The sequence below is a fragment of the Saimiri boliviensis genome, chromosome 17, assembly GCF_048565385.1.
Source record: "Saimiri boliviensis isolate mSaiBol1 chromosome 17, mSaiBol1.pri, whole genome shotgun sequence".
NCBI classification, from domain to species: Eukaryota; Metazoa; Chordata; class Mammalia; order Primates; family Cebidae; genus Saimiri; species Saimiri boliviensis.
In genome coordinates, this window is record NC_133465.1 from 20,115,001 (window position 1) to 20,358,793 (window position 243,793).

The 243,793-nt window shown below is 52.9% G+C and overlaps 2 protein-coding genes and 1 long non-coding RNA gene across 10 annotated transcripts; 1 reads left to right on the forward strand and 2 right to left on the reverse strand.

Moving 5' to 3' along the window:
• The first annotated feature begins 16,438 nt into the window (after window positions 1-16,438).
• On the forward strand, window positions 16,439-60,689 carry LOC120366849 (uncharacterized). The gene is made up of 5 exons (XR_005581376.2): window positions 16,439-16,899; window positions 18,015-18,134; window positions 18,310-18,416; window positions 58,778-58,960; window positions 60,602-60,689. It is a non-coding gene; the product is annotated as an uncharacterized LOC120366849 (long non-coding RNA).
• DOC2B (double C2 domain beta) lies at window positions 57,871-112,127 on the reverse strand. 3 transcript variants are annotated; one of them, XM_074388325.1, is made up of 10 exons: window positions 109,349-112,127; window positions 92,451-95,596; window positions 84,125-84,204; window positions 78,480-78,554; window positions 76,479-76,588; window positions 75,845-75,971; window positions 71,006-71,163; window positions 63,517-63,598; window positions 61,867-61,963; window positions 57,871-61,316 (listed from the first exon to the last, which is right to left on the reverse strand). In XM_074388325.1, the coding sequence occupies exons 2-10, from the start codon at window positions 92,821-92,823 to the stop codon at window positions 61,180-61,182; spliced, it is 1,239 nt and encodes a 412-aa protein (XP_074244426.1). In that variant the 5' UTR covers window positions 92,824-95,596; window positions 109,349-112,127; the 3' UTR covers window positions 57,871-61,179. The 3 variants fall into 3 exon arrangements, with proteins under 3 accessions (XP_074244426.1, XP_074244427.1, XP_010338259.2); XM_074388326.1 differs by having other exon boundaries at window positions 97,538-112,127; XM_010339957.3 differs by having other exon boundaries at window positions 92,451-112,127.
• Window positions 112,128-112,311: 184 nt separating this feature from the next.
• Window positions 112,312-235,094, reverse strand: RPH3AL (rabphilin 3A like (without C2 domains)). Of its 6 annotated transcripts, none has more exons than XR_012514578.1 (10): window positions 234,684-235,091; window positions 215,784-215,895; window positions 207,689-207,832; window positions 206,011-206,140; window positions 174,674-174,760; window positions 149,003-149,177; window positions 124,730-124,843; window positions 122,960-123,103; window positions 120,753-120,888; window positions 113,623-113,705 (listed from the first exon to the last, which is right to left on the reverse strand). XR_012514578.1 is itself a non-coding variant. In XM_074388327.1 (9 exons), the coding sequence occupies exons 2-9, from the start codon at window positions 215,858-215,860 to the stop codon at window positions 113,575-113,577; spliced, it is 1,002 nt and encodes a 333-aa protein (XP_074244428.1). In that variant the 5' UTR covers window positions 215,861-215,895; window positions 234,684-235,094; the 3' UTR covers window positions 112,312-113,574. The 6 variants fall into 6 exon arrangements, 4 of the variants coding, with proteins under 4 accessions (XP_074244428.1, XP_039332393.1, XP_039332394.1 ...); XR_012514577.1 differs by having other exon boundaries at window positions 113,639-113,705; window positions 114,010-120,888; XM_074388327.1 differs by lacking the exon at window positions 120,753-120,888 and having other exon boundaries at window positions 112,312-113,705; window positions 234,684-235,094.
• Window positions 235,095-243,793: the final 8,699 nt, after the last annotated feature.

The following is a 243,793-nucleotide window of genomic DNA, read 5'->3' on the forward strand; positions in this document are numbered from 1 at the left end:
TAACAAACAAGGAGCCAACCAACATTTCGTTTCAACTTCTAAGTTGATATGATGTGGTACTGATAAGAGTGTATATTTTGTGTAAAGTGGAGAGTTCTATAAATGTTAATTACGTTTACTTGTTCCAGATCTGAGTTCAAGTCCTGGATATCGTTGTTAATTTTCTGTCTCATTGATCTGTCTAATATTAATGTTGAAGTCTCCCACTATTATTGTGTGGGAGTCTAAGTCTCTTTATAAGTCTCGTATGTCTGGGTATTCCTGTATTGGGTGCGTGTATATTTAGGACCTTTAACTCTTCTTGTTGTTGCATTGATTCTTTTATCATTATTTAATGTCCTTCTTTGCTTCTTTTGATCTTTGTTGCTTTAAATACTATTTTATCAGAGGCAAAAATTGTAACTTCTGCTTTTTATTTATTTTTGCTCTCTGGTTGGTTGGTAAGTCTCTCTCCATCCCTTGTTTTGAGTCTTTGTGTAACCTTGAATGTGAGATGGGTCTGGATGCAGCATACAGTTTTAGTTTTTTGTCCAAATTGCCTGTCTTTGAATTGAGGAATTTAGTCAATTTAAATTTAGAATTAATAATGATATATGTGAGTTTAATACTGTCATTTAATATTAGCTGGCTATTTTGCCCATTAGTTGATGTAAATTCTTCATTATATTGATGTTCTTTACTTTTTGGTATTTTTTTAGAAAGGCTGATACTGTTTGTTCCTTTCTATGTGTAGTGGTTCTTTCAGAAGCGCTTGTAAAGCAGGCCCGGTGGTGATGAATTCTCTGAGTGCTTGCTTGTTCACAAAAAATTTTATTTTTCCTTCACTTATGAAGCTTAGTTTGGCTGGATGTGAAATTCTTGGTTGAAAGTTCTTTTCTTTAAGGATGTTGAATATTGGTCCCCACTCTCTTCTGGCTTGTAGGGTTTCTGCTGAGAGATCTGCTGTAAGTCTGATAGGCTTCCCTTTGTGGGTAACCTGACCTTTCTCTCTGGCTGCCCTTAGTATTTTCTCCTTCATTTCAACCCTGGTGAATCTGACGATTATGTGCCTTGGAGTTGCTCTTCTTGAGGAATATCTTTGTGGTGTTCTCTGTATTACCCGGAGTTGAATATTATCCTGCCTTACTAAGTTGGGAAATTTTTCCTGAATAATATTCTGAAGCATATTTTCCAGCTTGGATTCATTCTCTTCGTCACATTCAGGTACACCTATCAATCGTAGATTAGATCTTTTCACATAGTCCCATATTTCTTGGGGACTTTGCTCATTCCTTTTTATCCTTTTTTCTCTAATCTTGTCTTCTTGTTTTATTTCATTGAGTTGGTCTTCGACCTCTGATATCCTTTCTTCTGCTTGATCAATTCGGCTGTTAAAACTTGTGCATACTTCACGTAGTTCTCGTATTGTGTTTTTCAGCTCCATCAATTCACTTATTTTCCTCTCTAAATTTTGTATTCTTGTTGACATTTCGTCGAACCTTTTTTCAAAGTTCTTAGTTTCTTTAGATTGTGTTAGAACAAGTTCTTTTAATTCACAGAAGTTTCTCATTATCCACATTTTGAAGCCTGCTACTGTAATTGGAACCCACTCGTTCTCCATCAAGCCTTGTTTCGTTGCTGATGAGGAACTGGGATCCCCTGCTGAGGGAGAGGCGTTTTGATCTTGGGTATTCTCAGCCTTTTTTGACTGTTTCCTTCCCTTCGTTGTAGATTTATCCATCTGTGGTCTTTATAATTACCGTCTTTGTAATTGGGTTTCTGAGTGGACGTCCAACTTATTGATTCTCAGCGCCGAAATCTGAGCAACCCACTGCGCCGACCAAATCAGCGGCGTTAAGATTGATGGTGCTTTTCTGACTCTGCACCAAGAACCGACGCTCCGAGGCGCCGGCAAAACCGCCTCGCCGGTCACAAGAGTCGCGCTGGCGACCCGTGGGGCTCCTCCGCTGGGAATCTCCTGGTGCATGAGCAATGAGAATTCATGTGAAGGTGTGGCGTCCTCCCGTTCTTTGCGTTTTCAGTGGGAGCTACAATCCTGAGCTGCTAGTGATCAGCCATCTTGGATCTCTCTCCCCCGTTTTCACATTTTCTTTTTTTTTTGAGATGGAGTTTCGCTCTTGTTACCCAGGCTGGAGTGCAATGGCGCGATCTCGGCTCACCGCAACCTCCGCCTCCTGGGTTCAGGCAATTCTCCTGCCTCAGCTTCCTGAGTAGCTGGGATTACAGGCACGTGCCACCATGCCCAGCTAATTTTTTTTTTTTTTTTTTTTTTTGTATTTTTAGTAGAGACGGGGTTTCACCGTGTTGACCAGGATGGTCTCGATCTCTCGACCTCGTGATCCACCCGCCTCGGCCTCCCAAAGTGCTGGGATTACAGGCTTGAGCCATCGCGCCCGGCCCGTTTTCACATTTTCAAGAGCTCACTCTGGATGCTGACTGGATACTGGACTGCAGGAGGGCAAGACAGGACGCAGGGAGGTTGGAAGATCTTTGGCAATAGACCAGTGGGAGAGGAAGGTGACTGAAACTGGCTGTGGAAATGGAGATGGCCAGCCAGGGGGGGTTCGGGGAGAAGGGAAAAGAGTCAGGGATGTCTCCTGGTGCTCCCCTCAGGGAAGAAGCCTGAGTAGCGTTTAAAGCTATGAGACTGTGTGGGATCATTCTGAGAGGATCACTAGAAATCTGGTGGAGGAGGAGCACGACGAAAAAGATAAAGGTGAAAGGGAATCCGAGAGGGAAGGTCGTTAAAACCCAGACTAAAGGGCTTCAAGGAGCCTATAACATCTGTGTTAAATGCAGCTAAATGACTGAGGTAAAAGTCATTTCAGCAAAGTACCCTGGAGGAAAACCAGAAAGGAGTGGGTTCAAGAGAGGACATGAGGCGAGGTAGTTGCATGGAGCAGAGAAACAGAATGGTAAATAGAAACCTGGGGTCAAAGGTCTATGTGTTTAATGCACAGCATTAATGAATGCTTGTGTGTGGATACCAGCAAGAAATCAGTACAGAATTCTGGGGTCATAGCCGGACAAGACTCCTCAGCTCCAAATTTACTTGAAGTTCTAGCTTCCATCTTTAAAACCTTGAAAATCAATTGGATTTCTTTTTCTTTTTTCTTTTTTTTTTTTTTGCCATCTATTTCATAATACAGGATGTGACACAGAATATATCCCAAATTCTTACTTTCCTGGGAGATCATGTCTCAGTTTTTAACATCTAAACTGCATAGCAGCTGTTTATCTCACAAAACATTTTTCAGGCTGGGTGCAGTCAGCGGCTCACGCCTGTAATTCCAGCACTTTGGGAGGCCAAGGCGGGAAAATTGCTTGAGCCTAGAAGTTCGAGACCAGCCTGGGCAATGTGAAGGGATGTAGTCTCTCAAAAAAATTAATTGCCTGTTTTGGAGCTTCATGGAAATGAAATTGTGCGGTACACATTTATTTGGATCAGGCTTCTTTCACTCAACATTATGTTGGTGAGATTCACCAACTACACATGGCAGTTATTAACCTATTTTCATTACTATAAAATTTCCATGGTATAATATATATTTGTCCATTCTTTTGTGATGAACTTTGGGCTATTATGAAGAGTGCCTCTATCAGGATGCATTTCCTTTGGGTTTTCACATTAGAGTGGGATTTCAGGATCATAGGAGTGCTCACCTTTAGCAGTATTTCCAAAGAATTTTCTAAAGTAGGTGTACCATTTCACATTCCCACTAGCAGTGTATAAAAGTTTCAGTTACCTTGCGTTCTCACCAACACTTGGTATTAACAGTCTTTTTAATTTTAGCCACACTGGCTGGTGTGTATTGGTTGTTCATTGTGGATGCCATTCGTCTGATGGTTTATGAGGTTGGGCATTTTTATATGCTTTCTGGTCATTTGGATGTTCATGTGTCTTTCCTTCCTTTCTTTTTCTTTTCTTTTTTTTTTTTTTAAAGAAGTTCCTATTCTCTTCTCTTGTTTATTTTCTGTTGGATTCCTTTATTTGTAGAAATTCTTCATACGCTCTGAACATGAGTCCTTTGCTTGTTACATGTGTGACAAATTCATTTCCCATCTGTGACTTATCTTTTCCCTCTCTTATTGAATTTCTTGAGGGATTCTTAATTTTACTATCATCCAATGTACTGATATTCTCCTTTTAGGGTAGTGTTTGGGTTTTTTTTTTTTTTTCTATTAAAGAAATCTTTACCTGACTTCTGAAGAGCTTTAAAATCTACATATGCCTATTAAACCCCACTGCTTTTATATATATTTTATGCTAGAAAATGAACTAGGCACTTTCACAGATATTATTGTCTATTTTGTGAGAAAATATCATCACCATCATTTTCCAAGTCCAGGACATGCCACGTGTGCAGGACAATGCCATAGCTCCTGACATCTGGAACTCTTCCTGCATTGGAGAGGGTGGGCCTGATGCCACATTGGGGTTGGGTTGGTGCCCATTCCCAACCCCACAGGTGCAGGGCTTAGAAAATGGAGGAGGGCCAGGTCTGAGCTGTGGTCCTGCAACGGCCTGAGGATGTAGAAAAGTCTCACTGCACTGCCAAGGGGGGTCCAAGGAATGCAGGAGGTGGGAGAGGAGCAGACAGAGGAGAGATCCTGTGTGAGGATGAGCAGAGTACAAGGGGTGAGGCCCTGAGGAAAACTCAAGATGGGAGGTATCTTTTGCTTAGCAGCTCAGTACTACAGGCATTAGAGGTGAGGGCATAGCCACTGGCTCCAAATTACTATCTCTGACATTCGTTATTTGGTGCAAGGACTGGGAGAAAGTTCTGCACTGCACAGACCCTGCCCAGGAAAGGTAGAGGGTACCGCAGAGCTTGCGGACGGGCAGTCAGCGCTGTCCTGCGGGCAGAGGCGCCAAGGCATGTGAGCAACGCTGGTCCGTGGGTAGGGGCAGGCCTCCCAACAGGGGCCCACACCAGCTTTTCACTCACTCTTTCTGAATCAGGAATGTTGAACACACAATGAAAAGCCCAATTTACAAAAATAAAGCATTTGCCTGATGAGGTTAGAACTGGTATTATAAGTAGTTTGCCAATCTATATATTGTGACAGAAGGCAGGTCAGTGGTTGCTTGGAGCGGAGCCAAGCAGGAGAGAGGAATCACAAAGGAGCACAAGAAAACCTATGGGACGTGGACGTGCTCGCTGTCCTGATCATGGTGATGGTTTCACAGATGCCTAAGTCCCTCTATTATATGTCAGTCACCCCTCAGTGAGGCTGTATGCATCCTCCCAACACACACACACACACACACACGCACACGCACACACGTATGCACACGCGGACACGCGCGCACACGCACACGCGCGCACACAGGCACACACGCACGTATGCCCACATGCACACACATACATGCGCACACATGCACACACGCGCACACACACGCACACACGTGCACACACACGCAGTTGCAATCAAATGGTTCAAAGTACACTTTAGTTGTGCAAGTACATGTTCTCCAAGCCTGTCTGCCCATTTGGCTCTTCCAAGCATCCCAGTCACGAGGGAGTGAGACCAACACTTGGATGGGCTGACTCCGGCTGCAGCATGGCTGCTGAGACTACTTCAAGTTCCACATTCTGGGACTCCATGAAGCCCCAGCTCGAGGAGAGAGCCTGCCAGATACACAGAGAAGGAAAGACTACTAACCCCACATCTGTCTCGCCCCCTGACTACTACACACCGGCAATCACTGGAGCTTCTGGCTTGAACTTCAAATCTGTGGGACCAAGACAGGAGAGGTCTCTCTCAATCCCTTTCCCCATTCATGGGAAAAGTGGCAATTGAGAGTGGAGGAGAGGATTAAAATGCTAAGGGAACGAAACACATCTGAGGGGCCTCAGGACACTGCTGAGAACGGCTGTTGGAATCATAACCACGCACCTTGGAGAACAAGAATTGAGGGTAATTTTCCTTCCTCCGAACAGTATGTTTCTTTACTAGTTTCTTACTGCAGGAGGCTTTAAAGCTCCATAGAATATCTTCAGTAATGAGAAACAAAACAAAAAATAAAAACAATGGTAATCGTCACAGCTAACAGATAGCTATTAGCAAAGATTTTTATAAAGGTGTAAAAATCAGCAGACTATACTTTTATCTAAATGATCCTTGCAGTTTATGAAGAGGTGCCTCCAAGGTAGCTGAGACACTGACCTGCCATCATGGGACGATGTTCCCACCCTGGTCCAGGAGGACCGAGCTGACCCCATCCACTTCAGCTCCTCTGTGAAATGATTGACTCTGGTGCTGATCACTTGGTCCCTCTGGTCATCAACAGGTGTTACCAGGCAGTTGACCAAGGACGAGGACGTTGTTGAGGGCCAGACAGGGGCAAACAGGCTCCCACTCTGGGACCATTAGCACAGGGCACTCACCATCTGAGCACCAGCTCCAGAGAAAAAGGAGAAAGAGTTGATAGCGTTACCCGGAAGTGTGGGGTCTTCAGTTCTTGTCTTCTTGGAGGAAAGAATTTAGCCAAGAGGTAAGCAGTGACAGTGAAACAGTTGCAGAATTTATTTAAAGACACAGTACACTCTGAAAGCCAAGTAGAGCGGGCTGCTTGGAGAAGCAGACAGTGTAGGTTGGCACTGGAGAAGCTCCCCTAGGAGGGTCTTATATGAATATTCATGAAAGGGGTGTGAAGGGGTGTTACTAGCAAGCATATTTTGGGTGGTCTCCTTGGCGCACACGCTCTATGGTGATGCGTGCTAGCATATATATCATGTCTTATCAATGTCTGAAATCTCCACCCAGGGGTGTGTGTGTGTGTGTGTGTGTTTGAGACAGTCTCACTCTGTTGCCAGGCGCTAGGCTGGAGAGCAGTGGCACAATCTCAGCTCACTGCAACCTCCGCCTCCCGGGTTCAAGCAATTCTCCTGCCTCAGCCTCCCGAGTAGCTGGGACTACAGGCGCACGCCACCACGCCCAGCTAATTTTTGTATTTTTAGTAGAGACGGGGTTTCACCATGTTGGCCAGGATGGTCTCGATATCTTGACCTCGTGATCCGCCGGCCTCGGCCTCCCAAAGTGCTGGGATTACAGGCTTGAGCCACCGCGCCCGGCCAGGAGTGTGTTTTTTTACCATTATAATGAGTAACTGTTACCTTTAGGGCAAGCCAAGTTGAAGTGTGCATGCTTGCTGTTAGGGAAAGTCCCTACTGAAGTTATCTCCTGTGAGGGTCAGAGAAGTCCCAGTTAGGACCAGAGAAGCCGAACTGCAAGTCTGATGTGGCTGCTGTTTTCTCCCCATTGCTGGTGGGTATTGTTGGTAGAGGGAGCAAGGTTTCCAGGGCTGCCTTTCCCGCTCCTGTCTATCTAGCTGCCTACTCTAATGGTAATGCTGAGCTCCACAGCAAAACGTTAGAAAGGCCTCCCCGTGCCCCTCAACAATACAAGCAATGGACCTGGGGAGACTGAGGGTCTGAGATGTGAATTGCTTGCTTTACAGTAAAATCTAAAACATGTATGCAGTACGTGAATCAACGTATCTTCAACACAGGAGTGTCCAGCTTGGCAAACCAGGGGCCACCGTAGGGAAGGACCCAATCATGATCTTTAAATAGGAACGAGAGCAGCAGGGCTGGTGGACATCTGCCTGAGGACATTAGTTTCCAAACATTCGAGCAAGGCCCCCTTTGCAAATCTGGGTGATGATGACCAAAAGAGGGACACGGGGTATCCAGCAACAGGTGTATTTTATAAAAATTAGTTATGGGCCGGGCGCGGTGGCTCAAGCCTGTAATCCCAGCACTTTGGGAGGCCGAGGCGGGTGGATCACGAGGTCGAGAGATCGAGACCAACCTGGTCAACATGGTGAAACCCCATCTCTACTAAAAAAAAAAAAATACAAAAAATTAGCTGGGCATGGTGGTGCGTGCCTATAATCCCAGCTACTCAGGAGGCTGAGGCAGGAGAATTGCCTGAACCCAGGAGGCGGAGGTTGCGGTGAGCCGAGATCGCGCCATTGCACTCCAGCCTGGGTAACAAGAGGGAAACTCCACCTCAAAAAAAAAAAAAAAAAAAAATTAGTTATGTAAACATGCATGTAAAAATTAAAACACAACAATGTAGTCTAAAAGCAAACGTTTCTCAATATTACACCCCCTAGAGATAAATAGTGGTGGCTAAACACAAATCTTGGTGCCTGTTCTGTGCACACTGACTGCCTCCATCTGCCAAGTCTACTCGGCTCCTGATTTGGATAATGAGAGTCCAGCCCCAAACTGGATTCAGGAGGGAGAGCACTGACCAAATGATGTGGCCCCTGCATGAATAGCAAGAGTTTATGTAGAAAGGACTCACTAAACCATCTCTGATTCCATTCCATTCGTGAGCTTGATAGTAAAAGTTTGGATAACAAGCGACAGCTGTAGTAACACACATGGCGAGAACAGAAACGGCTTCAAATCCTCGTAAACGAGTTAAGTATCTGAGACAGGTCTCAATCAATTTAGAAGTTTTTTTTTTTCTTTTTTTTTTTTGCCAAGGTTAAGAACAAGTTGGAAGGAATAAACACAGAATCATAGAAACAATCTGTGGTCTGTGCTTTTCTCCAAAGATGATTTTGCGGCTTCATTACTTAAAGGGGAAGAGTGTGCTGGAGGGAAAGAGGAAAAGTGTGGTCACATTACTGAATCCGCACACTGCAAGAGAAAATGAGAAGGCAGGGGAATAGTCAATTGTGTATTCATTTTGTGCTCAGTAAATTAGCACCTCACGTAAGATAAGATGAGCAGAGCAGCTACCTGTGGGGATATTTAACCTTTTATCTGTAGTCCTGGCTATGGGCTCAGGCAGCAGAGCGGGGGCATCTTCACTGTGACCCTGGACTCCATTCATTCTGACCTTCCTCACTCACTGCACTGGTGGCTGCCTGCAGGGAACTCAAGGTCTCCAGAATGTCACCTGTGATGATGACCTCTCATCTCCTCTCTGGGAAGCAGACCTGATCTGTCCTCACTGTTCTCAGTATTGTTCCCTTCTTACAGGGTCTTGGTAGAAGGATGTGTTCACTCAGTCCCGCTCTGCATCAGGGGCTCTAGGGAAAAAATATAGCATCTTCTGCTCCTGTGGCAGTGGTAGCACTGCGAGCAGATATGTGGATTAGCATCAGCCCTCCAGCTCTGCCTCCCTGACCATCTCTGGGCTGGAGTCTAAGGACTACGCTGATTACTACTGTCGACAACAACAGTTATCACACTGTGCTCCAGCCCCATGGGGAAGTAAGACAAAAATCTCCCCAGAATGTTTTTACTTCGGTCTGCCCTCAGCCTGTCCCCATCAGAGAGGGCTGTCTTTTCCTGTCTTCTACTTGGAGATTGCTGTGAGCCAAGATCACACCATTGTGCGGCTCCAGCCTTGGTAACACAGCAAGACTCCATCTCAAAAAAAAAAAAAGAAAAGAAAAAAGAAAGAAAAGAAAAGAAAAGAAAAAGGAGGGTGTGAGGAGAGAAACTAACTTACATATATTAATTATCCCTGCTCCCAAAATAAGAATTTTCTTCTTGTAATAAACCTTCAAAGGAACCCATGGGGGATTTTGTTGGTAGTCTAAGCAGAGAGCTACACTTCCCTACTGAGAAGGCTGAAAACACAAAGACACACACACTGAGACACACATAGAAACACATATACAGGCAAAGATGCAAAGAATCATCACTTTCTCAGTGTTTCCTGAAGACGGGTCATGAGCCTGAGATACCATCTTGGCCAATGTACCTGAAGCAAAGTCTCCCAGGACATCTTAGGGAGAAGATTCCCTCTCTGGTAATGAGAGAGTGCATATAAGAATACAGTTGGCCAGGCGTGGTGGCTCAAGCCTGTAGTCCCAGCACTTTGGGAGGCTGAGGCGGGTAGATCACGAGGTCAAGAGATCGAGACCATCCTGGTCAACATGGTGAAACCCCGTCTCTACTAAAAATACAAAAAAGTAGCTGGGCATGGTGGTGCATGCCTGTAATCCCAGCTACTCAGGAGGCTGAGGCAGGAGAATTGCCTGAACCCGGGAGGCGGAGGTTGCGGTGAGCCGAGATCGCGCCATTGCACTCCAGCCTGGGTAACAAGAGCGAAACTCCATCTCAAAAAAAAAAAAAAAAAAAAAGAATATAGTTGCTTTCCCTCTCCCCATCTACAGTCCAGTAAGCAGCTGACTTCTGAATTTGTTCTCACCCATTGCCCATGACAAGCCCATGAAAATTCCCAAGATAACAACCACCGCTCTTGGAACTGCCAACCTATGGGCTTCCTGATTTTTTTTTTTTTTAGAGATAAGAAGAGAGAATGGGGAGGAAAGGTGGGGCAGAAGGAAAGGAGATTAGTTTTTTTTTGTTGTTTTTGTTTGTTTGTTTGTTTGTTTTTAATAATAAGAAAAAGAATAAAGAAGAGGAAGAAAGAGAAAGAGGAAGAGGGACAGAGAATGGGGGTATTGCTTTGTTGCCCGGGCTAGAATGCAGTCTAAATATGGGTACGCCTATAATTGTCCTTAATAATGGAGACGTGAAAGAAAATGAGGGAAGAGAATAACAAACAAGGAGCCAACCAACATTTCGTTTAAACTTCTAAGTTGATATGATGTGGTGCTGATAAGAGTGTATATTTTGTATATTTAAAGTGGAGAGTTCTATAAATGTTAATTACGTTTACTTGTTCCAGATCTGAGTTCAAGTCCTGGATATCGTTGTTAATTTTCTGTCACATTGATCTGTCTAATATTAATGTTGAAGTCTCCCACTATTATTGTGTGGGAGTCTAAGTCTCTTTATTAGTCTTGTATGTCTGCGTATTCCTGTACTGGGTGCATATATATTTAGGATCTTTAGCTTTTCTTGTTGTTGCATTGATCCTTTTATCATTATATAATGTCCTTCTTTGCTTCTTTTGATCTTTGTTGCTTTAATGACTATTTTATCAGAGGCAGAAATTGTAACTTCTGCTTTTTATTTATATATTTTAGCTCTCTGTTTGGTTGGTAAATCTTTCTCCATCCCTTGTTTTGAGTCTTTGTGTATCATTGAGTATGAGATGGGTCTGGATGCAGCATACTGATGGGTTTTAGTTTTTTATTCAAATTGCCTGTCTGTCTTTGGATTGGGGAATTTAGTCAATTTAAATTTAGAATTAATAATGATATATGTGAGTTTAATACTGCCATTTAATATTAGCTGGCTATTTTGCCCATTAGTTGATGTAAACTCTTCATTATATTGATGTTCTTTACTTTTTGGTATTTTTTAGAACGGCTGATACTGTTTGTTCCTTTCTATGTGTAGTGGTTCTTTCAGAAGCTCTTGTAAAGCAGGCCTGGTGGTGATGAAATCTCTGAGTGCTTGCTTGTTCACAAAAAAACTTTATTTTTCCTTCACTTATGAAGCTTAGTTTGGCTGGATGTGAAATTCTTGGTTGAAAGTTCTTTTCTTTAAGGATGTTGAATATTGGTTCCCACTCTCTTCTGGTTTGTAGGGTTTCTGCTGAGAGATCTGCTGTAAGTCTAATAGGCTTCCCTTTGTGGGTAACCTGACCTTTCTCTCTGGCTGCCCTTAGTATTTTCTCCTTCATTTCAACCCTGGTGAATCTGACGATTATGTGCCTTGGAGTTGCTCTTCCTGAGGAATATCTCTGTGGTGTTCTCTGTATTACCTGGAGTTGAATATTATCCTGCCTTACTAGGTTGGGAAATTTTTCCTGAATAATATCCTGAAGCGTATTTTCCAGCTTGGATTCATTCTCTTCGTCACATTCAGGTACACCTATCAAGCGTAGATTAGGTCTTTTCACATAGTCCCATATTTCTTGGAGACTTTGCTCATTCCTTTTTATCCTTTTTTCTCTAATCTTGTCTTCTTGTTTTATTTCATTGAGTTGGTCTTTGACCTCTGATATCCTTTCTTCTGCTTGATCAATTAGGCTGTTAAAACTCGTGCATACTTCACGTAGTTCTCGTATTGCGTTTTTCAGCTCCATCAATTCACTTATATTCCTCTCTAAATTGTGTATTCTTGTTAACATTTCATCAAACCTTTTTTCAAAGTGCTTAGTTTCTTTAGATTGGGTTTGAACAAGTTCTTTTAATTCACAGAAGTTTCTTATTATTCACATTTTGAAGCCTGCTTCTGTAATTGGAACACACTCGTTCTCCATCAGGCCTTGTTTCGTTACTGATGAGGAACTGTGATCCCCTGCTGAGGGAGAGGCGTTCTGATCTTGGGTATTCTCAGCCTTTTTTTGGCTGTTTTCTTCCCTTCGTTGTAGATTTATCCATCTGTGGTCTTTATAATTACTGTCTTTGTAATTGAGTTTCTGAGTGGACGTCCAACTTATTGATTCTCAGCGCCAAAATCTGAGCAACCCACTGCGCCGACTAAATCAGTGGCGTTAAGATTGATGGTGTTTTTCTGACTCTGCACCAAGAACCGACGCTCCGAGGCGCCGGCAAAACCGCCTCGCCGGTCACAAGAGTCGTGCTGGCGACCCATGGGGCTCCTCCGCTGGGAATCTCCTGGTGCATGAGCAACAAGAATTCATGTGAAGGTGTGGCGTCCTCTCGTTCTTTGTGCTTTCACTGGGAGCTACAATCCCGAGCAGCTAGTGATCAGCCATCTTGGATCTCTCCCCGCGGGCTTCCTGATTTTTGAGACAAAATTAGTAGTTGTTTAAGGCCCTTTACCATAGTTATTTCCATTTTTTTAAAAAAGAAAAAACTTTCAACAAAAAGCAATGTAATTGATATTAGATCACAACATGAACGATCAGGAAAGTGACCACATAGGTAATGCAGGAAGGAATCGCTGTGGCTGCACAAAAGGATGTAAAGCAAGTCTTTCATGACCTCTCGCCATTATGCTCCTTTGTGTTTTCCCAAAAGACACCTCCAAAATGACCTAAGTAAAAAGGCTGGGGGCTCGAATACACACAAAACCTCTACAAGTTTGTTGGTGCTCCTCTACCTGGATTATCACTTGGCAAGCCCTTCTTACAGAAACGGTGGCACCCATGACAGTCACAAGTTATATGCAGGTGAGCCAAACCCCACGGTATGCTGTGCTCTTTAACACCTGTGAATACATCATGTTCCTCCCAAACAAGGAGGACAAGGTTTCTATTCCCATTGTTAATCTATTTAAAATCATTACCTTCTCTTTCCTTCCCTCTTTGTTCCTTTCAAAGTCTAGAGAAAAATATATTTTTAAAAACTGTGCTACTATACAAAATTTGCAAAGTGCAATGAAAACAAATTTAAAAAATCCTAGAGCATCTGTACCCAGAGGTAATATATTAAACACAGTTATATGATCTGCCTTTGTAAACAGTGATATAACTACACAGACATCTTTAAACTTTGAAGGGCAGTAGTTTGTTTGTGTCTTATTTTAAACTTAATAGATCATGAGTATTTCCCTTTCCATTTATTCAAGCAACATTCAACATTGCTAATAAATCAGTAAAATGTTATTTAAAATGATTTGGAAAAGCTTCAATTATCTTACTGCAAAGATGTACCATAATTTATCTACTCTTTCATGAATGTGGGGATTTAGGTTGTGTCTAAGGTTTACTATTGCAAACAAATAATACCATGATGAAAATCCTTTGATTCCACCTCAATTTCCTTGGGGCAAAAAAGACCTGCATCAGTCTCCCTTCCATCTTCCCTGGGGAAGACTTCTCCTTGCCCTGGCTGTGACTCCACCACTACCACAGAGGCCCACGGTACACAGCACCAACAGCTTCCTGCCCAACCCAGGCCAGGCAAGGCCAGGCCAGCCCGCAGTGCTCTTACCCACCTTCCCAGTCCTCAGAGTTGCTGTTGCGGCCACCACTAGCGCCAATGCCAATACCACTGCTGTCTGCCTCAACGCAGTGACCCATTCTAAAAGGCTCCTGCCACCTGGCCACCTCTGCACCCCTGTCCCTGCCCTGGTGGCAGCCAGCCACCCTCCTACCTCTCTGGCACTCTGCAGTCTCCATCACTGCCACCCACCGCAGCGACGCGAGCTGTGGTGTCACAGGCTCCAGCCTCTAGCATGCAGCAGATGGCTCTTCCTACTCCTGGAATGGAGCAGCTGGGCGGGTAAAGCCAGAAAAGCCTAGAATGGGACACAGAGAGTGGTAGCGTTAGATCCCCCACCTTGTCATGCTGGCCACTGGGTGGCACGGGCCAGTTTCAGTGAAGACGTTCACACCCACCCTCCAAAGTCCATAGCATCTCTTTTTGGCCCAAACTGGCTAGGGAGTGGAGACTGGATATACCATGGTGCCTGGGCTTCCCGCTCTACAGGAACCACTGGGACCACCCAGGCTGTGTTCAGGAAGCAGGAGCAACAGAAACTCAGTCCCAGCCAGCCCTTCCCACCAAAGTGCTGGTTCCCATTCCTGAGACCTCCACCCACAGGGCCCTGTCACCCCATGGTGTCTGCTACTCCATGCCTGGGCATCCTTGGCAGTCTCTGCAACACAGAATGTGAGGGCTAGGGCCTGGGAACCATGATCGGTCTGGGGGCCCTGCTATGATCAGGATTTTCACAGAAACATGTGCCTGCCATGCAGGAGGAGATGGCCCTTTAGAGTTTAGAATCCAGGGAGAGGAGGACCACTCCTCTCTCAGAGACCACCACTGTCACTGAAACCTCCATTGCCTGCCACCAGCAGTGCAGCTTCTGACAAAGCCCCTAACCCGCTGCCACTGGCAGTGTAGCCCCAGGATAGTGCCAACACCCCATCCCCCACTACCAGCAGTGTAGCACGTGATGGCAGCCCCTAACCTGCCCCTGCCTTAGACACTGCAGCACTCGATGGCACCCGCAAACCACCCCCCTGCCATGGGCAGCACAGACTGGGATAGCACCCCAACCAACTCCCTGCGGTGGGCAGTGTAGCCACAGATAGCGTCCCCAACCAGACCCCCACTGCAGGTGGTGATACCCTCATATGGCACCCAAACCACCCCCCACTGCAAGCACTGCAACCCTGAATAGTGGGTGCCCTAACCCACTCCCCGTTGGGAACAGTGCGGCCCTGGATAGTGCCCCCAACCAACTCCCTGCCTTGGGCAGTGCAGCCACAGATAGCACTCCAAACTGCTTCTCCACCTTGGGAAGTACCACCATGGACAGCTCAGGTAGCCCCTGCCACAACCAACACAGCCCAGAACAGCACACTCATCCACTCTCTGCTAGGCAGTGCAGACCCCTGAGAGCACCAAACCCACCCGCAGCCTCCCCTTGACTCAGGCTGTGTATACAACCCCAAGAGTGCCCCAACCAACCCTCTACCCCAATCCATGGGCAGTCCAACCCTGTGTAGCTCTCCCAAAAAGCCCCCCCACCTCTGTCTTGGTGTAGTCCCCATAGCGCCTTTAACACCACTCCTCCTCACCACCAGCAGTGTAGCACCCTGTAGTAACCCTAACCCATCCTCCACCACCAGCACTGCAGCCCCAGATAGTGCCCCTAACCCGCTCCCCATGTGGGTAATGCAGCCTTGGATAGTGCCCCCAACCAGCTCCCAGACACAGGCAATGATGTCCTGGAAATCACAATCCCCACCCACTGGGGGCAATGTAACACTTGATAGCACCCCCAACACACCCCTCACCACTGGCAGTGTTGCACCCCATAGTGCCACCAACCCACCCCCGACAAGGGCATTGCAGCACCTGATAGCTCCTCCAACTCGCCCCCCACCTAGGGCAGTACATTCCCGGATAGTGCCCACAAAATGCCCCACTGCTGCAGGCAGTACGGCTTGGGACAGGCCCCATCCCACCCCCCAGCAATGGGCAGCACACCCCAAGAAAGGGCCCCCAACCCTCTCCCCTCTGCGGGCAGTGGCACCTCAAATAACCCCCCCAAAGAGCCCTGGCAACACCAGCAGTGACACCCTGGATAGGGCCCACCGTCCATGGCAGCGCACCCCCAAGCCGTCTCCCGTGCCTCAGGCTGTGCAGGCCAGGATGGCGAATCTATCCCGCCATCTTTTTGCCTTTCCAGCTGTACTGTAGTCTCCGTCACCGCCATCAACCGCAACAGCCAGGCGACCCGATACTGCAGGCTCCAGCCTGCAGCATGGACAGCGGGCGGCTACTCCTCCTTCTCCTGTATGCCAGCTCAGGAAGGGTAGGCCCGCGTACTCAGAACTCTTGAGTCTGATACGGCCAGGATCCCTCCTGCCATTCTTTATATAAGGCATGCTAGACTCCATGTTCTGATTGGATGAGAGCAAACTTCAAGGTCTACTCTAATTGGGCTTTATTTGTATGTTCTGATTGGTTAGCCTAAGACTTGTTCTCATCCCGCTGGCCAGGCCGAGCTGCGGCCCCTTTAAGGGGGTGGTAGTGCTTCAGCTTGACGCGAGGGACGCTGCCAGCGTGCGTGCGCCTACAAAAGCCGGGACTGCGCTTCCTGCGGGGATCCGGCGGGAGCAGCGGCGCGGTCGGAGGCTGGCCGCGGAAGCCGCGCCACGGCCCTAGGAAGTCCGCAGAAGCGGCCGTGTAGCCCGAAGGGGGCCGCAGAGGCGGCAGCGCGGTCAGATAGAGTCAGCAGAGGCCGCGCCACGGCCCTAGGGAGTCCGCAGAAGCGGCCGTGTAGCCGGAAGGAGGCCGCGGAGGCGGCGGCGCGGTCGGACAGAGTCAGCAGAGGCCACGGCGCCGCCGGAGGGAGGCCGCGGCACGGTCGGCGCGGTCGGAGGGAGTCCGCAGAGGCCGAGGCGCGGTCGGACGGAGTCAGCAGAGGCCGCGGTCGGAGGGAGTCAGCAGAAGCGGTGGCGCTGCCGGAGGGAGCCCGCAGAGGCCGCGGCGCGGTCGGAGGGAGCCCGCAGAAGCGGAGGTGTGATCAGAGGGTCTTAGGAGAAGCCGTGATAGCTTCCACGTAATGGTGGAGGAGGAGGCAGGTAAGGGGCGGGGACTCGTACCCCACCGGGAACCCTCCAGATCTCCCTGCTCGTTCTACACGGCTCCCTGTTTTCCGGCCCTGACTTTGTGGGCATTTGGGCCCCAGTCGTTTGCGTGGGGGCAGTTGAAGGGTCCTGGCCGTGGCAGCATCTGCAGCCCTGACAGGAAGGCTATGCCCCCACCGTCTACAGGTGCATAGGCACCGAGCCTGTGGTGAAGCCCGGGACCTGGGTCACTCTGAACCCCACGGGTCTCTGAGCTGGGGTATCCTAATTTTCGTTTCCACCTACAGTGTGTAAGTTCCCCTTTTGCTAAAATCACACCCGCATTTCTTTCTTATTTTATTTTATTTTTTTTTAAGAGACTGAGTCTGGCTTTGTCGCCCAGGCTGGAGTGCAGTGCCGCAATCTCGGCTCACTGCAGCCTTCATGTCCTGAGTTCAGGTAATTCTCCTGTCTCAGCCTCCTGAGTAGCTGGGACTACAGACGCCCACCACGATGACGCCAGTCTAATATTTGTATTTTTAGTAGAGATGGGGTTTAACCCTATTGGTCAGGCTAGTTTCAAACTCCTGACCTCAGGTAATGCGCCCAGCTAGGCCACCCAAAGTGCTGGGATTACAGGCGTGAGCCACTGTGCCTGTTGAACTACAGTTTCCTAATGAATAGTTCATTTTGAGGACCTGGCCTCTTATCTGTTGTTCTATTTTATATCTACAGAATTGTCTGGTCAGGTTCTAGATTGGGTTCTTTTTCTATTTTGTAGTTTTTTGTGTGTGTACACCTTAGGTGACAACTCCTCATGAATTGTATGATTGCCTGAAATTTTTGCCTCATCTATAGGATTTTTTTTTAAATTTGGAAAGTAGTTTTCCTTGCTGTGCAAAGATTTTTCAGGTTTGTGAGTGCCACTCGGCACTGTAATTTGGTATTTAGGATTGCGGGTCCTCACTTTGATTGTATTTCTCAGGATTCCTTTAGACCATTGCTTTTGTGGTTCCCTGTGTTAACTTTTTTCCACAACATAAAGGTCCATAATTAGGGGTACATTTTCATACATATAGATTGGTTAATGATCAAATCAGGGTACTTAGGATTTCTGTTGCCTCATACAGGTATCATTTTTGTGTGGAGAGAACATTCAAAAGTCTCCCTTCTTGCCCTTTTGAAAAATACAGTATTGTTAACTCCAGTCACCAGGCTGAGGAGGAGAACACTGATTTAGTCCTTCAACGGTAAGATAACTTTGTTTTCATAACCGATCCCCATTCTCCCTCCATCTTCCAGACTCTAGTTACCAATATTTTGCTTTCTACTTAAGATAAACGTCTTAAGATTTCACAGCAGTGGTATTATGCAGTGCGTGTCTTTCTGGGCCTAGTTCATTACATTTAACATCATGTTTTCCAGGTTCATCTGGGTTGCCCTAAATGATGCTGTTTGATTATTTTGATGGCCAAAGAATATTCCTGAATGTATACGAGAGTTTCTTGGCCTCTATATCTGTGGATGAACAGGTAGGTTGAATGTCTACCCAGTAGTGGGACTGCTAGATGGCATGGTATTTCTTTCTGTGTTTTATTCTTTGCAGGATTCCCGACTTTTTTTTAATAGTGTTAATACTAATTTATGTTTCCACAAACAGTTCCCCTTTTGGAAATTCATATCAGAAGATGTCTTTTGAAATATTTTAATGTTTTAGTAATGTTCATTCTAGTTGGAGTGAGATAAGATCTGAGTGTGGTTTTGATCTACATTTTTCTCATGAGTAGTAATGTTACCCAAGATTTTGTAATCATTGGTTCAGTTTCCTGTCTTTGCACAAATATCTATTCAGGTTATTTGCCCAATTTTGATCTGGTTATTTTTCTGTTGTTTAGTTTTTTTGTCAGCTGGTAGTTTTACTGGCTTGTGCCTTTTCAAAAATAACCCCTTATTCACTGTGTGTGTGCCCAGATTTTTAAATAATTTTCAGTATGCTTTTTCATTTTGTTCGTTTTTTATCTTTGTTGGGCACAAACTCTTCAGTTTCACATGGTCCCACATATGCATAATTTTCTGGTTAGCTGTGCTGTTGGTTGCTAATCAAAAAAAAAAGTCACTACCAAAGCAGTCCATTGTCAATGATTTTTTCCCTTGTATTTTTGTTACTTTTTGTAAACTGTGAGCATACATCCAAGTTGCCCTAAATATACCCATACCCGAGGTTGTCTTTATAGGAGCTTTATGGTTGCAAGTTTTGTATAGAATCTTTTAGTCTTTTTGAATTTATTGCACACTTAATGGCATAAGAGTCCTATATTATTCTTTAGCATGTGGCTATGTGGTTTTGAAAACCTTCCCTATTGTGTCATTTTGGTGGTGTTTTGAAAAATGTTCACCCTATAAATTTGTGTTTATTATTATGTACACAGTGTTATTTGTGTTTATTATTGTGCCCTCATTTTGCTCACTGGTCTGTGTTTCTCTGCGTATGACAGCAACATATGGGTGGGTTAACTAGAGATTTTTCATTTAATTAGAACTCAGGGAATGTGATTCACCCCACATGGCTTGTATTTCTCAGGATAGCTTTGGAAATTCTGGGTGTTTCACATTTCCACATAAATTTAGCATTGTTTCTTCATGTTTCTTTTTTTTTTTTTTTGCATTTAGTGGATTAACATTATGGATGTGATTTATATTCTTTTTAATTGCATTTTAGGTTTTGGGGTACATGTGAAGAACATGCAAAATTGTTGCATAGGTACACACATGGCAGTGTGATTTGCTGCCTTCCTCCCTTCACCTATATCTGGCATTTCTCCCCATGGTATCTCTTCCCAACTCCCGACCCCACACTGTCCCTCCCCTATTTCCCCCCAACAGACCCCAGTGTGTGATGCTCCCCTCCCTGTGTCCATGCGTTCTCGTTGTTCAGCGCCCATCTATGAGTGAGAACATGCGGTGTTTGATTTTCTGCTCTTTTGTCAGTTGGCTGAGAATGATGGTTTCCAGGTTCATCCATGTCCCTACAAGGGACATGAACTCATCGTTTTTGATGGCTGCATAGTATTCCATGGTGTATATGTGCCACATTTTCCCTGTCTAGTCTATCATTGATGGGCATTTGGGTTGGTTCCAGGTCTTTGCTATTGTAAACAGTGTTGCAGTGAACATTCGTGTGCATGTGTCCTTATAGTAGAACGATTGATAATCCTTTGGATATATACCCAGTAATGGGATTGCTGGGTCAAATGGAATTTCTATTTCTAGGTCCTTGAGGAATCGCCACACTGTCTTCCACAGTGGTTGAACTAATTCACACTCCCACCAACAGTGTAAAAGTCTTCCTATTTCTCCACATCCTCTCCAGCATCTGTTGTCTCTGGATTTTTTAATGATTGCCATTCTGACTGGCATGAGATTGTATCTCAGTGTGGTTTTGATTTGCATTTCTCTGATGACCAGTGATGATGAGCATTTGTTGGCCTCATGTATGTCTTCTTTCGTAAAGTATCTGTTCATATCCTTTGCCCACTTTTGAATGGGCTTGTTTTTTTTTTTTTTTTTTTTTTTTCTTGTAAACCTATTTTAGTTCTTTGTAAATTCTGGATATCAGCTCTTTGTCAGATGGGTAAACTGTAAAAATTTTTTCCGGCTGGATGCGGTGGCTCAAGCCTGTAATCCCAGCACTTTGGGAGGCCGAGGCAGGTGGATCACGAGGTCGAGAGATCGAGACCATCCTGGTCAACATGGTGAAACCCCATCTCTACTAAAAATACAAAAAACTAGCTGGGCATGGTGGCGCGTGCCTGTAATCCCAGCTACTTAGGAGGCTGAGGCAGGAGAATTGCCTGAGCCCAGGAGGCGGAGGTTGCGGTGAGCCGAGATCACGCCATTGCACTCCAGCCTGGGTAAGAAGAGCGAAACTCCGTCTCAAAAAAAAAAAAATTTTTTTTCCCATTTTGTTGGTTGCCAATTCACTCTAACGACTGTTTCTTTTGCTGTGCAGAATCTGTGGAGTTTGATTAGGTCCCGTTTGTCTATTCTGGCTTTTGTTGCCAATGCTTTTGGTGTTTTGGTCATGAAGTCCTTGCCTACGCCTATGTCCTGAATGGTTTTGCCTAGATTTTCTTCTAGGGTTTTTATGGTGTTAGGTCTTATGTTTAAGTCTTTAATCCATCTGGAGTTAATTTTAGTGTAAGGTGTCAGGAAAGGATCCAGTTTCTGCTTTCTGCACATGGCTAGCCAGTTTTCCCAACACCATTTATTAAACAGGGAATCCTTTCCCCATTGCTTGTTTTTGTCAGGTTTGTCAAAGATGAGATGGTTGTAGATGTGTGGTGTTGCCTCCGAGGCCTCTTAAAACACTATTTGTCATATACTAAATGTAATTAGAGGAAACAAGGAAGATTTTGATAGAGAATTGATTCCTCTCGTCTGAGAGTAACTTTGTACCCATTACTGATTCCTTCCAAGACCCCCTCCATCTCCCCAGCAGCCTCTGGTAATGCCCATTGAACTTTCTACTACTACTATTTTTTTTTTTTTTTTTTTTTTTTTTTGAGACGGAGTTTCGCTCTTGTTACCCAGGCTGGAGTGCAATGGCGCGATCTCGGCTCACCGCAACCTCCGCCTCCTGGGTTCAGGCAATTCTCCTGCCTCAGCATCCTGAGTAGCTGGGATTACAGGCACGTGCCACCATGCCCAGCTAATTTTTTGTATTTTTAGTGGAGACGGGGTTTCACCATGTTGACTAGGATGGTCTCGATCTCTCGACCTCGTGATCCACCCGCCTCGGCCTCCCAAAGTGCTGGGATTACAGGCACACGCTACCATGCCCGGCTATTTTTTTGTATTTTTAGTAGAGACGGGGTTTCACCATGTTGACCAGGATGATCTCAATCTCTTGACCTTGTGATCCACCCGCCTCGGCCTCCCAAAGTGAACTTTCTACTTCTAGGGGATAAAGTTTTTTCAGTCTACCGCAGCCGAAAATAAAATACACTGAGCCTCAGTGGACCCTCCCTGCCTCCCTGCCAGCCCATCACTTTAACCTTGACTCCGTTCCAGCCTTCCCCAGCAACCCCGTTCAGGCCCCCTTCCCCTAAACTTGGGAAGCCCCTAACCCTAACCCGAACCCCATGCCCCTGCCCAGAGCCAGCCCCCACTGGGAGCCCCTGATCACTTCCACCCTCCCCCCGGCACCCGGGACCCTGGTATAGATTTCCCTGCTGAATATTTATAAGCATGCAAACAACCCCAAAGAATCCCCAGGGACCTGCTCCCCTGCACCAGGGGAAACCCTGTATGCCGATTTACATGGTATGCAAACGAGCATGCAAATGACCCTCTAAAACATCCCTGGGGCAGGCCCCCTCCACCTGCTGGGAACCAGAAATTCAAATCTCTCTGTGAATATTTAGATATGCAAATGAGAACCCCCAAATTAAAACACACCACACCCTTCAGGGCACACGAGCATGGAGGGCACAGGAGCATGGACGGTGCCTGACTACCCAGCCTTCCTACTTTTGTGAGGCCCTATTTTTTTTTTTTTTTTTTTTTTTTTTTTTTTGAGACGGAGTTTCGCTCTCGTTACCCAGGCTGGAGTGCAATGGCGCGATCTCGGCTCACCGCAACCTCTGCCTCCTGGGTTCAGGCAATTCTCCTGCCTCAGCCTCCTAAGTAGCTGGGATTACAGGCACGTGCCACCACGCCCAGCTAGTTTTTTGTATTTTTAGTAGAGACGGGGTTTCACTATGTTGACCAAGATGGTCTCGATCTCTCGACCTCATGATCCACCTGCCTCGGCCTCCCAAAGTGCTGGTATTACAGGCTTGAGCCACCGAGCCCGGCCGTGAGGCCCTATTTTTATCCTTTTCCTGGTGGCTGCTGCATGATGTCATCTTTCTTGGGTGCCATCTTTGATGACATATTTACACAATACCGCTATCTTGGTTTCACCTGTTTCCCATAGAATCTCATCCCCTTTAAAAAATTTGTTTTCAGAAGGAAACCAACCCAATACGATCCAGAAACCCAACCCTAAAAAGAGAAAAGACAAGTCAAAAAAGAGAAAAAGTTTCAAAATAACACTAGACTCTCCCTGGGGCTCCCCTGTACCCTAACCTGAACCCTGACCCCGAGCCATGAATATTCATGCATCCTCATGAATATTCGTGAAATACTGATAATCAATAGGCATTTATGTAAAACCCTGACCCGAACCCGAACCCTAAACTCTAAACCCCTAACCATGACCCCAGACTGATTGATTATGTAAAACCCTGACCCTGATTCTGAGGTGAGACATAGAAGAAAGACTTCGAGAAGTTTGTACATTCAGTGACATAATGCATTTTATTCTTTAGTCGATGTTAGAAAGCAGAGGCTTGTATCTCTTGAAGAGTTTCTATCTGACATAAAGAATGATATACAAGGCCGGGCGCGGTGGCTCAAGCCTGTAATCCCAGCACTTTGGGAGGCCAAGGCGGGTGGATCACGAGGTCAAGAGATCGAGACCATCCAGGTGAACATGGTGAAACCCCGTCTCTACTAAAAATACAAAAAACTAGCTGGGCATGGTGGCGCGTGCCTGTAATCCCAGCTACTTAGGAGGCTGAGGCAGGAGAATTGCCTGAGCCCAGGAGGCGGAGGTTGCGGTGAGCCGAGATCACGCCATTGCACTCCAGCCTGGGTAACAAGAGCGAAACTCCGTCTCAAAAAAAAAAAAAAAATTTTTTTTCCCATTTTGTTGGTTGCCAATTCACTCTAACGAGTGTTTCTTTTGCTGTGCAGAATCTGTGGAGTTTGATTAGGTCCCGTTTGTCTATTCTGGCTTTTGTTGCCAATGCTTTTGGTGTTTTGGTCATGAAGTCCTTGCCTACGCCTATGTCCTGAATGGTTTTGCCTAGATTTTCTTCTAGGGTGTTTATGGTGTTAGGTCTTATGTTTAAGTCTTTAATCCATCTGGAGTTAATTTTAGTGTAAGGTGTCAGGAAAGGATCCAGTTTCTGCTTTCTGCACATGGCTAGCCAGTTTTCCCAACACCATTTATTAAACAGGGAATCCTTTCCCCATTGCTTGTTTTTGTCAGGTTTGTCAAAGATGAGATGGTTGTAGATGTGTGGTGTTGCCTCCGAGGCCTCTTAAAACACTATTTGTCATATACTAAATGTAATTAGAGGAAACAAGGAAGATTTTGATAGAGAATTGATTCCTCTCGTCTGAGAGTAACTTTGTACCCATTACTGATTCCTTCCAAGACCCCCTCCATCTCCCCAGCAGCCTCTGGTAATGCCCATTGAACTTTCTACTACTACTATTTTTTTTTTTTTTTTTTTTTTTTTTGAGACGGAGTTTCGCTCTTGTTACCCAGGCTGGAGTGCAATGGCGCGATCTCGGCTCACCGCAACCTCCGCCTCCTGGGTTCAGGCAATTCTCCTGCCTCAGCATCCTGAGTAGCTGGGATTACAGGCACGTGCCACCATGCCCAGCTAATTTTTTGTATTTTTAGTGGAGACGGGGTTTCACCATGTTGACTAGGATGGTCTCGATCTCTCGACCTCGTGATCCACCCGCCTCGGCCTCCCAAAGTGCTGGGATTACAGGCACACGCTACCATGCCCGGCTATTTTTTTGTATTTTTAGTAGAGACGGGGTTTCACCATGTTGACCAGGATGATCTCAATCTCTTGACCTTGTGATCCACCCGCCTCGGCCTCCCAAAGTGAACTTTCTACTTCTAGGGGATAAAGTTTTTTCAGTCTACCGCAGCCGAAAATAAAATACACTGAGCCTCAGTGGACCCTCCCTGCCTCCCTGCCAGCCCATCACTTTAACCTTGACTCCGTTCCAGCCTTCCCCAGCAACCCCGTTCAGGCCCCCTTCCCCTAAACTTGGGAAGCCCCTAACCCTAACCCGAACCCCATGCCCCTGCCCAGAGCCAGCCCCCACTGGGAGCCCCTGATCACTTCCACCCTCCCCCCGGCACCCGGGACCCTGGTATAGATTTCCCTGCTGAATATTTATAAGCATGCAAACAACCCCAAAGAATCCCCAGGGACCTGCTCCCCTGCACCAGGGGAAACCCTGTATGCCGATTTACATGGTATGCAAACGAGCATGCAAATGACCCTCTAAAACATCCCTGGGGCAGGCCCCCTCCACCTGCTGGGAACCAGAAATTCAAATCTCTCTGTGAATATTTAGATATGCAAATGAGAACCCCCAAATTAAAACACACCACACCCTTCAGGGCACACGAGCATGGAGGGCACAGGAGCATGGACGGTGCCTGACTACCCAGCCTTCCTACTTTTGTGAGGCCCTATTTTTTTTTTTTTTTTTTTTTGAGACGGAGTTTCGCTCTCGTTACCCAGGCTGGAGTGCAATGGCGCGATCTCGGCTCACCGCAACCTCCGCCTCCTGGGTTCAGGCAATTCTCCTGCCTCAGCCTCCTAAGTAGCTGGGATTACAGGCACGCGCCACCATGCCCAGCTAGTTTTTTGTATTTTTAGTAGAGACGGGGTTTCACCATGTTCACCTGGATGGTCTCGATCTCTTGACCTCGTGATCCACCCGCCTTGGCCTCCCAAAGTGCTGGGATTACAGGCTTGAGCCACCGAGCCCGGCCGTGAGGCCCTATTTTTATCCTTTTCCTGGTGGCTGCTGCATGATGTCATCTTTCTTGGGTGCCATCTTTGATGACATATTTACACAATACCGCTATCTTGGTTTCACCTGTATCCCATAGAATCTCATCCCCTTTAAAAAATTTGTTTTCAGAAGGAAACCAACCCAATACGATCCAGAAACCCAACCCTAAAAAGAGAAAAGACAAGTCAAAAAAGAGAAAAAGTTTCAAAATAACACTAGACTCTCCCTGGGGCTCCCCTGTACCCTAACCTGAACCCTGACCCCGAGCCATGAATATTCATGCATCCTCATGAATATTCGTGAAATACTGATAATCAATAGGCATTTATGTAAAACCCTGACCCGAACCCGAACCCTAAACTCTAAACCCCTAACCATGACCCCAGACTGATTGATTATGTAAAACCCTGACCCTGATTCTGAGGTGAGACATAGAAGAAAGACTTCGAGAAGTTTGTACATTCAGTGACATAATGCATTTTATTCTTTAGTCGATGTTAGAAAGCAGAGGCTTGTATCTCTTGAAGAGTTTCCATCTGACATAAAGAATGATATACAAGGCCGGGCGCGGTGGCTCAAGCCTGTAATCCCAGCACTTTGGGAGGCCAAGGCGGGTGGATCACGAGGTCAAGAGATCGAGACCATCCAGGTGAACATGGTGAAACCCCGTCTCTACTAAAAATACAAAAAACTAGCTGGGCATGGTGGCGCGTGCCTGTAATCCCAGCTACTTAGGAGGCTGAGGCAGGAGAATTGCCTGAGCCCAGGAGGCGGAGGTTGCGGTGAGCCGAGATCACGCCATTGCACTCCAGCCTGGGTAACAAGAGCGAAACTCCGTCTCAAAAAAAAAAAAAAATTTTTTTTCCCATTTTGTTGGTTGCCAATTCACTCTAACGACTGTTTCTTTTGCTGTGCAGAATCTGTGGAGTTTGATTAGGTCCCGTTTGTCTATTCTGGCTTTTGTTGCCAATGCTTTTGGTGTTTTGGTCATGAAGTCCTTGCCTACGCCTATGTCCTGAATGGTTTTGCCTAGATTTTCTTCTAGGGTGTTTATGGTGTTAGGTCTTATGTTTAAGTCTTTAGTCCATCTGGAGTTAATTTTAGTGTAAGGTGTCAGGAAAGGATCCAGTTTCTGCTTTCTGCACATGGCTAGCCAGTTTTCCCAACACCATTTATTAAACAGGGAATCCTTTCCCCATTGCTTGTTTTTGTCAGGTTTGTCAAAGATGAGATGGTTGTAGATGTGTGGTGTTGCCTCCGAGGCCTCTTAAAACACTATTTGTCATATACTAAATGTAATTAGAGGAAACAAGGAAGATTTTGATAGAGAATTGATTCCTCTCATCTGAGAGTAACTTTGTACCCATTACTGATTCCTTCCAAGACCCCCTCCATCTCCCCAGCAGCCTCTGGTAATGCCCATTGAACTTTCTACTACTACTATTTTTTTTTTTTTTTTTTGAGACGGAGTTTCGCTCTTGTTACCCAGGCTGGAGTGCAATGGCGCGATCTCGGCTCACCGCAACCTCCGCCTCCTGGGTTCAGGCAATTCTCCTGCCTCAGCATCCTGAGTAGCTGGGATTACAGGCACGTGCCACCATGCCCAGCTAATTTTTTGTATTTTTAGTGGAGACGGGGTTTCACCATGTTGACTAGGATGGTCTCGATCTCTCGACCTCGTGATCCACCCGCCTCGGCCTCCCAAAGTGCTGGGATTACAGGCACACGCTACCATGCCCGGCTATTTTTTTGTATTTTTAGTAGAGACGGGGTTTCACCATGTTGACCAGGATGATCTCAATCTCTTGACCTTGTGATCCACCCGCCTCGGCCTCCCAAAGTGAACTTTCTACTTCTAGGGGATAAAGTTTTTTCAGTCTACCGCAGCCGAAAATAAAATACACTGAGCCTCAGTGGACCCTCCCTGCCTCCCTGCCAGCCCATCACTTTAACCTTGACTCCGTTCCAGCCTTCCCCAGCAACCCCGTTCAGGCCCCCTTCCCCTAAACTTGGGAAGCCCCTAACCCTAACCCGAACCCCATGCCCCTGCCCAGAGCCAGCCCCCACTGGGAGCCCCTGATCACTTCCACCCTCCCCCCGGCACCCGGGACCCTGGTATAGATTTCCCTGCTGAATATTTATAAGCATGCAAACAACCCCAAAGAATCCCCAGGGACCTGCTCCCCTGCACCAGGGGAAACCCTGTATGCCGATTTACATGGTATGCAAACGAGCATGCAAATGACCCTCTAAAACATCCCTGGGGCAGGCCCCCTCCACCTGCTGGGAACCAGAAATTCAAATCTCTCTGTGAATATTTAGATATGCAAATGAGAACCCCCAAATTAAAACACACCACACCCTTCAGGGCACACGAGCATGGAGGGCACAGGAGCATGGACGGTGCCTGACTACCCAGCCTTCCTACTTTTGTGAGGCCCTATTTTTTTTTTTTTTTTTTTTTTTTTTTTTTGAGACGGAGTTTCGCTCTCGTTACCCAGGCTGGAGTGCAATGGCGCGATCTCGGCTCACCGCAACCTCTGCCTCCTGGGTTCAGGCAATTCTCCTGCCTCAGCCTCCTAAGTAGCTGGGATTACAGGCACGTGCCACCACGCCCAGCTAGTTTTTTGTATTTTTAGTAGAGACGGGGTTTCACTATGTTGACCAAGATGGTCTCGATCTCTCGACCTCATGATCCACCTGCCTCGGCCTCCCAAAGTGCTGGTATTACAGGCTTGAGCCACCGAGCCCGGCCGTGAGGCCCTATTTTTATCCTTTTCCTGGTGGCTGCTGCATGATGTCATCTTTCTTGGGTGCCATCTTTGATGACATATTTACACAATACCGCTATCTTGGTTTCACCTGTTTCCCATAGAATCTCATCCCCTTTAAAAAATTTGTTTTCAGAAGGAAACCAACCCAATACGATCCAGAAACCCAACCCTAAAAAGAGAAAAGACAAGTCAAAAAAGAGAAAAAGTTTCAAAATAACACTAGACTCTCCCTGGGGCTCCCCTGTACCCTAACCTGAACCCTGACCCCGAGCCATGAATATTCATGCATCCTCATGAATATTCGTGAAATACTGATAATCAATAGGCATTTATGTAAAACCCTGACCCAAACCCGAACCCTAAACTCTAAACCCCTAACCATGACCCCAGACTGATTGATTATGTAAAACCCTGACCCTGATTCTGAGGTGAGACATAGAAGAAAGACTTCGAGAAGTTTGTACATTCAGTGACATAATGCATTTTATTCTTTAGTCGATGTTAGAAAGCAGAGGCTTGTATCTCTTGAAGAGTTTCTATCTGACATAAAGAATGATATACAAGGCCGGGCGCGGTGGCTCAAGCCTGTAATCCCAGCACTTTGGGAGGCCAAGGCGGGTGGATCACGAGGTCAAGAGATCGAGACCATCCAGGTGAACATGGTGAAACCCCGTCTCTACTAAAAATACAAAAAACTAGCTGGGCATGGTGGCGCGTGCCTGTAATCCCAGCTACTTAGGAGGCTGAGGCAGGAGAATTGCCTGAGCCCAGGAGGCGGAGGTTGCGGTGAGCCGAGATCACGCCATTGCACTCCAGCCTGGGTAACAAGAGCGAAACTCCGTCTCAAAAAAAAAAAAAAAATTTTTTTTCCCATTTTGTTGGTTGCCAATTCACTCTAACGAGTGTTTCTTTTGCTGTGCAGAATCTGTGGAGTTTGATTAGGTCCCGTTTGTCTATTCTGGCTTTTGTTGCCAATGCTTTTGGTGTTTTGGTCATGAAGTCCTTGCCTACGCCTATGTCCTGAATGGTTTTGCCTAGATTTTCTTCTAGGGTGTTTATGGTGTTAGGTCTTATGTTTAAGTCTTTAATCCATCTGGAGTTAATTTTAGTGTAAGGTGTCAGGAAAGGATCCAGTTTCTGCTTTCTGCACATGGCTAGCCAGTTTTCCCAACACCATTTATTAAACAGGGAATCCTTTCCCCATTGCTTGTTTTTGTCAGGTTTGTCAAAGATGAGATGGTTGTAGATGTGTGGTGTTGCCTCCGAGGCCTCTTAAAACACTATTTGTCATATACTAAATGTAATTAGAGGAAACAAGGAAGATTTTGATAGAGAATTGATTCCTCTCGTCTGAGAGTAACTTTGTACCCATTACTGATTCCTTCCAAGACCCCCTCCATCTCCCCAGCAGCCTCTGGTAATGCCCATTGAACTTTCTACTACTACTATTTTTTTTTTTTTTTTTTTTTTTTTGAGACGGAGTTTCGCTCTTGTTACCCAGGCTGGAGTGCAATGGCGCGATCTCGGCTCACCGCAACCTCCGCCTCCTGGGTTCAGGCAATTCTCCTGCCTCAGCATCCTGAGTAGCTGGGATTACAGGCACGTGCCACCATGCCCAGCTAATTTTTTGTATTTTTAGTGGAGACGGGGTTTCACCATGTTGACTAGGATGGTCTCGATCTCTCGACCTCGTGATCCACCCGCCTCGGCCTCCCAAAGTGCTGGGATTACAGGCACACGCTACCATGCCCGGCTATTTTTTTGTATTTTTAGTAGAGACGGGGTTTCACCATGTTGACCAGGATGATCTCAATCTCTTGACCTTGTGATCCACCCGCCTCGGCCTCCCAAAGTGAACTTTCTACTTCTAGGGGATAAAGTTTTTTCAGTCTACCGCAGCCGAAAATAAAATACACTGAGCCTCAGTGGACCCTCCCTGCCTCCCTGCCAGCCCATCACTTTAACCTTGACTCCGTTCCAGCCTTCCCCAGCAACCCCGTTCAGGCCCCCTTCCCCTAAACTTGGGAAGCCCCTAACCCTAACCCGAACCCCATGCCCCTGCCCAGAGCCAGCCCCCACTGGGAGCCCCTGATCACTTCCACCCTCCCCCCGGCACCCGGGACCCTGGTATAGATTTCCCTGCTGAATATTTATAAGCATGCAAACAACCCCAAAGAATCCCCAGGGACCTGCTCCCCTGCACCAGGGGAAACCCTGTATGCCGATTTACATGGTATGCAAACGAGCATGCAAATGACCCTCTAAAACATCCCTGGGGCAGGCCCCCTCCACCTGCTGGGAACCAGAAATTCAAATCTCTCTGTGAATATTTAGATATGCAAATGAGAACCCCCAAATTAAAACACACCACACCCTTCAGGGCACACGAGCATGGAGGGCACAGGAGCATGGACGGTGCCTGACTACCCAGCCTTCCTACTTTTGTGAGGCCCTATTTTTTTTTTTTTTTTTTTTTTGAGACGGAGTTTCGCTCTCGTTACCCAGGCTGGAGTGCAATGGCGCGATCTCGGCTCACCGCAACCTCCGCCTCCTGGGTTCAGGCAATTCTCCTGCCTCAGCCTCCTAAGTAGCTGGGATTACAGGCACGCGCCACCACGCCCAGCTAGTTTTTTGTATTTTTAGTAGAGACGGGGTTTCACTATGTTGACCAAGATGGTCTCGATCTCTCGACCTCATGATCCACCTGCCTCGGCCTCCCAAAGTGCTGGGATTACAGGCTTGAGCCACCGAGCCCGGCCGTGAGGCCCTATTTTTATCCTTTTCCTGGTGGCTGCTGCATGATGTCATCTTTCTTGGGTGCCATCTTTGATGACATATTTACACAATACCGCTATCTTGGTTTCACCTGTATCCCATAGAATCTCATCCCCTTTAAAAAATTTGTTTTCAGAAGGAAACCAACCCAATACGATCCAGAAACCCAACCCTAAAAAGAGAAAAGACAAGTCAAAAAAGAGAAAAAGTTTCAAAATAACACTAGACTCTCCCTGGGGCTCCCCTGTACCCTAACCTGAACCCTGACCCCGAGCCATGAATATTCATGCATCCTCATGAATATTCGTGAAATACTGATAATCAATAGGCATTTATGTAAAACCCTGACCCGAACCCGAACCCTAAACTCTAAACCCCTAACCATGACCCCAGACTGATTGATTATGTAAAACCCTGACCCTGATTCTGAGGTGAGACATAGAAGAAAGACTTCGAGAAGTTTGTACATTCAGTGACATAATGCATTTTATTCTTTAGTCGATGTTAGAAAGCAGAGGCTTGTATCTCTTGAAGAGTTTCTATCTGACATAAAGAATGATATACAAGGCCGGGCGCGGTGGCTCAAGCCTGTAATCCCAGCACTTTGGGAGGCCAAGGCGGGTGGATCACGAGGTCAAGAGATCGAGACCATCCAGGTGAACATGGTGAAACCCCGTCTCTACTAAAAATACAAAAAACTAGCTGGGCATGGTGGCGCGTGCCTGTAATCCCAGCTACTTAGGAGGCTGAGGCAGGAGAATTGCCTGAGCCCAGGAGGCGGAGGTTGCGGTGAGCCGAGATCACGCCATTGCACTCCAGCCTGGGTAACAAGAGCGAAACTCCGTCTCAAAAAAAAAAAAAAATTTTTTTTCCCATTTTGTTGGTTGCCAATTCACTCTAACGACTGTTTCTTTTGCTGTGCAGAATCTGTGGAGTTTGATTAGGTCCCGTTTGTCTATTCTGGCTTTTGTTGCCAATGCTTTTGGTGTTTTGGTCATGAAGTCCTTGCCTACGCCTATGTCCTGAATGGTTTTGCCTAGATTTTCTTCTAGGGTGTTTATGGTGTTAGGTCTTATGTTTAAGTCTTTAGTCCATCTGGAGTTAATTTTAGTGTAAGGTGTCAGGAAAGGATCCAGTTTCTGCTTTCTGCACATGGCTAGCCAGTTTTCCCAACACCATTTATTAAACAGGGAATCCTTTCCCCATTGCTTGTTTTTGTCAGGTTTGTCAAAGATGAGATGGTTGTAGATGTGTGGTGTTGCCTCCGAGGCCTCTTAAAACACTATTTGTCATATACTAAATGTAATTAGAGGAAACAAGGAAGATTTTGATAGAGAATTGATTCCTCTCGTCTGAGAGTAACTTTGTACCCATTACTGATTCCTTCCAAGACCCCCTCCATCTCCCCAGCAGCCTCTGGTAATGCCCATTGAACTTTCTACTACTACTATTTTTTTTTTTTTTTTTTGAGACGGAGTTTCGCTCTTGTTACCCAGGCTGGAGTGCAATGGCGCGATCTCGGCTCACCGCAACCTCCGCCTCCTGGGTTCAGGCAATTCTCCTGCCTCAGCATCCTGAGTAGCTGGGATTACAGGCACGTGCCACCATGCCCAGCTAATTTTTTGTATTTTTAGTGGAGACGGGGTTTCACCATGTTGACTAGGATGGTCTCGATCTCTCGACCTCGTGATCCACCCGCCTCGGCCTCCCAAAGTGCTGGGATTACAGGCACACGCTACCATGCCCGGCTATTTTTTTGTATTTTTAGTAGAGACGGGGTTTCACCATGTTGACCAGGATGATCTCAATCTCTTGACCTTGTGATCCACCCGCCTCGGCCTCCCAAAGTGAACTTTCTACTTCTAGGGGATAAAGTTTTTTCAGTCTACCGCAGCCGAAAATAAAATACACTGAGCCTCAGTGGACCCTCCCTGCCTCCCTGCCAGCCCATCACTTTAACCTTGACTCCGTTCCAGCCTTCCCCAGCAACCCCGTTCAGGCCCCCTTCCCCTAAACTTGGGAAGCCCCTAACCCTAACCCGAACCCCATGCCCCTGCCCAGAGCCAGCCCCCACTGGGAGCCCCTGATCACTTCCACCCTCCCCCCGGCACCCGGGACCCTGGTATAGATTTCCCTGCTGAATATTTATAAGCATGCAAACAACCCCAAAGAATCCCCAGGGACCTGCTCCCCTGCACCAGGGGAAACCCTGTATGCCGATTTACATGGTATGCAAACGAGCATGCAAATGACCCTCTAAAACATCCCTGGGGCAGGCCCCCTCCACCTGCTGGGAACCAGAAATTCAAATCTCTCTGTGAATATTTAGATATGCAAATGAGAACCCCCAAATTAAAACACACCACACCCTTCAGGGCACACGAGCATGGAGGGCACAGGAGCATGGACGGTGCCTGACTACCCAGCCTTCCTACTTTTGTGAGGCCCTATTTTTTTTTTTTTTTTTTTTTTGAGACGGAGTTTCGCTCTCGTTACCCAGGCTGGAGTGCAATGGCGCGATCTCGGCTCACCGCAACCTCCGCCTCCTGGGTTCAGGCAATTCTCCTGCCTCAGCCTCCTAAGTAGCTGGGATTACAGGCACGCGCCACCACGCCCAGCTAGTTTTTTGTATTTTTAGTAGAGACGGGGTTTCACTATGTTGACCAAGATGGTCTCGATCTCTCGACCTCATGATCCACCTGCCTCGGCCTCCCAAAGTGCTGGGATTACAGGCTTGAGCCACCGAGCCCGGCCGTGAGGCCCTATTTTTATCCTTTTCCTGGTGGCTGCTGCATGATGTCATCTTTCTTGGGTGCCATCTTTGATGACATATTTACACAATACCGCTATCTTGGTTTCACCTGTATCCCATAGAATCTCATCCCCTTTAAAAAATTTGTTTTCAGAAGGAAACCAACCCAATACGATCCAGAAACCCAACCCTAAAAAGAGAAAAGACAAGTCAAAAAAGAGAAAAAGTTTCAAAATAACACTAGACTCTCCCTGGGGCTCCCCTGTACCCTAACCTGAACCCTGACCCCGAGCCATGAATATTCATGCATCCTCATGAATATTCGTGAAATACTGATAATCAATAGGCATTTATGTAAAACCCTGACCCGAACCCGAACCCTAAACTCTAAACCCCTAACCATGACCCCAGACTGATTGATTATGTAAAACCCTGACCCTGATTCTGAGGTGAGACATAGAAGAAAGACTTCGAGAAGTTTGTACATTCAGTGACATAATGCATTTTATTCTTTAGTCGATGTTAGAAAGCAGAGGCTTGTATCTCTTGAAGAGTTTCTATCTGACATAAAGAATGATATACAAGGCCGGGCGCGGTGGCTCAAGCCTGTAATCCCAGCACTTTGGGAGGCCAAGGCGGGTGGATCACGAGGTCAAGAGATCGAGACCATCCAGGTGAACATGGTGAAACCCCGTCTCTACTAAAAATACAAAAAACTAGCTGGGCATGGTGGCGCGTGCCTGTAATCCCAGCTACTTAGGAGGCTGAGGCAGGAGAATTGCCTGAGCCCAGGAGGCGGAGGTTGCGGTGAGCCGAGATCACGCCATTGCACTCCAGCCTGGGTAACAAGAGCGAAACTCCGTCTCAAAAAAAAAAAAAAATTTTTTTTCCCATTTTGTTGGTTGCCAATTCACTCTAACGACTGTTTCTTTTGCTGTGCAGAATCTGTGGAGTTTGATTAGGTCCCGTTTGTCTATTCTGGCTTTTGTTGCCAATGCTTTTGGTGTTTTGGTCATGAAGTCCTTGCCTACGCCTATGTCCTGAATGGTTTTGCCTAGATTTTCTTCTAGGGTGTTTATGGTGTTAGGTCTTATGTTTAAGTCTTTAATCCATCTGGAGTTAATTTTAGTGTAAGGTGTCAGGAAAGGATCCAGTTTCTGCTTTCTGCACATGGCTAGCCAGTTTTCCCAACACCATTTATTAAACAGGGAATCCTTTCCCCATTGCTTGTTTTTGTCAGGTTTGTCAAAGATGAGATGGTTGTAGATGTGTGGTGTTGCCTCCGAGGCCTCTTAAAACACTATTTGTCATATACTAAATGTAATTAGAGGAAACAAGGAAGATTTTGATAGAGAATTGATTCCTCTCATCTGAGAGTAACTTTGTACCCATTACTGATTCCTTCCAAGACCCCCTCCATCTCCCCAGCAGCCTCTGGTAATGCCCATTGAACTTTCTACTACTACTATTTTTTTTTTTTTTTTTTTTTTTTTTGAGACGGAGTTTCGCTCTTGTTACCCAGGCTGGAGTGCAATGGCGCGATCTCGGCTCACCGCAACCTCCGCCTCCTGGGTTCAGGCAATTCTCCTGCCTCAGCATCCTGAGTAGCTGGGATTACAGGCACGTGCCACCATGCCCAGCTAATTTTTTGTATTTTTAGTGGAGACGGGGTTTCACCATGTTGACTAGGATGGTCTCGATCTCTCGACCTCGTGATCCACCCGCCTCGGCCTCCCAAAGTGCTGGGATTACAGGCACACGCTACCATGCCCGGCTATTTTTTTGTATTTTTAGTAGAGACGGGGTTTCACCATGTTGACCAGGATGATCTCAATCTCTTGACCTTGTGATCCACCCGCCTCGGCCTCCCAAAGTGAACTTTCTACTTCTAGGGGATAAAGTTTTTTCAGTCTACCGCAGCCGAAAATAAAATACACTGAGCCTCAGTGGACCCTCCCTGCCTCCCTGCCAGCCCATCACTTTAACCTTGACTCCGTTCCAGCCTTCCCCAGCAACCCCGTTCAGGCCCCCTTCCCCTAAACTTGGGAAGCCCCTAACCCTAACCCGAACCCCATGCCCCTGCCCAGAGCCAGCCCCCACTGGGAGCCCCTGATCACTTCCACCCTCCCCCCGGCACCCGGGACCCTGGTATAGATTTCCCTGCTGAATATTTATAAGCATGCAAACAACCCCAAAGAATCCCCAGGGACCTGCTCCCCTGCACCAGGGGAAACCCTGTATGCCGATTTACATGGTATGCAAACGAGCATGCAAATGACCCTCTAAAACATCCCTGGGGCAGGCCCCCTCCACCTGCTGGGAACCAGAAATTCAAATCTCTCTGTGAATATTTAGATATGCAAATGAGAACCCCCAAATTAAAACACACCACACCCTTCAGGGCACACGAGCATGGAGGGCACAGGAGCATGGACGGTGCCTGACTACCCAGCCTTCCTACTTTTGTGAGGCCCTATTTTTTTTTTTTTTTTTTTTTTGAGACGGAGTTTCGCTCTCGTTACCCAGGCTGGAGTGCAATGGCGCGATCTCGGCTCACCGCAACCTCCGCCTCCTGGGTTCAGGCAATTCTCCTGCCTCAGCCTCCTAAGTAGCTGGGATTACAGGCACGCGCCACCACGCCCAGCTAGTTTTTTGTATTTTTAGTAGAGACGGGGTTTCACTATGTTGACCAAGATGGTCTCGATCTCTCGACCTCATGATCCACCTGCCTCGGCCTCCCAAAGTGCTGGGATTACAGGCTTGAGCCACCGAGCCCGGCCGTGAGGCCCTATTTTTATCCTTTTCCTGGTGGCTGCTGCATGATGTCATCTTTCTTGGGTGCCATCTTTGATGACATATTTACACAATACCGCTATCTTGGTTTCACCTGTATCCCATAGAATCTCATCCCCTTTAAAAAATTTGTTTTCAGAAGGAAACCAACCCAATACGATCCAGAAACCCAACCCTAAAAAGAGAAAAGACAAGTCAAAAAAGAGAAAAAGTTTCAAAATAACACTAGACTCTCCCTGGGGCTCCCCTGTACCCTAACCTGAACCCTGACCCCGAGCCATGAATATTCATGCATCCTCATGAATATTCGTGAAATACTGATAATCAATAGGCATTTATGTAAAACCCTGACCCGAACCCGAACCCTAAACTCTAAACCCCTAACCATGACCCCAGACTGATTGATTATGTAAAACCCTGACCCTGATTCTGAGGTGAGACATAGAAGAAAGACTTCGAGAAGTTTGTACATTCAGTGACATAATGCATTTTATTCTTTAGTCGATGTTAGAAAGCAGAGGCTTGTATCTCTTGAAGAGTTTCTATCTGACATAAAGAATGATATACAAGGCCGGGCGCGGTGGCTCAAGCCTGTAATCCCAGCACTTTGGGAGGCCAAGGCGGGTGGATCACGAGGTCAAGAGATCGAGACCATCCAGGTGAACATGGTGAAACCCCGTCTCTACTAAAAATACAAAAAACTAGCTGGGCATGGTGGCGCGTGCCTGTAATCCCAGCTACTTAGGAGGCTGAGGCAGGAGAATTGCCTGAGCCCAGGAGGCGGAGGTTGCGGTGAGCCGAGATCACGCCATTGCACTCCAGCCTGGGTAACAAGAGCGAAACTCCGTCTCAAAAAAAAAAAAAAATTTTTTTTCCCATTTTGTTGGTTGCCAATTCACTCTAACGACTGTTTCTTTTGCTGTGCAGAATCTGTGGAGTTTGATTAGGTCCCGTTTGTCTATTCTGGCTTTTGTTGCCAATGCTTTTGGTGTTTTGGTCATGAAGTCCTTGCCTACGCCTATGTCCTGAATGGTTTTGCCTAGATTTTCTTCTAGGGTGTTTATGGTGTTAGGTCTTATGTTTAAGTCTTTAATCCATCTGGAGTTAATTTTAGTGTAAGGTGTCAGGAAAGGATCCAGTTTCTGCTTTCTGCACATGGCTAGCCAGTTTTCCCAACACCATTTATTAAACAGGGAATCCTTTCCCCATTGCTTGTTTTTGTCAGGTTTGTCAAAGATGAGATGGTTGTAGATGTGTGGTGTTGCCTCCGAGGCCTCTTAAAACACTATTTGTCATATACTAAATGTAATTAGAGGAAACAAGGAAGATTTTGATAGAGAATTGATTCCTCTCATCTGAGAGTAACTTTGTACCCATTACTGATTCCTTCCAAGACCCCCTCCATCTCCCCAGCAGCCTCTGGTAATGCCCATTGAACTTTCTACTACTACTATTTTTTTTTTTTTTTTTTTTTTTTGAGACGGAGTTTCGCTCTTGTTACCCAGGCTGGAGTGCAATGGCGCGATCTCGGCTCACCGCAACCTCCGCCTCCTGGGTTCAGGCAATTCTCCTGCCTCAGCATCCTGAGTAGCTGGGATTACAGGCACGTGCCACCATGCCCAGCTAATTTTTTGTATTTTTAGTGGAGACGGGGTTTCACCATGTTGACTAGGATGGTCTCGATCTCTCGACCTCGTGATCCACCCGCCTCGGCCTCCCAAAGTGCTGGGATTACAGGCACACGCTACCATGCCCGGCTATTTTTTTGTATTTTTAGTAGAGACGGGGTTTCACCATGTTGACCAGGATGATCTCAATCTCTTGACCTTGTGATCCACCCGCCTCGGCCTCCCAAAGTGAACTTTCTACTTCTAGGGGATAAAGTTTTTTCAGTCTACCGCAGCCGAAAATAAAATACACTGAGCCTCAGTGGACCCTCCCTGCCTCCCTGCCAGCCCATCACTTTAACCTTGACTCCGTTCCAGCCTTCCCCAGCAACCCCGTTCAGGCCCCCTTCCCCTAAACTTGGGAAGCCCCTAACCCTAACCCGAACCCCATGCCCCTGCCCAGAGCCAGCCCCCACTGGGAGCCCCTGATCACTTCCACCCTCCCCCCGGCACCCGGGACCCTGGTATAGATTTCCCTGCTGAATATTTATAAGCATGCAAACAACCCCAAAGAATCCCCAGGGACCTGCTCCCCTGCACCAGGGGAAACCCTGTATGCCGATTTACATGGTATGCAAACGAGCATGCAAATGACCCTCTAAAACATCCCTGGGGCAGGCCCCCTCCACCTGCTGGGAACCAGAAATTCAAATCTCTCTGTGAATATTTAGATATGCAAATGAGAACCCCCAAATTAAAACACACCACACCCTTCAGGGCACACGAGCATGGAGGGCACAGGAGCATGGACGGTGCCTGACTACCCAGCCTTCCTACTTTTGTGAGGCCCTATTTTTTTTTTTTTTTTTTTTTTTTTTTTTTTTTTTTGAGACGGAGTTTCGCTCTCGTTACCCAGGCTGGAGTGCAATGGCGCGATCTCGGCTCACCGCAACCTCCGCCTCCTGGGTTCAGGCAATTCTCCTGCCTCAGCCTCCTAAGTAGCTGGGATTACAGGCACGCGCCACCACGCCCAGCTAGTTTTTTGTATTTTTAGTAGAGACGGGGTTTCACTATGTTGACCAAGATGGTCTCGATCTCTCGACCTCATGATCCACCTGCCTCGGCCTCCCAAAGTGCTGGGATTACAGGCTTGAGCCACCGAGCCCGGCCGTGAGGCCCTATTTTTATCCTTTTCCTGGTGGCTGCTGCATGATGTCATCTTTCTTGGGTGCCATCTTTGATGACATATTTACACAATACCGCTATCTTGGTTTCACCTGTATCCCATAGAATCTCATCCCCTTTAAAAAACTTGTTTTCAGAAGGAAACCAACCCAATACGATCCAGAAACCCAACCCTAAAAAGAGAAAAGACAAGTCAAAAAAGAGAAAAAGTTTCAAAATAACACTAGACTCTCCCTGGGGCTCCCCTGTACCCTAACCTGAACCCTGACCCCGAGCCATGAATATTCATGCATCCTCATGAATATTCGTGAAATACTGATAATCAATAGGCATTTATGTAAAACCCTGACCCGAACCCGAACCCTAAACTCTAAACCCCTAACCATGACCCCAGACTGATTGATTATGTAAAACCCTGACCCTGATTCTGAGGTGAGACATAGAAGAAAGACTTCGAGAAGTTTGTACATTCAGTGACATAATGCATTTTATTCTTTAGTCGATGTTAGAAAGCAGAGGCTTGTATCTCTTGAAGAGTTTCTATCTGACATAAAGAATGATATACAAGGCCGGGCGCGGTGGCTCAAGCCTGTAATCCCAGCACTTTGGGAGGCCAAGGCGGGTGGATCACGAGGTCAAGAGATCGAGACCATCCAGGTGAACATGGTGAAACCCCGTCTCTACTAAAAATACAAAAAACTAGCTGGGCATGGTGGCGCGTGCCTGTAATCCCAGCTACTTAGGAGGCTGAGGCAGGAGAATTGCCTGAGCCCAGGAGGCGGAGGTTGCGGTGAGCCGAGATCACGCCATTGCACTCCAGCCTGGGTAACAAGAGCGAAACTCCGTCTCAAAAAAAAAAAAAAATTTTTTTTCCCATTTTGTTGGTTGCCAATTCACTCTAACGACTGTTTCTTTTGCTGTGCAGAATCTGTGGAGTTTGATTAGGTCCCGTTTGTCTATTCTGGCTTTTGTTGCCAATGCTTTTGGTGTTTTGGTCATGAAGTCCTTGCCTACGCCTATGTCCTGAATGGTTTTGCCTAGATTTTCTTCTAGGGTGTTTATGGTGTTAGGTCTTATGTTTAAGTCTTTAATCCATCTGGAGTTAATTTTAGTGTAAGGTGTCAGGAAAGGATCCAGTTTCTGCTTTCTGCACATGGCTAGCCAGTTTTCCCAACACCATTTATTAAACAGGGAATCCTTTCCCCATTGCTTGTTTTTGTCAGGTTTGTCAAAGATGAGATGGTTGTAGATGTGTGGTGTTGCCTCCGAGGCCTCTTAAAACACTATTTGTCATATACTAAATGTAATTAGAGGAAACAAGGAAGATTTTGATAGAGAATTGATTCCTCTCGTCTGAGAGTAACTTTGTACCCATTACTGATTCCTTCCAAGACCCCCTCCATCTCCCCAGCAGCCTCTGGTAATGCCCATTGAACTTTCTACTACTACTATTTTTTTTTTTTTTTTTTTTTTTTTTTTGAGACGGAGTTTCGCTCTTGTTACCCAGGCTGGAGTGCAATGGCGCGATCTCGGCTCACCGCAACCTCCGCCTCCTGGGTTCAGGCAATTCTCCTGCCTCAGCATCCTGAGTAGCTGGGATTACAGGCACGTGCCACCATGCCCAGCTAATTTTTTGTATTTTTAGTGGAGACGGGGTTTCACCATGTTGACTAGGATGGTCTCGATCTCTCGACCTCGTGATCCACCCGCCTCGGCCTCCCAAAGTGCTGGGATTACAGGCACACGCTACCATGCCCGGCTATTTTTTTGTATTTTTAGTAGAGACGGGGTTTCACCATGTTGACCAGGATGATCTCAATCTCTTGACCTTGTGATCCACCCGCCTCGGCCTCCCAAAGTGAACTTTCTACTTCTAGGGGATAAAGTTTTTTCAGTCTACCGCAGCCGAAAATAAAATACACTGAGCCTCAGTGGACCCTCCCTGCCTCCCTGCCAGCCCATCACTTTAACCTTGACTCCGTTCCAGCCTTCCCCAGCAACCCCGTTCAGGCCCCCTTCCCCTAAACTTGGGAAGCCCCTAACCCTAACCCGAACCCCATGCCCCTGCCCAGAGCCAGCCCCCACTGGGAGCCCCTGATCACTTCCACCCTCCCCCCGGCACCCGGGACCCTGGTATAGATTTCCCTGCTGAATATTTATAAGCATGCAAACAACCCCAAAGAATCCCCAGGGACCTGCTCCCCTGCACCAGGGGAAACCCTGTATGCCGATTTACATGGTATGCAAACGAGCATGCAAATGACCCTCTAAAACATCCCTGGGGCAGGCCCCCTCCACCTGCTGGGAACCAGAAATTCAAATCTCTCTGTGAATATTTAGATATGCAAATGAGAACCCCCAAATTAAAACACACCACACCCTTCAGGGCACACGAGCATGGAGGGCACAGGAGCATGGACGGTGCCTGACTACCCAGCCTTCCTACTTTTGTGAGGCCCTATTTTTTTTTTTTTTTTTTTTTTGAGACGGAGTTTCGCTCTCGTTACCCAGGCTGGAGTGCAATGGCGCGATCTCGGCTCACCGCAACCTCCGCCTCCTGGGTTCAGGCAATTCTCCTGCCTCAGCCTCCTAAGTAGCTGGGATTACAGGCACGCGCCACCACGCCCAGCTAGTTTTTTGTATTTTTAGTAGAGACGGGGTTTCACTATGTTGACCAAGATGGTCTCGATCTCTCGACCTCATGATCCACCTGCCTCGGCCTCCCAAAGTGCTGGGATTACAGGCTTGAGCCACCGAGCCCGGCCGTGAGGCCCTATTTTTATCCTTTTCCTGGTGGCTGCTGCATGATGTCATCTTTCTTGGGTGCCATCTTTGATGACATATTTACACAATACCGCTATCTTGGTTTCACCTGTATCCCATAGAATCTCATCCCCTTTAAAAAATTTGTTTTCAGAAGGAAACCAACCCAATACGATCCAGAAACCCAACCCTAAAAAGAGAAAAGACAAGTCAAAAAAGAGAAAAAGTTTCAAAATAACACTAGACTCTCCCTGGGGCTCCCCTGTACCCTAACCTGAACCCTGACCCCGAGCCATGAATATTCATGCATCCTCATGAATATTCGTGAAATACTGATAATCAATAGGCATTTATGTAAAACCCTGACCCGAACCCGAACCCTAAACTCTAAACCCCTAACCATGACCCCAGACTGATTGATTATGTAAAACCCTGACCCTGATTCTGAGGTGAGACATAGAAGAAAGACTTCGAGAAGTTTGTACATTCAGTGACATAATGCATTTTATTCTTTAGTCGATGTTAGAAAGCAGAGGCTTGTATCTCTTGAAGAGTTTCTATCTGACATAAAGAATGATATACAAGGCCGGGCGCGGTGGCTCAAGCCTGTAATCCCAGCACTTTGGGAGGCCAAGGCGGGTGGATCACGAGGTCAAGAGATCGAGACCATCCAGGTGAACATGGTGAAACCCCGTCTCTACTAAAAATACAAAAAACTAGCTGGGCATGGTGGCGCGTGCCTGTAATCCCAGCTACTTAGGAGGCTGAGGCAGGAGAATTGCCTGAGCCCAGGAGGCGGAGGTTGCGGTGAGCCGAGATCACGCCATTGCACTCCAGCCTGGGTAACAAGAGCGAAACTCCGTCTCAAAAAAAAAAAAAAATTTTTTTTCCCATTTTGTTGGTTGCCAATTCACTCTAACGACTGTTTCTTTTGCTGTGCAGAATCTGTGGAGTTTGATTAGGTCCCGTTTGTCTATTCTGGCTTTTGTTGCCAATGCTTTTGGTGTTTTGGTCATGAAGTCCTTGCCTACGCCTATGTCCTGAATGGTTTTGCCTAGATTTTCTTCTAGGGTGTTTATGGTGTTAGGTCTTATGTTTAAGTCTTTAATCCATCTGGAGTTAATTTTAGTGTAAGGTGTCAGGAAAGGATCCAGTTTCTGCTTTCTGCACATGGCTAGCCAGTTTTCCCAACACCATTTATTAAACAGGGAATCCTTTCCCCATTGCTTGTTTTTGTCAGGTTTGTCAAAGATGAGATGGTTGTAGATGTGTGGTGTTGCCTCCGAGGCCTCTTAAAACACTATTTGTCATATACTAAATGTAATTAGAGGAAACAAGGAAGATTTTGATAGAGAATTGATTCCTCTCGTCTGAGAGTAACTTTGTACCCATTACTGATTCCTTCCAAGACCCCCTCCATCTCCCCAGCAGCCTCTGGTAATGCCCATTGAACTTTCTACTACTACTATTTTTTTTTTTTTTTTTTTTTTTTTTGAGACGGAGTTTCGCTCTTGTTACCCAGGCTGGAGTGCAATGGCGCGATCTCGGCTCACCGCAACCTCCGCCTCCTGGGTTCAGGCAATTCTCCTGCCTCAGCATCCTGAGTAGCTGGGATTACAGGCACGTGCCACCATGCCCAGCTAATTTTTTGTATTTTTAGTGGAGACGGGGTTTCACCATGTTGACTAGGATGGTCTCGATCTCTCGACCTCGTGATCCACCCGCCTCGGCCTCCCAAAGTGCTGGGATTACAGGCACACGCTACCATGCCCGGCTATTTTTTTGTATTTTTAGTAGAGACGGGGTTTCACCATGTTGACCAGGATGATCTCAATCTCTTGACCTTGTGATCCACCCGCCTCGGCCTCCCAAAGTGAACTTTCTACTTCTAGGGGATAAAGTTTTTTCAGTCTACCGCAGCCGAAAATAAAATACACTGAGCCTCAGTGGACCCTCCCTGCCTCCCTGCCAGCCCATCACTTTAACCTTGACTCCGTTCCAGCCTTCCCCAGCAACCCCGTTCAGGCCCCCTTCCCCTAAACTTGGGAAGCCCCTAACCCTAACCCGAACCCCATGCCCCTGCCCAGAGCCAGCCCCCACTGGGAGCCCCTGATCACTTCCACCCTCCCCCCGGCACCCGGGACCCTGGTATAGATTTCCCTGCTGAATATTTATAAGCATGCAAACAACCCCAAAGAATCCCCAGGGACCTGCTCCCCTGCACCAGGGGAAACCCTGTATGCCGATTTACATGGTATGCAAACGAGCATGCAAATGACCCTCTAAAACATCCCTGGGGCAGGCCCCCTCCACCTGCTGGGAACCAGAAATTCAAATCTCTCTGTGAATATTTAGATATGCAAATGAGAACCCCCAAATTAAAACACACCACACCCTTCAGGGCACACGAGCATGGAGGGCACAGGAGCATGGACGGTGCCTGACTACCCAGCCTTCCTACTTTTGTGAGGCCCTATTTTTTTTTTTTTTTTTTTTTTTTTTTTTTTGAGACGGAGTTTCGCTCTCGTTACCCAGGCTGGAGTGCAATGGCGCGATCTCGGCTCACCGCAACCTCCGCCTCCTGGGTTCAGGCAATTCTCCTGCCTCAGCCTCCTAAGTAGCTGGGATTACAGGCACGCGCCACCACGCCCAGCTAGTTTTTTGTATTTTTAGTAGAGACGGGGTTTCACTATGTTGACCAAGATGGTCTCGATCTCTCGACCTCATGATCCACCTGCCTCGGCGTCCCAAAGTGCTGGGATTACAGGCTTGAGCCACCGAGCCCGGCCGTGAGGCCCTATTTTTATCCTTTTCCTGGTGGCTGCTGCATGATGTCATCTTTCTTGGGTGCCATCTTTGATGACATATTTACACAATACCGCTATCTTGGTTTCACCTGTATCCCATAGAATCTCATCCCCTTTAAAAAATTTGTTTTCAGAAGGAAACCAACCCAATACGATCCAGAAACCCAACCCTAAAAAGAGAAAAGACAAGTCAAAAAAGAGAAAAAGTTTCAAAATAACACTAGACTCTCCCTGGGGCTCCCCTGTACCCTAACCTGAACCCTGACCCCGAGCCATGAATATTCATGCATCCTCATGAATATTCGTGAAATACTGATAATCAATAGGCATTTATGTAAAACCCTGACCCGAACCCGAACCCTAAACTCTAAACCCCTAACCATGACCCCAGACTGATTGATTATGTAAAACCCTGACCCTGATTCTGAGGTGAGACATAGAAGAAAGACTTCGAGAAGTTTGTACATTCAGTGACATAATGCATTTTATTCTTTAGTCGATGTTAGAAAGCAGAGGCTTGTATCTCTTGAAGAGTTTCTATCTGACATAAAGAATGATATACAAGGCCGGGCGCGGTGGCTCAAGCCTGTAATCCCAGCACTTTGGGAGGCCAAGGCGGGTGGATCACGAGGTCAAGAGATCGAGACCATCCAGGTGAACATGGTGAAACCCCGTCTCTACTAAAAATACAAAAAACTAGCTGGGCATGGTGGCGCGTGCCTGTAATCCCAGCTACTTAGGAGGCTGAGGCAGGAGAATTGCCTGAGCCCAGGAGGCGGAGGTTGCGGTGAGCCGAGATCACGCCATTGCACTCCAGCCTGGGTAACAAGAGCGAAACTCCGTCTCAAAAAAAAAAAAAAATTTTTTTTCCCATTTTGTTGGTTGCCAATTCACTCTAACGACTGTTTCTTTTGCTGTGCAGAATCTGTGGAGTTTGATTAGGTCCCGTTTGTCTATTCTGGCTTTTGTTGCCAATGCTTTTGGTGTTTTGGTCATGAAGTCCTTGCCTACGCCTATGTCCTGAATGGTTTTGCCTAGATTTTCTTCTAGGGTGTTTATGGTGTTAGGTCTTATGTTTAAGTCTTTAATCCATCTGGAGTTAATTTTAGTGTAAGGTGTCAGGAAAGGATCCAGTTTCTGCTTTCTGCACATGGCTAGCCAGTTTTCCCAACACCATTTATTAAACAGGGAATCCTTTCCCCATTGCTTGTTTTTGTCAGGTTTGTCAAAGATGAGATGGTTGTAGATGTGTGGTGTTGCCTCCGAGGCCTCTTAAAACACTATTTGTCATATACTAAATGTAATTAGAGGAAACAAGGAAGATTTTGATAGAGAATTGATTCCTCTCGTCTGAGAGTAACTTTGTACCCATTACTGATTCCTTCCAAGACCCCCTCCATCTCCCCAGCAGCCTCTGGTAATGCCCATTGAACTTTCTACTACTACTATTTTTTTTTTTTTTTTTTTTTTTTTGAGACGGAGTTTCGCTCTTGTTACCCAGGCTGGAGTGCAATGGCGCGATCTCGGCTCACCGCAACCTCCGCCTCCTGGGTTCAGGCAATTCTCCTGCCTCAGCATCCTGAGTAGCTGGGATTACAGGCACGTGCCACCATGCCCAGCTAATTTTTTGTATTTTTAGTGGAGACGGGGTTTCACCATGTTGACTAGGATGGTCTCGATCTCTCGACCTCGTGATCCACCCGCCTCGGCCTCCCAAAGTGCTGGGATTACAGGCACACGCTACCATGCCCGGCTATTTTTTTGTATTTTTAGTAGAGACGGGGTTTCACCATGTTGACCAGGATGATCTCAATCTCTTGACCTTGTGATCCACCCGCCTCGGCCTCCCAAAGTGAACTTTCTACTTCTAGGGGATAAAGTTTTTTCAGTCTACCGCAGCCGAAAATAAAATACACTGAGCCTCAGTGGACCCTCCCTGCCTCCCTGCCAGCCCATCACTTTAACCTTGACTCCGTTCCAGCCTTCCCCAGCAACCCCGTTCAGGCCCCCTTCCCCTAAACTTGGGAAGCCCCTAACCCTAACCCGAACCCCATGCCCCTGCCCAGAGCCAGCCCCCACTGGGAGCCCCTGATCACTTCCACCCTCCCCCCGGCACCCGGGACCCTGGTATAGATTTCCCTGCTGAATATTTATAAGCATGCAAACAACCCCAAAGAATCCCCAGGGACCTGCTCCCCTGCACCAGGGGAAACCCTGTATGCCGATTTACATGGTATGCAAACGAGCATGCAAATGACCCTCTAAAACATCCCTGGGGCAGGCCCCCTCCACCTGCTGGGAACCAGAAATTCAAATCTCTCTGTGAATATTTAGATATGCAAATGAGAACCCCCAAATTAAAACACACCACACCCTTCAGGGCACACGAGCATGGAGGGCACAGGAGCATGGACGGTGCCTGACTACCCAGCCTTCCTACTTTTGTGAGGCCCTATTTTTTTTTTTTTTTTTTTTTTTTTTTTTTTGAGACGGAGTTTCGCTCTCGTTACCCAGGCTGGAGTGCAATGGCGCGATCTCGGCTCACCGCAACCTCCGCCTCCTGGGTTCAGGCAATTCTCCTGCCTCAGCCTCCTAAGTAGCTGGGATTACAGGCACGCGCCACCACGCCCAGCTAGTTTTTTGTATTTTTAGTAGAGACGGGGTTTCACTATGTTGACCAAGATGGTCTCGATCTCTCGACCTCATGATCCACCTGCCTCGGCCTCCCAAAGTGCTGGGATTACAGGCTTGAGCCACCGAGCCCGGCCGTGAGGCCCTATTTTTATCCTTTTCCTGGTGGCTGCTGCATGATGTCATCTTTCTTGGGTGCCATCTTTGATGACATATTTACACAATACCGCTATCTTGGTTTCACCTGTATCCCATAGAATCTCATCCCCTTTAAAAAATTTGTTTTCAGAAGGAAACCAACCCAATACGATCCAGAAACCCAACCCTAAAAAGAGAAAAGACAAGTCAAAAAAGAGAAAAAGTTTCAAAATAACACTAGACTCTCCCTGGGGCTCCCCTGTACCCTAACCTGAACCCTGACCCCGAGCCATGAATATTCATGCATCCTCATGAATATTCGTGAAATACTGATAATCAATAGGCATTTATGTAAAACCCTGACCCGAACCCGAACCCTAAACTCTAAACCCCTAACCATGACCCCAGACTGATTGATTATGTAAAACCCTGACCCTGATTCTGAGGTGAGACATAGAAGAAAGACTTCGAGAAGTTTGTACATTCAGTGACATAATGCATTTTATTCTTTAGTCGATGTTAGAAAGCAGAGGCTTGTATCTCTTGAAGAGTTTCTATCTGACATAAAGAATGATATACAAGGCCGGGCGCGGTGGCTCAAGCCTGTAATCCCAGCACTTTGGGAGGCCAAGGCGGGTGGATCACGAGGTCAAGAGATCGAGACCATCCAGGTGAACATGGTGAAACCCCGTCTCTACTAAAAATACAAAAAACTAGCTGGGCATGGTGGCGCGTGCCTGTAATCCCAGCTACTTAGGAGGCTGAGGCAGGAGAATTGCCTGAGCCCAGGAGGCGGAGGTTGCGGTGAGCCGAGATCACGCCATTGCACTCCAGCCTGGGTAACAAGAGCGAAACTCCGTCTCAAAAAAAAAAAAAAATTTTTTTTCCCATTTTGTTGGTTGCCAATTCACTCTAACGACTGTTTCTTTTGCTGTGCAGAATCTGTGGAGTTTGATTAGGTCCCGTTTGTCTATTCTGGCTTTTGTTGCCAATGCTTTTGGTGTTTTGGTCATGAAGTCCTTGCCTACGCCTATGTCCTGAATGGTTTTGCCTAGATTTTCTTCTAGGGTGTTTATGGTGTTAGGTCTTATGTTTAAGTCTTTAATCCATCTGGAGTTAATTTTAGTGTAAGGTGTCAGGAAAGGATCCAGTTTCTGCTTTCTGCACATGGCTAGCCAGTTTTCCCAACACCATTTATTAAACAGGGAATCCTTTCCCCATTGCTTGTTTTTGTCAGGTTTGTCAAAGATGAGATGGTTGTAGATGTGTGGTGTTGCCTCCGAGGCCTCTTAAAACACTATTTGTCATATACTAAATGTAATTAGAGGAAACAAGGAAGATTTTGATAGAGAATTGATTCCTCTCGTCTGAGAGTAACTTTGTACCCATTACTGATTCCTTCCAAGACCCCCTCCATCTCCCCAGCAGCCTCTGGTAATGCCCATTGAACTTTCTACTACTACTATTTTTTTTTTTTTTTTTTTTTTTTTTTTTGAGACGGAGTTTCGCTCTTGTTACCCAGGCTGGAGTGCAATGGCGCGATCTCGGCTCACCGCAACCTCCGCCTCCTGGGTTCAGGCAATTCTCCTGCCTCAGCATCCTGAGTAGCTGGGATTACAGGCACGTGCCACCATGCCCAGCTAATTTTTTGTATTTTTAGTGGAGACGGGGTTTCACCATGTTGACTAGGATGGTCTCGATCTCTCGACCTCGTGATCCACCCGCCTCGGCGTCCCAAAGTGCTGGGATTACAGGCACACGCTACCATGCCCGGCTATTTTTTTGTATTTTTAGTAGAGACGGGGTTTCACCATGTTGACCAGGTTGATCTCAATCTCTTGACCTTGTGATCCACCCGCCTCGGCCTCCCAAAGTGAACTTTCTACTTCTAGGGGATAAAGTTTTTTCAGTCTACCGCAGCCGAAAATAAAATACACTGAGCCTCAGTGGACCCTCCCTGCCTCCCTGCCAGCCCATCACTTTAACCTTGACTCCGTTCCAGCCTTCCCCAGCAACCCCGTTCAGGCCCCCTTCCCCTAAACTTGGGAAGCCCCTAACCCTAACCCGAACCCCATGCCCCTGCCCAGAGCCAGCCCCCACTGGGAGCCCCTGATCACTTCCACCCTCCCCCCGGCACCCGGGACCCTGGTATAGATTTCCCTGCTGAATATTTATAAGCATGCAAACAACCCCAAAGAATCCCCAGGGACCTGCTCCCCTGCACCAGGGGAAACCCTGTATGCCGATTTACATGGTATGCAAACGAGCATGCAAATGACCCTCTAAAACATCCCTGGGGCAGGCCCCCTCCACCTGCTGGGAACCAGAAATTCAAATCTCTCTGTGAATATTTAGATATGCAAATGAGAACCCCCAAATTAAAACACACCACACCCTTCAGGGCACACGAGCATGGAGGGCACAGGAGCATGGACGGTGCCTGACTACCCAGCCTTCCTACTTTTGTGAGGCCCTATTTTTTTTTTTTTTTTTTTTTTTTTTTTTTTTTTGAGACGGAGTTTCGCTCTCGTTACCCAGGCTGGAGTGCAATGGCGCGATCTCGGCTCACCGCAACCTCCGCCTCCTGGGTTCAGGCAATTCTCCTGCCTCAGCCTCCTAAGTAGCTGGGATTACAGGCACGCGCCACCACGCCCAGCTAGTTTTTTGTATTTTTAGTAGAGACGGGGTTTCACTATGTTGACCAAGATGGTCTCGATCTCTCGACCTCATGATCCACCTGCCTCGGCCTCCCAAAGTGCTGGGATTACAGGCTTGAGCCACCGAGCCCGGCCGTGAGGCCCTATTTTTATCCTTTTCCTGGTGGCTGCTGCATGATGTCATCTTTCTTGGGTGCCATCTTTGATGACATATTTACACAATACCGCTATCTTGGTTTCACCTGTATCCCATAGAATCTCATCCCCTTTAAAAAACTTGTTTTCAGAAGGAAACCAACCCAATACGATCCAGAAACCCAACCCTAAAAAGAGAAAAGACAAGTCAAAAAAGAGAAAAAGTTTCAAAATAACACTAGACTCTCCCTGGGGCTCCCCTGTACCCTAACCTGAACCCTGACCCCGAGCCATGAATATTCATGCATCCTCATGAATATTCGTGAAATACTGATAATCAATAGGCATTTATGTAAAACCCTGACCCGAACCCGAACCCTAAACTCTAAACCCCTAACCATGACCCCAGACTGATTGATTATGTAAAACCCTGACCCTGATTCTGAGGTGAGACATAGAAGAAAGACTTCGAGAAGTTTGTACATTCAGTGACATAATGCATTTTATTCTTTAGTCGATGTTAGAAAGCAGAGGCTTGTATCTCTTGAAGAGTTTCTATCTGACATAAAGAATGATATACAAGGCCGGGCGCGGTGGCTCAAGCCTGTAATCCCAGCACTTTGGGAGGCCAAGGCGGGTGGATCACGAGGTCAAGAGATCGAGACCATCCAGGTGAACATGGTGAAACCCCGTCTCTACTAAAAATACAAAAAACTAGCTGGGCATGGTGGCGCGTGCCTGTAATCCCAGCTACTTAGGAGGCTGAGGCAGGAGAATTGCCTGAGCCCAGGAGGCGGAGGTTGCGGTGAGCCGAGATCACGCCATTGCACTCCAGCCTGGGTAACAAGAGCGAAACTCCGTCTCAAAAAAAAAAAAAAATTTTTTTTCCCATTTTGTTGGTTGCCAATTCACTCTAACGACTGTTTCTTTTGCTGTGCAGAATCTGTGGAGTTTGATTAGGTCCCGTTTGTCTATTCTGGCTTTTGTTGCCAATGCTTTTGGTGTTTTGGTCATGAAGTCCTTGCCTACGCCTATGTCCTGAATGGTTTTGCCTAGATTTTCTTCTAGGGTGTTTATGGTGTTAGGTCTTATGTTTAAGTCTTTAATCCATCTGGAGTTAATTTTAGTGTAAGGTGTCAGGAAAGGATCCAGTTTCTGCTTTCTGCACATGGCTAGCCAGTTTTCCCAACACCATTTATTAAACAGGGAATCCTTTCCCCATTGCTTGTTTTTGTCAGGTTTGTCAAAGATGAGATGGTTGTAGATGTGTGGTGTTGCCTCCGAGGCCTCTTAAAACACTATTTGTCATATACTAAATGTAATTAGAGGAAACAAGGAAGATTTTGATAGAGAATTGATTCCTCTCGTCTGAGAGTAACTTTGTACCCATTACTGATTCCTTCCAAGACCCCCTCCATCTCCCCAGCAGCCTCTGGTAATGCCCATTGAACTTTCTACTACTACTATTTTTTTTTTTTTTTTTTTTTTTTTTTTGAGATGGAGTTTCGCTCTTGTTACCCAGGCTGGAGTGCAATGGCGCGATCTCGGCTCACCGCAACCTCCGCCTCCTGGGTTCAGGCAATTCTCCTGCCTCAGCATCCTGAGTAGCTGGGATTACAGGCACGTGCCACCATGCCCAGCTAATTTTTTGTATTTTTAGTGGAGACGGGGTTTCACCATGTTGACTAGGATGGTCTCGATCTCTCGACCTCGTGATCCACCCGCCTCGGCCTCCCAAAGTGCTGGGATTACAGGCACACGCTACCATGCCCGGCTATTTTTTTGTATTTTTAGTAGAGACGGGGTTTCACCATGTTGACCAGGATGATCTCAATCTCTTGACCTTGTGATCCACCCGCCTCGGCCTCCCAAAGTGAACTTTCTACTTCTAGGGGATAAAGTTTTTTCAGTCTACCGCAGCCGAAAATAAAATACACTGAGCCTCAGTGGACCCTCCCTGCCTCCCTGCCAGCCCATCACTTTAACCTTGACTCCGTTCCAGCCTTCCCCAGCAACCCCGTTCAGGCCCCCTTCCCCTAAACTTGGGAAGCCCCTAACCCTAACCCGAACCCCATGCCCCTGCCCAGAGCCAGCCCCCACTGGGAGCCCCTGATCACTTCCACCCTCCCCCCGGCACCCGGGACCCTGGTATAGATTTCCCTGCTGAATATTTATAAGCATGCAAACAACCCCAAAGAATCCCCAGGGACCTGCTCCCCTGCACCAGGGGAAACCCTGTATGCCGATTTACATGGTATGCAAACGAGCATGCAAATGACCCTCTAAAACATCCCTGGGGCAGGCCCCCTCCACCTGCTGGGAACCAGAAATTCAAATCTCTCTGTGAATATTTAGATATGCAAATGAGAACCCCCAAATTAAAACACACCACACCCTTCAGGGCACACGAGCATGGAGGGCACAGGAGCATGGACGGTGCCTGACTACCCAGCCTTCCTACTTTTGTGAGGCCCTATTTTTTTTTTTTTTTTTTTTTTTTTTTTTTTTTTGAGACGGAGTTTCGCTCTCGTTACCCAGGCTGGAGTGCAATGGCGCGATCTCGGCTCACCGCAACCTCCGCCTCCTGGGTTCAGGCAATTCTCCTGCCTCAGCCTCCTAAGTAGCTGGGATTACAGGCACGCGCCACCACGCCCAGCTAGTTTTTTGTATTTTTAGTAGAGACGGGGTTTCACTATGTTGACCAAGATGGTCTCGATCTCTCGACCTCATGATCCACCTGCCTCGGCCTCCCAAAGTGCTGGGATTACAGGCTTGAGCCACCGAGCCCGGCCGTGAGGCCCTATTTTTATCCTTTTCCTGGTGGCTGCTGCATGATGTCATCTTTCTTGGGTGCCATCTTTGATGACATATTTACACAATACCGCTATCTTGGTTTCACCTGTATCCCATAGAATCTCATCCCCTTTAAAAAACTTGTTTTCAGAAGGAAACCAACCCAATACGATCCAGAAACCCAACCCTAAAAAGAGAAAAGACAAGTCAAAAAAGAGAAAAAGTTTCAAAATAACACTAGACTCTCCCTGGGGCTCCCCTGTACCCTAACCTGAACCCTGACCCCGAGCCATGAATATTCATGCATCCTCATGAATATTCGTGAAATACTGATAATCAATAGGCATTTATGTAAAACCCTGACCCGAACCCGAACCCTAAACTCTAAACCCCTAACCATGACCCCAGACTGATTGATTATGTAAAACCCTGACCCTGATTCTGAGGTGAGACATAGAAGAAAGACTTCGAGAAGTTTGTACATTCAGTGACATAATGCATTTTATTCTTTAGTCGATGTTAGAAAGCAGAGGCTTGTATCTCTTGAAGAGTTTCTATCTGACATAAAGAATGATATACAAGGCCGGGCGCGGTGGCTCAAGCCTGTAATCCCAGCACTTTGGGAGGCCAAGGCGGGTGGATCACGAGGTCAAGAGATCGAGACCATCCAGGTGAACATGGTGAAACCCCGTCTCTACTAAAAATACAAAAAACTAGCTGGGCATGGTGGCGCGTGCCTGTAATCCCAGCTACTTAGGAGGCTGAGGCAGGAGAATTGCCTGAGCCCAGGAGGCGGAGGTTGCGGTGAGCCGAGATCACGCCATTGCACTCCAGCCTGGGTAACAAGAGCGAAACTCCGTCTCAAAAAAAAAAAAAAATTTTTTTTCCCATTTTGTTGGTTGCCAATTCACTCTAACGACTGTTTCTTTTGCTGTGCAGAATCTGTGGAGTTTGATTAGGTCCCGTTTGTCTATTCTGGCTTTTGTTGCCAATGCTTTTGGTGTTTTGGTCATGAAGTCCTTGCCTACGCCTATGTCCTGAATGGTTTTGCCTAGATTTTCTTCTAGGGTGTTTATGGTGTTAGGTCTTATGTTTAAGTCTTTAATCCATCTGGAGTTAATTTTAGTGTAAGGTGTCAGGAAAGGATCCAGTTTCTGCTTTCTGCACATGGCTAGCCAGTTTTCCCAACACCATTTATTAAACAGGGAATCCTTTCCCCATTGCTTGTTTTTGTCAGGTTTGTCAAAGATGAGATGGTTGTAGATGTGTGGTGTTGCCTCCGAGGCCTCTTAAAACACTATTTGTCATATACTAAATGTAATTAGAGGAAACAAGGAAGATTTTGATAGAGAATTGATTCCTCTCGTCTGAGAGTAACTTTGTACCCATTACTGATTCCTTCCAAGACCCCCTCCATCTCCCCAGCAGCCTCTGGTAATGCCCATTGAACTTTCTACTACTACTATTTTTTTTTTTTTTTTTTTTTTTTTTTTGAGACGGAGTTTCGCTCTTGTTACCCAGGCTGGAGTGCAATGGCGCGATCTCGGCTCACCGCAACCTCCGCCTCCTGGGTTCAGGCAATTCTCCTGCCTCAGCATCCTGAGTAGCTGGGATTACAGGCACGTGCCACCATGCCCAGCTAATTTTTTGTATTTTTAGTGGAGACGGGGTTTCACCATGTTGACTAGGATGGTCTCGATCTCTCGACCTCGTGATCCACCCGCCTCGGCCTCCCAAAGTGCTGGGATTACAGGCACACGCTACCATGCCCGGCTATTTTTTTGTATTTTTAGTAGAGACGGGGTTTCACCATGTTGACCAGGATGATCTCAATCTCTTGACCTTGTGATCCACCCGCCTCGGCCTCCCAAAGTGAACTTTCTACTTCTAGGGGATAAAGTTTTTTCAGTCTACCGCAGCCGAAAATAAAATACACTGAGCCTCAGTGGACCCTCCCTGCCTCCCTGCCAGCCCATCACTTTAACCTTGACTCCGTTCCAGCCTTCCCCAGCAACCCCGTTCAGGCCCCCTTCCCCTAAACTTGGGAAGCCCCTAACCCTAACCCGAACCCCATGCCCCTGCCCAGAGCCAGCCCCCACTGGGAGCCCCTGATCACTTCCACCCTCCCCCCGGCACCCGGGACCCTGGTATAGATTTCCCTGCTGAATATTTATAAGCATGCAAACAACCCCAAAGAATCCCCAGGGACCTGCTCCCCTGCACCAGGGGAAACCCTGTATGCCGATTTACATGGTATGCAAACGAGCATGCAAATGACCCTCTAAAACATCCCTGGGGCAGGCCCCCTCCACCTGCTGGGAACCAGAAATTCAAATCTCTCTGTGAATATTTAGATATGCAAATGAGAACCCCCAAATTAAAACACACCACACCCTTCAGGGCACACGAGCATGGAGGGCACAGGAGCATGGACGGTGCCTGACTACCCAGCCTTCCTACTTTTGTGAGGCCCTATTTTTTTTTTTTTTTTTTTTTTTTTTTTTTTTGAGACGGAGTTTCGCTCTCGTTACCCAGGCTGGAGTGCAATGGCGCGATCTCGGCTCACCGCAACCTCCGCCTCCTGGGTTCAGGCAATTCTCCTGCCTCAGCCTCCTAAGTAGCTGGGATTACAGGCACGCGCCACCACGCCCAGCTAGTTTTTTGTATTTTTAGTAGAGACGGGGTTTCACTATGTTGACCAAGATGGTCTCGATCTCTCGACCTCATGATCCACCTGCCTCGGCCTCCCAAAGTGCTGGGATTACAGGCTTGAGCCACCGAGCCCGGCCGTGAGGCCCTATTTTTATCCTTTTCCTGGTGGCTGCTGCATGATGTCATCTTTCTTGGGTGCCATCTTTGATGACATATTTACACAATACCGCTATCTTGGTTTCACCTGTATCCCATAGAATCTCATCCCCTTTAAAAAATTTGTTTTCAGAAGGAAACCAACCCAATACGATCCAGAAACCCAACCCTAAAAAGAGAAAAGACAAGTCAAAAAAGAGAAAAAGTTTCAAAATAACACTAGACTCTCCCTGGGGCTCCCCTGTACCCTAACCTGAACCCTGACCCCGAGCCATGAATATTCATGCATCCTCATGAATATTCGTGAAATACTGATAATCAGTAGGCATTTATGTAAAACCCTGACCCGAACCTGAACCCTAAACTCTAAACCCCTAACCATGACCCCAGACTGATTGATTATGTAAAACCCTGACCCTGATTCTGAGGTGAGACATAGAAGAAAGACTTCGAGAAGTTTGTACATTCAGTGACATAATGCATTTTATTCTTTAGTCGATGTTAGAAAGCAGAGGCTTGTATCTCTTGAAGAGTTTCTATCTGACATAAAGAATGATATACAAGGCCGGGCGCGGTGGCTCAAGCCTGTAATCCCAGCACTTTGGGAGGCCAAGGCGGGTGGATCACGAGGTCAAGAGATCGAGACCATCCAGGTCAACATGGTGAAACCCCGTCTCTACTAAAAATAGAAAAAAAAAAAATTAGCTGGGCATGGTGGCGCGTGCCTGTAATCCCTGCTATTCAGGAGGCTGAGGCAGGAGAATTGCCTGAGCCCAGGAGGCGGAGGTTGCGGTGAGCCGAGATCACGCCATTGCACTCCAGCCTGGGTAACAAGCGAAACTCCGTCTCAAAAAAAAAAAAAATTGATATACAATAAACTGTATTCAACAACTGATCAACAATTTCTAACAAGGTGAAATGAAAACATAAAGTGTGGGGATTGATACTAGTTCTCATCTACTTATCTGTGGTTAGGAAGGTTTATTTTTCTCCTTCAAAACCTAAGTAGTACATGTGTTAAATTACCTTCGAAATTTCAAGACTCTTGGAGCCTCAGACAGGGACTAGCATTAGAGTCAAACCACTCCGCAGCTGTTTGTTGCCTGAGTGCACAACAGCATGGCCAACAGGTCCTGGTGACAAAAGTCTTGTGCAGCGTCCATTTGAATTCTGCTTCTGCCATTGACCAGCTGTGTATTTCTGCACAAGTATTTTAACCTTGGGCCTCAGTTTCCCTATCTGTAACTTGGGGGCCTACATCAAATGGATTCCTGGTGAAGAATAACAAGACTGTATTGTTTCAGTTGCCTTTTTCTCCGTCTTCCCACTCTCCCCTCCAACCCCTCCAAGTTTTTTTTTTGACAGAGTCTCCGTCTGTTTCCCAGGCTGGAGCACAGTGGCATGATCTCAGCTCACTGTAATCTCCACATCCCAAGCTCAAGTGATCCTCCTACCTCTGCTTCCAAAATAGCTGGGGCTACAGGTGTGTTCCACCATGCCAGGCTAATTGTCAGACAGTATGTGTGTACAGACCACACCAGGCTGAGTATGTGTGTGTAAAGATGGGTTTTCTCCATGTTGACCAGGCTGGTTTCGAACTCCTGGCCTTAAGCAAACTTCCTGCCTTGACTTCCAAAAGTACTAGGACTTACATGAGCCACTGCCCCCACCACCTCCAAATCTATTAAAACAAGAGTCTCACCAAAACAATGAAATTGCAATGTGACGTTTCCGTTTACTTTGGATTATATGTCATTATAAATATTAACAAATAAGACTTTAAAAGGACACCTTTGGGTGGATCAGACCAAAGTACAAAACTTGTGTTGTGGGGCTGCAGTTTGAGGACAGTGTCTGCAGCCGTCACATGGTAGCAAAACAGTGTTAAGCAGCGCACGAGAGCCAGAGTCCATGCATCGGGAGGTGCACTTAGTTGGCGAAGGAACCATGGGTAGGGCATGCACGGCCCGGGCTCGGCGGGCAGGGCGCAGTTCCCTCTCTCGTCGCTAGAGGTCAGGAGGTGACCGCTTCAGGGATAGAAGTTGGGCCCGTTGGGGACTGGCTAGTGCTGACAGGCGCAGTTCCTTCGTTCGCCACTAGAGGTCAGGAGGTGACCGCTTCAGGGCTGGAAGACGGGCCCATCGGAATTGCCTAGTGCTGGCAGCGGGCAGGGCAGGGTTGAATGTGGCGCCTGGTTACTGACACCTGACTTTGGAATGACTTTTGTTTTGGCATCAGATTTCTTGTCTTTGTGGGGCTGATGTACCCGAGGAAAGATGCCCATTTGGAGTCAAAGGCAGAGTCGTTTCCGCAGCTTCTCAACGCAAATCTGCATGGGATCGAGAACGAAGCCTAGGGAAGGACGATTTCCAAACTTCCTGGTGGGCGGTTCCTCCCAGAGCTGCCCCTGGGCTGGGTGGCCAATGAGTCCCACCTCCCAGCCTGACTGCCCCCACCTTTTGGGTCCAGCCCCATTTGCACAGCCTGGGCAGGACAGGGCCTGGACTGCTGGGTTCTTGTCCCAGCTGTACCCCCACACGCCGAGTTAAGGAAGCCATGCCAGGTGGGGCTCACAGCCTCCACCTTTCCCATTCATTACTTCCGTGTCTTCAAACAGGCTGTCAAGTCTCCTCTCTGAATGAGATCCCCCGCAAAAAAGCAAAGCTAAGAAGATAACCCAGAGCTTCACCAGACACCAGGCCTTTTAGATATGGACTGCCTTACCTTAGGCCCCCAAAGGGTCTCCATTCTGGCTGCATGGAGAAAAGAGGAGCCTTTGCCTCAACCTGCAGAGGCCGGGGTAAGGTGGCTGAATTCTGGGACCGGGTTAGGCACCTCTGGGGGAGCCTGAAGTAGCATGGATGGTTTCAAAGCCAGCAGACAAGGTGGCAGGACAGTGACAAGACCCCAGGTCCCTATCATGCACCAGAGCTTACTGAGTCTCTGACAGACCAGGAGGGAAGGGACTGGGAGTACCGATCCCCAGAGTGAGAAAGTGGCAGTCAGAGGACGTGGGTTTGAGTCCTGGCTCACCCCTTCCTGGCTGTTTGGCCTTGACAAACTGCTCAGACTCTGGGAACCTGTTTTCACCCCCAAGACCAGGAAGACTCAAACCCACCTTGCAGGGCTGTGAAGATGAGTTCTGCCACATGCATGCAAAGCCCTCACATATAAAGCCTTCCTAAAGATGGGGAAATAAGGCTCCATGAGCAGCAGGTGGCCAGGGACTGTGTGGGGGCTGGTATCCCGTTTCCTCTGCAACCTGGGACAGGGCTGATGGGCACTTGGTGCAATTCAGATCATGACCCTGGACGTCGGGTGGTGGTGTGCTTTGTGTCTGCAGTGGAAGGTCCCATTCTCGTGCCTGTGAGTCCCGCTACCAGTGCTGAAGGGTGGGCAGCAGGCAGGTGAGCCCCAGGCTAGCAGCCAGCAGGATCTCTTGGGTGACCTCAGCATACCAGATCCCCTCAAGTGTGGTGTCCAGCACTCCGGGCTGGGGGCCCTGGATCCTGGTTCCAGCTGTGTGGGGGCTGGAGGGCCCTGGGCAGGTCACCTGCCCTCTCTGGGCCTCTCTCCATCACACACTGGGACTCCAGCTGGGCAACTCCTTGGCTCCGCATATGTTCACCCAGCGTTCCTGAGGGCCCCTTGGTAGGCAGGCAAAGTTTGCTGGCTTCAGGCCTGAGCCCCAAGATTCAGATCCTCTCAAGCCCTTCTTGGAGAGCCTAACTAGGGGAACAGACAGGCCCACCAGGCAGGGTGACTCTTGCTCAGCTCCTGCAGGGGAGACCCGGCCCCACAGGCCTCCCCATAGACAAGGCCCTGGACTGCCACCGGCTACTCCCAGAGGGACATCTGTGGCAGTGGTAGGGCCAAGATGCCATGAGCAACCACCTGGAGGCCCCCAGTACTCAGCACGAGCCAGGAAGCAAGAGAAAAGGGGAAAGGGCGGAGTGAGGACGTGGAGAAATTCTTGCTTTTTCCAAGCGCGAGGGACCCTCTTCTCCACTGCGGTCGACTTGATGCTTACGCAGGGAAGGAGGAGGGGTGGGCTGTCCTCGAGGTCGCTCAGGAGGAGGAGGAGATCAAAGTGGGAGACGTGCGTCTGCGGTCTGACGTTGACCCTGCCCCAGGCATTCTCCACGGTGCTTCCGTCACTTCCCCGCCTCCTGCCTAGAGCCTCACTCCTTCCCAATAAACCCTGGCCCGGTGAGGAGGCCCCGGGTCCGCAGCTCCATGACCCCATCAGCTTCCTCTCTCCTCCAGGCCTTTGTGACCACACCCACCGCTGGGACAGCTTTTCCCTGACAGAGCCCACAGTACTTGCAGACCGGCCGGGCTGGTCTTGGTATTTCTTGCCACAGTTGGAATGGTTTGTTCCCAGTTCCCTGACTCGATGGGAACTCCCTGAGGGCAGGCCCTATGTCTCATTTCCCCCCAGTGCCTGTGGAATCACTGAGTGAAGCATGTATCAGCCTGCCCATCATCAGGAGCCTGGGGAACTCCGGTGGACTTCCGGCTGGCAGGCCCACTCCTGCCTGCCCAGCAGGTGACAGAGATGAGGGATGCAGTCAGCCTTGGGCTGCATCTGGGAGCAGCCGGTCTTCCAGGTCTCCTCCTCTCCCTGCCTGTCTCCTCGCCACCTCCCTTCTTCTCCGTTCCCACTGCCCCCCAGTGTGACCCGCACTCCAGTCCTCTCAGCCTGGCCTGGCCTCTAGAAGGGCCCTTACCCCAGGTGGCCCTGTTCCCTCTCCCTGGACACATGCTGAGGTCTCCTTCCACCACTGGCCTCTCGGGCACCAGAGGGCTGAGAGCCCCACCCCAGCTCCCTGCCCTCCCCCTCCCAGAGTGGCTGAGCCCTCCAAGTCCTCCACACGGGGACTGCAGTGGCTCTGCATCCAATCAGGGGTCCTAGATCTCCCCCGACGTGGGAGCCACAGGCTGTGGTGGCTGCTGGGGAAGCCTGGGGCCAGCCGTGCTGGGTGCAGGCGGCAGGGGGGTGGCGGTGGCGGGCAGGCGTCAGTCGCTGAGCACGGCCCCCGGGAGCTCGCTGGTGAGCGTGTGCCAGCGCTCAATGCGCTTGTCCTTGTTCTTCAGGCAGTCGAACCAGTGCTTCAGGCGCTCCCCCTTGGCGTTAATGCCCAGAACCACGCCGCCTGCAGGACGATGGGAGGGGCAGCTGGGGCACGGGGACCCCCTGACTCCTAGGCCTGGGGCCCATGCTCCCTCCCAGGTTCTGTGCTCCAAGGCCGGCTTCTCCCCCTGTCCGCTGGGTTCTGAGCTTGGACAGGAGCTGACCTCCGTGCCACGCTCTAGTCCTGCCATCCTGCCCCTCTTCCACCAAGGCAGGGCTGGGGCAGGGTGCAGAGGCAGTGTCAGGGCCAAGGAATGGGGGCTGGAAGAGGGGAGAAAGGGCCAGGCAGCCCCACTCTGTGCAGCCACCAGGCCCACCAGGAATTGGGGAATCCCTAGGGCTCAGAGTCCAGCCCGAGGTGCTGCCCATCATGGTCTCTTGCCCCTGCTCCATCACAGACTGCTGTGTGACCCTCCCACAACTCCCTCCCTCTCTTGGCCTGTCTCTTCTGGGGCACAGGGGTCAGGCCAGAGAAGGTCTGAGGGCAGGTGGTCTGTGGCTCCAGCTTTCCCCAGGGGCCAGGAAGGAGGGGCTGTGGCCTGAGCCAGGATAGGCAGCGAGTTCCCCCTTACCAATGAAATCGTTGGATCTCCCAATGTCGTAATCCCACACGGTGACCTCCAGGGACTTCTTGGCCAGGTCCCCATGCTTAATCTCATAGCAGAACTCCTGCTGGCCAGAATGGAGTTAGCGCTGATGCCACAAGACCTGGGCCTCGGCCGGTGGCCAGGAGGGTGTAGGGGGTGGGGAACGAGGAGGGCGGGGGTGGTCAGCACTCAGGAGGGGGTGAGCAGTGGGGAACGAGGAGGGCGGGGGTGGTCAGCACTCAGGAGGGGCAAGGGGTGGGGAACGAGGAGGGCGGGGGTGGTCAGCACTCAGGAGGGGCAAGGGGTGGGGAACGAGGAGGGCGGGGGTGGTCAGCACTCAGGAGGGGGTGAGGGGTGGGGAACGAGGAGGGCGGTGGTGGTCAGCACTCAGGAGGGGGTGAGGGGTGGGGAACGAGGAGGGCGGGGGTGGTCAGCACTCAGGAGGGGGTGAGGGGTGGGGAACGAGGAGGGCGGTGGTGGTCAGCACTCAGGAGGGGGTGAGGGGTGGGGAACGAGGAGGGCGGGGGTGGTCAGCACTCAGGAGGGGGTGAGGGGTGGGGAACGAGGAGGGCGGGGGTGGTCAGCACTCAGGAGGGGGTGAGGGGTGGGGAACGAGGAGGGCGGTGGTGGTCAGCACTCAGGAGGGGGTGAGGGGTGGGGAACGAGGAGGGCGGTGGTGGTCAGCACTCAGGAGGGGGTGAGGGGTGGGGAACGAGGAGGGCGGGGGTGGTCAGCACTCAGGAGGGGGTGAGGGGTGGGGAACGAGGAGGGCGGGGGTGGTCAGCACTCAGGAGGGGGTGAGGGGTGGGGAACGAGGAGGGCGGTGGTGGTCAGCACTCAGGAGGGGGTGAGGGGTGGGGAACGAGGAGGGCGGGGGTGGTCAGCACTCAGGGTGATGATGGGTAGATGCCCATGTCTTGCCTACCTCCCCGAGCTCTGTGGGGTCTCCAGGGCCCCATCCCCTCGCTCACTTGCTCCATGTCCCTGAGCCTGCTCTGCCCACATCCCAGGAGCCTCCTGACTGCAGAGGCACTGCACGCCCCAGTCCCCATCATCCTGGGCCTCCCTGGGGCCTGGCTTTGCTGATCTCTCCCTTCTCTGTGGGTCCCTCTCTATAGAAGCTTCTGGGTCCCTCTCCATCTGGGATTCCCCTTGCTCTCTGGCAGCATCTCCTTGGGCCCCTGCCTGGCCCTGGATCGCTGCTGTGGTGTGGGCTCTACCTGCGGCCCCTGTGCTCTTCTTTCCTTCTTGTTCCTTGGGGGACTCCGTGTTTCCAGCCATACTGACCCTCTCGGGATGAAGACCATTCGGGGGTCCTCGGCGCATCCCGACTCCCCGTGCCCCACACAGAGCTTCCCCCATCTTCCTCACCTCCTCTTTGCCCTGTTGCCTTCATGAGGAACCCAGGACTCCCCTCAACACTTCCCTCTCCCCAGCCTTACATCCAGCAAGTCCTGCCAAGAGCTTCCCAGGGGTCCCCCAGCTCCCCTGTGTCTGTGGCCTGATGCAGCCCCGCCCCACCACCTCTGAACCTCCTGATCTCACCACAACTCTGAAAACCCAGCCCCTCCAGCCACACCCCCACCACCTTGGGGCACAGGAGTGGCCTTCATGAAGCTCTACCAGCCCTCATACCTCATTGAACTCCGGGTTCAGGGTTTTTTTCTTTACTGCTGTCTTATGTTTGGATTTCTTGTCCACATCTGGCCTCAGGTATCTGGAATTACATCCAAAAGACAGGCAGAGGATGGGGACAAACTGCGGGGTATAGATCAAGCCCGTGGGGATGAGAAGAGCTTTCCGTCCTTGGAGATTCCTGGGCCCTTCTTTTGTTCTAATAATTGGATTTTCCCAACACTATTTTGTGGCAAAGGTGAGACATTGTTTTCGACAACCAAGCGGTCCTTTCATTTGCCTCACTTCTGTTCACACACACATTTCTGAAATTAACCATGGCGGGCCCCTCCATCCACCTAGGAAAGGGGTTTTTCCTCATTTCTGAAGTCTAGTTTTCACAAGGCTCATGCTTCCCACCAGAATAGAGTTTTTAGCAGAGTTGGCCTCACGTGCAAGCTTTTCTTTTTGTTGCTCTGTAGCCAGGCCTGGAACACGATGGCACAATGTCGGCTCACTGCAACCTCTGCCTCCCGGGCTTAAAGGTTCAGCAATTCTCCTACCTCAGCCTCCCAAGAAGCTGGGACTACAATCGCCCACCACCACACCCAGCTAATTTTTGTATGTTTGAGTAGAGATGAGGTTTCACCATGTTGGCCAGGATGGTCTCGATCTCTTGACCTTGTGATCTGCCTGCCTCAGTCTCCAAAAGTGCTAGGATTCCAGGCGTGAACCACTGCACCTACCTTTTTTTTTTTTTTTGAGATGGAGTTTCGTTCTTGTCACTGAGGTTGGAGTGCAGTGGCATGATCTCAGCTCACTGCAACCTCCGCCTCCCGGGTTCAAACGATTCTCCTGCCTCAGCCTCCCAAGTAGCTGGGATTACAGGTGCCTGCCACCATGCGCAGCTAATTTTTGCATTTTTAGTAGAGATAGGGTTTCGCTGTGTTGGTCAGGCTGGTCTTGAACTCCTGACCTCAGGTGATCCACCCACCCTGGCCTCCCAAAGTGCTGGGATTACAGGTGTGAGACACCATGCCAGGCCTCAAGCTTCTATTATAAAATAGCAGATTTATTGAGTTGTATTTCACATACCATTAAAAAAAAAATCCATCCTCGTGAAGTATACAATGCAGTTGTCTTTTGTATACTCCCAGAGTTGTTTAACCATCAACACTACCTCGTTGGACTTTTGAGGAAGGAGAAGACCTTTTGTAGAGTAACAGGGAGGCCAGCTAGATGGTCTTGTCTCTGTTAGCATTAAGGCCTTAGACTCTGATGCAGAACAGCTGCCTTCCTCTGAGGCTCAGAAAGGTGGAGTGACTTGCCCAAGGTCACACAGCCGGCAAGCACAGGGGTGGTGCTCCTTTCTCTATGACACTGAAGTCATGTGCAGGCTGAAGAAGGGAACAAGAGGTCCCCAACTTCTTTGCAAAACTTCTCACCCTGTCCCTGCATGGACGATTACATGACAATTGACCTGCCCCTACCAGGTGTGCTCTGGGGTCTGTGGAGTCTCACCCACTACCAACTCCCTAGGCCTGGCACCGGGGAGCTCAACAAACATCTGTCCAATGAATACCTGAATCCCCAGAAGTGAAGGCACCTGCCCAAAGGCACACCTGTGTCCAACTTATCTTGTTTTGCCCAGCTGCTCTCCAGAAAGGCTGCATGGTTGACACAGCGCCCTCAACAAAGCTGGATGCTATCACTTACAAAATCCTTGCTGGTTTCAGAGCAGAAAATGCTATCTCACAGTTGCTTTATTTTGCATTTTTTAAAATTTTGATTTTTATGGCATAAATAACACTTGTTTATTATAGAAACACTAGAAAATGCATAAGGACAAAACTTGGGATTACGAGAGAGAAATGAAGACATCTGTCCACACAGAAACCTGCTCTTCGCTGCGTTCTACCATCACCAAAATTTGGAAACACGCCCTTCAGCTAGGGAACTAACCAACAACAAACCTGTGGTTTACTCTTGCGAGGGAAGCCTATTCAGCAATAAAAAGGACTGAACTCCTGGCACCTGCAACCGACAGGTGCATCTCAACACATTCCGCTGCGTGAAAGAAGCCGGACTCACGGGGCACACGCTGGCTGGCTGCCTTCATGGGGAAGTCTGGAAAAGGCAACACTATTGACACAGAAAACAGCTCAGTGGTTTCCTGGGGCCAGGGAGGTTTCTGGAGTCATGTTCTGTATCTTGATTGTGGTGGTGGTAGCAAGATTGTACCAGCCTGGGCAATACAGTGAGACCCCATCTCTACAAAAGAATGAAAACTTAGCTGGGCATGGTGGCACATGCCTGTAGTCCCAGCTCTCACAGGGCTGAGGTGGGAAGATCACTTGAGCCCAGGAGCTCAAGGCTACAGTGAGCCATCTTTGCACCACACTACTCCAGCCTGGATGACAGAGCAAGACCCTGTCTAAAAAAAAAAGGGAAAACTCAGCATGTGAATGATACATGTTGAGGATCCATTATCTGAAACGCTTGGACCAGATGTTTTGAATTTTGGGTTTTTTCAGATTTTGTAACATTTGCAGTGTATTTACCAGTTCAGTATCCCTAATTCAAAATTTCAAAAATTGAACAATCTGAAATCCCAAATGCTTCAATGAGCATTTCCTTTGAGCGTCGTGTGAGCGCTTAGAATGTTTTGGGTTTTGGATTTGGGATGCTCAACCTGTACCTCAAAAAACCTGACTAAAATAAAAAGTGCAGGGGAATCCCACTAAGCCCGCCACCCGGAGACAGTGGTTTCCTTTCGTTACTATGCTCCTCGGCCATTTTGCTGCGTGCTGATACTGTTTCTGCTGTGAACTGTCCTTGGTCTGTTTGTGACGGGGCGAAGAGCAGTGTCAGAAGAGTCCTGCAGGCCCTGCCTTCACGACTCCCTGGAAGGAATGTGGTTTGGGGATTTCTGTGCCCTCAGCCTCCACAACCTGTGTTCATCTAGTGACCCCTCCTCACTCCGCCACCAGACTTCCACAGGGCGCCTACAGCCATGGACAGTTCCTCTGCTCTGCTGCTTTCTCTGCTGGGAGTGCCCTTCCATCCTGACCTGACACTGGGGAGATCCCTGAGCATCCTCCCTGAGCACACCTGCTCTGGGACAGGGCACCCTGTGAAGCCCCAGAGGCCAGCTCTGTGGCGTCTCTCCGTCCCTGGCTGTCGGGACAGTGGACCTGGCCCCCTGGGGTCATGAACCCTCCAAGTCATGCACCTTGAGCCCCCTGCACAGCGACTCCTGTTTGCCTGCGGCTTTGAGAAGAAACCCTTCTGGTTCTAGATAAGAGAGCCGGAGAAGGAAGGGAGTTGCCCAGGCTGGCACAGCAAGTTGCTGCCAGTTGCCGCCATTTTCGCTGGTATGAAATGCAGATAACAGAAGCGACTGCATAGGCTGCTGGGAGAGTCACACGCAGCCACCGCACAGCCCAGAGTTATTGCTTGGCATGTCAGCAACTGTCACAGCCACTGCTACTCCTGGGGTTTTCCATCACACCTTCCAGAGCTGGGCCTGGAAGCACTGAGTCAAGTGTCACCAGAAATGAGGTTTATAAAAATAATGGTGCATGGCTGGGCACGGTGGCTCACACCTGTAACCCACACTTTGGAAGGGCAGATCTAGGAGAATCACTTGAGTCCAGGACTCTGACACCAGCCTGACCAATATGGCGAAACCCAGTCTGTACAAAAAATACAGAAGACAACTAGCCAGGCGTGGTGGTGCACACCGGTAGTCCCAGCTACTCGGGAGGCTGAGGCGGAAGGATGGCTCGAGCCCAGGAATTGGAGGCTGCTGTGAGATATGATCGTACCACTGCATTCCAGCCCAAGTGACAGAGTAAGTCACTGTCTCAAAAAATTAAAGGAAGAAATACAGAAATAAAAATAATGGTGCAGATAAAAGGCACTGACCCATCTAGCTTTGCCTCTCAGCATCAGCCACTGGGCACATCCCTCCCCGTCTTCCGGGGCACAGGTCACTGTCTCTCTTCCAGGTCAAGGATGCAGCTGAGGGGTACCCCTCTTACCATCTAGCCTGTGCCCTTATTTCCCCTGCTATTAGTGAGGACAAAGCCCCTGGTCCATGAAGGTCCCTTTCGGAGATGGGCGTCCCTGAGGAGACCTGAACAGCAGCCCCATGTCTCACCCAGGGAGTATGAAACAGACATGGAGGTCTCAGGTGAGGTGTAGCTCAGATACAGGGAGTGGCCCACAGCTCTGCTGGTCTGAAAGGCAACATGACCTGGCCCGTGCCTGGCATGTGGGACCCAGCTCAAGAGTTCCAGCAGCACCTAGACCAGCCCCCTGTGGCAGGGAGGAGCCTGTGGTGCAGTGGACAGACCCTGCCCAGGAGGCCCCCTGCTTGCCTGTGGAAGTAGCTGAACCATCTCTCACAGTAGGTAAGACCTCGCTGTCTGGGCAACCCAGCAGGCAGCCCTGGACTTCCTGTCCATCTGGCAGGTGGGCATGTAACTTCGTTTAAAAATTTCACACCATAGGTTGGGCATCGTGGCTCACGCCTAAAATCCCAGCACTTTGGGACCTGAGGTGGGTGGACTGCTCGAGGTCAGGAGTTGAAGACCAGCCTGGCTGACATGGTGAAACCCCACCTCTACTAAAACTACAAAAATTAGCCAGGCATGGTGGTGCATGCCTGTAATCCCAGCTACTCGGGAGGCTGAGGCAGGAGAACTGCTTGAACCTGGGAGGCAGATGTTGAAATGAGCTGAGATTGTGCCCTGCACTCCAGCCTGGACAACAGAGTGAGACTCTGATCTCAAAAAAAAAAAAAAAAAAAAAGATTGCACCCTTTGGCAAGGATGTATACACATGAGCTTCAAGTCAATGACAAGTCAGAAGAAAAAATACATACGCAAACCAGTTTCCTACTATGTGTGTCGTTTGGTGTTTTGAACAGCTGTCCATTTACAGTAATTCATATAGTTCTAATTTATTCATTTTCACTGCATAGTACTACATTCTACACATACGCCACATTTCGTCAATCTATTCCTCTGGTGATGAATGTTTGACTATTTCCAGTTTATAGCTACCACAAGCAATGCTGCTACAGCTACCCACCCCTGCCCAGGTTTCTAGGAAATAACCCTGGAAGGAAAGCAATGTGGTCACAGGGCATCCACATTTTCCACATCAACTAGACACTACCAGCTTTCTCCCCAGTGCTTATTACAAGGATCTCCTGAGTGTCTTCTGAGCATTCACAGAGCTTCCTCCAACACTCAGGTCTCCAGTGCGCTAAGAGACTGTTTGCTCATTGTTGAGGCTGGGGCCTACTTCAGTGTTTGCCACAGAGAAACCCAGTAGCCCCTGCGCTATTTTTGGGAGCCTAACTTCCCCTAAAGATGCAGCAGGTCCTAGGCTCTGCTCCTGGAGTCTGGTGTGATTGGATTTTTAAAAATACAGATATTTGAGAGCCATCATACACATTGTGTACAAGGCACCCTTTCAGATGTGTGTAACTCAGTGGTTTGGGGTACATTCATGGAATTATGCAGCCATCATCACAATCTTAGAACAAGAATTTTTGTCACCCCCGAAGGGAACCTAGGACCTTTCAGCAGCTACTGCCAATGTCACCTCAAGCTTCCCCTGGCTCGCAAACACAAATCCATTCTCTGCCTCTGTGGGTTGGCCTATTCCAGACACCACAGAAATGGAATCCTGCAATACGTGGCCCTCTGTGCCTGGCTTCTGTCACTTAGCGTCTTGCTCTCCAGGTTCATCCACAGTGTAAGCACTGCCCCCCTCTTTCTTAAGGCTGATACTCCGCCACGAGAACAGACTGCTTTTGTGCATCCATTCATGAGTGGATGGACACTTGGGCTGTTTCCACTGTTGGCTGTTGTGAATAATGCTGCTACGAACATTCTTGCACAAGTTTTAGGATGGACATGTTTTTCCTATCTCCAGTATACAACTAGGAGTGGAACTGCCAGATCAAATGGTGACTCTGTGTTTAACTTTCTGAGGAACTGTCAATTGCTTCCCAAAGTGGCCACCCTATGATTGTCATATTATTTTTATTTATTACTACTATTATTTTGAGGCAGTGTCTCGCTCTGTCACCCTGACTGGAGTGCAGTGGTGTGATCTCAGCTCACCACAATCTCCACCACCCAGGTTGAAGTGATTTTCCTGCCTCGGCCTCCCGAGTAGCTGGGATTAAAGGCACTCGCCACCACACCTGGCTAATTTTTGGATGTTTAGTAGAGATGGGGTTTCCCCATACTGGCCAGGATGATCTCAAAACTCCTGACCCCAGGTGATCCACCCACCTCGGCCTCCCAAAGTGCTCAGAATACAGGCATGAGCCACTGCACACGGCCTAATGTATTTTTAACTGTAGAGACAAAGTCTCAGTATGTTGCCCAGGCTAGTCTCAAACTCCTGGGCTCAAGCAATCCTCCCAAGTAGCTAGGACTACAGGCATGCACCACTATGCCTGGCTTATTTTTACATTTTTTGTAGAGATGGGGGTCTCAAACTCCCAGCCTCAAGCAATCCTCCTGCCTTGGCCTCCCAAAGTGTTGGGAATATAAGTGAGAGTCACTGCACCTGCCCCATATAATTTTAAAAGTGGCAGGAATACGATCACAGCTAGCGGGAATGGTGCCCCCAGGGCTGTGCCACAAGTAGTACTGGCCTCTTCGTGGTGCCAAGATGCCCCCAAGACCTTAGTCACTTGGGTCCCTGATGTCCCCTAGGTTAGAGCCATTCCTCTGTCACTCCCCCTCCCTGAAGCACCTGCCCCTCCTTTCTGCTGAACTAAATTCCTCCCTAAGTCTCCCCTTTCCAGAGTCTGCCTGCGAGCTCAGACTCGTGCCTACCTAGTTTCTGCAGAGCCCCAAGCACTGAAGGCGGCTGCTATAGCACCTGCGACACCCTCTCTAAAGGGCTAGGGCTCCTGCCTGGCTCTCAGAGCGACACAGCCCATCCTAGCCAGGCTCACAAGTCCACAGCTCCAGGGCCCAGGTCACCTGGCATGGCCCTTCAGTGTGTCTCCCCAGGACCACCACTGGCCTCCACTGGTAGACCTGGGTAGACTCTTAGCCACATCTGTGGCCCCAGGATAGGGCTGGGCACAGGTGGGCAGTTGCCAAGGCCAGGAAGACTTTCTCTGCCACCTCTCCCAGCCTCCTGGCTACCCCTGGCACTGGCCCCGACTTCTCCTATCCCCTTCTCCAACCTGCTCATGGCCCCTCCTGGGCCCCTCAGTCACAGAGAAGCCTGGACATGGCATCAGGAGATAACTAATACCTGCATGACGCTGGGAAGCCACTCAGCTTCTCTGGGCCTCAGTTTCCCCACCTGTGAAATCAGCTGGCCACGTTTAACCCCTGGATTTGCCAAAGGATCCCATCAGGGAACATGGCACCCCTGAACCTCAGCTGCTCCCTGGGTGCCTGTCACCTGAGACCACGGAGGCCAGAGGTGAGGTGGTGGCAGGTGGTCACATGCATGGCACACTCACGTTTTCACGTAGGGGTCCGAGTAGCCATTGGCGTCCATGGCAGCCAGGTGTGCGCACCGCACGATGCCCACCAGCAGGCCCTGCTTCTGCGAGCTGTACTTGAGAGAGATGAGGATACGGCCCCGCTCCTCCAGGGACTTGTCTTCGGTCTTGTCCACCTGTCGGAGGGACCGGTCCCTTAGTCCTCACCTGCCCCCACCCCTCTCTCGGCCAGCCTTGCCTCCCTTTCCTGAGCCCACCCACTCCCACTGCTGCAGCCGGACCTGGTCATGGCCCCCGGTGAGTGGTCACATGGTGAACTCACAGCCTTTCTGTTATCTCTTCCATCCCAAGGTTTCTGCCGGGGATGGATCTGCCCTCCCGCTCCTTGTTCTTGGCTGCCTGGTCTGGGGTGGCCTTCACAGCCTGTCAAGGGCCAGCGCAGGGGTTGGGAACTGCAGCCCAGGGGCCAGATTAGGTCCAATGCCTGGCTCTGTGTGGAACATGAGCTGAGGGTAGCTCTTGCCCTCTTTAAGAAAATTGTTTAAAAAACAAAATAGAGACGGGGGTCACGATGTTGCCCAGGCTGATCTCAAACTCCTGGGCTTGGCCTTCCAAAGTGCTGGGATTATAGGCGTGAGCCACCGTGCCCGGCTGGTTCTTACTTTTTTGAGTAGCAGAAAGAAAAATGAAAAGTATTTTGTGGCACATGAAAATGACATGAAATTCACACTTCAGCTTCCATTGATAACATGTTAATTGCAACACAGCCTTGCCAGCTCCTTGACGCCTTCCCTGTGGCTGCCTTTGCTCTAAGGACAGAGATGCGTGGCGCCTGCACACCGCGTGGCACACACGGCCTGACGTCTGCCCTAACCAGCCCTTCACAGCAGTCTGCAGTGCCAAGCCCGGCGCCCTTGGCTTCCACAGATGGTTCTCTGCCTCGTCCTACCTCACAGGCTGCCTTTCTCTACAGTCCCGAGGCTTTGAAGCCGGGTCCCACCTCCACGCCTCTGCACACACTGTACCCACAGCTCCAACACCCTCCTCTGTGTTCACTGCTTGATGAATTCCTGGTCCTCTGGGCCTAAGCTCGGTGCAAGTGGCACAAGACTGGGAGGCATTTCTGACCCTCAGGGTGGGCTGCCCGTCCCCTCATGATCCCACTGCCTTGGCTTCTGTCCTGTCTGGGTGGCCCCCTGCTTCCTCATAGGTCTGTCCCAGCCTCTAAGTTCCTTGAAGTTGGAACTCCACCTGTAACTTTTTTTTTTTTTGAGACAAGAGACTTGCTCTTGTCACCCAGGCTAGAGTGCAGTGGCTCACTGTAACCTCTGCCTCCCGGGTTCAAGCGATTCTCCTGCCTCAGCCTTCTGAGTAGCTGGGACTACAGGCATGCCCCACATACCCGTCTAATTTTTGTATTTTTTGGCAGAGACAGGGTTTTACCATTTTTACCAGGCTGGTCTCGAACTCCTGACCTCAAGTGATCCGCATGCTTCAGCCTCCCAAAGTGCTGGGATTACAGTTATGAGCCATCGTGTCAGGCTAATACCTGCATCATCTTTAATACCTCAGGGCTGGGCAATAGCCTGGCACTAAGTGCCCACTGGAGGCTTGTCCTAGTGAAGGCAGGAATGGAGGGACAGGTGGTACCCTATGGGTTCAACCTCATGCAACCAACTCCAGCTTTGGGGGGGGGGGAGGGTTTCGAAGACAGGCAGAAAGGTCTGCCCATGCCAGTGGAGCCTGGTGGATGGAAAAAGGTCACCCTAGCCCCAGTCCCCCAAAGATGCCTCTCAGGGAGCTGGAGGTGGCTCACTCAGGAGAACCCAGAAGACAGAGCTCTGGTACATTCCTCCCCTGGGAAAGCTGGGAGCCAGGTCGGGAGGCCACTCAGTGCCCCCCGTGCCCCAGCAGCTGCCTGGTGCCTGCCTCTCGGGGCAGATCTCTGCTCCAGGCCTCCCCATCCCCAGCCAGCCTGATGCTTCTCCACTCCTTGCCCTCCCCAGACCACCCGGCTGCTTCTTTTGGCTGCTACACACCCCAAACCCCTTCTCCTAGGCCCTGAGCCAACCCCGGAACACCAGCTCGAACCCTGTGTCTCCCTGGGTCCCCTTAGGACTCTGCCCGGCTCCTCTCCTAAGCAGCCCCAGCCACATCCTGTTGCTCACAATTGTGCCCTGCCTGGCACCAAGTCAGTCCCTCTGTAGCTACATGTAACCCTTTCTGGAGATGAGACTCCTGTGAGGTGAGCAGGGATGTCTAGCAGGGAGGACACACATGGGGGCCACCTTCCCCACCTCCCACGCCCGCAGTAGACATGGCTAATCGATCCCAGCATTTGCTCTGAGCTCCAATGCCACCTCAGAATCCTTCTCAACACACTGCTCAGACAGCCGTTCCCGATGGATCAGGCCAGGCCCGCGAGATCTGTTTGCCCCTCAGGTTGAGCTTTGTGCGTGAGGGCCTTAATGCACTGTGCTGCTTGTGTCAGTGTGTGTGATGTGAAAATTAAATGATATAAACTAGCAGGGGCCAGGCATGGTGGTGCATGTCTGTGACCCCAGCACTTGGGAAGGCCGAGGCAGGTGGATCACCTGAGGTCAGGAGTTCAAGACCACCCTGGTCAACATGGTGAAACACTGTCTCTACCAAAAACACAAAAATTAGCCAGGAATGGTAGCAGGTGCCTGTAATCCCAGCTTCTTGGGAGGCTGAAGCGGGAGAATCGTTTGAACCCAGGATGCAGAGGTTACCGTGAGCCGAGATTGTGCCACTGCACTCCAGCCTGGGCAACAGAGCAAGACTCCATCTCAAACAAAACAAAACCAAAAAACAAAAACAACAACAACAAAAAAAATAGCAGGGATATTTTCAGCTGTTTTTTCAGGGGTGGAATATGGTATTTTGGGTTGTTTCATAAGACCATTGGGTATTATTCAGTATTGACTTAAAATAGATAATGTTCAGACTGTAAAATCTAAAATGTACACCAGAGGCCTGGCACAGGGGCTCATCCCTATAATCCCAGCAGTCTGGGAGGCCAAGGCAGGGGGATCACTGGAGGTCAGGTGTTCAAGACTTGCCTGGCCAATGTGGCAAACCCGTCTCTACTAGCAATACAAAAATTAGCCAGGCATGGGGGCTCACGCCTGTAATCCCAGCACTTTGGGAGGTTGAGGCAGATGGATCATTCTAGGTTAGGAGTTTGAAACCAGCTTGGCCAACATAGTGAAACCCCGCCTCTGCTAAAAATACAAAAATTAGCTGGGTGTGGTGGCGCGTGCCTGTAATCCCAGCTACTCAGGAGGCTGAGACACAAGAATCACTTGAACCCAGAAGTAGAGGTTGCAGTGAGCCGAGATTGTGCCACTGCATTCCAGCCTGGGTGACAGAGCAAGACTCTGTCTCAAAAAAACATAAAAATAAGTAAATAAAAGTATCACCAGAATGTGGCTTTACTGCCAGGGGGGTATCCCGAACTGCCCTCCTGTGGCTACTGTGTGTCCCTGAACTGCACCAATGAGCTGATAGCACATCCAGCAACGCCCTGATCATGGCCATGCACAGGCACGCACACGTTTTCACCAACACATAACACACACATAGACATACGCTCACACATACAATTCACATACGGGCACATACACACACACACGTTGACACCCCACGTACACATCCACATCGTTGTTTATGCCGGTGATCAAAACTCAGGAACACAACTACAGTAGGGCTGATGTAACCCTTCTTAAGTGACAAAGATCATGTGGGAAAACCGGGTTACCTGTGGTTAGTGACCAATAGTAACACAGAAAAAGTGATATCCATCACACAAATGTCTGGGTGGGAGGGAACGTGATCAGGAAATCAAACTGGACCACGTGACGCGGAAAGACAGACCTGGGACTCTGGGAGGAAGCCCCGGTCGCAGGCTGACTCGCCGCCAGGGCTTGGTTTGGGTTAAGTTGGACGTGAGTCCACATCTCCGGGCCCCACTGGGGCTCGGCACAGCTGCTGGGCTTTGTCCTCCTGAACTCGCCTTTTGCCCAGACCTCTAAGGGGACCACGTGCCAGGAAGGCGACCATAGCTCTGCCTGTGTCCTGAACACTAGAGGGCTGAGGGCCAGCATTTCTCTCGACCCTGGTGGCACTGGGGAACCCTGGTGACAGGGCCTTCACCTGGTTCATAAGGGCTTTGCCAGCCCTTTATATATAAGACTCAGGAGGGTGTAGCTGCTGGAGCAGGCCGGGGGCAAAATCTCTTCTTACATAATGTTCAGACAAGTGCTATTTCCTGGAAAGGGCACTCTTCTGTCTCCTCTGCGTATCTCAACAGGCACTCAAGTCTAACACATTCCACGCATGCTCCTTGAGTGTCCCACCTGCCTGTGGTCCCTGCCCCAGTCCTCTGGGCACAGTGAACACCCTCTCAGGCTTCAGGGGCTCAGGCCCCAAAACCTCAGACCTGCCCTCCCCTCACCCAAGGAAGCCCTATCTGCTACCTGCACATCCGGTCCAGAATAAAGCCCCCCTCCCGCTGCAGAGGCCAGGTCAGGGCTGCGCCCATCTCTCCCTGTCTCCCCAGGCCTCCCGCCCTCTCCTCCCTCTTCTTCCAGACTTCCTGAGCCCAGGGCCAGCAAGCCTGGTAAAATGTCATCCCCCACGTTCCCTCTGCCTAGCACCTGCCATGGCCACTCAGAGTGAAAGCCATGGTCCTTCCTCGCCTCTTCAAGCTCACCTCCTCCATCTCCCCTGCCCTTCACTCTGCCCCTCATTAGCCCATCACAGGCACCAAGTTCTGCCTTCTCAGCACCTGCCACTGAGCCAGGTATACAGCAGGTGCTCAACCAGTGCTCTCACCGGCAGCTGCTTCTCCAGGCAGATGCTGAACGTCTTGGTGTGGTTGGGTTTCAGCTTCTTCAGAGGCACCCGCGTCTCCCCGATGAACTCATTGTGTCGGAATTTGTCCTCGTCGCACACGGAGATCCTGGCGGGGGTGGGGGGGGGCAAGAGGCACAGCCAGCGCCTCAGACGCACTGGGCGTGGGGGGCGGTGCGAGGGTAGGGCCGGCCCTGGCTTTTCCTGCCCTGGTCTGGGGAGGGAGAGGCACAAGATGCATGGGTGACAGGGCCAGAGTGTGGCAGGATGTCAGGCACTGTCCTCCTGGACAAGTGTCCTCCAGTTCGAGGAGGGGACAGGAGAAAGCAGGGGTAGCCAGGAGGCTGGGGGAGCCAGTTCTCCAGAGGAACCACCTCCAGCACACTGAGAGGCCCCAGGAAGCACCTTCAGGGGACAGGCCAGGGTGACCCTTTTCCATCCACCAGGCTCCACTGGCATGGACAGACCTGTCTGCCTGTCTTTGAATCCAGGCTGGAGTTGCTGGCATGAGGTTAAACCCACAGGGGACCATCTGACCCCAAGTCCTGCCTTCACTAGGACAAGCCATGTGGGGGCGGGGACAGGGAGGGAGCAGCGGCCCGGGCCCCTCACCCACCGCAGAGTCTTGCGGATCATGTCTTCGTCTGTGATCCCGTAGTAAGTGAGGGTCTCGTTCCACATGGGGTTCAGAGTGTTACGGAGAGTCTTTGTTCTGAGCTTATTTGCCTGGAGAAGGGAAAAATGGTATTATGAGCATGAAAGGATATGTCCGACAGAACAGTAGCCCCCAGAGATGGCCACGTCCTCATCCTGGAACCTGTGAATAGGTTCTCAACACGGCCAAGGGAGTGGAGGCTGCAGGTGGAGTTGGGGCGTTAACAGGCTGACATTACAACAGGGAGACGATCCTGGATTGTCTAGGTGGCCCAGTGTGGTCACAGGGTGCTTAAAAGCAGAAGGAGCAAAGAAGAAAGTCAGACTTCGATGTCACCAAGGAAGGCAGCCACAGGGCCTGCTGTGAAGGTGGAGGGAGGGCCCAGTACAGGAGGGTGGGCGGCCTCTAGAAGTCGGAAAGAGCCAGGCAATAGGTAGGCTCCCCGGGCTCCAGGAGAAACGCAGCCCCTGCTGACACCCTGATTTTAGCCCAGGGAGAGCACGGTTGGACTGTGACCTGCACAGCTGTCAGAGTAAGCGCCCTGCTTCAAGCCACGAGGTTCGGGGTCATTTGCTGCAGCAGCCGTAGGAGGCTCATCCAAGGGGGGTCCTGCCTCCAACCCCTGATGCCTGGGGTGGGTTCTGCAGGAGGCCTGTGTGGAAACAGAATCTCCTTCCCAGGGCACGCCCTGCCTTTTCGGACTGTCCCCTCTGCCTGGAACCCATCCTGTCCTCCGGCATGCCTCGGGGGTGGCCTCTCTGAGCTGGAACTTTGAAGCCACTCCGTCCTCCGGAGCCATCGACTCTGAGCTCCGTGTTTGAATTGGCCTGATGCCTGCCACACCCGGCCCAGGCTGGGAGGTCAGCAGCCCCAGCTTCCAATTCCAGCTCTGGGGCAGCATCGGGTTCTGCACCACGGACAGGGCACAGGAATCCCTCTCACGTTGCTTTCAGGACCTTGTTTACAAGGAGACCACAGTTTATAAAACACTAGGGAGAGTCCTGGGGACCTCCTAAGATGTGGCAGCCAGGCACTGCCAGCTTTAGTCCCACCAATGAGGGGACCCTGAGCTCCTGTGTCAGGCACACGTCCCCGGTCACACTCGCCCTGGCCCTCACACACCAAGCCGACCTGCATAAGGACATCGAGGCCCGCCTGGCATGCGGAGCCCATTTCTTCCCCAGGACTAGGTGGTGGGGCGCTGCCATTTCTCCTGCAGCCCTGTCTCCCTAGAGAAGGGGATGGCCCCTTCTGAGCTGGTCCTCCTGGACCCCAGGCCTACACCTTTAGGGCCCCAAGTCAACTCAGACTCTGCCCCATGAAATTAAAACAACACTGAAGCGTCAGATGCACAGAAGGAAGGCTGATTAGGTTCTGATTTTCCACAGCTCAAAGTCACCTTGATGCTTTTATTTAACAGCAGCTTTTTTCCCTAGATGCACCTTTGTGCTGGTGGCCCGAGTGCACGTGTGGCTGACCCCCAGGTCCCCCAGCGCAGGAACAAGGATCCTGTGGTCAAACACATGGGGCAGACGCTGCCCACTTCATCCTCCTTACGGAGAGTCAAGGAGCAGCCCATCAACACATTAAATGGTAAGTCCTACGGTACAGAAACCTGCTTCCCAGCGCTTCCCAGTGTTATGGAACCACAGAGTCCTCTGTTTGTACCTAACAGTAACTTCCAGTTGCAGATGCTTCTCATGAAATGCCGGCCTGTAAATTCTCCAGGGGTTTCCCCAGACCAGCAGGTAGGTAAGGCGGACACGTGAGGTCCCCGGAGGCATCCCGGGTGTCGGCAGACCTGGCGCTCTGTGTGGAGGTGAATGGCTGAGGTCCCCTCAGTTTGTGTGGGTTCTGAGGGGAGTGGCAGCCGTGGGCCTCCCTGGGTGCCCCCAGCCTAGTCCGGGCCCCGTCACCGTGGGCAGGTGCAGCTGGTGGGCAGGCCTGCGTGAAACCCCTCACCTTACTGGCTCCGGGCAGCAGGTGCAGCTTGACGTAGGGGTCTGCCAGCCCATTGTGGTCCATCGGCTTCAGGCCCTGGGCAGAGAACAGCAAAGGGTGTGAACTGGAAATCAGGGAGACGGAGCCTGCAGGTGCCCCTGTCCCCCTGGGTGGGTCCACTCATGGCCCCTTTCACAGAAGCCCCCAGGCCCCACCACACCTCCAGACAGACAGCGCGAGGCTGGCTCAGCGCCAGGGCAATCTCCCCTCCCACTAACATCCGGGCCCAGGGCAGCTGTCAGGGGCCTCTGTCAGGACAGACTTTCTCTTTCTCTTCTCTCCCTGGAAGCCAGGTGGCTCCCCTCCCTCCGAACCTCCCTCCCCACCCGCTGTGGTCAGGCCCTTCTCCTAACTCCCCTCCCCCATCTTCCGAGCACAGCCTCCTGAGTGGCCCAGTCCCTCACTGACCCTCAATCCACGTAACCCCGGGACACGGTCCGAGACCAGGCCCCGCTTTGGGCCGTATTTGCCACAACTCCCAGTCAGTCCATGGAGGTCACACAAACTGGCCACAGAGGTCCCTCCACAAGATGGCACCCCTCACTCACTCTGGTTTTTTCTAGAAAACCCAGCCACGCGTGCACAGCTGGGGCGCACAGAAGCACGCACAGGGGCTTTGCTGACCTCAGCAGGCTCCTGTTTCTGAAAACTGCATTTTTTTCTTCTGGGCTGGTGCACAGGAATGTAGGGAGGCAGCTGTGGCATCTATGGGGTGCAGCTGGCAACCCCAGGACATTATTCAAAGACGCACTGCAAGGCTTCTACCCAGCCGGGTCACACCAGCCCATCTCCAAGGGAGGCTGAGGCTCCCTGCCAGGTCCACCCTGCCTTGGTTTGACGGAGCCCTGGGGGATTCAGTGGAGACTTCCAACCACCCACTTCTCCGACGCTGGCAAAGGGCAGAGGTGTGGGGGAGCCACCTGGCTGGCTTGGGTTCTGGGCTTAGCTCCTGGGGTCACCAGTTGGGAAGTGGATGAGTTACTTTGCATCTAACCCTCAACTTTGTCATCTGCAAAACGGGTTGGCTGGGAGCAGTGGCTCATACCTGTAATCCCAGCACTTGAGCCCAAGAGTTCAAGACTAGCCTGGGCAACATAGTAAGACCCTGTCTCTTCAAAAACTAAAAAATTACCTGGGCATAGTGGCCTATGCCTGTGGTCCTAGCTACTGTGGAAGCTGAGGTGGAAAGATTGCTTGAACCTGGGAAGCGGAGGCTGCATTGAGCCATGATCACACCACTGCACTCCAGGCTGGTTGACAGAGCAAGAGACCCTGTCTCAAATTACCAAAAAAAAAAAAAAAAAAAAAGGGCAGGGGTGTAATGGTCCCACCTTCCTGGGGCTGAAGTGAGAGGCAGGGAGACGGTGTGGGCCCAGGGCCTGGCAGGCAGGGCAGTGCTCCCTTCTCTGCACGCCAGGCCCTGCGAGGTGCTGGAGAAGTGGCTGAGGTCCAGGGGACACATCTGAGCTGTGCCCTGCACTGTGGGGCTGCCTCTGGGCCAGGGCCTGGTTCAGTGGCCCCACGTGTGCTCAAAGTGACAAGGCTGCTCTTCCAAACCCAAGTGCCTCAGTGCAGAGTTCTGGGAATCTGTGGCCCAGCCTGAGCGGGGAGGGTGCCCCACCGCTGTGTCTTATTCTTACTTTCGTATACATTTGTTTGTTGTAGCTTAAAATGTTTCATTTGGCCCATGTTTCTCCACCCAGCCCTCTGGGGGGCTGGCCTCCCACGGAGCCTGACCTCTGTCCATAGAGGGGGAAGGCCAGGAGCTGCTAGCGGGGCTCTTGGGCAGACTCCCAGTTGGGGAGTCCTCCGGAGACACACACCGACCCCGTGGGTTAAGGGGGGGCCTCACCGGAGGTGATCTGGTTAGGCTGTGTCCCATCCAGATCTCATCTTGAATTGTACCCTACCATTCCCACATGCTGGGAGGCAGAACCAGTGGGAGGTAACTGAGTCACAGGGGGAGCTTCCCCCATACTGTTCCTGCAGCAGTCAATCAGTCTCACAGGATCTGATGGTCTGATAAGGGGAAACCCATCTTGCTTGGATTCCATTCTCTCTCTTGCCACCAAACATGTGAGATGTGCCTTTCACCTTCCGCCATGATCGTGAGGCCTCCCCAGCCTTGTGGAACAGGAAGTCTGATAATCCTCTTTCCTTTATAAATTACCCAGTCTCAGGTACGTCTCTACCCGCCGTGTGAAACGGACGAATCCAGGAAGGAAGGGCGGAGGAGGCCCCGGGAAAGGCCCTGGCCAGCACTGAGGAAACACATGGGGGCTCTGGCTTTAAGAGGACAGCCTCTCCCCAAAACCCCAGCCCTGCCCAGCCCTGCCCGCCCTGGGCCTCTCGGAGGCTGCTGCTGGCGAAGCGTTCAGGAGAGGAGCTTCCTAGTCTCAAGCATCATTCAGCCTGAAAAAGGAAGTTCTGACCCGCCCTGCGACGGGATGCAGCCTGAAGACTTTGCGCTGAGCGAAGACGCCAAGGACAGGTGCTGGGGAACTGCTCGTGTGCGGATCCCGGAATACCCCGGACAGTCACATCCAGAGGGAAGGCGGCAAAGCGGCGGCCTCCCCAGGGCCCGGAGGGGAGGAACGGGGGCTGTTTAATGGGCAGTTTCAGTTCTGGAAACTGAAGAGGGTCCCGGACATGGGCTGCACAGCAGTGTGAAGGTAGAAGGTTCTCAGCACGACTGAACTGCGCACCAAAAATGGCTGAGCGTGGAGGGGAGGAGTCAAAAAAATGGTTGAGATGGGAAACTTATATTTGCTTATTTTACCACAATAAAAAAGCCACCAAGAGTCTCCTAGAACTGGCAGCACCAGGGGCTGCGTGTTAATTCACGTAATGCTCACAACAGCCATGCAGGGCAGGGACCATCAACTACTGTATTTACAGATGGGAAACTGAGACTGACCCATATCGGGGGGACCAGCAAGGGTACACCCCGGGGCGTCCTGCCTCCCCCTGGCCCTCCAGAGGCCTATGCCAGCCCTGCTTCAGCTTGGCCACCCCGGGCCCCTCCCCACACCTCAGCCCAGAACCCCAGCTCTTCCCTGGCCTGCGTCACCCCCTTCCCTACCGAACTGAATTTACATACAAGGAACCGGCCTCCCATCCCCACCTCTGATACCTGAGGGACACGGGCCAAGTGGACACACGCTTACATGTGTGCACGCCCAGTACCCACACGTGCACACAGAGACCCACGTTCAGGATACACACTTACACATGTGCACACACAGTACTCACACATGCACACACACAGACCCATGTTCAGGACACACACGTGTGCACGCACAGTACCCACACATACAGAGACTCACATTCAGTACCCACAGGCGTGCACGCACAGTACCCACACATGCACACACACAGACCCACGTTCAGTACCCACACACGTGTGCACGCACAGTACCCACACATGCACAGAGACTCACGTTCAGTACCCACACGTGTGCACGCACAGTACCTACATATGCACACAGATATCCATGTTCAGTACCCACACGTGTGCATGCACAGTATCCACACATGCAGAGACTCACATTCAGTACCCACACATGTGTGCACGCAGAGTACCTACACATGCACACAGACCCATGTTCAGTACCCACACACGTGTGCACGCACAGTACCCACACATGCAGAGACTCACGTTCAATACCCACACATGTGCATGCACAGTACCTACACATGCACACACAGACCCATGTTCAGTACCCACACACGTGCACACACAGTACCCACACATGCACACAGAGACCCATGTTCAGGACACACACGTGTGCATGCACAGTACCCACACATGCACAGAGACTCACATTCAGTACCCACACAGGTGTGCATGCACAGTATCCACACATGCACACACACGTGTGCATGCACGGCATCCACACATGCAGAGACTCACGTTGACACACACGTGCACACACAGTACCCACACATGCACACACAGACCCACGTTCAGGACATACACTCACGTGTGTGCACACAGTACCCACACATGCACAGAGACCCACATTCAGGACACACACGTGTGCACGCACAGGACCCACACATGCACACACAGACCCTCATTCAGGACACACACGTGTGCACGCACAGTACTCACACATGCACACAGACCTCCGTTCAGGACACACACGTGTGCATGCACAGTACCCACACATGCACACAGAGACCCCTGTTCAGGACACACACATGTATGCATGCACAGTACCCACACATGCACACAGAGACCCACATAAGGGAAACCCGCCTTGCTCGGCTCTCATTCTCACATTGCTTGACTATGTGTGCACACACACGCACCTGGAGCTGGGAAGGGAAGGCCCTGGTGTCTGGCATCGGGAGAAGTGGGGGGCTTTGGCCAGAGTGGCCTGGCAGCCAGCACCCCTCCAGTCCCCAGGCCTGGACCACCTCTACAAAGCTGGGCAGAGGGAAAGGAGAGGAGTCTAGCCTGGCCTCTACCTTGGCACAGCTGGAGTTTGCCCTAGGGGTGGGCTGGAGCACCCCTGCAAGGCAAGGCTGGGCCTGCCCTGAGACGCAGCCTGGGTGGTTCTAGAGGGGCGGGCCAGGGGCAGAGCCTGGTGGTTCTAGAGGGGAGGGCAGGGGTGGGATGGGCGTACAGGCCTCTCAGTGCCCAATCAGAGCCCTGGGCCTAGGGTGGATGGCGCCCACACCTGCCCATGGTGGTCCATGTGTCATGGCCCAGGCTGGGCTGGGGGATGGCCTGTGGTGACACCCAGTAGCCTGTCCCACTGGATGGGCACGGTGCCAAGGGCAGCCCTCACTGGCAGGCTGGGAGGAAGGGCAAGGGGGGCTGCAGGTTGGGAGGCTGGGTAGGGCCTAAGCCCAGGCAGCTCTGCGGGAAGCCGCTGGATCTGAGCTGGGCTGGCTCAGGCCCTTGCGTGGCACTACTAGGGGATTCCACTGGCCACACAGGCCCTTACCTTGCGAGAGAACACCAACTTTGGCACCTGCCTCCCACAGGGAACGAGAGGGTGAGGGGCAAGGGAACAGGACACTTGAGAATATGCAGCGGACACGTTCTGGCTCAAGAGGCAGAGCCAGAGGGAAGCAGCAGGGGCGGGGCCCAGCAGCAGAGGGGCCACAGACCCCCCCGACCCCAGCCCACGTGGTGAGGCTCAGAGGGCCTCTGGGCTCGGGGCCCGGACGGCCTGCCGGCAGTGGCGTCACCTTCCGCCTGTGGCTCGGCTTCCAGGGTACACGGTGGCTCATCTGGGAGGCCCAGGGGCACCAGCCCCCAGCCCGCCACCCCCCGTGGTCTGCAGGACAGACGTCGCCCTGCCCCTCTTTCCCTCAGCAGCCCCTCCCCAGGCTCGGGGGCCTCCGTCCAGGCCTTCATCCTCCCATTCTCGTCTGTTTCTTTTCTCTGCTCCCCGAAATGCCTGACTAACCAGGGGGTTTCTTGGGGTTAGGTATTCAAGGTTTAGGCAAGAACTTTTTCCTGGCCCCACACCCCACACAGCACAGACACCCAAAAGCCTGGAGAGTAAATGGGGGAGTCTGGCCTCCCTAACCTCAGCCCTCTCTTGAGGACCCCAGGGCAGGGACTTTGAGGGCACGTTGGCAGAGCCTACCTTGGCCTTGGTGATGGTGCAGTGGAGGGCATTGCTCTCCTGGTCATACAGCAGACTGAAGTCCAGGGTGCCCAGGGCAGCTGCGAACAGAGGAGGGCACAGATCCCACGCTGGCCACGTCTTGGAGAAGCGTCACCTGCCCCTGTGTGGCCAGATGAGCCTGGCCTGGGCAGGTGCCACCATCCCATGGCGGCTGCCATGAACTGAGGACCTACTGCAGGCCAGCCCCTCACCCGTCCTCCCAGCCCCACCCAACCCTGGGAAGTCACGCCATTCTCCCCTTTCCAGAGGAGAAACTGAGACCCAGAGAGGTCAGGTGGGCACCCAGTCCTGCCTGGCCAAGTGTGAGGCCCACCTGAGCTGGGCACCCGGCCAAAAGACTTCCTGCCCTCCTGGCGCAACTGCACCCATGCCTCAGTTTCCCTCACCTGTGAATGTCACAAGGATCACACGAGAAGGCAGAGAAGAGGAGGCTTTGAGAGGGGCAGGCCTGGCCAGGAGGACCAGCTGATCTGCTCACCAGTCCCCAGGCAACACACAAGACTGCAACTCCTCTGTCTCTCGGGCCCCTTGGGGACCCTGGGCAGGCTGTGAGGAGCCAGCTACGTCCTAATACCGCTGCCCTCAAGTCTCTCAACAGCAGCGGCAACTCCCAAAAGCCAGGGGGAGGGCGCAGCCATAATTGGGTGCAGCTGCATCCCTTCCTGGGGTCAATCATGCACAGCAGCTGTGGCCTTTCATGCAGAAGCAGCTCCCAGCACGAGGGCCATGGGGAGGGTGGAGCTTGGGAGCAGTCCCCAGACAGCAAGATGCACATTCACAAATGGCTTCAGAAGCCCAGAGTCTGCTCCCAGAGTCTGCAGGGCTGGTCAACGGGTGTTTCATTCATTCATTCTTTACCAAGTGTTTACAATGTGCCAGACTCTAGCGCACGGACATCTGTAAGGCAGGGTCCCTGCCCCGAGGAAAGCACAGCTTAATGGGAGGAACAAATGGAAAGAATTTACTGCAGTAGAACCTGGTGAGCCAGGAGCCTCGGGGAGCCCATGTGAATTGGGACCATCAGGGAAGGCTTCCTGGAGGAGGTGATGCTTCACCGGAGCCACAAGGAATGAGTAGGAGTTGGCCAATGGCACAGTGGGGCTGGAGGAGGTGACATTCCAACCACAGGCCAACCAGCAGGTGTGGGCTTAGTGGCTGCTGTGATCCTGGGATAAGGGAAGGCCAAACTTGAAAGACTTTATTCTTCAGGCCAGGACTCTGAACTAGGCTCCCGGCATGGGTCTAGATACAATTACGGCCCGCTGGCCAAACCTGACCAGGCCTATCCATTTACGCCTCACCTGTGGCTGCTTTCCCGCTTCAGAGGGACCATCTGGCCTGCACAGCTGAAGTATTTACTATCCCGCCCTTTATAGAACAAGTTTTCGGATCTCTGGGCTAGTGCTGGGGCCCAGACATTAACTGTTTCCCAGGTCTGCAGGGAAATGGGCTGGTGAGGGGCCACGTGTGTGGAGTGTCATCCACTCTGAGCTGCTGACGGGAGTGGCGTTTGCCTGCATCACCCCCTCCTCACACGGGATGGGGTGCATGTCTCTGTCTTTGGCTGCAGCCCTGTGTGGGGTGCAAGCCCTGCTGCCTGACATCAGTCTCCTGGGTTCAGAGCCCAGCACGCACTTCCCTGCTGTGTGACCAGCCTATCTGGCATCTCTGTGCCTCCGTTTACTCATCTGTAAATGGAGACAGTGATAGCACCCCCCTCACAGCACACAGTCCCTGGGGTGTATGAGGCGCTCAGGAGATCTTTATGGAAGGAGCAGACCCCTCTGGTGGCTTTTCTAGCTCACACTACTGCTTCTGTGAGACCCATTTGGAATGAAACTGCCCGAAACTGGATCGTTTCCCTTCCTGCCTTTGGGAACAGAATAACAGTCACTTAAGCGTTTCTGAATAACCTACGTCATTTCTTTGGCTGCGATGACTTTGCCGCACGACACAGTCATAGTCCAGATGCGGACGGGTAAATGAGGCAACCCCTCCACTGAGGGTCCCGGCGGGGGCCCTCTTTTTGGTTTTCTTCATGTTTCTGCCTCCTCCTTTGACATCAGCCTGAAAGTCCTATTAGATTACTTGCCTCTGGTAGCACAAACAGCTCTCTTACCTATTCAATAATTCTTTCTCCCACGAAACCAGGTAATGATACTTGTTAGAACTGTGTGCAGACTAAGAGCCAACAGGTCTTGAGTGGCCGGGCGCGGTGGCTCACGCCTGTAATCCCAGCACTTTGGGAGGCCAAGGTGGATGGATTGCTTGAGCCCAAGAGTTCGACAGCAGCCTGGCCAAACATGGCAACACCAATGTCTACAAAAATACAAAAATAACTGGGTGTGGTGGCGCATACCTGTGGTCCCAGCTACTTGGGAGGCTGAGGTGGGAGGACCACTTCAGTCCAGAAAGTTGAGGCTACAATGAGCGTGATTTTTCTACCACACTCCAACCTGGGTGGCAGAGTGAGATCCTGTCTCCAAAAAAAAAAACAAAAAAAAAAAAACTAGGTCTTGAGTGGAGCCTGGGACACGTTCTGCCGAGCAGGGTGCTTGTACCTCGGCAATAGCCGTAGCTGGCCTTCGGCTGCCTGCGTGCTGGCTGCCATCCACGGGGCAGGCAGGTGAGGCTGCTGGAAGGGAGGTACGTCCCACCGCTCCGGCGGCAACGCACACAGCCACAGCCCGAGATGCCCCAACCGTTCCCCAACAATATTCTCCAGAGCTGTTGACTTTACGTGACAGTAAATCCATCTGCAGCTCAGGTTGGGCCTACCTGGGGTTTGTTTCCCCAACGAATTGGCCTCCTGAGCTCAGGGACCTTGTCTTGGCCACACCTGTGAGACCAACAAAGAGCAGACGCAGACACACGTGGCAGTTCCATTCAAACTAACTTGCCTCCAGGTGCTCCCAGGAGCTCGGATCTGGTGTGCCGCCCACGTGGAAAAATGCACACTCTGTGACTGCTGCCTGTTTCCCAATCCCAGAGAAGGGCAGCCAGAAGACAGAGCGGATGCCTGCCGTCCGCCCCGGGACACCCAGCTCCAGAAGGGGAGTGTCTGAGGACGGGGTGATCGGACACCTGTTACCACCTCCTTGGAAGGAGCGGCACGCCCAGTATGTTACCAAGAAGGGACTGATGAATTTCTTTGAACTCCAGTGGAAGGTCTGTAAGAAATGATAGTTTATAAATAGAAGCTCAATTTTGAGAGATGTGGCGAAGCTCTCTTGGGGAGAACACGGCCCAAACTCTTCATTTCCCTTCAGAGAAATGAGGCTCAGAGGGGGGAGGGGAGCTGCAGAGCGTGGCCCAGAAGACCTGGGAGCAGAATCTAGGCCTCTTCAACCCTGCCTTAAAGCCTAGTGGCTCCCAAAAAGTTGCGGGTTTTTTTGTTTGTTTGTTTTCTGAGACAGGGTCTTGTTCTGTTGCCCAGACCAGAGTGCAGTGGTGTGATCACAGTTCAACCTCCCAGGCTCAAGCAGTCCTCTCAAGTCAGCCCCCCAAGTAGCTGGGATTACAGGCGCACACCACCATGTCTAGATAATTAAAACAATTTTTTTTTTTTACGTAGAGACAGTTGGTGGGTGGGTCTCACTATGTTGCCCAGGCTGGTCTCGAACTCCTGGGCTCAAGCGATCCTCCCACCTCCGCCTCCCAAAGTGCTGGGACTACAGGCACAGGCCACTCCGCCCTGCTCCAATAAGCTTTTATTTTTATATTTTATTTTATTTGGGTCTTGTACTGAGTGAGACTCCAGTTTTAGGCCAGTTTGCCACTCTGTTTAGCTGAAATCTTAGGAGGATGCAACTAAGAACCGAAAGGCCAGAAAAGCCGAGTTGCTCTTGGGGAAGGAGGGTGGGGCCTCAGCGCTGCCCTGGAGAGCCCTCCCAGTTGGAAAAGCACCTCTGTCTTGTGCTGGGAGTGAGGTGGGCCCCAGGGGCAGGGAAAGGCGCTTCTCTGTGAGAGTCATGGTGCCCTGCCCTTGGAGCGCCCAAATCACATGGCCCCACTGAAGTTTACATTTGCAGAGAAATAATGAGGGTTGGTCACTAATGGGCCTTTGAGAGTTCTCCCCCGCCTGTCGATAATTATAGAGCTTTAATGGGGCTGATTCAAAGAAAATCCAGCTCCAGCCCCTGCCGGCTCCTTCAAAGCCGAACCCCCCCTGCCTGGCTGATGCAGACTGACAGCAGCATCACCCTAACCCTGCTTTGCGCCTGGACTCTCCTGACCCACACACCCTTGGGAATAGGAAATCTGCCCTGGTTTCTCTTTTTTTTTGGAAGAAGAAAGAAAATCTCCTGGTAAATTGTCTTTGTAAACTCTCAAATAGTTTACAAAGACAAAATGACTGTGGCAAGGACCATAGAAAATCCTCAAGCCTATGCTGAAAGCATTTTATACTTGGGGAAACTGAGGCACGGAGCCAGTCAGGCACTGCGGGGGGATAGAGAGGAATGAGCCATCATCCCTGCTTCCCAGCACCTTAGAGATGAGTGTTACGATTTTTATAAATATCTTCATTCATCTGCTTTAAATTGTTCAAAGATTCTCCATCAACTCCTGGATTCAGTGCAACCTCCTTGGTGTGGCATTCAAGACCTTCTGTGATATGACCGTTTTGGCCTCCTCATCAGTCTCCTCCCCTTGTTTCAGCCCCTTGGCTCTACTGTTTCGCCTACACTGGGCTGAGTTTCTGACACTTCAGGACCTGTGTACACAGCTGTCCCTCTGCCAGGAGCACCTCCCTTTCCTCTTTCCCCTCTGCCAGCCCACCTCCTCCCTCTTCCCAGTCTTAGAGCTGAGCCCTCTCTGTGAGTGACCTCTGCAAGCCAGAGCTTCCACTGGGGTTCTTGCCTCCCTGCACCTCGCTTCAGGGTCACTTGTTTTTCTTGGTTTTGATGAATACCCTCAACTCAAGAGTTACCTCTCAGCATTCCTGTACCTCTGTGCCTAGCACAGATCCTGCCACATGGTGCTGTCATGTTGAGTGCATTAAAAATATGACAGGTCCAGGTAGAACACGACTGGGGCCAAAGAGGTTCTGGGCTCAAAGGAAGGGGCACCAGAGCTGGTGGGGGCTGGAAGACGCCCCCTGCTGAGGAGAGCCTTGGAGGTGCACTCACACTTTGTCCTTGCCCCAGACCTGCATGGACATCAGTCCTGACCCAGCTCCGGTGCAATTCTGGCCAATGAGACCAAAGGACGGGTCTCCTGGGGACTTCCGGAAGAGGTTTCCTCACTCTTAAACTCAGACATGAGAGAAGAAATTGGTCCTTACCCAAGGGAGGATCTTATCATTACACGCGATGCCTAGACCCACAGCAGCCACCTTGGACCTGAGGGCCCTGTCTCGCTGATGGAGACCAACAGCATCATTCTGACCTTGGTTTGCACCTGAACCTTCCTCACCCAGGCACCCTTGGGAATAGGAAATTGGTCTTGATTTTCTGTCTACAAGGAAAAGCAGACAGCCACATGCAAAGACAGACAGAGCCATCACCCCTGAGGTGCTCAGGTGCTGCCGCATTGGTGTGCCCTGGGGCAGCAAGACCTCAGCTGTCATGGTTTAAGCCACTCTGAGTTGGTTTTCTGTCACTTGCAACCCACAGCCACCTGGTGATGACAGCTTTGAAGAATGGACTGGGCTTCCACAGGTGGGGCCAGGCAGGAGAGCATCCCAGGTAGGGCAGTGTGTGGTTTGAGGGCCCAGGGCCCGCCTGGAGGGCAGCACACCAAGGAGGCCACCCTAGAACTGGCAGGGTAGTGACCAGGTCCTGCTGCTCACTCAGACATTCGCCGCCTTTCCTCCCTGTCGTCACCCCTCTGCGAGATCTGCTGGGAACAGATGAGTTGTGTGCCTGCGCTCTGACATGACTTAATAAAGGAAGGGCTTTAAAGAGCCGGGGGAAAAGGCTGAGCACATAAACAGCACTTCACTCTCCGCCTCGGACAACAGAGCAACCGCCCTCATTTCTTCTTGTCAGAACAGAGATAATCCAATAATTAGGGCAGCAAATAGCATAACCCTGGCTAAAGCCGTAATGAACCATCTGGCTTGAATCATTTAGGCTTATTCTAGGGATCTGGTTGTCACAGCCCAGAGTGGGGCATGGCCTGGGGTACTGAGTGGAAGGCGGTCCCACCCCAGAACCTGTTCCCCCACCGTGGACAAGAGCCAAGAGTTCTGGGCTCCCATGCCTAGGATGTTTGCTTAGCCTCCAGCAGGATCCAAACCTGGGCGGGGCACCCCTTGAAGGGGGCGACAGTGGCCCAAGCTGGCCCAGGCTCCGTGGCACACCATCCTCCTTAGCTCTTCTGAGTCTGTTTTCAGCATTTCTTTGGTCTGTCCTGGTAATGCGGGTGTGGCCAGCACAAAGTGGAAGCTAGCAACGCTGCGTCCCGCTCTGCCCTGCACCGCTGACCCTGTGTGAGTCTGGCCCCCACACGGCATGTATCTGCGGCCCGGGGCCCAGCCCTGCTGCCAAGACATGCTCCGTGAAGGGCTGCTGAGCTGATGGACTGGAGGTGGGGCTGGCTGGCCTGGGTTTTGAGCTTCTCCATCCTCCTTGCCTTGTAGGTTAGAGCTAGCCAAAAAAGAAAAAAGGAAAAAAAAAAAAAAAAAAGCCAGCTATCCACCTCTTGGCCATTTGCCATCCAGAGGGCCCTCTGTGGCACGAGGAGTGGGGACGGAAGCTCTGCCCTCCCCTCTCACCTCCTTGGTGCAGCAGTGGAGATGATGGAAATGGGAACAACTCTCCCGCCCCTTCTTCTAGGGGAGGCTTTGGATTCAGGCCAGCAGAAGGAGAGACCTGGGTCCCACTTAGGGCCTACCCAAGGGCTCCGCAGGTCCGGGGTGAGCTTCCCACAGGGTTCCAGGAGCAGAGAGGAGGGGCCTGGATCTAGGGCACAGCCCTGAGGGCAAAACACTCTCGCAACCCAATTTCCCCAAGCTGGCAGGAAAGTGGAGGGGCAAGGCTGCTCCCCAGCCCCCACGCCCCAGGGCAGGGCCTCCATATGCCCGGCGCTGGCCCGAGGGCTGCGGTCCAGACCTCGAGAAAGTGCACAGCCGGCAGTTTCCCTACGGCGGCCCAGCTCTCACCGGCCACTGCTGATGGGCCTCCCCAGGCGGGGCAATGGGGGGGTCTGCGCTTCGGGGTGAGGAGCACTGGTAATCCCCACCTTCATCTCCTGGTGGCACATTTGATGTTTGGGAAACTCCAGACCCGCAGCCCGCAGGCCCTGAGAAGTGCCCAAGCCAGGCTCAAACACCCCTGTTAGGCAGGGGAGGGCCGCTGGGGCCTTCGAGAACTCCTTCCAGGCAAGGGCCATATCCCGGCCAGGGCTGGGGTTCGACGCTGGTTTTCCAGGTCTCTCAGTGACACGGCTGGGGCTACAGCTGGACTGGAGCAAGGGGGGTGTCTCCCATCCCACCCTGACCCGCACAAAACGATTCCTCACTGGACTGCGACCTATTCCGGCCTCGGTTTCCCAGCCAGTCCCGCTTGGCTGGACAAGCACCCTCGGAAACAGGTGAAGGCGCCACGAGCGCCCACCCGCCGGGCCTCGGCCCTGGGACTCCGGCGGTTGCCCGCTCCTGGGGCTCGGGGCTCAGTTCCCGGGGAGGCGGGCGGGCTGGGAGCCCTTCCTGCCTGGGGGCAGCGCGCGTAACAGGTGTGCGAAGGTCCGCGGCCCTGCCGAGCACCGCGGCGGGGTCCATGGTGTCCATGGGGTCCATTTTTCCAAAGGACAAGCGGCCCCATGGTCCTCCTGGTCCTCAGCCCGCGCGCCAGCAAAGCCGCGGCGCTCTGCGGAAAGCCGGGCCCACCGGGAGGCAGGGCCGCCCTCAACCCCGGACCCCTCCCCGGCTCGACCCGGCCCGACCCTGGGCCACCGGGCCCTCCCGGAGCGGTTGGCGAGAGGGGAGTGACCGCGCGGCCCGCAGCAACTGGTGTCTCTCCCGGACGCAGCTCCGCCCTTAACGGGAAAAAAAGCCGCTGCCCGCACCGGAGCTCCCGGAGGGCGGGCGGGCAGGGAGGGGGCGCGGCCCGGCCCCGGAAACGGGACGCCCTCGGGGAGGCCCCCAAACTTCCCTCCTCTCCAGCCCGGTCGGGACAGGGTGCGGAGAGCGCGCGAGGGTCGGGCGACCCCGCCTCCGGGTGTGCGCGGAGAGAGAGGCGACCACGCGGGGGGCGGGGAGCGACCCAGGGGACCCGCGAGGCCGGGGGCGCCGAGCCCCAGCAAGGGAAGGAGACGCGAAGTCGGTGAGTTGGAAACTTACTGCAATCGTCCGACTCGTAGCCGTCGGCGTCGGGCTCGTCCTCAGGCGGCTTGGCAGGCGGACGCGCGGGGCTGGGACCCGGGCTGGGGCCGGGGCTGGAGCCGTAGGCGCCGAAGAGCTGGTCCACATCCTCGTCGTCTTCGCGGGCGCCGTCGGAGGGGCTGCGGGGGCCGGCGTTGGCCGCGGCTGGGCGTGCGGGGGCGTCCGGGGGCGCGGGGGCGCGCAGCGCGGCGTCCGTGGGGAGGCCCCGCGGGAAGCGGGGGAAGTAGTCGGAGATCTGCTTGATGGGGCGGATGGGGCCGGGACACACGTCGATGGCCATATGCTCCTGGATGCTGATGGTCGCCTTCTCCCCGCGCCGCCGGAGGGTCATGCAGGCAGCGCCGCCCCGCCCGGGCGCGGCCCCGGCCCGGCGCGACCTCGGCCCGGGAGCGGCTCAGCAGGCCCGGCAGGGCACGGCAGGGGCTGTGGGCATCGCCGGCCGCGCCCCCGGACAGCCCTGACGCGGCTGCTGCCGGCTCCGCGGCGGCCGGCGCGAGTGAGTGCGGGAGGCCGGCAGGCAGGGGGCGGGCCCAGCCCGCGTCACCCGGCGGCAGCCAAGCAGGGTGAGCGCGCGGGCGGGCGGCGCGGAGCGGAGGGGGCGGAGGGAGCCGCCCGGCGCCACAGTCGCCCGCACCCACACTCACACCGTGCGCGCCCCGGCCCGGGACCCCGCGCGCGCACTCTCAAGGCCGGGCAGGGCCGCCGAGCGCCTTCCTCTCACGGACGCTCGCGGGAAAGGCGGGGACCGCGGGACGCAGACCCCGGGACGCACGCAGGTGTGCCGGTGTAGAGACGCAGTGGAGGCCTCCGCTCACTCACACCCGTGGACACACACGCGTGCGTGGGCACACAGAGTTGGTCGAGGGTGCTGCGGCACAGTGCACCCCAACTCCCGCGGGCGCACACCTTGCGGGACACACACACAGGTGATCAAGGGCACTCCCGAACCCCCAACAACACGCACAAACATGCGCTCGTAGAAGTGATCAGGGACCCTGGGCACACCTCCCTCTGTCCTCCTGCATCTATCTAGCAGGACTCGGAGTCAGCTCCTAGCGTGTAGGGACAGGCCCAACTGTACACGGACACCGCGGCAGTCTGTGCACACATATTCTCAGGTCTCATACTCGAACACAGCACTCTAACCTCCAATCAGCCCCTCACTTGCTCAGTGAGTGGCCTGAAGGACCCACCAGCGCAGGGTGGCTGAGAACCTGGACAGGGTCTGGTCAGGAGGGGTGAGGGCAGGGCCTGGGCCGTAAGTGAGGCAGAGGCTGGGCGGCACCCCCACCCCCACCCTTACTCTGGGTCTCTCACATGGTCAGATCACTAAACAAATTCCACAGAGCTCAACCCCGCTGTCCGGCTTTCCAGGACCAGAGCTCTAGTGGGAATGGCTGTGCGTGGACAGGTGTCCCCAGAGAGCCCTGGACACAGACGGAGTTCTGTTTACCCTCTGGTTTCCGCTGACCATGAAACGCTTAGCTTCTTAGCTGGGAACCTTTGTTGAGTCTGAATGAGGGGCTCCAAGCCTCTCTTGTTCCCCCACTGCAACCCCTGCAGACGGATGGGGAGCAGAGGAAAGAGTTGCAAAGCCTTGCCCTGCTTCCAGCTGCACATTTCTGGCAGGCTATTTGAGCTCTTTGAGCCTCAGTTTTCGTATTTGAAGGTATTTCCAAATGCACAGCACTGTGGCAAGGCCCCATCCAGCACAGAACTTGACAGGTAAGAGCTGCTCAGTTGGCTTTCCCGTCTCCCTTCTTTTGGAAAGACCAGACTCGTGGTGAGAAGAGATGAGAAATTCATTTTCGTGCTGAGTTCTGAACTGGGTGGCGGCGGCACTACCGGCCTTTGAAAACACTGGAGGAACACATGGCGCATGTTGCACTTGCCAAGAACATTCACAGCTGTCATCTCATTGATCCCTTAACCACCCCAGGATGTAGGCAGGGCCTGCTGTTCCCACTTCACAGGTGAGGAAATTAGCGCTCACACAAGGATGTGCCCAGGTGACTGCTAGCTGGTGGCAGAGCTGTGAGGAGAGCCCAGTGTCCTGCCTTTCTGGTGCTTCTACTTTCCCTCCCTTCCCCCCTTTCTCCTCCCTTCTACAGAGCTCAGGGGCTCAGAGCAGAGTTGGAAACGCAGGTAAAACCTTGTTCCCCAAGTTCATCCTGAGGCTTCTTGGACAGGGGAAGCCCAAACTGAGGAGGAGGGCTTCAAAGGAGGGGGGAAGAGGAGGAGGAAGAGGAGGTAGCAGGCCAACAGCCTCACGGGTTACAGTGGAAATGAACCAGCCTGTAGTCTCAGGTCCTGGTGGGAGAAAAATTCAGCCTTCCAAGAGCCAAAGGCCAAGGGAAGGCCAGAAGAGCCTGGAAGGGCAGCCTGGTACAGAGGGGTTCTCATTTCCAGGAATGCTTAGATTAATCCTTAAATAGGCACTTTTTCTGTGCCAGAGGTGGCTGCATCACAAAATGATTATATAATGATACAGATATTAAAATACAGATGCTGAACCATCATTTTATCATTACGAAGGAGCTAGAGGCTGTGATCATCATCTTACTGATGGGGAGACTGCGGCTTTCGAGGTTAAGTGACTAGCAAGAGGTAGACTGGGGATGAGACCTGGGCATCCTGACCGCCAAGCCTGTGCCTTTGAACATCAAGGCCCTGTGCCTGTGTTCACTGAGAGCTGGCTCTTGTCCTGTGGGTCTGGGTTTTGGAGGATGAGCTCACAGCTCTTGGCTCTGCAGGACCTAGCTTGTGGGGAGGGTTTGGAAGAAGTCAGGTGGAGGACCCAGCATCTAAGCATGGAGCCAGGAAACCCCAGGGTGCCCACTGGAGAAACACGTGGCATGTGGGGGCCAGCCTTTGGCAGGTAGCAGAGTTGAAATCCACGCTAGGTCTGAATTTGCCCAGCTCTGAGTCCAGCTGACACGGGGTGGGGCCTCCCCAAGGGACAGAAGTGGTATCATCTGGGCAGACGTTCACTTTCTACAAAGAGCATAAGTCAGGCAGCAGGCACTCTCAGGGTCGGCAATCAAGCGTGCCTCCTCTCAACTGCCACACTGAGCAAGTGGCTTAACGTAGGTCCTGGGTCGCACCTGCAATAGGGGAGGAGAACAACCTTGTGTGAGTTAGAGGCCAGGATGGGTACACAGTGCCCGGCACAGTGCCCAGTGTGTACATGGCACTCAGGGAATTGTGGTTCTGCTGCCCCTGCACCGCCTTCCTGGTGCAAACCTTCACTGCACTCTCTGCACTTGCCTCGACTTCTTAGGAGTGAAATTTGGACAGCTGTTCTCTGTCTGCCGCCAGGACCGGGTGAGAAATGGATGCACCTGCCAAGGCGGGGTGCTGGCTGGCATGTGTGGTCATCTCTAAGCAGTTGGACGTGTCCAAAGCCTCATCAGTCATGTTGCCTTCCATTCCCCATGCTGGGGTGGGCAGCTGGACCAGCCCTTGGCAAAGTTAAGTGGATGGAGTCTGCCCTTGGGCACAGCCCTCAGGAGTCCCAAGCCCTGGCCTCTCTGCCGCCTGCATTTCCCAACAAGCTTCTGAGCTTTCTCCCAACTCCCCACAAATCCACTCAAAGCCTCCTGTCAAATGAGATAAAGTGGGTTCTTTAAAAAATGGTCCCAGCATCTGTAGCGATAGCATGTCTAGTCACTTTGTCACCGAGGCTGGAGTGCAGTGGCGTGATCACAGCTCACTGCAGCCCCGACATCCCGAGGCTAAAGTGATCTTCCCAACCCAGCCTCCCAAGTATCTGAGACCACAAGCATGCACCACCATGCCCAGCTGATTTTTTGTATTTTTGTAGAGATGGGGTTGTTACCCAGGCTGGCTGCAAACTCCTGGGTTGAAATGGTACTCCTGCCCTGGCATTTCAAAGTGCTGGGATTACAAGCATGAGTCACTGCCCCCAGCACAGGATGTCTATCAACAATGCCGACTGCAGGCCCCCATCTCACACCCACTGACTCAGAATGTGTGTGCGCAGTCAGGATGTGTCTTAACCAGCACCCCGATGATTCTGGTGCACAGTGAAGGTTGAGACTGGCCGGGTGAGAGGGTGCTAACGGTCTACCACAGCGATTGTCAACCTGCTGGGCTGCCTCTGTGCTGTTCACATGCGTAACACAAGCCCATCATGACATCTGTCAGTATTTAGTGGTTCTTCACCGGGGAAGTGAGTGTCTAACCCAAGGTGGGTGCTGGGATTTCCAGAGGGGTTTGGCAAAGCCACTCTGGGGAGTCTGATCTCCTGTTTGGATAGTCTGACCTCTTTCCTGTTGGAGAAGGACCAGTTAACAGCTCTTCCTGGAGCAGGTAACGTGTTTTTGAGGAAATACCCTTTGTGCAGCACTTGGCTGGATGCTCCTTGGCTGGCATCTTGGCTGGTGTCCACATGCCCAGAGAGGAAGGGCCCTCTCTGACCCCGGCCTACCATGTATTCCCCATTTCCACCCTTCCCTGATTACCAGAGGGGCTCCTATCCTGCTGTGCTAATAGTACATTCTCTGTATTAACAGAAGACTTTAACCCAACAGGGGGGCTTGGAGGGAGGAATTCCAAACAATGTTGCTGCTTGATGGAAAGGGGCCTTCCAAGGTCTCCTGTCCGTTCATTTATTCATGAAGCCACGTTTCAACAAATATATATTGGGCACCTACCCCACAACAAGCCCCTGCTGCGTTCTGAGGGGGCTGGTAATAAATAAAGCCCATTTTTCTTTAGATTCCAGATGACGGAGGGGAAGTCAGGAAGGGATGTAGGAACCACCACTCTGGGGTCCCATGCCTGCTTCTTGACGTGCGCCATGGCCTCGGCATGGAGGCAGGCTGGTGCGCGGATGCCAGCAAGTCAGCTCAGCGTTTGCAACACAGCTTGTGGCTGTGAGAGGCCAACTTGATACATTAAGCGATGTTAAAAATGCAGCCTATTTCTGATAATTTATTATGCACATTCTCATAAACACATTACCCTCGTCACAGTACATTTACGAGCACCAGGCCTACCAGTGGGGAAAAGTTAACACCTACCTAATGATGTCGTTTTGCAGATGTCAAAGGCGCTGGTGCTGCGGTGATGGGCTCAATGGTACAAAGAAATATGAGTCTTTTTTTCTATCCAGGGACACCAGGAGGCTGCCCAGGGCTGGGCGGAAGAACCAGGCTGTCTCCCTCCACCCTGCCAAGGCCTGGGCTGTGGGATTGGAGAGAGGCCGGGTGAGAGGCTCCCCTGCCAGGAGAGACTTACCCCAGGATCAGGCTGCCTTTGGCAGATTAGATGTCACAGAAGGATAATGCTGAATCCTCTGGGGAAGCTCTAGAAATGACCTCTGGGAGGAAGAGGGGCAGAGCCTGAGGCTTATGTGACCGCAGGCCTGGGGACCCCTAGAGCCCAGGATCTTCATGACTGGGGTGAGCATCTCAGCATTATACATGAATTAGAATGGGCAGAAATTCCAACCAGCCCAGGGCTGGTACAAAGCCAGGGCCAACAGCCACCAATGTTCCCTCCAATAGCTTTGAGTTAATGATGCAATTCAAAGGTATTAACAATGCAAGTGGTAGCTTCCAATGATAAGTTGTTCCATCTTTTTTTTTTTTTTTTTGAGACACAGTCTCCCTCTGTTGCCCAGGCTGGAGTGCAGTGGCGCGATCTCAGCTCACTGCAACCTCCGCCTCCCAGGTTCAAGCAATTCGCCTGCCTAAGCCTCGAGTAGCTGGGATTACAGGTGCCTGCCACCAGGCCTGGCTAATTTGTTGTATTTTGAGTAGAGATGGGGTTTCACCATATTGGCCAGGATGGTCTCGAATTCCTAACCTCAGGTGATCCACCTGCCTCAGCCTCCCAAAGTGCTGAGATTATACATATGAGCCACCATGCCTAGCCCACTTTCTTTTTCCCCCTTTAAGAGACAGGGCCTTGCTCTGTTACCCAGGCTGAAGTGCAGTGGCATGATCATGGCTCACTACAGTCTTGAACTTCTGGGCTCAAGCAATCCTCCCATCTCAGCCTCCTGAGTAGCCAGAATCACAGACATGCACCACCATGCCCAGCTAATCTTTTTATATTTTATTTTATTTTTGAGACCAAGTCTTGCCCTGTCGCCCAGGCTCGAGTGCAGTGGCGCGATCTCGGCTCACTGCAACATCTGCCTCCTAGGTTCAAGCAATTCTCTTGCCTCAGCCTCCCAAGTAGCTGAGAATATAGGTGCATGCCACCATGCCCTGCTAATTTTTTGTATTTTTTTTAGTAGAGATGGAGTTTCACCATGTTGCCCAGGCTGGTCATGAACTCCTGAGCTCAGGCAATCTGCCTGCCTCAGCCTCCCAAAGTGCTGGGATTACAGGCATGAGCCACCGCACCTGGCCAGGGAGAGTTTCTTGGATAGGAAATTCGCTAAGCTGAAGGGCTGTATATCTTTAGCTTGACTAGAGAGTGTGTAGCTGCTCCCCAAACTGGTTCTAACCATTGCCAATCTCACTAACCATCCATAACAGCACTAGCTCTTCCATGTCCTTGTCAACACTTGGTATCGCCAGACTTGAATTTTTTTTTTTTTTTTTTTTTTTTGAGACAGTGTTTCGCTCTTGTTACCCAGGCTGGAGTGCAATGGCGCGATCTCGGCTCACCGCAACCTCCGCCTCCTGGGTTCAGGCAATTCTTCTGCCTCAGCCTCCCGAGTAGCTGGGACTACAGGAGTGCGCCACCATGCCCAGCTAATTTTTTGTATTTTTAGTAGAGACGGGGTTTCACCATGTTGACCAGGATGGTCTCGATCTCTTGACCTCGTGATCTGCCCACCTCGGCCTCCCAAACTGCTGGGATTACAGGCGTGAGCCACCGTGCCTGGCCTCAGACTTGAACTTTTGCTAGTCTGATAGGTGTGAACAGAGTTATTTTGTGTTTAATTAGTTCTCCTTGCTAATTAGGAGCTACTTCATTTCTGCTGCTAAGGGCGGGCACATGCCATCAATAGATAAATGCAACAAATTAAAAATTGAAGAGCTTCTATCTATAAAGGATTGGCTAAATATAGTATGCCTCACCTGTACAATAGAACACTACACAACCATTAAAAAGGATGTGTGCACTGATACAGAAGATATGCTGTTATTCTGATGTACTAAGTATCTTTTCATCTCTAAGACTTATTGTTAAATAAAAAAGCAAGAGGCATAAAAAGCATATTCCCTTTGTAAATGAATGAAAGGAGACATGTGCACATGCAGATTTTATGTACATGCACAGAATACCTCTGAAAGAATGAACAGGAAATGAAAACAGCAGTTCATCCGGGAAGAGCACCCGGGGACAGGGAAACTTTCTGCTCTGTGAAATTTTTACCACATATGTGTATTAGCCTGTTAGAAAAAATAAGCCCGAGAATAGGCAAATTCATGGAGACAGAAAGAACAGAGGTTGCTAGGGGTTTCAGGGTGGAGACTAGGTGGTTCTTCTTTCACAGATGCAGAGTTTCTGTGGAGGTGATGAAAGAGTTCTGTAATGGATAGTGGTGATGGTATTTGATGCCACTAACTGGACACTCAGAAGTGGTTGAAAGGGGCCGGGTGTGGTGGCTCACACCTGTAGTCCCAGCACTTCAGGAGGCCGAGGGAAGCGGATCACCTGAGGTCAGGAGTTTGAGACCAGCCTGGCCAACATCATGAAACCTCATCTCTACTAAAAATATAAAAATTATCTGGGCATGGTGGCGGATGCCTGTAGTCCCAGCTACTCAGGAGGCTAGGGCAGGAGAACTGCTTGAACGTGGGAGGTGGAGGTTGCAGTGAGCCAAGATCACGCCACTGTACTCTAGCCTGGACAACAAGAGAGAGACTCCATCCAAAAAAAAAATAAGGTTGAAATGGCTGGGCACAGTGGTTCACGCCTATAATCCCAGTACTTAGGGATGCCAAGCCAGGAGGACCACTTGAGCCTAGGAGTTTGAGACCAACTTGGGAAAGATGGTGAGACTGTCTCTACAAAATTTTTTTGATTAGCTGGGTGCGGTGGTCTGCACCTTGTGGTCCCAGCTACTTGGGAAGCTGAGGCAGGCGGACTGCTTGAGCCTGGGAGGTTGAGGTTGCCGTGAATCATGTTCTCACCACTGCACTCCAGTCTGGGCAACACAGTAAGACCCTGTCTCAAAAAAAAGAAAAAGAAAAAGAAAAAAGAAATGACCAAGTACAGTGGCTCACACCTGTAATCCCAGCATTTTGGGAAGCCGAAGTGGGAGGATCACTTGAGGCCAGGAGTTCAAGACCAGCCTGGGCAACACAGTGAGATCCGATCACTACAAAAAGGAAAAAAGATCTTAGTGGGGTATGGTAGCATGTACCTGCAGTCCCAGCTACTCAGGAGGAGGCGGGAGGATCCCTCGAACTAGGGAGATTGAGGCTGCAGTAAGCCATTATTGTGCCAGTGTATACCAGCCTGGGTGACAGGGCAAGACTCTATCTAAAAAAAAAAAAAGAAAAATGGTTGGAATGGCATATCTTAGGTTATGTCTTTTTGCCACAATAAAAAGCGCAGGAAAAAAATAAGCTCACAATAAACAAATTTTAATTGCAGCATTTGAAGAATAATTACTTAAGACGGTCCCTCTCTGAATCCCAGGCCCCTTCTTCTTATTAATTTATTTTCATTTTTAAGAGACAGGGTCTTGCTATGTTGCCCAGGCTGGCCTCAAATCATCCTCCTGGCTCAGTCTCTGGAGTGGTTGGGTCTAGGATTCCAGGCACGTGGCACTGGGCCCAGCCCCTGAGTCCTAACTGAGATGTTCCAGGGAGGGACGGTGGGAGCTGGGAGTCTAAGACCCCACGGGAGGGGAGCTGTCACTTCCAGTCCTCCCCCAAGGTGCAGATGCCAGCTTCTGAGGTCCCGCCTTAGATGAACACTAACTCCCCACCGGCTGGGTGGCCTGGGGTCTCGCGCAGCTCTGCGCCTCCCCAGCCTCCACCCTCCTTTCTGCGCAGGTCTCCTCCCTGGCCCCACGCCTTGGAGGCTGCGCCTCTCCGGACCTCTGGATTTAAGACCTTTGATGAGATGGGCCCCTCCCACCATGTCGTCCAGCCTGGCCCTCTTCTATCCCTTGACAGTGCAGCCCCCCACATCTGAGGCTCTGCCCACCCCACCATGCCTAGCCCTCACAGACACACCCTCCATGATATCTCAATGCCTTTGCTGGCCAACATGTGGCCCCAGCCCCCAGCTGCCCCACCGATGGCTTCACTTCAGCCCGTTTCCCACAGCCACACCCAGGCCACGCTGCTTCCTCCCTAAATCACAACTGCAGCCCATTCCAGAGTGCAGGGGGGAGCACTTGGTCCGCAGGGGTGAGGACAGCAATCCTGACCCCTCTCCCACCTGTTCCCTAGGCCTGCCCCAAACCCTCTGGGGCTCCCAGGGCTTAGGAAACAGTTCAGAGCCCATTAGCTCCAAGGAAAACCCCAGCTGGCATTCCCTCACCGCCATGACTTACGAATCAGCTTCCCAACGGGGACCTGCACTACTATTTACTCGGTACTTCTCTTTAAACAGACTCACTTTAAAATCTCTTAAATACCCAGGTTAGCTTTGTCCTAACAATAACATCTAAGATGGGAATTGATATGCTGATCATGTGTCTCTATGGCACACTGAAATACACAATTATTACAGTAAAATGGGCGGTGCTCAGTCAGTGAGGGCTAAGTAAACGGCTGAGGTCTCGTAGCTAGGAAGAAGCAGGCCTGCACTGAGGCTTGTCTGACTGCAGAATTGACACCTTTGACTGTTGCCACCTACCCCTGGCCTGTGACAGTCACCTGTTCTCTGCCCCGGTGACAGGGCATGCTTGCCCAACACGTAAGGCTGCGGGTGGCAGAGCATAGTTCTCTGCAGGTGAGCAGGGAGGGCAAGGTAAGCTGAGCTTTGCTCACCATCCTAAGTGGCACCAGCTGGTGCTGGGCCAGCCCTCTGCTGCCTCAAACAAACAGGACAATGACCTGGGGGTCCCAGACTCCCTGCAAGTCCTGGCCTTCAGGCTCTTGCCATGCCTTCCTCAGAGGGCTGGGGGTCTGTATCAGGCTAACCGCACAGCAGCCCCTGCCCCTGTGCCCACCCCCGACGCCCCTTCCTGGCTCCCTGACCCCTCTTCTGCCCTAAGGCAAGAGAAGGAGGCACTGTGTTGGCCTCAGTCCTGAAACCTGAAGGCTGAGAAAAAGCCCATGGAAGGGATGCAGGAAGGAGGAAGGGGTCCGGGCAGGGGTGTGGGGAGGAGTGTGGTGTTGGGGGAGCTGCCTGTGGTGGAGCCTGGCTTCAGCTCTCAGTGTGAAGGGGCCCCACGGACAGAAGGTGGAGGCCAGTGGCCCCCATGGCCCCTGTCCCTTGGGCTTCGCATATGGTCACCCTCCTGTCACACTCCCCTGGATGCTCCTGACACTGAGGACTCCACCTGCCTTCTGGGTTAGCATGGGGAGCCCTTTGCAGTCTGTATTCAGAGTCAAAGACTCCGGGATGAAGGGGAACCCCTATCCCTCACCCCCTCCGCAGTGCAGCGCCCAAACACACCCATGAGCCCAAGCTACCATGCTTCTGCTTGGGAGCTCTGCCTGCTGGGCAGCCTCACTCACCCGTGACCACCCGGCAATGCTGCCTTCAACACCCTACTCAGGTGTGCAGCCGTGAGCTTTACACAGTGATCCCTGGCATGGCCACATCTGTGCCACCTCGGCCTTACCACACTTGGTGACTATTGTTCAAGTGTGTCTCCCCAACAGTGTTGAATTTCTTGAGGACCTGGGTGGGACACTGCCATCTTTGTGGCCCCTGAGCTGGGGGGTCCAGCTTGACGGCCTCGGAATCCCCTGGGAGATTCTCGGGACCCACCCCCAGGGAGCCCAGACTTCAAGCCCAGAGTAGGGCCGTGTTCTGGAGCAGGGTTCTACCGGCACGGCCTCCACTGTCTTTGTGAACATGGAATTGGAGGCCGAGAGGCGGCCTGAGCTGTCCAAGGTCATACAGCAACGTTGAGGCAGGGCCCGGGCTCCCAGCTCCCTCTCGAGCTCTAGCTCAGGGCTTGGCAGCCACCAGGGTGACAGTTCCTGCCCCACATGGCTTCCAGCAGCCGAGATGGTGACTGTGGCTCACCCCCTATTACAGGGCCTTGGACAAAGTTCCTCGTACTCAAGAAGGACCCGTCTCAGGGCTTCTGTCCTCCCTCCCCACACTCACATCTGCCCAGGCCCACAGCCCCACCTGCCTCTGCAGGACAACAGCCCTGGCCGGTGCCGCCTCCTGGAATATCCTGACACCAAAGCATCCCATGAGGGGCTCATTCACACTGAAGGTGTCCCTGGAGGCCAAGTCCTCGAGAGGCCTGGGGAACTGTCGAAAGCAGCTGTGTTCAGGCCCTGCTCCTTTCTGCTCTGCAAGGCTCCTTGGAGGCAGAGACCTAGCCTGGTGCTTGGCTTACAGAGGGCAAGCACTCAGCTCACAGAGGTGGAAGGGAGGCAGCTGTGGGGTGACCACTGGATGATGGGCAGCTGGGGGGAAGGAGGAGGGAGGCCAGCCCGACTCCTCTCTGCCTGTGCAGCTCCCACTCTGGGCCAGTGGCCTTGGAGACTGGAGGCAGCAGCGCTTAGAGGGAGGAGGGAGGGGGAGCACAGGGCCATCCATCAGCGGGCACGCGGAGAGCCTCATAAATCAGGGAGGCTGTCTGTGCCGGCGTCTGGGAGCCTGGGGGGCAGGCTGCTCTCTGGGATTGGAGGCGGCCAAGGCCACGCCTCGAGGCTGCCCTAGTTGAGGAGGGTGGGTGAGCCCCCTTCCTTTCCCGGCATTTCGGCATGTTATCCAAATACCTAACAGCCCCCACCCCACCTGCAAGGCGGGCCATAATTTTGTTTTAATTATTCTGATTTTTAGTACACAAGACTGTAGAAAATAGCATAACAAATCCCAAAACATATCCACCAGACTAACATTTGCATTTTTTATGGAGGGTTTTGTTTGGTTTGCTTCTCTTTAAGAGTCAGGGTCTTGCTCTGTTGCAATCACAGTTCCCTGTAGCCTCGTCCTCCTGGGCTCAAGCGACCCTCCCACCACAGCCCCCTGAGCACCTGGAACTACAGGCACATGCCACCACATCGGCTAGTTGTTCCTATTTTTTTGCAGAGATGGGATTTCACCTTGTTGCCCAGGCTGGTCTCAAACTTCTGGGCTCAAGCGATCCTCCCCCATTAGCCTCCAAAAGTGCTGGGATTACAGGCTTGAGCCACCCCTCCCGGCCTGTGATTTTTTTAACTCAAAAGATTGTGAACTATAGAACATAAAACTGCATAAAACACAGTTGCCTAAAATGATTAGTTATAAAGCAGACATCAGCATAATTAGCACCTGAGGCATGAAACAGGAAGTGGCCAACCTTCCCTGCCCCCACCACGTTTCTCTCGTTCAGCACCTCTCCCTGCCCCCGTTATTACTGATTTCTTTAGAGATGGAGACTTGCTGTTTTGCCCAGGCTGGACTCGAACTCCTGGACACAAACAATACTCCGGCTTTGGCCTCCTGAGTAGCTGAGACCACACGCCATTGTGCCTGGCTTTGCCCTTACTATATTCTGACTTTATGTGACATCACTGCTCAGCTTTCCTGGTCTTTAAAAAATATAAATACAATACCACATTACAGATTAAAATTCCCTTCCTGCGGCTCAACTGCACCCCACCAGGCAAGCACAATTTTGAAATCTCCATACATCATTCCAGGCTGTATTTGATATTTTTACTATACATATAGTTTAAAACTTTTCATAAATAAAAGCAAGCCTATATATATTATTCTGCAAGTTGCTTTTTCACTAACTCCAAATGCCTTGTAAAAAACAGCTTTATTGAGGCATAATTTATGCACCATAAAATTCAACCATTTCAAGTGCACAATTTAATGATTTTTAGTAAATTTAAAGAGTTGTGCAACTATCAGCACAATCCGATTTTAGAACATTTCTATCCCTCCTAAAAACTCCAAACAGGCTGGGCATGGCGGCTCATGCCTGTGATCCCAGTGCTTTGGGAGGCCCGGGTGAAAGGATTGAGAGAGGCCACGAGTTCTGGATCAGCCTGGGCAACACGGTGAGATCCTGTCTCTACAGAATTTGTTTTCAAAAATGACCTGGCCACAGTGGCTGCACCTGTAGCCCCAGCTGCTTGGGGGGCTGAGTTGGGAAGACTGCCCAGGAGTTCCAGATGCAGTGAATTACCGTCTCACCGCTGCGCCCCAGCTGAGCCGACAGAGCAAGATCGTCTCCAAAAAGAAAAAAAGTCTCAATGCTTTTTTGCTTTCTCTTTTTTCCTAAGTGCTTTCTGATACTCATTTTAATAACTGCCCCTTATAAAGCTCCTGCTGTGCACCAAGCACAGCTGTAAGGGTGTGAAATATGTCACCACGTTTAACCTTCATAGCAATCCACAAGGTGACAGTCTTAGGGACGATGACACGGACGCACTGGGCATAACAAACTGTCCACGGCCACCCTATTAGAAAGTCACAGAACAGGCCGCAAATCCGCAGTCTGACCCCAGAGTCAGCCACCCGACCGCCCCCCGTACAGCCGCCCTGCACTCACACACTCTCACTGCAAATGTTTTTAATCCCACCGTACGAATGAGAAACCAAGGCCTGGAGGGGTGAGTGACGTGCTCCGCATGGCTGGACGGACAACGACAGAGCAGGGGTTCGGCTCTAGGTCCATGTGACTTCGAGCTCCTGACCCCCTGCTGGTCTCCTAGGCTGCCTTTCCTTTTCATTACACTCAAGAGAAAAAAGGGAGAAAAGAGGAGGGGGTGGAAAGGGGGAGAGAGTTATGTCATAAAAAGCTTTTTTTTTTTTCTTTATTGAGACGGAGTCTCACTCTGTCACCCAGGCTGGAGTGCGGTGAGTGGTGTGATCTCGGCTCACTGCAACCTCCACCTCCTGGGTTCAAGCGATTCTCCTGCCTCAGCCTCCCAAGTAGCTGGGATTACAGGCGCCCACCACCACGACCAGCTAGTTGTTTGTAATTTTAGTAGAGACAGAGTTTCTCCATGTTGGCCAGGCTGGTCTCGAACTGTCGACCTCAAGTGATCCACTGTCTCAGGTCCCAAAGTGCTGAGATTACAGGTGTGAGCCACCGTGCCTGGCCAGAACAAACTTTTAACTTCTTTTATGCTCATGCCGATATCAGGGATACACTTTCATACATACATGTGCAACACAGGATCTCTGAACACCAGCTCTAGTCAGAGTGTGTGTACACCTCTGTGTGTAGGCTGTACCTGTGCTTGCACAGACAAGCATAAGCGTACTCAAGACAACATGTGCGTGCACATACCATTCCAGATGCACACCCACACAGGCACATAGTGTACACACAGATGCTTATGTGCACACCACAGCACACACACAGCTGGACACACTGAAATGACTAGAACTGCTATTCATAGATCCTGTGTTACTCAGGGTGAGGAGAATGTCAGTGTGTATGTGTGCTCGTGTCTGTGGTGAGAGATGGGTGTTCAGTCTTTCGGGGTCCCCTGGTGGCCCATCTGTCAGGGTCTGGAGCTGAGAAATGCTCCCTTCCACAAAAGGCACTCTCAGCTGGGAAGGCCCCATGCCCCACCAGCCTCTCTTTACACCATCAGGTGCCTGCTGAGGTCCTTAGATAAAGTTTCAGCACCTGGAAGATGGGGCTGGGCATGATCTCTGGGGATTGCCTTGCCAGGTGTGGCCAGGAGTCGAACCCACCGTGTCTCTTCTCACTGGCCTGGATGCTTCCGTCCCCAAAGCTCATTTCTGGCCCCGGACTCCTCTGAGTCCATGCAGACCTGCAAGGGCCTGCAAGGAGCCGCATCTAACAACCGCCACAAGCAGCAGTCAGGGAGCAGACACGAGTGGCAGACACGGGGCCTCACCACAAGTCCAAGAGCAGGGCACAGCAGCTCCTGCCGTTTCACAGATGGGGAAACTGAGGCACAGAGGCCTTCTGCAGGGCCCTGTGGCTGACAGGAGATGGGCTCCCGATTCGAACCCAGGCTGTGTGTTGACTGTCCAACCCAGAGAACACTCAAGCCCCAGGCAGCAGCAGTATCCTGGCCTCGGAACCCAGGAGTTCTAGGGTCCGGCCTCAGAGTCTCGGTCCTGCCCTGGTGGTTTACAGAAGCGAAGACGCTGACAACTTTACTCACCTACAACAAAATGGGGAAGGCAGAGGGCAATGTGGGGAGTGTTTCCTAAAGTTAAATCCTTTAATTAAAAAACAACACAACCTTTTTGTTGACTTTCCCCTTCCTTTTCTAAAATAAGGGTGATCTTATACAATGCTTAGTACTTTGTATTCTTTTTTTTTTTTTTTTTTTTTGAGACGGAGTTTCGCTCTTGTTACCCAGGCTGGAGTGCAATGGCGCGATCTCGGCTCACCGCAACCTCCGCCTCCCGGGTTCAGGCAATTCTCCTGCCTCGGCCTCCTGAGTAGCTGGGATTACAGGCATGCACCACCATGCCCAGCTAATTTTTTGTATTTTTAGCAGAGACGAGGTTTCACCATGTTGACCAGGATGGTCTCGATCTCTCGACCTCGTGATCCACCCGCCTCGGCCTCCCAAAGTGCTGGGATTACAGGCTTGAGCCACCGCGCCCGGCGTACTTTGTATTCTTAATTTAGCAAGATAAACATGTAGGCCGCTGCACACCAGCCCCCAGATCCGGGGGAGGGTTTTCTGGTTTATGGACTGTCTCAGGTTCGAACGTCCTTGGGGCGTCCCCCGTTCCGTGTGCCTTAGCCCAGAACTGAGACTTCTTTTTCTTTTCTATCTGTCCTTCCCAGATGTCCTATTTGTATTTACCAAAACAATCTAGTTGAGGAAATCCTATCCAGTATGTTTGAAACCTTTATGCTACCAGCTCAAACTGTGGATTGAGTTAACAGTAAAATAGAGGAAAACTCTTTTTCTGATTCAGCAGTCAAACTTCAAGGCAACTTCGGCCCCAGGAACTCAGCCAGTTCCTGGGAAGTGAAGGAATCAAACAAAGGCTTCTAAACAGTAAAAAATGTCTTTAGAACAGAGCTAGGCTCAGAGAGAGCTCTGGCCTTCCTGCAAATTAAGAAGAATGATTTGGTGAGCTTGTTTATCTCCCTTCCACCAGCAAGGCTCAGTCTCCCCAGGGGTCACTGGCAGCAGACTCCAAAGGAAGCCTGGAGGGCCGTCTGGGCTGGAGAAGGAAGCAGCCCCAACACGGTGGGGTCCAGCAGTGTGGGGCAAAGAGTCTCCTCACTTCCACAGCGGCCTGAGTCATCAAACAAAGTTGACAAGACACTTCTACGTTGATCTGGAAAAAGGAGGTGCTCCTAGTACATCTTGGAAAGATTTCCATAAAACGGGCTAAAAAGCAATCTTAAAACCACCACAAACCTCAAGCAGGTGAGGGAAAAGATGAACGTCTGTTATCTGGAAGCCTGAGAGAGAGCAGAGGGTTCACAGGGGAGAGCCTTGGCTGGGTGGGGATAGGGGTCAGGCTGGGCCCTCTGCGGAATCAGCAGTGGTGTGGGCTCACCTGCGGAGCTGCTGCTCTGAGAGGGCCTGGCCCCCTAGCTAACCGGAGGGTCCTGTATCTAACGGCAGCTCCCACCATGCCCTGCGTCAGCTTGCACCCAGAGTCCTCTGATCACAGAGTGGGCACAGATCAGGAGGGCGAGTGAGTCAGGGCAGCCCAGCCACTGCCATTTACTCCTGCACCATTCCGAGCATGTGCCCCACCTTATTTCATGTAGCCTTCGCTACTGCTGTCTCCAGGAGGCAGAGGCTCAGAGAGGTCAAGTTACTTACCTGAGGTCACACAGCTAGTATGTGCCAGAGCTGGGAAGAGAATGCACCTTTGTCTGAGTCCAGAATATTGGCTTTCTGCCTTGACTCCAGCCTCTTCCCCTGGCTGGTGGCAGGTCCTGGGCCTCTAGGGAGGACGTGCCTGCTCGTGGCCCGCTGTGCGCCTGGCCTGGGATTGACCTCACATCCTCTCACACCTGGGGGCTGCACTGACTGCGGCGGGCAGAGTGCCTCCCTTTCTCTTTCCCCAGATACCAGCTCTGACCCCTCCAGTTTCCACCACGATCACAGCGTTTTCAGAGTCAAGCAGGGTATGAGGGAAATTGCTCTTTTCCTGGAATAATTCATCATCTTGTTATTTCTGTCAGCTGACCCTGTTTGAGCCTATTCAGTGCTGAGCTGTTTGAATTCCCAGCTTGGAAATCCCCGGGCTGGGCGGGAAATGGTGTTTCCTGAGCTAGGAGCAGACGATGGGGCTGCTGCTTGCAGGCTTGGCAGAGGGAGGGTCGGGGGTTGTTTGGGACAGCGACACAGTGGGGAGGAGGCTGAGGTCAACCAGGCCACATTTGTGATTCTTCTAGACCCAGAGTGGGTGTGTGGTGAAATTCCAGAGGGCCTGCTGGGCGGATGGGGGGAAGGTGGCAGAGGGCGACTGTGACCTGCAGCCAGCAAAGGCATGGGTGTGAGTGGGGAGGAGGCTGCAGAAAGCAAGGGGACCCCTGGACCAGGGCACAGAGGAAGGCTGTGAGGGGCCTCAGGAGACCACGTGGCAAGAACGCCGCTCACGAGCACAGGCCTTGGGCTAAACCCTCACTCTGCCACGCTCTGTGGTCCGGTGCAAGTCACCGACCCCCTCTCAGCCTTGGCTTCCTCCTCTGTAGAGTGCGGGGAATGATAGCCATCCCCCACTATTCCTTTAATGTGAGTGCTGAGGGTCCATGGGACCCAGGTGCTGGCTGTTTAGGGCAATCAGCAATCCCCAGTTTGCCTGGAAACTTCCCTGGTTTCAGCACTGATAGTCCCACCTCTTGCAAAACCCCTTGGTCCTGGAAAGTCTGGGACGGTTGGTCACTCTGCCTCTGGTCTCATGCACCTCAGCTGCATTAAAAGTGCCAGGTCACATCTGTGTCCTGGGAAAGGCCAAAGCCCCTACTAAGGTTTCTGTGACAGCGCCTCTGGCTCTGAGGTCTGCTTTGACTTAATTCAGTGTTGAGGTAGATACGTGATCTGGTACACGTTTCCGAGCCACAGAGACTCAGATGTGACATTCAGCCCCCTTTCAGCCCCAGATCTATAGGCACGAGGCATCTGGGTGTGTGGGACACTGCAGACATCTGGGGTGGGATCGGGGGGCTTATGTCACCTCACCGCAAACAGGAGCCGATGGAATGTGATGTACAAGCCCTTTACGCTCCTTCAAAGTATGTGGGATGCAGGGGTGAACAGGAGCTTCTCTCAGGGGCCTCCCGCCTCACCTCTGCTCTCTGACCTCTGCTCTTTCCTCTAAATTCTGTTCGTTTTCAAAGTCTCTTTTGTGGCCTTAGCCCCTAGTTGAAATGTGCCCTTTAAAAGCATTTTTCCTAAACGAAGACAGATCCTCCCTAGAGGAACTGTCCCCTCCCCAGCTGTTGAGGAAATGGCAGGTGTGTTCCATCTGCGGAAGGCTGAGTTACCGTTTGGACTTGGAAAGCCCTAAGAGCTGCGGAAGGCCCCGGAAGGCCCCTGGGGTCTGTTCCAGGCCCTGCAGGTCACCATCCCTGGCTGCATTAACCCTTTCTTGCATTGCTATCAAGAAGTATCCAAGACTGGGTAATTTACAAAGAAAAGCAATTTAATTGGCTCAGGGTCCCTCGGGCTGTACAGGAAGCTTGATGTTGGCATGTGCTCAGCTTCCGAGGAGGCCTCAAGACACAATCCTGGCAGAAGGCCAAGGAGGAGCAGGCAGGTCTCATGGTCGGAGCAGCGAGAGAGTGGGGGGAGGTTCTGCACACTTTTAAATGGCCGATCTCATGAGAACTCACTCACCAAGGGGATGCTGCTAAACCAATCATGAGAAAACCGCCCCCAAGATCTAGGCACCTCCCAGCAGGCCCCACCTCCAACACTGGGGATCACAGTTGAACCTGAGATTTGGGGGGACACAGACCAAAGGGAGATGGCTCTGGACCCCAATTCGGAGTCTGGCTGATGGCTCTCCTACGTGTGCCTGCAGGAGCTGCTGGGCTTGGATGAGGGGCTCTCCCCATGTGGGGCGCCTGGCCACTTGGGTCTCACCCACAGCCTAGGGCAGAGATGCCACAAAGGCACAGACTTTCAGGGCCAGGAGACCGTGGAGTGCACCTGGCCCAACCTTGCACTTAACAGGGACTCTGAGGCCCAACTGGCCAAGTGACCCGTGCGTACGTACACTGGCGGCAGCAGAGAGGAGGAGGGTGCTGCTGTGGCATACCTGAGTGATGTATTTGAAAACACAGTCACGCCTTGTAGAATGAAGCTTGTCAGTGACAGGCTGTCTACTCGGCAGTGGTAGTGTAAGATTGCAAAGGAGCTGAAAAATTCCTACCGCCTAGTGATGCTGTAGCTGCTGTCATGTCACAGTGCAACACGTTACTCACTTGTTTGTGGTGATCCTGGTATAAACAAACCTATACAGTGCCAGAGTCACATACACGTGTACAGCAATGTCCTCCACCCTCACACTCACCACACACTGACTCACCCCAAGCAATTTCATTCGTGGTACGTGCATCCATCCCCCCCACCGACCCCTCATCCATCCAACCATCCCTCCCTCACTCACCCTTCCTCCACCCACCCATCCCCCACTCCTCCACCCACTCACCCATCTGCCATCTCCCCATCCCCTAGCCATCCTCACCCCTCCAGCCCCTACTCACCCATCCCTACCCTCCATCTGCCCATGCATCCATGCGTCCATTGATCCAGCAATACTTCTTGACAGCTAACCAGGGACTCAAAGACGAACAAGCCTTGACATCTGCCTTCAGGAGCTGGGCTCTGGGGAACCCGGCATTGCCGTGCCACGTCTGGAAGCACAGCCTGGGAAGGAGGTGCGGGGACTGATCTGAGCAGGCCCCTGCTTTGGGGGGCAGGGATGACACAGCCCAGTTTGGGGTTCCCTTCTCCCCATTAAAGAGCCTGGGCCGAGGTGGAGGCGGAGGCAGTCAGGAAGGAGGGAGGAGGAGGGAGAAGCTTCACTTGTCAGCTGCTCAGCAGGTACAGTCAGACTTAAAATGCCCCCAAAGAGCAGCCGCTGAGAGGCAGGGGGTGAGCACACCGAATTATCTTCTGGTAACTTTCATTGAAGATGCCACAGACATCCTGGGGTCTGCATCGAAGGGCTCAGAGCTTCGCCCGTCTTGCTGGAGGGAGGTTGGGGGGTGCACCTTGTCGGGGGCTCCCAAGGCTCTCTGAGCTTCCTCCTCCTCCTCCTCCAGCCAGCCTGCTTGGTACTGCTGGGGTGGGGGGCATGCTCTGCTTTGCTTTCTACACAAGACAGCCCTTGGTGGGCGGGCACTGTAGGTCAGAGCCCTGATCGTTTGCAGGGGAAAAGAAAGGGACAGGAGACTGGAGCATCAAGGTCCTGCTCTGTGGGGCCACCAGGATGAAGCCGCAGCAGGGGCTCTGCCCATGTTCTTCACACACGGCCTGGCGAGGGCCTGCTCCTCATACACACTGGCCAATGCCGGTGCCAGGTTTTCCCTCATCCTGCCCCTGTGCAAAAGAGCACTGAAGCACCTGGATGGGCAATTCAGACTAACTGGACCTCCACATTTATTTGAGGCAGCGTCTTGCTCAGTCACTCAGGCTGTATGTAGTGCAGTGGCACAAACACAGTTCACCGCAGCCTCCAACTCTTGGCTCAAGGGTGCCTCCCTTCCCAGCCTCCTGTGTAGCTGGTACTACCGGCACGCACCACCATGCCTGGGTACTTTAAAAAAATGTTTTGTGGAGATGGCATCTCTCTATATTGCCCAGGCTGGTCTCCAACTCCTGGGCTCAGGTAATCCTCCCGCCTTGGCCTCCCAAAGTGCTGGGATTACAGGCATGAGCCGCTGCACCTGGCCTCCTCCGTATTCTGTAAACAGTTGAACATATTCTGTGTCTGGACATACCAGTGTGTGCTGTGTGTGGGTCTGCGTGGCGTCCATCTCTCCTGGCAAGGCCCCTTCTGCCTAGTACCTCCCACAGCTGGGCCCTCCAGCTGCTCACCTTGTGCGGGAGGCTTCAGGGAGGAGTTCCCCGCCTGGCCTCAGCCTCCTTCCTGCTGGGGACCAGTCGTAGGGGAGGAAACTGAGCTTTTTCCTTGTAGCCACCTCAGGCTCATTGGCTGGGCCCCCTGTAAAAAAAAAACAAAAAAAAAAAAACGCAGATTAATAAGAGAGAAGCCTGCACATGTATTTAACGAGTTACATGACACAGGAGCTTCATGAAGAAGTGAGGATCTGGAGAACCTCTAAGCCTGAGTATTTCTTAGAGCAGCTCGACGAGGCCAGAAGGTGGTGGTGAACCGTGCTTGGGTGAAGGAAGCACGGTCAGTGGAGCGAGTGGGGACCTGAGCCAGGCGTGTTGCTCTGACCCCACTCTCATCCTCCTCTCCTCTGGGTATCACGAGGGTGCTTCTCGCATGAGGGGCTTCTGACCTGCTTCAGGGGAAGGTCGAACAGTCCTTCTTGCACCTGCTCCTTCTCAGATTTCTTCAGCTGAAGACACTCACTGGGCCAAGGTGCTCTATTCTAGGGTAGTGTGTCCAGAACCCGCCAGGCTATAGAGAACAGGTCAATGGCAGCCACTCTGCTGGCAGCAGCAGCACGATCACGGCTCACTGTAGCCTCCACCTCCCAGGCTCAAGTGATCCTCCCACCTCTGCCTCCGTAGTAGCTTGGACTACAGGTGTGGGCCACCACGCCTGGCTAATTTTTTGTATATTTTATAGAGATAGGGCCTTGCCACATTGCCCAGGCTAGTCTTGAACTCCTGGGCTTAAGCCATCTGCCCACACCGGTCTCCCAAAGGGCTGAGATTACGGGCATGAGTCACTGCACCCAGCCCACTCCTGGGTATTTACCCAAAAGAATTAGAAGAAGGGACTTGCCGGGTGCAGTGGCTCACGCCTGTAATCCCAGCACTTTGGGAGGCTAAGGTGTATGGATCACCTGAGGTCAGGAGTTCAAGACCAGTCTGACCAACATGGTGAAAACCCATTTAAAAAAAAAAAAAAAGAAGGGACTCAAACAGGTACCTGTACACTGCTGTTCACAGCAGCCTCAGTCACAGCAGCCAAAGGTGGAAACAGCCCAATGGATAGGTGAATGGATACACACAGTGTGGTGTGTACACCCCAAGGAATATCATCCAGCCATAAAATGGAATAAAATTCTGACAGGTGCTGCAATAGAAATGGACCTTGAATACACTGTGTGAAGTGAAATAAGCCAGACACGAAAGGATGAATATATGAGTTTCACTTACATGAGGAACCCAGGGTGGTCACAGAGAAAGTGGGAAGGTGGTTACTCAGGCTGGGGGAGGGGACACGGGGTACAGAGGTTCTGTTTGGGATCGGGGGAAAGTTCTGGAAATGGATGATGACGCTGGTTACACAGCGCTGTGAGTGTACTTAATACCGCTTAACTATACCCTTAAATTCTATGTAATTTTGCTGCAGTTTTTAAAAAGGGGGGCCGGTGCTTGTGGGAAGATGAGACACGTGTGGGCACCTGTGAGCGGCACAAGAGCCTGAGGGGCCACAGCTCCCCTGCTCGGAGCTCAGGTGCCACGTCCCACTTCGGGGCTTCCACAGCCTTCTGAGAGGCTGAAGGTCAGTCTAGAGACAGGCCCTGGGCTCCAAAAGCCCTAAGAGCTCACTTGATCCGTGAAAGCTACGGGAAACCCTCCCAGGCGAAGCCACCCCTGCAGCTGAAAGGGCAGCTGCTTCCATGAACCCACCCCCAAGTGCCAACGAAGGAAGACTGAGGTCAGAGCCTGGGGCCCGCAGCCAGACTGGGCCGCGGACATGAGACAGTTTCCAGAATGGAGTGACATCACAGCACTGATTGAGACTTTTTTGTTACATCAGCATTGGGAAAACCCCCAGTGGAACAAGGGGCTGATCTTCCCCCATTCATCTAGAAGTTTCCATCTGCGCTGCCGACTCAGCAGCTGTCCCCACCCGCGCCTGCGTCCTCTGCCCTTGGAATCCCAACTTTTCCCTATCAAGCCCTGGCCTTGCAGGCTGTGGGGCATGCTCTTTGACACCTGACTACCCTGATTGAAATTTAGGCCCTCTGGACCTCTCGGGGCCTCAGTTTCCTCCTCTGTAAAATGGGAACAATGAAGTCCCTGACTCACTGCCCCACCCCCCTGCCCCGTGGGCGAGGATTCCCTAAAGCTCACGGCAGGTGCCTGACTCAACGAACAGTGGCCTTGATGGTGATAACCATCCCCGCACAGCAAAATGCTTCCTCTCTCCCTGACCTTGGCTCCCCCTGTCCCCGTGCCGGGCAGCTTCCCTCTCTGAAGCCTGCCAAGCAGCACACACCACGGCCACCACGGTTCACAGAGAGCCGGGAACACGCAGGACAAATAGGGCAGGCTGTTGAGAACCCTGAGAGTGAGGCCGGAAAGTGGGCATTTTCTCACGTGGGAAAGATGCTGGCCCCCACTTCTGGGGTGGAAATGGCTCTAACATGCTGGGCCTGTCCTCCAGGGCTGAGCCACAGCTTGGGATCATGCATCCGTCCCGGCTGGGACACAGCGGCTGGACCGTGGGGAAGGGCTGCATTCTCTCTGCTGGCTGGGTCTCCTCCCCCAGCCCCTCGTCACCTGCCAAGGGCCATGCATCTCTACCCCCAGCTGTGGCGGGTGTAGGGAGGCGCAGGGGAGCTGCTTCCTATGGGGAGCCTCTGCATCCGCTGGGAACTGAAACGCGCACACTGTCAGCCCCGCCGCAGACCTCTGAATCAGAAACTCCAGGGTAGGATCTGGGTTCTGGGTTCTAACAGGTCCCCTGATTGGTCCAGATGCAGCAAGAGGGTGGGGCCATGTCTGTGCTGTCCACTACCGAACCCTGGGCCAAGAACACTGCACCTGGGCCAGGAACGTGTGCATAAACACCATTACTCCAAAGCCCCAAAGGGAGGCACGTGAAGGGTTCCCGTGTCCCAGGGCCGGGCCGCTGCCCTGCTCATACCCACACGGCATCTCGACCACTCCTGAGGCAGGTGCCTCACCCGATTCCACCAGAGAAACAGCAGGTAGCTGCTGACGTGCTGCTCACCGTGGTAGAGCTCTACCAGCGCTCTTGTGTTTTAAATTTCGACAGTCATCCTGGGAAGTGTTAGCCCCATTTCACAGGTGAGAAAACAGGCACAGAGAAGCGCCTGTAATTCCAGGTACTAAGGAGCACATCTGGGATTTGAAACCAGGGCCCAGAGCTCACCAGCTCTCCACTTGCTGTGTCTTTTAGGGACCACTTGGGTTATCTGGTATTTGGAACAAATCTGGTCCCTTCCATATGCCCTGATTTTTTACAGATGGCACGGAACACCTTCCACCTGCTACCAGGGAAGGCTTAGTTCTGAAAGTTAATTTGTAAGTTGGTTGCTTGTGACTAAGAAATCGGTTTTGAAAAAAAGGATTTCTGGGTTCCCAGGCCAGCCCACAAAGAACCCTTGACTCCCAGGGCAGCCCCAGGCTCCCATGAGGGGCTGCATCTCACCTCAGCTCTGAAGCTGACACTTCCAAGGTGAAGCTGTCTTGATGAACGCCTCTCTAGGAAATGCATTTGGAAACACCTGGGGCTGCAGGGACTGGGTCTGGCCCAGGCGCCGGGTTCTTCTGGTGGGGCTGAGTGTGGGGGCTCGTGCTGCAGCAGGTCTGAGAGGGCTTCGGCCCTGGAGAGACGTGGGCAGAGCACCTGCAGTTGACAGCTGCAGAGGGACAGACGGACAGAGGCCCGAGCCTCTCCCAGGCTGCTGTTCCCAGGTCAGCTGTGGACACAGGGACTTCGGGGCAGCTTTCTCTGCCAGGCAGGTGTTTACTCACTCATCTGCTATGGCCTCGGGGTTGTCACTGCCCCATCCCCCTGCCCTGTGGGTTCATCAGGAGTTTGATGCTTATTTTTCCATGAAACTTCATTGTTATAAATGGAATATAGTCTACTCTTTTAAAAGGGTAACTCTCCTACGAAGTTTGTATCGTAAAGCAGGAATGCCCTGCTCACCTTGAGTCTGTCTCTAGGTAACCCTTACAACTCTTTTTAGTCCCTTGGCATCTAAAATCTCATGCGGATTCCGCCTTGATTTTGTAATTTTATAGAGCATTATGTATTTATAAAATATCATGACATAGCTCTCATATATGATGTCCCGGACACACATAAGCTTCTTTTATGTCCTTGTGCACCTCCTGTCCTCCTCTGGGCTGGCTGGCACTGGCCTCTAGCCCAGCCACCCAGCTCCACCATCACCCTGAGGGTTCTCTGCTGTCTCGGGCTCCAGTTTCCTGTGCCCCCCGTACCCTCCCTCCTGGTTTTCTCCCTTGTTTCATGGGAGCACATCCTGGAGTAGCTGCCTGAGAAAGAGGGCAAGGGGGGTGATATTTTTCAGGAACTCACATGTCTGAACATATCTTCATTCTACCTTCACACTTCACTCAGTTCTAGCTGGATAGAAAAGTCTAAATTAGAAATGGTTTCTCCTCAGAATTCAGAAGATCCTGCTTCACTGTGCTCTGGCTTCAAAATTAGCTTTGAGAATTTCAGTGCCATTTGAATTCCAGATTCTTTGTGTGTGACTTTTTTTTCCTTCTTCGTTGGAAGGCTTTGGGATATTTTCCCTTTATCCTGGTGTCCTGAAATTTCTTAAGAAGGTTTGGTATACTTCCTTAATTTTCTTACTTTGAAATATTTCTGACATATAAAAAATACTAATCTATACAGTGGGTGAAAGGAAGCAAAGCACACAACATGTGGGGGAGGCTCGTGGACTGGGGGTCCCACAGTGGACTGGGCAGAGACACACTGTTTGTGGAACCCCCAGTGTCAAGGCCTGCCCATCTGTTCTCTTTCATCAGTTTTCCAGAGGTAAATTCAATAACGTCCTGCCTTGGGGGTGGACAGATGGGGACCAGGCCTGGCTTTTATCAGCCCCTTTCAGGGATTTTAATGAGGAATGAGGGCCTTCCCATTAACACCCTGATTTCAGTTAGGTGCCCTGCCCTGGCCTTTGGCAAGGATTGGGGTCCCCAGTCCAGAATCTTTTCAGATCACCCTTGGCCGGCAGTACACCTGTCTCCCACCATGCTCAGGGAAGGGCAATCCCCAGGCCAGGAGACGGGACATGAGGTCTAAAGACTTCTTTCAATCAATACGATTTTCAGACCCATGCTGAGCTTCCCCCTTAGGGACACCTGGTCCCCCACGTTCTGTGCATTTGGGGTATTCTGCAGAGCAAATAGGCTTGTTCACGGCTTGGCCTCCTTCTTTGTAGACATTTCGGGGCCGACATTAAGTGAATTACACCGCTCCAGCGTCCGAAGCTCTTCGGACGTCGCCATCCGCTGCCATCTTCTCTCCTGTTCTTTTTCTCTTTGTGGTTTATGCATTCCTTTGCATCATTCTAGTGGGGTTTTGAGGGACAGGAAAATATGAATATATTCAGTGCACCATATGTAACGAGCAGTCCTTGTCCATTTAAAATTCATTTCTGCATACGTCCGTATGTTTGTAGAACTCATTCTGATTATCTGTGTTGTGAAATACTTCCTTTTGTATGCAGCTGGCCTTGCTTATCCGTGCAGCATCAGGTGTGTGAGCTGCATGCACACACACAGATCTAGCCCCTCCTTTCTCTGCGGCTTAGGAAGTGTTCCAGCAAGTCAATGCATCACAGTTTTTTCCATCCATTTTCTGTTGATGCATCTCAGAAACACAGGCAATTGTGGTCTTTTGATCAACACACTGGCTCAATGCAAATTTTAATCTTCATTGTTTTAATTCTGAAGCATAACGTGTCACAGGGAAAATGAGTTTCTTTACCATTTGCCAGCAGCAAGGACAAAAAGCGAATGGTGGGGGCCCAGGAGCTCCCAGCTTGGAGAGAAGGAGGCCCTTCCGGACCCAGGGACCCAGGGGTGGGGTGGGGGAGGCAGGAGGAGAGCAGGTGTGGGCATTGTCACGCACATGCCCCCCACACGTTTTCTCTTCAGGGAAGGGTTTTCCAGAAGTATTTGCGTGCCAAGCCAAACCTACTGAAGAGAAGTGAACTAATGGCTGAGGGGAGCCACGTGCCCTGACCAGGGAGTTGCCTGAAGGCTGCTCTTCAGTGAATTAACAGCATCCACCAGAACCATTCCCAGTTCCTCAAGCTGAAGACAGGCTGAACAAAAACCAGGCAGGCTGTGAGGGGATTCAAAGAAACCTAATAAGGCCGGGCGCGGTGGCTCACGCCTGTCATCCCAGCACTTTGGGAGGCCAAGGCAGGCAGATCACTTGAAACCAGGAGTTTGAGACCAGCCTGCACAACATGGCAAAACCTTATCTCTTCTAAAAATACAAAAATTAGCTGGGCATGGTGGTGGGCACCTGTAATCTTACCTACTCAGGAGGCTGAGGTGGGAGAATCGCTTGAGCCTGGGAGGCAGAGGTTGCAGTGAGCCGAGATCATGCCACTGCACTCCAGGCTGGGCGACACAGCAAGACTCCATCTCAGAAACAAACACACGAAAACCAAAGAAACCTAACAATGCCAGGTTTCACCTGCAGTCCTGGGCCAGCCCAAGGGAGGGGGGCCCTGCTCCTGCCTCCCAGAGCTGAAGGGAGGGAGAGGTGGGCAAATCTCACACCCCGCTGAAGGGAGGGGGAGGTGGGCGAATCTCACATCCCGCTGAAGGGAGGGGGAGGTGGGCAAATCTCATACCCCGCTGAAGGGAGGGAGAGGTGGGTGAATCTCACACCCCGCTGAAGGGAGGGGGGTGTGGGCGCTGCTCTGGCTCCAGTGCTCACCTCTAAGGGCCACACGCAGCTTCGGAGGCCATGCCCTAGGTTTCATTTCATCTTGCCATTAATATAGCAATGGAGAACGCCCCGCCTGGCTGCCCCTCTGACATTGCATGTGGGAAGTCCCCCACACCCCAGCCCAACCCAAGACCCAAGCAAACTTACAATAATCACAAGGTAGGTTGGGGTGTGGGGGCGGGGATAATAAATAAGGTTGGGGTTGAGGGCAGCGGTGGGAGGGGTGGCAGATGCCGAGGGCCCCCAGGAGAGAAGGGGTGCAGAAAGGCACTGGGTGGGGATGCAGATAGCTCCCAACACCGGTTTGTTGCATCGTGGGCAACAGGGTGGCTGGCGAGGGCACAGGGACTCGTCCGGGAGGAGCCTCACAGGGTCTGGCTCCAGCTTTCTCCAGAATCTTCCGTGGGGAAGTCTGTTCCAGGCACCCAACGCCTCAGCCCAGGCAGCTGGAGGGTCCTGCTGGAACCGCATCAGCAGCGGGGGCTGGCCCAGGTGTGTCTTTTACCTTTGGAGGAAAGAAAAGGCCACCACGCGGTGAGCGGGGGTGGAGTCCCTCCCTACCCAGTGACAGCGCGGCCTTTGGGAATGAGAGGGAGGGCTGGTGGGGAAGGCGGGCTTCTGCTGACAGCGCCCTGGCTGGAGACCAGCACCACACCGCTCTGTGCTGCTGTGCGATGGCGGCAAAGTCACCAGTCCCTCTGGGCTTCGGGCCTCCTCCCAACCCAGGTGACCAACACAGCAACCCCAAAATGCCGGAAGGAGCAGACGGACACGGAAATAGAAAATCCTCCTCCGAGCCGATCATTTCCAAGCTGTTTCTTAAGCCTGGGAACCCTCTCTCTGTACTAGGTCACATGGCTTCCCCTTTATTACTCCCAGAGGACCCCCAGGGGAAGGCAGTCTGTGTGGACACTGCATTTTGTCTCTCTGGAACCCTGTGAGGGACACCTTATCAATAACAGAACTGGGTGCAGAGAGATCAAATATAAGGGTGAACTGTCTTGAATTGCTGATATTTCACTGTTTTTGAACCCAAAAAAAATGCAATTTCAGTTGGGTCCAGTGGCTCTTGCCTGTAATCCCAGCACTTTGGGAGGCCAAGGTGGGAGGACTGCTTGAGCCCAGGAGTCTGACAACACAGGGAGACCCCGTCTCTTTGAAAAACACACAAAAAATAGCCGAGCATGGTGGCACATGCCTATAGTGCTAGCTACTTTGCAGGCTGAGGCAGGAGGATTGCTTGAGCCCAGGAGGTTGAGGCTGCAGTGAGCTGTGATCACACCACTGCACTCCAGCCTGGGCAACAGCATGATATCCTGTCTCAAAAAAAAAAAAAAAGCAATTTCATGTGGTTCAACCTGGGGGTTTCTGTTCAAGATCCTGTGGCTGTGGGTGGCAGGGCTGGGACAATGACTCAGGCTGCCTGATCCACACTGACCTCTGACCTCTGTGGAGGACCCCCAGGAGGCTAGAGGAAGGGAGCAGGTCTGCTCCACAGCAAAGATGCTTCCAGGTGCTCTGCAGCTTCTGGGGAACCATTGAGTGGGTGAGGGGAGGCGGGGGAGGCAGTGGAGGCATTCCTGCGGTGGCTGCCAGGGGCCCTCCACACCTCGGGAGGGAGATCGGCTGTCACCCTGGTGCTTGTGCGTATCCACAAATCCAATGGGGGTGGGAGGCGGAAGAGGCATCCCCTCAGTGGCTGCTGGGTGCCCTCCACCTGGAAGGGAGATCAGCCACCGCCCTGGTGCATGTGTGGACCTGTGAATCCTCAGGCCAAGGAAGGGCCCAGCCCGCCCGGGGCTTCTTTCTTGAAGGAGACAAGGCCGATCCTGCACCTGCGCAGCTTTCTCTGGCCTCAGTGTAAGGAGGACCCCCTCCCCTGTCACGGGATGGTCCTGGGCCGGCCAGGGCTGGGGCCAGCAGGTACAGGGCAGAGTGGGATCCCAGGATTCTCCCCTCACTCTCTCCGTGCCTTGGTTTCTCTGCCCATCAGATGGGGACGATAAGCCTCCCAGCCATTCTGCCAAAAGAAGGCAAGATTACCCCAGAGGTGCCAGGCAGGCTGGGCTCCATGTCTGTGGTTCTGGAATCTCCCTCCTACGACCTGGGCCAGCTCCAGGCTGGGCTCTGTTTCCAAGGGGTTGATGTGGCTTCCTCTGCCATGTGGCAGGTTTGGGGAGGGCAAGGGCTGTCCCACCTGGCTCCCAGCTGAGGCTGGGCACTTGATGAGGCTCAGTGAGGACTGACTGCCTGGCGCACAGCCAGGTGCCCTTGAGTGGGAGATGTAGTATCATAGTAAAGCCATCACAGAGATGGGGAAATGCTTTATAATGCAGAGGATGGTAACCACTGCTGTAATTACCAAGTGGCTACGGAATCACTACCATGACCAATTTGGGCCCCTCTCTCTGTTCCTGGCAGGCCGGGATGGGGTCTGGCTCACCTGGTCCCTAGCACAGTGCTCAGTAAACATGGAGCATTGACCATGTCACCCACCACCCTCCAGTATGGGAGGAGTGAGGGATAGAGGACGTGGCCGGGGGGCAGGAGAGGGAAGGCAGCAGCTGGGTACTCACCAGGGCCCTTCAGCTCAGCCCGGGGCGGGGTGCCCTGCGGGTCAGCAGAGCCTGTCCCTGTCTCACTGGCCAGGCTGCTCTGGCTCCCAGAGAGGCGGCGGGGCGGGCGGGCGAGCCCCATCCTGGGGGCCTCCTTGCTGCCACCTGTGGGAAATCATGTGTGGGCCCCGTGAGTCTCAAACAGAGACAGGGTGATCACAGTCCAGGTCCTCTTGGGAACCATGGTGGGTCTCTGTGGGATGTCTGCCCCCCACCCCACCCACATGGCCGCCAGGTTCTGGCATGGCCCCACCCTCTGGTCACTGCTGCTGGGTCCAAGAACGGGACTGTAGGTCGTTTCACTAAGTCACAAGTCACCAACATGACAATCCACAATGATCACAGACTGGGGATGGGGGTCGGGATACATATTTTGGTTAACCTAATGAGAGAGAGATGTTGAGGGCTGCCTTAACTCACTAAACGATCCTCACACAAACATGGTTTTTGGTCCTTGCCTGGCCAAGAGAGAAGACGTGGAGCCCGCTACTTTGCTGACCTTTTCCTGACTCCCAGTCCTACGTGGTCAGAGCTGAGGGTGGGTGTGGAGCGAGGGGACCAGAGCTCGTGGTGGGAGGAGGGGGTGAGTATAAAATCTGCCCTGGAAACCTAGGCTGGCAGGTAAGTTTCCTTTATACTCTTCTAAATCTCTAGAATCTTCAGCCTGAAGTCACTGGTCCAGGGAAAGTTTTCATCTCTGACACCATCTCTACCTACTGATACTGGCCACTTGGAAAACTGCACTGAGGAGGATTCTGAGGACTCATCAGGGCTCTGGGATCACCTAGTAATGTCTGCCATGGTCATGGGAGTGGGGAGTGGTGATGTGTGCGCCAGGCCTCTGCCGGCTCTGATTTAGCTCACACTTCCATTCCCAACCCAGTCTTGGTCCCAAGACAGGACCCCCAAGGCATTTCATTCCCGTTTGGGGCAGTTATTATAGAGCCCTTTCTTCCTATGTACTAAAATTGGCCTCCCTGAAACTTCTTTCGAAGATTCCAGTTCCAACCAGTGGAGTGACTGAATGGAGCTGGCCCTTTTTCCAAAGTCCTTCCTGGTTTCGAAGTCTGTCCCACTTGCTAACGAGAAGAAAATGCAGGCCCAGAGGTCACGGCAGGTCCTGGGGACCCCACAGTGGTTTCATGGCAGAACTGAGCTCGTGCAGGGAACTTTGTCCCTGATTTTCACACTCTCAGGATTCAAGACGCAACCTCTCAGCTGGGGAATGCTCACAGGTGAGCTTGGGGGGAGTCCCAGGTGTGCCGGCCCTGCCTCCTGTCGTCCACCTGTCCTCCTTCCCCTGCTGTGCGGACAGAGGAGCCTCAAGGAGCCTCAGCACCCATCCCTAGGCCTGCTTCTCCTTCCAGATGTAGAACAACTCTGTGGACACCTGCTGGGAAGCAGCAACTTCGAAAAGCAGCAGCATTTTTGGGGATGGAGGGGGACGGAGTCTTGCTGTCACCAGGCTGGAATGAAATCACTGCAACCTCCACCTCCTGGGTTCAAGAGATTCTCCTGCCTCAGCCTTCCAAGTAACTGGGATTACAGGCACATGCCACCATACCCGGCTAATTTTTGTATTTTCAATAGAGATGGGGTTTCACCATGTTGGCCAGGCTGGTCTCGATCTCCTGACCTTATGATCCACCCACCTTGGTCTCCCAAAGTGCTGGGATGACAGGCGTGAGCCACCGTGCCCGGTCAATAAGCAGCATGTTACTCCCCACCTACCTGACTCCCTCCAGGGTTTGTCGCCTTTTGGGTTCCTGACCCCAGTGGGTGGGAGTCTGTCCTCTAGGCTGGAGGAGCTGAGATCCGAGTCACTGTCACTGTCACTGGAAATCCCTGGAAAAGACAGACCACAGCACAGGAAGTCACCCAACCAGATACTACCGCAGGCACAGACAGGGGCCAGGACAGGCCTCCCCAGCTCAGGACAAAGTGGCGTAGCAGCCCAGCTGGCCCTTTTGCTTTGGGCAGGAGAAGCAATGGTCTGGGGACGGGAAGGCACGTGTTTCTGCTGGCCACAGAGGGGAGTCCTGGCGTGAGGAGGCTGGGACTCAGAGGCTCAGCATGACAAGCAGACAGTTCACCTGTTGGCCAGCCATCTCCACACATCAGCCCCGTTTTAGTTCCCAAGACGGAACCAGAACCCACCCGCCATGGCAGAGGCTGATTATCACGGCGCTGTGGACACAGCAGCTCTGAAGCCTCCACCCGGTGAGGCAGGAGGCCCAAGGTGATGCTCTGTGGGGGTGAGGGTGGCGTCAGGCCTGACCTGAGGGAGCATCCCAGGCACGTTCCACAGACACGTTCACCGAAGCTTCAGAACAACTCTGAGGTACGAAAAAGCATTACCCCCATTCCACAGGCAAGACAACAGGGGCACACGCCCAAGGGGAAGAGCAGGATTCTCCTCACAGCAGGCCACGCTCACAGCCCTGATTCCACTGGAAGAACTGAACTGGGAGGCGGCAAGCCTGGGCTCTCATCCCAGTTCATCCAGTAACTCGCAGTGGGGTCTTGCAAATGTGGAAGGGAGCCAGACGGATGGGGCTGGAATCCCAGCAGCGGGAGGCGAGGATGTTGTCACAGCGAACACCCACCGTGGGAGAAACTCTCTTTTCTGGGCTAAATGGGACCGTGTTTGGCTGGGTAATCAGCAGTGGGAGTCATGATGCAGGATGCAGCCACCTGTTAAACGTTCTATTTTAATTTTAAACACAGAAATGTACACCCATTCGCCAATCCTTCGATGCCAGGCTTGGGTGCTCCTGCAAGATTGGCCCACGCGGCCTCCTGTGTATAAACCACACCGTGCTGTGTTGTCTGTGGCCCCAGTTGCAGTTTCTCTGAGTTTCAGCAGGACCCACAGATCCTGGCGAAGAGGACAACAGCAGAATCTCCCTTTCTCCATCTCTTCCTTTTGGTTTTCACAGTTGTCCTGCCCGTCCCTAATTCCACAGATTTTTATAAAGCAAGTTGCTTTCATTAAGACTTTCCAGGGCCAGGCACAGTGGCTCACGCCTGTGATCCCAGCACTCTGGGAGGCCAAGGTGGGTGGATCGCTTAAGGTCAGGAGTTCAAGAACAGCCTGGTCAACATGGTGGGACCCCGTTTCTACTAAAAACACAAAAATTGGCTGAGCATGGTGGCAGGCACCTATAATCCCAGTTACTCAGGAGGCTGAGGCAGGAGAATCACTTGAACCTGGGAGGCAGAGGTTGCAGTGAGCCAAGATTGTGTCACAGCACTCCAGCCTGGGCAACAGAGGAGACTCCATCTTTTTTTTTTTTTTTTTTTTTTTTTTTTTTTTTTTGAGGCGGAGTTTCGCTCTTGTTACCCAGGCTGGAGTGCAATGGCGCGATCTCGGCTCACCGCAACCTCCGCCTCCCGGGTTCAGGTAATTCTCCTGCCTCAGCCTCCTGAGTAGCTGGGATTACAGGCACGTGCCACCGTGCCCAGCTAATTTTTTTATTTTTAATAGAGACGGGGTTTCACCATGTTGACCAGGATGGTCTCGATCTCTAGACTTCGTGATCCACCCGCCTCGGCCTCCCAAAGTGCTGGGATTACAGGCTTGAGCCACCGCGCTCAGCAGGGAGACTCCATCTTAAAAAAAAAAAAAAAAAAAAGGGGGGGTGCCGGGCGCGGCGTCTCACGCCTGTAATCCCAGCACTTTGGGAGGCCGAGGCGGGTGGATCACGAGGTCGAGATCGAGACCATCCTGGTCAACATGGTGAAACCCCGTCTCTACTAAAAATACAGAAAATTAGCTGGGCATGGTGGCGCGTGCCTGTAATCCCAGCTACTCAGGAGGCTGAGACAGGAGAATTGCCTGAACCCGGGAGGCGGAGGTTGCGGTGAGCCGAGATCGCGCCATTGCACTCCAGTCTGGGTAACAAGAGCAAAAAACTCTGTCTCAAAAAAAAAAAAAACAAAAAAAAAAACAGACTTTCCGAAGTCTGTTTTCATGAAACAATTATCTCTTTTCTGACTGTCAATTCGCATAACATTTATTTAAGTGATATCATTGCAATACCTAGTACAACTGCACAGAAAGTTCTGGATGAAGGGCAACCAGCTTCGCAGGCGAGAAACTCAGCAGATGGGACAGGAGTGGTCAGGAGCCTGTCAGTGTTTTCCTTGGGGAATGCCAAATGCTGGTGGTTATGGAGGAAGGTTAGGATGGGTTGAGCTCCTATGCCAGGCGCTGTGCTGGGTTCTTAGTGAGCGTCATCCTCCTCAGTCTTCCAGACAGCCCTGAGCCACAGTACCCGTTGGTGGGAGATGAGACCGGAAACAACATCAATGTATACCGAGGGAGGCTGGCAGGTGACATTTGATCCACCAAGCCCTTTCTGGAGTAGTGTATAGGGAGAATTCAGAGACCGCATGGAAGCTTAGTGGGAAGAAGTACCTGGTTAGTTAGGAAAATACGCCGTGGGCACTGGGGTGGGAAATGGTAGCTTCCATGGAGATCCAGAAGCTACTGGAAAGCCTTCGTGCCTTCAGCCTATGTCACATTTCAAATAAGGGAGTCAAGAGTCTTGGAACCAAGCAAGCAGAGGCTAGAGCTGCTGCCAGGTGGACCCGGAGACTCTCAATCCTGTGCACCCCCAGAGGCTGGAGCTGGTGCCATATGCAGACCCAGAGACTCTCAACCCTGTGAACCCCTAGAAGCTGGAACTGGTGCCAGGCGGACTCGGAGACTCTCAACCCTGTGCACTCCCAGAGGCTGGAGCTGGTGCCAGGTGGACCCAGAGACTCTCAACCCTGTGCACCCCCAGAGGCTGAAGCTGGTGCCAGGCAGACTTGGAGACTCTCAACCCTGTGCACTCCCAGGGGCTGGAGCTGGTGCCAGGTGGACCCGGAGACTCTCAACCCTGCGCACTCCCAGAGGCTGGAGCTGGTGCCAGGCGGACTTGGAGACTCTCAACCCTGTACACCCCAGCAGAGCAGCCAGTACACAGCAGGTGCTTCATGAAGCTCAGGGACGTGTGGTCTTGCCTCTTTTCTCCTCACGTCCTGCCAGTTTCACAGAAATGGCTCTTGAATCGACCGCTTCCTCACCGTCACTGTCTTGTTTAACTCGAGCTGTTGGCTCCTCCCGCCTGGACTCCTGTGACGATGCCCCACCTGGGCCCCACCTGCAGGCGCCCCACGGTGTGTTCTCTGCATAGCCAGCGGACGCTCCAGCAAGAGCACAGGTCCCGGCTTCACCCTCCTTAAAGGCTCCCCACGCTCCCAGGGCCTCACTGGACTCCCGACCTTTGTCTACTTTTCCAGCTGCATCCCACTACACCCGCTGTCTCCCCCCAGCCTCCAGCCTCCTGGGGCTTGTGGGTCCTGCTGCCACCTCTGGCTGGGACTGGCTTGCGTCTGCCTAGAATGCCCTGACCACCCGTCTTCTCTTGGCTCAGTTGGAAAACTACCTCCTCCAGGAAGCCCTGTGCCTCGGCTGGCTGGATGCCCTATGCTCTCTGCTATAGCTGCACCAACTGTTTTCTGCCCTGTTTGCTTCCCCTCCCGGAGCAGGTCGAGAGGTTCCTTGAGGGCAGGGACCACATCGTACAGGCAAACGAGGCTGGTATGTCTCTCCTCTCTGTGGGCCTGACCTCCGCCCTGGGGCAGGAGTGATGAGCATGGGATGGGGCCTGGCCTTTCCTTCTTCCACCTGCTCAAACGCTCTGCCTTTTTCTGCCCTGCTCTCCAGGAAGAGTTCTGCTTTGGCTCCTCGGACTTCTGTGACACAGCATCAAGAGGAGAGGGGATGGAGCGTGTCTGTAGTCCACATGCCCCTTCCTAGTATGTGAGAAATGCAAGCAAAACCTGCCTCATTTTGCAGCTGCTTTTCAGGTCCTGGACCGAACTGCTTTGATCATGAATCTACCAAGACTGGACCTCATGGGCATCCGTTTCATAAGCATTTATGTAGTTTTGACTCACTGATTAGATGCCAACCTCATGGGTCCCATGAAAAAGGGCTAGGAGTAGGTGGCAAAAGGCAGGGATTCCTGCTGGGCTCCTGGAGCAGGCCATTCCTCTTGTCACCCCTGAGGCAGCCACAGCGGAGGGCTGTGGCTTATCCTCCCCGGAGGCCAGGCCACTTCAGTGCACAGCAGGAGAGTCCCTGCAGGGGGGCAGCTCACCTCCACGTCGGTCTCCGCCTCTCTCTGGCATAGACGCTTATGGGAGATCCAGTCATGCTTCCTGACTTGAACTGGCCCAGCTCGCCCATGGCTAATATGCAAAATCTACACAGTCCGGGGCTGGAGTGGGCGTGGGGCTCCGTGCTGCTCTACCTGGCTCCTTTGGTGCAAAGGGGCAGATGCCAAAGGACTCAGAAGGAGGCAACGCGATGGGATGTCCCAGGACTGGGTGAGGGAGGCCAGCTCACCGTCTCCATCATCCCCGCCCTGTTCTGTCATCTATCACACATGGTCACAGAGTCAGGCTGGGAGCCAGCGAAAACCGCAGACAACCATGAACTGCGCCGCGCCGCATCATGAGCCGTGCATTTTAACCAAAACGGCAACCCTGGAGGTGGGGTTAAGGTCAGGGTGCCTCATGGCCTAGTCCCCATGTGTGCCTGTGTGCACAAGGATTAACAACAAAAAGAAATGTAGAAACCCTCCTCAAGTTACGTCAGCCGGCTTGTTTGTCATCTCCTTTTATACAGACCCCAAAGGGCCACAGCCATTGAAAAGGGCAGAAGAGCCTTCAATGCCAACTGAGCTCGCAAAGGTGACACAGAGCAGGCGCCAGGCAGCCAGTGAGACAGGCTCGTGGCTTTCAGATGCTTCTCCCGGCTGGAGCCTCTCTGCTCATTGTGTCTGAGATTTCAAGCTGGGGCTTAGAGGTCTTTGTGGTACAAACCCAAATCCCATTTCTAATCCACTCTAATAAACACCACTCGAAAGAAATAAATCAGAGGAAGTCAGCGGTGCCCACACCAGCCTTGGGTTCACTGCCAGTGCAGAAGGCCTACACCGGAGGACCCTGCTGAGAAGTCCCTGGCCCACCATGAACACCACATGCCAAACGTCCCCAGCTTCCTCGGGATGCAAAGGAAGCAGACTTCCCTTCTGCCCCCACTCCAGAAACGTCACTGTAAAACCCAAACCTCGCCTAATTTGCCATTCAGTGGCCATTGCCACCTTTTTCCCTGCACAGCAGCTGCTCTGTCAGTCTTCCAGGTCCACCAACAAAGCTTTCAGGCTCATACATCTTTTGGCCCTTACTCTTCCATCCTCAACGTAACACTCTGTGACTGAAGGCTGATAGAGTTTTTTCTCCTTGATTCCCCAAAGGCTGAGTCTGGGACAGCTCACCGAGGGGCCCTGTACTCTGCCCACACCTGAATTTTCAGATGGAAGATGGGAGAACACCAGGAAGAAACCTGTCCCAACAGTCTTTCGGAGAAAGAAGTATCATCAGCTGGAGTCACCCGGTGCCACCGAGAGGCAGGGGTGGGGAGGATCTCCCTCCACAGTGGCCAGAGCCACTGGATTCCTGGCATCCCTGAGACTTCCCCACTGTGGTCCAGAAGGGCTGCCTGCCTGCCTGGAGCTCGTCCTCAGCAGCGCCAGCCCCAGTGCCAGCCGTGCCCACTTCTCTGGGGAGAGGCCAGCTCTTCCTTCCCCCTGCTTACTCTTGGCTGGATTTGCAATTTGACTGTCACCATGGAAACTCAGGGTTTTGGTATATGGGTGGGGGGGGAGAGTCTTTCCTCCTGGAGACTCCTGACTGCCTCAAAAGACGTGTGGCCACTGCTGTCCCAAGGAGGCACCTGGCCTGGGCGGGTCCGGGGATGGGCATCTTGCTGGCCATCTGGCCTCATAGCACTGCTGTACTGCGATGTGGGGGGCCTGCTTCCAGGTTCTGCTCAGCCACCACCTCTCTCTGTGACCCCAGGCCTCTCCACAAGCTGCGCTGCAAAAACACAGAGGCTGACCTGGGCACCCACTCGGGGTCTGAATCCTGGGATTCAACCTCGGGTCAGCCCATTGGTGGACGTAGCTCTGGTGCCCTCGCTGGTAAGGGGTCGGGAGAGTCTCCCTCTGGACCACGCATCACTGCTGCCTGCACAAGGGCAGCCAGCAGCCTGTGGGTTTGGGAGGCACTTGTGAGCTATGGCTGCTCTGCCTGGAGGCTCCCAAAGCCCCCAGAAATTATGGGAATTATAGAGGAAAAGAGATATTTTCAGCAAACATTCTGCCAAGCCAAAGCAGATGGTGGAAAATTTTGCATACTAAAAACACAACATTTTTTAATGTAAAGGAATGGTGATACGGCCTCGGGGAGCATAGACAGTCTGAATTAGCCCTCTCCAGCCCACCAGCCGGGCACAGCTGCAGAGACGCAGGGCTGTCTGTCCCTCCTGGAACAGGGAGCGGATGCTCCTCACATAGGGCAGGCTCTGTGCCTGAAATCCCACGGAGATGCCTCCCCAGGCCAGGGCTCCCTCTTGGTGGCAGCACAGGGGAGTGGGGGAGTCACCAGCTCTGAGACTTGGCGTGGTGTCCCGCCTCTGCCACTTCCCAGTGGTATGACTCTGGGCCAGTTTCCTATTCTTCGTTTTTGGTAGGGACGTCATCTCCCTGTTTGCCAAGGCTGGTCCCTCACTCCTGGGCTAAAGTAACCCTCCCACCTTGGCCTCCCAAAGTGATGGGATTACAGGTGTGAGTGCCCGGCTGTGGGCCACTCCTTTACCAACCTGTGTGCTCAGCGGCTCACTTGTGGAATGGGGGGTGGGGACTCCTGCCCCGGGGTGTCACAAAGGTCAAGAGAATAGTGGTCAGCATCTGACCTGTGGCAGGCCCCTGACGGGTAAGAGCTGTTGTATTGGAGAGGCCTCTGGAACTCAGAGACCTACACTTCCCAGCACTGGGCTGGCCCCAGGGTGCCCTGGCCAACTTCACAGCGGGGCTCACCTCTTTCGGGGAAGTGTGGATTCCCAAGCTGGGCTTTGTAGGACACCTGGGCACAGGGTGCCTTCAGAAGCCATTCAGAGGCTGGATTTGTACCCAGGCCTTTCCACTGCCAGAAACATCGCTTTTCCACCTCACAGAGTGGGCAGGACGCCCCCGGGTCCTGCCTGATCCTAACGGCTCTGCCCCCTCAGAAATCCTCCCTCCAGGCGGCCATTCCCCTCTTGGTCACCCCATCCTGCTTTTCTGTGCCCTCTCTGGACCCTCCTCCTGTTGCAGAGGCCGCGGTGCAGGGAAAGCTCCGGCTCACTCAGCCGCTAGAGTTCGGCTCCAGTCCTGCCTCAGATGCTCCTGGGCAAATACCTTACTCTCTTTCAACCTCAGTCTTCACATCTGTAAAATGGAGATGAAAATGACTACCAAGCAGGACACAGGGCTTTGGGAATTTAAAAGGCTACACAAACCTACGTGTATTTCCACAAATTAGAATCTAATCCACCCCCTCCAGGAACCCATTCAAATCCTGCCTCTACTGAAAAGTCTCCTCAGCCCCAGGGAAAGGAGCCCGGGAGACAGGACCTCCCTCCTCTCCCACCGGACGCTGTCTGGCTTGCATTTCTTTTCCTACCAATGCCTGCCTTGACCTCAATGGATTCAGGCACCACCCGAGGGCACGGCCATCCCTGAATGCCCGTGTCTCTTCCCTCAGCTGACCACCAGGCTTTGGGCAAAGTGGGTACTCAGGAAATGCTTGCTGTTTTCCTGAAAACCCTATCCAGGACTGGAAACCGCACTGTACAAAGAGCTGGGCCGGCCAGGGCAAGAGGTGGCCACAGAGGGAAAGGAGCCCCCAAAGCCCCATGTGCCACCTCCATCTCCCCCAAAGAGCTGAGGCTTCCACCAGGATGAGCTCTGGGCAAGCAGTCTGCCTTTCTGGGCCATGATGGAGGAATCTCAGGGGTGCCAGGTGCCTCTCCCAGCCTCAACCCCGAGGGACACTCTAGGGGGATACTGGTGGCCTCAGCCTGGGCAAAAAACAGATTAATGGGGAAGGGCTACAGGAGGCTGGTGGGCTGTGTGGGAGAGTGCTCCGTTCACACAGAGCCTGCTCTTCTTCCAAACCCACCTGCAGGCCAGGGTGCGGGGCTGGGGGAAACAAGCTCTCTCTTTGGTTTGAAACTACCTGCAGGGCCCTGGAGAATCAGGGTCTGGATAGGGAGAAGCGGGCTCCAAGGCCCAGAGAGCCTGTCCTCTCAGGGAGGGACCCACTGGCAGCCAGAAGAGGCTCAGAGCCCACCCCTCCCTCACTCGGGGACCCTGGAGGCAGAAGATGTGGGCATGCTTCCAGCCCTTTGCTGGCCAGCAACCTGACCACCCCTGACAGCCCCAGGACTACCCCAGAGGGCTAGTGAGGCCATGGTACCTGGGGAGCCTTCTTTCTAGGCTGCCAGGAAAGGCCCCCGAGGGCAGCCCCAGGCACGAGAGCTGACGGGCACAGACAGGGCTGGGAACCCAGGTTTGGGGAGTGGAGGAGGCCGTCCCGCAATCTGCTTATTCATTTTCCATCAATTTTCATTTACTCCCTCCTTCAGGCCCAGAGACAGGAGGCACCAGGCAATGAAGACAAATCCACAGATCAATAGAGACATGGTCCCCAGCATTGGAATCTTGTGGTCCCTGCCCTTGCTTGAGGAGCTCCAGATAGAATGAAAGGTGGATGGATGAAGACAAGAACAGCTCCCTGCAGAAAGAACGTGATAGGCTGATGAAGGGCGGGGGATTCTTCAGGGAGAGGGCTTCTTGGAAGAGATGGAATCTAAGGCCGTGCATAATTTAGACAGATATGAAAGCTGGGCTGGGGTGCGCCAGGCATCCTGGACAGAGAACAGGAAAAGCAAAGGCCAGGCAGTTGACTCCTCTGGGGCCAGGACAGTCATGCTGGCTCAGGAGAAAGGCTCTAGGCGCAGGCATACAAGGGCCTGGTCTGGGTGTGGTCTGTACCGTCAGGACAGATGAGAGACGAAACGCGGCAAGTGCCCGTGACTTTGCTGGGTGCAGGACGTGCTCTTGGGTGCTCCTGACTCTGGCCCTGTGTGTGTGTGTCTCTCTGAGCCTTTGTGGTTCTTTCACTTCATCTCTTTATGCCTCTCTTGCTGAGTTTTTCAATATAGAGACAGGGTCTCGCAATGTTGTCCAGGCTGGTTTCGAACCCCTGGGCTTGAGTGATCTGCCTGCCTTGGCCCCCCAAAGTGCTGGGATCACAGGCGTAAGCCACGGTACCCGGCCTCTTACTGATGTTTCTAAAGTCTCCCTCTGCCTGTGAATTTCTTGTCTCGTTTCCTTCCCCGGGTCTGCGTCTCTGTGTGCTCAGAGCCTTCTGCAGTGTCTCTGGGTTCCTCCTCTTGTCTTGCCAGCTCCTCTCACTCTCCAGGACCTGCAGCTCTGGGCCTCCATCTGTCTCTCCCTTCCCAGGCCTCCCTGTCACATATCCTCAGGGCCCTGCTTTCTTGGCCTCTGCATTTGTGCCTCAGTTTCCCCCACCTGGGCTGGAATCTCAGTCCCTCCTCAGGCTCACCGGGTCTGTGGTCAGAGCTTAGGTGTGGGGTGGGCTGCCTGCTTTGCCTGGATCTCCTGTCACCCCAGGGGCAACCAAGGCAGGGGGGCCTGCCCACTCCTTCCCGTGTGCAGGCCAGGGCCCTGTCAGGAGGCCCTGGGAGGGAGCTGCAAGCCGAGCGGAACCAGGGCAGTTGCCTCCCAGGGCTCCAGTGGAGCCTGGCAGGGCAGGGAGGCCCAGATTTATTCAGTTCCCTTCGTCCCCGAGATAGGCGAGCAGCTGGAGGTGGATGCGCTTCACTGTGCAAGCAGAGCCTGGCATGGGCCAGGCACACACGGGAGCTCTGCATACCTCCACCGAAAGGAAGGCAGAGGCTGGCCCCTGGAGTCTGGGCCCCATTCTCCCAGTTCCGCTAAGGTGGGGCAAGGGGCCCACAGATGTCACCTTGCAGCTGGAATCAACCAATCAGCTGAGGTTGTCATTGGGTTCGGGCAAATTAGAGGTGACAGCCATGCTCCTGACCTCTGTGGTGTGGCTAATGAAGTCCTTCTTCTGCTCTTGCAAATCAACCTCTAAGCCAGTGAGGAGGCCCAGGACAGGCAGGTGGGCTGCTGGGGGACAGGGCCGGGCGCAGCAGGTGAGGAAAGCAGCAGTAGCTCGCTAATGCTCGGGACTTCTGTTCTAGTAGGGGGGCCTCCATTCACACCCACCATCACTGAGCTTGTGTTTGGCTTAACCAAGGGCTCCAAAGGTCAGAACAAATCCGTGTGCGTGGGCTTCCCTTTGAAAACACTGCCACACGGGATGTGGCTGGGTATACTTTCCTGAGATTTAGGGAAAGAGCAGTTTCCCGACTGCTGCAGGTGTTTCTCTGCCTTTCCATGCCGAGACTACAGTGCAAATTATTTTGACTCTCCATGACTTAGTTTCCTCTTCTGTAAAATGGGAGTAGCAGTGCCCTCATCGCAGGTTGTTGGGGGATGACATGAATTCACAGAGATGCGTAGCACCTGGTGCAGCCCGCAGTGAGCAACCGTGTCACTGCGGCAGCCACTGCTGTGGCTTTTTGTTTTCATCCGACTACTCGGCACCGAGTCCTGAAGCCTGGCCCTCTTACCTGAAGCCTGGTCCCCTTACCTGAAGCCTGGCCCTCTTAACTGCACTGACAGGGCCCTCCTGACAGGGCCCTGGCCTGCACACGGGAAGGAGTGGGCAGGCCCCCCTGCCTTGGTTGCCCCTGGGGTGACAGGAGATCCAGGCAAAGCAGGCAGCCCACTCCACACCTAAGCTCTGACCACAGACAGGCAGATAGTCCCCAGGCCTCAGGAACCTGGCAGAACGGCAGCTGCATGGGAAGACTGATGCCTGGCCGAATGCCAGTGTTTCTCCCAGCGGGACCTGCCTCGGCCTCAGGCAGCGCCGTGCCACCCTCTCCCCTCACCCTGCCTCAGGTGGGATGGATGACATTCATTCCCCAAAGTCTGGCTAGACCAGAGTCACAGACACCACCGTCTATGACATTGATTGTTTATTTTCTTGACCCAAACAGCAGCCCTACACTCGGGAGATCTGAGTGAATGGCTTTCAAGGTGCCACACGGGGCATACAGGGCTGTTCTCAGGTGGCTCAGACAACTGTCCCTCCCTTGTCTCTAAACAGTCCTTTCTGGCTTGTGTGTCTGAGACTGAGTGAGCATGTGTGTGAGTGCGTGTGTGTGTGTGTGTGTGTGTGCATGTCTGTGTGTCTGCATGTGTGCATGTCTGTGTGCATGTGTGCATCTGTGTGCGTCTGTGCATCTGTGTGCATGCATCTGTGTGTGTGTGTTCATGTCTGTGCTTGTGTGTGTACATGCTTGTCTGTGCACGTGTGCACATGTCTGTATGTGCATGCATGTGTGTCTGTGTGCGTGCTTATGTCTGTGTGCATATGGGCGCATCTGTGTGTATGTGCATGCATATGTGTGCCTGCATGTGTGCGTGTGCATGTGTGCACATCTGTGCGTGTGTGTCTGTGTGTGCGTGTGTGTGTCTGAGTGTGTGCATGTTTGGTGGCTTCTGTTAGCTTTATATTTCAAAAATCCCAGGTATTTCCAGCTCCCTAGGACTCTAGAACCCACGCAGGGAGGAAATGAGCGGAGACAGGGAGGTGATAATTAGGCATAAGAGGCCGTCCTGGGGCTGGGACTCGACTAGTTCACAACACTGTGAGCACTTACCGCAGCACTTATCACAGTGCGTGCGCACGCACACACACACACAGAGGGCAGGGCCAGCATGGAAATGGGGCTGGGCTTCCCAGTAGAGCTGATCTGAGAGCTGCCCTGTCAGCCACTGCCCTACCACTAGCCTGGAATTCCTCCCTAAGTGTCATTCCCTTGGGTGTAGACCTGTAAGACATGAGCGCTGGGAGAGAACAGACTCTGACCCAGCCCTTCATCCAGCCTACTCATGGGGAAACCAACGCCCAGAGAGGAGTGTGGACTTACAACGCCAAGGCGTTCCTGCCCTGGAGTCCCCGTGAAACACAGGCCCTGTACACCCTGCTGGTGAGGTCATGCTGGGCCACCTCTGTGACCACAGCAGCCACTGGGGTGGAGTCAAGAAGGCAGGGTCAGGAGGACAGACACACAGTTGGGACCCGGTTGGCCCCTGCCTTCCATGGCCAGGTGCGAAGGTCAGGGAGTGAAGTGAGCTGGACATGGGAGCCCTTTCCGTTACTCTGAGGGAGGCACGCCCGTTTCCTGCAGCAGGTGTCCCTACTGGTCTATCTTCTACCCTCGCTTTTCACAGGGACATGAAACGAGAATGAGTTCCCTTTCTTCTTAAAAACGCTGCAACAGTGATGCTGGAAGGGTATCAGAGGCAACAGGGCGGGGTGGGGACTGCAGCCAGCCGGAGAATGGGAGCCGTGTGCTGTGGGCACTGCTACTCACCCTGACCAGCTCCCAGAGACGGGAGGTATTGGCAGACCTTCTGATTTCCAAAAAGGAAGCAAGAGCTCCATTTTTAACAAAATGAGAATTTTCCACATTTAAGCAAGTTGACAATGAATTTTAAGCAGTAGGTTGGACTGGATCACCAGTCTGTGACCCAAAACACAGGCAAATATCGGACCGCCTTGGGATACCCCCACAAGGAGGCGTTCCTACTCCACTCTGCCTCCTCCCCGATACACAGAGCCCGCCTTCCCCCCAACACGGAGGCCTCCCTACTCCACTCTACCCGCCCCCACATGGAGGCCTTCCTACTCCACTCTACCTCCCCTCCCAACATGGAGGCCTCCCTACTCCACTCTACCTCCCCTCCCAACATGGAGGCCTTCCTACTCCACTCTACCTCCCCCCACAACATGGAGGCCTCCCTACTCCACTCTACCTCCCCTCCCAACATGGAGGCCTCCCTACTCCACTCTACCTCCCCTCCCAACATGGAGGCCTTCCTACTCCACTCTACCTCCCCCCACAACATGGAGGCCTCCCTACTCCACTCTACCTCCCCTCCCAACATGGAGGCCTCCCTACTCCACTCTACCTCCCCTCCCAACATGGAGGCCTTCCTACTCCACTCTACCTCCCCCCACAACATGGAGGCCTCCCTACTCCACTCTACCTCCCCTCCCAACATGGAGGCCTCCCTACTCCACTCTGCCTCCCCCCTACATGGAGGCCTCCCTACTCCACTCTGCCTCCCCCCTACATGGAGGCCTCCCTACTCCACTCTGCCTCCCCCCTACATGGAGGCCTCCCTACTCCACTCTACCTCCCCCCAACCACATGGAGGCCTCCCTACTCCACTCTACCTCCCCCAGCACATGGAGGCCTCCCTACTCCACTCTACCTCCCCCCGACCACATGGAGGCCTCCCTACTCCACTCTGCCTCCCCCCCGACCACACGGAGGCCTCCCTACTCCACTCTGCCTCCTTCCCCCCACATGGAAGCCTCCCTACTCCACTCTACTTTCTTCGGCAGCTCCAGCCCTCAGCCCCACCGGGTACAACACACACTCCTGGCTGTTCTGAAGGCTGTGGGGAATTCAGGTACCGTGGCTGGCCTATGTGACAGAAATGGCAAATCCAGAGTCTGCCAGGAAAATACTGGGGTGCAGAGTGGCTGGGGGTGAGGAGACGGTAGCTGAGCTTCCAAAATGCGAATCTCTCAGGGGCAGAGAAAGGAGGAAGCGAAACAGCGGCAGCAGGCTCGGGCAGTGAGCAATCCTATCTGAAAATAAAACATTTTACAATCCACAAGTGCGCCTCATTAGACTGAATGGATTGAGTGGTATAAATAGCACGCCTCGAACAGAACTCAGGAAATGGCCTATGTGTCTGACGGAGAAAGGGCTGCATGGGACGGCGTGTTAGCTCAGCCGGCGGCGGGTCCGGACTCACAAGACCTCCCGGGTTCCAAGCTCGTGTAGGCCACGCGGCCTCCCTGATCTCGGACCCAGAAGGCACCAGCCCCACTCCCAACCTGGGGCCTCACCCTGGACACATGGCACCAGCCCACAGCGTCTGACCCATTGGATCCCCTCGCTAGTGTCCCACCTCTGGGCTTGAATGCTCCTGCTGACAAGGAGCTCACTCCTCTGTCAGATGCAAAGCAGTCAGTTCTGCAGATGGACGGCTATAGATCAGGAAACCCACACGTCCCCCTGCCCCGCCTCAGCTCTGCTTGGGGAAAAGCGACCCTAACTGGCCGTGCCATCCATTAGGCTTGACTATCAGACACTGAACAGAAATAACTGGGCCAATGACTTTTCCTCCCAAGTACGGACATGGGGTCCTGAGACCGAGGTGGAGGTGGGGCGGGTGGGTGGCCTGGAGGGAGGGCGAGCTGTAGAGTGGACATCGGGAGCACAGAACCGGCACAAGCAGAAGCAGCTCTGCCACCCCGTGCATTTCCTGGCAGCCTCGCCAGTCTTCGTCTCCCGCCCTGCTTCTGGGAGAACCTTCCTCAGCAGTTTGGCACTCACTCCTACCTCGGAGGTCCCTGATCCTCACAACCAAAAATCCCCAACAGTCAGAAAAGCAAAGCCAGAGAGCACAGGGAGCTGAATGAGAGCCCGACCCTGCATGGCTTCTGCCACGGGCAGGTGTGCACTGGGGTGTGGAAACTGGGTCCTGGGTCCTGGGTCCTCTACGGCACAACCCAGCGACTGACAGGACCCTAGGCAGACCTCCCGAACTCACCCAGCGTGAAGGACTCCACCACCTGCAGCTGCCCCAGAGGCTGCTCTGAGCATCAGCTGGCTGTAAGCCACAGACCGCTGGGGCTGGGGCCAGGACAGCTCGGAGAGACTCAGCCTTCCCAGAAAGATGATGGGTAGAGGGCATGGGGCAGGGGCAGCAGGTTAGCTGGGGCCTCACTGGGGAAGGGCAGCCCCAGTAAACATTTGGGGCCTGAGCTGAACCAGACTGCTCAAGCCACACAGAACCCCCAAGCTTGCTTTTACCCAACCACAGACAGGACCACAGTTTAGGATTTTAAAAAAACTGTCTAACAGGGCCGGCTGTGATGGCTCACGCCTGTAATCCCTGCACTTTGGGAGGCCAAGGCAGGCAGATCCCGAGGTCAGGAGTTCAAAACCAGCCTGGCCAAGAGGGTAAAACCCCATCTCTAGTAAAAATACAAAAAATTAGCCAGGCATGGTGGCGCATGCCTGTAATCCCAGCTACTCGGGAGGCTGGGGCAGGAGAATTCCTTGAACCCTGGAGACGGAGGTTGCCGTGAGCTGAGGTCATGCCACTGCACTCCAGCCTGGGCAACAGAGCAAGACTCTGTCTCAAAAAACAAAAACAAAAATAAAACTGTCTAACATCGAGTGAACCAGTAAAGTGATCATGAAACTCCCATTTTTCTTAAAAATCCCCTACTGGAACAAGCTTGGAATACTTTTCTGGAACAAGGGAACCAGTGTGTCACCCTGTTCGAAGCCACGTGGGAGGCCTGTGCGCCCCTCCAGTGAAGGGCAGAGGGTGGGAGGTGGCAGGATCCTGGCAGAGTCAGGCTGTGACTCAGGTCGGGCTGTGACCCAGGTCAGGCTGTGACCCAAGCCTCCACAGAGAAGGGAAAAGGAATTTTCCTCGCAGCCGGAGCTGCCTATGTCCCCACTGAGAGCTTTTTGGTTCCTCTCTAAGGGTACGGAATGGGTTTTTACACCCCATGAGCGGGGCTTTTGATGGTGCTGGGCAACATGAAAAGGCCTCCCCAAATCTGCTCAGGCCACAGCCCAGTGACACAGCTTTCATGACACCCAGGATCCCAGGCAGAGAAAGGTCCATGGGGTGAAACATCACGAACCCAGAGGTCCTGGCTCCCACCTGAGAAGAGGACACGTGTCCAGAAAGGCCTCTGAATGCTGGACGCTGCTGCCCTGCTGCCAGGCTCAGCCACAGCTGAGAGAGGCGGCCAGAAACGACGGAGCAGGCAGGTGGGGGCTCACGCCTGTGATACCTGAATTTTGGGAGGCTGAGCCGGGCAGATCACTTGAGTCCAAGAATTCAAGATCAGAGTAGACAACGGGGAAGAACCCCATCTCATTAGCAGGTGTGGTAGTACATGCCCAGCTACTTGGGAGGCGGAGGTGGGAGGATTGCTTGAGCCCGGGAAGTCAAGCATGCAGTTAGCTGAGACTGAGCCACTGGATGCCAGCCTGAATGACAGAGTGAAACCCTGTCTTTAAAAAAAGAAAGAAAGAAAGAAACTACAGGGCAGACCTAGGCAGTGGTGCCTGCGGGTCACAGCTCTGGAGGCTGAAGAGAGTACGAAGGCACGGCCCATTAACTGTCCTCGGTATTGGAGGCAGAGAAGAACAGCATCCCATATGAGAATCACTTCCACACGTAACGACTCCAGCCAGGCTTGCTCTTCCAGCCGCCCTTTTACCTTCCTTTCTTTATAGTGACAGCTGGAACTGCAGCACCCGTCGTGTGAACATGAGGGAAAGAGCAAGAATTGCAAAGACATCTGTCCTGACATCGCTGTCGTTCCTTCCTCTATGCTCCATATTTTACGAGAAAAAGATCGATTATTTTACTACTCGAACATGCCAGGTTGATATGGTTACTCCCAACTCCCACCCAGAAACTCTCTCTCTGTGTGGGGTGGGATCCAGCTCGAAGGAAAGAAGCCTCAGAGGGGTGAGCCCAGCTCTAAAGGTATTCCAACCCCAGACCCCACAGCACTGAAAAAGGTGAGCCCAGCTCTAAAGGTATTCCAACCCCGGAGCCACAGCACTGCAAAGAAGCCTCAGAGCGGTGAGCCCAGCCCTAAAGGTATTCCAACCCCGGAGCCACAGCACTGAAAAGAAGCCTCAGAGTGGTGAGCCCAGCTCTAAAGGTATTCCAACCCCAGACCCCACAGCACTGAAAAAGGTGAGCCCAGCTCTAAAGGTATTCCAACCCCAGACCCCACAGCACTGAAAAAGGTGAGCCCGGCTCTAAAGGTATTCCAACCCCAGACCCCACAGCACTGAAAAAGGTGAGCCCGGCTCTAAAGGTATTCCAACCCCAGACCCCACAGCACTGAAAAAGGTGAGCCCAGCTCTAAAGGTATTCCAACCCCAGACCCCACAGCACTGAAAAAGGTGAGCCCGGCTCTAAAGGTATTCCAACCCCGGAGCCACAGCACTGGTGCCTCCATTTATACTTCATATATCACAGGGGAGCTAGGAGACCAGGCTGCATGAAAAAGCTGACTTCATTGCTGTCGTAAACCTGGAGCGATGATATGCCAAGAAGAGCAGGGCAGAGCACACACTGCACACTGCCTGCAGGGATCAGGTGGAGCGGGAGAGAGGTTGCTTCGAGGCAGCCAGGTCAGACCCGGGGCCAGGCACCTGCCATTCCCCACCGCCTCCTGGGGGAAAGAAGGAATGGGTGGCTGGGCTCACCGAGGGGTCTGCAGGCAGATCCTTGGCCAACATCGACACCCAGTGCCCAGGAAGGGAGATAGTAGCAACCTCGGTGGCCAGGGCACCTGTCCTGAGGTGCAGTCACTGGCTGTCCTTTGGAGAGAGGCATGGACATGGCTCATCTCTCCCTGATACTGTCATTGTGTTATTTTTAATGTTTACATCTTGTCTGTCTGCAATGTGTTCCTGGATACACACAGAAGGAGAAAGAAATCTAATTACACCAGCTCCAGTTATGAGATAGATCTATTATTTCTCACTGAGTTGAAAACTACTTACATTTGTCTTCCATACATTCTTAGGGCTGTTCTTTCTCTGTTCCTGTCTATTCCACTTGCCTATTTATTCATTCTATAAATAAATATTCTATTTATCTGGATGCCAATACTATATTGTTCTTACTGATTACAGTAACTTTATAGTAGGGTTTAAAATTTGGTTGGATAGGGCCGGGGCGCGGTGGCTCACACCTGTAATCCCAGCACTTTGGGAGGCCAAGGCAGGCAGATGAATTGAGGTCGGGAGTTTGAGACCAGCCTGACCAACATGAAGAAACCGTGTCTCTACTAAAAATTAAAATAAAAAAATTAGCCAGATATGGTGGTGCATTCCTGTAATCCCAGCTACTTGGGAGGCTGAGGCAGGAGAATCGCTTGAACACAGGAGGCAGAGACTGCGGTGAGCCGAGACTGTGCCACTGCACTCCAGCCTGGGTGACAAGAGCAAAATTCTGTTAAAAAAATATTGGTTGGACAGTTCTTTCCACTACTCTTGCTATTCTGTTTTATTTTGTTTTGTTTTTTTTGAGAGATAGGGGTTTTACTCCATCACCCAGGCTGGAGTGCCGTGGTGCGGTCACGGCTCACTGCTGCTTCAAGCTTTTGGGCTCAAGTGATCCTCCTGCCTCAGCCTCCTGAGTAGCTGGGACTACAGGTATGTGCCCCCATACCTGGCTAAGTTTTATGAATTTATTTGTAGAGACAGTGTCTCGCTATGTTGCCCAGGCTAGTCTTGAACTCTTGGCTCAAGCCTCATGCCTTGGCCTCTGAAAGTGCTGGGATTACAGGCATGAGCTGCTGTACCCAGCCTACCCTTGCTATTCTTAAAAAGTGTTAGTTGTTGTTACTAAGCTATTCTCTACCTTCAGAATTTTAAAAACTGAAATATAATTTATACACCATAAAATTTACCCTTAGAAAGTACACAATTCAGTGGTTTTTAGTATAGCCATAAATGTGTGCAACCACCACAATCTGATTTCAGAGCACTTTCATCAGCTCTAGGGGAAACCCTTTGCCCATCAGCCGTCAGCCCCATATCCCTCACCCTCCCCAGCCCCTGGTGAGCACCAAGCCACTTTCTGCCTCTGTGTGTTCTCACCATCTCGTATGAATGAGATTGTGTGGCATGTGGCCTTTGTCTCTGGCTTCTTTCACTTGGCACGATGTTTCCAAGGCTCATCCATTCTCAGTACTTCATCCGTTTTCATGGCTGCATAATGCTCCATTGTGTGATTATGCCTTATTTTTTTTATCCATTCATCAGTGGACAGATATATGAGTTGTTGCCACTTTTTGGCTATAATGCTCCTGTAAACATTTGTGTCCTTATGAATGTGTAAAAATCATCATCATCTTGTTGGCCAAGGATGGTAGCTCATGCCTGTAATTCAAGCGCTTTGGGAGGACAAGGTGGGTGGACAGCTTGAGCTCAGGACTTTGAGATCAGCCTGGACAATATAGTGAGACCACATCTCTATGAAAAATATGAATTTAAAAGTTTTCTGGGTGCAGTGGTGTGCACCTGTAGTCCCGGCTACTGGGAAGGCTGAGGTAGGAGGATCATGTGAGCCCAGGAGGTCAAGGCTGGCAGTGAGCCACGATTGCACCACTGCACTCCGGCCTGGGCAACAGAGCAACACCTTGTCTCTAAAGTTTAAAAAAATAAAGTAAAAACAAACAAATAATCTGACTGTCCATCAAGAAGTGATTAATTAAATTATTATGCACTATATTAGGGGAATTTACTCAGCCATGAGAATGAAGAATGTAAAATCTATACCTGTTGGCCTGGAAGGAAGCTCATGATACTCTCCTAAGTGAAAAAGCAGCATGCAGAGTGATGGGGAAGAGCCTATTTTTGTTGCTAAAACAAAAGCCCCACCTGTTTATCAAGTGTATGTCTGCAGGGACACAGAGAAAGGGTTGGAGATGAGGGAAGTAGAAGAGGTTTTTCTTCTTCATACACCTTTGAATTAACTTGCTAAAATAGATCATTAATTCCTTTTTTTTTTTTTTTTTTTTTTTTTTTTTGAGACAGAGTCTCACTCCATCACCAGCTGCCAGGCTGGAGTGCAGTGGTGCGACCTTGGCTCACTGCAATCTCTGCCTCCTGGGTTCAAGCAATTCTTCCACCTCAGACTCCGAGTAGCTGGGACCACAGGCGCATGTCACCACGCCCAGCTAATTTTTTTGTATTTTTAGTAGAGACGGTGTTTCACCATGTTGGCCAGGATGGTCTTGATCTCTTAACCTGGTGATCTGCCCGCCTTGGCCTCCCAAAGTGCTGGGATTACAGGTAATTCTTATGTAATTAAAAATTAACAAAGAAAGGCCAGGCACGGTGGCTCACGCTGGTAATCCCAGGGCTTTGGGAGGCCAAGGCAGGTGAATTGTTTAAAGCCAAGGGGTTTGAGATCAGCCTGGCCAACATGGTGAACCCCCATCTCTACTAAAATTACAAAACTTAGCCAGGCGTGATGGTGCACCTCTGTAATCCCAGCTACTCAGGAGGCTAAGACATAAGAATTGCTTGAACCCAACAGGCGGAGGTTGCAGTGAGCCAATATCACACCACTGTACTTCAGCCTGGGTGGCAGAGCAAGACTGTCTTTAAAAAAAAAAAAAAGACAGAAAATATTAACAAAAACAAATTAAAGGAGGAAGAAAAAGGAACCTACTCAGAAACATCAACCCCTTTCACTTGATTGTTCTGTGGATTGAAAAGTTCATGACTTGTAGTATCTATTGATTACCCTTCCTCTTCCAATTGGGCATGAGAAAGAAAATGGGGTGGGCTGGGACAGGGGAGAAGTTGGGAGCTGCAGGTGCATGAGCCTAAGGGATGTGGGGTGGAGGAAGGAGGGAGGGGGGGAGAGAGAGAGAGAGAGAGAGAGAGAGAGAGAGAGAGAAAGGAATGGAGGTGGCAAAGAGGCTTAGAGAGAGGCTGAGGGAACAAGGGAGCTTGTGCTGTGTTTGGCTCCAAGCTGGTGAGAGGAACAGGGGCGGGAGGGGAATGTTGGAGGCAGGGGCCCAGGAGGAAGAGCATCATCTGGGGAGAGCAGGTGGCTTTCACAGCCTCTGAGTATCTCCTGGGGCTGTCCAGCAGACCTCCAGTCCAGAGGAGCCTGCCAGTCTTAATGAAAACCTCTCCATAGGCCTTTCAGGTATTAAGGAGTGAGTGGGCAGTTCATTCATTCATGTAAGAAGCGTCTATCCCATGCTTGTCCCCTGCCACGTGCTGAGGAATCAGCCTGTTCAGGACAGATGTGGCCCTGCCCATCTGGAGCTTCCTGTGTGCCCGGGGGACCATGCCTCAGTGGTGGTCACTCTCTGTTTCCACTTGTGCATAGCTGGGGTTGAGTCTGGTGCTAAGGGCTGTGCCTGTCAGACAGGCTCTGATGTCGAGCGCTGTCCTGAGCCCAGCTAGCTGCCTGGGACCAGGGTGCCCCGGATGGTGGGGCTGGGGGTGGGGGTAGGGATGCCAGTCTCAGAGCTAGAAAAACATCCTCAGGGGTCCCTGGTCAGCAGTGGATGGGACAGGCCCAGGGATATCCCTGTGCCAGCCTTCCGGGACTGCCTACTAAGGGTCATCTTCCGCAGAAGCCTGACAGCTGACAGACCAGCCTGAGCAGGAATGGGCACTGAGGCAGCTTAGGGGGCTTCCTAGAGGCAAGCAAGGCCGAGCCCTCCCTAAAGGCAGCCATGGACTTCATGATGAGGTCCTGTGGGTTCCTACAAAGCCACAGAAGGGCTGGCAGGGGCTGCTCCCCGGGAAGGCCTCTGCCCTTGCCCCCCAGGCATAGGACCTCTGGTCCCAGGGAAGGCCTCTGCCCCCACCCCTAAAGCTCAGGACCTCTGGTCCCAGGGAAGGCCTCTGCCCCCACCCCTAAAGCTCAGGACCTCTGGTCCCAGGGAAGGCCTCTGCCCCCAACCCTAAAGCTCAGGACCTCTGGTCCCAGGGAAGGCCTCTGCCCCCACCCCCAGGCTCAGGACCTCTGGTTCTCTGCAAGGCGTCTGTCCCTGCCCCAGGCTCAGGACCTCTGGTCCCTGGGAAAGCCTCTGCCCCTGCCCGCAGGCTCAGGACCTCTGCTGTAAAGACAGTTCCAGGTGGCCAGGGTCGTCTGGCCTCCCACAGGAACCTCGCAGCCACCCTATGTACCCCTGGGAGTACACAGCCAGGTCTCGGATGGCCAAGGGACCACACACAGTCAGAAAGCCCACATCTTGGCTTTGGTACATGCTGATCAGAGAGCACAACACAGCCACCCAGGAATAGGCCAGAAGTAGGCCAGAAACCCTAACCTATGTATGGCCCTCCACAGTCACCCTGCAAACCTGGCACTTTGACTTCTTGGGGACAGAACCTCTCTGCTTCCCTCTGCCTCCCAGGCCACACCCCCTTTGCCCATGATAGTGGGATTCCCCAAGTTTAATCTGGCCCGCACCTGCTGCACCCACACACTCTGGCGCATCCCTCTCAAGAGTGACTGCAGATACCTCCTGAGTCACCATTAGCAGCCTGGCCACCAGCCCTGACTGCCCTGCTGCCCATGGGCTGTTACACATCACACAAGCTGGGTCACCTGGATGACCACGGGGCTGTGATGTGCCTGGCATGCCGCCTGGCACAGAGGCACCTGGTGAGGTGGTTTGCAGTCAGAACCTTGGAGGGAGAACAAGTTCACACAAGGCAGCCTCCGCATTGTCTGGGCTGGCCTCCATGCAGTTAATAAACAATGTCTGTTGCAAGAGTGTGGGGCCACTGCCCTTTTAATTACACTGCCCAGGTAATTAAAAGGCCATCTTTTAAGTAATTAAACGGTCAAGTCTGCATGGCTGAGGAGGTGATGGCAGCTCCGCTCCTCCCCAGGGTGTGTGCATGTGCATGGGGGTGTGTGTGCCTGTGGCAAGTGTATGTGCCCATGAGTGCGAGTGTGTGTGAAGATGAGCATATGAGCTATTGTGTGCACATGTGTACATGCAAGTGTGAATGTGTGCATGTGAGTGTGAGAGCATGTGTGTGTGCATGTGAGCAAGTGTGCATGTGTGTATGTGTGCACGTGTGGGTGCATGAGGCTGTGTGCAAGAGTGTGTGAGTGTGTGTGTGTGTGTGTGTGTGTGTACTGTGACTTGGAGCAGACCACACAGTGTCAGCTCTTGAAGTGGGGCTTAGGCCACAGCTGCCGCCAGGGGCCTTCAGCCTCTCCTGCTGAACTGGCTCCCAGCAGCATTTCAAACCCGTAAGTGTCCACTAGCTTGTGCTCTCACATTCCGAGGAATATGGACGAATCTCGATAGGGTCAGCAGGAGAAAGCCTGAGCTCCGAGAGTGGCAGAGGGACTAGGCAGAGGACTGCCACTTCTCCAGCCCATCTGCAGCCATCCCTTCCAGGCCGGGCAGCCGTGGTGCTCCTCAGGCCAGTGTCCCAGCCAGGCCTGCACGCCCTCCTCCCGCAGGGACTCTGCCTGCCTGCTCTCCACCACATCGCATCCCATGTCTGTCTGTGGCAGCACCGTCAGGGGATGAACCACATGCACAGAGGTGTACACAGCACACGCAGGGCCAGCGAGGAGAGGATGCTACGAAGGAGCCGGGTGCAGAAGATAAAGCGCTCGGGTAACAGCCTGCCCCTGGATCCCAGCTAGGCCACACTCCTGCCGAGGGAGCCTCTCCTGTCCTCTGAGCTGCGGGGTCACCCATCTGTCAAGTGCAGTCATTAAATAACTGCCCTGTCCACCTTCTGAGCCTGCTGTGAGACCGGGAACTTTGAAATAAAACCACGAACATCAAAGCCTCATGAAAGCTGCGGAGAGCGGTCCACAACCAGGTTCTGCCACCATTTCCCACCGGGGCGGCCGCCTGGGACACACACACCGTAGCATGGCCACCAGAACGCCCAGGCACTGGGCCCAAAGCCCCCTTACTCATCAGGACCAGGGAAGCCAGGAGTCCCCCCGACTGAGACACAGTGCCAGGAAGAGACGGTGCGGGCCAGCCCAGGAAAGATGCAGGTTTAATACACACCACGTTTCTGTGCAGACGCAGTGCTGCTCATGGCCTCCTTGCCCCTGAATCAGTACTTGCATGTGAAACTACCCCCAGGGAACCCCCACCACCCTTCTGCACAGAGTCAACCATCCCTTGCTGTAAGTCCCCACTGCTCAGGAGCAGGTATAGAGCTGAGGGCTCAGGGAGGGGCGCATCACCAGAATGAGCCTCGAGGACGGAGGGCATGGGGGGACTGGCCTCATGCCTGCAAACTGCCAGGATGGCTGACAATCCCAACTTCAGAGGCTACCTGGGAGAGCGGCGGAGGGGACTTACCTCTTCCTCGGGCCCAGGTGTAGACGCGGCTGCTCTTGGAACTTCTAGTCTCTCGCTCGGCTGGCTCCACGGGCAAAGGCCGGAGGTGGGGATCATCAGCTCGGCCAGGGGTCTTCAAGGGCAAGATATACTTGGGGAGCCCTTTGTAGAACCAGGCCCCCGACCTCTTCCAGACCTGGACGGAGGAGAGAGCTGCCTGGAGCACAGGATGCAGAGGGGCCTCCCCTCCTGCTCCGTGCCCAGAGGACGGGAGGTACGCAGAGAGCCAGGAGCAGTGTGGGAGTGGAAACTCTGGCTCTGCCCTCGCTGGCTTATGGGCTGGGCAGTCACTTACCTTCCCAGGACTCAGGACAACTTGGAGCTAAGTTCCATGAACTCTCCAAACTTTCTTTCTCTCCCTTGTTTTACAGTTGAGGCCTTGCTCTGTTGCCCAGGCTGGAGTGCAGTGGTGCAATCATCACTCACTGCAGCCTCTGGGCCCAAGCAGTCCTCCTGCCTCAGCCTCCTCAGCAGCTAGGGTCACCGTGCCTGGTGCCACACCTACTTTAAAGACAAGCCCACGTCCTCTTGTTTCTCTCTCACAGAGTGGGGACCTCAATAGGGGCCTGGCATGTGAGAAATGTTTATGAAAATGGTCTGCCATTATCGTCTCTATCCTCCACCACTCAGGATCCCAGAGATTGCCTATTCAGACCCCTGCCTATCCCCAGTCCTTCCCAGTCTCTGCTGGAAAACATCTAGTGACGGGAAGCCCGCAGGCCACCAGGCACTGCCCAGTTTCCACTGGATCTGCCAGGGACCGGCACTTCCTGCCCACCAGCTGACCTCCCCGGCACCTTCTCTCGCTGGCCAAGGCAGAGGGCTGCATGGGACGGACCCTCCCAGCCACGAGTACCTGCAGACACCTCCCCAGCCCCCGAGCTCTCCTCAGTGCCACACCCAGACCCCCAGTTCTCAAGGACAACACCCCTGGTCCCTCAGCTGTTCCAAGCTTCCTCTCATCAAGCCACCCCCTCTCACCAATGTTTGTCACTACCCCTCAGGAGAGGGGCTCAGAAGTGGTCACAAAGCTCCAGACTTGTTCTGGCTGCCCCCAGGGCACAGTCACCAGCTTTCTACCTCTTTCCTGCCTGGGTTCTGCCTTCCTCAGGCTCTGAGCCTCCCAGGAGCCCCTCCTGACTCCACGTAGTCCCACAGGGCCTCTGAGAGCCAGGTGGGTCCGAGGGTGCCTGCCAGGGCCCATGCAGATGCAAAGCACCCCTTTATCACTGACCTGGGGAAGGGAGGAGTCACCCTAAAGCTGGCAAGACAGACATCCACGAAAGCTGGCAGAGCCCCAGGAAGCTGGGGATGCTGACCCTGAATTCACAGGGTGGGAGGTGCTCTGGGTCTGGGATGCACAGCCCCTTGGGCTCTGACGGGTCCTTCTGTTCCTCTGTCACCCCCAGCTTGGACACCCAGGCTCCCTACTCCTATTGTCCCTGGAAGCAAGGTTGAATCAATAGCAGCTGCCACATACTGGCTGTGTGGCTTTCAATGAGTTACTTAACCTCTCTAAGCCTGAGTTTCTTCACTGACTATATTGGTTAAATGTGATAGCTGCTAAGAAAGTTAAAAAGTGCTCATCAGAGCAAACGGCACCCAGAAGGTGTTCACAAGATGCCATCTGCCTGCCTCCTTCTTGCCCCTGCTCCTCCCCTTCGAGGCTCCAGGACAGGGCCATAGAGGCAGGAGGGAGAGCCGGGCTGGGCCGTATCACATCAGGTGCCTGCTCTTCTCTCAGGGCTTCTTGTGAGACAGTCTCTCCAGCAGGAACAGAAAGCACCCGCTTCCCAGGAGAGCTGCCGATTAGAATTCAGAGCAGCAGCTGAGTTAAGGTCCCTAAATTTTTAATGCCTCCTTCAGAAAACACCACATGCTGTATAATCTCTTTTCTGATGAAGGAAGTAAATTCGGGGCATCTAGCCGGGAGTGGTGGGAGTGTGTAAAGGAACATTTTTGCAAGAAACCTCAACTGACTTCACCCTTTTCAGAGCAGTGCAGGCCAAGGTTCTGAGCAGATGTCCTGAATTTCAACCCTGGGTCCAGCACCCAGCACCTGTGTGACTTGGCCACACCGAGCTCCCTGGCCGTCAGTTCTCTTTGCGAGTGGGCAAACACAGGATCTGCACTCATTTCACAGCGCGGACTTGAATGAAGCTGAAGCCCCAGGGCCCAGCGCCAGGCACAGAGCAACCTCTCCACAGAGGAGAGGCCCATGGGTACCCCCACCACCCTCTTCCTCCCACCTGAAACACAAACAGCTTTACCACCAGTGGACCAATTCCCTACTTGAAGAATTTAAAATCAGAAAACCAGAATCTGCTGATTCTGAGACATTGCTTCCCACTCCTAAAACTTCCTCTGCACCACATAAATACTGTGGGATATTAACAAGAGCCAGGTCAAAAAAAAAAAAAAAAAAAAAAAAAGGTTTCTAATCACACACACTTGAAAAGCATCAGGTTAAACCAAGCTCCATCACTGCAGGACTTGTCAGAGCCTTTACTATGCTAACATGCACAGGGTTATCCAACAGGCAAAAGAACACACAGTGCTCTCTACTCGAAATCTGCCCGGCTGGCTCTCCTAGAGAAACTCGACCTTAGGATGGGTCTGTGTAGACTCAGCACTTATCCGGCTAGCACTTACTGTCCACTCGTGGAGTGATGTGTATTTGCCTCTCCAAGTAGGCTCGAGGTACCGCCTCACGCTGCAGAGCCCCAGGCGTGGGACCGTGTGGATCCCTCCCTTCCCCTGCCAGCCACCCTGAGTGGAGGGCCTGGAACCTGTTTGGTGGGATGGAGGCGTCATGGCACCCACTTTGGAAAACCTTTTCTGATCCCTTCGGAGCCTTCCTACCACACATATTTATGTGAATGGATAATGCAGGCACACAGTCTAAAAATCCGCAGCACAAAAGTAACCAGTCTCCTCCCCCATCCCCAGAGATATTTGAGGAAGCTTGGTGATTATCTCTGCTTTTCAGGTGGGGAAACTGAGGCTCCAACAAGTTCAGCAGTTTGCCCAAAGCCAGCACATATTCTGTTGGCCTCTACTCCACTCGGAAGGCCCGAGTCCCACCCAGCAGTTTGCAGATGTGAGGTGGCTGCTCACTAATAAAGCGGTTGAGTGGTGAATAAACCCTGAGTGGGTCAGACGTCGGGGGTGGGGCTCTCAGAGCCCAAACAGGAGCCACCACAGCCACCCTCTCTCTGGAGAGCTGCTGCGAGGCTCATTAGAGTAGGTGCCCAAGTCCACGAGGCCCCGGCAAGGCCACGGGGGCCATGGGGTGGGGCTGGCCATGCCTCCCACTGACGAGCAAAGGCTCTGAGCACGCTACCTCCCTGTCCCCTGCCGTGGACTGGGCCTGGGGCCAAGCCCTGAAGAGTCATCTGTGAATGGCGGGACCTGTGCAGGCTTCGAAACGCACACCACACTGTCTTCCCCAACTCGCATGGAAGCTTTCTCTTTTTGCTTTTTTTTTTTTTTTTTTTTTTGAGACAGGGTCTTGCTCTGTCACCCAGGCTGGAATGCAGGGGCGCAACTGGCTCACTGCAGCCTTCACCTCCCCAGGCTCAAGTGATCCTCCCACCTCAGCCTCCTGAGTAGCTGGGTCTATAGGTGGTGTGCACTGTATTTTTGTATTTTTCTAATTTTTGTAGAGATGGAGTTTCACCCTGTTGCTCAGGCTGGTCTCAAATTCCTGGGCACAAGCAATCTGCCCACTTCAGCCTCTCAATATGCTGGGATTACAAACATGAGCCACCACGCCTGGCCTCCCCTGTTTTTTTCCTGAAAAAATACCTATCTAGCATACAAAATTAGCACAATAACAAAAGAGTAAAATGAAACTAGGCCACTTATAACGTTACTGCACAGAGCCAGCCCCACTGAGCATGGCTGCATGGACTTTCTTTCACCTTTTCCTAGGCATGCGCACTATTTGCTTTTTGTTGTTTTTTTTTTCAAAACTTGGCTAACGTAGATGCAGCCTGTTCCCCCGACACACACCCCACCACGTGTCACAGCGGGCACTCGTATTCGTAACTGTCTCCATCATCACTGTTTAATTGCTCCGCAGTTTGCATTTATTACGGACGTCTAAGCTGTCTCTGACCTCTGTCCTCACAAGCAGCACTGCCGCCACCGCCCTGTACACTCCACCGCCCTGTATACTCCACATCGGACCGGTTTCAGTCACTGCCTTAAGAAACACGGGTTGAGTGCTCTTTTCCAAAATGCTGGGGAGAGAAGTGTTTCAGATTTTGAACTTTTTCGAATTTCATCATATTTGCATTATACTTAATGCAAGTTTAGCATCCCAAATCTGAAAATCCAAAATCTGAAATGCTCCAATGACCATTTCTTGAAGCATCACGCACTTAAAAAGTTTCGGATTTTGGAGCATTTCAGCTTCTGGGTTTTCTGATGAACGACACTCAGCCTATATTCCACAGGGTGAAATTACAGGTCAAGAACTGTGTATGTTCAGATGATGATATCTAGAGTCAGGCCGCCCTCCAGGAGGAAAAGCATGCTCCCAGGATGCTACATTAAGTATTTTCGGGGTGGGGACCAGGTCTCCTTAGCTCCCTGGTGGAATCCAGGGTCTCCTCGCTGGATGCTGATCAGGGCGGATCCCACGGAACCATCATGGGCTTGGGGAGAGGCATCTGTCTGGGCATGAGGCCACCAGCACAAGGTGCGCACGGGAACAATGGAGCTTCTTGCCATCCCTGGGTCACGCCTTTAGGGTTAAGAGATCTCCCCCACCTCACACCCAGCCAGCCGAGGCCCTAAACAGGGGAGTGGACAGGCTGATGCTCAGGGTGACTAGACAATGTGGCCAAGCCTTCTCTGCTGTGAGGCTTCAAGGAAGAGACTAAGAAGCCCCCACATGGCTGCATTCCCGCACACTGCGGGGCCGAGCGCCTCGTCCATGCAGGTGAGCCCGCATCTCACAGCCTTCTTTCTGGATTCTCCTTTGCAGCACTGGACCACAGGTATGCATGGTCCTTTTTTTTAAAAAAATCAAAACATTTTTTCATTGTGTTAAAATATTCAATAACATAAAATGTATCACCCTAAGCACAACCAATCTCCAGAACTCCTCATCTTGCAAAACTGAAACTATAACCACTAAGCAAAAGCTCTCTGTTCCCCTACCACTCCCCCGCCCCACCCCCCGCCAGCCCACTGTCTGTCCCTGGGAATATGACTCTCTATGTACGTCCTAGAAGGGGAGTCACATGGTATCTGTCCTCTCACGGCTGCTGAATTTCAGCCGGCATCACTTCTCCAGGGTTCATGCATACGGCAGCGCGTGTCAGAATGTCCTTCTTCTCGGAGGCTGAGAAATGTCCCACTGTATGGACAGGTCCCACTTTGTCATCAGTTGGCAGGTACTCGGGGTGATTCCAGCCTTTGGCTGGTCCTTCTGTTTTCACTGTCCCCCCACAGGCTCCACCAAGCAGGAGGACGTGTCACAGCTGTCTTGCTCACCACGGTGTCTTCATGCTTCCAGCACACACCTGACTCATCGTAGGTGTTCAGTAAACGCCAGCTGAATGACTGTGTTGGCAGCTGTGAGTCGTTTGCTGCAATGTGCCTCAACCTACAGTCTGCCACCTTCCTGGGAAAGAGGCCTGGGGGTGTCACCCAAGTTCCTATAATTGATCAAATGGACCTCCTATTTCAGATGGAAAGACGGACAGAGAGGAAGGGCCTGGCTGGGTGTGCTGGTGGAGAGGAAAGCCCAGTGAGCCTCCCCGACTGCCCGGGTGCTCCCCAGCCTCTCCTCCCTAGCCGCCCTGCCTCCCCTGGCAGACCACAGCCCCAGCCCAGGCCTCAGCCTTGCCTCTGCTGCAACAAGCCATCTCCCATCCCCACCCCACTCAAAAATCAATGCTCAGTGGAGTTATTTTGGAAGACAGACAAAGTGCACAGGATCCAAAGCATCAGGGTAAATTGCCATCAGTACTCAGCCATTTGGGGCTGGTCAATCTTTTATTTTTGAGACAGGGTCTTACTCTGCTGCCCAGAGTGCAGTGGCACGATCATGGCTCACTGCAGCCTGGGCTCAAGCAGTCCTCCTCCCTCAGCCTCCTGAGCAGCTAGGATCACAGGAACACGCCACCATGCCCAGCTAAGTCAACCATTTTGAACTATATAAAAAAACCATCAACTTCATACAGTTCACCCCAACATTTACACTCAGCAGGGGCAATGGCCCCACTGGCCTGCCAGGCCATGTTGCTCCCTGGGATCCGTGGGCTGGGCCACCAGCAACTGGCGGATCAGTCACTCGCTGTGAGTCCACCATGATGGGGCCTCTGCTCTGATTCCCTCCTGCTGTCACTGTGGTCCAGGTGGAGGGTCTGAGGACTCACCCTGACCGCCCAGCATGCCCAGTGATCTGGACCCTCATGAGCAGCAGCAGGTCCTGAGTCCCAGCACTGGGGGGACCAGAGCACAGAGGTATGTCACCTGGTATGGGAGGTGCACCCACCAGATGTGCATAAAACACACTGTTGGTATTTTGGAAAATGCCTTCCACATGGGAGAGCAGGTCTGGGGAGGTGAGGTGCAAAGGACCCCCGCTGGGCTGAGCTCTGAGCTGCAATCCCCACCGCCATGCCAAAGCATGCACACCACAGACCTCTCTCCTCGCTGCCTGCCCCCATGCTGCAAAACACACAACAGTAGTCTTCATCACGTGCCTTCCGCTCAGTGCATCTGGGCCCATCACCCGCCACCTGAGGTCCACATCTACCCCTCTCCAGAAACTGTGGCAGGCAAAGCCCTGGTGGGAATTAACCCCACCTCACCCCAGACCATCCCACAGAATGAAAATCATCTACTTTCTGGAGAAGCTGAGCAATTCTGCAAAACCCTACTCGGCTCCCCACGTGTGGTTTGCTGTGATAAGGCCAGCAAAGCAGCCAGCCTTGAAAATCCCATTTAATGAGAAAAGGCCCACAGCCGCCATGGCAGTTGCCTGGGTGTCCGGCAGCAGCAAACACTCCTGGTGTAGCAAACGCTCCTGGTGCCGCTGCCCTCCCTGCCTTGTGCTCTGCTTCAAGGTTTGTATTACGGTTTCAGCTCACGGCCAATCTGACTGCAGACACTGATGGATATTCACCAAGCTGTTCCCAGGAAATTTTAATGACCATGATAACAATTGCTAATCACTGGCATTTCCTAAGTGGCTGTGGCTGGAGAAGGTGGTAATTGCCGGGCTGGTGCTGGAAAGAGGGGAAGTCTCAGGGATCTGCCACTGGAGGGGGCAGTGCAGGGGGAGCCTGAAGACCCTTCTCTGTCCCTTGCTCCACCCCTTCCTCATGTTACACCCTCTCCCATGCCACCCCGAGAGTGCACCTGGCATGAGCTCAAGCAAGCCTCTTCACTGGCCCAGGCGTCCAACCTGTCTGCCCCAGCCCCACAGGTCAGAGCAGGTGACAGTCTGTGGCCTATGCACTGCTGTTCCTTCCCCGGAGTGCCTTTCATCAGCACCTCGAACAGGCAGCCACGCCTCCCCTGGATCCTTCAGTGCATGCCCCTTAATGCGAATGGGGCCCCTCCGCTGTGTTCCCGGACGCCACGTGGTCCCGCTCGCACAGCATGCCACACCTGGGCTGGAGCTCAGACTCCCACCTTCCTGAGCAGGAGCTGTGAGCTCAGACTCACCCACCTTCCTGAGTAGGGCTGTGAGCTCTTCCACGTCAGGGCTGTGCCTGAGCCATCTCTGGATTCCCGGGACCCTGCAAGGAGCCTGTTGTGCTACTGACTGGCTACATGAACAAACAAAGAAGGCGAAGCAAAGGCCTGTCTCCAGGGACAGAGGTGAGACTGTGCCTTCAAGGAGACTGTGTTCTGTCTGCCTAACAAGCTCCAGACTGAACCAGTCTTGAAAAACTGCGGGAAACAGCCTGTGACAGGGTGGTCTTCTCATTTATACCGCGGATACTTTAAAGGGCTCTTCAAGGGCCAACCCTCTCCAGCCGAAGAGTGGCAGGACCCTCCCTACCCATTACCTGACACACACTGACAATGCTGGCCTCCCAGGAACCCTGACAGGCAAGTTAAACTCCACAGAGGCCAATAGCACCCCAGGATCCAGCCTCCCTCTCAGCCTCACCTCTTGCCTCCTCTGCCCCCATCACCAGCCACAGCAGCTCTCGCTCCCTGACCACACTAAGCTCTCCCTTGGAAGATGTTGTTCCTTCTCCCTTCCCTGGACTAGCTCCTATCCGGCCTTTGGGAAATCACTTTTATCCAGAAGCTTCCACAGACAGCAGCGTGCATGTCCCCACTGCAGTGCACACGCCCTGGGTTATGAGCACCTGTTTCTGTGTCTGTTTCCTGCTGGATGGAAAGCCCCATGATAGCAGGAGCCAGGCAGAGCGCCCAGCAGGTGCCAGCACATGGCAGACGCCCGACAAAGAGGCCACTGAACACACATCCCAACTGCAAGGCGCAGGTAACTCAGGTTACTTAGGAGAAGCGCAGGCTCTTGGAGGGTACTGGGAATTGAACTGTTTCCCCCAGATCTACATGTTAAAGCTCTGACCCTTCATGTGGTGGTGAGGGTGATGGGCCTTGGGAAGGGAATTAGAGTTAGATGAGGTCACGAGGGTGGGGCCCTTGTAAAGAGAGAGACACCAAGAGAACTTGCTTCTTCTCTCTCTCGGCCCTGTGAGGGCACAGCAAGAACAGCCAGCTGCAAGCCAGGAAGAGCGCCCTCACCAGGGATTTGGACCAGCCAATCACTTGACTTTGGAAGTCCCAGTCTCCACAAACAAATTCCCGTTGTTTACACTACCCTATCTATGGTCCATTGTTACGGTAGCTCAAGTTGACTAACATGGAAAAAAGAGGTCACCTATAAGGAAACCAGAGTCAGAATGGCATTAGCCCTATCACTGGTAACAGTGGCTGCCAAGACGTGGGATCTAGAATCCTGTCAGCCAAACTACCAACCCAATGGGAGGGCAGAATACAGACCCTTTTAAACCCACAAGGACGCTGAGTTTCCCTTGCACCCACCCTTTCTAAGAAGTACTTAAGGAGAAGTTCCAGAAAAACACAGGATCCTGGAAACAGTGTCTCCAACTCAAAAGGTGGAGCCGAAGGGCAGTTCCAGGAAGGCAGCATTCCGGAGCTACTCTGGGCTGGAGCCATAAAAGGGGATCTCACAGGGAAGAGATGGCTGCACGTGACGGATGGTAAAATAAAAGAGCTGCATAAAAGAGAGTGCATAGTTTCATTACTCTGTTGGCAATAAGAAACACAGTCAATAAAAACTCCAGGGAAAAAGTGACACCAGAACATGATGGTCCAGAGACTAGGCAGATTAAAATGTGACAGGCTGAAGAAATTCAGAGGAAAAAAGGAAAATGTGCTCAGAACAGCAGAAACATTCTCCTTGGGTGGTCTCGGGTCAAGGTCATTATAAAATGTGATCCTCACGTGCATTTGAGCCTAAGATGTTTGCTGTTTACAAAATAATTTTTACAATGTAAATCCCAGCCAGGTGCAGTGACTCAGGCTCATAATCGTAACACTTTGGGAGGATCACTTGAGGCCAGAAATTCAAGACCAGCATGGTCAAGATAATGAGACCCCATCTCTATGAAAAGACAAAAGTAAAGCGCTGATAATTATTGAGCACTTCCTGTGTACCAGGCACCATTCTAAGAATGTTATCTCTAATTACTTATTTAACTCTCACAAAAGTTCTATGAGATAGGAACTGTTATCATCTCTATTTTACAGATAAGGCAGAGAGAACAAGTAACCTGAACAGAGAGGAAAAATCTGAACCCAGGCAGGCCAGCCTGTCCTCTTAACCTTCTTTCAAAATCAGGTATACTTTTGTTATAGTAAATGTTATTTACTGATTTTTAGCTCTTAGAAATAGCCTAGAAACTAAGTGTTCTGTGTTTTCTTAGATTCTTCATTTGTTTAGCATCCATTAATCACAGGGCCAAACTCATGGCCAAAGTTGTTTACATCTTCCTGTGACCCAGCTTTTGTGGGCATGCAAAACTTGTGACAAACCATGAAACAAATCCTAAGTACATACCCCGAGCCATCTCTTTCTCTAACTCCCACACACCAAGCTAGTATTTCCCCTGCCCTCCATCAATGCAGAGCCAGGGACCAGACAGCTAGGGACAGCCCCCACAGCACAAAGCCTGCGGGGTTATTCCAACCGGCCAGCCTGAAGATGTGTACCCCGCCCCACCTTGCTTCCCTGCAGACGCCCCAGTAAAGACTGTGGACGTGCCTTCCCCTCTCCTCTGCCCTGACTGGCTCTGGTGCCTCCCCAGGTGGCCCTGCCTGACATGGTGGTCCCCTCCTCTCAGGAACTGTGAGCAAGAAATTCTTTCAGTGGCATTAGCCTCTTCATGTCATCCCTCTGTCACCTGCATGAAGTAAGACCTGGGCACAAATCACAAAGCATGGAAGAATTAATTATAGCTAAAGAACAGAATCTAAATGTAAATTCTGGCAATCTACAAGTACAGATTCCATCTAGACAAGGAGGAACGTAGGCGGAGGAGAGCGAAGGGGAGGCCTCCATACCCACGGCTCACACAGAGGGAGTCAAGGGTACCAAAGCTGATGGAATAAGAAAGAGAAGAATATTATACAAAGCCACAAACTTAATCAAGAGCTAAAAGTCATAACAAGATGATCCAACACCAGAGGAGAGAGGGGAAGCAGAGTTGTCCAAACTCGCCAGCTCCTCGCCCTGCAAGTCTGGGAGTCAGTAGAGTCTCCCAAGCTGGTAAATCAAGAAAGGCCTGGCAGGAGCCAGCACATGGAGGAACAAGCCACAGCGGGTGACGTGCTGGCACGGAGCCCCCTGGACGACCGCTGTTCCCAATGCTAGCTCTTCCGAACAATTTGATTTTTTAAAACCATATCCATGTGTTACTCTGATTGACATTAAAATGTAACAGATTGGTAATTGAATGTTGATATTATTAAATCCTCGGTCTGCATGGCAGGTTGACGGGTGGAGAGCTGGCACAGTCTGTGGCTGGGATGCTGAATCTGGATGTGGCTTATGGGAGAAAAGCTGGGAGCTCAGGAAAGGAACAGAGTAAGTGAAACTTTCTGCCACGGAACAGGCTAGGAAGAGACTTTGGAAAGTTATGGTTACTTTGAGACATCAGCATGAGTTGGGAAGACACTGACGTTTCTGTCCCTGAAGAAGGCCAAGTTCCTTCTGGCACGTCACTGCGCCCACCTAACCACCAGGAGTCAGATTTTTGGAGGTGGGCACCTTCACAGTTTTTCAAAGGGAAGCAGAGTTTCACCGCAGAGGAGCAGGCGGAGCTGGGTTGAGAGGGAACAAGGGCCGGGATATCATGCCGTTCGTGGATGCAACGCTGGTTTCCAAGACGGCCAGGCAGTAACCTCTGATCAAGTTTCAAAGCCATGATTTTGGCCACATGCGACAAACTGGACTCTCCAAGAGCCTTGGACCCTAACCAAGGTGATTACAGGCGCCTGGCCAAGAGATATTTTTCTATTGTAATGTAAGTGATTAGACAAGCACAGCTGTGAACATTCCAAAGTTAGATACATGCATACACATACCCACCTAAGACAACCAGCAGAATTAAAACGAGAAAAAAGGTTTGTCATCCTGAAATACCTGATCTGCTGTTTTTTCTTTTATTCCCTCCTTCCCTCTTCCTTCTCTCTTCCCTCTCTTGTGCTCTGTTTATAATTTCTCCTTGTTGTTGTCCTTTCCCTTTCGGGAGGAATTAAGTCTAGGGTAAGCCTTTTCTCATTATTTCCTTCTCCTACCTCTGGAAAGTGACACAAACATCTGAAGAGAGAGTCAGTAGGTAACAATTCATCCAAATCACATTTATTCAGCATCTCGTGTACCCAGTGCTAAGAGTGAGCTAAGGAAACACATCCAGTGTTGGTGTAGACGATGGCTGTGGCACTGATCCACAGCGAGGAAACACATCCAGTGCTGTGCAGACGGTGGTCGTGGCACTAATCCACAGCAAGGAAACACATCCAGTGTTGGTGCAGACGGTGGCCATGGCACTGATCCACAGCGAGGAAACACATCCAGTGCTGTGCAGACGGTGGCCGTGGCACTGATCCACAGCGAGGAAACACATCCAGTGCTGTGCAGACGGTTGGCGATGACACTGATCCACATTGAGGAAACACATCCAGTGTTGGTGTAGATGGTGGCCATTGATCCACAGTGAGGAAACACATCCAGTGTTGGTGCAGACGGTGGCCGTGACACTGATCCACAGTGAGGAAACACATCCAGTGCTGTGCAGATGGTGGCCGTGGCTGCCTTCTCTCCCCCATGAGAGTTCATACCCTGCCTTCATTGCTCTTCTGTTTTGGAGTATTCCACTGACTTCCACCCCTCAGGGTGAGCCTCTGCTCGCTGCAGGTGTTCAGTGTGATGGCAAAGCGCAAGCAGGCGATCTAAGCCCACAGGAAGGTCTGAGCTGTGCCAGGGCAGCAGGGCAGAGCTGTGGGCAGCCTCATCCTCCTGCTCCCTCCTCACCCGTAGGGTGGCATCTGGTCCAATCCCTTCTAAAGTGCTAACTCACTCCTAATTAAGGTGTTAGCTCGAAGCTAAATGAGACCCCTCCCAGGAGTATTCATTATTTGCAATTTTAAAAGATGTCATTTGTGATGTGTGTGCATGTGCATGCATGTGTTGTGTGCGTGCACCTGCAAGCATGTGTGCATCTGTGAGCGTGTGTGTGCATGCACCTGCAAGCGTGTGTGAATCTGCAGGTGTGTGTGTGCGTGCACCTGCAAGCATGTGCGTGTGCATCTGCAAGCGTGTGTGTACACCTGCAAGCATGTGTGCATCTGCGAGCATGTGTGTGTGCATGTGCGTCTGTGCGTGCACCTGTTAGCACCTGCGAGCATGTGTGTGTGCATGTGTGCACCTGTGTGTGTGCTTCTGCATTTGTGTGCATGTGCCTGTGTGTGCACCTGCGAGCATGTGTGCATGTGTGTGTGTGCATCTGTGAGCATGTGTGCGCGCGTGTGCATGTGTGTGCACTTGTGTGTGGATGTGCATCTTTGTGTTTCTGTGAGCATTTGTGTGTGCATGTGCGTGTATGTGCATCTGCGAGCACGTGTGCGTGTGTGTGCACCTGCAAGTGTGTACGTGCATCTGCGAGCATGTGCATGTGTATGCACCTGCGAGTGTGTACGTGTATCTGTGAGCATGTGTGTGCATGTGTGTGCACCAGTGAGCATGTGTGGATGTGTATCTTTGTGTGCTTCTGTGAGCATTTGTGTGTGCATGTGCGTGTGTGCACCTGTGAGCATGTGTGTGCGTGTGTGCACCTGCGAGTGTATATGTGCATCTGTGAGCGTGTGCTTGTGCATGTGTGCACCTGTGAGCATGTGTGTGCATGTGCGCACCTGCAAGCATGTGTGTGGTGTGTGCATCTGCAAGTGTGTGTACATGCATCTGCAAATGTGTGTGCGTGCATCTGCAAATGTGTGTGTGCATAAATCTGTGAACATGTGTGTGCATGTGTATGTGTGCGTGCACATGCGAGCATGTGCATCTGCGAGCATGTGTGTGCATGTGCGTGTGCATGTGTGTATGTGCATCTGCGAGCGTGTGTGTGCATGTGCATGTGCATCTATGTGTGTGTGCGTGCACCTGCGAGCATGTTGGTGAGCCAGGGAGAAAGCCTCCATCATCCCTGGCTCCCCTCAACCCTGGTAGGAGCACACAGATTCATCCTGCCTGGGAAGTCCACTGCCTCCCCATACTGCAGGTGGCCGGTGGGCTCCCCTATACCCAGTTGGAGGCCCCACCCTCACCAGGAGACAGGCTGGAAATCACATCCCAGTAAAGACAAAGCACACACCTGCCCTTTCTTCCAAATACCCATGGGCAGCAAAGCTCCCCGCTCAGGCCAGGAAAGTACAGCTTTCTCCAGAGCCTGGGTGAGTTTCTTCTTCACTTCAAGTGGGTTTTTGAGCAACCAGGTCAGTCTGGATGGCAGGCAATTGTCAGCACAGTAGAAAAGAAAAACTGTAGTGAGAAACAGTATTCTTAGGGTGCTATCTGTTTTCTTGACAGATAACTTAAACACCTCAGCTAGATCACTTCAGAACTAGAGGAAACGCTTTAGCTTCCATTAACCCCTGGTGAGGGGCTCCCTCCTGTAAGGCTTCTACACAATTATCAGCGAGGAGTGCTTGCCAGCTGCAGAGGGAGGCACCGCCCAATGTGGGCTCCCAATGGCTACAGGGCTGCATGCCCTGGATCACAGAGACCCCCTGGGACAGGCCGCCTGGCTTCACCTCTGGCCTCGCCTGGCTTAGTAGGCTAGCCTCAGGGTCTGTGCCCCATGGTCGCCCGTGGCCCTGGCATTGTCTCTCACGTTACCTGTGATGAGGAAAGGTCCCTGCAAGCTGCTGAGAACAGGGGCCCCTGCCTTCTCTCTGGCCCTGCACGTCATCCTCTCCCTTTGTCCAGATGCTATTGCGGGTTCAGCAAATCTAAGGAGGCTAACGACACTTTCGCCTGCTGTTCTTAATGATGTGTTATCGACGCTTGGCACATGCCCCTCACTTTCACTGGCCTGCAGCATGCAATCCTTTCGAGCCCCGGAATTTAGCCTGCTGCGACACCGTCTGAGACAGGGAAGTCCTGCTTCAGCAGTGTTTGGCTACGAAGCCTTGCTCTGTTCCCAGATGGAGTGGCTGCACGCAGGAAATGAATTGGGGCTGGAAGCAGAAAATTGGACAGGCCAATTAGACCGAGCCAGGTCTTTTCAGAGGAGCTTCATGATTTTGATTCAATTCCCAGGACAACAAATATGCCTGTGTTTAAACACAGTCTCGGAAACATGCTCCCAAGCCAAAGCAAAGCCCTTTCTGGGCTGACCCCTCATCAGCAGGGCTCCAGGCTGGTGCAGCACAGGGTGGGGGCACTTTTTTCAATTACGTATCTGATTAGTGTTTCATTTCTGACAGGTCCCATTCCCTCTCAGGGAAAACCTCTAATTCTGAAGCTCCGTTGCGTCTCTGCCTTCCAGTCATCACCGTCTCCCTGACCACGTTTAGCTCCTTGGTTTTTTTCCCTGCATTCTGGCAGATCTCACAGGTCTCTCTCTGTATCACTGATTCAAGCTGCTTATTCTTTGCCTGATTTTCATGCTCTCCTCTCATCTTTTGGGTGCATGCCTGTGAAAGCTAGCAAACCTATGAAGTGTATCTCATGCAGACTTCTCAAAGAATCATATTCGATTAAATACCTGTGAGCTCATCAGAAACAAAATGGTACCAGATCCGAGAGGCCCCTGTAAACCCACCCTCCCTTCTCAGAGGTAGCCACCATCTGGCATTTAGTATTAAGCAATCTCTTGCTTTTTTAGTTTAATAAAACTGCATATGTATGCATTTCTAAATCAATACAGTTGACTCGTGAACCACATGGGCCTGAACTGCACTGTTTTTGATGTATCCTTTGGTGAGCTTAGCTGCAGTTACTTTTTTCACTGTTGCCTGTCACTTCATGGCCAAAATATATCTATCCTTTCTACTGGGAAGGGACAGGTATAACAGGTTATTTCCAGGGCTTTTTCGCTATTACAAGAACACTCATATAAGCCTCTGTGGCATGTTTCCCAGGGAGCACAGTCTGTGAAGCACACCTAGGAGTGGGTTTCTGGGTCCAATGTCATGAAGATGGTACTTAGAAAGAACTTACGAGGTGTCCGGTGCAATGTGATGAACCAGCTGAGACTCCTGCTGACGGGACTTCTCTGATTTAATTTGGGAAGAGGGCACAACAGGAGCCAGCCTATGGCTGTGACACTGACCCTCAAGTCATGTGGGGTGGCAAAGTTCCAGGTGTTAGGTGACAGCCAGGTCCCGGGACCCAAAGTTCCAGGGGTTAGAGAACAACCAGGTCCCAGGACCCAAACCCAAGTTCAGAGATGCAGACTGTTAGAAAAGAGGTGGGGCCAGACTGTGGACTGGGCTTTTTGTGGGAGCATGAACCCAGTCTGGGAAGTAACAATTTACAGAGCCAGGGAAAGGAGATAAGAAGCAGGGACTCAGGAACCCCCCCCAGATATAACAGTCGGGAGTCACCACGTTGGCAACTGAGGTGACGACAGGGATGAAAGCCCACCTCTGCCCGCCTGTCCTTCTCTAACCTGCAGCCTCAGCTTGGAACAGGAAGGGTCAGAGGGCAGGGGAGGGCTGATCTGGAAGGAAGTCTGTGACTGCCCAGGGTCGAATCCTGGCTCTTTGTGTCCTGGATGTGCCATTTAAGGGCCTGGGGCTTCCATTTAGCTGGAAAATGGGAACATTAATGCCTACCTCCCCATGGCTCACACCACGCCCAGAGGAGGATCTCAGCAAGGGCCAGTTCTCTTCTGTTTCTGTTTTTCATCAGAAGAATTTTCTGGCACCTCAGTAGAACACGCATCTTAAATTATTTCTTGTGGAGAGGGGATGGGTGTGTTTTTCCAGGCTGGGCACCACCTAGGAGCTTATTAAATACTTCCTGAGGGAGGGTGCCCCCCTCTCTTCCCCAGTCTCCATCTGCGAGACAGCTGGCTGGGGGAGGGGCACCACGGTGCCAGCCAATGTCACTAGGCATCTAAAAAACGGGCAGGAAAATTGGCTCATCCAAATTTTTATTCAAATGAATGCAAGAGGAAGACCAAATTCAAATGCTTTCTCCTTAGCTTTTCACCTGCTTCCCGAGGCAGGCACAGGAGGGCATCACACTGGAGAAAAGCAGGAAGCAGGAGGACCAGCAGGGAGAAGGGAGTGGGCTGGGTGGCTGCCATGTCTGGATGGTGTCACAGCAGCTGACCACAGAGTGGACTGGCATCCTGCCCCCCAGTCCAGGCTGGCTGTGGACAGCAGGGCTCCCACCTCTGCCCACTGAGCTCACTTGCTATGGCTGAGAAAGTGAGGGTCCCCAGGGGTCCACAGAGCCAACATGCTAGGAGCTGTGAGCCGCATTTCTGGTGGGCCAGGGTGTTTCACAGAGAACCACTCACATCAACCCACCTCCCTACTCTCCACAACAGGGAGCCTTCCAGGACCATCTGTCCCCTTCCTCCAGGGAACCAGAGCTCAGGGATTCGTTAAGTGGGGAGCCCCACCAGCCCCCTGGCTTCGCTGTGAACACCCTGGGCACGAGTGTCTCCCCTGCCTGCCCTGGACACTCTTCCTCCAGATGGACAGCCACTGGCCCCCACCACAGCTCCTTCAAGTCTGCCAAAATGAACCTTTTCAAAGAAGCCACCTTGGCCAGCCTACTTTTTTAAACTGTGGTAAAATGTACAAAACATAAAATGTATCATTCTAGCCATTTTAGTCAATTCACCTGGTTGTGCAACCATCACCACTGTCCATCTTCTGGACATTTTCGTCCCAGACAGCAGCTCTGTCGGTCCCAGGCTCCCCCCACCCGCCTCGCCTGCTGGACCCGGAGCCGCCACTCGGCTTTCTGTCGCTGTAAACGTGACTGTCCCAGGCCCTCCTATAAAGAGAAGCCTGCGGTCTTTGTCCTTCTGCGCCTGTGTCCTCAAGGTTCACCTATGACGTGGCAAGCGTTAGGGCTCCCTTCCTCTGTGAGGCTGAAGGGCAGGAATCATATCATGCGTACACCACGTTGTGTTTCTTCGTTCATCTGACGATACACACTCGGGTAGCTTCCGTGTCTGGCCTCCTGTGAACAATGTGGCGGTGAACACAGGGGCGCAAACATCTACTTCAGTCCCTGCTTGTAGCTCTCCTGCGCGTCGTCCGAGGAACGGGATCGCTGGGCCCAGTGGTGACTGCAATTTCTCGAGGAACCGCCACGCGGCTCTCCACAGTGGCTGGGCCGCTTCGCCTTCCCAAGAGCGGTGCGCAAGGCCCTAAGCTCGCCACATCCTCACTGGCGCTTGCTTCTGCTTTTGAAGAAACAGGCATCCTAATGGGTACGTGGCTGGTCTACTGTAGTGCTGCAACCTCCCCACACTCTGCATTCCCAGCACTCCTCGTTCCTTTACGCACTTCCACTTTTTCTTTCACTCTGTCTTTCTTTTTAGAGATAGGGTCTTGCTCTGTTGCCAGGCTCAAGTGAAGTGGTGTGATCATAGCTCACTACAGCTTAAAACTCCGGGGCTCGAGCAATCCTCCTGCCTCAGCCTCCTGAGTAGCTGGGACTACAGGTTCATGCCACAAAGCCTGGAGTTTTTATTTTTTAGAGACAAGGTATCGCCATGTTGCCCAGGCTGGTCTTAAACTTCTGGCCTCAAGCAGTCCTCCTGCTCGGCCTCCCAAAGTGCTGGGTGTGAGCCACTGTGCCTGACCTACATATTCCTCTCCCGATTCAGCATCTCACGTATGATTTGGTTTGGATTCGGCATCTCACGTATGATTTGGTTTGCTTATTTGTTTACGTTTCACTGTCTGCTCCCCACCCCCCAGCCCTGGCCCCTGATAGAATGCAATCTAAAGGCAGAGCTCTTTGGCTATTCCCCTCACTGCTGTTTTCCAAGGGTGTTGGACGGGGCCTGGCACATGGCGAATTCTCAATGAACACTAGATGAATAAGTGATTCAGTGAACAGAGTTGTCAGACAGTGTTTTGGAGGAAGACACAGCTAGCTTCAGCCCTGGCTCCAACAGTTACTACCCGGTGTCTTTGGGCAAGTGACCTCCTCTCTCTAAGCTTCAGCTCCTCCATCTGCCACAGAGGACAGTGGGCTCCTGTGGGGATGAAGTGAGATGTGCATGGCCTGGCCCTTCATGGGCACTCAGTTCACATCTGTGAACGGTGGGACTCCCTTGACATGCCCGGGTGTGAGCAGTTAACTCATGGACTGGAGCACTGTGCTGGCAGTCAGCAGCCTCTTGGGTCTATCGGTGCCTCAGAGGCAAACTCTCTCCAGTGCAGAAACGTGGCTCAGGTAGACACCCCAGGCAAGGGGCTGGGCTGGGTGGGATGGCTCCCTCCATCTACAGGAAGGCAGTGCAGGTGTCCCTACTCAGCGGACTACCTTGGGGGCGGGTGGGCACCAGGAGCCTGCCACCACCACTTGCCCATGGTGTGGGAGGCCAGGAGGCTGCACTGGTAGCGGGTATCTCTGGCAGAGCCACGAAGGCGTGGGAGGTGACCAACACACTGAGGAAGTGTGACCATCCGGGTCCCCCAGGGACGCTGGGACAGCAGCCCAGAGTGAGCTGGGCACAGATGGAAAGGTGCTCAGGCGGCCACCCGCCCCAGCACCAGCCACCCACTCCTGAATGCACTCACGGACCTCCGGAGGGGGCCCTCTGGCAAAGCTGTTTGCAGCGAAAATCCAAACTGCAAGTAACAGCAGAAGCAGGCGAGAGACCACAAGGAGAAGCAGATGGCGGCTTGCAGTGAGCACAAGCCGCCTGCCCAGGGAGCAGGTGCCACGAGGATGAAGGGCTTGGGCTTGGCAAGCATGGCCAGTTCCCACCAGCGGCTGAGCTGGCTGTGGAGTCTGGGAGCCCCTGATGATCCTGATCTTCCAGAGGCCTATGAGGCCCAGACTGAGGAGGATTCTCCTTGTTGGAAGACCCCAGCGGGCTGCTGGTCACCTCCAGGATACGAGAGTTGGAGATTATTTAAAGATCAATCCTGCCAGGCATGGTGGCTCATGCCTGTAGTCCCAGCCCTTAGGGCAGCAGAGGCAGGAGGACTGGTTGAGCTCAGGAGTTTGAGACCAGCCATGATATAGCAAGACGTCATCCCCACAAAAACCAAACCAAACCAAACCAAACACCAAAAAAAACCACGTTAAGACTGGAGTCTGGCGAGTCTGGGGAGCAAGCAGCACTGGGCCCTGTGGAGAAGGCGGAAGTTCCCAGGCCCGGCGGGGACACTCCTCAACCCGACCTCTGGAGGCTCACTGCAACCTTATTAGGATCCCCGACACTGTGCAGAACTGGTTTTGAGCACAGTTTAGAATTGTAAACTGCCCAGGCTGGAGTGTGCTGGTGCAATTACAGCTCACTGCAGTCTCGACCTCCAGGGCTTAAGCAATCCTCCCCCCTCCGCCTCCTGACTAGCTGGGACTACAGGCATGTGCCACTATACCTGGCTAATTTTGGTATTTTTTGTAGGGACAGGGTTTTACCATGTTGCCCAGGCTGGTCTCAAACTCCTGGGCTCAAGCAATCTGCCCACCTTAGCCTCCCGAATTGCTGGAATTAGAGGTGTGAGCCACCACACCCAGGCTTCTTCCCTTTTTTGCTTCTTTAAATATTGAACACATGTCAGAGTTTACTAATCCACCAGCAAGAAAACCAGGCAATGGACTAGAGTGTGCCAGTCCACAGCGGGAACGGAGCGGAGAGTCAAGAGGGGTGGAACGGAGCACTGAGCTAAGCAGCTAGTTTACAAAGGCAAGCAGCTCATCAGGAAAATGTCCTGGTTCTGTATGGTCTCCAGAACCTCGTCTCCATGACAGTGGTACAGAGGAAATTGGGGGCCAGAGAGTTGGGAGCACCGATCGGGAATCAAAAATAAAAAATAATCAATGAGAAGCAAACGATAAGGAAACATCTGTGGCTGTTAAGAGGAATGACAAGGTTCGTCGCGCTAAGAAATGACTAAAATACAGTTCAATTGAGTTTTAAAATTCATTAGTGAGATCTTTCATTTTTAGGAATGAGAACGGTTCCGGGGTTCTTTTTCAAATTTGCTTGTACTTTTCCCAGAGGTCTAGTTTGTTCAGCTTGGTTTCTCTTCTTTTTCTTAGATATTTTGTTTAATTTTAGAGACAGGGTCTTGCTCTAAAGACCTCAGTGAGCCTTGCTTGCTCACAAAGGCTGGAGTGCAGTGACACGATTTCAGCTTACCTCCACCTCCACCTCCCGGACAAAAGCAATCCTGCCACCTCAACCTCCCAAGTAGCAGGAACTACAAGTACGCACCACAGTGCCCAGCTAAGTTTTGTATTTTTTATTTTGCAGAGACAAAGCCTCACCATGTTTCCCAGGCTGGCTGGTATCAAACTCCCAGACTCAAGTGATCTTCCCGCCTCAGCTTCCCAAAGTGTTGGGATTACAGGTGTGAGCCACCATACCCAGCCTCTCGTATCTTTGAGTTAGTTAATTTTTAAAAAACACATGTATCAGCTCTTTCACAGTTTCACTATTCTCTCTCATTTTCTGGGTACCAATTCTCCTGTTACATTTTCCATTTCTCCCGGATTCACTGCATTATCAGTAAAGTGGTCTTTCTTATATAAAGGCAAAAATTATCAGATAGCCAAGGACTCAGAAAATGTATCATCCGTGCACAATTTTTTAAATTACATAAAATTATACACCAGCTAATTATTAAATAAATAAAAATAATAACTCAAGAGTCTCCAAGAAAATAATCATTTTCCTTCTAGAAATCCAATCTGAGGATATAATCTAAAATGCAGACAAAGAGCTATATGCACACAGTAAAAAGAGGAAAAACGGAACCGATTTAAATGTCCTCAATTAGAATATCTATATGACAGAATACCAATGAGGTGTTTACGAAGAGTTCTTCATTACACTGGGAAAGACTTAAAATATGCATTTAAGAACATAGGTTCAATAACATAAGGAACATAGAAAAATGGAATACACTAAATATTAACAGTGGTTGTTTCAGATTCCAGATTTTTTGAAGGTGTGTATTTCTTTATGCTTGTCTATAATTGTAAACGTTCCTCAATGATCCATATTAATTTTATAATCAGAAAAGAGAAAAATGTATATATGTTAAAAAATGAAAACTTCCAAAGGTAACAACAGACAAGAACTTATATATCTGGGCAATATTAAATAAGAAAAGTAAGATACTGTGTTGCTGGCCTTGAGATAGTCTGCAATTTACTCTCAGCACAGCACTCAGAGTACCCTTAGAAGAGGGGGATCAGATTTTGTGCCTCATTTTACTGAGTATAAAACCAGAGTCTTGGCCAAGTGTGTGGCTCATGCCTGTCACCCAGCACTTTGGGAGACTGGGGCAGTCGGATTGCTTGAGCTCAGGAGTTTGAGACCAGCCTGAGCAACATGGCAAAACTCCGTCTCTACAAAAATAAAAAAAATCAGCTGGGCGTGGTGGTACGTGCCTGTAGTCCCACCCACTCAGGGAGGCTGAGGAAGGAGGATCACTTGAACATGGAAGGCGGATGTTGCAGTGAGCCAAGATCACACCACTGCACTCCAGCCTGGGCAACAGACTGAGACTCTGTCTCGAAAAAAATAAAACATTCTGGCCAAGTATGGTGGCTCATATCTGTAATCCCAGCACTTTGGGAGACAGGGGCAGGTGGATTGCTTGAGCTCAGTAGTTTGAGACCAGCCTGGGCAAGATGGCAAAACCCCACCTCTACAAAAATACAAAAAATTAGCTGGGTGTGGTGGCGCCTGCCTGTAGTTCCAGCTATTTGGGAGGCTGAGCTGGGAGGGTTGATTGAGCCCTGAAGGCAGAGGTTGCAGTGAGCTGAGATCGTGCCACTGCACTACAGCCTGAGCAACACAGTTCTTCAAAAGGTCTCGAAGCACCAGCATGGTCAGAGCACCCTATCATATCTCTGCTGATACGGCTTGGCTGTCTGCACCCAAATCTCATCTTAAATTGTTCTCCCATAATTCCATGTGTTGTGGGAGGGACCTGGTGGGAGACAATTGAATCACAGAGGTGGGTTCCCCCAGACTGTTCTCATGATAGTGGGTAAGTCTCTGAGGTCTGCTGGTTTCATAAGGAGAAACTTTCACTTGGTCTCATTCTTTCTTTGCCTGCCACCATGGAAGACGTGCCTTTCGCATTCCGCCATGATTGTGAAGCCTCCCCAGCCATGTGGAACTGTGAGTCCATTAAACATTTTCACCTTTATAATCACCCAGTCTCAGGTACATCTTGATTAGCAGCCTGAGAACAGACTAATACATCTGACAACCTCTCCTCAGCTACAACTCAATCCCAGTCACACCAGTCTCCTAGCTGTGCCTCAAATCTACCAAGTGCACACATCTGCCTCAGGGTCTTTGCACCTGCTCTACCCCTGCTTGGAATGCTTTCCCTCCACATAGCCACAGAAGGTGCTTCAGATCTCCACTCAAAAGTCATTTGTCCGTGAGCCCCTCCCTGATCCCCATATTAAATAGCAATGTCCCCAGTATCCCTTCTGCCCTTGGCCCTAAGGACTTGCTCACCACTTGTGATACTGCAGAATTTGCTGGGTTTGTGGTCTCCCTCTCCCACTGGAAGAACTACTTTGCCTGGCATATAGGAGATGCTCAATAAATTTGTCGGCTGCCTATGTGAATAAATGCATTAGACTGCAGGCTCCCCCAGAGCAGAGGGGCCGAGACTCCCATTGCCACTGGGTGAAAGTGCATACAACAGGCAGCAACATCCCCCTTACAGTCCCAGGAATGTCTCACCAGCACTCAACTCTCTCCAGAAAAAGTACTTACAATTACAGCCAGAGATGATGGAAGTGAAGCACCGAAGGGAAAGGAAGGTAAGAGGGCTTGGGCAGAGTGCTGCAAGAGCTTTCATCAGAAAACCCAAGTTTTCCCATTAGGATCTGGCTTTTGCGGGGAGACAGAACTCCGAACTTTTATCACAGACTCAGAACCAGCTTAAAATCTGACATTTTAAATGGCCTTTCCAGTTAGTTATCCCTTCATTATGATTAGACATTTTTCTAAGAAGAAAGGGCACTAGGAAACCCACCAGCCTTCCTACACCCCAAACGCGGACAGAAATATCCAGCACATAGTACCCAGGCTCAGATACCATGACTGTGCTCCCGGCCCCATCCGTTCCTACCAAATGCCCACTGTTACACTGGTGCTGCAGAGGGGAACATTCTTGATCCTTTAGAGGTTAAGTTTTAGCCTCTAAAACTTCAAGGACAAGTTGATAGTGTAATGCACAGCCTCATATTCTCTGCTTTAGGAAAGATAAGAAAATTCATCCTAAGCCATTTCGGTCTTTTCTGGCCACTGCAGTGCACTGGAGATTAGGACAGGCTGGTGGTGTCTCGAGACTGCTAAGGAGTGTGAGGGTGACTCATAGCGAGGGAGCAGCCCTCGACTAAATTATTAAGTTTGCTGAATTTGCTCTGGGTCCAGAAGCAGAGAGAGGCAGCTGGGAGACTGGTCTTCCAGGGTTCGGGGACTAAAAGTGTCCCTTGGGAGGTAGGGGACCAGAGCAGAGTCACTAAGATCAGGCTGGTGAGGGGATTTTCCACCTGGGAAAGAAAACAGCAGGCTCCCGCCCCAAGACTAGAGCACATACAAGGACATGAGCTCAGAGGAAAGTAAGGTGGCAGCCGCAGGGCCTGGCCAAGATGTCACAGCTGGGATGAGGATCTGGGAATAACCCTGTTATCGCCACGGATGGGCAGCTCACCACAAACCCAGGACGCCTGGCTCCGCCAGAGGACCAGGGCCCAGGTGAAGGCAGCTGCAAAACCATTCAGCCAGAAGAGCTGGGTGGGAAGGAGAGAGAATCGGACCATCACACAAGATGAGCACACAAACCAAAATTCCAAAACATCGGAGGAAAACTAACCCTAAGAAAGACAACCCATGACCCCAGGGGAGGGGACCTCAAGGAAAGACTGAGTGACGTGGAAGGCAGAACCGAGGAATCCACGCAGGAAGCATGGTGGGACGTGAAGACACGAATGAGAGCAGCTGGGGCTGCCGAGGGTGGTTAGGGTTCCCAATGCACTGGCGGGATTTCCGGGTGCAGGGAATGGCACGTCATGGCTGAGTTTTCCAGAACCGAAGCTGTCTTCTTACCCGCAGATGATAAGCACATCCCAAGTGGCCAGTGAGATGTAAAAAGTTAATAAATCCCTGTCTGAAGAGCAGACACCCGCGTCCCCGCCCACCTCCCCAGGGCACTTCCCCGAAGCTGTTCCGGCTCCGTTCCCACTCGGTTCTGACTACTCTGCCCGTCTGCTACTGCCTCGGAGTCCCTGTGGAGCCCCAATTTCCTCCCCTCAAACGGGGCTGTGGCTGTAACTAGCATAGCAGCCGAAGGGGCTTTGGGGCGGCACTGTGATGGCAGAGCTCGGGGGCGCTTGCATTGCGTCTATTCGCATCGTGACAGCAGAGCTCGATTGTGCTCGCACCTCTACGGCAGACTTCGGCAGCGCTCCTGTCCCTTGTGTTTCCAGCTCCCCCACTAACTGGCTGGGTGCTCGCTGATTATTCAACCTCCCGCGTCTTTATCTCCCCATCAGGGAAAGGGAGAGGAGGAGCACCACCTGGGCCTTGTAGGGATGAAACTGATTCACACAGCAGGGAACTTACTGCAGGGCCAGGCGCATGGCCAGCACTCACCCTGGGTTGCTGCGACTGTGACCGTGTAACCACTGCACACACTCTGTGCGAGGTGCTTCCCACTGAAGCCTTAGCGTCTCCCAGCTAGAATAGCCACACCTGCGCGGAGGCGGCCGGCCAGCAGGCTGTCACTCCGTGTTTCCTCCCCAGTACTCAGCCCTTCGTGCCCTCCTGAGACACCCCTCCCAGTGACCGTCTGTCCATCCCCTCCGGGAGCGCCCGGCCCCGCCCATCACCCCTCCCATCCGCCAGGATGCCCTACCTCTCTTTGCTCACTGCAGATCTTACACAGCCACAGTGGCCGCTTCTGGCCAGGGAAGGCCTCGATCCCGCACTTGGTGCAGACTTTCTACAAGAGAGAGGACACAGGGTTGTAAAGACTGCAGCCGCCTCCTCCTCCGGCTGCAGGGGACAGAGGGGCTTCGTCCACTGCAACTGAGGGACACTTGGCATCTCCCAATGAGTGGCTTGTGCTTCAGGACAGAAGGAACCAATCGCCCCAAAGGCACAGATAATCCCAAAACCCTTAGTTGGCTGTGGACATAATGGCTGGCCCCATCCACAGATTCTCTCCACAGTTAGGTTCTGTTAGAATTGCGCAGAAAACTAAGCTTGCTGACATTGACACCAGCATCATTGTCAACAGCAAAGAACTGGAAACAACCCAACGCCCAGCGCCAGGGGAGGGTCCAGGCAAACACAGCAGCCTGTGATCTGGTCTCTACGAGCAGATCGTGGTGCTACCTGGAAATGGGGCAGGAAATAATGTGATTCAACAAAGAGACACACATTTGCACATGAGCATACCCAGAGCCCGCCTGTGCGTCTGACATTAGACTTATGAGAGATGCTGCTAGCAACCAGAGGACTTCCTTTACGCCAAGCCCCATTTAATGATCCCCACACCCCCGTTCCATAAACCCAAGGCACTTCCTTTATGCCAGGCCCCATTTAATGATCCCCGCACCCCCGTTCCGTCAACTCGAGGCACTTCCTATATCCAAGCCCCATTTTATGATCCCTGCACCCCCGTTTTGCAAACCCGAGGCACTTCCTTTACGCCAGGCCCCATTTAATGATCCTCGCATCCCCATTCCATAAACTTGAGGCCCATTTTATAGGTGGGGAACCTGGGGCTTGGTAGAGTTTGAGGATTTGCTCAGGTTCACATGGCAAGCATGTACTGGATTCAGGTCTGATTCTAGAGACATTTTATCATGTTCTCTGGACACAGAAATAGCCAAAATCTGGATTCTACAGTCCACTGGTGTGCTGGGCCATCAGACACCAAGCCCAGGAGCTTCTGGGAGCTGGAAAGGGGCTTTGCTTTAAACTCATAATTACTGTCACTTAAAAACAAGAATATGTCTCGAGAAAATGCCTTGTGAGGTGACTGCATCGCTGTGCAAACACCATGTGGAGTATTTGCACTTGCACGAACCTCGGTGGTGTAGCTGGCTGCACTAGGCTAGCTGGTATACTCTGCTTCCCAGGCTACAACCCTGTACAACATGCTACTGTACCAAATGCCGAAGGCAACTGTAACAACAGAAAGTATTTCTGTCTCTAAATATATCATAGAAATGGTACAGTAAAAACCTGGTGTTAGAATGGCAGGGGACCGCATTAGCTGAGCGCAGTGTCGTTCCGTGAGGCATGACTGTACTTCTCTTCCTTCCCCTAAATGCACAGCAACAAGCAGAGGCATGAAAGGCCAGAAGCAGCAAGCTGTGAGGCAGAGGCAGACTGCTGGGGCTGAGACTGGCTCCAGACAAACCTGGGAGAGTCTGATTCAGCGATAGCTGGTGACTCCTCAGGACTCTTGCCCCAGCTCATCCATCTTTCTGCCACATGGAAGCCACCTGGTCCCTGCATGGGTGGGGGCTCTCTGCAGCCCCCCGCCGAGGAAAGGCTGGATCTGTGGCTTGGCCTTTTCGCAGGCTACCAACTGAGCAAGGAGGACACCTCTCCATGGAGAGGAAAATGTCACCAACTTGGCTTCCGAAAGCATGTCGTCACTGGCCTGATTAGGTGACTGAGCTCAGTGCTCCTGGGGTGGGGGTGGGAGGGGCAAGCTCACAGGGGAGGGAAGCTATGATACATTCCAGAGGATGGGAGGATGGATTTGCTACCATCCAATCCTCCGATATGAGAAATGTCACCTCGCTTTTATTTCTCCGAATAAAATGCAATCTGCTCCAAGCTCCTGTCCCTCTGGGTTGGCAAGAAAATCAGCCATAACGAGGGCCCCTTTCCGGCTCTCAGGAAGGTCCTAGGCCTGGGGTCTCTGATGGCCCAGCACATCTGCAGAGGGTCCCCTGAGCCGTCCACACTCCTCTCTGCTGGCCTGCTGCTTCCCAAGCTCTCTGAGGCCCAGCACATCTGCAGAGGGTTCCCTGAGCCGTCCACACTCCTCACTGCTGGCCTGCTGCTTCCCAAGCTCTCATGGACCCTCGAAAGGCAGTGGGAGTACTTGGCAATCCTTGTGTCTGTCTTGATTTGGATCATTGCTAGGCTGGCTTCCAGCCTCTCCAGGGACCGGTAGCCCGTCCCCTGGAGCCCTAGGCACCATCCCTCACACAGTCTGGTGACCCTCCCCTTCCCCAAGAGAGTTGCCTCTCTCCACCCCTCCCACCATTTGCTCCCAATCCTTCTACCTCGACTGCCCACGAGACAGGCTCCAGAAACACAATGTGGGCAAAGGAGAGAGAAAGGAAGTGCCAGTGCTGGTTAGCTCTGGTTTCCTCGCAAATCCCCACCATCCCTGTGGACATGGCACACAGGTGGAAATGAGTGTGGCCCCCAGAGACATGAGCTTTTCCTTCTGCACCCTCCACACACATGCAGCTTGAGTGCAGCTCACCTTATAAACACCCAGAGTGCCCCACGGAGGCTGCTGAGGGAGAGGAGGATGTGGGAACAGGAGGGAATCAAACCCCCCTGGCGCACTTGGTGAGCAGTTATGGGACCAGGTGCCACAGCCCAGGCCACAGAGTGTGAAGGAGGCGGGTGTTATGATCCCCACTATACAGACAAAGAAACCAAGGCTCAGAGATGGCTGCAGCTGCCTGAGTCACACAGCTCATTAGTGGTAAAGCAGGGCCTTGGTCCAGACCTCAGGAGACTCGGTCACACCCTCCCTGCCATGGTGCCAGGCTGGTGCGCACGGCTCACCAGAGAGCTGCTTCTGCTCAGGTGGGTCCCTGGGAATGTGGCTGATGGCTCTCAAAGGAATGGGCAGAAAAGGTGCCAGGGCTGGCCATGGGACAAAGCTTTGCTGGGGTCATGGGTGTGGCCCTGAAGCTGGCTCTAGGAGCATCGGCCCAGGCTGGGGAGTCTGGCCTGGCACCCCCTGTGCTGTCTCCCAGGAGGGAGGAGAGAGGTGTCCAGCTGTCAGCAGGAAGCCCAGCAGCCTCCCCACAGCCTGGCCTCTCCCTGGGGCTGCCCTCCCTTACAGACACAGCCAAGCGGGAGGGGACAGCCTCTGCCCATCTTAGTCAGCTCAGGCTGCTGTGACAAAAATGCCATAGCCCGAGTGGCTGAAACCACACAGCTTGTTTATCACAGCTACAGAGGCCTGAAGGCCTGGTCGGGTTCTGGGGAGGGCTCTTCCTGGTGTGCAGATGGCAGCTTCTTGCTGTATCCTCCCACGGCAGAATGAGGCCTGGCCGCCACCTCCTTGTCCGATAAGGACGCCAATCCCATCACAAGGCTTCCATCATTAGGACCTCATCTAATTGCCTCCCAACACCCCCACCTCCAAATATCACATTGGGGTAAGGGCTTCAACACTGGGATTTCTGGGGTGATATAAACATTCAGTCCACAGCCACCCCCAACCAGGACTGGGACCCTCTCTCTGCTTTTGTGCTCGGGAGCCCTAGAAGTGGGGGCTCATCGTCTCTCTCGGCCCTGGAGTCTTCTGAAGCCCTTGGTGCTCCCGAGCCTGCACCTCACGCCATCCTGCTCTGTCACCAACTTCCTGTTCCTGAAACATTGCTCTCAGCTCATCCAGAGGCCCCTGCTGGGGGTGCTCAGCTGCCCAGTGGGAGGTTTTGAAGCACATGTGGGCACACGCCCATGGGCACTGTCTCACTGATGAAACCATGTGCTGCTGGGGGCCAGGAGAGAAACCAGGAGAGTGTCCACGGAACTGAGTCCCATCCTCTGCTCACAGGCCACGAGGGCAGGGAGAGAAACCAGGAGAGTGTCCACGGAACTGAGTCCTGTCTTCTGCTCACAGGCCACAAGGGCAGGGAGAGAAACCAGGAGAGTGTCCACGGAACTGAGTCCTGTCCTCTGCTCACAGGCCACGAGGGCAGGGAGAGAAACCAGGAGGGTGTCCACGGAACCGAGCCCTGTCCCTTGCTCACGGACCATGAAAACAGAGCCCACCAATCAGGGACAGGAGCAGTAGGGACTGGTTACCCTCCAGAGGTCAGGTTGAGGCCTGTCTCCGCTGAGCTTAGGAACCGCCACCTTCACCACAGGGTCCAGTGCTGCCTGCTCCCCAGACTCCAGCAAGAGCTCGTGGCTGGCCAGGTGGTGAGAAAAACGCTCCCACCCTACCTTGGGCCACCTGTTTCAGGCCACCAGCCATCGCTGGTGGTGCCCACAGTCAGTTATTGCCATCTCTCAGACGTCTCTATGTTCCTTCAGTGCCTCTGGCTGGCAGGGAGCCTGGGGGGCTCCTAAGAGGCTGGGGCCACGAAAAGATGACTGACATGCTCCCACTGAAATGACACACAATTGCTGTTCTAGCAAATCTCAGAACAGGAAGACAGTCATGAGCCTCCTCTTCTTCTTTGTGTTTTGTTTTGTTTTGTTTTGTTTTGATACAGAGTCTCACTCTGTCGCCCAGACTGGAGTTCAGTGGCACAATCTTGGCTCACTATAACCTCCACCTCCCAGGTTCAAGCGATCCTCCTGCCTCAGCTTCCCATATAGCTGGGGCTATAGGTGAACGCCACTACCCCCGCCTAATTTTTACATTTTTAGTAGAGATGGGGGTTTTACCACATTGGCAAGGATGGTCTTGATCTCTTCACCTCATGATCCACCTGCCTCGGCCTCCCAAAGTGCTGGGATTACAGGTGTGAGCCACTGCACCTGGCCGAGCCTCTTCTCTTTATGTTCTTTGTTTCCAGGTTCCAATAAAGAAAACTAAACTGGTGGTATTTTTAGAAACCCATGAGCAAGAGGGCAAGCTGGCCTCTACCTCACCTTGGTGCAAACACAGCCCTTCACCATCTGTGTCAAGGACAGTCCTGTGTTGAAGGGGCGGCCACTCACTTCCGTGCCTGAGCTGGGCTTCCTTGGAGTGGAGCTGCCCTGGGCAAGGGAGTCCTGGCTTCCAGGCTTGGCTGCCTCATGCACCCTGCGGCCTGGAGCTGTGTCCGAGGGTTAAACTGGAGAAGCCTCGCTCCTGCACCTAACCCCAGGCAGAAGCCACACAACTCTAGGCCTTCAGACTGCACGCCCTCTCTCCCTGCTCCTGTCTCAGACCCACCGTCCTCCCTACCCACCAAGAACACAGGGAAGGGGGTTCCCCAGGAACCTGCCCACAGGACACAGGCTTTGGGGCAGGAGGGAGCAGGGTGTGGCGTTCAGAGGTGACCTCAGACTTGGTACCCACCTCATTTCCTCATCTGTCAGTTGGTGGTAACAGTCCCCCAAGGTTGCAGAAGAGGAGATCAAGGGAGATGGTCATGAACGTGCTTAGCACAATGAAAGTTCAGGCGGGCAGCAATCTCAGACCTTTATCACCATGCCTGTCTCAGGGAAGGCAGCCAGTATCTATCGGTCACAAAGCCACAACCTAGCACGCGTCCTAGGCCCCCATCATTCCTCCCTCCTGCCCAGATAATCTGTCTCCAAGAGCTCCAGCTCTCTCTCCAGGCTGTCAGTTCCCCTCCAGTCCCATCCCTGATCTCTGCTGCCACCGCCCATGCCCACACCAAGGCCGCCCGGCAAATCTCCCTGCCCCACCGTGGCTGTCTTCCAACTGGTTCCCAACACCGCAGCCAGGCTGATCTTTTCAAGATGCAAATCTAATCACATCACTTCTCCCATCCCTCCCAACTTAAAAGCCAACAGAGGCTTCCTACTCTGCTGGGATGACCACCGCCCCACTTGATAAGGCGCTCGGGCTGGCCTTGCCTCTTCTGGACCTCAGCTCACACCTGCCTCCCCTGTTTCATTTCCTCGTCCTCCACCTCCGAGCTCCAGCTGTGTGGGGTTTCATCAGCCCCTGGTCCTTCTGCCACAAAACCTTTGCACATGTTGCCCTCTCTGTCTGGGGCCACACCGTCTCCTCATTAACCTATGTAGCCCTCAGACCTCAGCAGAAGCACCATGTCTTCAAGGAAGCCTTCTGAGACCCCTTCCACCATAAGAGCTTCCAGAACGGGCTCCTGCCTCATCTTAAGATTTGTGATTTTACCTTGCGCTGGTGGCCGTGGGGCTCCTGTCACACCCCTGGCTGGACTGGCAGCTCCCGAGGGGCAGAGGCTACATCTGTTTCTGTTCACTTTCCTGTTCCCAGTGCCCGGCACAATGGCCATTTGCAGAACTGAATGAACAACAGAAGCGACTTAAGATATCACAATTGAAAAGGCAAGACAGGTCCCTCCTGGAACACACCAATCTGTGGGAAGACAAGTGCTTGCTCCGCAGCACAAGGCAGGGTCCGATCGCATCCACACTGAGTGATGCCGACCAGCAGCACTGTGGGAGCCTAAACCAGGGAGAGCCGCACACAGGACAAGTGTCCAAGGAGGTGGGGGGTGGCCAGGTGGGCCTCATTCTCAGGGTATGGAGCATGAACCCAGGCTGGCCCAGCCACAGGGAAATGACCCAGGAATCCTTCACTAAAGGTGCAGAGCAGGGATGTTTACCCCCGCTTCCCACAATGGCTCCTGCCTGCTTCCCTGGGTGCGTGCTGCTGCCACCTAGGAGTGCAGACACATTACAAGGCCAGATCAGGCGTCTTCGTCAACATCCTTCTCATCGGGGCCACTTCAGTGATGCTTCTGCTTCCTGGAACTCCCCATCCTTCCCCTTTGCCTTCCCAGACGGCATCCAAGAGTCAAAACTGAAATGACAGAAAGGTCTTCCAGGCCACATACTCCAAAGTTTAGGTGCTTTACACCCAGGCTGGCCTGTGAGTCCTCACCGATCCATTTCATGATGCGGAATCCACCAGGCTCTGTGGCGCGGGTCCCACACTCCCACAGATTAGAAGATGGGAAGGGGCTTAGTGCCAGTGTCAGGGGAGGGAATGAAACTGCTCTGAAAGCAGACGCCGCCGTCTCACAGTGCCCGTGGCTGTGACCACTCAGTCACCGGGCAAACTTCACGGCGTTGTCTCCCATCACACCAACAGTGCTGCTCACAAGGTTCCGTCAACCAAAAGGGTGCAATTGTGCTCAAGGGTTCTGTATAAGGAGGCCAGAAAAACGCACACCATGCCGCAGAAATGAACCGTGAAGATGGTCAGTTCAAACGTTTGGAGCTGCAGTTCATAAACGTGTATTCCACACTGCATGTGAGGCATTATTCTAGGAATTCTGAAAATGAACAAGCCACAGCCCTTTGTCCTCAGTGTCCCATCGAAGGGAGTAGTTTATCAACCAGCAAAACTTAGGGCCAGGCACGGTGGATCATGCCTTAATCCCAGTGCTTTGGGAGGCTAAGGTGGGAGGATTGCTTAAGGCCAGAAGTTCAAGACCAGCCTAGGCAACACAGTGAGACCCCCATCTTATTTAAAAAGTAATAAAATAAAATAGCAAACTTTCATCTGGAAAATGACTCCTGAGCGTTCCAGTGCATTGGAATTGACAGGCAAGCCGGCTTCTCATCAGGAACCGCGCTACAGATGATGTTTACAGAGAGATCGTCCTCGGACCCCGATAACACAGAGAAAGACACAGCGATGTCTAAGTGGCCGCAACCACAGTGCATGATAGCCGCACCAAGGGAGAGCCTCCAAGCATGTTCCGCGCCCCAAAATGTGCTCCAGATGCTAGAAATCAAACCTGTAAGAGGGAAAACCTTACTGGGCTTACGGGAAAGCTACGCAGCATAGAAACCAGGATGACCCAACAGAAAAAGTGACGGCGTAACGACGGAGCGAACAAGCAATACTCACCATAAACTGTCACAATAAAAACAGCACAATGGGACAGGCTGCCCATAGGGCGCCCCACCACATAAACACACAGATGTGCCTGTATCTACAAGCATCTATATATACACAGAAAACAATCTAGAAAGGTATCAGCCCAAATGGAAATCAAACTAGGCAAAGTCAAAATCTATTTTAAATGGATAAGCAGAATTTCTATTTAAAGGATGCTTAAGCTAACTGCTTTGGGAAGTCACTTGCCCCAACTTCATTTTTTGACCAGGTCTGGATTTTTGCAGGTCGGGATGGATTAAAGAAGCTGACGGTGCCCAGGCAGACAGGCAGGAGACACATACACCGTGGGTGACTGGCTCAGCTGTCATTAGGCCTGTGCACCCCTCAGCGGGTCCCAGACAGTCCATCTGGGTCACCGGTCCCTCCAATCGTAAGCTCAGCCCTGATCGGCCCTGAAGCGCCACTAGCCAGCCTTGGAGAAGCATTGCCTGCCCCAGTGGGCCAGCAGCAGAAAGGCTGGATACAACTCTGTTGCCATAGACCCACCTGCAACCCAGGCCCTGATGCCAAATGACTTTAAATGTATATATAGTTCAGATATTAATATATATAATTATAAATATTTACATACTTTCTCAGGTACTTACGCTTACACCAGGCACCAAGCTATCTGCTTCATGCAGAATCTCACTTAATTTTCACAGTGGCCCTATGAGGTGGGTATGACTGTCCCTGTTTTATGAGCAAGGGCTCTGAGGCTTGAGGTTAAGTAACCTGACACAGGGACCGGGGATGTGAATCCTGTTCTGTCTGAGCTTCAGACCTGGGTTCCCGCTGCCCCAACCAGGCCTGGTTGCCTGGCCAGCACAATCTCGCAAACCTCATCCTCCTGCCTGGACCCAACTTCACCCTCCCCACCTGCGGTAAGGCAGGGCTGGCTCCCCGGGCCCTGGCTCTGCTTTCAGAACAACAGATGAGGTCAAGCCTCAAGTGGGAGAAGGCATGGCGAGCCCCCTCTTCCCATACATTAGGACACGGCTCAACCGCCTGCAAACACCCAGTCACAGAAGGCCCCACAGAGGCACAGCCTTCATGCCAGCCACCTGCTGCTTGGGATGATGCAGAAGCCAGAGGCAAGGGGAGAAGCATTTCAGGAGGAAGGCATGTCTCTCTGTGCTTCCACCCATGTCCTTCGAAGGGAGCACTGGCCTCCTCCATCCTGGCTGCCGGCGGCTCAGGGGACCCAGCCACACAGGGCCGTGCCACCTCTCTCTTCCAAGGCTTCGGCAGGCTGCAGCACCACCAAGCAGGCCCTTGCCCTCCGTCGGAGGAGTGCCTGACACAGCCTGGGGACCCCCTGCACGCTCCAGGCCTGCACCCACCCCAGCCACCTCTCCCAGCCGAAAGCAGCCACCATCACGTCCTGCTGATTCCAAGCTCAGCTTCCAAAACACCTCCTCCCTCCACCTGCCACTCAGGCAGAGTTACCACCGCATCCTGAGTGGAGAGGAGGGTTAAAAAAGGCAACAGCACCAGCTGTTGGTTATTAACATTCACAGAGCACATAATAAGAAATCATGACTTGGACGGGGCTTCGGATCGTCTCTGCACTCGTGCCTCTGCGCGTGTCAGACGCAGAGAAATCGGGGTGTTCAGACAAGATGAAGCCACCGGGCTGGCCAGGGGCAGGAGGTCTGGGGAGGCAGCAGGGACAGCACCTCACCTGCCCACCCCATAGGCCTCAGTTAACCCCTTTCTGGTTCTGGTTAACCTCTGCATCCCCCTCAGTCCCAGAGAGGTTTCTGCATATTTCCCAGCAGGACACAGGAAACTAAGGAGGCCTGCGCCATCCTGAACTGGGCCAAGGGTGTGCGGCATGGGGGATGTGGGCACAGTGCATTCCACGGGAGCTTGGGCCAAGGGGTGGATGGGGTGGCTCAACTGGAAAGTGAGAGGATGGTTAAAAACCAGCCAATCTGACCGGGCATGGTGGCTCACACCTGTAATCCCAGCACTTTGGGAGGCCGAGGTGAGTGGATCATGAGGTCAAGAGATTGAGACCATCCTGGTCAACATGGTGAAACCCCATCTCTACTAAAAATACAAAAATTAGCTGGGCATGGTGGTGTATACCTGTAATCCCAGCTACTTGGGAGGCTGAGGCAGGAGAACTGCTTGAAGCCAGGAGGCGGAGGTTGCAGTGAGCCGAGATTGAGCCATTGCACTCAAGCCTGGGTAACAAGAGCGAAACTCTGTCTCAAAAAAAAAAATAAATAAAAATAAAAACAAAAATAAAACACAGCAAACCTAATAACGTACAATCACGGGGGAAGCACAGGACATGGTGCTGGTCTCCAGGAGTGAGCTTGTTCATTCAGCATCTGTGGAGGACACAGAGGGTGCCACGTATAAGCCCAGTCAGTAGAAGGTGTGAGGAGTGCTGGTGGGGTAAAGACACGTACAGATGCCAGCATGGGACAGGTCACTTGAGCCCAGGAGCTCGAGACCAGCCTGGGCAACATAGCAAGGCCCCGTCTCTGTGAAAATTATAAAAATTAGCTGGGTATAGCAGAGCATACCTGTAGTCCCAGCTACTTGGAAGAATCGTTTGAGTCCAGAAGGTCGAGGCTGCAGGGAGCTATGACTGTGCCACGGCACTCCGACCTGGGTGGCAGAGCGAGGCCGACCCGAGTGGACACAGCATGACCTCTGAGCAGGACTGAAGAGCGGCTGTACAGAAATCATGGGCAGAGGGACCACATATCAGTGTGGGAGGGACAGAGGAGCCATCCCTAAGGGGCAGGAGGATGCCACCAGGAGCAGCTCCTGCACCAGCTCCACCTTGGGCACAAGACCGAGGACGTCAAGCCCAGAGGCCAGGAAGTCCCTTGCATGCTTGTCCCACTGTGGCTCGTCACGGCCACCACCACTCGGCACCTTCTCCTCTGAGGGGCTCGGGGGACAGTCAGAAGCTGCAGGGCCCAGAGACGGGCTGTTTGGTGTCAGGCCCACTGTCTCCAAACACACAACATTGTTTCAAAATTTCAAATCACATCTGAAGCAATCATGTGGAAGGGCTCCACGTCTATCAGGAGGGAGCCTGGGCCACAGTTACTAAAAGGGCATTTAATCATGTGTCATTAATGATACATAATACAGTTAACTATTATCAGTAATAACAGAGCACTTCCTCCAGCCCCAGCACTGCTGTTGGCATCCAGCTCATATCATCATCGTCACCTTTAATCTTGGTGACTCATAGCAGCCCTGCGAGGGAGGCTTCAAGGCCTGACCATCCTGGATGAAGATCTGAAGGCCCAGAGGTGTGGCACTGCTTGGCCGAGTTCACATCAGGAGATGGTGTTAGAGCCAGGATTGGGACCCAGGCCTGTGACAACGTAATAACGAAATCAAGAGCTCAAGTGATGCATGCTTTGTGCTGACATGGGCGATGCCCTCCGGGGAAGACGCGATGAACAAACGCACACACAGCCTGAGTCACCTGTCACAGGCACACGAGGTCACCAGGTGAAGGCTGGGCCAGGATCCTCCTCCTGACCTGGCCTTTCACCCACGCTCCCTCTGACCCCACACCTGCCGGAAAGGATCCTTACAGGGCCCAGAAACGGATATCACTGGTTACAAAGGAGCTCGGGAGAAAGAGGACAGAATTGTTCTGTGGACTGTGGGGGTCCATGACCGCCCCCTTTTCAGACATACGTTGGCCGTGCAGGGAACACGAACACGGGAAAGCAAACGCCCAGATGGAGCCAGCCCTGGCCTCCCCCACCCAGCTGTGGAGCCTCCCCAATCCAGCCCTGGCCCCCCACACCTGGCCCTGGCCTCCCCTACCCAGCCCCGGCCTCCCCCACCAACCCTGGCCACGGCCCCTCCCCACCTTGCCCTGCTTGCAAAACCCACGTCTGCTTTCCAGAAGCCTGGGCAGGGCCTCCCGCAGACAGCTTCTCGTGGAGAAATGAAGGGCCTGCACTGCGGCCTGGTAGTCACCTGACCAAGACTCTGTTAAAAATCCCTTTTTTATTTTTTGAGATGCAGTCTCACTCTGTCACCCAGGCTGGAGTGCACAGATCTAGGTTCACCGAAACCGCCACCTCCTGTGTTTAAGCAATTCTCTGCCTCAGCCTCCCGAATAGCTGGGATTACAGGCGCCCACCACCACACCCAGCTAATTTTTGTATTTTTAGTAGAGATGGGGTTTTCACCATCTTGGCCAGGCTGGTCTTGAACTCCTGACCTCGTGATCCGCCTGCCTCGGCCTCCCCCAGTGCTGGGATGACAGGTGTGAGCCCCCTCGCCAGGCCCCTTTAATTTTTCATCCCATGTTCTGCATCCTGGAAACACCCTGTGCCGGCCACAAGTGAGTCTGCCTCCTCGAGGGCTCCCGGAAGCCCACCTGGGAGGGAGGATGCCGCCGAGGCCAGGCCTGGCCCTACAAGGGGCTCAGGTTAGCAGAGCAGGTCCCTGCTCAGAAATTCTGCAGCTGCAGGGCATGTGACCAGCCTGTGGGTCTGTGATACTGTGAAATACGTATTTGGTCTTCATCCTGACACAGAGTTCCTCAGACTCTGAGAATCCCCAGAGCAATCAATGAACATCTTTTGTATGCTGATGTGTGGACTGCAGCTTAGGCACCTCTAGGTGGCTTCAGGCTGGGGTCACAGGAAAGGCCAAGGCATGATAAGGGGTTGTCACTTTCAAACGGGGAGGGGCTATAAAGGCTGAGTCGATCACCAATGGCCAGGGGTTTTATCAACCATAACTTTGTAATGAAGACTCCACAAAAACCAGGAGGACAGAGGTTGGGAGATTCCAGACAGCTGAACGCCTGGAGGTTCCTGCGGGAGGCACCAGAGAGGGCCAGGAGCCCCTCGCCTGCCCCCACACACCGCACCCGGGAGGCAGCCTTGTTCATCCACACTTTCTAATATCCTACGTCATACTCCAGTACACACAAGCAGAGTGTTTCTCTGAGAGTTCTGTGAGCTGCTCTAGCAAATTAACTGAACACAAAGAATGGGGTGTGGGAACCCTGATTTACAGTGGCTGCTGAGAAGTTCCAGAGGCCTGGCCACATGACTGGCATCCGAGGTGAGGATGGTCGCCTGGGACCAAGCCCTCTTCTGCAGGATCTGAGGCCACCTGTGGGTGGATGGGGTCTGAACTGGTGCGTGGCCCACTCAAGAATCTGCCGTGGAACGGATCGGGAGAGGGTGGGACAGAGGTCCTGGAAGTGTGCTGTAGTGAGTGACTGCAGGGGAACAGGAAAAAGCACTTTGGCTGGCGTTTTCCTCCATTTTTAGGGCCTGATCCCCAAGACACTGAAGTCCTGTGCTCCGGGGAGACAAAACCTCCCAGGAGGGTGAGGCAGCAGTCGAGGCTCTCCCGCCACCACCCCAGACCCTAGAATTTGGTGAAGACAAAGGTGGTCACGGGTTGGGGCCAATGCTGCCAGCGGCCTTCTACAGACACTTCTAAGTGTCTGTGACTACCAAGCTGGACTAGGCAGACGTCAGGGAGGCTTCGCGAGAGGATGGGGAGAGGCGAGAAAATGACACACGGACACACACACGCAATTCCTCCCTCCCTGGCCCCCACCTCTCTCTCATCTTGTCCCTCCTGGCCTTGCCAAGCTCAGCACGCCAGCCCCACGCTTGGCTGTCTGCTCCCAACCCTCTAGCTACTTCCTGCCTCCGTGCTCTGTGCCTCATGTCTGGCAAACTTCTACATATCCTACAGGAACTCCAGCATCTCCTCCTCCATGATGCCTTCCTTGATTTCGCCTGGGGGGCACCGGTGGCTCCCTCCTGTGCTCCCTCAATGAGCTGACATTCTAGGGTTGCACTGATTGTGTTGTATGGAAACTGTCTCTCCCATGACTGGGCCTCCTCAAAGACTAACTCCTGAGGAAAAGGGCATCGTTGTTGATGTTTAAATCCCGAGTTGGTCAGGCACCTGGCACACAGCAGCTGTCTAGGGAAGGAGGGAGGGAGGGAGGCAGAGGGGCTGAGTGACAAGCACGCGGTGCTGCAGGGGCTGGAGCTCCCTGGACATCCGGCCCATGGCAGCTCTCAAGGAGGGAAAGGACATAATCCAACCGGGGTTTTGGAAAGGCCTTTGCTGAGATTAGGATCCTGTCCAGATCCAGACTGGGATTTGAGGACAGATCCACCAATCTGTCCTCCAGACTCAGCGAAGACTCTTTCGAGACCATTCCCAGATGCAAATGAAATCCCCACTCCTAGCTGGTGTGGGAAGTGGGGGAAAAGGAAGGACTCCAGGGTGATCTGGGGCTGCTGGCCCAGCCGACAGGGTGGATGGGGGTCGCATGAACAAGGGGGCCAGAGGCAGGCACTGATTGACAGTGGGGGTTCAGGGCTCCCTCCCACAAGCCGTCAACACTCAGGACTGGAGCTTGGGAGAAAGGTCAGGGCCACAGACACAGAAGATGGAGGAACCGCACCCAGCACTGACTGACGCTTAGGAACTCCAGGGACAGACAGGCCTTGCAGCTGAGAAAATGCCTGAGATTCATTTCCCTGCCGCTTCCTGTGATTTCACCACCCAGAACAGACGCTTCGGGAGGTCGGAGGCTTTTCCTGCCTAATCCCCGACGTGGTTCCAGAACCTGGCTGCTGCATGATACACAGTGGGCGCTCAGGACGCATCTGTCAAGCGACGGAATGAAAGCAGTGCCAGCGGCCAGGGGCAGACCCTGGGCTACACCAATTTCATTCTGAGGCAGCAGAGGCCGCTGGGGCAGGGAGCCAGGCAAGGGAGGGCAGGAAGGGCAGGGGCTGCTGGGGGCAGGGAGCCGAGTGACAGGGAGCAGGGAAGACAGGAAGGCAGCCCTGCTCTGTGTTCTGGAAGTCTCAAGGTATGGGGTGAGAAGAGCGCTGGGGCAGGAAGGGCTTTGGGCTGGACAAGACCCAGGGATGCAGCTGAGGAATGGGGACATAAGAATAAGAAGCACCACCACTGGGGCTGGGGCCTGGAGGAGGCAGGAGGGACCCAGAATGCAACCAGGACCGGAAGCTGGATGGCACATGGCCAGCCACCCACACACCCAAGGACAGAACAGAGTTGGGGAGGCTGGGGGTGACGGCACAAGGCCCGGCCAGGGTCCCTCAGAAACGGAGTCAGCACGGACCACCTGGGCAAAGTTGGGAGACTCTCCACATCCTCCAGCTCTGCCCTGACCAGCTCAGCGTGGGACGCTAGGGCCCCTCAGCAGCCCTCCCCACCCCACTCTCAGGGGCAGAGAACCGGCCTCTCTGACACTGCAGGATTATCATGACTCTTAAAAGCTCAGTCTGTAAAAATGCCCTCTCCCTTCCCTGTGTTCTTTCCCATGCCTGGGATACAATCTCTGTTCTCCAAGCCAGGCTGGGCATAGTGGCTCATGCCTGTAATCATAGCATTTTGGGAGGCTGAGGTGAGCAGATCACTTGAGGTCAGGAGTGTGAGACCAGCCTGGCCAATATAGCAAAAACCCATCTCTACTAAAAATACCAAAAAAAAAAAAAAAAATTAGCCAGGCATGGTGGCATGCACCTGTAGTCCCAGCTACTCGGGAGGCTGAGGCAGGAGAACTGCTTGAACCCGGGAGGCGGAGGTTGCAGTGAGCCGAGATCAGGCCACTGCACGCCAGCCTGGGTGACAGAGGGAGACTCCATCTCAAAAACAAAACCAAAAAATCCAGCCAGCAAATACCTGTCATTGGTACTTATTTTTCATTTGAAAAATAGAGCAGACTAGACACAGATTGTAGGATTTCTTAACATTCCAACAGCAACAGCACTAACACTCCCTTGTAGACCCTGGGGACGCATGGAGGAGCTCCAAGGAGGGAACAGCAGGTCGGCAGGTCGGGGCTGGGGGAGTCAGGCCTGGCCCGGGGCTGGGAGTTTCACCTGTGCTGCTAAGTAAACAGCCTGCAGTCAGGGAATGAACTGAGGGCCCTGGTACCATGTCGGGGTGTTTGGAGTTTACACTGTGGGCAGTAGGGAGCCACTGAAGACTTCAGGGGGAGGGAAGGAGACAGTGACCTAATCAGAGCTGCAATGGAACAAGCAGAGGAGTGGAGGATGGGCTGGAAAGCAAATGAGACTCCTCCACCCAGCAACGGCCCAGCAGCCCTCCCCCTGATTGGCAACTCAGGTGCTCAGGCCACACTCCCTGCAGGCCTGAATACCACTGCTGTCTGAGCCTCAATATCGTTCCTGGGCAGAAGGGTCTCACCCTTCTCAGCCTCAGTTTATCCATCTGTGACCTGGAGCAGAATCCTCCCTCCCATGGAAGGCAGGACAGCAAGGGTAAGAAGAGAGCCTTGAAGGAGAAGGCTACAGAGGCCTCTGATAAAGGCCAGATTTGCAGTTTTGAAGCCCAGGCTAAAAGGAGCTGCAGGGAAATGAACCGGTTCCCCCCTTTTCCCCTTGGCAGAGGAGTTGCCTGCCACGTCCTCCCACAGGGAACAAGATGGGCTCAGTCCATCATGAGTTAAGGTGCATGAACAGCAAAGAGCTGTAGGGAAATGTCACAGCAGAAAACACAGGGGCAACCAGAGAGTGGTGAGGAGTCGCCAGGATGAGTGGAGAGGGCTGAGGAACCACAGGGGTGAATGGAAAGGGCTGAGGAACTGCAGAGGCAAGTGGAGAGGGGTGAGGAACTGCAGGGGTGAGTGGAGGGGCCAGTAGAGAGGGGTGAGGAACCGCAGGGGTGAGTAGAGAGGGCTGAGGAACCACAGGGGTGAGTGGAGAGGGGTGAGGAATTGCAGGGGTGAGTGGAGAGGGATGAGGAGTCGCAGGGCTGAGTGGGGAATGGTGAGGAACCGCAGGGGTGAGTGGAGAGGGGTGAGGAATTGCAGGGGTGAGTGGAGAGGGATGAGGAGTCGCAGGGCTGAGTGGGGAATGGTGAGGAACCGCAGGGGTGAGTGGAGAGGGGTGAGGAATTGCAGGGGTGAGTGGAGAGGGATGATGAGTCGCAGGGGTGAGTGGAGAGAGGTGAGGCACTGCAGGCCTCCACAAGTGCAGCAGCTCGAGGGCACAGTGCCGAGGTGTACGACATGGGACTTCGCTGTACTACAAATGTCAGAATCTGTTATTTACCTCAACAGAGACAGGAGGCTGTGTGAAATTACTGCTCCTGGTAACAGCTGCTAAATAGATTTGTCAATGATGCTTCTTCCTGGGGCCAGAGCTCTCCCAAGGTTGCACTGACCAGCCCTGGGGAAGATGGACACTGAGCTCACTGACCACACACTGAGTTCACTGACCAGTCCAGGGAAGACAGCCACAGAGCTCCCTGACCAGCCCCGGGGAAGACAGCCACAGAGCTCACTGACCACACACTAAGTTCACTGACCAGTCCAGGGGAAGACGGCCACAGAGCTCACTGACCAGCCCAGGCAAGACGGCCACAGAGCTCACTGACCACACACTGAGTTCAATGACCAGCCCCAGGGAAGATGGACACGGAGCTCACTGACCAGCCTGGGGAAGATGGCCGTGGAGCTCACTGACCCGCCCCGGGGAAGATGGCCCCAGAGCTCACTGACCAGCCCGGGGAAGATGGCCACGGAGCTCACTGACCACACACTGAGTTCACTGACCAGCCCCAGGGAAGACAGCCATGGAGCTCAAGACAACACACTAAGTTCACTGACCAGTCCCAGGGAAGATGGACATGGAGCTCACTGACCAGCCCTGGGGAAGACGGCCACAGAGCTCACTGACCACACACTGAGTTCACTGACCAGTCCCGGGGAAGACGGCCACGGAGCTCACTGACCACACACTGAGTTCACTGACCAGCCCCAGGGAAGATGGAAACTGAGCTCACTGACCAGCCCTGGGGAAGACAACGCTGAGCTCACTGACCAGACCCGGGAAAGATGGCGGCTGAGCTCAGGTGGTAGGTATCCTTGGGGAGAAGATGTCACTGCAGGACAGCCCTGACCAGTGTCCCAGATACCCCAGCCAGGCCTACAGAAGCTCTTACCTACTCTACATGGGGCTGGCCTCATGGTGAGGCTGGGCCACGACTCCTTCACATATACAGCCATCGTCCAGCCACCTCAGGGGTGGGACAAACCAAGGCCAGGCTCAGGTTCACTCTGTAAGGGGCACTGCCTCAGGGTGCCCAGGGCTGGGTGCTCCTCCTGCTCTGGGTGCTCCCTCTGACTCTGGATACTCCAGGGCTAGTGCTCCCTCCCACTCTGGATGCCCTGGGGCTGGGTGCTCCCTCTGTGGATGCTCTGGGGCTGGGTGTTCTGACTCTGGACGCTCCAGAGTGCGGTGCTCTTTCCAACTCTGGACGCTCCAGGGCTGGGTGCTTCCTCCAACTCTGGACGTTCTGGAGCTGGGTGCTCCCTCTGACTCTAGACGCTCCAGGGCTGGGTGCTCCCTCTGACTCTGGATGCTCTGGGGCTGGGTGCTCCCTCCGACTCAGGATGCTCTGGGGCTGGGTGCTCCCTCTGACTCTGGATGCTCCAGGACTGGGTGCTCCCTCCACTCTGGACACTCTGGGGCTGGGTGCTCCCTCCGACTCTGGACGCTCTGGGGCTGGGTGCTCCCTCCGACTCTGGATGCTCTGGGGCTGGGTGCTTCCTCTGACTCTGGATGCTCTGGGGCTGGGTGCTTCCTCTGTAGATTCCCTGAGGCTGGGTGCTCCCTCCGACTCTGGATGCTCCAGGGCTGGGTGCTCCCTCCGACTCTGGATTCCCTAGAGCTGGGTGCTCCTTCTGACTCTGGATGCTCCTGGGCTGGATGCTCCCTCACCCTCGGGACGCTCTGCCATGGGAGCTACAATCCCTTCCCCAGCATCAGGGGCACAAAGCCATCAGCCTTGCCACCTTGTTTGCAAGTGGGACCAGACATCACCTTCTTCCTTTGGGAGTCTCCTGCACATCTTTAGATCCCTTTACATTTTAAAACGTATATAGGCAAAGTTCTCTGGGTTTTTGTTTTTCTCTCGAGATAAGGTCTCACTCTGTCACCCAGGCTGGACTGCAGTGGACTGGCCTTAACCTCCCTGGCTCAAGCAATCCTCCCACCTCAGCCTCCCCGAGTAGTTGAGACTACAGGTGCGCGCCACCATGCCTGGCTAATTTTTGTATTTTGTGTAGAGATGGGGTTTTGCCATTTGCCCAGGCTGATCTTGAACTCCTGGACTCAAGTGATTCTCCTGCCTCAGCCTCCCAAGTAGCTGGGACTACAGGCGTGATTTTTTCATTTTTTGTTAAGACAGGGTCTTGCTTTGTTGCTCAGGCTGTCTCGAACTCCTGGCTTCCAGGGATCCTCCTACCTCGGCCTCCCAAAGTGCTGGAATTACAGGTGTAAGCCACCTTGCCCAGCCTGTGGGCAAAGTTCTGAACAGAGCTGTAAGAGTCGTTGCAAGGCACTGACAGTGCCACCGAGAGGGAGTCATTCCTCTGAGCCTCAGTTTCTCCATCTGGAAAATGAGTATAAACACTGCCTTTTGCCTGCCCATGTCTTGGGGGACATGAGTGACACATGACATCACAGAAACGTCAGAGGCACGGGGGTTCTCAGAAGCACCCCCACACTGACTCCTCCTGCGCAGAACTCACTAGGGCCTGAGCCAAAGTGAATTGAGCAGCAGACCTGCCACGGCTTTAAAACCACGAGCAACCGAGCTGTGCTCCAGAGGCAGAGACGGGAGCTTCGGCACCCAGCCCTGTAATTGCAGCTCCAGCACCTATGCACAGCGAGGCTTCGGGGCTGGGACCGAGCTGCACTCTGTGGGAGGAAACCGTGGGAGGAAACAGCAGGGAGGCCAAGAGATTCTCCTGTCCAGCCTTTGCCTTTCACTGGAAGGCCAGAGAGGGGAACAGATTTTCACCTGAGGTCACGAGGGAGGTTCAGAGCACGGCTGTCTCCCAGCCCTTCCAGGTGTGGGTGTAGCAGGGCAGGCAGGTAACTAAGGCTCAGATGGGTTCTGCCTCCGCATTTACATAGCAGCGCCTCACCCCGCCTGCCCCGGCCCACCCACCACATCTGTCCTTTCATTTACCCAAGATCCCAGGAGCCGTTGCGGGGATGAACTTGAACTATGCCTTCAACGGGAGTTCAGACGTGGGCGGGTGTGTCTGTGTGCGGTGCAGGGAGTGGAGGGCAGAGGAAGGCCGCAGATAGGGCCGGGCGCAGGAGAGACTCGACCCCGGGAAGAGGCAGAGCTTAACCGAAACAGGACGGAGGCATCTGCTGTCAATGAGGGTGGGTTCAGGCACGGCTCTCCCCTCTCCTGTGCCCCAGCTGCCACCCACACTCAACCAGGCCTGCCCAACAGGGATGTGAGGGGGCTGGAGAGGAGGGTGAAAACTCCCCTATACAGCACAGCTCCTACAACTGGAATTAGATTTACACCTATAGTCATGGGAGGATGTTTTTGGTATCTTATTAAGTGGGAAAAGAAGATGAAAAAAGGAAATTCCAGAATAAGCAATGTACTTTGGTCCCATGAAGAGCATACATACGCCTCCACCCCGTGTACACCCATGTGAGTGTGGGGAGACACAGAGAAGGTGGGAGGACACACAGCCCGACTGCTAAGATCACGGGTAGGAGCTTCACATTTTACACAGATCTGCAGCGTTTCACTTATTTTTTTACGGTTGGATTATCCTTGATATGTCATGTCTACGAGGCGCCCAAGTCAGAAAATAATATTGACGGTCCTCTGTAGGACTTTCTCTCTTGGAGATGAAATCTGAGGCTTTTAAGAACTAACAACTTAACTTTACGGTTAAGGTTGGTGGCTCACGCCTGTATCCCAGTACTTTGGGAGGCTGAGCAGGAGGATCACCTGAGGAGGTTGAGGCCAGCCTGGGCAACATAACAAGACCCAGTCTCTACAAAAAAAAACAGAAAATAAGAATTTAGCCAGGAGTGGTGGCACGCACCTCTAGTTCCAGCCACTTGTTGGGGGCTGAGGTGGGAAGATCACACGAGCCCAGAAGGTTGAGGCTGCAGTGAGCTAAGATCCTACCACTGCACTCCAGCCTGGGCAGCAGAGCGAGACCCCATCTCAAAAAACAAAAACGAAACAAAACAAAAAAGATTTAACAACTTAGGAATGAATTAGATCCCCCAGCAATTATAAGAAACAGGTGGAGGGGCAGGGAGAAAGGCTGCATTGTTTGACTTTTTAATAATTAGTGAGCAGTTCTCATGATTTGGGGCCTGTTTCTAAGAGCATATCACATACTTTCCTCATTGCAATCCTTACAGCCACCCTCCGAGATAGGCACATTATTCCCAACTTCCAGGTGAGAAAGCGGAGGCAGAGAGCGGGGAGAGGATGAGCCCGAGCCAGGAGAACCCGGGAGCCAGAGTCCAGTGCTCTGAACATCTGCATGGTAGTGTAAGTTACTTTTTAAAATTCTGGGAAAAGAAAACTAATAAGACCAAGGGAAGCCAGCTCATTAAATTCTGGAATCTGCTGAGGCTCAAACAGCTGAGCCTGGTACCCCACACCGCCCCCACATAACTGGAGGGGAAGGAGGTCAGGCCCCTTCTTGATTCTGAGCAGTGAGTGCCTGGCTGGGGCTCACAGCTGGGATGCCGTTTGGTGAAGGGCCAGAGAGTTGGCATCTTAGGGTCCATCACAACCATTCAACCCGGCCAGGGCAGCGCTGAGCCAGCTGAGGCCATAGAAGAACAAGAATGTGGCTGTGCTCAGCAAACCTTTAGGGACACTGAGATTTACGTTCACGTAGTTTTTGTGTCACAGATATTCTCCTTCTTTTGGTTCCCTCCCACCACGAGCCATTTACAAATGTGAAACCCAGGACAGTCCAGGAGGACAGGATGGTGCCCGCCTCGCAGCTGAGGGGCTGGGCAGGGAAGGAACACTCCACCCCTGCAGGCCCAGCTCACACCAACCTCCTCTGCCCCTGACGTCCCACGGGGTAGCTCCACCAGGTTACACCAGGTTACAGGCCGGCTCCTCCTCACCTAGATTCCTCCCACGTGGGTGACCTGACCACACACACAACAGGTGCCCAGGAATGGCCCCAGCTTCAGCATCTCAACAGCAGAACACCCACGTGGAGGTGCTAGGTCACACAGTCTTGACTCGCTGCAGGCCCCGCCTCTGGGGCTCAAGCCTTCTAGGCTCATCCTCCCACCTCAGCCTCCCAAGTAGTTGGAACCATAAGTGCGCACCACCATGCCCAGTTTTTTTTTTTTTTTGGTAGAAAAGATGGGTTCTCACTACATTGCCCAGGCTGGTCTCAGACTCCTGGGCTCAGGCAGTCCTCTCGCCTCAGCCTCCCAAAGTGCTGGGATTATAGGTGTGAGCCACTGCGCCTGAATTCCCTGGCCCCTTTCTGACTCATGGCCTGGAGCCAGCCTGGACCACCTGGTACACATACACGGCTCCCCTGGACCCCTAGCCCCACCACCAATATGCCCTCGAGCCCTTCCCCACGTCGGCTCCCACGCCAGACCAGCCCTCCACGCAGTCCCCGTGCACACGCCCCGCCTGGCTGGTGAGGCGGTCAGACTCGGCACTGGCTGCTGTGTGACTCCACCTGGCCTCCATCTCTTCACTGACAACGTGCCGACCAGAACCTCCAGGTGGCTTTACTAATGAGGTGGGTGCAGCCTTGGCACCTCTACAGTGAGCTCTCCACCGCCGGCTGCTTCTGTCACGGCTAACTCTTGCCTTCAGTCTCCATCCTGGCTGCTCCTGCCTTAACTCAGGCCCTCACTATGGCGAACTGGATGATTCAGTATCCATGGAGTCTCTGCAAATCTGCATCTCGACTTACCCTCCCCAGAGGCCCATGAGACTGGCTTTTCCCTGCCTAGCACCCTTCGATGGGTCTGACGCCCACAAGTCCTCTGCCTGCCACAGAGCGAGCCCCAGCCTGCCACACAGAGCCCTACTGATCCTCCTGTCTCTCTCCTCCCCATCTGCTATTTGCCCCTCACGGGCTCTTTCCTCTCCCCTCCACCCTCTCCTTCTCACTCCCTGGCATAACCAGACCCTCAGCTATGCCAAACGCCCCCACACTTTCTCGGCACCACACTTGCGTTCCACGGCACCACATTTTCCTGGCACCCTCCTCTGCAGAGCTGCGCCTGCTCCTGAAGTGCCCTCTCCTGGCACCTGGTCACCCATCCTCCAGGCCTGGCTGCAACACCCACCCCGCTCTGCAGCCCAGAGGCCTCCGCCACCTCCCCGGGTGCCACCATTTGCCCACGGCAGGTTTGCCCTGTGCTCCTGCCTGCCTTCTACTCCTGCAGTACTTTCCACACTGCACTGCCGTATCTGACACCAACTGTGAGCTCCTGGAGGGCAGGGGCTGGCTTCTCCACCTCCTTGGCCTTGGGGCCTGGCATGAAGGTGACTGAGAGCACACAGGAACTGGCGTGGGACACATCACGCAAAGTTCCGTCCAGAAAGCTCTGGGCCTTGCCAGGGATCCGTGCGGTTCCCAAGCCCACCCTGGGTCCCTGCAGCCCCCTGGCTGCCTTTGTCCTGATAGCCCTGAGCTGGAGGTCAGCAGCATGCTGGTGGCATGTGGGGTGAGCAGAATGTGCTCAGCACCGCACAAGGCAGAAAAGTCACACTGCAGGCCTCCCAACAGCAAGAGAAAAGCAGGCCGCAGTGGAGATGCTCTGCCGTCAGACTCCCGAGCGAGGCGGACGTTCCAGGAGGCAGCGTGGCGTCTGGTCCAATCCTCCGATCCAGCCAAGTCGGTTCCTGCCAAGCAGCCTCAGAGAGGCAGGAGCAGCTGGAGCAGGCCCCTGGGGCAGACGAATTAAGTGACTGCTTCTGGGAATTTAGGAAACATCAGTAACTGAATGAAAAAATCCATCTCCGTAATGAGGCACAAACACACGTCTTCCACGTACAAATTAGGTTGAGAGGAGAAAGGACATCTCGAGGCCAATTTGCAGGCGACTGGGATGAAATGGCTCCGGGAGCTGCTGCTTCTCCACTCCACGGAGGGACAGGCTGAGGGTGAGGTTTGAAAAGGGGGTAGGGAACGGGCTGACAGAGGACTTTCACCCCACACCCATCGGGGAGGAGGCTCTGCAAAAAGCTGACTTCTCCAAACCCTTACACATGTGGGAACGTAAATGGTGCAGCTGCCACAGAAAACAGGATGGAGGCTCCTCAATTAAACAGAATCGCTGTAGGATCCAGCAGTTCCCGTGAGACTGGAAGGCAGGCTCTCAGAGAGGTGCACGCTCGAGGTCACCGCAGCGTTACTCACAACAGCTAGAACACGGAAGGAGCCCAGATGGCCGTCACAGATGAGCGGATAAACAAAACACGGATGTGCACCGTGAAATGTTCTTCAGCCTTAGAAAGGATGGAAATCTTGACGCCTGCGACGTCACGTATGAACCTTGAAACCTTATGCAAAGAGGCCTGGTTAAACTGCAGCTTCTAGCCTGGGAGGTCTGGGGGGGCTGACATTCTGCATTTTTAATGAACACCCTGGCGACATCCACATCACTGGTCCTCGGCCCACACTTTGAGCAGCAAGGACCACGGCAGCACCTGAATCCTCTCCTGGACCTTATGCCTCCACCTCCAGGAAGAGCTCTCTGTAAACTGGAGGGGGCCAGGACCCCCACACCTTCCCCAGACAGGAGACGACTTCTCGGAGGTGAGCAGACACTCTCTCGAGAGTGCTGCTACAGGGTCACTGCCACCTCTACGAGAGGAGGGCTGGTGCTGGGAATGAAACAGTGACGAGGCCGGACACCGGGGCTCACGCCTTCGTCCCAGCACTTTGAGAGACCGAGGCAGGAGGGTCATCTGAGCCAGAAGTTTGAGACTAGCCTGGGCAACAGAGCAAGACCCTGTCTCTACAAAAAATAAAAAATTATTCAGGCAAGGCGGTGCCTGCCTGTAGTCCTAGCTCCTAGGGAGGCTGAAGTAGGAGGATCGATTGAGCCCAGGAGTTTGCAGCTGCGGTGAGCCGTTGGCCACTGCACTCCAGCCTGGGTGGCCGGCCAAGACCTCATCTATTAAAACGCTGCCGGAGAGGGCAGAGCTCTGCAGTGGGCAGGCAGCAGAGTGAACGGACGCTCCTGCTCCTCCTGTGGCTTCACAGCCTGGAGTCCCAAACAGAGGGAAACAGAAGCTTTAGGAAAATGGCATGTCCCCCAAGCAGCCCAGGGCTCCTGCCAGCCCCCGGACCGGGGGCCCAAGATGACTCAGCAGGACACACACCCTCCTCAGAGCCAAGTGGGCTCAAGCCAGGCTGGAGGGAGGGTCAGGTTCTGGCCCAGCCCCTTCCCTCCAAGCTGGGCTGGGTGACGCCCACCCCCACCTGAGCTGGACTTCCTCTGAGGGATTTGCGCCAAACCTAAGACTGGCCCGTCTTCCTTCATTAGGACTCAGGTGATCTTTCATGGGCAGGCTCCCCTGCACCCATATTGTGGAGCGCATTTGGCTGAGACCAGAAAAAAACCCAACTGCTTCCCTCAAAGGGTAACGATGCCTCCCAGGCTCCGGCGGGCCCTGCTCAGCCTCCCAGTGCCGGCTGGACTCTGGATGATGCTGAAAGCCGGCCCACTCCAATCCCAAGCCATCAGAGGCACCAGGCCTCTCTAATTAAGTACGCAGCCCCTCTCCCTTCCCACCACAGCCCTCAGATAATGATAAGGCAGGCGGCCAAGGCCACAGGCCCAATTACAGAGGGGACGCAGTGAGGAGCAGCATGGCAGCGGCTTCCACTCGAGAGCTCATTAGCTCACAGCCGCTGACGGCTGCCAGGCCTCTCGCTGGGGACGCCTCTGTGTGCCCAGGAGCACCTGAGGCTCTGTCCCCCCACCTCGCCTGGGCCTGGACACTTCCTGTGGTGGGGATCTCCCCAGAACCCCTTCTCCAGCTTGTCTGGGCCCTCATGGCCAGGGCCCCGGCCGCAGCCCCCTGCAGAGGGTGAGGAGATGCAGTGTGGCGATGGAGATAAACGGGGAGGTGCCCCGAAGCTGGCAGGCCCCAAGCGGAGGGCCCCTGATGCCCTGCACTGTGTGAGAACCCCCCAGCCCCAATTATAATGAACCACCCATCCTGGTTTAACACCTCTCTCCAGAGCACTGGGATCTGCTTGGCTCCTGACCCCAGGTCCCCAGTGCCTGACACCACAGTTGGACGAGGAATGGATGGCATCGTCTCTCCTCCCAGACACCAGAGAGCCCTGCAGGGGTCATGTCTGGGCCTCCCTGATTCTGCTGCGGCTCAGGTTCTAGGTGACCACCCCTTACGGCAGGGATCCTGGGGGGTCAGCACTGCGATTCTCTCCCTGGAGTCCCAGGCCCAGTACATCTGCCCATGCAGCTTGTCCCCCGAAAGACTCCCAAGTCCCCTACAGCTCAGCGTCCCAAAGATCCCAGCTCTGCCCTCTGTTTTCAGGTCCCCGGGATCTCAGCCTTGGAGGCAGCTGGAGCACGCCCCTCCCTCCTCCGAGGTCACTGCTCCCCAGTCAGATCCTGTGTTGCTTTTTCCTCCCGCACACGCCTCTGCCTCGAGGGCACCTTCCTCGCAGTGAGGCAATGTTCCGCCCCTCCGCAGACGCCCTTCCCTCTGCCCTCAGCCTTGCCCGGCCTTCAGGGGCCCCCTCCTCCAGGCAGCCCTCCCGGCTGCTCTGAGTCTTGGGAACTCCAGTCCTAGCCACGGTGCACATCACTCTAGAGCAGACATCCCCAAACTGTGGCCCCCTGAGGCCATTTATCTGGCCCCCCGCCACAATTCAGGAAGGGGCACCTCTTTCATTGGTGGTCAGTGAGAGGAGCACAGTATGTGGCGGCCCTCCAACGGTCTGAGGGACAGTGAACTGGCCCCCTGTGTAAAAAGTTTGGGGACGCCTGCTCTAGAGAATCCCATCTGCCCATCGTGACCTTGAGGCCATGTGGGAAGAGATCGTTGTGAACACCTCTCTTTTTGGACCCCCCTAACCCAGGACTGGCACACAGCAGGCTAAGCGACTGAGTGAGACATTTACTGAGCAACCTGCACAGAAACTGAGGGCTTCCCTGCTGGCTCAGGAATCCAGTGCTGGCGCTACAAAGGCTTTAGGGCTTTCATGTAAACTACTGACACCAAGGGACTAACTGTGGAAGCTCCAGTTCTAAGTTTAAGACAAAGAGAATTCCAGTGCTGGGGACTGAACTGTGTCCCCCAGGGGCTGTATTTGAAGAGAGGGTCCTTAGGAGGTAATTTAGGTAAAATGATGTCACAAGGGTGGGGCCCTAATCCAACAGAACTAGTGTCTTCATAAGAAAAGGAAGAGGTCAGGGATGTGGCTCAGGTCTGTCATCCCAGCACTGTGGGAAGCTGTGGTGGAGGATTGCTTGAGGGCCAGTTTGAGACCAGCCTGGGCAACAGAGAGATGCCCTGTGTCTACAAAATACATAAAATTAGGCAGGCGTGGTGGCACACATCTGTTGTCTCAGCTACCTGGGAAGCTGGGGCGGGAAGATTGCTTGAGCCCAGGAGTTGGAGGCTGCAGTGAGCAATGACCACGCCGCTGCACGCCAGCCTGGGTGACAGTGAGACCCTGTCAAAAAACAAGAAGCAAGAGGAGGAGGACAGACTAGAGCCCTCTCCTCTCGCCACGTGGGCCACAAGAAGGTGGCTGTCCGCATGCCGGGAAGAGTGCCCTCACCAGACACAGAATCAGCCAGCACCCAGGTCTCGGTTTTGTGCCTCCAATGAAACGTGCTGAGGGCACCCAGTTCAATCCACGACGATCTGTTGTGGCGGCCTGGGCTATGACCCAGGGAGCCACTCAGCCTCTTCGGAGATGTCTGGGACCTGCTCTATCCTCATAACACGTGTGCAGCCTCTGCAGGCAGGACCCTGCGAGGGTGAGCAGCAGTCACAGGTGCCTTCGCTGCTGGCTGGTGATGGACCAGGCAGTCTGCCAAGGCCTCGCCTGCACTAACTCACTCGTCCATCAAGATGAGGGAAGCTTGATGATGCCATTTTACAGAGGACTCCATTTTACAGATGGCAAAACAGAGGCCCAGAGATGTGAAGTGACTTGTCCACAACTGCTCCACCAGGGCCACACAGGGACCTCAACCCAAGTCTGTTGGGTTCAGCAGCTCTGGGCACAGCCACCTCACAATCTTGGGGCCAGGGAGGAGGGAAGCTGCCCCGCCAGGCCCTTGCGGGAACACGGAGTCACTTCTCAATGTATGGATAAGCCCCTCCCATCCGGTCATGAGCTCTCAGCATCGCGTGGCATCTGCGTGGGTACGGAACTCACAGGCCAGTCCAGGAGCACCTGCTGCCCCCTTGTGCTCAGGTGGACCAAGCGGCCTCTCACCCTGGCTGGCCCCTGCAGTCCAGGGCTCTTTCCTTCCTAGAACCCTTATTCACCCCCTCTAACTCCTTCCCATCTGCTCAGAATACACCAAAGAGGCTGGCACTGTGTCTCAGCAAATGGCCTCAGTCCCTGCATAGCCTTGTCCTGACCCTATCATCCCCCAGGGACGGCCATCACCACCTGACTTGTCTCCAGGGCCAGGGTCATCTCTTAAAATCAGATCCCATCACACCCCAGCTTAAAACTCTCCACTGACATCCCGTTAAACTCCCGGTGAAATCCCAACTCCTGGCCTTGCTGGCAAACTGTGTGATGGGCCAACCCGCCGCTTTCTCTGTCCCAGATGCCATCATCTGTCCCTTGAACATGCCCTGAGGTCAGAGAGGGCCCCGAAGCCTCTCCCTATGCACTCTGCGTTAATTCTCGGTGTCCGATTGCTACTTCATGTTTATCCATTTGCCTTCTCTGTTCCTCAGTGTACCGAGTGCTACCTCATGAGTGCTATAACATGAAGTAGAGCACCACGCAGAGCACCTAGGGAGAGGCTCTGGGAACCCTCTCTGAGCTCCATTTGTCTTCTCTATTACCCCACCCCTGGAAAGTCATCTCCGTGAGAGCGAGGAGTCTGTCCGTCTTGTTCACGGTATCGCCAGCACCCAGAACAGGGCCTTCACACAGTGGGCTATTAATTAAAGAATGAATGCACATAATCTCCTCCAAGAAGGAAGTGTGAACCCTCCAACCCCCCAAATGCCCACCATCTAGCTGTGTTTCCTAACACCCTCTCCTCCCGCCTCCATCCTGGAACATGACCCTCAGAAGCTCAGAGCTCCCCAGCCTCACCACCCACGCCAGAACTGAGTCCTCGGCCTGCTGAACGCTAAGAATCATTTCAACGGAAATGCCTGGAGCATCCCAGAGCTCCGGAGTGGCCTGGGGACCCACTTCCAGCTGAGGTCCTCCCCAGGACAGCCACTGTTGCCTAAGACGTGGCCCCAGGGAGCAGCTGTGTTAGCTGCTGCACAGCCAGGCCAGCAGCTGCCTCTGCGTCCCGGGCCCTGGACCGTCCGGGGGAAGCAGGCCGGCTCTGTGCCTCTTTATGATCCCCTGTATCTGGAATATTCACAGCAGCTGTGAGGTTGAGACAGAGGAGGAAACAGGCTGCCAGGTCCCGTTCACCCAGCGGGAGTCACAAAGCATAACCTCACCACCCAAGTCCAGGACGCTGGACCTTCCCAAGTCCCCGTGCCTCCAACTACATTGACCAGTAGTCCAGGGCCTTTGCAGGGCTGAAGAAGGAGCCAGCACAGCCCGACACCAGCCCCCAGCTCCCCTCCAGTATTCTTCGAGCAATTAATCCACATTCCTCAGCCCAGTTTACCACATATGACAGAGCAGGAAAAAAAATGACCGCAGCTGAAATCCTGGCTTTCCCACTTGTTAACTGGGCACATTAACCTCACTGTACCTTTGGTTTTCTCATTGAGCTTTTGAATACCACTGAAAATGCCCTTACCAAGTTGCCAATGGCCTCCATCTTCCACGTCCATGTTTATTTATCCTGACTTCTCCATCTCTCCTGGTCCTCTCAGCACTTTCCACCTCCCCACCCTCCATCCCCCACCCCCCGAACCCCCCAACCCCTATTATTTCTTCCCAGAGTTTACTGTGTCCTGAAACCGACTTGTTCACTTGATTGTTACTTGTTTTTAAGTTCCCTTGCCCACTATGATCTCAAGAAAGTTCCTCCTCTGTCTTCTTCAGTATAATAACTCCAGTCTTAAAACCATGACCAGCAGCCGGGCAGTGGCTCACGCCTCTAATCCCAGCACTTTGGGAGGCTGAGGCTGGTGGCTCAGCTGAGGTTAGGAGCTGGAGACCATCCTGGCCAACATGGCGAAACCCCATCTCTACTAAAATACAAAAATTAGCTGCGTGTGGTGGTGCGCGCCTGTAATCCCAGCTACTCAGGAGGCTGAGGCAGGAGAATCACTTGAACCCAGGAGGTGGAGGTTGCAGTGGGCTAAGATCTTTTGCACTCCAGACTGGACCATTTGCACTTCAGCCTGGGTGACAGAGTGAGACTCTGTCTTAAAAAAAAACAACAACAACAACAAAAACCATGACTAGCACATGGAAGTTACTTGAGGATGAGTTCCAGCAAAACTAAGATGAAAACAAAAAAAGAGAACAGTGTGTCTAACCAAGGAGGGTAGCAAAGGGGAGTCGGGTAGCAAAGGGGAGTCCCATTATAACAGCTGTGCAGTTACCAGCCTAGGAGAGAGCAGGAGGGAGAATCTAGAAGGGTTTATTCTAGGGAAAAAAAAAAAAAAGAGGCTCCATGTGATAGCAAACTTGAGATGCTGACTAATCCTGAGGATTGGAAGATGCAGTATTCTCTCAGCAATAAGAAAAAGAAAGGCAAGTTGAAACTCCAGAAAAAACTAAAAGTCATATTTAAAAAGTCCCAGAATCATTACAAAACAATTTAACATGTGGTACAGTTTAGTATAAGGAGAAAATCGATTTGATCTCCTGCAAAGATCATTCTCCTTTGAATAACCAGGGATGAAGGGCAGAGCAGACCAACAGAATACACAGTGCCTCCGATCACACGACCTGGCCTTGAGGAAAATAGCATTTATCCAATAACAACCAAAAATGTATTTTTCTTGTTGCCTTAATATATTCTGGAGACGATACCATTTGAGCACCTATGTGCCAGGCAAGGTTGTAAGAGCTTCGCCTTTAACGATATGTAACCCTCGGAGCACGGTGAGGTGCATGGCATCATTACCGTATTTTACAGATGAGGAACCTCAGATCTGAGATAGCAAATAGGTTTTCTGAGGTCACAGAAGAGCTAGATTCGCACCCTGACTTCTAACAGCAGTACTGGGTCTCGAAGCTCGGGTGTGAACCCAGTGGGAGAGCCAGAAGATACACCCAAGCTACGTGACCCAGAGCCGGCCCTAGACATCAGGACGTTTGGTTTTCCTTCGTCCTTGCCAAGAGGTCAAGGGTACCACAACCCAGTGCACAGGCCACAGAGGAGCAGGGCTGGTCCAGAATCACGGCTGGGAAGGCGGAAGGACAGGATGGAGCAGCAGCAGGGTCTTACCTTCCTGCAGTCTTTGCAGAACACCGAGGAGCTTCCCAGGAAGCCCAGCACCTCCCCGCAGAGCAGACACTGGGACAGGCCGTTCCCCATCACGTTCCCCCGCAGGGTCTCCAGCCGCTCCACCAGCCGCCTGTGGCCAGGACACAGAGTCAGAGGGAATGCGCCTCCAGCTCCAGCCCAACCACTGCCCGGCACAGCTGCCACTGAGGCCCAGAGCTGAGCTGTGCCACGTGGCTGTTCCCTCACGAAGGTATCTTTCCTCACCCTGCCTAACTGTGAATCTTTCATTCACCTGCCAACTATTCACCTAGCACCTAGGATCCATCAGATGCTGGGGAAATGGCAGCAAACCAGCCCAACAGACATGGTCCCTGTTCTCCTGGAACATACCTTCAGTAAGGAAGAAAATTCATGAGCAAGTCAACAAGAAGACTGATTTCAGATAGAGAGCAGTGCTGTGAAATGGAAATAGTGCGGCAGGGAGGGAGAGGGAGGTAAAGGGGAGGGAAGGAGAGGGAGATGGAGGGGAAGGAGGGAGAGGGAGATGGGGAGGGAGGGAGAGGGAGATGGAGGGGAGGAACAGGGAGATGGGGAGGGAGGGGAGGGAGGAAGAGGGAGATGGAGGGGAGGGAGGGAGAGGGAGGAGGAGGGAAAGGAGGGTGAGGGAGATGAGGGGGAGGGAGGGAGGGAGAGGGAGATAGAAGGGAGGGAGGGAGAGGGAGGTGGAGAGGAGGGAGGGTGAGGGAGGTGAGGGGGAGGGAGGGAGAGAAAGATGGACGGGGGAGGAAGGGAGAGAGAGATTGAGGGACAGGGAAATGCCCCATGGGGACCAGTGAATTCTCTGGGAGAACTCACGGACTCACAGCTGAAGAATGAGCCACCCCTTGTGGCCTGTTTCTCCCATTGCAAAGATAAGAAGGCTGGGCAGGGTGGCTCTTGCCTGTAACTCAGCCCTTTATGAGCTGAGGCAGGTGGATCGTGTGAGCCCAGGAGTTAGAGACCAGCCTGGGTAACATAGTGAGAACCCGTGTCTTAAAAAAAAAAAGCTGTGTGTGGTCACACCATAGTCCTGGCTACTTGAGGGGGATGGCTGGAGCCCAGGAAGCTGAGGCTGCTGGGATCTGTGATCGGAACTGCTCTCCGGCCTAGACGACAGAGTGAGACCCGTCTCAAAAGTTAAAAAAGAAAGATACAAGCCATGCAGGAAACCAGAATGAAATCAATTCCAATCAAGGCCCTGCATCCATGTTCCCTACTCCTGCTTTTCTGTTTCCAGAGTTTCTAGGAAAGAGGCATTGCTCTGTCACTAAACACAGGACACAGTGAAAGTGCTAGAGGACAAGCTGTGGTTAAGGCTGGACGAGGGCGACCCTGCTCAGCCTGCAGCCGAACCTCCCTCCCTCCCTTGGCTGACCCCGGCACAGCTGCAGGAGTGCAGAGCTCAACAGCCCTGGGGCGCTTTGCCACTGTGAGCATTCCTGCCTACACCCAGGCGCACACCCAGCCACTGGCCTCATTCGACAGGGGTATCCTGAAGCTCCCCAGCTGTTCAGGAACTTCCGGACCCACTCCCAGATGTGAAAAGCAGCAGCAGGAGCCAGAGGGCCAGCCTCCCAGTCCCCCGGGCTGGCACCAGAGCCCCTGCTGCCCTCCTGCTGAGCTGGCTCTGGCGGCTCACCCGATTCTCTGCTGCTCCAGGATGTCCAGCCGCTCGGCCCTCTGGATAACCTGCAGGATAGCCTCCACCTCTGTGGGGCTGAGGTGCTGGTCCCTCCTCTGCTTCTCCGTCTGGTAGGTGTGCACAGACCAGCCCGTGTGCAGCCTGGAGAGGGAACAGCACAAATGACGCTGAGGCCGAGGCAGTGCGAACCCCAGCAGCACCCCCGCCACATCCATCAGGCCCCAGACAGCCAGCGGGCAACCCCCACATCCACCAGGCCCGAGACAGCCAGCAGGCAGCACCCTTATATCCACCAGGCCTGACAGTAGCCAGAGGGCAGCCCCCCATATCCACCAGGCCCGAGAAAGCCAGCAGGCAGCCCCCCCATATCCACCAGGCCTGAGAGTAGCCAGAGGACAGCTCCCCTACGTCCACCATATCTGAGAGCAGCCAGAGGGCAGCCCCCCTACATCCACCGTATCTGAGAGCAGCCAGTGGGCAGCACCACCATATCTACCAGGCCCGACAGCAGCCAGCGGGAAGCCCCCCCACATCCACCAGATCTGAGAGCAGCTAGCGGGCAGCCCCCCACATCCATCAGATCTGAGAGAAGCCAGCGGGCAGCCCCCACATCCACCAGGCCTGACAGCACCCAGTGGGCAGCTCCCCCACATCCACCAGATCTGAGAGCAGCCGGCGGGCAGCCCCCCACATCCACCAGATCTGAGAGCAGCCAGAGGGTAGCCCCCCACATCCAAGAGATCTGAGAGCAGCCAGCGGGCAGCCCACCACATCCACCAGATCTGAGAGCAGCCAGCGGGCAGCCCCTGACATCCGCCAGGCCTGACAGCAGCCAGCGGGCAGCCCCCCACATCCGCCAGGCCTGACAGCAGCCAGCAGGTAGCCCCCCACATCCACCAGACCTGACAGCAGCCAGTGGGGAGCTCCCCCACATCCACCAGATCTGAGAGCAGCCGGCGGGCAGCCCCCCACATCCATCAGATCTGAGAGCAGCCGGCGGACAACCCCCAAATCCACCAAATCTGACAGCAGCCAGCGGGCAGCCCCCACATCCACCAGATCTGAGAGCAGCCAGCGGGCAGCTCCCCGACATCCACCAGATCTGAGAGCAGCCAGCGGGCAGCCCCCCACATCCACCAGATCTGAGAGCAGCCAGCAGGCAGCTCCCTCACATCCACCAGATCTGAGAGCAGCCAGCAGGCAGCCCCCAACAATCACCAGATCTGACAGCAGCCGGCGGGCAGCCCCCGACAATCACCAGATCTGACAGCAGCCAGCAAGCAGCCCCCCACAATCACCAGATATGGCAGCAGCCAGCGGGCAGCCCCCCACAATCACCAGATCTGACAGCAGCCAGCAGGCAGCCCCCCACATCCACCAGATCTGACAGCAGCCAGCGGACAGCACCCCACATCCACCAGGCCTGACAGCAGCCAGGGGGCAGCCCCCCATATCCACCAGGCCTGAGAGCAGCCAGTGGGCAGCTCCCCCACATCCACCAGATCTGAGAGCAGCCGGCGGGCAGCCCCCCACATCCACCAGATCTGACAGCAGCCAGCGGGCAGCACAGGTGCCCTGTGCTGGGCTGAGGCATGCAGGCCAGAGAGGGGCTCCAAGTGCCAGCCCTGCCATCTGCCCGTTCCTCGGCCTCGGCAAAGACGGCAGCAACTTAGTGGGGGAGGCCGAAGCCCAGAACATGACCCTCAGGCACACAGAGAAGGCCAAGGTCACGGCACGTGAGGCGTCAAGGGAGGAGCATGAAAGATGGTCAGAAGGAAAGGTAAGGCCCGAGGCCATGAGGGAGGGAGATAGAGCTTCGCAGGAACACGAAAGCAGTGTGGTCAGGGCAGACACACCTGCCGATAGAACGTTGTGAGAACTGGCAGGTTCAGGGCAGGAGGAGAAAGAGAGTTTCACAAGAGGCGGTGTGGAGAGGGCAGTGTGAAGCGTGGTGAGGGCCGTGGTGAAGGCACTCGTGAGGCGTGGTGAGGGCCGTGGTGAGGCATGGTGAGGGTCGTGGTGAGGCATGGTGAGGGTCGTGGTGAGGCGTGGTAAGGGCCGTGGTGAGGTGTGGTGAGGGCACTGGTGAGGCATGGTGAGGAGTGATGAGGGCGGTGGTGAGGCGTGGTGAGGGCCGTGTGAGGCATGGTGAGGCATGGTGAGGCGTGGTGACGGCAGGCAACCTCGAGGCGTGGGGCTGGGAGGGGCTGGGAGGCTTAGCTGTCTCTGCTCTGCTGGTCTCCAGCAGTGACCCCTCCTGAGACCGTAACTGGGGTGGACTGTTCCTCTGTTTTTCTGGACAGGGAGAGAGCGGCAGCAGCTCAAGCCCCAAACCCCCTGCCCTGGGTGGGTCCCAGCCTCCCTGAGACAGCCTGTGAGTGGGGAATGAACGAGATGGAAAGTCGATGACCCTGAAGAGCTACACTGTGGTGGGGAGGCAGCTGCCAAGTCAACAAGGAGCACTCATTTAGCTAACAGGTCTCAGCACATTAGCGGGTGCCCGTGGGGATGCCTGGCCTCCTGGTGCCAGGGACAGGCTGCTCGGTGGGATGTGCAGGCAGCATCAGGAAGCGGATACACGAGACAATGACCCACAGGGAGGGGATGGGGCTCCTGTAAGGCTTCCCTTCTTCAGGGACGTGTCAGAAGCCATGAGTCCTGGAAGCAGGACCTAAGGCAGGAGGCTGAGGGAGGCGGAGACTTTCCTGGGGCCCCTGACACAGATGGGCCCTGGGGTCTCACATCCTGCCAGGTCCCAGCTGTTGCAGCTACGGGTTGTCAGTGGTCCACACGGTAGGAGTTTGGAGAGCGAATAAGCATCTCCCTGCTCTGTAATGAGGGGCTGGGGGCTGACGACTGTGAAGATGTAGGCTTTGGAGTCCACTGCTCCCATCCCTGCCCAGCTGGGATACCTCGGATGAGGTTCTCGCCCTTGGTTTTCTGATCTCTTTAGCAGATGCCATGAGGATTACATGAGGAGGGCAGACAAGGTGCTTTCACTCAAACGCCCAGTTGTCTACGAATGGCAGTTAATGGTGATAACTATACTTATGGGTGGGGCATCAGGCATGGCTTGCCAAAGAGGCAGCGTGTGTGGGAAGGAGGCGGGTTCAGGCAGAGGAGATCACACACAAAGGCGGGGGTGGGCGGCGGGGGGTGGGGGGTAGGGGGCAGGGGGTGTGGTGCTTCAGGGGTCCATACTTCTACACTGCCGGTTTTTCCAATAAAAAAAAAAAAATACACTGCCCTAGACTGACACTATTCAAGCCATCTTCACGGGGCTGGGGAAGGCAAATGACGGGGCAACAGGGCAGGGCTGGAAGGGCGGCAAGGCCTGCCTCTGCCTGGACCGCCGGCCTTGCTCCTGTGAGCTGGACACATTCAGGGTTCAGGCCCTGAAAAGCAACATCCCCTCCCCGACGCCACCTACTGCTTTGCTCCATCTGAGCATTTCAGAGGCTCAAGGGGTCAGTGGTGGGCCAGGACACAGTCATGTGGCCCCCAGACCAGGGGAAAGGAGGTGGAAGCCAGGACCCCCAGGTTCAGGGAATCCCCACTCCCCCACCCTCCAGCTAAAGAACAGAAAGGAAGGCTTCTGGGAACACACAGAAGGGTGGGCACAGGCATCAGCTCCATCCCACCTGTCCTGACGGGCACAGGCATCAGCTCCACCCCACCTGTCCTGACCGGCACAGGCATCAGCTCCACCCCACCTGTCCTGACCGGCACAGGCATCAGCTCCACCCCACCTGTCCTGACGGGCACAGGCATCAGCTCTGCCACCACCACCTGTCCTGATGGGCACAGGCATCAGCTCCATCCCACCTGTCCTGATGGGCACAGGCATCAGCTCCACCCCACCTGTCCTGATGGGCACAGGCATCAGCTCCGCCACCACCACCTGTCCTGACAGGCACAGGCATCAGCTCTGCCACTACCACCTGTCCTGATGGGCACAGGCATCAGCTCCGCCACCACCACCTGTCTTGACGGGCACAGGCATCAGCTCCACCCCACCTGTCCTGGTGGGCACAGGCATCAGCTCTACTCCACCTGTCCTGGCGGGCACAGGCATCAGCTCCGCCACCACCACCTGTCCTGTGGGCACAGGCATCAGCTCCACCCCACCTGTCCTGACGGGCACAGGCATCAGCTCTACCCCACCTGTCCTGACAGGCACAGGAATCAGCTCTATCCCAACTGTCCTGACGGGCACAGGCATCAACTCCATCACCACCTGTCCTGACGGGCACAGGCATCAGCTCTACCCCACCTGTCCTGACGGGCACAGGCATCAGCTCCACCACTGCCTGTCCTGATGGGCGCAGGTCCCATGAGCTCATTCTAGCACTGGTGCTAGCCCAAGACACCAGATATCTTCCATCGAACCCTCAGTCACCCCACGAGGCAGACCCGGACCCTCAGTCACCCCACAAGGCAGACCCGGACCCTCAGTCACCCCACGAGGCAGACCCGGACCCTCAGTCACCCCACGAGGCAGACCCGGACCCTCAGTCACCCCACGAGGCAGATCCAGACCCTCAGTCACCCTATGAGGCAGGCCCAGACCCTCAGTCACCCCACAAGGCTGGCCCGGACCCTCAGTCACGTCACGAGGCAGGCCCGGACCCTCAGTCACCTCACGAGGCAGACCCGGACCCTCAGTCTCCCCACGAAGCCTATCCGGACCCACAGTCACCCCACGAGGCAGACCCAGATCCTCAGTCACCTCACAAGGCAGGCCTGGACCCTCATAGTCACCCCACGAGGCAGGCCCCAACCCTCCACTGAGCACGCTGCCCCCACCCCAGCTGCAATGCCCCTTCCAAACAGCCCAAGGAGGTGACCTGAGGCCACCTGACATTGATGAGCTGCAGCCTCCAAGAAGAACCTGCAGTCCCTGCACACCCGGGAGCCCCACCTGCCATTCCCTGACACATTGCCCGCACGGAGCCCTCATCTCCCAGCTCACCTGCCTTGCCAGTTGCTCCCTTGTGTTCTGGGCTTCGTGCGGTCCCCAGGCCTTTGTTCGTGCTGCACCCTTCACCTGGGGTACCTCTCTCTCCCTAAACCTTTGGTCCACCTCTCACTCCTATTCCATTCATTCATTCATTTATATTTTGAGAGGGAGTCTCACTCTGTCGCCCAGGCTGGCATACAGTGACGCAATCTCAGCTCACCGTCACCTCTGCCTCCTGGGTTCAAGTGATTCTCCTGTCTCAGCCTCCCTCCCGAGTAGCTGGGACTACAGATGCGCACCACCACGCCCAGCTAATTTTTAAACTTTTAGTAGAGATAGGGTTTCACCATGTTAGCCAGGATGGTCTCAAACTCCTGACCTCAGGTGATCTGCTCACCTCGGCCTCCCAAAGTGCTAGGGTTACAGGTGTGAGCCACTGCACCTGGTCTATTCTTTTTGAAGACTCTTTTACACATGACTTTCACCTGGAGGCTTTTCCTTGATCCCCCCAAAACAGGTAAAGAATCCATTCTCAGAGTTTCTGGAAGGCCTGGGCATATGTACTTCATCAGGCTTAAACATTATTGCAAGACAAAATGAAACCCTCCATATCTCCCCACCAGAACGTGAGTCTCTGGAGGACCAGGCTGCCCCAGGCCCCTGACCACCTCTCCGTCTTCCTTTCACACTGTCCACCCTTTACTCTGCACTAAGAATGCACTGACCTCCTGCCGGGGCCTCCACACGCCCTGCTCCTTCTGCCTCAGGGCCTTTGCACATGCTGTTTCTTCCACCTCAAGACCTTTGCACATGCTGTTCCCTCTGCCTCGGGGCCCTTGCACGTGCTGCTCCTTCTGCCTGGAAGTGCTTCCTTCCCACTCCCATCTAACATTCACCCATCTTCTGGGTCTCAGTGTAGGCAGCACAGTCTCAGGGAAGCCCCTCCTGATCCCCAGACTAGGTTAGCACCTTCACCCCACGTCCCCACTGCCTGTTATCACCGTCAAAGCCACCTACCTGGGTAACTACTGCAATAACGCTCACCTCTGCCCACCTATGCTTTAAAACCAGGAGACTGTGCTGGTCCTTTTCACTTCTGTGCAGTCAGTGCCTGGCACGGAGTGGCGGGTTTGAAAATGTCTGATGGTAGCTGGAGGACTGAGGGGAGCCCTGAGCCGCAGCCCAGACTTCCCCAAGGGCCCCACAGGGCACAGCTCCCGGCTCTGCAGCCGGAGATTCACACACTGCTCCTGTCCAGAGACTGCCAGGCGTTCTGAGGCAGTACACTCTCTCCTCTAAAGGTGCTACAACAGCTTCTGGCCGCTGCTGAGCGAAACAAGGTCAGCGAGAGCTTAAGAAAACCCTGGAGGGATCAGGACCCTGCTGGGCCCTGGACGAGAACAGTAGTGGAGCTCTCCTTAGAAACCCCAACCCTGCCTGGGAGGACGCGTCAGCTGCCTGGCATCAGAGCACAGAGACGGAGAGGGGCCAACCTTATCCCCTGCAGGGCTGCACGAAGGAGCTGAGCCCTCCTGATGAAGGGGACAAATTAACTGTGGTGCAAAGCCTCCTGCAAATCACGAATCACTCCACTCTTCCTGGGCGTTTCCAATTCATTTCTCTATCTGCCTTTGATGTCTCCATTCTGTCCCCTGTAGACTCGTAACATCTAATTGCAAATATTTTGAATCTGGTCCCATTTGGGAAATGCTGGCTCCCTTCATTGGCATGGGCTGATGAATGAAGGGTCCCTTTTGGACTTACCAGACGCAGAGACCCCTCAAGCCCCTTGGAGGGAGAGGGAGGGACTGGAAGGCAGGCGAGGCAGGCGAGGCCCGAGAGCCCCCAGCTCCAGCCACGGTGGACAATCTGCGGAGATGACCTACCCCACCCGGAGCTGAGAGGTCACTAGGCTGAGGGATAGCAGGAAAACCAGGGCTGGGCGCGGTGGCTCACACCTGTCATCCCAGCACTTTGGGAGGCAGAGGGAGGCAGATTGAGGTCAAGAGATCAAGACCAGCCTGGCCAACATGGTGAAACCCCATCTCTACTTAAAATACACAATACCACTGTGGTAGCAGGCGCCTGTAATCCCAGCTACTCAGGAGGCTGAGGCAAGAGAATCACTTGAACCAGGGAGGCAGAGGCTGCAGTGAACTGAGATCACGCCACTGCATTCCAGTCTGGGTGAGAGTGAGACTCCATAAAAAAAAAAAAAAAAAAAAAGCCAGGCACAGTGATTCACACCTGTAATCCCAGCACTTTGGGAGGCCAAGGTAGGTTGATCACGAGGTCAGGAGTTCAAGATCTGGCCAAGATGGTGAAATCCCGTCTCTACTAAAAATACAAAAATTAGCACATTGTGGTAGTGGGTGCCTGTAATCCCAGCTACTCGGGAGGCTGAGGCAGGAGAATCGCTTGAATCCAGGAGGCAGAGGTTGCTGTAAGCTGAGATCACACCACTGTACTCCAGCCTGGGCGAAAGAGTGAGACTCCATCTCCAAAAAAAAAAAAAAAAAAAAAAAAAGCCAGGACCCCGAAGGGAAGAAGCCAGAAGCCAGGAACTAGTGAGATTCTCAGGAGCGCGTGGGGAAGACCCAGGAACGTCAGAGGTGACTGGTGCTTCAGCCTGAGGGGCAGCGCCTCATTCATTCAACAGACCTCTGTCCCCCCATCTGACAGTGCCAAGCATGTGGCTATGGAGTGGATATCCAGAGATCAAAGGCTCCTTGCCTGCCTTAAGGGGCTTGCAGTTCTAACACTCAGTGACAAGAGAGAAGGCAATGAGGTGGTGTAGGTTAGGCCCTGCAGCCTGATGTGAGAGAAAGAATACAGGCTTAGGAGTCAGCTGGACCGAGGTGTGGGTCACAGCCCTGCCACGCACAGAGTGACATGGGCAGGGAGCTCAGCCTCACCTTCCTTGTCTGGGAAATGGGGATAAGTTCTGCATGGCAGTCGAATGAGTTAATGGCCATGGTAAGTGTCCAGCTCAGGGTCAGGACTGTGGTGTGTGTCCAGCAGGCACTTCTCTCCAAACCTTTCTTTCTGGGCCCCTGGGAATGCATCTTGCTGCAGGCAGGAGAGAAGCAGGGAGGCAGGATGAGGGAAGCCCTGGGGCCCCAAGGTACTCACTTGGCACGCAGGGCCAGCTGCCGATCGTTGGGGCAGACCCACTGGTCATTCCCACTGCCGAAGATGGTGTCAGCCATACTTGGGGCACCCGGCGGTGGGTGGGGAGTCACATCTGGAATGATGAGAGGGAAAAGAAAGAGTGAGCATCACTGGCTGGGGTATGGATGGCAGATAGGATCCTGGCGAACCCAGGCACGAGACGCTTGGCCCTTCTACCCCTTCCACACACTCTCCCACCAATGCCTGGACTCTCACTGTGAGAATCACCTCTCGAGCAAACCACTGTTCCCTCAAGCCTCCTTTTCAGAAAGCTCGTGGTTCTGGGAAGGGTGACCAGGTGGATCCTGTGGCTGAGTGACCAGAGTGAACGTGACTGCCAGGACACCAAAGCGTCATCAGAAATGAGAGAACAGACACATCCTTAGTAGTTTTCAACTCAGCCGGCCACCCCTGGAGGCCACCTGCTCCCCGCCCCTCCCAGTACAGCAGGGGCGCACCAAGCACATCACCCAGGAGGGCTGCCTGGGAAGCCCTACCCCGCTCCCAAACCTGGGGACCCGGCGCTCCTTCCCAGAGGTCCACACCGACAATCACAAAGCTCTCTAGGGCAGGGAAGATACCAGGGGTGGCAGCTGCAGCCACAATCACCAGCCAGCACCATGCCAAGGGGTGCTGTCCACAGACACTGCCATGAGCATGGCAGCCTGAGGACCCCACAGGGAGGTGACCCAGAACCCGATGGCTTCCCCCATGTACCGCCTGGCACAGCTGCTTTCTCCTCGCCTCCAAGGGCAGGATCTCCTTTGGTTCTCTGCTCTGAGGATGCCGCGCGTGCATTCCGGAGGGAGTGTGCGATGAGGCTGGGGTATCTCAATGCCAGGGCAAGTACGAGGGGCTCTCCTGAGTCATCCACACTCCCCCGGTCTAATCCCAGCTAGACCAGTGCTTCTCGAACTCAGGACCGCCTTACACACTTAAAATATATCCAGGTTCAAAATCCATTTGACACTTCCTCAAAATGTTGAACACAGACTTGTCGTATGATCCAGAAACTCTACTCCTAATCATATACACAAGAATACCGAAAACACACGTCCTCACCAAAACCTGGACACAGATCTTCTTAGCAGCATGATTCATAATAGCCAAAAAGTAGAGACAACCAAAATACCCATCAACTGATGAATGAGAAGAATGTGCCGTATCCATACAATGGAATGTGAATTGGCCGTAAAAAGGAATGAAGTGCTTGTATCAGCTGAAATTGGATGAACCTTTAAAACATGCTAAGAAAAGTCAGTCATGAAAGACCACGAACTGTGTGAATCTGTTTATATAAGACAGGCCCAGAATCACAAATCTAGAGGCAGAAAGTGGTAAGTGGTTGTTGGGGTTGCGGGAAGAGGGAAAGAGAATGCCCATGGGCTCGGGACTTCTTTTTGGGCTGATAAAATGTCCTGGCATTAGACAGTGGTGATGGTTACACAATTTTGTAAACATATGAAAACCACTCAATTGTACCCTTTAAAAGTGTGAATGTTATGGTCTATGAATTACAACTTCAGCACGAATACAGACCATGAAAATAAAAATGAATTACAACTCATTCATAGGCCAGACAAAGTAGCTCATACCTATAATCCCAGCACCTTGGGAGGCCAAAGTGGGCAGATCACTTGAGCCCAGGAGTTTGAGACCAGCCTGGGCAAGATGATGAAACCCTGTCTCCACAAAAAGAACAAAAATTAGCTGGGTGTGGTTCATGCCTGTAGTGCCAGCTACTCCAGAAGCTGAGGCGGGAGATGGTCTAAACCCGGGAGGTCAAGGCAGTGGTGAGCCACGATTTCGCCACTGTAATTCAGCCTAGGTGACAGAGCAAGACTCTATCTCAAAACAACAACAAAATGCTATAAAAAAATTACTGAGGCCAGAAATGGTGGCTCAGGCCTGTAATCCCAGCATTTTGGGAGGCCAAGGTGGGAGGATTGCTTGGTGTCAGGAGTTCAAGACCAGCCTGGCCAATGTGGTCAAACTCTGCCTCTATTAAAAATACAAAACAATCAGCTGGGGAGGGTGCTGGACGCCTGTAATCCCAGTTGCTCAGGAGGCCAACACAGGAGAATCGCTTGAACGTGGGAGGCGAAGGCTGCAGTGAGCCGAGATCGAACCACTGCACTCCAGCCTGGGCAACAAGAGCTAGACTCAGTCCAAAAAAAAAAAAAAAAATTCTTGAGGACTCCAAAATACGTGGGCTATGACCATTGATAGTCATCATACTGAAATTAAAACTGAGAAAATCTTTAAAACTTTGCTAATCCACTAAAAATAATAAACCCATTAGATGATCACATAATTTACAGTTTATGAAAAAACAATTAGACAGGGCCGGGCACAGTGGCTCAAGCCTGTAATCCCAGCACATTGGGAGGCCGAGGCAGGTGGATCACGAGGTCAAGAGATCGAGACCACATGGTGAAACTACGTCTCTACTAAAAATACAAAAAATTAGCTGGGCATGGTGGCACGTGCCTGTAATCCCAGCTACTCAGGAGGCTGAGGCAGGAGAATTGCCTGAACCCGGGAGGCGGAGGTTGCGGTGAGCCGAGATCGCGCCATTGCACTCCAGTCTGGGTAACAAGAGCAAAACTCTGTCTCAAAAAAAAAAAAAACCCAATTAGACAAATGACATTGTTTTACATTTTTACAACTCCTTTTAATGTTTGGCTTCACAATAGAATGACTGGATATTCACATATGACTTTTCATTCCGGTGTTTGTGATAGGTTGTTCGTTGAAATAATCCAGGACATCCAGACAAACATGTATGATGGCTGAGGGAAGGAGGACTTTTTTTTACTTTCCAGGAAATTGTAAATATTTTTCTTTGATATTGCACCAAAACTCTACAGATGTTCATTTCTTACACATTAGTTCCAGCGTGGCATCTGAAACCACATCAATAAACTTCTCCTTTTCTGTATATTTGTGAGAGGATGAAACAAGAGTCCTATTCTTCTTCTTATGAAAACACTTTTGACCCTGTGGTCTCCAGAGAGGCATTGGGGGACCCCTGAGAGGCCTGAGGCCAGCTTTGAGAACCGCCTTTCTAGGCCAGTGTCAGCCATTTCCATCACGACCAGCAGGGGCAGTGCGCAGACCGCCAGCACCTGGCCACATGGGGGTTCAGGCCACCCACCTCTACCACACGGTCCCTCTACCCCACCTGCTCTTCCAGATTAGACCCAACACTTCCCAGGGGGCTTCCTCAGGGACGGGACCCAGGCAGCCCCAGACCCCAAATAGCCAAGTGTGGAAACCCCACGACCAGGCCCAGACCTGGGGAGGCCTGAGGTGCCCAATCACCGGGACCTCCTCAGAGGCAGGCTCAATCTCCTCCCGAATTAGGCTGATGGGCAAGCAAGGAAAGACAGGGTCAGGCATGGCACACTCCTTAAACAACTTTAATTAGGCCTCTCCCAGCTTTTCAGTGCACAATGCTTTGCTTTGCTTTGTTTTTTTATCAGTTATCTTGTGCATAGCAGTCACACCATTCCATATGGGTGTGAAAAGCATTATTCTGTTCAAAATAAACATTTAAAATATACTACATGCCGAACGTGGTGGCTCACGCCTGTAATCCCAACACTTTGGGAGGCTGAGGTGGGCGGGTCACTTGAGCTCAGGAGTTCGAGATCAGCCTGGGCAACATGGTGAAACCCCGTCTCCACTAAAAATACAAAAATTATCCGGGTGTGGTGGCACACGCCTGTAGTTCCAGCTACGTGGGAGGCTGAGGCAGGAGAATTGCTTGAACCCGGGAGGTGGAAGTTGCAGTGAGCCGAGATCACGCCGCTGCACCCCAGCCTGGCGACAGACTGAGACTCTGTCTCAAAACAACAACAAAAAAGATCTGTTAAAATTTAGCTCCTCTGTAAACTTACTAGAAGTCCAGGAACAAGTCAGCTGTCTTCCTGGGCCTCAGTTTCCTCACTGGCACCCACAGAGCTGTCAGACAGGCTGGAGCGACCGCCTCGTGCAATTCCAAAGCCTGGTTCTGACTCTGCAGAGTTATGTGAGGGAGGCAGGGTGGGGAGGCTGCTGGCTGCTCTCACGTGGGAGGCAGGAACTGAGCCTCTCCCAGCCCAGTCCACAGGACAGAGAGGAAGAGGCCACAGGAACTTCATCCCCCACGTCCCTGCCTTTCTCACTGCTTTCAGGGTAGAGGCGCCACAGAGCCACGTGCTGCAGAGAGGTCAAGGGAGGTGGAAGGGTGCCACCTCTGGGGCGAGGACTGTGGGCAGTGGCAGGGCAGGTTCATCACGGACGGCAAGTTTGTGGCTGACCTTAGTAAAGGTCAGAAACGAGAACCTGGAGGATTCAGGCCCCAGCTCTGGGATGGCCATGATAACCTCACCCTGGCTGTGGCTGGCACCCCAGAAGGCACAGCTGTCCTTCACTCACACAGAGCAACTCGGGACCGAGGGCGGAGAGGAAGGGCGACTTGAGAGGCACATTTTAGGAAACTGATGACGCAGCCGGCTGCGGTTCTCCAAAGCTCTTCAGCCTGACTGGCTGCCAGCTCCCCGACTTGGCAGCAGGGAGGGCCTCCCCAGCTGACCCCCCTGGCCCGGCACCCCCTTTACTCATGGGTAAAATGTGCTCCCACCACCCAGCACTCACCTGGGCTTGGAGGGCAGGGAGTCTGGCCCATTCTCTCTTAAGAGCAGGGTCCTGAAAACCCCAAAGAGCAGCGCCAAGTGTGCTGAACACAGACTGTGCCCTTGTGCTCCTATGTGGCCACTTGTCCTGGGCAAAAATCAGACTGACGAGGGAACACAATAGGGCCTTAGAGAAGGTGAGAGGAAAAGCAGGGAAGCAAACCCCCAAATTCAGGAGGGGAGGATGGAGTTGGCCTGGAGGGAGCCGGGGCAGGCGGTTGTGGACAGGGCTGGTGGAGCCCCAGCCACTTCCTCAGTAAACTAGAGAAGTAATCCCCGGGGCCAGGTCTGTTTCTGAGGTCCCCCAGCCGGGACAGGTAAGAGGCTAGAGAAGGGTTGTGTATGTGTGTGTGTGTGTGTGTGTGTGTGTGTGTGTACATGTGGGCGTGACAGGTAAGCGGTTGAAGGGTGCGTGTGTGTGTGTATACATGAAGGGGTGTGTGTGTGCATGCGCGTGCGCAACAGGTAAAAGGTTGAAGGAGAAGGGTGTGTGTGTACATGAAGGGGGCTGTGTGTGCACATGAGGGGATGCATGTGTGTGTGTGGCGTGCGTGCACACGACAGGTAAGCGGCTGAAGGGGTATGTGTGTGTACATAAAGGGGGTGTGTGTGCACATGAAGGGTTGTGTGTGTGTGGTGTGTGTGTACATGTACGTGTACCTGAACATTTTCAATGAGCACACACAGGGAGGGCAGGCCCCTTATGGGGAGAGCGGGCATTCCACCCAGGAACCAGAAGTTCTCAGTTCTGTCGACATTAAATATCCATTTCTTCTTCCCCGCTGGACTGTGGGCTCCCTGGAGGGTCCCTACATCCTCCTCCTGCCCTCTCTCCCTGATGCCCAGCACAGGGCCTGCTGCAAAGCAGGTGTTCGGAATATCCATTTCATTCAACTGCATTTCATCAGAGATGGCCCCTCCCAGGCAAGGCAGAATTCGGAAGACAACGCAGACGTGCTCTGAACCAACAGCGAGGCTCTAACCACGCTCTGCGACTTGTTGACTCAGAGACAGTTTGTTCCTGCAGGTTCCCCATGGGGTAGTCAGCCTGGCGGCAGCTCCACCACCTAACAGCCAAGCCCACTCTCCGCTGAGAGGCTGGTGCCCCCAGGAGCCTCCTCTAGGAAGCTGCGACCTCCAGGTGCTGCCTGGACCCGCCGGGCGAGACAAGCTGAGCAGAGGCTGCACTCAGGCCGGCTGCCCGGCAGGCAGATGCTCCCAGCCCTTCGTAAAACCCCACAGTTCAGGGACTAGGGGGCCCCAGGAGTAAAGGGGAGGGAACTGGAGTTGCCTAGTGATAATTTCCTGAGAAAATTCCTAGGGGACACAGGTTCGTCAGCCCCAGACAACTTTCTGAGACAGATGTGTAAAAGCAGCCCCTTCCTCCAGGGGTGCGCTTCTCTCTCTAAAGTCAGAAGCTCACCCTGAGCGTTAGTCACGGCAGACAAACGCCGCAGCCAGTCATTACGCACCCTCACACAGCCTTCCCAGGTGCTGTAGGATACTGCATCATAGAGAGAAAATGAAAACACACCTTACGTTCGCTGCCAGCCACCTGCCGTGGCAATTCTGAACGTCTTAACGCAGTGCCTCCCAGTTTTTCCCAGGTATTTGTGTACACATTTTAAATACAAGTGGGTTCGTACCACATACACTGCTTGCTAGCTTCTTAACCACAGTGTACTTTTCCACATTATTAAAGTTCTTTAAAAATACGATTTTTGAACTGTAACTTCATATTCTGAATGTACTATATTTCACCGATTTCCTGTTTGGGAACACATAGACTGTCTCCAGTTTTGCTCTATTATATACAACACTAAGATGGATATCCTGGGAGATAAATCTCTGATGACTTCCTCAGGATGAATCCCCAAGAGAGAAATGCAGTGCATTTTTACGTGTATTTCTTGGGGTATGTTTTCACAGCCACATGCTCACAGCCGCTCAGAGCTGTCAGCTGCAGGTCTCATGCCTGCTCCCTCCACCTAAAATTGTCCACCACGAAAATTCTGCAGCTGTGTCTTGGCAGCTTAATGTGGATTTGGTATTTTCGAACTCAGAACTCAAAGATGGAAAAACCTATCTGTAGATCTCCAATTAGATGGTTTCAATAATGTAGACGATCCTCTACTCGAAAACAAAACAAGGGCCTTTTCTTTGCAAACAGATAGTTGCATCTCCTTGAAGGCATTTATCTCCTTCACAGCCCGTGTGGGCTCAGAAGCGGGTAAAGCCGGCACTGGCTGCAGGGCCCGGAGTTACCCCGTGGCCGGGGCCGGTCACGTGGTGCCCCAACTGCGAATGCGGGTCCTGGAAACTTGGAGCTCACTCCCGTAAGCGCTAGAAAGCAGCACAGACAGTCGTCACTCCAGGAAAACTGCTGCCTGACCACGACCTTCCAAAACTCGCGACGGCCACAGCACAGTGTAAGAAACGCCAGCCGCCTGCCCTGTCTGTCTCTAACACGTATCACACTTTGAAAATCACATCTGAGAGAAAAACCACCTGCCCTTAGAGAAGCCGGGCAAACACCCACGGAGTCTCCAACCCACCACCTCGGTGGGACGGGGACAAAGCACCACCCCAGCAGGGGCGGCTCCTTCTCCCCACACCTCCTCCCCAGGGCTGTGATGGCTCCCAACCTCACGCCCTGGCACTTTTCACCTCCTTGATCTTATTTCAAGGACACGTTCAAGATAGAACTGGGTCTTTGGACTCCCTAGGGTGTGGCACGAATGAGCGTGCTTTCATCTAGCCCGGGGTTTGACCCATGGTGAGAGCAGCCAGCAGACCCCAGCTCCTGAGACCAGCGGATTTGCTTGGCTGGGGTCTGCCTTGAAGTCACAAGCTTGACCCCATGAGAGACCCCCAGAAAAATGCATTAGCAAGAGCGTGGCCACACTGTGACCCCCGAGTGCCTGTGACAAAGAAAGCCCAGGTACAAGGGTGCAGGCGTCCAGAACAGACCATCTCTACGGGGAGAACAAATGATCAGGGAGAATGGTGGGAAAGAGACGGTGGACACAGGGCTGGAGGAGGCTGCTGTGCCTGGGAGGGATGCCCATACACAAAGCCAATACACCACCAGCAGCTGCAGGACTCCAGGTCCTACCAGCCACAGAGAGAGGGCCCAGGTGTGTCTTCCACGTGAGGGGCAATGGGTGTCCTCTGACCACCGAACCACCATGCTGAGAATGAAACGCATGGCCCGGCCAAGAGTGGCAGAACGTTCCAGCTGGCCGTGAACTTGGGAGGGGTAATAAACAGTGGTAGTAAGCCCCCACGTTTGGGTAGGTGTGCCTGTCATGCGTGTTATCATAGCAATATCTAACCCACACAAATGGCAACTGGCAGATAAAATCCCAAGCCTGACCTCAGTGTCCAGACAAACCCCTTTCCAGAACTATTCAGAGTTTGATTTTCCACTTGTGGTGGGAAGGCCAAAAGACCAGACAAGGGAGGCAAACAGGAGACAGGAGAGGCAAGCAAACCCACCCCTCCCTTTCCCTCCACTGCCAGGTGCCAGAGGAAGTGCTGGAAGAGAGGGCTGGGAGGGCTAGGAGGTGTCGCAGGTGGCCTCTGCAGGGCTGGAAGAGAGGCTTCATCCCAACTGCCAAATCTGAGCTGGGGTCCAGAGGGCTGGGTAGAAAAGGGGTTGGGGCCCACCCCAGCCTCCAAAGAAAGGGATGCTGTGTCCCATCTGTCGGGTCTGTCCTGGGCGTGGAAGAAGATCAGCTGCACATTTGCGGCTGCCGAGTTTGCCATCCCCAGATGTGGCACTGTGCCTAGGCCAGGGAGACCGGGGTGGGGGGAGATGGGGTTTAAAGGAGGGAAAAGCAGCCGGAACAAATGTGAAAGAGTACCTGCCACCAAGCCAGTGCTCCCCAGGCCTCGAGGACACCGTGCAGGGGCCCTCCGCTCAACACCAGGGAATTAACATCCAAGGGAACCCTTAGCAACGGCGCTGACATCTGCTCTGTTACTACGATACGGGAAACACGAGGAGAACAGCGAGATAAGGTAAGCCAGACATCAACGTCTCCTCCACCTGTCAGGCTGACGGGAGGATACAAGACTCAGAGGGGGAGCCTCAAAGGCCTGTCTGAACCCAAGGGACCCACTTGCTGGAAGCTTCGCAGGCTGATCACGCACCAAGAGGGTGAGAGTGGATTCCAGAGTTGAAGCCAGAGCCCAGGGAAGCCAGTGTCTTGACACACATTCCCCAAACGCCATGTCCCCAGCACCTGCCAGGTGTGCCTGCTCGGGATGGCCCTTCCTCCCAGCTCACCTGCCTCGGAACCTGCTGGGGCTCCCCCTCGAGCCGTCATGTGCAGCCATAGGTTACCCTGACAGCCTAGGCCGGGCTGTATGAGTCTGCTCTCAAAAACCTTCAGTGGCTCCCACTACTAAAGAGAAAAGCCCAAGCTGCCCCCCAGGCCGAGGATGACCTGGCACAGACCACCCTTCCGCTCTGCAGCCACCTCACCCTCTGCACAACTTCGGCTCCGGCCACCAGGACCTTGACGTATCCCACAGGCCCAGCCTCGCCTACTGCACCCTCTCACCGGGATGGCCAGAGCCCAGCACCACCTCCCCTGGGGATTCTCTGGCTCCTCCCATCTGGTTCCCATTCAATGGAACTCACCTCCCTCCCGTCAGCATTTCACTCTGCCGGCCTCCCAGGGGGTCTTCCCCTGTTATCCCAATGCCCAGATGTGGTGGGTGTCCAGTGCACCCTCAGGAACTAATGTTAACCATCGAGGAGTCTGTCACTCACTAGAAATACGTACATCCATTATGCACCAATAATGTTTTTTGAGACAGGGTCTTGCTCTGTTGCCCAGGCTGGAGTGCAGTGGCGCTATCACAGCTTGCTGTAGCCTCCACCTCCTTCCTGGGCTCAAGTGATCCTTGCCTCAGCCTCTCAGGTCGCTAGGACTACAGGCCTGTGCCATCACACCTGGTGAATGTTTTAATTTTTTGGTAGAGACAGGGTCTCGCTCTGTTGTCCAGGCTGGTCTTGAACTCCTGGGCTCAAATGATCCTCCTGCCTCAGCCTCCCAAGTAGCTGGGACTATAGGAGTGCCCCACCACACCCAGCCTGCCGGTAACATTTTGTTTCAAAAAGCGCCTCACAGAATAACACCCCGCCTTGCTGGTCTGGAATTCAAGGGCCAACAGTGTGAAGCCCTCACTGCCTGAAACTGCTCCTTTCTCCCCGCCACACATGCGCTCTCTGAGGACCCCCAGCCCCTGCTAAGACTCCTGCAGCCTCGCTTGACTGTGACCTTGAGGAGCAGCAACCTTGGGCCCACGCCATCCAGGACCCTCCAAAGCACACGCACTGGGTGTTGATGAGGCACCAGGCCCACGCCCAGCAGCTCCGTCTCACTGCCCGGGCAGGGGTATTTTTCTCTGTACCCTCACATGGCCTCTCATGGGGCCCGCGTAGGAAGTGTCACTCACTCCTGTGGATCTTTTTTAGCCTAGGAAAGTAAATCCTTGGACATCTTTAATGACCAAAACCTCCCGCTCCAGTGGCCCCCAAATCCCTGCTCGTCTCTTCATCTAACTGATACTGTTCTCTCAGTCTCAGGCAGAAATGCTCTGCAAAGCCTCCAGTCCAAATGAGACATGAAATCACCTACTTCTCCCCCAGCATCTCAAGTGCCAGCCCTCTGATTTAACAGCCATAGCTCTGCCTACGTGTCCCCAGAGGCACAGCTTGCTTGTGTCTTTTCTGAAAGGCCTGACACAGGGCAGGCAAAACTCTTGTATCAAGGCAATCACAGAGCTGACGGCAGCAACAGCACGGTAACCTGGCTGGGGGCAGAGGCTCACACCTGTATCCTAGCACTTTGGGAAGCTGAGGCAGGAGGATCGTTTGAGCCCAGGAGTTTAAGACCAGCCTGGGCAACATAGCAAGACCCCATCTCTACAAAAAAATTTAAAATTTAGCCGGGTGTGGTGGCACACAACTGTAGTTCCAGCTACTCAGGAGGCTGAGGCAGAAGGATCACTTGAGCCCAGGAGATGGAGGCTGCAGGGAGCCACGATGGCGCCACCGCACTCCAGCCTGGGCAACGGAGCAAGACCCTGTGTCTCAAAAAAAAACTTACAGGGTTACCCCCCCACACACACACACACACACACGTGCGCGCACACAGAAAAAAAAGAGGAAATGGAATTCTAACTTAGCACAAAGGTGACCAGAATAACACATAGGTGCCTGTGGCCCCTGGGCTCTCTGCTCAAAAAACGCCCGAGTCCTCCCAGGTCTGCCAGGTACCCGGCTTGGGACAAGCGATGTCCAGCGTTAATACCATTTGTCTTATAATGCAGAGATGCAGGCCTGCTTCCATTTACGCAATTTATGTGGGTCTGGAAAGTCCCAGGCAGGCAGAATCTTTGCAGAGGAAACCTGATTTCAGCTCCCAACTGGGAGCTGCTTGTTGAAGGTGCCCAGAAGAAACCTCTCCATGAAGCAGAGAAGCTTCTGGGGAGGAAGGCCCACCCCTCCTCACCTGCTGGGAAAAGTCCCAGGCCACGGGTGTACGGAGGGCAGTGCTCCAGGTCCCGGGGGCGGCCTCCGTGCGGCCCAGCCCAGGCTCCAGACCCAGGTGGCTCTCCACAGGCCCTGCCGGGCTCTCCTCCATCCTTTCTCCGCCCACCTCACCAGAGCCAGGGTTTGCTTACAGCTGGTAGCCAAGGCAATCCCCGGTGACCTCACCTGCTATCTGCGGGCCAGCTGTCCCCTCTTGCTCACAGAAACACAAACAGACGTTTCTCTGTTGCAACTCCAGGGTGAGGCACTGGCCTTCCTGGGAACCAGCTGTCCAGGTCTCTGCACACTCCCCCTTCTCCTGGCAGAGGCTAAGACCTCAAACAAGTGGGGGTGCCCATAAAGGAGCCGGCTGAGGACTCAGCCAACATGGGGGGCCACCCCAGAACACAGCCTGGTACAGAGAAGACAGGCAGGGGAAAGGCTCAGACAGAACCCCTGGCACTGAGCTGGGAGTTTTCAGGGCTTCTAGGAGGAACTCACAAATTAACAAATGTCCCTGCATTTGCTCAGCCTGACCCTGCACTCTCAACCAGGAGAGGAAGAAGCCGCCTTCATGGGTGCTGCCCGCCTGCCGGGTGTCCGCCACTGGCTGACCAACTGGAATCATCACAAGCCCAAGAGGATGAGGCAACCATCACTCCTTCCAGAAGCAAAGAGAAGAAACCAGCTTGAGAGGTGCAGCCACCTGCTCAAGGCCCCAAAAGCTGGCACCAGGTGCCCTGTTTGGCCCAGCCGAGCTGCACTGAGCCCAGGTGCTTTCCATTCCCCTCTGCCTCCCAGGCACCCCAGCTGCAGGTGTGGTGCCTAATGACAGCAACAAGCCGGGGGTATTCTCCAAGCACCTGCCATGCACCCAGCAGCTGGGAGCGCAGCATCCAAGGAGTTCCCAGAAACTGAGTCGTGCAGTGATTGGCCACATAGGAGTTCTGAGAAGAACTGGGCCGGGGCAGCCTGGAGGGTGTTGCGGAGGAGACGGACAGGATTCCGAGAGCAGGCAAGTGCCAGGATAGAGGGGCAGGGCCTGTGAGGCCTCAGTCACCAGCCTCCAGTGCCCCTTTGCCCCCCCCTCAGGCCTGCAGAGCACAGAGGCACAAAGGAACTGCTGTCTGAGGCCTGGGGCATTCCCAAAGACAGCCCTGCCGCCCACCATACTGAACCAGGTGATCACCCAAACCTCCCAGTCACCCCACAGCCCTAAGGTGTCCCCCTGGCTCCAGGCTCCCCAGCTCAGACCTGGCCAATCCTGACACCAGACAGACTCTCCAAAGGCCCCGTTCCACCCAGACACCTCCAATTCAAGCCCAGGGTCCTCACGTGGGAGTTCATGGCAAACCGCAGGCTCTGCGTTGCCTTCCAAAATCTGTCTTCAAACAAACAAACAGTTGGCATCATAGCTTGTGCCCAGACCCAGGCGCCCCCATATCCACACTCACAACCCCAGACCCAGACGTCCATATCCATACTCACAACCCCAGATCTAAACCTCCATATCCACACTCACAACCCCAGACTTAGATGTTCACATCCACACTCACTACCCCAGACCTAGACCTCCATATCCACACTCACTACCCTAGACCTGGACGTCCATATCCACACTCACAACCCCAGACCCAAACCTCCATATCCACACTCACAACCCCAGACCTAGACGTCCATATCCACACTTAGAACCCCAGACCCAGACCTCAACAACCACACTCACAACCCCAGACCCAGACCTCCCACACCCACACTCACTACCCCAGACCCAGACCTCCATATCCACACTCACTACCCAAGACCCAGACCTCTTACACCCACACTCACTACCCCAGACCCAGACCTCCCACACCCACACTCACAACCCCAGACCCGGACTTCCCACACCCACAATCACTACCCCAGACCCAGACCTCCCACACCCACACTCACTACCCCAGACCCAGACCTCCATATCCACACTCACTACCCAAGACCCAGACCTCTTACACCCACACTCACTACCCCAGACCCAGACCTCCCACACCCACACTCACAACCCCAGACCCGGACTTCCCACACCCACAATCGCTACCCCAGACCTAGACCTCCCACACCCACACTCACTACCCCAGACCCAGACGTCCATATCCACACTCACTACCCCAGACCTAGACCTCCCACACCCACACTCACTACCCCAGACCCAGACATCCATATCCACACTCACTACCCCAGACCCAGACCTCCCACACCCACACTCACTACCCTAGACCTAGACCTCCCACACCCACACTCACTACCCCAGACCTCACACACCCACACTCAATACCCCAGACCTCACACACCCACAATCACTACCCCAGACCCAGACCTCCCACACCCACACTCACTACCTCCATCCCCACCTCATTGCTTCCCTCCCCACCATGTGGCCCTCCCTTGGCAGTGCAGAAGACTGAACGGTCCACAAAGACTGGGCCCAATTCTTTTTCTTCATCACATGCATCACAGCTGGAATCTGTGCCTATTTCTTTGTTTGCTTATTAGTCTCTGGGAGGTTCAGCAGGAGAAGGGCCACCTCCGTTGCGCTGGCTCTGAAGAGCCAGTGCACGCTGCACAGTGCATGCGATGAATCCAGATGAATCAGACGGTGGCCCCAATAAACGCCAGGGCCATACGAAGAGCACTGGGAGTGGAGAGAAGGCGAGTGGAGATCAGTCCGGACAGCTTCCAAGAGGAGAATGTGGTGTAGGGCTTCAGTGGAAAAGGAGGGACTTGGCAGGCAGGTGGCAGCATTCCAGGGAGAGAACTGTCCTCCCAGAAGCACCAGAAAGGAAGAGGAAGCTCACTCCAAGAACTAGGGTAGCTCGGCAGGAGGGAAACTGGCCTGGGCAGGTTAGTGACTGCCCCAAGGTCACAGCCCACTGGCACCAACTTGGGCAGAGCTGGGAACTCTGAAGCTGTAGAAATAGCAAAGTTCCCAAAGTAATTTACAGATTCAATGCTATCCCCATCAAACTACCACTGAGTTTCTTCACAGAATTGGAAAAAAACACCTTAAACTTCATACGGAACCAAACAAGAGCCCGAATAGCCAAGACAATCCTAAGCAAAAAAAAAAAGCTGGAGGCATCAGGCAACCTGACTTCAAACTATACTACAAAGCTACAGTAATCAAAACAGCATGGTACTGGTACCAAAACACAGATATAGACCAATGGAACAGAACAGAGGCCTCAGAAATAACATCACCCATCTACAACCATCTCATCTCTGGCAAACGACAAAAACAAGCAATGGGGAAAGGATTCCCTATTTAATAAGTGGCGCTGGGAAAACTAGCTATATGTAGAAAGCTGAAACTACATCCCTTCCTTACACCTTATAAGAAAATTAACTCTAGATGCATTAAAGACCTAAACATAAGACCTAACACCATTAAAGCCAAAGAAGAAAACCTAGGCAGTAGCATTTAGGACACAGGCATAGGCAAGGACTTCATGACTAAAACACTAAAAGTAATGGCAACAAAAGCCAAAATAGACAAATGGGATCTAATTAAACTAAAGAGCTTCTGCACAGCAAAACAAACTATCATTAGAGTGAACTGGAAACCAACAGAATGAGAAAAAAATTTTGCAATTTACTCGTCTAACAAACGGCTAATATATAGAATCTACAAAGAACTTAAACAAATTTACAAGAAAAAAAACTCCATCAAAAAGTGGGCAAAGGATATGCACAGACACTTCTCTAGAGGACATTTATGCAGCCAACAAACATATGAAAAAAAACTCATCATCACTGGTCATCAGAGAAATGCAAATCAAAACCACGTTGAGATATCATCTCACGCCAGCTACAATGGCAATCATTAAAAAATCTGAAGACAACAGATGCTGGAGAGGATGTGAAGAAATAGAAACACTTTTACACAGTTGGTGGGAGTGTAAATTAGTTTGACCATTGTGGAAGATAGTGTGGCAATTCCTGAAAGATCTAGAAACAGAAATACCATTTGACCCAGTAATCCCATTACTGGGTATATACCCAAAGAATTATAAATCATTCTATTATAAAGACACATGCACATGTATGTTCATTTGTGGCACTGTTCACAATAGCAAAGACTTGGAACCAACCCAAATGCCCATCAACGATAGAGTGCATAGAGAAAATGTGGCATATATACACCAGGGAATACTATGCAGCCTGAATAAAAGATGAGTTCATGTCCTTTGCTGGGACATGGATAAAGCTGGAAACCAGCATTATCAGCAAACTGTCACAAGAACAGAAAACCAAATACCGCATGGTCTCACTCATAAGTGGGTGTTCAACAATGAGAACTTCTACATGGACACAGGGAGGGGAACAGCACACACGGAGGCCTGTCGGGGAGTGGGCAGCTAGGGGAGGGACAGCAGGGGGTGGGGAGCGACAGCAGGGGGTGGGGAGCTAGGGGAGGGATAACATTAGGAGAAATACCTAATGTGGATAATGGGGTGATGGATGCAGCAAACCACCAGGGCACGTATAGAACTATGTAACAAACCTGCACATTCTGCACATATACCCCAGAACTTAAAGTATAATAAATAAAAATTTTAAAAGATATCGCAAAGTGCCCCTCCAGCTTTCACTGAAGTAAGGCTGAGAAAGGAAAGTGAACAGACCCTGCCCTTCAGCATTTCACCCACACCTCCCAACATCCACGGGCCAGGAGTATGCGCAGAAATCACCAGCCCAAACTCAAAATGGCTCTAAGGTTAAATTCACATTCTATCCCCCCCATATAATGATTATCTTAAAAATTAAAGTGACTGGACACAGTGGACCACGCATCTAATCCCAACTCTTTGGGAGGCCGAGGTGGGAGGATTGCTTGAGGCCAGGAGTTTGAGAGCAACCTGGGCAACGTAACAAGACTAAATGTTAAAAATTAACGAATTCATTAATTCAGCTGAATTAAAATAATGCTTCTCCTCCACCCTAAGAGATATCCTTCCAAGAATGTCTTCTAGTAAAATCAAGTCCAGGATTGTGCAACCCTAATTTTATGTAGTAACAGCAGCAGTAGCTGACATGTCTGTGACACCTTATCTGTATCCTAAGTCCCAATCCCCACTGCAATGCCATCGAGTTCCAGAAGCACCCCCATGTTCAGATGCACCCACACAGAGGAGCAGAAAGGAGATACTTCCTCCAAGGTCAACGTTCTGTCCACAGTCTCACTGCTACAGACACAGTCTTGCTTTCAGAGCCGTAAGTTTGCAACTGGACTCCAAAGCTGAGCAGTGGTATAATTTGGGGCTTGTTCAATTTCCCTATACTCCTTTCTTCCTCTGCATAACAGAAGTAATGAATAATGCATTCCTCAACAGGTTTTGTCCATAGTGAATTGTGATAACAGAGTAAAAGTTCCAGGCTGGGCGCGGTGGCTCACACCTGTAATCCCAGTGCTTCGGGAGGCTGAGGCGGGCAGATCACCAGGTCAAGAGATTGAGACCATCCTGGCCAACATGGTAAAAGCCCGTCTCTACTACAAATACAAAAATTAGCTGGGCATGGTGGCACACGCCTGTAGTCCCAGCTACTTGGGAGGCTGAGGCAGGAGAATTGCTTGAACCCGGGAGTGGAGGTTGCAGTGAGCCGAGATTGCACCACTACACTCCAGCCTGGGCGACAGAGTGAGATTCCATCTCAAAAAAAAAAGTTCCAAACACAGTATATGGTACATAGCATGCCCTTAAAAAACAAAACAAAACCTGTTTTTTAAACCAAGCTGGTCCCTGAATGCTGGTGAACTTCTCCACACTAAAAGAATGAACTGAGTGTTTTAAAAAACTGTACCCCCCTTCCCCCCACCCCCAACCGCAGACCCTGATGATGAATGAAATCTTGGCTTGGGGCTGTCAGCCAAGGCCATCTGGGCCAGACCACAGGGCAGGAAACAGCAGCCTTCTTCCTCCTGCTCCTGCAAGAACTCTGGCCCAGAGAGGACCTTCCTTCAGCTGACCACACCCACTTCCCTGAGAACATTCCAGAACATTCCATGCTAGGCCATGAGACTCCAGGAAGTAGCTCTTACCACCTCCTTGCAGCAGCTGGGAGAAGACACCCCTCCCTTCCAGGACTCCATGCACAACTTGTGACCTTCCCCCCTGCCCATCACGACGGCCTCCCCACAGAGGGCAAAGGGTCAGCTCACATACCTACAGCCCGCCTCCCTCCAGCATCTCTAGGCTAGAGAGAGATGGCCTGGGGGACTGAGGGGCTCGTCCTTGACTATAGCCCCAGTTTGGCTTCTTAATCTCTCTTTACTTGGGCCCTGGACTGGTCATCTGCCTCCAGTCCTGGTAGCCACTACAAATAAACAAGACTCGTCAAGGACTAGCCAGAAATACTTCCCTCCTCAACCATCCTCAACAGCTCCCACTGCCTCCTGAAAAGTTCAGAGGCCACACCTGGTGGTCCTCCACAACACAGTCCGAACTCACCCTCTGTTCCGTACAGGACTCCCTAGCTACACCAGAGTGGATCACACCAGGAATCGTACCCACGCTTCTGGACCTGTAAGCACAGACTCCCCTCCTACCTCCACCCAGCGGGGTCCCACTCCTCCCACACCCTGCCTGACTCTACCATGAGCTTTTTATTTTTCTCATCTCTGAATTCCTCCAGCATGGTACTTCCAAACTCAGACATCCACATGCCACCTGCCAGCCCCATGTGGCCCCCGGATGACTCTTCACTTAATATGTCCCTTTCAATCAACCTACTCTTTTACGTGAACAAAGTTACTTCTAACAGAAACTTTGTGTCTCCACCATAAATAGAAAAACCATCCCATATACCATAAATACTGAAAAAGACAAAGTTACTCTCTAATATACGTGAAAATAAATAATCGGGAAAACATGTTTGAGTGCTCGTCTGCATCCCGACGAGGTAAAGCTGTACACAGCTTGTAAATGTACACTTCCTCGAGGGGGTGGGTCCTGACACGGCCCCTGCGTGTAGGGAGCCCTGACATCCTGAGCATGTTGGCTGACCACGCAGCCTTCAAAGTCCTCACAAATCCCAACCCACTCTGAGACGCACAGCCTCGGCACTTTATTTTTGCCTTCCTTGTGGCCCTTGGGCTTTTGGCCCCGTCTAACGGTTATCTGGTGACTTGTCACCAAATGTGGGATCCCAGGGAGGGAGCAGAGCCTTAGCCCCTGCACGCGGCATGACCCACAATACAAAGGGCTCCCCAGCAGCAGGCTCCAATCTGCTCAGGGCTCCCCGTCCCCGCAGGACCCAGGCCACCTGCTGCTAGCACACAGCTCCTCTGCCCTGGACCCCCAAATCCATCTCCGTCCACTGGGGTGTTTGAAAGGACCATGCAGAGCAGCAGCTGAAGTACCCACAGGCCGGTGGCCATCCTGCAACCCCGGCGCCTCTCCAGTGGAAGCTGCAGGACCCAGCGCAGCCTGGAAAAGCTGGTTTCCAGTCAACGATTAACCAGACTCCCCAGACAGACCAATCCTTTCCCCAGAAGTGAGCAAAGTTCTGGGAAAACCCCTGCAGAACTGCCCGGACTCTGAGAAGACCGAGGAGACATCTTCCAACATCCCTGGAGCCAGGAGGCCCAGAAACACCTACCAGGAACAAGGGGCTTCACCCAGAGAAGGCTCCACCTGCAGAGGCCACCCTCCTCCCAGCGCCAGCGTCAGGAGACCCAGGTGTTCCCGGAGGATCTGAATCACTGGACTTGTCAATAAGTGGCAGCCACCAGGCGGCCCAGCTGGAGCCAAACCAAGGCCTGGAATCTCCTCGTGGATGCGAGCCTGGCAAGGCCCCCACGGCCCCAGTGACACAGCCTCCTGAAAATGAGGGATTCAGGACGCTTCCTCTTAGAGGGCAGCCCTCTTAGGGAATGTTCGTCTGGCTGCTTTTACAGATGTCACGTCAAGCATTTTTTGGTTAGAAAGAGCACATTTTCTGAAAAGGTATCCAAAATATTCATTACGGTCAGTGGTGGGTGGTGCATGGGACGTCAGCCTCTCATAACTTCCTGGAGCCCCAGCGGCCGGGAGCGGCGGGGGGGCCCTTTGGGGTGTGGCTCTTCAGGAGGAAGGCAAAGTCAAGCACAGATAATGACCGATGCTATCAACCAACCGCTTCCAAGAGGCACCTCCGGAGGGCAAGGGCAATGAAACAACCCTCACGTGTCAGGGAGTGCTCACATCCTGACATCTGCTGCAGAGAGAAGGAAGATGACAAGGAGCTCCTCGCTGACCTTCTCATAGTGCAAACAAGCTACTGGTGGAAAAAAACGTGTTCAGATGCAATAAATAAATAAATAAATAAATAAATAAATAAACCCGCCATCAGCAACCTATTCCCACGGGGCATAACAGCAGGTGCTACAGAGAGAGAGAAAGAGAGAGAATGAATGAGAGAGAGGCAGACAGATGGCATAATCACCAAGAGGCTCTCACACTGGCTTCCAAGGAGCCAGGGGTGCCCAGTGTCTCCTCAGAACTGTGCAGGTGGAAGCAGGGGCTGGGAACAAGGTGGGTTATTACAACCCAACCCAGAGCGATTCAGCTTGTGTCCCCTTCATCTATCAGGTAAGATTTGATTTGAAGAAAAGATCCTGCCGTAAAAATGTTGAGAAGTGCTGATATGTTATATGAAAGGGTGGAAGGAGGCTGGGCGTGTCATGCCTCTAACCTCAGCTCCTACTTGGGAGGCCAAGGCAGGTGGATCACCAGGAGTTTGAGACCAGCCTGGCCAACATGGTGAAACTCCATCTCTACTAAAAATATAAAAATTAGCCAGGCGTGGTGGCAAACATCTATAGCCCCAGCCATTCGGGAGGCTGAGGTGGGAGGATGGCTTGAGCCCAGGAGTCTGAGGCTGCTGTAAGTCATGATCTAGCCACCATACTGCAGCTGAGGTAACAGAGTGAGACCTTGTCTTAAAATTAGAAAAATAAAATTCCTTGGAGGCCAGGCATAGTGGCTCACACCTGTAACCCCAGAACTTTGGGAGGCTGAGGCGGGCAATCACTTGAGGTCAGGAGTTCGAGACCAGCCTGTCCAACATGGCAAAACCTGCCTCTAACAAAAATCCAAAATGACTAGGGCGTGGCCATGGGTGTCTGCAGTCTCAGCTATCTGGGAGGCTGAGGCAGGACATTTGCCTGAACCTGGGAGGTGGAGGTTGCAGTGAGCCAATATTGCACCATTATACTCCAGCCCACGCAAAAGAGTGAGACTGTCTAAAAAAAAAAAAAAGAAAGAAAGAAAAGAAAAAAAGAGAAAAGCGTGGAATGTGCTAGAAGCCGTCTCTGAGTGTGCAGCACCACACACCCCAGCGTGCAGGAAATCAGCTAGCATTCGTTCTGCTCAGGTGCTCCATGCTGAGAAGCAACACAGGGGAGATGTCGCCCTTCACAGGGTCCCTCCTGACCACTCTCCCCGTCCCCTGGCAGGACCACAGGCCAGGAGGACCAAGTCCACAAACACAGGGGACACCAGCTGAAGCCAAGTCTTGAGCCAAGTCAAGCATTTGGAAAAGAGACTTGAGCCCCAGCAGGACAGGGGCTAATGTGGGCCTCAGAGCCAGATATGTGCACACAGTCCAGAGGCCAAAGGCATGTGAGAGACCCTGTCCATGATGGGAGCTGATCTCGGTCAGTCCCTGGGGCAGGCATGGCGGCGACAGGCTACTTTCACCTGTGCCCAGAGGTCACTTCACAGAAAGGCCATGTCCGTGGGAAGGTCCAGGGTGGACCAGTCACCAAGGTATGAAGAGGACTGAGTGTTCGCCATCCGTACAGCTGAGAACTGCAGGAGACTGCCACAGTGCTGTGCAGACGGCAGAGCCCCAGAGTCCAGACAGCCATGCAGACGGCACCCTCTACACACTCTACACCAGGCGTCCCCAAACTACGGCCCGCGGGCCGCATGCAGCCCCCTGAGGCCATTTATCTGGCTCCCCGCGGCACTTCAGGAAGGGGCACCTCTTTCATTGGTGGTCAGTGAGAGGAGCACAGCATGTGGCGGCCCTCCAACGGTCTGAGGGACAGTGAACTGGCCCCCTGTGTAAAAAGTTTGGGGACGACTGCTCTACACCCTCGCACTGAGCCCGAGTCCAGACAGCTGTGTAGACAGCACCCTCTACACACTCCACACCCTCACACTGAGCTCCAGAGTCCAGACAGCTGTGTAGGCGGCACCCTCTACACACTCTACACCCTCGCACTGAGCTCCAGAGTGCAGACAGCCATGTAGACAGCACCCTCTACACACTCCACACCCTCACACTGAGCTCCGGAGTCCAGACAGCCGTGTAGACGGCACCCTCTACAACCTCACACTGAGTCCCAGAGTCCAAACAGCTATGTAGACGGCACCCTCTACACACTCCACACCCTCACACTGAGCCCCAGAGTCCAGACAGCTGTGTAGACGGCACCCTCTACATACTCTACCCACTCACACTGAGCCCTAGAGTCCAGACAGCTGTGTAGACGGCACCTCAACACACTCTACACACATGCTGAGCTCCAGAGTCCAGACAGCCATGTAGACAGCACCCTCTACACACTCTACACCCTCACACTGAGCCGCAGAATCCAGACACCCATGTAGACGGAACCGTCTACACACTCTACACCCTCACACTGAGCCCCAGAATCCAGACACCTGTGTAGACGGCACCCTATATACACTCTACACCCTCACACTGAGCCCCAAAGTCCAGACAGCTGTGTAGATGGTACCCTCAACACCCTCTACACACACACGCTGAGCTCCAGAGTCCAGATGGCTGTGTAGACAGCACCCTCTACACACTCTGCACTCTCACACTGAGCCACACAGTCCAGACAGCTGTGTAGATGGCACCCTCTACACACTCTACACGCTCACACTGAGCCCCAGGATCCAGACAGCTGTGTAGACGGCACCCTCTACACACTCTACACACACACGCTGAGCTCCAAAGTCCAGACACCCATGTAGATGGCACCCTCTAAACACAAACACTGAGCCCCAGAGTCCAGACAGCCATGTAGACAACACCCTCTACACACTCTACACCCTCACACTGAGCCCCAGAGTCCAGACAGCTGTGTAGACGGCACCCTCTACAGCCCCTACACCCTCACACTAAGCCCCAGAGTCCAGACAGCTGTGCGCCTACCACCTTTAGCAAAGCAAAGATCGGGAGCTCTGCTGGCCTTATGCAATGGCCATATGTTTTGTCTACCCAGCATTCCTTTCCTTTCTTTGAGAATCACTCTTCAGGTCAAAGTAATCATGCCCAGTGCTTCTGGGTACACAGTCCCTCCTTGCTCCTCTTCCTGGGTGAATGTGATGAGGATAATAAATTAGAATATCCCCGCCCCTAGGCAGAGTAACTGGCTCAGGGCATGTGATTTGGGCCAAGCCGTACATGTCCTCCCTGGGGTCTCACCAGAGTTCCTGAGAAAGAAACCCAGTGTCTGGGGCTTGAGATGGCCAGTAGCCATCTGGCTGCATCTAGAAACAGCCTGTCTGCAGCTAAACAGAGCTGAGAGTTGACGGTGAATCATCCCACACCCATCACCAATGGCTGGATCCAGCCATGCCTGAACCGCTATTCTGATCCCCAGCTTGCCAGGCCCACAGAGCCCCGATTTTGCTTAAGCTAGTTTGAATTAGGTGCTTGTCGTTTGCCATCAGGAGCCCTGAGTAAGTCACCTGCAGTGTGTAGGAGGGAGTGACCATGTAGCACACACAGTAAACAGATGTGCCGATGTCTTTCCAGACATGGCGGGAGCGGGCGGGAGCTTTCTGCCGCCACTCCTGCTCCTGACTGCCCCTTGGGAGTCCCGTGCCAGCAGCAGTCGGGCCCAGAGACCCCAGGCCAGCACCGCTCTCCCTCGGGGCACAGAACTGGCCCTGGCTCCTCAACAGCAGCCACATGGCCCAAAGAAGCCTCTCCATGGGGGCTCCCCCCACGGCCCCTGGATGGCAGGGCAGCCTCTCCTGTCCGTCACCACGTGTGACCTGCTCCCTCGGTCTTCACCATTCATTCACGTCTGCCGGTACCTCTAACTCTGTCCCAGGGTATTCCAAGCCCTGACTCATATCCCAGGCTTTCCATTCAGGCTCCATTATCCATCCACCTCTGAACACCTCAGGTCTGCTGGTCTTCGGGGTACCAGTTCAACCAGAAAGAACACAGGAAGGAAGCCTCACATCTGACAAAAGAACCTTGGGTGCTAATTCGAGGGCAGAGGGTGCATCCTTAGCACCCACGCACCAGGCACCATCCTCTGATCCACTAACTGTGGGCACCAGGCCCCGTGGCCACAACCCCTCCTCACCGTCCACCAAAATCTCACCCCGCAGACACGGCCCCTCCTCCCCCTCCACCAAAATCTCACCCCACAGACACAGCACCTCCTCCCCCTTCATCAAAATCTCCCCCCACAGACACGGCCCCTCCTCCCCCTCCACCAAAATCTCCCCCCCCAGACACGGCCCCTCCTCACCCTCCATCAAAATCTCCCCCCACAGACACGGCCCCTCCTCCCCCTCCATCAAAATCTCACCCCACAGACACAGCACCTCCTCCCCCTCCACCAAAATCTCCCCCCACAGACACGGCCCCTCCTCACCCTCCATCAAAATCTCCCCCCACAGACACGGCCCCTCCTCCCCCTCCACCAAAATCTCCGCCCACAGACACGGCCCCTCCTCACCCTCCATCAAAATCTCACCTCACAGACACAGCACCTCCTCCTCCCTCTCCAACAAAATCTCACCCCACAGACACGGCCCCTCCTCCCCCTCCACCAAAATCTCCCCCGACAGACACGGCCTCTCCTCCCCGTCCACCAAAATCTCACCCCACAGACACGGCGCCTCCTCCCTCTCCATCAAAATCTCCCCCCACAGACAGAGCCCCTCCTCCCTCTCCATCAAAATCTCCCCCCACCGACACGGCACCTCCTCCCTCTCCATCAAAATCTCCCCCCACCGACACGGCACCTCCTCCCTCTCCATCAAAATCTCCCCCCACAGACATGCCTCCTCCTCCCTCTCCACCAAAATCTCACCCCACAGACACGCCTCCTCCCCCTCCACCAAAATCTCACCCCACAGACACGGCGCCTCCTCCCTCTCCATCAAAATCTCACCCCACAGACACGCCTTCTCCTCTGCCTCCACCAAAATCTCACCCCACAAACACGGCGCCCCCTCCCTCTCCATCAAAATCTCCCCCCACAGACACGGCAGCTTCTCACCCTCCACCAAGCTCTCACCCCACAGACACAGTGCCTCCTCCCCCTCCACCAAAATCTCCCCCCACAGACACGGCCCCTCCTCACCCTCCAGTCAGAATATCACCAGCTGAGTCTGAATGTGAATGTAGGTGCTGAAATGCTTAATAAATCCACAGGTAGGAAACAGTCGAAAGAAGGAGCCAGAAAGGGATAAGCTGAATGACTCATACATGAAATAATCTGAAAATTAATATAAATAGGAAATTAAAAGTCCCCAGGTAAGCCACAGAAAACACCTTAAAAAGCCCAAGAGGGCAGAAACGTATAAAATAAACCTATAATTGCAAGATAAAAGCATAAAAGAAGCGGTGTTTGAGATAAAATGCGACAAATGTGATAAATTCATGTTTTAGCATTAGTAATGTGTGGGCAGTGGTGCTACCTGGAGAACTGGCTGCATGAAGCCTTTTTGGAGGCTGGGCTGGGCCTGTGGGATGGCAGCTGGCATGGCTGGGGCTGGTGTGGGGTCCTGGGGCCAGGGCTTGCTGGAGGGCGGTCCCCAAGGGCCAACAGGCATGGGAGAGGCAGAATATACACCATGTTGGGGAGTAAAGGCTGTGTGCCCTCCCAGGACACCGCCTCCACCACCGCCGGCTACACTCGGGCCTGCCCGCCTCCCTGTGCTCCTCTCCGTCTGCCCTGCCTGCCCGAAGCCCCTCTCGGCCCGCGCTCCACTATCTGCTTCTCCCACTCCTGCCCAGGCGGCCTGCTGTGCAGAGCTCCTGCAGCCAGCTCAGATCTGCCCTTCCTGGGTGGCCACTCCTCCCCACCACCACCCCGGGAGCACCCCAAATGACCCCTGGCTCTGCTCCCCTCCAGCTCTGCCTCTGCCTCTGCTCCTGACATCCCCAGGGCTCCAGGTGCCGTCCCTCATCTTATCCTTCCAGATCTATCACATGTCCCCACGAGGAGGCCTTTCTGGACGTCCCCATCCTCCTGGAAGAGCCTCTCCCACCCCACAGGCCCTTCCCCGGCCGCCTGCCCTTTCCCTCACGCTGAGGCTATGCTGCATCTGTTGATGTGCTTATCTTCTCCTGGCTCATCTCTGCATCCTCTTTATCCTCTTTATTTATATTTATTTTTGAGACCAAGTCTTGCTGTGTTGCCCAGGCTGGAATGCAGTGGTGCAATCTGAGCTAACTGCAACCTCCACCTCCCGGGTTCAAGCGATTCTCATGTCTCAGCCACCGAAGTAGCTGGCACTACAGGTGTGCACCACCACACCTGGCTAATTTTTGTATTTTCAGTAGAGACGGGGTTTCACCACATTGGCCAGGCTGGTCTCAAGCTCCTGACTTCAAGTGATCCATCTGCCTTGGCCTCCCAAAGTGCTGTGATTACAGGTCTGAGCCACCGAGCCCGGCCCTCTTTATTCTTTTATTCATTCATTCCACCAATATTAACTGAGCACCTACTATGTGCCAGATCCCATGCTAGGACTGGGGACACAATGATGAGCAAGACAGACACTGTCCCTGCCATCCTGGAACTCCCAACTTGTAGAGAAAAAACACTGAGCAAATAAACATATATAACTAAGTCAGGACATGCTGTGATAAAGGCTGGGATAGAAAGGCGTAGGCTGATGCGGCAGGCGAGCGTCAGTGCAGATGGAGGAGCTGGGGGAGGAGACTCTGAGAAAGTGACACTGAACTGGGGCCAGTAGGGTGAGCAGAGCGAGTCGGGCACACTTATCCAGGCACACAGCTGGTGTTTGCTAAACGTGTGGAACAAATGAGTGACTAACAAGCCAGAATCCCAAGTGTGTGCCCTGGGTCCCTCCAGACACAACATCCCCACCCCTGTCACCCTGAGGTGCCCCTCTGACTGGCACCCGGGCAGGTTTTCCAGCCCACATGCCTCCTGCAGTGCCCACCTTGTCACCTTGCAGAGCCGCTTGCTGGGACTGGAGGAGATCTCCACTCAGAACCCCTCATGGCCTGGCTGAGCCCGCCAGCAGCCCTCGGCTGGAGAGCAAGCGGGTCTCTCTCGCCTGCAGACTCAGTCGTGGTGATGGCTGCCCGGAGCACCCGGCGCGGAAGCGCGGTGAGACGGCCTCTGGGCTCAGTGGGAAACAGCCCCGATCTTGTTCGATTGCTGTCCCGCGGTGCCTGCCACAGGACAGCAAAAGACAGACAGCCACATTGCCACGTCTTTTCCTTGTCACCCAGCGGCCCACAAATGACACTTCCTCCAGGTCTAACTGCCTGCATGAGCATTGAGCATCTGGGACCCTTTCCTCATGGCCACTGGACCGTGTTGCCGACTCTCATCTCCCTGCCTTGACTGCTCATTAGTTCAGAGCTCAACGTGCACTTCAAACACAGCAAAGTGTACACAGCTCTGCGGCCTGGGGAGGTAGGTGACCTGGCTCTCCCCAGTCTCAACCTTCTGGCTAATCAGTTTTTCCCAATCTTATTTTTATGATTTCTATTTAGTTACATGTACACATACATACATACATACATACATATAAGTATAGACATATAGACAGACATACCTGAATATATAAATTATCTACATATAGATCCAGTATGGAATAACCTACTTTACCTTTCTACTATGAATATATCTTTTAGACATGTAGATATATTATAAATATGTTTTTAAAAAATCAACCGGGCACGGTGGCTCACGCCTGTAATCCTAGCACTTTGGGAGGCCGAGGTGGGTGGATTATCTGAGGTCAGGAGTTCAAGACCAGCCTGGCCATCATGGTGAAACCCCATCTTCAAAAAAATAATAAAATAAAATAATTTAAAAATAAGAGACAGAATCTCACTATGTTGCCCAGGTTTGGCTGAAACTCCTGGATGGAGTGCTCTGCCTGCCTGGCCTCCCAAAGTGCTGGAATCATGGGTGTGAGCCGCCGTGCCTAGCCATAAACACGTCTTTTTGTATTTCCTTTTTATATTTCTTCTCAAAGACTTTTTTTTTTTTTTTTTTTTTTTTTTTTTTCAGAGACAGGGTCTCACCATATTGCCTGGGCTAGTCTTGAACTCATGGGATCAAGTGATCCTCCCGCCCCAGCTTCCAAAAGTGCTGGGATTCTGGGCATGAACCACCACACCCAGCCTTCGTATTTCTTACATAAATAAAATACAGAGAGAGATAAACACATATTCTTGTAAGCATCCTCAATTCATTTATGGAACAAGATAGAGGAAGAAATGAATACAATGGACAGATGACAGGAAATACCAAGGACGGATAAGACAATCTTTGCGGAAAGAATTCAGAATACAGTTAGTTGCACTCTGCTGTGAGCAGAATATAGAACTAGAGATCAGAAGCCGACTCAGTCCCAGCTCACCCAGCTACCTGATTGTGAAGAGAAAAACAGTGCACACACACACCCTCCTCCTTAACCCAGCCAATCTGAGGCTTTATCAGCCATTAAAAGTCTGTCATCTAATCTGCGCTGCTT

What these genes read in the sequence shown, in the direction of transcription:
- RPH3AL (XM_074388327.1), bottom strand. Translation starts at nt 215,860, where the DNA reads ATGGCTGACACCATCTTCGGCAGTGGGAATGACCAGTGGGTCTGCCCC. An exon ending in CAGCTGGCCCTGCGTGCCAA is followed by an intron (nt 207,833 to 215,783) that starts GTGAGTACCTTG and finishes TTCCCTCTCCAG; the next exon opens with GCTGCACACGGGCTGGTCTG. An exon ending in GGCTGAGCTGAAGGGCCCTG is followed by an intron (nt 113,706 to 122,959) that starts GTGAGTACCCAG and finishes TTTTTTTTACAG; the next exon opens with GGGGCCCAGCCAATGAGCCT.
- DOC2B (XM_074388325.1), bottom strand. Translation starts at nt 92,823, where the DNA reads ATGACCCTCCGGCGGCGCGGGGAGAAGGCGACCATCAGCATCCAGGAG. An exon ending in CTACGAGTCGGACGATTGCA is followed by an intron (nt 84,205 to 92,450) that starts GTAAGTTTCCAA and finishes CTCTGTTCGCAG; the next exon opens with CTGCCCTGGGCACCCTGGAC. An exon ending in TGCTGCCCGGAGCCAGTAAG is followed by an intron (nt 76,589 to 78,479) that starts GTGAGGGGTTTC and finishes TCCCTTCTCCAG; the next exon opens with GCAAATAAGCTCAGAACAAA.